The sequence below is a fragment of the Acipenser ruthenus genome, chromosome 7, assembly GCF_902713425.1.
Source record: "Acipenser ruthenus chromosome 7, fAciRut3.2 maternal haplotype, whole genome shotgun sequence".
Classification (NCBI taxonomy): domain Eukaryota; kingdom Metazoa; phylum Chordata; class Actinopteri; order Acipenseriformes; family Acipenseridae; genus Acipenser; species Acipenser ruthenus.
The window spans coordinates 47743597-48031954 of NC_081195.1; the positions used below are offsets into that span (position 1 = coordinate 47743597).

A 288358-nucleotide genomic window follows, 5' to 3' on the forward strand; every position below is an offset into this window, starting at 1 on the left:
TGCAATAGGAGGCACATGAACCTGTTAAAACTTATTACTTTACACTAACAAATTCAAACACCTTTTTTTGGTTTAAAAAAACATATCAAGTACCTGTGCTGAAGGTTTTAGTTGTAAGTTGATTTACTGTTGTGTTAAGTAAAAAATGTTGGGACAAATAAATAAAATTTGACATCCAAGTCAGTTCACTGAAAAAAACCTATCAAAAACAAAACTGGTGCTAACTCAAGAAAAAAGAAATGACAGGCTATCACATTGAAAACAAGATCTAATGAATCACCCTTCACAGACCTTAGAGGCTTTCTGTCAGTGACATTTTGAAAGACTCACGATGGTTAATAGTCGAATGTATAGTTTTGAAGTACACTTGATAAGTTTTAAAGATATGAATACTCCGGTAAAGGCACTCTGCGTGTGCAGGATACACCTTATAGCCTGGACGTCGCCAATTTGAGTCCAGGCTATTACAGGGTTCCCAGGGGGCAGCGCAGAATTGGCCGAGTGGCACCCAGGATGGGGAGGGTTTAGGTTGGCCAGGGTGTCCTCGGCTCACCGCGCACCAGCGACCCCTGTAGTCTGGCCGGGCGCCTGTGGGCTTGCCTGTAAGCTGCCCGGAACTGCGTTGTCCTCCAACGCTGTAGCTCCGAGGTGGCTGTAGGGTGAGTCTGCAGTGTGAAAAGAAGCGGTCGGCTGACGGCACACACTTCGGAGCGTGTGTTCGTCTTCGCCGCTCCTGAGTCAGCGCTGGGGTGGTAGTGGTGAGCTGAGCTTAAATAATAATTGGATATTCTAAATTGGGAGAAAATAATAAAAAAAGATAATTGGCAACTACTAAATTTAAAAATAAATAAATAAATAAAAATTATGTGAATACTGCCTCTTGCTATTCATCATGACTTTCAGATCTAATTTGCCTTCAAACTAGGGGATATTGTCACATCTTTTGAGCTTATGACATGTCTGTATGAAGTCATTCTAAGTTGTGTCAAACTTAACTCCAGCATCTAATTGGAAGCACAGCCCCTATTTCTTTTATATTTGATGGCAAACTGATGCAGTTTTTGAACAAACACAATCTTTTGATTGACACCCATATCTGTAGTACATGGGTTGCTTATCAGCCCCTAGGATATTTTCCAACGCTGTCCTTTGCTCCCTACTTCAGATGCTGAACGTCTGGCACGTGCATTTATCACTCTTAAGATTGAACAACTGTAATTTTCTATCCCCTTGTCTGTGGAAGATTTGTGGGTCTCACTGGGGAAGAAAGCTCCAACAGTTCAAGAATCTGCAAACAATGAGTTTTCATTTTATGATATATGAAGTACATTCTTTCCCATTTGTCTTTGCTTCAAAACCTGCCCAGTTGCTCACTGTGACCAGCGTAAGGCAACGCATCATGTCTGTCTCATAGTCATTGTAATGGTATAAAATTAAACATTGCACTTCCTTCAAAATCTGCTATTATATGAATATGTTTGTTTATTTATTTATTTATTTATTTATTTATTTATTTTAAATGTAGTAATCTTAGTAATTTAGTAATTTTATTTTCTCCCAATTTGGCATATCCAATTATTTTTTAGGCGCAGCTCACCGCTACCACCCCTGCGCTGACTCGAGAGCGGTCGAAGACGAACACACGCTGTCCTCCGAAGTGTGTGCTGTCAGCTGACTGCTTTTTTTTTCACACTGCAGACTCACCGTGCAGCCACCTCAGAGCTACAGTGTCTGAGGACAATGCAACTCACAGGCAAGCCCGCAGGCCCTGGCCAGACTACAGGGGTCGCTGGTGCGCAGTGAGCCGAGGACACCCTGGCCAACCTATTTTTTTGCTATGCTGTAATGAGGCATGCCTTGATATAATTTAGTAAGGTCAAATAATGATGCTGTATTCACAAAAAAACTACTTTATATTGCTTCACAATAGTGGTGGAATTGAAACAATCAGGTACAGAGTTTTATAACAAACCATTGCCCAACATGCCCCAGATAGGTCTATAACTAAGCATAATGTTTTGTGACACACATTGATGTGGTATGCTGTGTTACGCAAATACACATATACAGTAGTTTAAATGTATTTTCATACTGCATGTCCATTAAATTGAAAACTTACATGAAGGGGAATTGTATGCACTATTTAATAAGGGAATGTCCATCCCAATATTCGGATGTATGAATGTTATGTTTTGTTACCCATATAAAAATATTTTTCACTTTCCTTATCTTTTATGGTTTTTACAATCATCGTGACTGCTTCTGGGTTCTGTGGCTCCAATAGTGAATTTGTACAGTTTTTCTCTGCAATCACATGTGAAACGAAATGCAGATGTTACACCAAAAAGAACTAGTCTGTAAAACTAACTTTTGCATTCTACAGAACGGCAGAATTCATACTTTACTTTCTATCTCCCTGTCTGTGGAAGATTTGTGAGTCTCACAGGGGAAAGCTCCTATAGGCTAAAAATCTGCAAACAATGAGTCTGCTCTTCATGATAAATGAAGTACATCCTTTCCCATTTGTCTGTGTTTTATCTTTTTTTTGTATCAATTGTTAAAGAAAGTTTGCTTAACATGCAGTCCTGAATGTTGCAAGAACAAAATATTAGTGTTCACCTAAAATAAAGGAAATTTCCATGACTTTCATGTCCTAATTAGTCACACTTCCTCCTGTGGCATTTAACTGGACACTTCTTGATAAATGTCATACCATGGATACCCATAAGGCAATGTACTGTGTGTGTAAGTGGGTGCTTTATAACCTTTACAAATAAGCTGCCAAAATCAGAATTAATTATATTTTCACTGCTATCAATTAAAATTAAAATAAAAAAATCGGTGTTTCAAGGAAAATGTAACAATAATGATCAACAGGGCCTGTAAGAAATATAAGTATGATATTCATTTAATACAACTTTACTTAAATGTCAGTGTGGATTGGTTCTATCTATGCCTTAATTATCTTAATTAGCTTCCTGGGTTGTGGGAGCCGATCACAATCAATGTGTTTTTAATTGATTTTCTTTTAATTAACACTCATTTGGGTTGCAGGGTAGTCTCTTACTTTTATAAGTTGTAGTTATAATCACCCATTCACTCATTTTCCAGCTACAAACTTCAAACTAATATCATATGATCAGCTACATTTTCTCTCTTCATTCCTAAAAAAACTGTTGTTGAGTCTACAATAATACAAAATAAACTGTGGTGGAAATACTGCAGAAGACAACCAAAATAATTAGAGAAATCTAAAACATTCAGTACAATGATATGGCAATTCATGTCATGTAAACACCTTGTTCTCAGTTGTAAAGCAGTATTGTCAAATACTGAAAATCTGCGTATGCTACACAATTCACTATTCACATTTTTAGCATACCGGATTCTGCCGAGTCAACGCCCCAGTTTGAACGATCGCCCCACCCCAACTTTTAGCTGATCAAATTTTCATCATTAATCATTAATTTCCGTTTTTTAATAACCATACGCAAACAGTGCCTGAGGGGAAATATCGTGGCTTATGTGAATAGAAAAAAACTGCCTAGAAGTAGTTGCTCTGTGCATTGAATGATTCAGGGTTAGGGTTATCTTCTGTTCAGATAACAAAGATGTGGAGTTTGGTGGTTTCTATTCAGATTGATTACGCTTTCCTGTCCTAAATGCATACATTCTAGTTATGCACGTGTCCTGTCATTCAGCTTATTTGTAATAGAATATACATACTGTGCTACCTCGTTGTTTCATGCTTCAATCATTCACAAATTCAGTTAATTCACTGCTAGGCCATATCGACAGTAAGTTGTCAGGTACTATACCTTACTGTATAAGGGCCCATCACTAATTCACAAAATGTTCAGTATTTCACAATTCTTTGTTAGATAGAAATAACGGGGTAGCACTTAAGTAAACATTTTTTTGCCTCCTAGTTAAAGGCATCTTTTTCATTGAAAAGCAATGTCGTCTCAGACAGCTCAGCATTAACTCTCTAAAATCAGCCCCATTTGCTTCAATGTGCCGGCACAACCAATCTTTACGTGCATATTACTCAGGCAACGTAAAAGCCACCTAGTTCAAAAGTACAGACCCGACGCATTCCAGTGACGCATTCAGTGTTTGTAAGCGGTACTCCTAGCCGGAGCTATGATCGCCTGAAGGTAAGCTACTCATCATGTGACAGAGTTCACATGCTTAGGTTTCGCTTTGAGTCGATTGCTCCGTCATTTTAACAGCTAGATGGAATGGGCCGGTATTGTTGGAAAGATTTGGAATTTCAACAGTACCAGCAATAACCACATACGTAGTTCAGAGAGAGACATCTTGCTAGAGAAGCTACAGACCAGACAGAGAGAGAGAGACAGAGTGAGAGTGAGAGTGAGAGAGAGATTTATCCATTGTGTCTTGTGCCAGACAGGAACTACTTTACAGAATGGCACAGAAAGTAATGGACATGATTTTTTGGGGGAAAGTGTTTTTTTTTTTGTTTGTTTTTGTTTTTAATTAACATATATTCTCATCTCTACCACATATAGTGTGCCTGATGCAGCTTACATAATATGAAAGGACATGTTGTGGCTTTTCATTTGATATAAGTTACATGCATGCAGCACAAACTACTCAGTATATATAAATGAACTCACATATATAAATGAAAACAGTGAAAAACAGGCAGAAATAGGGCTGAGTGTAAAGCCACTTCCTTCTGGTAAATGTCATCAAATAGCTATAATAATTAGGGTTTGTCAACAGCTGGCGCAACTGCAATTAATTGCACTGAACCTTTCTAACCCCTCTATCAGGAGCTTGGATTTAATAATTGACGGCACGTTTTGAGGCTTGTATACGCTGATTTGTCACCTCAGAGACCTTGCTCACCAACACATCTATTTGGACTTGGCTGCTATTTTATTCAAGTTGTGTCATTCCATAATATCCAACTACAGAAACACTTCTCTACAGTGAATTATGTTTTTGTTTGTGCAGTTTTTGTTTATCATAGTGTGACAGAAATACAATGAGTTCTGGTGATAAATCTTCCTCCCGACCTGTGAGGGCGCTAAAGAACGGGAGGAGAAGTATCTGGAAGGGCTGGCCTGACAGTTCGTTTCCGGGACCGGAAAGTGGGTCAGCCTGGAAGGAAGCGAGACTCTGTTGTAAGACCGTATTGATCTGACAGGTAAACAAGGGGCAGCTGCAAGTAATAAGGCAGCTGCAACCGTTTACCTAGATATCATGCAGGATTACATATAGGGGCCAGGGTAACGCTGTTCTTTTCCTTCGTTTGGGTTAAGCCAAGGACCGAGAAGGACGTAATCCCTGTATTACTCTGCAAAGAGTTGTGTGTGTGTGGGTTTGTGTTTGTTCGTCTCTGTAAACTAACTGTCTGTGTCTTTTGAAATCACTAGACAGCTAAACGCACATCCGGAGCTGTCGCCTTGGGCCAGCACAAGCCGGATCACCACTTCACGAACTGTCACGGAATAAAGTATATTCACGCACCACCATCACGACTGCACGCACCCGAGACGGGTGACCGTGTTTTTGTTTCCTTTATCAGGACTGCAACCTGTGTTCTTCAGCCCCGAGCTTTACACATCGTTGTGTATTGCCGGGGCTTATTATTTGTGGTCACTAGACCAGGACGGAAAATAAAAGCTTATTTTCTGGATTACAGTTGTCTGCCCGTCATTCCTGCACCGCATCACTGCTACACCTGTTCCCCCTACCACCCACTTTGCCACACATAGTCATTAAACAACCATCTGTCTTCAAAAAAACAATTGTATTCCTTTATAGTCATATCAGGTTAATGTGTTGGAGTTTCCCATATTACTCAGAGTTCAATTCAATTCGGCCAAATTGTTTGGACTGTCATTAGATTTATTTTGTGATCAAAGATGCATGGTGTACAGTTTTTGTATTGATAGCTAGCTTAAATTCCTAGTTCAGTATATAAACAATAGTATACCTCTGTATCTTTGCATCTGACCCCAGATTAAAACAGAGACAGAATCAATGATCCCTTAGGTGAAAGTCAAGTGTTCCTGCAGAATGTTTAAGTATCTTAAATACTGACTTTGGCTGCATTGCAAAACTCTACTTGAGACTATCATGAAAGGCAAATCTAACATCAGTACCAGTTCTGATCCCTCAATTTTCAGTTAAATTGTATGTAGCCTGACAATCTTGTTAACAAAATTATATATCTCATGTTGCTTACTGACAAGTAACAGTATACACTATGCTATTATATATTTGCTAGACGTTTTTATTATGTGTGCCTGCAGTGTTGCTGTTCTTTTATCATTAGCACCTTTCCACTACGATATTTATACTGTGTTTGATGAATTTCCTGAGATGCAGCGAATGCCAATGACATCATTAGGATGCTGGTTTGTGGGATCACAAAAAACAAAACAGTCAAACCTGTGCGGCGAACACCTTCATACTATAATTTTGCACAGTGAACAGGGATGGAAGCATGTTGCTCGTCTATGTTGCCATTGTCACTGTACATGTGAAAAGCAATTGCATGAGCCAATTACAATTGTGAACTCACTAGCTGAGATTTCTTGTTTATTGCAAAGGCTGCTGGTAGGTGCTATTGTATTACCTCTCACGAGCCACTGGAACTTCAAATTGTGTGCTACAGTCAATACAAAAGGAATGGATAAATCCTGTGACCTAAAAGAATATTGTACAAAGACTAAAGCATCTTTAGTTGGAAAGTTGTGTTTGAACTACAATGAAAATAGCCTCAATGATTATTAATTTAAACTGGTATATGTATTGCTCCAAAACAGTGCCTAGATGACTATGTACAAGTATTTACACTTTTGTAGAAGTTGTATCAAGTCATTCTTGATTGCTGTTTGCTGTATTCTAACTAATTACCTCTCCTGAGAGAGGTGCTTATAAAATGGCAAGAACAGAGGGGAGCAATATCATTGGCTAACAATATTCCAAAATCCCAACCTGTCCTGAACAACACCCAGAGATGCGTGGATATTGGAAAATATTTGAGCACCCTGTCGTGTGTTATTGCTTTCCTATGCTACAAAAAGATGAACTGCACCAGGTATGTCGTATTTTTTTTCATTGCACAGCACAAGTCAATTTGTTCCACATAGAGCATTGTTTAACATCTTCTCCACACTTCCAAATAATGTGCTATAAACACACACTGAATGACAATCAGGCATTTTTTGGTAGTGTGAATAAGGCGTAAGCTATGAATAACTTATAAAGGTTGTATGGTACAACATTTTACCTAGCATTTTTAACAATTGACATCACTACTTTGGTCAATATATTAAGATGACACTCCCTTTAAATTCATCAATTAACTTTCTTAATGACAGAATGTGGCAAAGTGGTAATGACGTGCAGGTGAGTGCAGTGCAGAATAATCACACAGACAACGTTGGTACAGGTGCAAGGGTGTTTATTTAATTTAATAAATGTCCAGAGCCTTAAGGCAAACCTGCAAATAATAATAGTGCTGGAAGTGATACAGCGACGTGTATCACTTCTATTTGTAATCCACGGGTTTGACCCGTAACCCCAAAAGTCCCGTTCAGACACCCACACAAAACACAGACACAAAGACAGTGCGTGATTCAAGTGCTAATGGTGCAAACAAAAGACAGTTCCTGTAGTGAAAAAGGTGAGTGGTGAAGTCCGGGTTTTTCGCTGGCCTGCGGCTGCAGCTCCGGATCGTGCTCAGTAATCTTTAGTGAGAAACAACACACAAGACACACAGTGTTAAGACACAGACACGAAACACTCACGGTTGATTTCACAAATACGGGCTCCTTCTCGGTTATTTAATTTAACCATATGCAAAGGAACAGATCACTCAAGCCATGCCCCCTATTTATACCCTCGCCCATGACCCCGAGGTTAACGAGCGCATCCGCTCCTCCAGTCCTCGGATGCCACGCCGCTTACCGTCTGGGTCACTGAGCTCGGGTGCCATAGCTCTGCCCCCTTCCGAACTGACCGACTTCCATCTACCCTACGGAATAAATTGTCGTGCCATTTCATTAAGGGTACTCTGTTCCTCGTGCACCGTGCCCTCACAGGTCGAGAGGGAGATCTAACACCAAGACTCATTCGATCTCTGTCACACAGAAACATTAAATCATAAATTCAGAGGAGAAATGCAGGCAACAGAGTGAAGCCATGTGCAAAATTGGTATTTAAACAAATCTGATATCGTATTAGGGCAATGGCCATGAAATGTCATATTCTCTTATGACAAATCTAATGTCAGAATCCTTTATATTTTTATCACTTTATACCATATTTGCATGATGGAAATGAATCACCAGTTGTGCATAGAATGACTGCTTTGTCATAATCTGCTTCCAACCATGTTTGTGATTATCAATTCATTGAAGAGTATGAAATAATTTACCTTAAACTGGTTCCATTTTATGCAATGTGTGCAATAATTTATAGTATCTTTGTGTAAATATTTTAACATTTTTTTAGCGATGATATAATTTATTTGAATCATGTTTGTTATAAAATTGTTATGTAAATTATTTATTAAGAGGTGCATTTTTAAGACCCTGACCACAGTTGAAAATAAAAGGATAACAATAGGCAAAACGAAAAAAAAAAAGATATCTAGTCTTTTTTTTTTTTTTCTTGCTTCTGCAATATACAGAAATATACTTTTTGGGATGTTTTTTAGTAGGCATTTCAGAAAATTGAAAAATATTAATGATGTCTAAAAATGATAGCCCTTTGAGTTCATTCATACCAGATGACACTGCTGCATGTGACATGAGGCAGACTGTAGCCTAGCAACCTAAGCTACAAAATATTCAATGGTAAACATTTTGACTAGAATAAATCTTACATGTATTGTTATAAGGTGACCATATGGCTCCGTGTTCAGCGGGAAAGTTTGGAACAGTTCAGGCTTTTCAACTCACAACCCAATGCATTCTGGTAAGCGTAGTCCCTTAAAGGAAAGAATGGTACCTGAGACAGGTAAAGCGTACCAGAATGCATTGGGTTGCGAGTTGAAAAACCCGAACTATCCCAAACTGTCCTGCTGAACACGGAGCCATACAGTCACCTTATATTGTTATAACATACAGACGTGATACTGTCTCTTTAAATGTCATACACAAACAAAGAACTAGGTTGTTAAGAAGAGGGCTCCTATCAGTTATCTGCTTTAATACAATTACAGCAAATCTCTAATCCCCTTCTTTTCTGAAGAATCACTGAACATCAGAGCCAGTTGTTTAGGTTTTACGTCTTTACTCCTAATGGTGCTGACTGCTCAAAATTCCTCTCTGGAGAGACCCCAGGTGAAATCCTTCTGATTGCTATGATGGATTGTGATTCATTGTATGAGGAATAGGACATCCCTATTGCTGTTGTTTTCTCTCAGAGGTTAAACAGTATTAAACATGAGCTTCCATAGAAAATGTTTACTGTGCTCAAAAAAAAAAAAAGTTGCTATCCATTTTCTGTCAGGTTTGAGCAACCCTTAAAGATCTTTGGCAGCAGTTTTGGGATTAAGCTTCAAGATGCAAGATAGAAACTGCTTAGAAAGTGAGATTGCAGGTGGAAGTATACATTTTTTTTTTTCAATACTACCTGTTTGATTCTGCTGATCTAGCCATTTTTCATTTGGATTGTCTCCATGCACTGTTAGCACGACATTTGGCTCGGAGCTCATGACATCTGGCTCCTGGCCCTGAGAGTTAAGGCTCAGTGTGATGAACTTGTTTAACTTGCTGCTGCTTTGCTGCACCTTACAATGTGAATGCCAAATGGAGCTGGTTGCACCTCTAATTACCTAAATGCTTCTTGGCTGATTTGAAATCATATTAGTATGAAATGCACAGTGACAATGTCTGCTTATTAGAAACTACTACAGCGCTGATCAAAGTGTAAAAGAAACACATCACCACAAATGAAGATCAGTGCCTGCTGCAAACACCACATATCATGTTAACAACATCACTTTTTTACAATCTGTAAACACTCTATAATTGGGTTCACCGTGGATCAAGAAACCATGCATACTGATATCAAAATAAGCGAGATAAAAAGATGCAAGTAAGGGAGTTTATATGCATGTTTATGTTTTAAAATCCAGTGGTATACATTTTTTCAAATTAAGAAGCTGCCCACATTAAATGGTTCTCTGGCTGAAAGTGAAAGCTGGTGCTTTGTTCACACTTTAGTAAACTGTAAGTACATAGGGAAAATGCCTATTAAAATAACCGTTTAGAATCACAGCTTAGATAACACAGTCTTGTTTAAAAAGAACATTTTGAAAACAAAACTGCTAATTCACATGTTTTATATTTTATACAAATAGTAAAAGTCACCTTTCAACTGAAGTGAAATCTGGGGCTCTGGCATCTTTTTTCATCTATAACAGTAATTCGGGCATACAAAATAATGACAGCCATAGGAACGGTTCAAGCAACAAATAACGATTCTGTTTAACTTCAATCAGTGTCTGCTTAACAAACAATAAAAAAATAACCAAAAATAAATAACAAATTGGGCATTTACACACACATATAATAAATAAAAAATAAATAACAAATTGAGCATTTACACACACATATATTAAATAAAAAATAAATAACAAATTGAGCATTTACACACACATATAATAAATAAAAAATAAATAACAAATTGAGCATTTACACACACATATAATTGCTTATAGCCAACCAGAGAGCTTAGGAGCTTTATCCAAACCTTTTTATACTGTACAAATTATTTGTCCCTGTAAAATATAAGCAAACAGTGTCATTTTAAGTCTAGTATAAAGTAAGCAAATAAACACACAAATAAAGAAAGAAATAAGGCCACATCATTGTTATGTGCATAAACAGGGCTTCTTGCCACAAGTGCTGAGATTAGGCAAGGTTGGCATTTACAAGGCAGATCATTCATTGTTATGTGATGTTATCAAATGTTTCTTTCTGCATGTAGCTCCCTCATTTAAAAGAAAAGATAACATAACATAATATACAGGGCTTTTTATTATTCTTATCAAACAGAAGGTATGATGAGTTCCCAAAGTGGGGACAAAAAACAGACCACACACCACATTATATAATAATTAATGGTATAGGGATTTTTTTTTTTTTTTAATTCTCACATGAATGGCCACCATGTTTATACCACACAGAGGTAGGGGTCTTAATTAAATGTAAACATAAGCCATTCAGCTGAGAATTTTATAATTGGGACACAGCTGCTTCTGGGACTTCTGATGGTAAAATAGCCTACACAATCCTAGTTATAATTTTGAACATCTACATATGTGAGAGTATAACAACAACAAAAAAGATTGCATGTTATTCACACACAACAGGAATATTGCTAGGATATTCCACTGACATTATTTCAACCCTCTTTAAACACTAAAACATGTTAAGGGTGATCTTTGTGGGGGAAAAAAACATGTTGTTGGTACTGTATGTTTTGTAATAATTAACATGAACAATCATGAACTCAAATAAAAGATTGTTCAGACTGCAGATATTGTCAATTGTAAGTTTGCCTTCTATTCCACTGTAATGTTCAGACTTCCGGTTAAATTATGCGTTATTTCATGTATCTGGGTAATAAAATAAGTCTTTTTTTGTTTTAAATGTATTATACAGTATACATTTTAATGTAAATACATTGGTCAAGAGAACTATTGCAACCAGCTTTGGCTTGTTCATATACATTGAGTACATATGATTATATAAAGCCTTCTAAACCATACAGTAAAGCAGATTGGGTCTTTGTTGACTGGGGTGCTATTTAGATATATTGAATTGTACCCTGGTTTGGTACCTCGGCATGTTACAAATGTACCCTGGTTTCAAGTCTTGTTCCATGTTGCAGCAATTGCAAATGTACCCTGGGTAAACTGCAATAGTAATTTGACAAACCAAATGATCATTTAGAGATATCTCAAATTAATTTATAGCAATCTCTAAAGATATCACTAAATCTATTTGATAGCTCTAAATATTTTAAGATATCTTCAAACTTTCAAAGATATCTCAAAATTCATTTTAAGATATCTAAAATACATTTAGAGATATCTGAAAATGATTTCCAGATATAATTAAATTGACCTTTAAATTAAATATCTTTAAATGCATTTTCAGATATCTTTAAATCATGTTAAGATATCTAAAAAAAATGCCCTGTTCATTTAGAGATATCACAAAATAACAGCCTATTTATTCATTTAGATATATCTCTAAATAATTTTAAGATATGTCAAAAATAACTTCATTTTCACAGGAAGTCATTTAGATATATCTTTATATTATTTACAGATTTCTCTAAATGAACAGGAAATAGAGATATCTTTGAATGCACAGGAAGTCATTTTGAGAAATCTGTAAATCAATTTGAGGTATCTGTTGCATTTTTTGATATCTCAAAATTAAATTCTGATATATTTAAAATGGTTTAATTATAGATCTCTCACGTTCATTTTAAGATATCTGCAAATGATTTACAGATATCTCTAAATATTTCAAGATCTCTTATAATGCAATTTGAGGTATCTCTATATGATCATTTGGCTTGCCATACCCCGGTCGACCATGACCCAATCTGCTGCAGTAAAGGTCTGCAGTGCTGTTAAATCCTGACAGTAAAAACATACCTACCTAACCATGCTATTAAAAAGAAGTGTCATATGTACTGCTGCAGAAATGTAATAAGTGTGTCTTCCTTTCTATGTAGGTCATTACTTTTAGCAGAACTGCTTGAAGTAAGCAGGTTGTCAAAAGGTCTCAGTGGAATTTAATGTGTCCCATTGTTCTGTCTGCTCAGTGACATAACAGTTGTGTAGTTGCCACGAACAGTATATAACAAAAAAATAATCTGCATGTCATTATTTTTTTATTTCTTAAAAGCACTGTACATCAAAGCATTTCTTGAGCTTCTTTTGAAGATAAATTACAAGCAATGTGTAGGGTCTGAATCAATCTCCATTAATTAATTTCATTAATACATTTTTTTATATACTGACTTCAACAACATAGCTTTAATTTAAATTCAAATGTATACTTCTGAAATAGGTAAAAGTACTGTAAATGTACGCAAAATACAGTTACCATAGTGTGATCAAGTGGTTTGCAGTGCTCAGGTGTACAGGTGATGCAGGTGCTCCAACAACGACAGACACAAAGTTCATGGTTCAAAACAGTTCTTTATTTTCTTTCTTTTCTGCTTGAGACCGTTAAATAATAATGCTGGCTCTACACAACAATGTGTATTGTTAGCATATAAACCACAGGGTTCAGTCCCGAAATAATAATACAAAGAACAACACACAACACAGACAGGATCACTTCTCCTGACAGTGAGTGCTCTGAGTGCAGGTGTGGTGCAAGGTCATTACAGTGACAGTAGTGCAGTGTACTCCATGCTTGATGCTGGCCTGTAGCGACAGCTCCCGGTTCGTGTTAGCCGTCTAACAGTGACAAACACAGACAGTTAGTTTCCATACACTTTTCACAGTCCATTTCCTTTCTCTGTCATTCTCATAACCACATCAAAGGAACAGATGACATCATCACATCCCCAATTATACCCTTAGCCACGCCCCCTGCGATAGTGAGTTCAGTCACGTCTCCCCCAATCCATGACTGACACATCGCGTACTGCTTTAGAGCGATGACTTCGGGCATTGTGACTCCGCCCCCTTCCAGGATGGCTGGCTTCCGACTGACCCTGGAATTAACTGCCAGACCAACCAGTACGAGGCACTCTGTTCCTGTTACACAACACCCTCACAGATAAAAAAGGGGCCAATTTCTATTTATGAAAAATATAAGGATCATACTTTTCTACCATATATTAAAAATATGTTTTTTCCATAAGGGCTGTAATCCCTTAATTGAACAGAGAAGAAGTGAAAGCATTATAACTTGTGTGTAAATAATCAATATGATTTTGATGTCTATCATCAATGTCTTTACATAAATGTTAATTTCTAATTGTAAATGCATACCAATCAATTAATGTACATTGATTATGTATACATATGTTATTATTTAGAAGCGCTAAAGATTAAAGTATTTATAAATATAGTAAAATATAGTACTATAGTATAGTAAAAATATTTATTGTTTTTATCCAACAATGTAAAATGATCTCAAGCACTTCTGTAATCTTCACTAATTTTAACCTAAGGTTTCACACTCAGATTAGCACTTGTATAGGACCACCTAATGTTACCTTAGGTATGGTAGTCCAAGATTATTGCTAACTGGTATCTGTGATGCCACCATTAAAGGTACAAGCTTAAAGTTAAGTCTAGAAATCTGAAAGCTAGGGCAATAATATTTATTGTGCAATGCCATATTTATATTTAAAGTCCAATGTTTTCTTTAACGTTTCAAGAAGACGTTTGTTTTGTTACTGAAAAATTCAGTTAGACAGTAACGATGAAAGAAAAACATGTCTCTGCAAGGCAATAGTATGTTCCTGTCTGTTACGGGAACAGTAAATCTTAAGATACCAGACTGCCATTACTAATGAGTGGGAGAGAATTCTGTAGAGAAAATTTGATTTGCCACTGTGTGGACGTCTTTTTACCCTGGAATGGTAATCATGGGTGGCACTATGACAATTTCTGACTAAGTGGCTATAATATTTGTGCTAAAGAACTTAAAATATGAGTGTGATAGAAAAGGAACCTGAGTCTGGTAGAGGAACGTTTCCACAAGTTTATTAATGGCTCTGTCCTTGTAAAAGTATAAACTGATGCTGCATGAAATGAGAAGTGAAGTAACTTATTTTAGAAGTATACATGGCCAGGCTAGAGATGAGACTGTCTGCCTTAACTCTTTCAATAGTGTAGATTTAACAGGTTTTGGAAGGATAAAACCCTAGCATTACTTCAAACCTGGTGACAATAAGCAGAGTTGGCCAATAAACTGAAAACATAATCGTTCAAACAAACAAATAATATTGTATACAATACATACGCCTGAAATACTATAAAGTACAAGGTGTTGCATTGATTACAATGGTTTCATTTGCAATAATACAGTACTGTTTCCTCTTCATCGCAAATTGTAACAGTTATAATTAAAATGTAATCCTAGGGTTAGTGCTGAAAGAGTTAACATGAAATGCCAGCAGCAGTGGCCTGCTGTGCTGCACCAAAAAGTAAGAACAGTTTACTGAAGCACAACTGCAACACATCACTGGGCAGCTGGAACAACTCACAGTGCAGCAGAGGCTGATAAGCAGAAAAAAGTATCTCATAAAAATGGTATATCTGCATCTAAATGTGATACTGAGATGAAAATAATACAACGGTCAAAAATGTATCTGTAAATGTAGAGTACAGTTCATAGTAAAACATTATAGAAAAATCTAAACTTGTGTAAGGGTGAGGCGAAAGCAATCAGGAATCCGCTCAAATATTGATGTTATATTACAAAAATAAATCAAAACAAATGATTAACAAACAAAAATATACAGTGCCAAGTTTGATAGCAACCCACTGGCACTCTTTCCAAAGCCACAGCCTCAACAAGACTAAACATACACCCTCCTTGCAGCCTTTTATACACACCTGCATCATTTAAACCAAACTGAATAATTAATTAATTGGACCACCAATCACAAGCTTCTCCATTCCATCTACAATCTCACATGGAAATGGTATTTGCATCAAAGCTCAAACTTAACCCTTTCCTGGGTTCAGGTAATATACACATTTAACAACAGAAACTACCACTATTGAACTTTTATACAATAAATAAAGTAAACACATTTAAATAGAATTATAAAGATACTACTGGTATTGGTGTAGTTGGTGGAATAAGTATTCACATTTATACTGTAGAATGTGGAAGTGAATAAAAACAAGCACCAGTAAAAAAATAATTTACATTGTTAGTTGTGTTAGGTTTTCACCCCATCACAACTTCATTACATACTAATTAGCTTTAAAGGGAGGTGAATATTCTAAGTGAGATGCTAAAGCTTCCTTTTCACTATGTAATTGGCTATACAAATTATACAAATCAGGACTGACTTGTTTCTCAGTCTTGACGTCATTTAGTTTAAACGGCAGGTGGTGCATTTTCAAGAATAAGCAATACCTTTCAATTGGGCATTAAACATACTTTCACATTTACTACAGTACTGTACTAAGCAGTACATAATCTACTTTTCTTTTAAGTTAAGGTAAATTAGATACATAGGGAAAAGTAATTTGCACACTTGTGCTTCTGTGTTGTAATACCAGCATTTGGAAAATCTCATAGCTAATTAACATAAAGGACGATATTAAGCACACAACCGTCTGCTGGTTAAGTTTGACTTTTATCAAACATTCTACAGATCTAAAGCTAAACATAATCTAATTTTGGTAATAAAACTGCTTTAGATTTACAAAAATAGGCTTACTTGTTCTTTTTTTAAATATTACAGTGCTCCTTCACTATAAGGCTCTCGATTATAATGCGCCTCGGATATAACGCTCCTACAGCATGTCCCACAATTCCCTATACTAGTGATTCATGCAATATTTCTACAGTAAATACAGCACCAGTGTTGTTCACACAATAAACAACTTCCACCAACAACATTACGTATGGGATATGCCTGCCTATTGGTAGGTATTTTCTGAGCTCTCTATACCAGAGCAGCCGATAGGCCCCTTCCTGGGATGACGCCCTCGGTCCCGCCTACCGAGGGATTAAAACCGTCATGCTGAGGAAGCCATTTCTCTTTTTGCCTCTCAAGACGGTAAGGTAAGACCATCTGTGTTGGTATCTGAGCATATTGTGAAAAAGAGCTTCAAGTCTACTGCAGTTCCCTTGCCTTTCAGGCTGAAAGCTGGCTTGCCGCTTTCACGAAATCAGTGACTCCTGATTTAGCCTTTTTCTTTCTTTCGTCCTCAGCAACCTGCACGCAGTTGTGTTGCAGGCTGCTGCTTTCCTATCATTGGTACATAAGTCGACTGTCTGTGCAGTATTGATTTAAAAGAGTGAGTGTTGTCTTTCCAGCCTTCACTCGTATGGGAGCACGTCCTCCATCAGGGACAGGCTCTGCCTTACCCCCGCTCTCGAGCGACTCAGCTGGCTGCCAAGCAGCAGTTTTAATATATATATATATATATATATATATATATATATATATATATATATATATATATATATATATCGTTATTGTTGTTTACTAAATACCCTTGCTGACACATCTGCAGTGTGCACGCGGTATCCTGCAAGCCTGGGTTGTGCAGCAACTTAAAAAAAAAAACAGCAGGCCTTGTCCTCCACGGGCTTCGGCCTGTGTGCCCCCTGGTATATGCTACGTGCTGGCCAGGTGTTTGACTACACACGGTTAGGGCAGGCACCGCTGCTTCAGCTGCCCCCACGTGCTTCGGTACCCCAGTGCACGCTCAGCCCATGGTATTTCGGTGCCTCGGTGCTCTGTGCACATGTTGCCCAGTGCACTCGGTGCTTAGTGCACCCTTTGAGCGCGTTGCCTGGTGCCCTATGTGCATATATCACCTCAGTGCATACGTTACCCCCAGTGCTTGGTGCACGTGTTGCCCAGTGCACTTGGTGCTTAGTGCAGTAGTTGCGCACGGTGCTCGGTGCGCATAGCGCCTCGGTGCTTGCATTACCTCGGTGCACACGGTGCTCGGTGCACTCAGTGCACACGGTGCTTAGTGCACTCGATACGCATGGTGCTCAGTGCATAGCACATGAGTGCATACGGTGCTCGGTGCGCAGGGTGTTTCGTGCATCTGGTGCGCATGGTGCTCGGTTAATAGCGCCTCAGTGTATTTGGTGCACATGGTGCTCGGTGCACCCTGTGGGCTCGGTGTTTAGTGCACTCGGTGCGCAGGGTGTTTGGTGCATATTGCCTCGGTGCATTCGGTGCATGCGGTACTTGGGGCGCCATCTTCTCATCATTAAGTTTTGCACTCTGCTGAGAGATCAGTAGGCGGGCACTGCATGTCTTAAAACGCACTCGACTGGCTATTGCTAGATAACACTTAGCTTCTCTTAACTCAGGGGGTTTCAACCTTTTTTTGAAACTGTACCCCTTCTGTTGGAGGTTTCAACTGAAGTACCCTTTACAATTTTTGCTCAATGAATGGTACCACAGTTGCAATAAAAGGCAGAATAATCTGGTTAACACATTTCTTTTTTCTCCCATTTATTTAATATATAATTTTACACAACAGTCTGGGACTGACAAATTGCTGAGACAGAAAACCAAACAGTAGGCTTCATTGTTAAAACTTGTTGAAAACCCAAACCTACAGAGCAATTGAAAACCCAAACCTACAGAGCAATTGAAAACCCAAACCTTCAGAACTGAAAACCCAAACCTACAGAGCAATTGAAAACAACATTTTTTTCTTCAATTATTATTATTATTATTTGTTTATTTAGCAGACGCCTTTATCCAAGGCGACTTACAGAGACTCGGGTGTGTGAACTATGCATCAGCTGCAGAGTCACTTACAATTACGTCTCACCCAAAAGACGGAGCACAAGGAGTTAAGTGACTTGCTCAGGGTCACACAATGAGTCAGTGGCTGAGCTGGGATTTGAACCGGGGACCTTCTGGTTACAAGCCCTTTTCTTTAACCACTGGACCACACAGCCTCCTTTAAATAATGCCTCCGTCCCTTCTCCAATTACTCCTAACTCACACAGCCCTGCCCTGCTTTTTACTTTTCACAGTCTGTCAACTGCATCAGGTTTCAGTTTTGTAAGTATTTTTAGTTTTAGTTTGCAATGTTTGCAAACTAAAACTAAATGTTTGCAGTTTAGTAACAATGTTACCACCGATACTGAAAACTCTCTCCGATGGAGAACGTGTTGCTGGTACACACAGATACTTCTTTACAAGTTTGTTCATTCTAGGTAGGTTTATCAGTTGAGCTTTCCACCAGATGAATGGATCTGATTCACTGTCAGCCAAGGGTGTAAGTACGTAATGATTTACTTCCAGATATAGTCTTTTTCAGAAACTACAGAGGTAGTAGTAGCTCCTTGCGTGCTTGATTTGAAAAAGCTGCCCAAGGTTTTCTTTGTTTTTTTTAGCTGGTGCCCCTTTATTTGCTGCTCCTTCTTCTTCAGTTGATTCAATTCCAGTGTGACTGGTTGTGCCAGTGAAGCCCTTTTCCTGTTGTAGCAGAGATTCCACCTCTGACACTGCTCTTGCTGTGATTGATGCAGTCCTCACTGATGTACTCCATCTTGAATCTTGGGTCAATAAAAGATGGAATATCAAGTAGATCTTGGGTGTCAGAATATTTTTCATTTAAGTAATTCAAAATTCTTTCTTTGATTGACTTTGTGAGCTCAGTCTCATCTTCCTAAGCAGCCAAAATGTTATTGTTTAGCAAATGTAAAACAGGTTTCAGGTAGGACACACTGACATAGTCTTCAGCTGACAGAGCATCTGTAAAACCCACCAATGGGCTCAAAGCCTTGTTCAATGAATCAAGCATGTCAATGTCCTGCCATGTAAGTGCTAAGTGCCTGGTTTTTCTATCGGAAGCTAGGACTTGAGTGATAACTTTTTCCTGTTCCAGCACCCTTTGAACCATTTGCTGCCATGATCCCCAACAAGTAGGTGTTTCTGTTATCAGCTAGTGCTGAGGTAGATTGAGCTCAGCTTGAGCCAAGTTCAGGGCTTTTCTTTTCTTCCAGCAGGAAGAGAATGTGCTCACTAGCCTCTTGCACACACCAATGGCACGGTCAATGCGCTTATCACCTTTAACGCTGATTTCTATTTAAAAAGAAGAAAAAAAATGTAATCAATAATTTATATAAAAATATAAAGCTGTAATCTAGGCATGTGAATGCTGCTGTGTGCAAGAGAAATATAAAATAAATGACAACCATCTAGTAAATGTGCTTATTAAATAAATTGACACGGATATTCCTTTTATCCCATTAAGTAAAATAATAATAAAAACAGCAATTTCCTCCTGCTTTTAATTTCAACTCAATTAATATTATTGCACAAAATGTATGCAAAACAGTACATTTCTTTATCGTATATAGTATGTAACTTTTAAAAGCAGTCCCAAACTTTCCTAATTCTGTTTAAATTGTTTACAAAACATAACATGGTTTTCTTTCTAACAGCATTAACGTGAGGCCATGAGCAGACTGAACAAAAATATTTTATCATATTGTCATAGATACAAAAATATGCTTAACATAAAACAGAAATATTAGCAAATATGATTTCAGTATTCAATATTAAAAGTTGTTAATATAAATAAAATAAGACTTACCGAAGTATCTGTGCGTACCAGCAACAACTTAATAAAGCTTTCTTTTCCTACAGCGGAGATAGGAACCATGTCTTTCGCATGGAATGTGATATGTTACTGCGTCAGTGATTTGTTTTCATCGTTTACTGCTTGGTTCATATGGCTTTTCAGGCTGCAACTTTTTTTCATTTAATTTACTGTATTCAATATGATTTGCTTCAGGTGATGAAATAGATTGGACATGTTGCCTCCTTTCATTGCCACGGCCTTCAAACATACTTTACAAATGATGGTACTTTGCTTAATGTCTGTTGATTTGAATCCGAAAAAAACACCAAACCACTGAAGATACTCCTTTCTTAGGGATCAGCTCATCTCCAGTAGAATAAGATGAAGTTTCGGCGCTTTGCCCTTTTCACTTTCACTCATAGCAGCAGCGGTGTAATGTCAACTTTTGCTACTTCATCAAAATGTGCTACCATGTGGTGTTATTTTATGGTATGCTTTAAAAAGTGGTACACCATGTACTGCTCTTGCCCAGACATTTTACCTCACAAAACAAGGAAATGCCCATCTGAACGGGGTATGACATACTGAGTTTGGCCCTTTAAAGTTGTTTTTAATATAATTTGTTTCACAATTTAACACATTTATTTGACTTTATCTGATGAGCAACAAATTGGGTTATCTAATTGTAAACATATACGATTTTGTGGGTGAGCTACACTTTGTCTTGTTCGTAGTGATTTGTGCAGTAGTCAATCACAGCATTGACAGTGTACCGTTTTCTGGCGTTAAAAAGGTACACGTACCACATTCTGACTATGCAGCACTTTCTGGCCCTACACTGGCAGTAAAGTATGACACATATAAGTATCAAAGTTTGCTACCTGGTCAAAATCTAATACCTGTACCACAATTTCATCTGTAGCTATAAATTATTTTATTTTTTGGTCTAATTAAAACAATCCAGCCATTCATCTTGGTGGTTATATACAGAGTAGTTTGAAAAGTTTTATTGCAATGTCAATTCAAACACAAACTTTGATGGATTCTACTGTAATTGTGCTATGATACATTAAAACAGTTTCTAATCTGTTCTTTATTGCTAAATTGTATACAGTCTAATTTGAGTTACTTGAAAATGTAAAAAGAATAGGCTGCATAAAGGTATTTACAGTGTTCAGTAATTTGAGAATGAAGGGCGAGAATGGTCAACAGGCTTATTACTTCCAGTGATCGTACAATAAAGATAGATGATGAAATAGGAAGCAAAGAAGAATCTATACATTATGGTGGGCTAATTTATAATTCTGTGCATCTTAACATCAGAGGTCACAATGACAATCCCAAAGCAGCTATCGCAGGAGCAACCACAAATATGTGTTCATAGCTGTTTTCAGGTTTACCAATGGGCTTCCTTCTATAAGAATATCTTATACTTCGTATCAGGGCATATCCTTACTGTCATGCAATGCAGAGCTGTGATATCACAGTCACTCATGATTAATGTTTATTCAAAGTTCTTCATACTTTAAGGGTGACACTTGTTTATTTATTTATTTATTTATTTATTTATTTTTGTTTTACTGTTTTGACCGTTTTTCCGAACTTCAAAAAAATGTGTTAACTAGAGAAATACAAAAAAAAAATAGTATGAGTCTTTTTGATGATACTTTTCAATATGCAGGGATGAAAGTAATTCAAATATAATTACAGTGGCCACCCCTTAATGATGCTACAGTTGGGAGCCATAGTTACGAAACTGTGTTACGCCTTATAATGAGAATGAAAGCACTAGTGGAATGGCATTATGGGGAAAATAGGAGCCCGCCCCCAACCATGAGTCCTTATAAAGGGAGAGCACTGTATGTGCACAAGATTCCATTTCAAATTTGTAGTTAACTACTATGAGAACCATTATTTGATCTAGCCATCTTATCTGTGTACAATACCTTGTTTTTGAAAGTAACCAAAATGTATTGTGAGGGTGAAACCCTCACTGTAATATTTAAATGCCTGTTATTGTGTTTATTATTATTGTTATTCTATTGGTGGCAGAGCCGTGGTTTATGTATTGTGCATGCTGTTGAGCAATTATATTTGATATGACGGCATATTGCTTTGTTTAGATTAGGGAGCTTACCTTAGCGTAACATGACCAATAAGTTGTCACCTGTTCCATCAAAACATTACACACAAAAGACAACATTCCTCCGCCCAGGAGAGCAACCACCAAGAAAAGGTGTTAAAACCAATCCTCGCCCAGGACAACTGGAAGCTACTAGAGACTGGAAAATGCTGGCAGATGTTGGTCAACGGCTTATTTTTCCACCTGAGATTGCCACCACTAACCTTCGACCAGATATTGTCTTGTGGTCTGGATCAGCACGCCTTGTTCACCTGGTAGAGTTAACAGTGCCATGGGAGGATGCTGTAGATGAGGCGTATGAGAGGCAGAAACTGCGGTATGCTCAACTAGCCACTGAAGCGGAACAGCGAGGATGGAGAGTTCGGGTTTACCCAGTGGAAGTGGGTTGTCGAGGATTTGTGGCACACTCTACAACCTGGTTTCTCAGAGACGTCGGATTTAGTGGCCAAGAGTTGCGTCGCACAGTGAAGAACTTATCTGAAGCAGCAGAGAGGAGCAGCAACTGGCTGTGGTTGAGACGGAAAGATTCTGGCTGGGGATCTCAAGCACAATAGAAAGAAAGAAACTCTGATGTACAGGTAAGTAAGCTGGGCTGAGTTGAGTGGGGGACGGAGGGGGGTGATGCTGGGACGCCAGAATCACCGTCGAGCCCTCTTGAGGTGTCGTGGGCTAGTCGACGAAACACTGAGGATGGAAGGTGCCCACTTGAAAACCCCAGAGATGTACCCTACTTAGCTCATTCCAGACGATTGTCATGCTGATGCGCTGGGGAGGCCGCACTGTGGTTGATCCCCGGAGCCAGCATCGCAGCCGTTGTGTGTGCTGATGCGCCAGGGAGGCAAAATAAGCTGATCCCTGGAGCCAGCATTACACTTCAGCCATTAACACCAGACAGAAGGATATATACATCATCATATGGAAGGAAACGTAAATGGATGGAGTCACATATGGATCACATTAGTTTACTGTAAAGCTACGTCTTAGTTGGTGCTTATCTTGGCGAGAGCCGAGTTCAAATCAGCATGAAGTTTTAACATCTACTCTCGTGTAATGGAAATCATAATGAAGTTGCTGTAGCTTTACATGTGGGACTGTTTTGTTATAACCATAAGTTTGCTAATCCTCCAAGAAAAGGGGTAATGCTAATGTTCAGTTTTTACTGATAAGAGTTAGGGACTAGAGAATAATAATGACAATGATAATAATAACCAGTAAACATAGGATAATGGAACAGTTTATCGATCGTTGTTTGTAAACAAAGACTGTATTCATGCAGGTTAAACAAAAACGTGTAAAGGAGAAGAAACATGTTTAAATGTAAAATATATGAATGTTTATCGTAAAAAGTATGAATAGAATGATGTTAAATAGTAGTTTATTTATGTATAAAATAATTCCAGGTGTAACTGTTTATTGAATAATTCATTCTGTTAGGAGTAGGCAGGACTTTGTGAGTGCCAGTCATTTTGTGTACAGTCTGTTAGTCTGTGAGCATCAGTTGTAATTTGTGTAAAGTATTCTTCTAGTGCCAAAATAAATATGCATGCCTGTGAACACAACCAAGTTGCTATTTCCTGCGTTCCAAAAACCTCTGTGTTCCTGAGTTGGAAAATGTGATTGTGGGTGGGGGTAAGCTCAGACCAGTCACCCTGTTACTACAGTCGCATGTTGTATTTTTATTATTTTACTAACATATATAGAAGTACATTGTCATTCTTTATGTTCTTGAGACCCTGGACATTTGCCAGCGTAGCTAGTTAATTTTGCTCTGTGATCAATTTTCTAATCACAATTTGCAGATGTGGGAAACGGCAACACTCACTAATTGATTGGAAACTATTTGCATATACAGTAAGGGGAAAATGTCAAGTCCAGCTTGTTTGTGACCTACAAGGGTTCTTGAAAAACCAGATGCGGATCATTTATCATCTAAAGGTTCTCACTGCCGAAGTTTCACCAATCTTGCTATTATTATTGCAGTCATTCAGTTGTCACTGCCACAATAGGTTGGTGAACTAAAGGAAATTGTTGTTCTGACAGACTACCCACAAGCATGAACATAAAAAAATGTCTCCATTGAACTAGTGCTGAGCCTATTTTAAGTGAGTGTGGTGTGAATGCAGTTTGTGGCATCAGAAATGTTGTAATATTGTAAAAGCTGTCACAATACTACACTCACCAGACTTTGTGGTTCTCCATTGTTCAATTTGAATTTGAATTAAATTGAATGCTGGGGACAGGCATGGGGAGGGGGGGTTGTACGTGGCTTTGTCGCAGTTTTGTGAAGGTGGAGGTAACCTTCGAGGAATTGTTGATATTGGTAGAAAGCTATATTACATATAAAGACACCAACTGCTATGTATCCTGCTTAGAGGCAGGCAGTGACACTGAGATGATTTTTTTACCTTCAGGTAATAAATGTCTCGTTTTAGGGTTCATCCAAAAGTATCATAAATGTTTGCAATTACAGTGAACAGAATGCAGCAGTGCAAACTTAATACAATGCAAATTACACATTGATACATTCTCAGAATTATAACCTCGATCATATGATTAACTTCTACCATACAATTTACAAGGATAAATGCAAATTGCATGTTTTTATGGCATTAACAAAAGTTTGAATATGAAAGGCATGTTTAAGCAAATGAAGACGATGTGTTTTCATAGTTTAGAAAGGTAAAATGCAGTATACTTTCAGTGGATATTTGTCCTGATATACAAGCCGAAAGTCACGTTATGACAGTCAGACCTCAGATAGGTAGAATGTTCACCAAGGGTTAAATCAAACTCTTCTAATGGCCGAATGTCATTGAAAAACAAAAACATACCGTTTTCTGAATGGCATGCACAAAATCAGGGCAAACCAAAATTTTCTACAGTGTGTTTAACTAGGCAGAATTTAGTCCCCAACCCCCCCACCCTCCCCCCCCAAGAAAGTTTAATCACAAATACATTTTTTATAAAATTGACAGATAGAGAAATTGAGAATATTGTGAATGGAAGGGTGGTGAATCCACTGACACAGGAGACAGAATGTTGGGAGTGCTAAACACCACTTGGGTGCACAATTTATTAATGCCCACAAGGTGGCACTGTTATCCTTTTATTATCAGCAATGGTATAAGGCTTCACAGATTACCTTGGGTACACACGCAAGTGCACGAAACGATAATCAAAACAGAAGACACAAAGAAAAAGAGGAAATAAAACACTATTATCAAAATTACAAAATAAAGGTGTTGCACTCTGCAGTGTTTCTCCGTTGCTACCCGCACAGCCTGAGACTCCGTCCTACACTCCACAGTTCCCTCAACTGTGTAGCTTAAAAATATACTTTCGGGGGTCTGCTATAGTTCTTTCCTTATCTTGTTTTTGTTTTGTTCGATGTAGATGCGCTGTTCTCTGTCTGGCCGCAAAGCTTCCGCTGGCTCGTTTACGTCCTATAAGGGCAGATGTGAGGGAACAACAGAGTGTTTTTTATAGGCCCAGCAATCCCCCAAGGCCCGCCTCTCAGCCACTCAGAGAGAGGGAAAGCTAACACGCCCTCTTCCCCACCTGTTCTTGTCAATGCCATGATTGACAGGCAGATCTTCCGAGGCTGCTGCCCTCTTCCTGCAGCACCATGCATGCGTCAGACAGTCAGCACAGATCTCCCCTTACAAAGAGAATAACATTTTCACTCTATGATGAAATATACCCTACGATTACCGAGTTTGAATGTAAAAAATGTACTTGAATTTTTTATAAATACCATGTCTGGTTTTCATTTTACACCAAATTGTTTGACGGGTGCGTAATGCTAATACTGATCCCTGTGGTACTCCACTGGTTACTTCGCTCCATTTTGAGGTTTCTCCTCTAATCAGTACTAGAGACCCGCTTCCGACCTGGACCCGCTACCACAGGACCCGACCCGAAACCGCAACCCAGTCTTCTTATCCGCGACCTGACCCAACCCGCTTTAATAAGACCTGCAACCCGACCGAAACCCGCAAGTGTTGTCCTTTACCTACTGCCTGCGTCAACTGACTCTCTCACGCTCTCACATTCACACACAGATATACCATTCTTTCATGCCACCAATTGAAAGGGAGCTATAGGTGTGCTTTCGCAGAGATGATGTACCAGTTTTGTGGCTGTCATTCACAAAAACATAATGTCAGGTTTTACAAGCAACGAATCCAGTCACATGTTCATTATTTTCATTTGCTATGATTCCAAAAGAATTTCACACTTCTGATTTACCTCTGTATTATCCACTGCATGATATAAACCCTGCGCTATATTTTCTTTCACCTCGTTCATTTGTAATATCACCAAGCAGACATGATAAAAGGACCTTGCGACATATCAAACAAGTGAGAACAACACTGCTTAGTCAGCTGACTCCTCCCTAATCGCCTCCTGCTTTTCTGCTGGAAATACTTGTACATTTACCAGGGGATTTGTTTATTTTAAGAGCTCCTAGTAACTGTTATGCTAAAGTTATTTAAAACTGGATAGGAACAGGTCGACATGTGAGGGATGTTGTCCATATCCTCCTTTGTAAAAACTTGTGAAAAGTGATAATTTAATATATTTGCTATTTTTTTCTTTTCGTCTATGATTTTGCCATTTGTATCTCTTAGACATTTTACCTCCGCCTTGAATGTTCTCTTGCTGTTATAATATTGGAAAAACTTTTTGGAATTAGTTTAATATTAATCATATAATGGAGGTGTCATCCTGTATACTAAGAAATTAATATTTACTAACATTTGTATATTACCAACATAGTGGGGGTGGCCTAGGATATTGAGGTATTCATGTTAAATATTATATGTTCATAAATATTCACTACATTTGTGATGCATTACTTCCTGACAGAAAACTATTTTTCAAAGGAAGCAAATGTGTCTGTCATATTTAACTTCCAGTTATTGTAAAAATGTCACCATATACCAAATGGCTGATAAGTAAGTAAGTGGTATGTAAATGAACACAGTACCTGTCTTTACATAGTATATCACTTATAACAGGTGTAAAATGAAGGAATACTTGCTTTTTTGGCATATTTTTACAACAATGCTTTCATTTCTGATTTCCTGAAATGTGTTTCCTAAGCAAAAGTGAATGTGTGTGTGTGTTTCTATCAGTATAACCTAATATAAACCCTAACATAGGCATCAATACTGTAAGTCAGATATTTAATAATAAGGTAAATATTACTTTGTTGTACTTATTTTTTTGTTACAATTCTTCCTACAACAGCCTACTACCAATCAGCAATATCTTGTGCAAACCATGTTTCATCACAATTGAATGAGCGGTTCACTAGATATCTGTTTCAGACAGACTGCCTCAATATCTTATGCTAAAGAAGGTCCTTAGCCCCTGGTGGGAATATGCATCCTAGGCAGGGGATTTAATGGGCTGCTAGCTGTTAGTTACAAAAGAGTCATAAAGAGTGTTTTACATTGCAAAGGCAAGTTGTCAGTGAGGAATTGAAATTGCTTTATTTTGTCATAACTCTAAACAATCATTTTACTTTATTTTGATTGATTTAATGCTCCACACAACAGCCCTTGATAATGGTTACCCTTAATGTGCCATCTTTTCAGGAGACCAGTAGCATTCAATGAAAGCACACAGTATGTGTGTGCAACAAAATTGCTTTAAGAAATGAAGCTAACTTACTAAGCTCCCTGTAGTTGAGGTATTCACCTGCAATGTCCAATACAAAATTACATTGACTTTTTTCTTCAAAACATATATATTTAGAATCAACACTGCAGGATTTATTTAGCTTAATTTATAAAGGCATGTGCCAAGAAGATTTATTGAATGTTCATCTGTCATGTAAGAAGATATATTGAACTTTCTACTTCTGAATTCTCCTCTTCCAAGGTCAATACTGTTTTATTTTAGTCTGCCACGGTATTCTTGCGGTGTCTTTCACTTGTCAGCATCCAGCTGATATTCATAATCCAAACCATTTGTTCTCTGTCAGGAGAATAAAAGAAACAAGTCACCTCTGATCCCTCAATAACAAATGAGAACCGTCGCTCAGCTTGGAGATTACCCTCTAAAATATATCCACCATAGCCAAAAAATTACACAAGACAAAGGGTGATGAAAAAGTGTGATTTGCAAAATGTAACCAGGGGAGTACAAAGTGATATTTACCTTATTATTAAATGTCTTGTTAAGGTTATGCTGGTCTTAGGTTTGCCACTTGAAGAGCTCTTAAATAAAGAAAGCCTTTAATGAACTTAAAAATCTCAACAACACCTTGGCCGGACAATTTATAAAAGTGCAGTACCTTATTGTCTCAATAAGATGAGTCTGTAAAAATTAGACATCATAATGAAAATTATTTTGTTATTACTATGTATACTATCTCTTGAAAACTAGCATCACTGCTTATGTCTGGTGCTCCAAATAATTATTATTATTATTATTATTATTATTATTATTATTATTATTATTATTATTATTATTATTATTATTATTATTATTATTTGTTTATTTATTATTTGTTTATTTCATCCAGAACTCTGCTGCCCGCCTGGTGTTCTCTCTGCCTCGCTTCGCCCACGCTACTCCACTACTCCGCTCGCTCCACTGGCTCCCGATCACCGCTCGCATCCAGTTCAAGACTCTTGTACTAGCCTACAGATGCCTTGACCAGACTGCACCCAGCTACCTCCAGACCCTCATCTCTCCCTACACCCCCACTCGACCTCTCCGCTCCGCCTGCACTAGAAGACTGGCTCTACCTCCGCTACGCTCCCCTGCCTCCAGAGCCCGCTCCTTCTCCACCCTTGCTCCGCAGTGGTGGAATGACCTTCCTACAGATGTCAGGACTGCCCAGTCCCTGACCACATTCCGGTGCCTCCTTAAGACTCACCTCTTCAAACAGCACCTGTAGAACTCCTCTGTTTGTATCCTGGGACACTATCACCCTTCATTTAAATGTGCTTTATTTTGCTCTTATCTGCCCCCTATTTTACTGCATTTAATCCTGTACTTCAGAATACTGTAATCTGCCAAGTGTTTAACCTGTAGTATTTTGTATTTAATCATATCCTGATGTAACTATCACTATTATCTGCTGTATTATTGAATTTTGGTTTGTCACACTTGAACAAAAGTTATTGTATTTCTTGCTCTTATTGTATTACTTGTATTGTGACACTTGAAATGTATTTGCTTACGATTGTAAGTCGCCCTGGATAAGGGCGTCTGCTAAGAAATAAATAATAATAATAATAATAATTTAGCAGACGCCTTTATCCAAGGCGACTTACAGAGACAAGGGTGTGTGAACTATGCATCAGCTGCAGAGTCACTTACAATTACATCTCACCCGAAAGACGGAGCACAAGGAGGTTAAGTGACTTGCTCAGGGTCACACAATGAGTCAGTGGCTGAGGTGGGATTTGAACCTGGGACCTTCTGGTTACAAGTAATGGTGCTAATAATAATAATATAGATTAAAATAAGATTCTTAATTCCATTTTAACACCTACATTTGTTTTCTACAAACTATGCTTTTATTTAATCTAACATTCAATTGAACAAAACAAACAAATGTGTTTCCTGTTTAAAAAATTGCATTTTTTCCACTACAGTATGGCATTTGTATTTTGTTAGAACATTTATTTTATTGCAATTGACTGATTTCCATTACATGAGAGTAGGTGTTAAAACTTCATGCTGATTTGAACTCGGCTCTCGCCAAGATAAGCACCAACTAAGATGTAGCTTTACAATAAACTAATGTGATCCATCTGAATCTCCATCCATTTGCGTTTCTTTCCATCAGATGATGTAGATATCCTTCTGCCTGGTGTTGATGGCTGAAGCGTAATGCTGGCTCCAGGGATCAGATTATTTTGCCTTCCCACACATCAGCACACACAACGGCTGCGATGCTGGCTCAAGGGATCAACCACAGTGCGGTCTCCCCAGCGCATCAGCATGACAACCGTCTCGATTGAGCTAAGTAGGATGCATCTCTGGGGTCTTCAAGTGGGCACCTTCCGTCCTCTGTTTCGTCGACTAGCCCACGACACCTTAAGAGGGCTCAACAGTGCTTCTGGCTTCCCAGCTTCACCCCCCTCCATCAAGCAACAGATACTTTGTGTTAAAGTTACCTAATACCCCTTCATAAATCTGCTATATTACTATATTATATTGGCTATATTACATTACCATAAAATGATTACGTTTTTACAGAAACTAAACAGAAGAATGTGAACAAATACACTATCAGAATAATTGCTACTTTAAACAGTAAACTAAACCATTTTTTCTGCATCTATCCTTGAAATGGGACCTAGTTATTTTACATCCATTTTAAAAGTTTTTTATTTACAGCATTATTAACTGCACAAGGCTATTTTAGGTTGTGTTATATAGTACATTTCTGACATCATTATAAAGATAGCAGCGCCACAATTAAAATTGAATCTCAGTGTAAAGAGAGGTCATTTTTTACATATTCCTCATGAGAGCTATCTAATGTGGACTATAGATGTACTGTACTGTATATACATTTACATTGCAGGGTAAAACCTAGCAAATCATTCTTGACCTTTTGTGGACATCCTGGGATCAATGTGAGAACCTCTGTTTTTTAAGGATCTTAGCATGTTCTTAGTTACCAAAGATTTTAATAATTAAACATAACAAAGTCAATATATTTGCTTGGTCTTCCAGATGATCAGTCAATCCCTTAAGTTCTTTAATTATTTTGTTCTGATATTAATGATTTTTATTGAAATTCTTATCTTTTGAACCTACTACTGTTAAGCTTTCAGTTATTTTACAGATCTCTCTGCATTTTGGACCGTTTTGCTAAACTGACTAACATTACATGAGGTAATTGTATTGTTTTCACCTTTGCCTCTCATTCATCATGGTTATTGAACTGATGCTCTCAACCATTGAATCCTAATGTACTTAAAAAATTGGAGCAATGCCTCTTACCAATTATATCACATTTTGATAACTCTTGAAGCTCCCAAGGGCAAATTTCTTTCCAACTTAAAAATTGCATCATTACCTCTTTACTAGGTAACATAAATCTCCACATTCCTCAAGTTGGAAGTCACAGAAATTAATTGAAGAAGTTCATAAGGCTGGTCTTTAATAAATTTTTTTTTACTCATAAATACATCACCTTTCACCTCCATAAAACAAGAGAATATTTTGTTGTCTGAGGATATTTTTAATGTTTCAAGATTAAAAAATTACAAATTTACAAAGTGAGTAATCATAACTTGCTTCCACTGTACTGAGAAATGTTTTTTGTGTGTGTGTTTCATGTTGTTTTATGCCCAACCCCTCTGCCTACCAACAGTGACATGCACACACACACACGGAAATCAATAGTACTTTATGTATATAGACATGCACAAAATGTATTTCTTCTCCACATATTTCTATACATATGTGGAGAAGAAAGATACAATTAGATGGCTATATTTTGGAACCAACCTTTTGAGTGGTACATCTGAACAATAAGGTGTGCACCACTTGAACATTATTACAATGTGTTAGAGATTCTCTGAGTGTTAGATACAGGTTGAACATTATATATGAGATGCACAGTACACTGTACTCAGTAATAGTATTCTATATAGTATGCTACGGTGTTTTTAACATGGTAGCATAAGAGATGCTTCCTGACAGCTTAGTCATGCACATTTTAAATGGTGCCAGTTATATTCTAAAAAATACTGTAACAGGAATTACTCAGTCAATTTTTCTTTGGTTCCCACTAATAACAGGAATTAATGATTATGTGAAGTTAGTATTAAAGCAATAGTAATTAAATTTGGGTAATGCTTTATAATGCATGACATAAATTAATATTAAATAGATATACAATTGCATATTAAATTAATGTTAAATTAATATTTAATAAATATGCAATAGCTGGTTCCTTGCTAAATGTTAACCGAATGTCGATTGAAAATGTAATTGCATATCACGTCCATTTATATTACGTTTTGTTGCCCTTGGAAATATGTAATCATTTCCCATTGTTTACATGTTTTTAATTGAAAATACAGTTAATCTGACTTAAATGTTAATGGAAAGTAACAAAGGAATAATTGTATATCTATTAAATATTAATTTAACATTAATTTAATATGCAGTTGCATATCTATTTAATATTAATTTATGCCACGCAATATAAAGCGTTACCCAAATTTGAGATGTTAAGGAGTCAGGCACTTGTAAGTCCCAGTTTCCAGTTCAATCTCTCAGTAAAAGAAATACTGTACACTTCCTTATAAACTGTAATACTGTTGCAAATCTGTGTTAAGAAATGCTTAATGCACTACATCAAAACAAATAACGCAGAGATGACCCTCGTGTTACATCTGCTGTGAACACAAATGACCATGATTAGGTAAGTAAATATCATTCTAAAACAATACAAAATCATTGTAAACAACCTTTTTTAATGCAATGCATGTTTAATTAATGGTATGTTCTTATGATATGTGATATCTGAAATATTAGCATAGACCTTAGGTAACTTTAATTACCATAAAATGAGGCACAAGTTTGTTGTAAATCCATGTCATAATAAAAAAGGACAGGGTCAATTAGATCTTCTTTTCAGGAATACTAGTGCTACAATCATAGCATGCTGCCTCTATTTTCATTGTAAATGTAGAAAATGTTAGGTTCAGCCGCCTTCTGAAATTCCTCTAAGACAACAGTTACATATTTTTTCTTATATTGTGGGCCCACATTAAGGCTGTTTATGGTGACATAAAAACACATTTTCTATTTAACCTTTAAATATCCTTTCTTCCCATTAATCTTTGCTGTCCAAAAACTCTGCCCCTCTCCCTTCACCTTAATGACTTTTGAGTCCCGATTTGACAGATTGCTGCCAGAACAGACATGTCCGAACAAGATATTTTGTTCTGCTACTAGTGTGTTTTATTTTGTGGATTAAGTCAGAATGATTTCCTCCAACAATTATTATTAGTATTTATTTAGCAGACACCTTTATCCAAGGCAACTTATAGAGACTAGGGTGTGTGAACTATGCATCAGCTGCAGAGTCACTTACAACAACGTCTCACCCGAAAGACAGAGCACAAGGAGGTTAAGTGACTTGCTCAGGGTCACACAGTGAGTGAGCTGGGATTTTAACTGGGGATCATTAACCACTGGACCACACAGCCTCTTAGTAATTTTAATACTTAAACATCAAAATCAGCCTGCAATACAAAAAAGGCATTTGATGCGCATACTTAGCAATATCGGAGACATATAAATCAGCAAATGGTAGTGAAAGGAGGAGGAGAGAGAAAGGAGAAAAAGTAAACAAACTGTGTAGCCGCGGCTAGAAGAGAAGCAAAGGACGAGCGTGAGCAACTGTGTGCAGGAGACGTTTTCGCTTTGTTTTTTTATTATTTTATAATTTTTTATTTTCTAAAAATGTTAAAATAGCTGCAGCGTTTCACTGGAAGATTGATAACAGTGTGGGAACAACTGCAGAAAACACCATGGAGTATCCATGCCCCTGGAAAGTGTCAGGACACTGAAGTCTACGAAGCAGGACCATGAGTACACATAATCTGTTTGAAAATCCTATGTGGAGATTAATACAGGACTAAGCAGCTGGCCAAAAGTACCTGCGCACGGATCGAGTCAGCAAAAATAATCAAACTGCACATCACTACGCTGCTTACGGGACCTTAACCCATTTATTAACATGCTTAAAAAATCTCGGGTTATACACCACACAACTACTCCAAAACTCAATTACAAGCAACACTGAATAGCTCGTAGGATAGGAAAAGGGCGTGCTTCATTGAAAAATCTGCAAACACTCCCCTCAGCCTAAACTAAGTAATGCAATGCTTCGTGATGCAGAAGCAATAAGATTGCCGTCTGATAAGCAGAAACAATTCCGCCCTGACCCCGGTTACACACCTGGTCGTCGGTGGTTTCTTCTCTACAGCTCCGATCCCGGTTAAGACACACAGTAATCGGAAGATTTCAGCTTTTAGATTTCTTTGTCCAGGTAGCGTGGACGGTCTTAATCCTGATGCTTGTGTGGCCTTGCAGCAGCCATGAGGTGTATAATTGGAACCTTTTTATACCTGACGCCCCGCTGGAACACACCTAGCTGCTGATTAGGATCCCACAGCTGGCAATCATACACAGCAGGCAGGATCTTGCAGGAGCATCAGGTTCTTCATTAACTATTTGCAAACACCATTTTACAATATACACACGACTTTTCAGACGCAGATCTCCTGCCCTGCCACAGGACCCTATTAAGGCATTACACCTTTACGACTGGATTTTTTTTTTTTTTTAAACTGGACCAACAAGCATTCAAAACTATGTGAATTACTTCTGTGACATTGTTATTGTAGATTAGGCAGGTTCCAGTAAGGGTCACTTGATACTACAAGACTTTGATGGAGTTAAAAACAAAAATGACTAGTACCTGCAGTACAATTCTAAGAGTAATTTAGATAGGTCCAAGAACATCATCATTCATCCAAAGACTAGAACCTATACTGGTGCAAATTGGATACACAGTGTCTTCATGAATAGAAACTAAACATATATAAATATAATGTTCCTGAGAAATAAGGCAATGGTGGTAGCAAGATGATTAATAATGACATTTTGACACCAAGTCAAAGATCCACTCATATATGATAGATACATGGCTTCTATATATGTGCTCCAGATGTAGATTTGTTTAATTAAATTGGCACTCATTGCAAATAGTAATTGTACTGCTGTTGTATCTTGTTAAGCATGTTTTCAATAGGCATAATAGACAAGCAATTTGTATATCCTTAGGTCATATACACTTAGCTAATTGAAAATAGTTTACATTATTACTCCACTATGAGCAGCAAAGAGGAAATGGAGAAATGACTCAAAGATAAGAAAAAGCAGCTGCTCAGATATATCAAGGATTACCCACCAGCACACATTTACTGAGCACATCAGTTGTCATTTAATTATATATTTCTTAGCAGACGCCTTTATCCGGGGTGACTTACAATTGTTATAAGATATCACATTATTTTTACACACAATTACCCATTTATACAGTTGGGTTTTTACTGGAGCAATCTAGGTAAAGTATCTTGCTCAAGGGTACAGCAGCAGTGTCCCCCACCTGGGATTGAACCCACAACCCTCCGGTCAAGAGTCCAAAGCCCTAACCACTACTCCACACTGCTGCCCTATTTGTGCTGATTTGTGTGAGGTACTCTGTGAGAGCTTTTCAGGTAGGAACCCTGCACGCACACTCCCTGTGCTGGTTACTGCTACCCTCTGATTCTATGCCTTAGGATACTGTAACACTACAGTATCCAGCCTGCCACATCAATCTGTTTGTTGCTGTTATTACCTCCACTACTTTTACCATGGAACAACAGCAAACTAAAAAAGATGGAATGTGAATTCGCTGAACGTGCAAGGAGTCAATGAGGCAAAATGCAGGAACTAATGTGTTTGCCACACTGTATTTTGTCTATGGAATGTAAATGAATTACAAAAAGTACAATAAAAAATGACAGGGGGAAAAAAAGTGTCACATACTGTAGTACTAAATAATCATGAAAAACACCTAAACATTTTTTCTCTGCAGATCAACATTTGCATTATCTTGGAGGCTTGTCAGGGTAATATTAGTTCTCATACATTGCCATCCCCAGTTTTAGAGGAGCAACATTCACCATCATGCCTTGTAGTTTCATCTTACTTTCTCAGTCATTTAATTTCAACCACACCAGATACATTCATCGTCAGTTTAGACCTATATCAAGAGCCAGAATCATATCTACGTTATAACAATACCTATGTGATCTATTGGACCTTGTTGTGTTGTTTCCGGATAACTTGAAATAACATTAAGTACTCTTTGGGGATTATGAACAGCTTCAGGCAACTCCAATCTAACCTGAAGCATGGATGCAGTTGTATGTATTCTTACTCCTGTCCCAGAATCAGCGTTGCATTCTTTCCATCAGGTAGGAACATGGTGCACCCCATAAAAATGGCCTATTCACATGTGAGAGTTCCCCTGAGCTAAGTTACACACAACAGCTGCACGGCTGCAGTCTGTCTGACATCACATGCAACTGCAAGAAGAATAACTTTACAGTGTATGGAAGTTGTATAGCTATGGGTGTGTTTCCTGACGACACCAAGCAATACAAACTTCTGCTGACAATAGGTGTAATTGTATACATTAAGTATCAAGACCAGGGATATGTTCTCAAGTCCGCTTTGAAAGAGAGATTACAACTGAACACTCACTTAGGCCACAACCACAGTGTTTGGTTGTAATCTCCTGCCTGTTTCTAACCAGATTTTGAAAACTGTCTGTCTCGCAGCTACTTTTGAAAACCAGTCGCCATTATTTTTCAGCAGCGCTTTGAGTTTGTGAATTGTATTTCTGATTTATAAACTGAAAATGTGTGAAAGGATTTCTCAGGCCACCCTGCAGGAGGTGGATATCTCCAACATGGAAAAGAAAGAGAACCTTTACAAATAAGTTACATTTGTTCATAATTTTAAAAGAATGCATGTACAACACTATGCAGGTTAAACTATGATACTGGATCATTAAGTAACAGTAATGTGTATATATAAACACAGATCAATATCAATGATGGACAAACTAGTGACCACAAAAACTAATGCAAAGCAACATTGAACCAACTTAGAAAATTGTAAAAATGACCACATTTACTCAGAACTGACCTTACTCATTATTAAACCCTTTTGCCAACAGATTAAGAAAGTCTCAGACTGCAAAAATTCACTACACAGACTTCAGAATTCTGGAAAATACTGATAAATCCATTCAGAAAAGAGACATCCACTTATGAGTTGAATTGCAATTTATTGAATTAACATGTTTAATAAATACTATGACATAATTTGGCCTGTGGCCTTGTCCATTGGGGCTCAGTAGCTGCCCTAATACTGGCCGACATAGACTGATGGGCTAGCCAGCAGGCAGAACAAGTGGTCCTCAGGGCCACCTTCCTCCCTTGCACGAGGTAAGCTGCAAAGTTTTTAAATGCCTTTGTTTTAAGATATTAGCACAATTCCATGTGCTGCTCCCACTGCATCGCAAAGCATTCCAATTATAAATTGACACGTCATGAACAGATAGAGCTGCATTAGACCCGATGACCCAGACCTGACAGTTTTGGTCATTAATTGGTAACCAAGGTACTGTACTACTTCACAGGTAGGAAGGTCCCCAGCGAGAGGGTGAGCAAATCTACCCTCTTAAAATAAAGTGTGTCAATGTATCTAATATCAAGAACAAGTTAACAAAATGCAATTATGTCAGTGAAAACCATACTTTCTTTTTTTAGAATGGGGATATTTGGAATTGTAACTTTCTTCCCCTTTGTGATTTAGATGTTCTGCACAACAACCTGTTCTTATGTTAATAGCATTTGTCCATCTACAGTCCAGTCCAGTGATCCTTAAAATAGTATATTTTATATAGGTTAATGAACTTGTGTTATTCACTATAGTATATTCACTTGTGTTATTATTCAGTATCTCATTTGCTTGAGCAAGTACATGAATCTATTAGAATTACTGTATGTGTTACACTATACTATTTCCCACACGATAGTATGTTAGAATTTTTCATAAATTACCTACTTTTCACTAAAGTCAACTCTTGTTTTTTAGAGACAATTATGCTACAGTATGACTTTATGCTTCAGGGAATTAACAAGGGCCCTACTAGTGTCATTCAGAAAGGTTGACTACCTGTTTGCTGAATACACCATTATATTTGACAAGCAGTAATTAGTTATATAGCCCTTAAAATTATTACTGTTTACTTAGTAAGAGCATTATACATGCAAAGATTAAATCCCAGAAGACTGATTGCAAAAACTGCACTTATCAAACTTTTGATTGTTTTTTGTTTATTTTTCCATCCATGGTACTTTTTTTAAATTCCCTTTTGGTGCAGAATAATTTATTTTTTAATCACAAGCTTTCATTTAATACTGTTGAGAAACATTTTATGATTACCAAACCTTATTTAATCAAAGGTGATTTGACTATCATGGGCCCCCATCTTGAAAGAAATCAGTGTTTATAGTGGTAGATGGTTTTGAGATAAACTGAGTATCCTATGACATAGAAAATGAAGACCTGTCCAAATTCTATAAAATCCCTAATAGTTTTTCCATTAAAAGTCCAATAAAATCTAGCCCCCCAACCCCCCCCCCACACACACACACACAAACACACACAAAAACCTGAACAGATTATTCTCTGTTTATCAAAAGACCCAATTTATTAAAGAGTGAAATAATTCTATCTACCAGTCATCAGTATAAGCATGGATGTGAATGCCTTACCTTGTTACCTTGACTCATGAGTATGGACATTGGAGGCTTCCTCTCAAGTGTGGTTTTTTCCTCACCTCCAAGCAGCATCTTGGACCATGATTGTGTGGTACTGCACACTTAACATGTACACAGCAATGTCTCCTTGAATGTATATTTAACCTGTAGGTCACACTTTATATAGCCATCTCCTTACTGACAGGCACATTGCATCCATAGTTTCCCTGGACTTTTTTCATGTTTTCTAGATTTTTTTTTCCCTTGACAGTCATGACTACTCTCAATCTGAATATAAAGATTGTAACTGCACTAAAGACCTTACCAGTGTATTTTTTCTTACCTGGATTACTTTCAAACCTGTAACCTATAGAATATTTTACAAAAGGAAATTTAATTAAATAACCACATGTTATAATGTATTTTATTTGACTTTATGACAGTAATGTACTGTGTATACAGGTTGATGATAATGTCAGTTAGTGAGCCATCACATGGCTTAAATTTTGTAAGATGGCGCTACAGGAGGTCCTAGGCGCATTGCAGGGTTTTTATAATGTAATCTTACCCCCAATTTACTGTGTTTAGTCTTAAACCTGTCCTCATGGACAAAGTACCTTACATTTAAAAACAAGGTTATTAATAAATCCCTGCCTGTGTATCAGAAACTGTGGATACCACAAATACAGTATAAGGACCATGTTGATAATAATTGGAGGCAAGAATTCACCAGCTGTCTATCCACGGAAAGAAGACTAAAGAACTGCTTAGAAGGTAGAAGAAAAGGGGTCTTGACAATGGACTGACAACTGAAAGCAGTCAGTTTTGTTGCATTTCAGTGAGTCAGTTTACAGGCTTGAAAAATTCAAAAAAGAGATTGATTATTGTATGCTACTGTATAGGAGGCTGTGTGGTCCAGTGGTTAAAGAAACAGACTTGTAACCAGGAGGTCCCCAGTTCAAATCCCAGCTCAGCCACTGACTCATTATGTGACACCTCCTTGTGCTCTGTCTTTCGGGTGAGACGTAATTGTAAGTGACTCTGCAGCTGATGCATAGTTCACACACCCTAGACTCTGTAAGTCGCCTTGGATAAAGGCGTCTGCTAAATAAACAAATAATAATAATAACATGTATCAGAAACTAATGACAAAGCATAAGCAAGTTGCTTAGCCCCAGGAAATCAGGGCAGCCTCACAATCATTGTGACATGTGTCACCTCATCCTAAGCATATTTAAGGAAATAACTATGGTAGAGACACTTAAAAAGGATATTTGTCAGAAAGTGGGTTTGAATATATTGTAAACTGTAAAATTCTGAGATACAACATAATTATTGCATAACTAACATGGTGAAATATGTTTATTATTTAGATTACATAGTTCCTACTTTAACACCAGATAAAGTGGTAGACAGGCAGTGCATATAAGGTGAATATCTGAATCCTACTTTATCACACCATACTCCTTCCCTCGTGCAATATACTCAGCCACTCAGATTATTGCTCTCCTAATTGAGAGAACAGATTATGATTTCATTTGCTGCATTTTATTCATGGTAACATGCTAATCTATACAGATATGGCAGGTTAACAAGTCTGAAATACTTCAATTAACAGTGCTTAAATGTAGTGCCCCTTATCTTATTTAGCATAGCATAAATGTATTTCTTTTAAGTAGCGCACATCTATTTTGAAAATGGAAATACCTTTATTGCCAAGATATCCCCAGTTCAGCAAGTTAATGGACATTTTCTATTATCTTTCTCTGCACATCAATTTGAGGGGAAATATAAGTGAGTTATAAGTCATTCCTTTATAAATATTTATATGGACAAGAGCAATCTTTATATATAACTCACCCAAGTTATTTCTCTAAATTAACAGGGTGAATCCCGCAGTGAAATCTCCACTGAGCAGAAAATATTTTCCTGATGCGCAATTACAAAAACAATCATACAAGTATATATCCCAAGCTTCCTGAGCTACCAGTGACAATATGCTACAATTTAACTTTCAAATTTAAAAATGATGACATGATGGCAAAAATGGTGAATTACTGGAACAGAAACTGTGCAGCAAAAGGAGGTCACCCTCTCATTATACTTGTCAGAGTGAGATATTAAATGGAGATTTTATCTGCTGCTGCGTTCAGATTCTTTAGGCTTTGCTTGTAAAATACTTTAAATGCAGCGCCATGTAAAGTTTAGTACAGTATTTTATAGGATTTGACTTGTCTAATTCAACTTCAGAAATACTGATCTCAACCTTGCTTTTCATGTTAAGCTGTAGTTTTTGTTAAAATCTAGTTCAGTTTTGCACTTAAAAAAAAAAAAAAAATACAATCTGCCCATTCAATCCAAACTATGTTTTGTGTCTCATGCTTGATCAAACATGAACAGCAGTGCACCCATATTTTGTATGTGTGTATATGTCATAATGTTTGGTTTTAGAAAATGACCTGGGTGGCTGACAATAATCCAGACTGGCAACATAACGAGAATGTTAGACTGTAGGCTGCCACTTAGTCATTGTACTGAAACTTATTGAAGCGAAATCTCTAAATTTGAAATCCTATTATTAACTGCCTAAAATGTACAGTGTGTTCTCTACAGCTGAACAATTGCACACGTGGCTAGCTCTATCCACCTCCCAATGAGTGGAACCTAATTTCCAAAAACAATATACCATGTGAACTTTGTGTGCATGGCATCAAGGGTGTGCTTGGCATCAAAAGAAAGGTTAACACATATTGTTTAATTACATATACAGAGACCCATAGAACTTGAAATGGTTTAGACTTGAGATATTTTCATTTTAACACATAATGTTGCTCCCCTTGCTGTTAGGAAATAATTTCCTCTAGAGTGATGTCTATTTGTCTTGCACTATAATGGCAAATGCAAAGGCACATGTCAAATGTCTGACTTATGAGGATATAAATTAGTTTCCCAATAAGGCATGGAACTTTAAATTACTGCAATTTAAAGTTGTGTTCTTTTACAGGAAATTGTCAGAATTATTGAAGCTTCCAGTGATCAGAGCTGTAATTGGGATCAGTACATTCGCCAGTGAAGCATTGTACTACCTGAAAGGAGCCTTAGCTAGTGCCATTGCTTTGTTTCTAGTGGTTTGGGAAAGAATGGGCCCTTTGCTGTTGTAATATTGATGTCTTCTTTAATACTTGAACTTTCAGATTTGCTGAGAGCAAGACTGAGTAATCAGTTATTGTTTTACTGTAGGTAGCCTGACTTGAGAAAATATAGTGCAACTAGTTCATCAAAATAGGCAGGTTTCTTTAGGCGATTGATTAATATAAAACTTATAATGTATGAATTAGGCCTTTTTTTTACATGAAAAAAAGTAAATTGGCTTAAATCTCAACTTTAAACATGTATCCACTGGTATTACCGGTTACACTGTGTAACAATTTTTTTTTTTTTTTTGGTTCCTGGGTATAATTGCTTATGCCTCAAAAGTATAGAAAATGGCTATTATTCCCCACAAACTTTGCTTTTGTGACCAGGACAGTGATATTTTGAAATTTACCTATTTCCAATGAGAAAACGGGCGAATTTGTGTCTTTTCGTTCACATAAAGTCAGAAAAAAACAACATATGAATCCAAATTAACATGTATTTATACTAAAGTAATACAAAAATGACTACAAAAGATTTAGAAGTGAGTAGTTTTTCGAGATTTACGATTATACTGTAAATCACTTTCACGAATCAGCCCCCAAATGTAGTCTCCCATCATGTTCTTGTTATACTGTCCTTGGTAGCGGCGTTCAAAGTCCAGTATATCCTGGTGGAAGCGCTCGCCTTGCTCCTCCGAGTACGCTCCCATGTTCTCCTTGAATTTATCAAGATGAGCATCAAGGATATGGACTTTGAGGGACATCCTACAGCCCATTGTGCTGTAGTTCTTCACCAGAGTCTCAACCAGCTCCACATAGTTTTCGGCCTTGTGATTGCCCAGGAAGCCCCGAACCACTGCGACAAAGCTGTTCCAAGCCGCTTTCTCCTTACTAGTGAGCTTCTTGGGGAATTCATTGCACTCCAGGATCTTCTTTATCTGTGGTCCGACGAAGACACCGGCTTTGACCTTTGCCTCAGACAGGTTAGGGAAGAAGTCTTGAAGGTACTTGAAGGCTGCCGACTCCTTATCTAGAGCTCTGACAAATTGTTTCATAAGGCCCAATTTGATGTGCAGTGGTGGCATCAGCACCTTCCGGGGGTCCCAGCCGTACTCATCATACTTCAAGGCGTCCAGCAAGGTCTTGATGGTGTTGTAATCCTCTTTGAAGTGCACCGAGTGAGCCAGGGGAAGAGACGGGTACTTGTTACCATTATGGAGCAGCACGGCTTTGAGGCTCCTGGATGAGCTGTCAATGAAGGACAGTATAACGAGAACATGGTGGGAGACTACATTTGGGGGCTGATTCATGAAAGTGATTTACTGTATAATCATAAATCTCGAAAAACTACTCACTTCTAAATCTTTTGTAGTCATTTTTGTATTACTTTAGTATAAATACATGTTAATTTGGATTCATATGTTGTTTTTTTCTGACTTTATGTGAACGAAGACACAAATCCGCCCGTTTTCTCATTGGAAATAGGTTAATTTCAAAATATCACTCCTGGTCACAAAAGCAAAGTTTGTGGGGAATAATAGCCATTTTCTATACTTTTGAGGCATAAGCAATTAGGAAATAACACTTACTACCCAGGAACAAAAAATGTGTTACATAGTGTTATCACAGACCATTAGCACTATATCTAATTACCTTAATTTAGGACTAGTTCTATTGTAATTGGGGCTTGTAAACCAAATGATAGTTTATGAAGGCCTGCCGCCAGGTATACGCAAAACATGCATCATATGAGTTTTTTTAGTTCAAATAAATAGGTTGTATACAGTAGCCTGTTATGCCTGTTAGTTACTGTGTGTAGACCTAATTTGACCTAATTTGAATGTTAGCTGAATATACTATACAAATTTAACAAAGGATGCTAAACTTACTAAATTTGACAAATACAAAAATATTGAAAGAAAATAAAATGTTAGTTGAGGTCCCGTAAAAGAATAAACCTAGAATAAGCATTGAACCGGGCAAAGCTGCGAAAAATGTATGTGCTTATGTGAAAGGGGTGCAATGGACATATGGACACATGCTGGTAACTTTATTAACCATGCTGAATATCTGTTTGTGCTGAAATAGTAACAAAGTAATGGATAATGTGGTTAATGACAACCACTATTAATAAACCAAGCAGGTTAAGAAGAAAGAATCCCACTGTGATATGCTGATACCTATTGCCACAAGTAAAAGCATATGCTTTGAAGATTGGACAACTTTAAGATCCATGTTCCAGCTGTGGTTTAACAACCCTCATAGCAAATTATCCTGTGTCAAAAAGTAAAATTCAGTACTTGTGGGCAAATTGGATGTACGTATGTGGTTCAACAGAGAAACACGACCCACTTATCCCTGAAGTCACACATTCACGTTTTAATTATGCTGTTCCGAAAAAAAGATTATTGGGGTCAATAATAATGAATGGTAGCAGATCTAAATACTTTAACACTATAGTAACCTGTAGCAGGGCAGTAGGAGAGAGCCCTGCACATAATTAGAGGGGGCAGGGCTTGTTTTGTTTTATTATTATTATTATTATTATTATTATTATTATTATTATTATTATTATTATGATTTGTTTATTTATGAATAGGACAGTGAATAGCCGAGTTTTTGTTATTGTTTGGCAGCGTGCAAGTCCCATCCACACAAAACCCTGTGCAGAAGGTGACCATCTCCCGATTTAATTAATTGATTAATTTGTTGCTAAACGGGAGATGGTCACCAGTATATATAAGCTTGCAGCTTTCTCTGTTCAGTGTGGGAGAGAGAGAGAGAGAGAGAGAGAGAGAGAGAGAGAGAGAGAGAGAGAGAGAGAGAGAGAGAGAGAGAGTGTGAGTGAGAGAGAGAGAGAGAGAGAGAGAGAGAGAGAGAGAGAGAGAGAGAGAGAGAGAGAGAGAGAGAGAGAGCGCAAACAAAAAGAAAAGTAAGGATCAGTGAAGGCAACTGGCCAGCCTGACCTTAGGTCTATTTTGGTTTTGTGTTTTGAGATTTGTTTTTTGTTTCGACGTTTTATTTCGCTCTGTGAGCAATGGTTTTGTGTTTAAATATTTTAGTTATTTTTGTCTTGTTTAATAAAAACAGCGACGCAGTGCGCTTTGCACCCAAGTTTCTGCCTGTGTTTACAGTTCCTGTTTCTGGCCTGGCATCACCACTCAGTCAAGCCTGTCATATAACCCTTCTGGTATATTCTTACAGGAGTGAGATATTAACCCCCTTACTCCTTTATTAAGATTATTATAGACAAAAAACTGTATTTATTGTAATAAGGTGAGGTTTATAAATTGTTGGGTGACAGCGTAACAGATCTGACCCTAAATCATTAAAAAAGGCTCCAAGGTTAGTTATCTAATCAACCTGGTTGTTGACACAGGCTCTAAGAATTGATTTATTGCTTTTTCAAGTTCAGCAAAGGCAGTGTTGATTGCCACAGGTTTCTGCAGAATGAAAGGCATTGCCACAGACTGGCATTATAGAAACAACAGCTTCCCAAAGGATTTTTCAATAAAATACAATTGACATTTGACATACATTCTTGTTGCTTCTCATTTAAATTTGAAAAAAAAGTATTTTTTCCTTACTAGCACCTAACAGAAATACATTCAAAGTAAGCGATACTCATTTTAAAAAGCTCACATGCACCGTTTGTTTTAATTGCATTCTTGTTGCTGTTTTTTGTTTGTTTCTTTGTTTTGTTTTGTTTTTTTTGCTGTAGAGTAGTCATGCCAATTGTTGTTGTACTTGATTGTGGCTATCTGGCTGTTTCATGTGACAACATCATCACAATGGGTGAAAGGGTATCACCATGCCTGAAAAAAGAACCAATGGGAACCATTTAAAAATATTTTGTGGAGAAAACCAATATCCTTGGTGTTGAGAACGCCTCAGTGGAACCAACAATAATTGTCTGTGACACTTAACATGATAATTGTAGCAATGAGCTTTAAACAAAAGTGATTGCCTTAAACTGAATATAGACCTTCGCAATATATTTTTACAAGGCACTTCGCAGCTGCTTTACTGTGCCTTCAGAATGTTAAAAACCATTAACTTTATTAAATGTCTCTTTCTCCAAACAAAAAACAATACCCAAGCTTACAGAATTCTTCGTATGAGGCTATTTCAAATGAATAGGACCCAAGTGACTTAATAATTTACCAGGCAGTTGCCGGTAACTTCATTAAAATTGTCCCTATAGGAACATAAGATACTCTGCTGCTGAATGCAAGCACTATTGGACATTGTTAAGTGGATCAAAATGATAGGATTATATGAAAGCTTTTCCAACATAATTTATTCCTGACTGCTTTAATCATTCCTGTGTTGTCCAGTGTGTGGCACGAGATCATACATATAAAACAAAAACATATTGTAGGGCCCTATTCACAACTCTAATTCACAAGTTAATTAAAATGTGTTTTTTTTAATTGTATTTACGTTTTTTTAAATGAAATAAAGCAACAACAATATATAAATATATCCCCAATATCACATGTTATTTATTTAAATATGTACTTGCAATGAGATTGCTTTGGGATTACAGACAGTTCCAATAAACACATGTTACACAAGTTCCCATTGACAGCAAAGCACAGCAGTCTGCCAGCAAATGGAAGTCCAAAGCACCTGTCATTTAATAGCTATAACTAGAGGACACATCGAGTGTACTTGGAGTCAACCTGCTCTCACATTTGTTTTTAAAAAAAAAAAAGGTACCCCCTCAGAAGACTGCTGTTTCCTTGCACACTCATCTATAACCTGTAGTTATATGTGTTTCCTCAATGCATTGTGTAATTGGTCTGCATTTTAAATGTTAAGATAAGATATTCTTAATGTATCTTTTTAGATTAAACCGCAATATTTGATTAATTAAGCAATAGTGCCCATTGATAAAGGGTCTACTGTGTGGTAATTGACCCTGACTGTACTTAAAGTCAAGTCGAAGCGAACTGTTCATAAATGATCACATACATAATTATTCAAGGAAAGAAACAATCAAATAACTTTATTAAACAAATTAGAGCTGCTAATAGTTTATTTGGACAGCGCCAGATATTTGAATAGAGCAATATAACGGAATTGTCCGTGGCTCGCTTTGTTGTTGTTGAAAGATGCTGAGCTTCAGTCGAGCTGACAGGCTGTGATTGGCTGACTAGTCAGTTGCAGGTACTGGACTGGTTTCTTTTGTTGGTTCAAAGTATTGATTGGCTGGTTTTGGTGAATAATACAAAGTATTATTCACCAAAATGTAAAAAGCCAGGACCTGCACAGATTGATTTATTTAAGTTGGAATCACAGTTGATGCTGTGTCATTCCAGCGGGCACTGTCTATTAGAAAACGATTCAGTACCATCAGCCAATCAGTTTCCAGCTCTAGCAGTCTCTAATAGATGGTAGATGCCCACTGGAATGTCTCAGCACCAACTGTGAACCACATTTAAAATCAATCAGTGTGTATACTGGCTTTTAAAACGCTGCCACACAACTTAATTGGTATACCTACAAACCACTGGGAAAAAGCACGCTTGGCAATTTAATGACTACCACCAGTAAAAAAGCCAATCTTACCAAAAAGTAGTAGGTACACAAATCATTATGTGAGAGCAACAGCTGTTCAACTTCTATGTGATGCTGGTCTGGAGACAAGAGAAATCATGTCTGTAACAGGACACCGTAATGAAAGCTCAATTCGCAGCTATTGGACAGCAAATGTTCAGCAAAAACACAATTGGTCTACAATACTATCCTTGACTGGATCCTCCAAACAAGACTCAATGTCCAGAATGTAAATAGGGGTTTTAAACCCTAACAAGTTAATACAAAATAAAAATCGATTTATTAAATAAAAACTCATTGTTTTTTCTCTTTATATGTGTATGTCATCCTTGGTTTTTATTTAAAAAATGTTCTGGACTGTTTTCTTAGAACGTCTTTACTCAGCGGAAAGGTACCCGACGAATCAGCACAAGTTCAAGGTAAATCTGGATTTTAAGGTGTTTTTTTTAAAGAAAAGAATGGTAAAAATCATTTTCTAATAGCAATAGTGCCCTCTCGATGATGGCTCTACCGTGTGGTAGTTGACCTTGACTTTCGTTAGCGCCCTTGCATTTTAACATATTGTAACAATGTCACAAAGGAAAACACAAGGCAAGTTATCAAGGGCTAAATAAATGTTTATTTCTCTAACAAGTCACATTCCAGCCGTGTCCACAGCTTCTTCTTTTCAGTTAGACCCTGGTATCCAGCTCCCACTCCCTTTTATAGGTTAGCTGGAGGGAAGCAGTGCCCACTCCAGCCAATCCAGAGCTAGATACCTCACTTGGCTGCAAAGTCCCAGGCTGGAAAGTCCCAGGCCGGAAAATTCCAGGCTGGCAGCTGTGGGGAAATTCCCCAGCACAGGGATCCATAGAACCTTCTAACAGGGTAACCTTGCTCAGTGGAAAAGTACAGGCCCCACCCCTCTCTCCAGCCTGCCTTGGGACCTGTCGTTACAATATTATATTCAACAAACCAGAAATGCAAACAGGTATCCCAATGACACATTCTTCTGAACCTTGATTTTTGCACTGTTCTCTGCATCAGCATTACATATTTTGCACCCTTTAGAGACAAGGTTGGGAAATGAGATACTAATTATTTCTTACAATGATAGTGTAAATCAGACACATGTCCTGAGGGAACCATTTTAGACCACAAGATGTATTTTACTCGTGCCCCAAACAGCAATCAGATTTTTTTTTTTTTTCCTCAGGCATAAGCTAAATTGAATGTGTAGTCCTAAAGAGTAGAAGCTAGTGTCCTAAAAAGTTAAAGGTTGCAGGAGTTCTTTAATAACTAGTAAGCATAACATGTATGTGACTGACTATAATATGAAAAACAAAGAATACTGCTGTCAGAACTAGTAAAGAAACAGCCTGAAGGGAGCAGAGCTATGTCTATTTTATTACTTCTACCTAAATTAATTAATCTAAATTGATATTGATGGTCTGTCAAGCTCAGAACACTGTAACTGACCTCTTTATTCTAACTAGGCTATTTTTGTATATGAAATGTTATGTCAGCTAAAAAAAATGAAGCTTCAACACAGGGACATAAAGTATTTATTTCAATAAAGTATTTATTTCAATTTGATATTGGCACACAGTCTTACAATATATAACTTATCAAAACAAAGAATAGAAATCAACATATGATTTCATATGTGTAAAAAAATGTTTCATGAAAATAATCAATATTAGATCATTAAATATTATCCCTAACTGAAAATTTAGGGTACTGTTTTTTTCTTTTCATTTGTGATTTCTATTATGGTGTAGGAGGTAAATCTCCAGCTGGAAAATACATCTAAAGCTAGACTTTCCTTGTTAATTAGATCATTGTGAGCCAACTTTCCACTTGTACATTTTGTTTTCATCTGACATGAAAATTAAAGATCAATGCATACTATTACAGTATGTAATTCTATGAGAAAAACAGTGGCTGAACAATATCAGCCCTGAATAAAGGCATTAACTAAATCTCTTCTGGTAGTAAGGTGATAGCCATCTTTATATCTAAGTATTTTATTTTATTTTATTTTATTTTATTCTTATGGTGTTAGGTCTAGGACAGTGGTTCTCAAACTTTTTTGTTCACGGACCACCTGAATTTTTTTTTTGACCTAGGCGGACCACATAATAACAGTATTGGTGACTGAAAAATAAGCACATAAAAATCACTATAATACTAAAAATAACCATAGACTTGCCTTTCGTTGTTTCAATGTGATGGGTGGGCCTGTTTCTGTGAGCAAAATTATTTTAAAATTGAAGTTTTAAAGAACGGTTCTAGTTTACTTTTCATTAATAATAATAATAATAATAATAATAATAATAATAATAATAATAATAATAATTATTATTATTATTATTATTAGTATTATTATTATTATTATTTTATTTTTTTTTTCTATGTGGCCAGACAAAGAGAGGAGGAGGAGACGTCCCCAAATATTTAAAAGCCATCTGTCTTTTCCGAGCCTGTCTGACACACAATGGATGCAGCAATTTCGCCTCTACAGGCTGACCTGGAAGGAGACATGTGAAGAGCACACTGTTTGCCTGTAGCGCTAAGGTACGCGCACCAATACAGAATAGGCACTTCTACGTAAATCATAAGGGGACCTATTCTGACAATGTGCAAGTAGTGTGTGATCAGTGATGCAAACAACTAGCCTGCATCACAAATGTGTATGCAAACTATCGTTGCTCAGCTCATGACTTGTTTATCCTCGCTAATTCGCAGGTGGCAGCTGCGGTTCAGCGGGATGACAGTTTGAGAGGCTGGTTGATAGGGAACAACGTGTATCCACTGAAGCGGTGGCTACTGAGGCAGCTGATCAACCCCACGACCCCTGCCAAAGGTATAATCGTACCTTTAAATGTGCTCGTACTGTAATTGAGCGAACATTTGGAATCCTCAAAATGTGATTCCGATGTTTGGATGTCTGTGGCGGAACGCTACAGTACACTGTAGTGGACCAATAAAAAAATGCGGACATAGTTATTGTTGTATAAGACGCAAATGTGTACTGTCAGTATATATTTTTTTTAACAGGAAAGCATTTATAATAAAGGCAGCGACGGTGCTCATGGTTCAAAATTGAGCTATACATGCCTAACTTAAGGAAAACTCCTGATTCTAAATTGTTTGCTCTCCCGTTGCTCGCTCGCTTGCTCAGCAAGTGATACAGAAAAAAAATATTTATGTAACTTAATTTTGCTTATAGATTACGTTTTTTAAATTTCGTAAGTATACAAGTCCCCTCCCCCCCCCCACCCCCGACTGCTCTGCTCTGTGTGTGTGTGTGTGTGTGTGTGTGTGTTGTTTTTTGTTAAAAAAGTATACCTCTCTTTTTTCTGTCTCACTCTGTGTATAAGCCTATAGCCGTGCTCCACACCGCTGCAAGCTGCGCACTGCATCGGTTATGTGACTGCAGTCTGTAGGCAGTGCTCCACACCGCTGCAAGCTGTGCGCTGCATCGGTTATGTGACTGCAGTCTGTAGGCAGTGCTCCACACCGCTGCAAGCTGTGCGCTGCATCGGTTATGTGACTGCAGTCTGTAGGCAGTGCTCCACACCGCTGCAAGCTGTGCGCTGCATTGGTTATGTGACTTCTGTCTGTAGGCAGTGCTCCACACCACTGCAAGCTGTGCGCTGCATCAGTTATGTGACTGCTGTCTGTAGGCAGTGCTCCACACCGCTGCAAGCTGCGCGCTGCATCGGTTATGTGACTGCAGTCTGTAGGCAGTGCTCCACACCGCTGCAAGCTGTGCGCTGCATCGGTTATGTGACTTCTGTCTGTAGGCAGTGCTCCACACCGCTGCAAGCTGTGCGCTGCATCGGTTATGTGACTGCTGTCTGTAGGCAGTGCTCCACACCGCTGCAAGCTGTGCGCTGCATTGGTTATGTGACTGCTGTCTGTAGGCAGTGCTCCACACCGCTGCAAGCTGTGCGCTGCATCGGTTATGTGACTGCAGTCTGTAGGCAGTGCTCCACACCGCTGCAAGCTGTGCGCTGCATCGGTTATGTGACTGCTGTCTGTAGGCAGTGCTCCACACCGCTGCAAGCTGTGCGCTGCATCGGTTATGTGACTGCTGTCTGTAGGCAGTGCTTTACACCGCTGCAAGCTGTGCGCTGCATCGGTTGCGTGAGTACACGCGGCCCAGACTAGACACCGGCCCAACAACCTCAGTGCTTACGCCCCTGGTGCTTGGTGCCTTCAGTGCCCTTGGTACCTTCGGGGCCTCGGTGCATCGGCGCCCTCGGTGTCTCTGTGCCTCAGAGCATCGGTGCTTTAATGCTGTGCAAACTAAAATGGATGGTTTTAAGATTGTTTGAAAATTCCACCTTAGGAATATATTTTGCCCCACTGCAATTGTATCTAATGTCTCACATACAACTGAAAAAAGTGATATAGAAATTACAAGGGAACCATCTGGATGTAGACACCGCTCTTTATTTCTACGTAATGCTAGTATTCAAACTTATTCTAAATTAGTTGAGAAAGACATTGATAAGATGGTAAAAAAGCGATGCCATGTTAAAAATAATTGCAGTCTGCAGGTAATTCAAGCTGTTAGACAGCTTTTAGAGCTTAATGATGTTATAATTAAACCAGCACATAAGGGAGGTGCCATAGTAATTCAGGATTTGGATAATTACAGTTAGAGGCAATAAGACAGTTATCGAACCCAGAATATCATAAACCATTGACTTGTGATCTGACTAGTGGAATTAAGGAATGTATTGATACAACTTTAAAATTGGCATGTGAAAATAATTGGATAACAAGGCAAGAATTTCAGTTTATCAATAAAATCCCAATAAAATACACAAAAATATGCAGAACCTCCCAGGCAGGCCAATTGTCTCTGGTTTTGGTTCGATAATTGAACATTTGTCTAAATTTGTTGATGTATATTTGAGAAAAAAAGTTGTAGGACCCAAGCCGAAATACTACCCCATCAGGTCGACCCCATCAGTTTGAAGTTTTAGAACCCTGAAATCTTTTCGTGTTCAGCTTGGTGTTGGACATGAGTTATCTCTGTTGTCTGTTACTTTTTGCTGTCTGCCTTACTGGTTATGAATACTGTGAAATGTGTGGTATATGTAAGACTATATAACTATGGCTAAAAGTTTTGCATCACCCTATAGAATTAGCTAATTTTGTTTCATAAAGTCGAATAAAACCTGCTGAATAGTGTTACGTTAACATTGAATTACAAATACCGCTTTGTAGTTTTTCATATACTTAACAAAAAACTGACAAATTGCAAAAAATGTGATTTTGAAATCTACTACTATGGCTTCCAGTAGACTTTTGCGATACCATTTTCAAGTTTGCTCAATTACATGATGTTAAATTAAAGCTCTAAAATATGTTTATATAGTGTTTTTTTTTGTTTTTGTTTTTAATATTACGTGTCTCAATTCTAAAGTTCTAGGTGATGCAAAACTTTTGGTCATAGCTATATATTAAGAACAGATGCAACTTTTTTTTTTTTTTTTTTTTACGGCACCACTAACTGGATTAATGCAGTGATAAGGCAGCAAATTAATTCAAGAACACTAGCACTAGCATGGCAGCTAGTTTACACCTAGACAAGCATACATTACCGTCCAGTGCAGAGGCAATGCTAATGGCAAAAGATTAGCTGACCATCTGCACAACTTTTTGAAGACACAATGAAAATGATCATTAAAAAACAATACCATATTATTATTTATTTCTTAGCAGACACCCTTATCCAGGGCAACTTACAATTGTTACAACATATCACATTATTTTTACATACAATTAACCATTTATACAGTTGGGTTTTTACTGGAGCAATCTAGGTAAAGTACCTTGTTCAAGAGTACAACAGCAGTGTCCCCCACTGGGGATTGAACCCAAAACCCTCTGGTCAAGAGTCCAGAGCCCTAACCACTACTCCACACTATTGGTGTGGTTTTAAAGCAAGGATCTTTACACTTATAATTTTAAAGTCTTTAAAGTCTACACACACAACTTTAAAGTCTGTTTCAAAGCTCTTTTCAAAATGTCCACTGTAGCGCACTGATGGTGTAAGGAGTATTGCCCACATTGTCAAACAGATAACACAGCAATAAAGATCCATCATGTGGCACGGAACAGACAAGCCAGAGCACTTGTTATTTTTTATTTATTTTTTTAATCGCTCTTCCTGCAGTGATTTAGAGGACAGATCTCAAACCCCAGTGCACTAGAGCAGCCATTTTGAAAATAACTAAAACAGACAATGACAAGAAAAATTACAGGTACATTATTTAAACAGTTGTAGCATTATTTAAATGTGGGGATGTATAATGCTATATTTTTCAGAACCCGCTACTTACTCTTTAACCAGTTTTAAAGAAACATTTTTGCAGAATGTCAGAGTTTAAACTATATTTGATCCTGCACTCCTCTTTAAATATATATCTTTTTTAAATTAGTCTGCACTTTTCTGAAAAAGGTCAAAGTTAAACTAAGTACACAGAATGTTTCATACATGCTTCACTGAACAAATCATTTAGAATGTTATTGATTGCTCTGCCTAGATTTTGGGGTCATTTTTGAAGTCGCCCTAACTGAAATACACATAACCACGTTACAACCATTCAGCAGCACAATTGCTTGGTGTCTTGCTGTGATAGATATAAATTATACTGAACTCTTTACATATACAGGACAGTAATAGTTTTCATCAGATAAAAAAAGATTGATTTGGTACTGTTAATGTATTTCAGGGAATCAGGTTTTTTTCATCAAGATATTTGATGAAAGTCCTTATGTATAAAAATAACATTACCCAATTGTATTTTATACCTGCTGGTCAATGTATGTACCTACAGTTGCATTGATACATATTACCACATACCAAATGTACATGCTGACTAATACAATATGAGTTAGAAAATGCCTATAATGCACTTTTAAAACATGTTTTTTTAAGCATGGAAATACAGATATAAAAGTACCCAACTGGTCAGGAAATACTGGTCGATCACTCTAGCCTATTGTTAGTTTTAAGTCTTTTGTCTTGTAAACCCCCTCATGATTACAGGTTGCAAAACCACCTGGATGACATATTCCTAGCTCAGCATTTAGCATCTTTAATCCTTTAGTGATACTCTAAGGTGTATAAAATTGTATTATACTGTTAAAGTAGGATTTCAAGCAGCCAGATTACCACCCAGAGTTTTAAGAATGCTCAACACCATACAGTCGGCTGGTAGCTTTGAAAGCAGGAAGAGCATTTCTCTGATTGGCCAACCCACTGCTGTATTCATGCATATTTCCCTCTGTATTCACTGTCCCCATTCCTAATAGGAGCTGACATATTGTAAATGAGTTTCTAAAGGAACTGGCAAAGGTGGTCATTTTTCTCATTTAATCGTTAGATGAGTTGCTTGTCTCGCAGCTGCTGATATTCATTAGAATTCTGAACCTAAATTCCACATATCAAGACATGATTATGAACTGCGGTGAGCTTTTTTTTTATTATCATTGTGGTGTTGGTGAGGGTGGTTGCCAAACTTGAAACTCGCTGTATCACAGGTTCACTCAATACAAAAAAGCTCCTGGCAACCTTCCGAGCAATCTGTGCTTTTCTCTGAAGTCTTTCTTTTGGCTCTGTTTCAATAATTCTTCCCTATACAGTGTGCCTGTGTAAAAGAAAAATAGGCATAACACTATTATAAAAGGGGGGTCATTACCCATAGTTCTGTATGCAGTCCCAGATAGGTTTTATTGTGGGCACATAGTGCCCATGTCTTTTATAATTTTGTTCAGTAAAGCGTGAGGACTAAATTAGAAGGGGAATACTACTTTGATTTAGGCATCTGTAACATTTTAATGGGTTCTGGTCAATCAAGCCCTGTTTTATGAAGTTCATTCTGCCCACTACCAAAATGCAAATTATGTTGAGCAACTTTGATCAGGCCCTGAACTTCAAGTTGCGGGAATGTATACTTTCAGTGTTGTCTTTTTGATAAACGTTCAGAAATTAAAAGAGTTAAAACACATTTGATTTGATTTCTTGACTTTTTTTAGGTTCATCAATGCACACGTCCTGTAGGACACATGTCCGTTTGGAATTGTACTGCTGTGTTATCACAAGGATTTATTTTCCTTGCCAAGTTTTGCCTTTCAGGATGGTGTGGTTTCCGGGCGTTGATGTTATTACACTTTTCTATGCCTTTACTGTGGTAAACTTTATAAGGGAGCAGCCCAAATCATAGGACCCTTTAACAATGGACAAGTTAGACCTGTTTCCACTTGAACAATGCGGCTGGTGCTACACATACAGTCGTGGACCACAGTAGCAAGCCACTCTCGTCTTTTGCCGGTGTATATGAAAATGTTCATGTTAATAAAGCTCAGAGTTTTAAGTATTAACATAATTAAAAGTAGATTTTCAGAACTGATTGATTATAGTATGCAGGCAATAATGCTGACATTTGGCAATTTAATTTTTCAATGTTTATTTGAAGCATTATATATTGCAGTTCATTTATGAGCTTCAGCAGTAAATCAGAAAATACAACTTCTTTTGGGTCCCTTGTCTTCTTCCACAACATGTCCAGCTCCAGGATGATTCAGGATAGCACTGCATAGCAGATCTATTAGCTACCATAATACACCAACTGATGGTCCTCCGATCAAATGTGAAATGATAGTTACATTGCAATCAAAGAAAAACGAAAACCATTAGATTTTTGTAACAGGTAATATTGATCTGTTATTATTGAGCCAGCACAATTTTCACACCCAAGTACTTTGAGCTACAAATACCATACATAATTTTTCATTCACTGTAAAAACCTTAGGGCAAAAAACATGAATCACAATTCTTTAAACTTGATCTACCAAAGACCTAATCAGAGGCTGGGGGCAAACCAACTACCTCAATTACCTGTGTAGGCATCTTCTTATAAATACCACAGTGATTTTTCAGTTTTCCCAGGCTTTTTTATTTTTATAGTTATACTGTTCATTTACCATGTATGCTTTACTATACCTCTATGGGCTTTACAGTGGTTACATATGTTTTACCATGCTTTCACACTTTGGTATGCTTTTACTATGGGAAACTTTAGCAAGGGTCTTAGCTGCTATACAGAAGCAACTGATCCTTTTCGTCAGGTAGTTAGCACTAATATTGCTTACTTTGTACTGTATGATCAGTGTTGATCAATAGTATCTGTAATGAGTGTTCTATCTTCAAAAACAATCTGTTATACTGTAGCCAAAAGTTCACAAATGTGAAAACAAAAGACATTTAGCATTCTTTATTGCTATTAGTAATTGAAAACCATCGGGACTGTATTGAAACAGCAATAAAGTGCACTACCACAATAATAAAACAGAAAAAATACACTGCTTTGAATCTTAATAAGCTTAACCAATAGCCAGTTTTTTTTTGCCATTGCGGAAATTGCCTCCTGTGAACGAAGGCCAGTGCAATTCTATTCAGCGGCATTAACAACCATTTATTGGGTTTAAAAAGCAGGTTTTTTTCTCACTGTTCCAATGGCAGGTTTGGCATATTTTCATATCATACTTAGGGGGCTTGTTAGACATATGCTGCATAAAGGGACAGTGTCCTCTGAAGGAGACAAGGGGCTGTGTTCTGATCACAGCGCAAATGCAAACGGCGCTTGGCCCTGATTCTGTGGCGCAAAAATGGGGCGGAGACATAAAAAAACCCACTGCACTGAAATGGTATTCTGAAGACATGTCCTGTGCCGTTAGAGCGCCTGTCCCATCGTCACGGGCCGGCATACATTTCGGGGTGTGGTATCATTAACATATTCGCCGAAGTGATTCCGATGAGCAATGGGGTCCCTTGAGCACTGCGTTAAGACCCGCTGAAACCAGGTTTATTTAGTGACGCAAACAGGAACTTTAAGAACTGAACACACTATAAAAAGCAAAGTAGTCCTAAGTGGTAAAGTTGGACTGACATAGAAAAAGGAAATCAAAGAAAGAAAAGTAAAAGAAAAAAGAACCTGACGAAAAAACGACAAAATGTAAAAAAGTAAGACTATTATTCGTAAATAATAAACAAATATATGAATTAAAAAAAAAAATCCTATTTTACAGATACATAGCAACTAGTCTCTGTTTTGAATGACGAGTTGAAATCAAACAACAGCACGCAGTCTGATTAGTTTCAGAAACTTTATTTAAGCATATCACAGTAAAAACACAGGCACGTCGCATCTCTTCTAAAGCCAGGAGAAGGAGGCTTTGACTTTATGAACACACACTGTGAACAAGTAACTGAACAAACAGCATGATCAGGATTAACACATACAGATAACTAGATTATTTTTAATTACTAAAACTTTTTTTATTTTATTTATTTTGCTAATAAATGTTAGGACCTAACAGTATGTTAAATACCGAAATGTACACAAATGCACGAACATGCACTCAAATGCAAAAAAAAAAAAAAAAGTTAGCTGTACTTAATATTCCATGAGAATTAAAGCCCTGGTTATATTGAAACTCTAGTACATTACAAGCTCAGAGGGAATGTGATGTGGCACTTCATGTCCCGCTAGAAAATGAATCAGCTGCTGCTACTGGTAGACAGATCAGGGAGGGTAGTAAGTATTTTACACTTTACATGTAGTAATGTCAATGTCATGAAATAATGTAACGTATAATTATCATAAATAATAAATGATTGCCCTATGTGCTTCTACATCTTTTATTAATATAGCAATCTCCTCTGTCGTGAAGCATGGTTTACGTATTCTCTCGACGAGTGACCTACTACTTGCTGTTCTGATTTGCACTGTTTTTTCTTGCTCTGTGCTAGTGCCGCGCGACATGATTGCCACTTCTTAATTTATTTATTTATTTATATTCAAGAAAACATAAAAAACAGATGATAGCCACTTATACATTCAAAATGGAGCCTTGCGGTGATGCAAGCACATTCTGTCTCTGATTGGCGGGGCACTGTCACTGCTCCACTAAACACGCTTGTGCTGGGTTTTTATTTTTTATCAGAATCGCACTTTTGGAGAAGCCACACCCTACGGAGCAGATGCCTTTGACTTCAACCTCCACGTCTGCGATTTCACTCGTTTCATCAGAATCGAGCCCATGATGTTCATCCACTGTAACATTTGGTCCTGGGTTGTAAAGCAAAGGCAAAATTTCTACCTATTTACCCCACACTTTCCTGACAGCAACTCATTTGTCTCTTTCACATCGGTTGGTTCAGGTATGATTATTAAAGCGAATCGCACAAGCAATGATGTAAAATGTTTCAAGTGACATAGTGGCTGGATGTATAGCCCTACCAGTTTCTGTATTTCACAAACTAGCAGTTGCTTCTCCTTTGGATCTGTACAATGTATGCATGCATACTATCATAATCATTCTCTTTCCATTTTGCACCAAGTACATGCCTGCCTTCCAAGTTGGTCATTTCCTGCATTATACTTTTGATTGCTGGTGGTATGAAAAAATCAAATGCTGATACTAGATCATGAATGTCTGTAACAGCACTTCTAGTAGGCCTAGGAAACATTTTCATGACCTTGGAATTTGCCAGCCTACCTTGATTCATACGTATAGATGCTGCCTGTGCTATATTTCCATCTTTTGACTTGAATGTTTCATCCACATTAGAAGCAATGGGCTGGAGATGAGAGTTTAATTTTCCACCTCTTCCCTTTGATGTTGCAGTCAGTGTTGGCATCTTCAGACTCATCAGAGGATAATTCATGGTAATCAGGATCATCATTATTGTTTTTAGTTTCTGACAACTCTTCTTCCACTTCACTGTCTAACAGCTTGCAACTACTAATTTTTGAACTAGCAGAGAAAAGGAGCCTGTACTAACCTTTGCCCTACACTTGAATAAACCTTGTTTCTAATCATCTCTCAAGACAGGTGCCACCATTTTCAGATATAATAATAATAATAATAATAATAATAATAATAATAATAATAATAATAATAATAATAATAATAATAAAGGACCAAGGTAAAGCATTGTATTTTCTTCATGCATATAAAGCTGAATAGATAAATACCTCAGGTCATATTGACCCGAGGCATTATGTTTGTATATAAAATTTGTTCTAAAAAAATAAACATCTCAAAGTTCTTATACTCTGTTTTTAAGTTTGTTGCCCCAATCTAGGAAAAGTAACATTTATGGTCAATGGAAACCAGTGTCGGGTCAAATAGACCCAAAATACAGGGTTTTAAAAAAAATATGCACATTTCTATAATTATAATTCCTGTTGATATATAAACTACAGAGGAGGAGTAATCGTTTGGTGTTTTAAGATGATCAGATCCCTTTTAATGCCCCATCCTGGCACTTTTGTCATAGTTTGGCTTTTTGCTGACTCCCATCGCACCTCTCTGAAATTTTGAACCTGCTTTGAGTTTCATTTCTTTATCGTGGCTCACTTAATTTTCTTTGCCATGGTTTATGACATTGCTTTTATGTGCATTATATTAGGAGACACTGCATACATTCCTGACTTGAAATCTCAGAACCCGTGCCATTTCTCTCAATTGTATACTTGTTTACATATACCTTTCATTCGACTTTAGTGCTATGTCACACTTCTAAAAGTCTGACATCCACTTGGCCTAAGCTTTCATGTCACTCCTCCATGATCCTGACTGGTCCTTATTATCTGAGTTTATACTCTATGTAAACTGGAACTCTGCCATTAATCCTGATTCATGATAATGTAAACCCTGAGTGTGTTCTGTTTGTGTGTGTATTTAGTTAAAAACACAGAAAGGGTTAATTCCCTGCCTATGACAAAACTCCAATATTGGTCTCTGCTGGGAACCTCTTGCATATGTCAATCAAGATATGTTTAATCTAGATTGGATCTTGATTATCATTGGGCTGCTCAAGCTGAAGAGCTGTATAAACATGAGGCGGAAAGGCTTTTCATTGCAATGAATGGAGGCAGGTTACAGGATAGCAGCAAAGATCAACCTGCTCCAAGCAAGCTTCCAAGCAAGCTTCCAGCACCAGTTCTTGCTGCATAGGAGCTTATTCTGTTGTATAACTGTTGGGTGTCAGAAGGTTCTGTGACCCAGAGCCGTTGTATGAGATTACTGTAACAGTCCTGAGTAAAGGCAGTTTTGATTTGTGTGTTTGAAAAACATGTTGTTTTGAGTCTTGTGAAAGAAAAAAGTAAAACATTCAATAACATTGTGCTGATACACATTAAAAATGTAACATTTTGTGTGTGGACTTCCTTTCTTTTTGCCTGTACTCCTGTGTGACCATCCTGGGTTGGACAAAACATTGTGATAACATATACAGTAGTACTAATAAAAAATTACAGGTACATGTGTGTCCTGCACAAATTACTTTGTTACTATTGCAACAAATCTCAGTTTATGATCATTCAATAGGTTATCGAATGATCTCCACTCCAAATTTCCCTGAAGGCATAAGTGAGTAATCAATAATAACTGGCCTATCCCTTCAGATCAACACCTTAAGCCTTATTTTTAGTGTTATGGCAGGTGTTTTGCATCCAACCCCCATATTTAGTATTTGCATGTAGTAATTCAGAAATACATCAGATTATTATGTTGGGAAAATTTAACAGAGATACAGTTTTATTTTACAGTAATTGTAGTAAATAAGGATACATTAATACATTTCTTACTTCAAAGAACTGAAACACAACATAAACACATTCAACAAGCCAGTCTTGTTAAACAAGGTGACAGCTTTTATTTTGGACCTCTGTATCTAATAAATAGATGTAATATATGCAGCCTGTTAAAGATGTTAAATGAACCACAAAGGTCAGATGACAGAGATTTCAGGCCTGGGCTCCCTCTTCTTGCCTTTGCCCTGTGTGGGGCTCTATGGAGTCTTTTTCTTCATTCAAATCACATAATGTATGTATTTTCCAAGAGTTAAGGTCTTTTCTTACATTTTTGGCTTTTTAGTTTCTCGAACCACATATGGATTGCAATGGGAATCCTATTGGATTCTGTGTCAGATAGCTGAAGTTAGCTGTGATCCTTCTTGCTCAGGTAACAGTAAGTGCTTCAAATCAGGTGGAAGAAGATGAAAGCCTAGTCCAAACAAAGATGGAAAAATCCTCAGAATCAGCGGTGCCAAATGAATAGTATAAATGGCATGGGTCACGTGACCCTAGTGTGCCATTTTGAAATCCATGTTACACCTAGAAAACAAAGAGAAAAATATATATATAAATAACTAAATAGACATACTGTTCTAATATTTTTATATATAAGAAGAAAGTTTGTCTGTCTGTTTCTTTATGCATTCGGAATGCATGGCCTCCTCTTTCATCCAGGTGAAGGTCGACAGCTATGTTTGGATCCAAACGTTTGACCCCCTGGGGTACTTTATTTAGTAATACTAAATAAACAGTAGCCATGTACCTCAAATTAAAGACCCCCTCCCCCCCCCCAAAAAAAGCAAAAAATTAAAACATTGTGCGACACCCAAGATTGGTAACTTACAGGAAACCGTAAGGCTACCGTTCCCCAATTTGTCATGCATGAAATATTTAATTTCCCCAGGCAATGCCGGGTACTTCAGCTAGTATATATATTTCAAAAGTTACAACAATTTGCACTTGTGTTATTCCTTTGAAAGCATTAGTAATGATTACTGTATACAAAGTCAATTTATTAATTAATGAGTAATCTAGACTTTTTCACTTCACTAGTGAAAGTTGCTAAATTGATGATTAAGCTGAGAAAATTACTGAGCTGCTTTTGTATTCTGCAGTGTATGAGAGGTGCTGTTTCTGCAGTATCAGCATCGATACAGTGACGATGGTTATGGAATAGTTTTATTTTAATTCACACAGTAGCCTATAAATTGAACTAGAATGCCAGAAGTGACAAGAACCAAATATAAATATTTATAAATATAAAGTAAATATTACAGCTGCTGGAAATGTTTGACACATTTGTTAGACACAGCAAATTGCATTATATTGTGTATTCTACAAAGCCATTCATACATTTCTGCCTTGTGTCTAGCCAAAAACAGAACATACAGACACAGGCACAGATGCATGCAACGACTATACAATATATTTCATTGATTTAGATATTTTGCTAATACACAGGTTGACAGTATTTTTAGAAGTTTGAATTTTTTATTTTTTTTTTACTGTGGGCCCAATTTTGATGGACACTAAAAAAATGGAAGGCAACATCCAAACTCAAGAGCGCTGGCGTTGCTATATGCCTTATCTCCTGTGCTGTGAATTTGAACAGAACAAAGGCTGTCGTGACTTGGTTAGCACTGACCAATCCACGGAAAGTGGGAGGCAGAAAGGGTTAGCAAATCAAAAGAAGCTGTCTTCCCATTTAAAGTTGATTATTTCTTACTGAGCATGTATTTTCAATTTTCATTTTTTTTATTAATAATAATAAATAATAATAATAATAATAATAATAATAATAATAATAATAATAATAATAATAATAACAACAACAGATGATGCCAGTTACAAGATGGTCAATGCTGGATAAAGGTATGTACAAATAAAACAGAGGGTATCTTCCTGGAAATATATTGTAGTCAAATTATATTATTTTACATTTAATACATTCAACTATTTAACAAAGGGGATGACTTTTAGCAAATAGTAGCTACTTTTGATAGCGGTTTCTCTATGCAAAAGGCTTGCTTGGTGGAGGTTTGTTTACTATAGATCGCAAAGGCAAACCTTTGCCTCGCCTTCAAAATTGCCTAGTTAAAATGATAATGAGGCCACTCCCCAGGTTTTTTTGGGCGGTAGTGCAGGTCTGGTGGTAGTGCAAAAAGTGCTACCAAAATCGCAGGGCAAAGTCTGAGACTTTGTGCCCACTTATAATCTGACGCAAATTACCTTTGTCTTAACGTTGCCTCTCTACAATTCAAATTGGGCCAGTATGTTTTGTGCACACGAAGTGACAAAGACAATTTTTGTCTTGCAGACTTAAATTATACTGCTTGAAGGCCAACTATTAATTAGATAATTTGTATTGGAGTAGAATAATGTATTCTGTCGTAATTGACCTTAAATGGAAACACAAAAAAGAATATTATGGGTTTACAGTATTGGCATTTTTGCCATGTTAGCTCAACTAAGGAAAGCAGCTGTGAAAAACATATTAGATATTGATTTCCTTCAAATCCTTGCATGCACCATTAATTAGATTTGTATTGTACACATTACAGACTTACAGTATGAGTGTTCACAGCTGAATGTTATCCCTCTAACTAATGTATCTCTGCCAATTGTCGGGGGAATTGACTTGGCCATAATTTATGTTCTGTACGTTGTGAGGGTTTCTTAGAGCTTGTCCTTCAAGACTGGGATGAAGTGTTTCAAATGTAATCGCAAAAGATGAGTGTGTTTGGAAAATAAGTTGTCTGTAAAAGAATAATAATGCTTTGACATGCCTCATCAAAAAACATTTTCAATTTTCCTGATGGGTCTTTGAGATGTACGCTCAAAGTTTATATATAATGTGGTAGGACTGTATTGTGAAGATAATTCTCTCTTGAATGAATGCGTCCTTCATGTGAATGCATTTTAATGGCAATATACATGTATCCTCTTACACCAAGTACTGTAATCCCCAGTCCATGAAATATAATCTTTATGGACTGATAACATATCAGGTTTGTCAATGACAGAACATAGAATCCAGAATTTTCTATTAAATGAGCTTCATGTTTTTTTTTTTTTTTTTTAAAGAAAACGTTTAACCTTTTCAACACCAATGACAAGGAATATAGTATAATTTAACAGAAAATAGACCCCCATTATCTCAGTTCAAATATATTTTTTTACTTTTCCTCTGTTATATACCACTGTTTGTTAATAGCAATTAATAACAAAATTAATATAATCTAAAGCAAAAATGCAATTTTGTGTATAATTCATATTATCAACTCCTCTGAAGGTTTTTTTGTGTTTCACTAAATGTAAAAAAAAAAAAAAAATACATTATATACGTTTTAACATAGCAGATCAGGAGACCATATATGCAGCAGTTTTAAAAAACAAAAACAATAAGTTTTAGGATAATTTCCAATCAAACAACACATGCTACAACGAGACACAACATGTCTGTTGGCCTACACATCTTTTGGTATTCAATCAGCGTTCAGACTCCTTTATTGAACATAAAACTAGCCCATACTGTTTTGTCTATTGTAACTACTTATTTTCAGATATTGGGGTCTATTTTAATGATCTAAGCAGACAGGCCTTAATACTACCACCTTAAAACTCTTACTCTTACTTTTACAGATCAATTATTTTAATCATAATATATATATATATATATATATATATATATATATATATATATATATATATATATATATATATATATAATTAGATAGACATACAAACACACACACGCAAATGTGAATGATTGACAAAAAAAAACAAAAAACCGTGTGGTCCAGTGGTTAAAGAAAAGAAAAATTGTAACCAGAAGGTCACCGGGCTCAAATCCCGGCTCACTCACTGACTCACTCTGTGACCTTGAACAAATCACTTAACCTCCTTGTGCTCCATCTTTCGGGTGAGAAGTGACTCTGCAGCTGATGCATAGTTCACACACCCTAGTCTTTGCAAGTCGCCTTAGATAAAGGTGTCTGTTAAATAAACTAATAATCATCATCATAATAATAATTATTATTATTACATCAGAGCATTTCGGACTACAAGTCCTTCTTCAGCTTTTCTCATTCAGCTATATATATATATATATATATATATATATATATATATATATATGTATATATGTATATATATATATATATATATAAATAGGACTTTGGCATATAACAAATGTTCCTGGAATGATACAGACATCCTTACATTCAACTATTGCATATTTTTATTTGTAGCAAAAAGACATGAAACCATTTTCGTGTTTCTGTACTAGTTTGACTTGTATCATGCCTGGATGTCTCTGATTTTACACCAGGTACATTACACAGTCCTTGAGCAGGTTCTACCCAATACTAATCACATAAAATGCACACTAATGCAATATGGCTGCATGTCAAGTACTAAAGAAAAATGAATCACAAAATCGACCCTGGATGGCAAAAATGGTTACCAAAAGCTCTGCATAACCAATGCTAAACTTTTTCATATCTACAATAATATACCACCATATTGCAGCAATTATATGCAAGACATTGTAAACTGAATGCATATTATAACAAAGCAGACCAACAACTCTTACTGTATTTGATTGTTCATGATTAACTATGTAGGAAGTACAAATAAAATAAATATACATGTACAAAAATCTAAATTTTATATTACATACTTTTTGGTGAGAACTGTTTTTTTTTATTTTGTAAAATTCACTATATTAAGGGTTTCAATCTTGACATTTTCTATTGATCAATTAATCATCCAATCAATTAATCACACCTGTTTGATAGTGATATGAAATTGTATTGAAAAACAATTACAAGTAATAGAAAAGTATTAACAATGTTATTGTAGCTGGACGGTCAGTAAAAGGAAACAGATGTTTGTGAAACCAATCCAGATAACATTTATTCTTGTGTATCCTGGATATAGTAACCTGCTTATGCCATTTCTGATTATACAGAGATATTAACTGACATTCTTGCAAGTTTGAAGCTGCCAAAGTAACGCACAGACTATATGACTGTACTACATCCAGGATCCCCATAACTCCTCTGCCGTTCCTGCAAGCCCTGCAACACATAACATTACTCCCTTAAAGCTACAGCAGCTCAATTATAAAATCAGTAATAGCTGTATATTAAACATTAGCTAGCATTACTTATTTACAGCAAATGTCTAATAATGCCAGCTAATGTTTAATATACAGTTTGAAAACATTTTTTAAGTTAGACAAAGTGAGTCATTCAAAATACATTTGTAATTGTTGCTTGTTGTGTTTTATGGGTTGGGAAGGCTCGCACCTTTTTAATTTGAACATTCATTAAGGGAGAGAGGAATACAGAACATGGAGGGCTTTCTTTTTTTTTAATCAAGTCTATAGTGCTTTTAAAAACAAAAAAAGGAGATGATGTGTGTCCGATTGTTTGTGTTTTCTGACCGAGTATAATACAGTAACATTTAAAAGTAAAAATATGTCCAGCATTGGAAATGTCTTTAGCTTAAGTTAACGCTCCTAACAGCAAACTGTAACTATATACACACTGTAGCTAAATCACTAAGCCAGCCAATTTTTCAACCCAAAAAGATTTTCAATATTCATTTTCTGATACCATTTGAAAGAAATAAGTAGAATAAAAGAAAAAACAACTTACTTGCAACTATGATAAATGCGTAGTACTACTGTGAAAGAAAAGCAGCGATGAGTAAATGTTGCAAGTTGCAAGTTTCATTATGAGATATTGTGAAATATGCACTACTATTGATACCGCACTCAGCCTGTCAAGATGAATCGATCATATGTTTTTTAAATCAATTAAAGACCACAAGTGTGATTAATCAATAAAATCCCATATATATATATATATATATATATATATATATATATATATATATATATATATATATATATATATATATATATATATATGGATGGGACGAACACAGCGGTTCTGAATAATTTTCTTTTAAGGTCTCACTGAACTGAAACATTACAGTTGAAAGCCAGTTAAACGTTTAAATCACACAATTAGGTTGTGCTGTGTGTATAATCTCCAAAGTGCTTTCAATTAAAAACACATTGTCGCCTTTTAATCTGTAAACAGGCGAGTTTCGCACGGCCGATGCAGATCCACATTACAAACACATAAGCATAACAGTGTGTAACGTCTTCAGGTAGGGTTTTAAAAAAAAAGCCTGTTGTTACAATTCTTCGATCTATTGATGTTGAGGTTTAAAAGTTTTAAATTGAAATGAGGCAAAACATACATGATAATTGGCCAGTTCCTACAGATGTCAGGACTGCCCAGTCCCTGACCACATTCCGGCGCCTCCTTAAGACTCACCTCTTCAAACAGCACCAGTAGAACTCCTCTGTTTGTATCCTAGGACACTATCACCCTTCATGTAAATGTGCTTTATTTTGCTCTTATCTGCCCCCTATTTTACTGCATTTAATCCTGTACTTCAGAATACTGTAATCTGCCAAGTGTTTAACCTGTAGTATTTTGTATTTAATCATATCCTGATGTAACTATCACTATTTAATCATATCCTGATGTAACTATCACTATTATCTGCTGTATTATTGAATTGTGGTTTGTCACACTTGTACTTTGCTTGAACAAAAGTTATTCTATTTCTTGCTCTTATTGTATTACTTGTATTGTAACACTTGAAATGTATTTGCTTACGATTGTAAGTCGCCCTGGATAAGGGCGTCTGCTAAGAAATAAATAATAATAATAATAATAATAAAAGCCGACAATTCCCTTTGAATCGAAAGCACTCTGCAGAACCTAATGACATAATTTAAGAGCGTCACCATGTTCAAATTACATGTCTTTACCGGTTTTTTGTTTTTTTTAAAACCATACATGAAGACGTTACACACTATTGTTATGCTTATGTATTTATAATGTGGATCTGCATCGGCCACGTGAAACTCACCTGTCTACAGATTAAAAGGCAACAATGTGTTTTTAATTGAAAGCACTTTGGAGATATACACAGAGCACAACCTAACGTAAGTGACGCGTTTGTGAACTTCGCAGAGTCTTCTGGGAATTGAATTATAGTTCGGCACGGTGATGTTGTAGTGCTGTTATGTGCAGTCGCTGTAATAGTCTGCACTGTAATGTCCGTCACGGTAATGTCGTAGCGCTGTTATGGGCAGTCACTGTAGTGGTCTGCACGGTCTTGGATTCGTAGTGATGTTGTGATAGGATGAGTAATGGTTCAAAATACTGAAACATTTAGTGTTTTTTCTTGATTGATCTTTTTTCCCCAAACTAACTATTTTTATGATGTTGTTCTCTTGTGGTAAATATTCTGTTTGATTTAGATGCCTGTCATTGTAACCATCCATGCTTATTGAAAATGGAACTATTGAAGAATGGAACTGTATGAATTATATATATATTTATATATAATTGTTTATCTCCTCAGGTTCATAAAAAATAACAATTACTTCAGTATGTGTAAAACTCAACATATAATTCAAGGTGCTTCGATACTAAGTCTCTTATGTGACAGGGCATACAGTACATGGTTATCTTGTTGCTGTGCTCTTATTGGAGCCTTCAGTATTTTCTCAGACCAGTTTCTCCAAAAACCACCAATTAATGCAGAGTCAAAAAAAGATTTAAACCAGGTGGTAATACTTTTTTCTGTCTGAAAGCTGAATATATATCATTCAATGGGCCCTTGCAATTTATACAAGTTGACCTTGTCCACGAAGAGCGTTGTGTCCACTTCAAAATATTCTTTGTTCTTTGGTCTGCAATATGAGTGTGAGGAAATGAGTCCATTCCAGAGAGCTGAATCCACAAGAACAGGTCCATCTTGCCCATATTGTTTTTTTGTGTAAACTCTCCATGAAAGAAGTTGAATCCTCATTAAACCAGGCCATTCTGCTTTAACCAAGAAAACAAAATCAAGTCCAACAGCAGTATGAAACATTTAATGTAAAATTAAAACCACAGTACTGCTAATGCCCAAACCCATCTCTGATATCTACAGTACATTCCTCGGTCCTGAATTCCAGTATGGTGTTGATCAGGCTTCAGCTCATAGCATAAGAAATGAAGCTGTCCTTTGCGATACAGAGAAACAGACAATTGAGCTGATGACATACAACAGATGATCCACAGCAGTGAAACTTGACTATGGTAAGTAGCTCACACAGTCTAAACCGCTCCTATGAAGATTCTCTGTTGCTACATTTGTCAGGAGACCTGTAAATCAATAAGAATACATGAGTAAACAGCTTGCTTTACAGTCAATGTTGTTTTTGTTTGTGTTATAATTTGTCACACAGCTCCCTACAAAATGAGTAGCTTACAAAATATTCAACACTTAAAAGTGTGAAGAGTGTTAAAAAATGTATATCATACACTGTGATTTTAAGATGCATACCATTACGGAAAAAAAAAAAAAAAACAATTTATTGATTTACAAATTTACCACATTTTCTAAAAACATTTATATTCAGCATGTGCATTATTATTAGGCTTCTGACTATACATACTGAATGCATTATTTACATACCCAAGCACCTTATTTCATATTTAGAAAAAAAAAATTCAAATTTTCATTAAATTGGGTGCAAAATGTTAAAGATTTTATATTAGCAACACATTTCACATAAGGGGCTGTTCATAAAGCCTTCACTCCGGAGTTATATTATAACAATACACCCACATAATCAGAATAAGATATGTGGAACATTGAGCTATCTTGAGGAATATTAATGGAATATTTGTTAATGTAAACAGCTTATAGCAAATACTTGTCTTTCTCTGTTTCTGTGCAAGTGTGAAGCCATCGTCCCTGAAGTTAGGGATTTAGAATACCTGTGACTGGCATTTGTTAACCTACCTCAACACTGTAAGGGACCCAGGGCCCCACTAATAATAGAACATCTGAGGCACACAGCATTTGTGTTAACACTGGCAGGAAGCATGTATTAATTAAGTATGTAAATAAATAGCCAAGCTTGTTTAAAACTTTGTGATACAAAGTACAAATTTACACTACTGACCATCTCAGCGTCCTTGCAACTTTATTCCTAACCACCTACTGCTGAAGCATCTGTAGTAGATCAACATACAAAGCAAGGCAACTGTCAAGCCAACACATAGTATTATTCATAAGAGTTGGAAGGGATTTTTTTTTTTCATGAATCCTTGTATATATGCTATATTTTTATTTTGTACTGCAGCATCAAGCTGTCAGCTCTGGAAACACACACTGTTTATTATGAATTAACATTTAAAGACCATCATAAACATTTATCAAACTGTAAACTATAACCTAACAGTAAAAAAAAAAAAAAAATACATAATAGTTGATAATACAAGCTTAAATTCCTTTAATTAATCTGTATTACAACATTTAACGTACTTACTGTATGTACGTACATTCTTTCTGCCAGCGGCGACACACAAATGCTGTGTGCCCCAAATGTACTATTATGTGTGGATCCCTACCAGTTTGGAGCCAGGTTAATATTCCTCTAATAATCCCCATATCTCATTCTGAACACTCTTATTCAGAATACCGCTTACCTTATTCGGAATGTGTTGTTTACATGAGTGGAATACTTGTTAAAGGCTTCTAGTCAAAACGTTTGTTATTTAATTTTATTTTATTTTAGTATTTCCTATTTTCCTATTTTTTGTGGTATTCAAACCTAGAGGGGGTAGAAATCTGAACACTTCTATACTGAACACCATAGTTGCACTGTCCTGCTAATGGACATCAGCTCCCAGCCAATTTGGAACTTAATTTCCAAAAATGACGTTGCTTTTGCAGCCTCTGTACTAAATATTATGTAATACTATTTTTGAAGCTGACACATTAAATTTAGAAGTACATTTACTACACTAGTCTAATTGTTAAAAAAAAACAAAAAAAAAACTGCTTGTAGATACTAGAATGACACAAACAACATTCATTTAAAGAAGTCACTTGCAGTCATGTTAGCACTGGTTTGAAATTAACATGGATTACGGAGGTTAACAAACATGTCTTCTCACACACAAATATGCCAGTTCATAACTATAAAATATCTTACAACAGACTGCAATTTCATTGTATAAAATAATTTGATCCACAGTGCCCTCTAGCTATACAGCAGTACTAACATGGAATTAACACACATTTTTAAAACTACAGAAAGACATCTCATATCTCAGTGGAACTCCTTGGGCAATAAAAGACACTCACTCCTGTTGCTTTCATTACTACAATAGCTACACATTATCCAGCAGTAAGCATGTCAATCTTACAAATTCCTTTACTACAATTATAACTGCATATTAAAATAAAGTTTTCTAAGTTTTCTGTAAAGTTTTCTGTAAGACATTCTCTAATGGTATATAAATGCTAAGCATTAATATGTTTTTTTGTAGCTATACATAATTACTGTACACAGAATGATGCAAAAGCTTGGGCCTTAAAAGGGGTGAAAAAACCATTAGAAACATCAGCCACACAAAGATTCTCAGGTGCTGAAAACTGTGCAGTGTGATTTGAAACCTATACTGCAGATAAGCTCACAACGGTTCACATGGACCAATTCAGAAAGGATGGCAACCATAAATATATATATATATATATATATATATATATATATATATATATATATATATATATATATATATATATATATAAGCTATTAGAATGTACATACTTTTCATATTAGACTACATGATAATGATCTTACAGTGGTGGGCCTAAACATGGCAACTGTTTTGATCATTAAAATATGGTCCTTTATGTAAGGCTATGAAAAGCATCTCTAACAGTGAATGTGAGTTTGCTTTTATCTTAAGAAAGTAGAACTTCAAGGGGGCTCCATTTTAGTGGTGACATTGTAATACATGGTATTAAATCACAATGATATATGTGTTACCGGTAGTATTATAAATACACACATTAGACTGTGATACCGTTGTTTTGTTAGATACTTATTTACCTTGTTTAAATGCTAAAACTTTAACTCTCCTGCAAGAAAGAAAACTGCAAATCACTGGTTGGAGAGGCCAGTTGCTAAGGGAACAACTTACAGCCTAGCTGAAAGGAGCCCATATCCCTGCTCCTTGAATAGTAATTTCTGAGATGATTTTTAAACATTAAAATACTAACATACATTTTAAAGAAAAATGACATACATATATGTGACCGTGCAAACATATGCAGTTGGAACAGTATGTACAATTATATAAAAGTAATGTAAACTTTCCACTACTATGATACAGTGTTATTTAGTTTTATCACAAGTGCATGTGCATATTTATAATGGAAAATAGGGTAATGTTTGCAATTATGTAAAATCTTAGTTAAAGTATTTTTTTGTACCTTCAGTGTTGTTATGGCCTCTCTGGTTTGCTGTTTTGTTGTTTTTTCGCATCTGCTCTTGACAAGTAGCTGTTTTTCGTTGCCAGTCGGGTTCGCAAAACATTCCACCATGTTTGTTTATGTTTTGAAAGGGAATTCCGTGACGTCATAGTGCCTGAAATTATAGGTATGGTTTTGTTGTTTTATAGTAAAGGGCGGGAATTCTACAATATGATTAGTTGAAACGCTTGCAGCAAATTTCACACAGTTATGCATCAGTTTGATATTACACTATGGAAATAAAACTAAAGTATTTATGTATTTGCATTCTCTTAAGCTGCACTGTACTTTGCCTTGACAGTTCATAATCAATATGTCACAGTTTCTCACTGTTGCCAAAAACCTATGGCAAGCCAAATTATCATTTAGAGATATCTCAAATGAATTTATAGATCTCTCTAAATCATTTCCAGATATCGCTCAATATTTGAAGATATCATGAAGATATCTTCAGATATTTAAAGATCTATAAATACTTTTCAGATATCTCTAAATCATTTAGAGATATCTCCAAATAACTTCCTGTTCATTTAAAGATATCTCTAAATCACTTAAAGATATCTCAAAATAACATCCCGTTCATTTAAAAATATCTCTAAACCATTTGGATATATTTCCAAATGAACAGAAAGTGATTTAGAGATATCTTTAAATGAACAGGAAGTCATTTAGAGATATCTTCAAATGATGTAGAGATATCGTCAAAACCCTCATTTTAAGATATCTAAATTACGTACTAGAAAAATCTACATGGTTTCCATATTTTTTAAAAATATCTGTAAATTAATTTGAGATATCCACTTCATTTTTAGATATCTCTAATTGATTTACACTCACAGTGCCTCAATATTCAATGGCCCACATTCACTTCCTGTTTGGTAAACTAAGTATGGCACACAGAGTTTAATGTCATCCCAGATTAAATTGGTGCGTGTAGTTAAAATTGTTTCATGGGTCCATGGTTACTTGTCATACCAGCTATGGAAACATATACTGTACCTTGTTTACATGGTTTTGGCAATCTATCATACTAAAGTATATGGTCACAAAAGTAAAACAAGGCAGGTTGCAATGGATTTTTCAAATTAATTTTGGCAAAAGCATATACATTTTTTTTTTAACTAAGACTTAATTATTTTTTCAAACTAGAAATACTCTGATTGTACTAGATTCATGTTCTGTTCTTTTTATTTAATAGACAAAATGAGCTAGCAACAACTCAAGCTCATTTAGTGGAATAAGGCACAGTTCGCAAGTCTGAAAAGTAAGTGATGAGTTTTATATCTGTTGCATTTTTTGGATGATTCACCTGTTTTCTTGTTCCGAGATGAACATTTGTCAGTTGGATCTCCTTTTAGAAAACTGCACTGCACTACTGCTTAGGTATGTGAAATAGGACATTTTCAAATTGGCACTAAAGAACAGTATGATACAAGATGTTGTTCACTGTCATTTTAAGTTACCAACTTTGCCAGTTTGTTTTTCCATTTAGGAAAACATTGTGTAAAGGCAAAACTTCAGTAAATGTGTCCCTGTGTTTCTTCCAGAGGTTGTATTTCTTCTACATTGTGAACTATTTAAAAAAAAAAAAGTATGTTTCATATTATTTAAATGTTAGAATATAGTTAGCTTATAAGGTTAGCACGAGTATAATCACTGGCTTTATAATGAATTCCTAGCTTGTCTTAACAGAAAGGTCATGGTTGACCTTATCGGGACATGAAGCAGCAAAGCAGATGAAATGTAATGAACCTAAGAAGCAAACAAGCTTGGGTGATGACAGGGACCAGGATACAGTGGTGACACTGCCATTAGTCAACTCCACTGAGGTACACTCACTGCTATTTATCATTGCGCTATTTCTGAGTTTATAATCAAATACCACACATCTGTCCTAAGAATCTTGCAAGAGGAAACCTTTTTAAATTAAATACTTTCAAAACGCAGCCTCAAATAAGACAATGCAAGTCAATACAAGTAAAATTAAAACAAATTATCCAGCTTTATACGCAGAACTGTGTATAAAATATTTGTAAAAAAGAATCCATGTCTATTTGAAAATCTATAACTGTTTAATTGTGTACCAACAACGCAATAAACAAACAAGCACACTGCCACGTGGTTTAGCCTGCACTCTGAATTAAAGGGTGGGGAGGGAGGGCATGACTATGTATTTTGCCTGCTCACTTTTTTTGCTCTGTTTGTTTGTTATGGTTTGGTATTTAAACGGTTTAAAATTAAATAAAATATGGAAAGGCATTCAGATGACTCCAGAAGGCCGACATTGATCAAATAAATGCATTTAAAAAATACGATACATCGCACCCTACACAAACATTGGTTTGACCCATAGTCCGCACTGTTGTAATATCTAGCCATAGCTAACATTATCAGCGCTGTAAATGCAACAGAACCTGCAGTTTGTGGAGATTGAAAAGAAGAAGAATAAGAAGAATTTTATTTAGGCTAGATAGTTGTTAGCTTGGTTTCTTTTTATTCTCTATTAATTAAATTCTATTAATTGAAAAAAGGCAAGAGAGAACCAGACCGTTGTTATTGTTTTTATATATTTTTTGAACAGGGGAAGTTAGCAGGCAATGTTCCTGCGTGGGGGTAGGGGTACAGGCAGGCATGAATGCATTTAAGATCAACACTAACCCTAAATAACATGTTGTTCCTGTTATTAAGCAGTATATGATCACTAACCTACACGCTAAATGCCCGTTTTATAGTAGTTAAGGAACGCAATACTATACTGTACAAATAAGGTACAATGAAAATACGATGTGTTTGAAGTAACCTGCGTATCCTGTATCAATTGTCATTTATAACTCTAAGCTCATGCATGGTGGTAGAATCCATTGATCATAAATATTGTCATTGTAGAGCTGACAGTAGGTGTCACTACCGTTTGTAACCAGAGTGATGATTGTATATTCATGAGCAGACAAAACAGGGGCATGGTTTGATCTTTGGTTTGATTGTCAAGGGATGGGATGAGATAGGCAGATCGAGATTGATCGAGATTCGCAATTCAATTCTCCAATTTTTTGAAAGCGGGTTAATTAGGCCTATTTATTAGGTTATTTATTAGGTTAATTAGGTCTATTTTTTTATTTATTGTTATCATTAATATTATTAATATTTCATTCATGACTACAATTAATAGGCTTAGGCTATTACTTAATAGGCTTACTAAGCCTCGCAGGTGTTCTGCAATTAATTGTGGCAACACAGGTTAAAAAAAACGAATATCTCCAGTTTCAATTTTCTGCGGGATGATCGTCTGTAAATTTTACAACTCCTCAATTGAGCCTTTTATAATGTTGTTCTATTAATGGCTTTATTGTCTGACAATTGTAATTGAGTCAATATACACCGTGTTTAATTATAGCCCTACATTCCCATAAATCAAATATAAAAGTTTTAGAAATTTACAGACGATCATAACGCATTTGTTTGTCTTTTAAAATATAATGCCATCACTTACGATACAACATTGATTTTCTGTTAAGAGAAATATTCTGCTCTAAATGTGTAATTTCCCAGTTGTTAATTCCCTTTCTGACACAGATAATGACACTCAACTTCGCCTCATGGTAATCACTGACAGAGCAGTCATTACATACTGAGAAGTGAATGCTTTATTGGGGATTATGTCCTATTTTTGTTACTCTTCGTAACCCCTTTCAAAAGGTACACAATAATACATTAGTTTAGGTCAATGAGGACTACTAGGCTGACATCTGAGCATTAAGAAGCATCACCTAATGGACATCTCTTTCCTAGACCTCTAAGCTTTTATTCGGCTGGGGAACAAAGTAATATGTTATTACAAGATGTATCCTTTAGGTCATCTAAAGCACACAGATATCTCCCGTAAGGGAAAGAGGATAAGAAAGACAAAGAAAACAAGCAGGTACAAGAACTCTTACCATATTTTTGTTTTTAGTTTCCTACTCTTTACAGCTTAATGATATCCATGCCCACTGGTTCATTTTATTTTAAAAAGGATCCCCCAGCATATAAGATAATCACAGTTTCTGTCACTACTCTATTGGCTTTTACTTTAAAGCCAAAAACAAAATTGAACATATAAAATATAGCAATAAACAGGGGCATGGACTGGTTTATCTTTGTTTTCAAATGAAAGTTATGAATGTTCACTCTTCATGGGATTTCATGTCAAATCATTTATAATTCCACTTAATATACCTTCTCATTGAAAATCATTGCACTGTTTAAAGAAATACAACAAATCACAAAACAGACCTAGAGCTACAAAAAAAAAAAAAAAAACTGACCTCCATGTCATACAGAATCTGCAAGGGTGGTTTATTCTTCACTGTTTTACCATGCACCAACTGCTGCCTATCAAAAGCAAGTCATATCATTACACAAAGCATGTTCTTCTAATCTCAAGCTCTACCAGCTCACATCCATTCTGCAAGGCTATTGTGCCGTTTCTTCAGTTAGCAGAGACAACTTTTAACTCTTTGTTGCCACTCTGACGTGAGCAAGAAGGAGTGTAAAGTGACCCTTCTAAATTTAAGTAATGGAAATCATGTACATCACTTTGTATAATTCGACCAAGACTTAGAAAAACAAATCTTCCTTATCATTGAATACATTACACCGTGAAACAATTTTTTTTTTTTTTTTTTTTTTGGTTCCTGGGTAGTAAGTGTTATTTCCTAATTGCTTATGCCTCAAAAGTATAGAAAATGGCTATTATTCCCAACAAACGTTGCTTTTGTGACCAGGACAGTGATATTTTGAAATTTACCTATTTTCCAGAACATTCCAGAAAGATTCAGTGTTGAGTAAACTTGGAGTAACGTCTAGAACTTTCCAGTAATATAAATAGTAGTATAAATAAAGGGGCCTTAAGTCCACCAGTTCAGTTTAGTTCCAGCTGCCTAAGTGGATACAGATCTGCATTTTTCTGAGATGGCATCAAGGTCATAGGAGACTTCAAAATGGTGGCATTCCTGATGGGTCTCCAAGGCGGTTTTACCAAGTTTCCCTGCTATCTTTGCCTTTGGGACAGCAGGGACACCAAGGCGCACTACCACAGGCGGGACTGGCCACAGCGGACCGAGTTCTCTGTGGGGAGGAACAACGTCAAGTGGGAGCCACTGGTGGACCCCCGGAAGGTGCTGATGCCACCACTGCACATCAAATTGGGCCTTATGAAACAATTTGTCAGAGCTCTAGATAAGGAGTCGGCAGCCTTCAAGTACCTTCAAGACTTCTTCCCTAAGCTGTCTGAGGCAAAGGTCAAAGCCGGTGTCTTCGTCGGACCACAGATAAAGAAGATCCTGGAGTACAATGAATTCCCCAAGAAGCTCACTAGTAAGGAGAAAGCGGCTTGGAACAGCTTTGTCGCAGTGGTTCGGGGCTTCCTGGGCAATCACAAGGCCGAAAACTATGTCAAGCTGGTTGAGACTCTGGTGAAGAACTACAGCACAATGGGCTGTAGGATGTCCCTCAAAGTCCATATCCTTGATGCTCATCTTGATAAATTCAAGGAGAACATGGGAGCGTACTCGGAGGAGCAAGGCGAGCGCTTCCACCAGGATATACTGGACTTTGAACGCCGCTACCAAGGACAGTATAATGAGAACATGATGGGAGACTACATTTGGGGGCTGATTCGTGAAAGTGATTTACAGTATAATCGTAAATCTCGAAAAACTACTCACTTTAATTCTTTTGTAGTCATTTTCGTATTACTTTAGTATAAATACATGTTAATTTGGATTCATATGTTGTTTTTTTCTGACTTTATGTGAACGAAAAGACACAAATTCGCCAGTTTTCTCATTGGAAATAGGTAAATTTCAAAATATCACTGTCCTGGTCACAAAAGCAAAGTTTGTGGGGAATAATAGCCATTTTCTATACTTTTGAGGCATAAGCAATTAGGAAATAACACTTACTACCCAGGAACAAAAATTGTGTTACATAGTGTTATAAATTCAGCCAGTCAAAACAGATTAAAACTGACCTCTTGGGTAAAGCTTTACAATGCCAAACATTACAAGGATCACTGAAAAGGTGATAGATTAAGCTTTCCTAACAATCTTTTTGTATTACCTATTTAAAACCACCACTCTCCTCTATGAAGTCAGAATCCCTTGTAAACATTGTAATGTACTGTAATTTTCCAGTTTCCCATGGGTTTTACCATGCATTACCATATCTATCTATCTATCTATCTATATTACAGCCAAAGACCGAAAATTGGCCAATGCTATCAATAACATGTTTGCAGTTTTAGCTGGCCTATTATACATTATTTACTAACAGTTAACAAAAAATAATGTACATTAACATGTTTATTAGCTGTTTGTTAACAGTTAATAAACAAACAAAAATGGCCCTTAAAGAGTGACCAATAATAATAATAATAATAATAATAATAATAATAATAATAATAATAATAATAATATCAGTTTAAATAGTTATTAATTAATGTTAAATTCACATATACTGACCATATTCCTCTGTTGTTGTTGATATTAACTTGGCTTTTATATTCAGTTTTAAAACTAATGTAGTAGTACAGTACCGCTATTATGTTATGGATTGTCGCAATAGCTACCGTAAATTGAGCCAGCTGGGTTTTGACGGCAGTCGCTAAAGAGTCAGTGGGACATGTGCGTTTGTTTGGTTGTAACAATAAAAAGTGCCGTTCCTGATCTCTAAATTCTGTCTTGTGAATACATAACAATGACACCCAAGCAAAGCATTGTGCGGAATTTCTTTACCAAGCAGGAGAAAACTGAACTTTGAAACTTTGCCAAGGAAATATTTCATTCAAAGGAGGAAGCACGCTTACTTAAATGTGCTCAAATTTATTTGTATTTTATTTATTTGCTTATTTATTTTTAAATAAAGGCTACTTATTTTATCTTTTTGGTAAGAAACTATATCTGCGCAATAACTGTAGATAAAGCATTCTGTATTGGAAGCCACACGGTTATTAATGGATCACAGAGTTATCACTGACATAAACCAACAGGGTGTTGTTATGTTGTTTTCTTTCCCATTTAGTTCCTGAGAAGAATAGTAGCTGCAGTTATTGAGGTGCACTTGCCGCTCACTGTGTGTGTTTGTTTTCTGTAAAACATTGATATCGTGTTAGTTAAGAAAAGGCTTAATGCAAAGTTTGTTTTAAGTTTTGTGTTTATTATGCCAGCCAGAGACCCGCGCTTACTGTATTGTCATATTTTCTACATTTTCTTTGAATTCTCAAATTAATAAATTGATACCCGGGTAGTATTTGAAAAACTCCAAAGTCTAGTAAGGCATACGTAAGCAAGGGGAATTTATATTATATATTTATATATATATATATATATATATATATATATATATATATATATATATATATATATATATATATATATATATATATATAATGTATAAGCTATTAGAATGTACATACTTTTCATATTAGACTACATGATAATGATCTTACAGTGGTGGGCCTAAACATGGCAACTGTTTAGATCATTAAAATATGGTCCTTTATGTAAGGCTATGAAAAGCAACAGTGAATGTGAGTTTGCTTTTATCTTAAGAAAGTAGAACTTCAAGGGGGCTCCATTTTAGTGGTGACATTGTAATACATGGTATTAAACTGTCACGGCAGCCAGCAATGTCTTTAAAGATAATATTTAACAGCATGTTAAATGTCTTGCATGCAGTATTATTATAAATAATATTAAAAATGGACAAGATGACAAGTAAAGTCCCCTAAAAAAATGATGGCTGTGGTAACCTAGAGTAACCTATTACCCGGCAACTGTCGTCTCATGTAATTTGCACAGTAGTTTGCACATTAATCGCTTGACAGCCATCCTCTCTCTGCTTGTGTATCTCTGCCTTTAAGGGTCTCACACTCAGTCTACTTGTGTGATTTTACTAGTCATGTCCTTACTATCACAACAATTCACCATCATTTCATTCCTATAAAACAGCCCACAATGAATGGAAATTACCAGAATAAACTAGAAAGCTTTCAAAAAATGTCACATTAACTTATGGCTTGTTTATGCAATTCCATCATATCATTTTTGACTTGTGTCACTGACCTAGGTTCTGTAGCGGTGGGGGGGTTTTTTGTTGTTTTTTTTATGTGCAATTATAGAGAACTACATTATATAAGACATTACTTTTCGCAATGAGAGGCAGTGTATACAGTTGTTCAAGGCATTTCCACTTAACCTGTATTTTCCTTCACAAACATTATCCATCCATTCATTTCAAATCTTAAACTGCCCTTTACAACTACAATATAGTGTCTGCACCTAGTCTATTCTAGAATCGTTCATTGTTTTTTTTACTTTGATAGCAACGTCAACAACACTTACTAAGTATACTGTACTGGTATATAAATGTTCTACTCTCAATATCTCAAACAGATTGATTGACATAGTTTTCTGTATTCATCTTTTCATGGGGATGAATTGGCTTTACAACCAGAGGCCCCACATAACCTGCACACAGATTTCTACTATAAATAGTTCAATTGGATTAATTCTATGATGCCATGGGGTACTGCCAGTCACTTTGCTTTTTTCAATAAAGACCTACATTTCCTTTGTTACAATAATCTTCACTGACCTTGATTTTTCCAGCAAGAAAAGCTAAATTTGAATAGCTGTGGGGCAACCGCATTAACTGGTCCATTTAGTTTGCCTTTGGAATGATGCTTGACATTAAAGCTTGATAACGACACCTAGCACAAAAACAACTGGAAACCAAATAAATTGGTTACTGACACTTGGGACTGGTTTTGCAATAATATAAGAACCACTGCTCAAGCTTATGAAAAAGCATAGAGTAACTTAGGGTTCAATAATGCACACATTTGGTTAATTCATGGTTAAGTCATGTTGACAGCAAATTGTTGACACTTCACTAATTTATTATCCTCAATATTTTCTTAGGTGTAACATGGACCATGGTATATATGATACATACTCGGATATCCGTTACCCAGATAAAGCCCATCTCTTCAATGTTACAATTTATCTGAATATCCGTCACAGCCTGCGTTTTTTAATTTTTTTATTTTTGTTCTCTCTAATGCCAAATCAGTCTGTCTTATATTGTGCAGTTACACAGCACTTCCTCCAGTGTTCACCTGACGGAAATGCAGCCAAAACAAAGTGAATGAGACAAGCTAGGGTAATGTGAACAGTTAATCATTAAACAGTTTTAGATACTGTGATGTATTTTCTTTTTTTTATTTTTTATCTGTGATCTTTTGTTGCTTTTGTGCATTTTCATTTGAAGGTGAACTGTGACATTAGGGCCTTATTGAGCACTATATTCTGCAATTTTGAATACTGACTTTGGATACTGATTTAATTTTGGAAACTGTTTTATTTTATTATTATTATTATTATTATTATTATTATTATTATTATTATTATTATTATTATTATTTATTATTATTATTATTATTTTATCTTTTGGTTTAGCTAAATTGCATTGCCTTTTACGTTTTACGCAGTTCTGTGCATGGATAACATTTAGATTTAATTTTGTTGTTCGGTCGTTAAATGGGAAAATGTACAAACCGGTGCAATACATACCGGATTTAAAAGTATGTACTGTATTATACTTAACGCGTCATCTCTTTAGTTTTGTGATATTTTCAGAATCATATCGTTCTGAATTAAAATACTACTTCTGTTAAATATAATACTGTACCAATAAAACACAGTCCTTTCAGATATGTATTTTTGATGTTGTCCATTTTTCAGGGAATACAAAAAAGATACATGGGTTGGAATGGGCCAAAATGAAATAATCAGATATGCGTCACTGTGGCAAAGTGCCCCCCCTGTGTATGTTATATGTTACGTGTTGTGTGTTAAGTGTTGTATGTTGCGTGTGTTAATGTTGGTGTATAGTCATTGGTACACGGGATATAAACGGGTCTGTGTTTCACGTGTATTTAAAAATGTAGATTTGTATTTAGGCACGAGGAGGGCACAAATCACTTCACGTGCTGGTTAAATGTAATATGTGAGCACGGGGTTGCACGTAATTCATTCACGTGCTGGGATTCAAGTGAATAATCAATTAGTAATTGAATCCCAGCACAACAGTATATATAGACACATTTTCATTCACTCAGGGTTGGGTGTTCGGTGAGTGGAGAACGGGAGAGAGAGAAGGAGAAAATAAAACAACGTAAAGTAAATAAGTGTTTTCACTCACCGTGTTTGTTCGGTTGTCTGTGCATCCACCGTTTGTGTGTTAGTACGTTTTGTTTGTCCTTTTATTTTGGCCTCAAGTGCCGTGTCCTGTTTTTGTGTTTAAAACCTTTTATTTTCTGTTCAGTTCTGTTAATTATTAAATGCTGAGCGCGATCACGCGCTCAGCTTAACCAAAACTCCAAGTCTCTGTGTGTTACTTCCTGGCTCTGGTCTGACACCACCCACTCCGGCCGTCTTTGTGACAGTCACATACGTTTAACCGTCACTGAAGTCAAAATTTTATAGGGTCAGATATGCGAGTGCTGACTGTAGTTCAGAATTGTAATAAGTTTTTTTAAACAAATACTATGAAAAGAATGAACATTGATAATTCAAAACCCACACTTTTTTTTGACTTTATGTTAACAATCTAATTTGAAGCAGTATAACAGCACTTAAAATACCAAATTCATAGCTTCATACACAGATGCAACACTATGAAGCAATTTTTCTGTGCTTTTGTTGTCTTACTGAAGCCTATATAAAGTGGCCAATATAACATATCATAACATTGATTTATAGTCTGGGATCGCTTACCCAACTGCTTTGTTTCTCATACAAAATCCACCGATTATGCAAATGAAAAGGAGTTGCTAAGCACTGTGAACAGGATATGGCAGAGATGAATTAACAGAGCTGTGTGATTTCTTCTAGTATCTAATGTATCTTTTCCTTTTACAAAACTCTCAAACTCTCTTTTAATGAGGTCACTTTTGTCCCCCACTTATTTATTTTACATATTAATAAAAACATGTTGCTGTGTTTTCAGATACCCTATTTAGTTTTAGAATACAGACAAACTCCTTTATTATCACTTCAAAGGGACTATGCAAAAAATGTGACAAAAAATGGACTATCAGGAGTTCAGTACAGTTGAAAAACCCAAGAACACTGCAATGTGTATATTTACAGATTTCTGTATGCTACATTGTGCTATGCTATACTAATGTCAGAACATTTCGATACAGTACAGCAAATGACTTGCATATAAACACGCTGGTTGTATTATTTTACTCCACAAAGTGTGTGGGAAAAAAGCGAGGCAGGCAATAACAGTAGAGTTATTAGGTGGTTTTACTGTACTGAAATCAAAACAGCAATGTGAAGGCATTCTTCGTGAATTAATTTGCATAAACCCCATAAACATCTTAGTAGTGAAAAAAAAAAAAAAATCCCCCTTAAAGGGTACATAAGGACCTTTTATTTTATTGTGTTACATGTTCCCATGTGTTGCTACAACTGTTTACGTAAGGCGTGTGTGTCTTTTTTTAAAAAAAAAATTATACATTTTGACCACTTATTTTTAACTTTTAAATTGCATTCCCCGTATGGACCTCTCAGAACTACATTTCCCATCATCATCATGCTCATATATGTAACTGAGATAGATTTACCAGTGAGCAGGAGGATGATGGGAAATGTAGTTCACTTTAAAAAAGTGTTCAAAATGTAAAAATAAATAAATTAACTAAAACAATACACACACCTTACATAAACAGTTGTAGCAACACATGAGAACATCTAACAATCAAATAAAAAGGTCCTTATGTACCCTTTAATATGAATTTGTGGGATGTTCATAAATGGATTTGAATATGCGAGTCAGTTTAAGGTAGTTTTGTGAAACGTATTCTCCTCCACTAGGGTGTAGCCCTGTGACCTAAATGTCTGACAGACCTGAATGGTATTTTAACAAATTTTAAAATCAGGTCCCAATGGAGAGCCTGTACTTTCAATGTATGCACCTTGCAAACAATTGTTTGCTCTATGTTGTGGGTTATTGTTAGAAAACACTTTGCTTTTTGTTTTAATTGTGCTAAATATTACAGCAGTGACATGTTTTAAAATCATCTCATTTCTGCCATTAACTAATGGTAAGGATTTGTAATTTGCAAATACTTTGTATTGCCTTAATGCATTTTTGTGGGTTTCAGAATATGGACTATTGGCATTATTACTGCAATATAATGATGTCAAACGTTCATCATGGTCTGTTCTGTGCAAAAATGAAAATGTGTATTTCATTACCCATTCAAATGTGCATGTTCATTGTAATGGTACAGCTAATTTGTATTTTTATGCAGGTTGCGCTGAAGGGGATAGCAAAAAATGCAGATTTTTTTTTTTTTTTAAAGGAAATGTCTGTACAGTGTTAGACACACATTTACCACATTACTGCAGTTTAAAGAGGATTAGTAGTGCAAGCACAACTGTACTGAAGTCAGTATATAATGAGATTCATAAATAATTTTTCAAGCAATAACTAGCTGATTTGCAAGCTAACTGCTGCACAGCCAAAGTCCAAATATGTATGTTAAACCAATGTCAGACCAGGCTTTGTATATGACACCACACCATTTCCATTGTAGGAACATGGTCATGCATTTTTCTAGTACTCAAGTACAGCAATCCGTCGCATGTCCGCCTGTCACATATCCGCCCTAACTGTTTATCCGCCATGATCAATCTCTTCAAAGGTTTCATACACTGTGTTGTATGTGCTCCGTGTGCAACCTTTGCTGGCAGTGTCACGTGGGCTGTTTAGTGTATTGATATTGTAGTGCGGGGGCTGCTGATTTGCAAGACAATGTGGGGATGGACCTGAGAGACTGCCTGTGTGTGAGCGTGTCTCTGACGGGGGTGGGAGCAGGTCTGACACGACAGAGATAGGGAATATTGGACCAATGAGTGAGGAAGGGGGAGGGACTTGGGTGTGTGTGATGACAGTTTGGAAGAGAGAAGCGAGATCTAGTGGTGGGAGAATTGAGAGAGAGAGAGAGAGAGAGAGAGAGAGAGAGAGAGAGAGAGAGAGAGAGAGAGAGAGAGAGAGGGAGAGAGAGGTTGAGTTTGCGAGTAAGAGGAGAGGAATGAGAGCAATTGTTCACTAAAAGCTAACAAAATTATAAATACAGCGGTTTCCTACTGCTGCTTTGAACCGCAACTGTTGTCTGTCTCATTATATCCTGGAAACCCTGCAGCTCAGTGCTACAATATGTAAATAAATCCTGTTCGCCTGAGGGGTGTATCAACTTCAACCTCCGTCTTGATTTCCTGCCTGCCACTCAGCAGCGAATTCACACACCCACACGGCAGATAGCTACTCTATCACAAGCATTAATACCCTGTATCTTTCTAAACAAGGAATTTAGGGGAGCTCCCTAATAAAAGCTGAATCTCAAAACAATAATAATAAAGTACAGTAATTGTTACAGCTGTGTATAATGGTATTTAAAACAGGATGTATCTGCCTTTTTACATATCCGCCCTTACTCTGGTCCCATCACAGTCTGATACGCAACGGAGTACTGTAATATACTTTCACTTTAAACCCCAATATATCAGATATATTTTGCATTCTAACAAGCACACAGTACATTTATTTTCACGGCTAAATATTCCGGTTTAGTAAGGCAGAAAGTTACAACCCTTAAATCCCAATGCTTCCCTCTCAAGAATAACAATATTCTAGATTCTCTAGATTCTCAAAACTGTTTACTTCAAGTCATCATTCTCATAATGTGTTTTTACTGGAAAAATGGTGCTCATGATGTTTTGGAGTAAATAGCTTTGATAATAGTGCCCTGTGTCTACAATGGAACAAACAGTACTGGTACTGTATTCGTGTTTTGGGGAAAGGTAGAAAAATAAAATCCAGCTGGTGATAATGATGGTCCTAATGCATAAACCATTCCCCAGGATAAGAAAAGAATAAACAAATGTCCATTTCATAGTAATATGCTTACATACTTAAAGAGTTTACATTGTTTTTGTATTTTACCATGGCATTCTCCAGGTATAACTTCCTTAAATGTATCTTTTTTTTTTTTTTTTAGTAGGATACATTTTTTTTGTAATGAATTCAAAACCAAGAGAGGAAAAATAATTAATTCTGGTTTCCAGGTGTGACCACTTCAGATTTAAAACAGAGTATGTGACTTACTGTTGTTGTTTTAACTCGGCCTCCGGGTTGCGTACAAGTCCAACCTGATTTATTTATTAGCAAATTACATCCTTCTTCTTCCAAACAAGGAAGCATTTCACACCACTGTTTTGTCTTTACAATTCGTGCTGTAAAAGGAAAACAAAAGAAAAGATAACTATATATATATATATATATAGTTGTATACAACACAGTATATTGTAGACATGATTCCGTGCTTCAAATGGATTTTTGAAAAGCAAAATTCAGTGATGTTTATGGCTTGAGCATGATTGAAAAGCACAATACCCAACTACAATGGAAGTAGTTGCTGTGTAAAAACATATGACAAAAGCTGTGGTATCACAGTTTTGAGTCACAACAGAAATTAAACTAATTAACAGAAACAAAGCACCCCCAGGGATAAGGGTAATGGATCTCTAAATAAATAGTAAATACCCTCTATAGATGTGAAAATGTGTTTAATCAGCATCACTGAAAGAGGTTAAAGCAATATGACATTGTTTTGGGGCTCTGCATTGACCTTCCGCGGGTTTCCGCAGGTTTAGGGGTGGAAAATCTGATTCGACAAGCTATTAGAACTTAGATTTCTGTTGGCCCTCAGGAAATTGCAATTGCAAACTGCAATTGAAACCAATACTTATATCCATTTATAAAAATGTAAATACTGAATTGATTGAAAGTGGATGGTCCTGTGTGCACTTTCACGGTTGTTTAACCCTTTGTGGTCCTATGTCAGACCAGATCAGACATTACAATTTTCCCTTTCTGGTCCAATGTCGGACCGTGTCTGACATCATCAAAAAGACGTAAAACACAGGTCTCTAGTCGTTTTTTCTCCAGAAAAAGCCGAGAACTATTCAATGGCTGAGTGAGACCGACAGGAGCCGAGAGAAGCCGAAGCGAAAAAAAAGAGGGGCGGATCTGAGCAATACACATAGCCCCGGCACCACAGAGATAACACGGACATAAACAAACAAGGTAGCTGCTTCCGCATCCAGCGCTCAAAGAATATCACAGACATTTGCAGAGCTTTTTAAGATGTTATAGTAATAAAATAATGACTTGGATCGCATTATTGAGGAGTTTGGTGATAAAACGAGCGATCAGGAAATGATTTACCGGTACGCATGACTATGAAGAGGTATGTGAAAAATACAGAGAACAAGGGGAGGGGCGGGGCTGGAGATGCAGTACTGAGTGTCCTGTTGATATGCAGTGCCTTTAACCCTTTGCGGTCCATTTATTAATCGCGCGTCAGGCACGCCAGGTCTAATTAATTTTCACACGCGCAGTTAATTTTATACGCGCTGTTTAAAAGTATTTTTTTTCACAGTCAAACGGGTTTAAATGGCCCTGCATATCAACAAAGCACACACTAGGCATCTCCAGCCCCGCCCCACCCTTTTGTTTGCTATAGCGTTCAGCTATGTAAGAAATAAATAATAATAATAATAATAGTCGTACATACCGATCGATCATCTCCAGATCACTCGTTTTATCACCAAACTCCTCAATAATGCGATCCAAGTCATTATTTTATTACTATAACATCTGGAAAAAGCTCTGCAAATGTCCATGATAGTCTCAGTGCGCTGACGCACTTAGCCAGCTTGTTTACTATGAACGCCCATTATCTGATACCTGATACCATGTATGACTATTCATGAAATACGCCTTTTTTTTTTTTTTTTTTTTTTTCCAGACTTGTCTCGGCTCCTGTCGCTACCACTCGGCAATTGAATGGTTTTCTCGGCTTTTTCCGGAGAAAAAACGACTAAACACCCGTTTATTGCGTTGCTTAATGATGTCGGACCCAGTCCGACAAAAGACCTGTGAGGAATAATTGCAATGTCGGACCCAGTCCGACAATGGACCGCAAAGGGTTAAACCTATTTTACTGTAAAAAAAAATACTTTTAAAATAGCGAGTCTAAAATAAACTGTGTGTGTGAAAATAAATTGGACCTGATGCGCCTGAGACGCGCTGAATAAATGGACTGCAAAGGGTTAAACAACATGCTTTTGTTTGTGGGGGCATGTGACAGGATGGTCGAGTGGTGACATCACAGACCAGGATGTTGATACACAGGAAAGGTACTACGGAGGGAGTCGCAAATGCGCTCTTATTTACTAAAACAAAATAAAATGTTTAAAACAAAAACAAAAACACTTTACACAAACAAAAAGGCACGATGGCCAAAACAAAGACACATACAAAACACTGAACCAAACAAGTATCGTTCTGATGTAAAGCCAGCACGAGTAGCAATTTTTATTTTTCTCTTACTTTTGTCTCTCACACAGATACACTCTCCTCCAACCAACCCCACTAAGCAAAAGCTGCAGGATTTTATAGTGGTCAAAGGATTAACCGGTTATCAATTACCTTGTTTATCCCTTGACCACATTCTGCACACGATTTCCCGATATGCGTGGTCAACAGCCAATTTGTCAAAAAATCATTAGCTGCCGACCACACATTCTCACGAGGTGTAGTTTGGCAGAGACGAAAAGCAACCATCGTCCCTGTCAACTTATGTTAAAATAAAACACAAATACCTCTCAATAATAACGGTAAATAATTATTATTATTATTTACTGTTATTATTGAGAGGTATTTGTGAATACAAAGTCATTGTATTCATCATTATATTTATCTTTTATTATTACTATTATTTATTTCTTAGCAGACGCCCTTATCCAGGGTGATTTACAGTCGTAAGCAAATACATTTCAATTATCACAGTACAAGTAATAGTACAATTAAGAGCAAGATAAATACAATGACTTTGGTTCAAGCAAGTACAAGTGTGACAAAATACAATTCAATAACACAGCAGATAATAGTGTCAGTGATAGTTACATCAGGATATGATTAAATACAAAATACTACAGATTAAACACTTGGCAGATTACAGTACTCTGAAGTACAAGATTAAATGCAGTAAAATAGGGGGCAGATAAGAGCAAGTAAAGCGCATTTAAGGAAGGGTGATAAGTGTCCCAGGGGAAAAACAGAGGAGTTCTACAGGTGCTGTCTGAAGAGGTGAGTCTCATGGAGGTGCCGGAATGTGGTCAGGGACTGGGCAGTCCTGACATCTGTAGGAAGGTCATTCCACCACTGCGGAGTGAGGGTGGAGAAGGAGCGGGCTCTGTAGGCTCTTAATTGTATTATTATTTGCACTGTGATTCTTGAAATGTATTTGTTTACAACTGTAAGTCGTCCTGGATAAGGGCGTCTGCTAAGAAATAAATAATAATAATAATAATAATAATAATAATAATAATAATAATAATAATAATAATACAAAATATAAATAAACACAGGAGCGGGGTGTACCCCGTCACAGGGTACCCTGTCTAAATATTTTTCATAAGCTTATACATGTACTGTTTCATTAAATTGCATTAAATGTTGGATAAATCCATCACTCACCCCACGCCATCACTCCCAAAAAAGTATTTTCCACGAACTAGGGCAAGGAAACCAAATAAAATCTGGATAATGACGCCAAAAAGTAAATTGAATCTAGGCCATGGTCTCTTGTTTATTTCCATAATAATTAATTGTACATTCAGTTCTTGTAAGCAAATCACAGCTGAATCCATTAAATGCAAAACACAGCCTTCACGTGACGGGTAAAATGAGTGCCAACGCAGCATCTGACAGCAAGAAATTCCAGTCACTTCATGCTCTGAACAGATCAGTCATTTACATAAATGACCAAGGCATCTACTATTTTCAGTACTGCACATACAATATTAAGACTGTTGCCAAGCATTGTCAGTGTAAACACCTAGGATTTCTGGCTTTTTTAAAGGCAAGGAGCTGGCAAAAATGTAAAGAACAAACCAATTAGATAGCAATTTTCCCTATGTGATTAGCCCTTTAATGTCACCTATCAGCTAAATTACAATTTTAAGAGAGAGGAAAAAACGATAAATGAAATTAAAATGTTATACAGTGGCCTTAATAAATTAATGTGTCCTGAAGTGTTTTGCTACTAGCAATCTGAGTGTGATAGCCTGTTAGCCCCAATTATTAATTCAATTCAGTACAAAATAGACAATGGATTAAATTAAATTCCAACATTTCACACAGCTTATCTGATTCGGTCTGGGGAAGTGCTATATTTCACCAATATATAATCATCTGAAGATGCTAAAGGATAACATTTTAATCAATTGAAATGATCATTTTTGTTTCCATCATTATCTAGTCATTTCTGTCACTTTGTTCAACAAAACAGCAATGTATATAATAATAATAAAAAAAAAAAATCCAGGCACTTATCTACCTAAAAACACAACACACAGTTACTCTTACAGAGATAAGATAGACATAACATCATTACACCCACAGTAGGACATTATCTCTATGAAATAGTATATCATGATCTTGTCAACAGCTGTAAGCCTTGCTCAATAAATCCAACACAATACTGTAGAAGGAATGGCATTAAGAGAAAAGGAATCTTACCACTGTGCTTCAATTGCATGAGAATGGAATAATAGTTTTTTTAGGACCGAAAATGTATTTACCAAACAGTTGTTTCCAGCATATTTCAGATTTTTCAAATGTACCCTCTGCAGACATACACAACCCTTCAGCCATACCACCATAATACATTTTATGAGAAAAGTATAGTATTATCTATTGGTTTCTCCGAGACAGGAGTCCACTTGACCCTTCAAATAGAAGATATAAATGCTTTTGCCAATAATTTCTAACATTAAAGTAAATGTACAAGGTTTCCAGCCAACAATTTTAAACATCCAACATATGTCATTATAAGCTTATGCCATTTTTGCTTCTACACAGTAAACACATCACATTGGTATCACTTGGGCCACATCAATATACAGCACATAATAAAAACATGACACGCCTACCTCCACTCACGCTTTTTAATCTAGTCTAAATGGCAAATTGTAGACATGAGTCTTACTTTGCCATATGGATAGCTATCTCATACTTCGTTTGGATGTAAAATAGCATTAGTATTATAATACTATAAAAAATTTAGACATCCCAGACATTTTTCATCCACAAATTAGGAAGCTCCAATTCTGGGCACTACCACATGGTAGATGACTGCCAAATATTCATACGGAATGTCTCGCTTTAAAACCTTCATTTATATATACAGTGTACTGCAGTCATAATAAAGTACAAAACATAATTAACATGCATTCAGTCAACTGTTAAATATAACTTTACAATTATGCCCCATTCACCCATTTAAACCAACCCTTATTCCACTACTGTATCTAGGGTGAAGTTTCTTCTTTTAACCTAGCAAGCTGGACCTGTGCCTGTTTTCTACTTAGGGGCATTAACATTCACAGTGGCATTAGCACAATAATGACAACTGAAAGACCCTTTTAAGCCAAACTGTTATGTCTTAATTCAACACTGCCTCTTTAGAGAAAAGTGGCATTCTGTCAAACCTGTCTATTTTCCAGTGTCAGTCTTGTGCATTAATGCGGAGTCGGACATGTCACATCACTTGTAATACTTGCTGCACGAAAGGCACAGGACTTTACACTGAACGTCAAATTACATATTTCAGTTTCACATCAGTACCAGTAAGCTGAAATTATTTGAATGGAGCACAATATGTAAATATTACCATCCTAATCTTAATCATGAGCTATTATCTGTCCATTACTTAAGAAAAAAAAGATATAATAAAACACCAGCTTTCTGCCAAGTCTTCCTATCAGCAGTCCATCATAGCCATGCACAGCAATGTACTGTGCAATGCTCTTACAGAAAATCAATTTTAACTTACTGCTGTTCGATGCAAAATACTGAATCCCTAGAGATATGTCACAAAGAAATCCATAGGTGCATTTTTCTGATTCCTAAACATTTTGGCCATACTAACATTTATTTAAATACATTATGACCATTTCCTCAAAGAAAGCATAATAACCAATAACATATTTTAAAAATATTTTTAGGCAATGACATTTGTGATCTCTCTTTTTCTGGCTTCAGGTGCTAATGTTGCAGCACATGCAGTTCCTCTGATAAATATTGAAAGCAATACAAAAACTGTTAAATCACACATTTTGAGGGTCCAATTTTGCTATATTAAAATCATGGGAACATTTTACTTCAATCTAAAATGACACTGACCCCATTTACCATAACTTTATTAGGCTAAAAAAGAACTGTGATAATGAAGAGTATAGCTGCATTTATAAGGTGTTGAAAAAGTGACTGCAGTGTGATAAAAATGTCAAATTCAATTTACAACTTGTTTATGTGTTAGGAGGTGATAGGCAGACTAACTATATGCAACAAAGCCTTACTTGAGCACTACTTTGAGTATTTAATTAGAACTTTATATGACAGTGAAAATGTAATGTCAGTGTTCAGTAAGTGGAGGCCACATGGCAAAACTATCTGAATTGTATAATAGATTAAACAAATTAGGCTGTTGGCAAAGTTCAATTCAGTCACAAAACAGTTAACTAGGGCACTTTTATTGTTTAATGGTCCCATACCAAAGTTCCTAAAAGAGCCTAAAGCTGAGGGAACACAAGGTCACTTTGTGGCTTGGAACTTGGTTTCAGGCCACTGCATGGCACACCAGGGAAGATTTCGGGTTTGATACAGCAAAGTTGCCTCAAACTCGGTCTCCTGGAACCAGGTTTCACATGGTATACAATTGAGATATAAAATAAGGAGGAGGAGGTGGTGTTAGTTGCAACAATGAGTGGTCATCAATGTACCAGTTCTTGAAATCCAATCATTTAAGGATTATTAGGGCAGCAGTGTGGAGTAGTGGTTAGGACTCTGGACTCTTGACCAGAGGGTTGTGGGTTCAGTCCCCGGTGGGGAACACTGCTGCTGTACCCTTGAGCAAGGTACTTTACCTAGATTGCTCCAGTAAAAACCCAATTGTATAAATGGGTAATTGTATGTAAAAATATGATATCTTGTAACAATTGTAAGTCACCCTGGAGAAGGGCGTCTGCTAAGAAATAAATAATAATAATAATAATAATAATAATAATAATAATAATAATAATAATAATAATTACTGGGCTTCAAATTTGGGGGATCCAAAACATCAACACATGCATTACAATGACTTCCTGTCATTAATTTGATAAATAAGTACATAGTTCTACTGGTGTATGTTTCAGTATCAAGATACTATAATCTACCTCATGTTTTATAGTCTCCCACTCTCTCCCCTTTATCAATGACTTTTAACACTACCAAGTAGAAACCTATTATCCCAACATTTGACAACATATGAATGATCTTGCAATAAAAGCATTCTGACAGCTGCACAAATCAACACAAACAAACATGCAGTTTTTTTAATGAGCCTTTGCTGTTACAAAAAAGACTGTAGTTACTTTCCATGTAAGTAACTCCCAGATGGGGGAGCGCTCTCTCTCTAGCTCTTCCTTGGTTACTGATTTTAGGCATATTTGTGCTCTCAAATGTTACTGCCTGTTCTCTGTGGTCTATCTGCATTTTAGACTGTTTGGCTATACTAAACTGTATACCTACCAATGATCTTTATTCCTATTTACCTGCTAACAAAAAGTTGTGTTTTGGGCTCAGTGTTGTAATTGTGTGGTATGTTCTTATAACAGCCAGTGAAAATAAAACCCAGGCTGAATAAATCTTTACACAGTGTTTGTTAAAATAAAAATACAAAAATAAACATTTAATCTGGGAAATAGATCTCTTAAATAAACCAACAACATTCCCATTCCAGAGTGTCTATCTGAAGATTCAACTGGAAAGTGGCCATTTATAACATAAGGTTACGGATGTAACCCCGGTTCTATGAAATAAAAGACGACCAACAACCAATACCTTTGCAATATGCCTGCCACAGGTCAGGTATTTACTGAGCATTTTATGACAGACCTACCGATAGGCCCCTCCAGGTCCTGCCTACCGAGGTATTAAGTTAGTCCCTCCGCGGAGATCACTTTCTCTTTTGAATCAAAAAACGTGAATGCGAGTGATGCGACCTCGCAAGGTTTGGTGGTCGTCTTCTCTTCCAGGGAATTTGTGGGTAACTTAACGAAAAGCCGTAACCACCTTAGGGAGGAAAGCGGGGTTCGTGCAGAATGATACCCCGTTTCCATCCTCCCAAATACGCATATGGGCACTGTGCACCGACAGAGCCTGTAGCTCACTAACCCGCTTAGCGTAGGTGATGGCTAGCAAAAAGAGAGATATTTCAACTCTATGGAATGTATAGGCTCAAACGGGGCTTCAGTGAGAGCCTCCAATACCAAGTCTAGACTCCACTCTGGGAGGACGTCCTTTCTAGGAGGACGTAACCGCCGAGTGCCCTTCAGAAAACGTGTCACCAGGAAATGAGACAGACGGTCCCATTCAGGGGCCAGACCCACAGCTGGAGTCTGCCCGGTTCTGAGTGCCAGAGAGTGCCTCACGTCTGACTGAGGAGATCCATGCGTAGCGGGATCTCCCAGGGCTGGCCTTGTAGCAGCTGGCAAAGGTTTGAAAAGCAGATTCTGGGTGTCTAGTCTGGACCGTGTGCAGTCACAACCGGGGCTGTGCATAGCTTGCAGCAGTGTGGAGCACTGCCTACAGACAGTTGGGTCTGGACCGCTTGCAATCACACAACCAGAGCGGCGTGTAGCTTACAGCAGTGGATCACAAGACTTTTTTTATTTTTATTAAGACCCAATGCACCAAGGTGGGTGGGTCGATGTAGGAGTCTACTCGACAGTGGGGCTAGTAGAACCAGGCCCAGTGGAGGAAGCACACGTTTGTTTGTTTTTAAACTGTGAGGCAGTGGAAGAAAACACACACACACACACACAGCAGAAGCTGAAGGGGTAGGGTTTATTATTTTTTTATATATATATATATATATATATATATATATATATATATATATATATATATATATATTTTTTTTTTTTTAGGGCCAAGTAAATCCAGTGGCGCCGACTCAACAGCGGGCACGACACAGCCGTGTCCTGGTGGAGGAATCACGCGTCTCTCTTTTCTCTCTTCTTTTTTTTAGCTTCAATAGCAGAGGAAAAAAGACAACACAAAACAGCAATGCTGTAGGGTTAAGAAAGCAGACTACAGTCGCCAGGTGATGTAGGCTGTTGAAATTTTGTATATATATTTTTTTTTTAAAAAAAGGAGCGCAGTTGCACAGCGTTTACAGTTTAGTCTTCAGAAGCAGAGTTTCTGATTCCAGTGAAGTGGCAAGCCGACTTCCAGCGATTAAAATTGCAGGGGAAATCCAGAAAACACAGAGTGAGAGCTCTTTCACACAGACTCAATCACAGCAACTGGAGAGGTTAGTATACCTACCTGATTGTGAGACGCAAAAGAGAAAGTGATCACCGGGGAGTGACTACTTAATTCCTTGGTAGGCGGGACCGAGGACGTCACCTCCAGGAGGGGCCTATCCGCAGCTCTGACATAAAATGCTCATTAAATACCTGACCTGTGGCAGGCATATCCCAAACATATTGGTTGTTGGTCATCTTCGAACTGAAAGGGAACCATATATTTTAATAGTTTCAATACTGAATGAGGTATACAACATGTCCAAGCAACGCTGTGAGACTGCATTGAATTATACTAGGGCAATTTCATGGAGATATCCCATCTGTTCCCTATACAAAACACCATGTGCTTAGCCTGAACACAATACAAAGCAACTGCTTTCTGGGGAGAGAAGACAGAATTGCAAGGTGTTTGTAAGTCATCAGAAGCAACAGTAGAGGAAGGTATGAAGGAAAGACAAGGCAACTAAAAAAGACAAATACCAGCATTTGGATGGCACAGGAATCAATGCTCAATGGGTTCTATTCAGTTGTTCAAATCAATATTTTAAATCATGGTCCCTTGTATGTCCATAAACTCATCATAGGACACAGAGTTAAGCTCATGGGTTAACCAAGACAGAATTTAGATTTGAAGCTCATCATATCAATATCTGCTGGTCCAACACAACGGTTTCTGCACTTGAACTTATACTTTTGAAATGACATGGTGTTGTTTTCAGGCATAGTTTATTTCCTGTTTATTAATTTAGTCAGTCAGGGTCACTGGGTGGCAGAACATTCATTATTGTAATGTTTTACAGGCCTTTTTGACGATTAAATGAAGAATTATATATAACAGGTAAATCAAGGCCAAAAAAAAAAAAAAACACTACATTTTTATGTAGGTGCTACATAAGCATGTGAAATATATATATAATGCATAAACACAATATTTGGAAATATCTGAGCTATTTCCACTGGACTTTTACATATAGCATATACAGCATGTGTTCCTGGTTGTTCTCAGGTTTTTCTGTGATGTGTAAATTAATAATAAATAAATAAATAAATAAATAAATAAATAACAGACTAAACAAGACTTTTTGCAGGTCAGGAATTGTGTTGACAAGCTTACATTACAAATAGCACATTTTTATTATAGTTGTACAAAAGTGTGGTTATTTTCCTTTTTACAAAATACACAAAATAATGATAGTAATTTATCCAAAGAGGATCTGGTAAATATTTTTCAAGATGCTATACATTTGCTTTGATCTTTTTCCTCTCTTTATAAAGAGTCCCGCTAATGGCTTATCCATCAGAAGATTAAGGAAAGAAGTTCTGGCTGCTGCATTAGAAGGATAATGTGAAGTGATTTGACTTAAACGTTCCACAGCCAGGATTACAATTATCAAAAAGCCGAATAGATCAATTACAAAATGGGTATTATTGTTAATTTTTTACATATACATCAGCTTTGAGCAAATGTATGCCTCAGGTGTACTGCTTTCATATGTTGTGAACATGCAGTACTTGCATCTCAAAAGGTAAAAAAATAAATAAATAAAATCAGACTAACCAAAGCTAAAATGTCTAGGGTAGCAGTGTAACACATTTTAAACAGAGCTGCATTTGACTGAAACTGGCAAATACTGCACCAGATGGTCAAATCCGATGACAAATAAACCTCATTATAGTGTCTCCCACACTTATCTGAGAAATACAGCACACTGGGTCAGAGATTCAGCCTGTTAAGGAGGTTTTTAAGTTTAAAGTGACCCAGTTTACTCACAAAAGCATACATCAAAAAATCCATTATTTAAAAAGTCAGCGAAGCACCACAAAACAAAAAGGGGAACATACAGCCAGTATGCCTATTTGATTAGCTTAATCTTTCACAGTATACAGCACTTAATTTATATCAATTTGCAGTTACTTTTACAAGCAAATGGTATATTCTTGCAAAAAAAAAGGGTCACCTATCATGGTGTGTTATAAAAATTGTCCTCTATGACAACAAGGAAGGATGAACACTTTTTACATGCGTAAACGGGCTCTGCAACTAGATAGATGGGGTGAGATAATGATGTATGTCCTTACTTCATTAAGGGACTATATGAAAGCATCATTTTTTATTACTGGAATGCTATAAGATCCCAAGGACAACCACTGCTATGACTCCTAATTTGTTATACTGCTTTAGATAATAATTAGATACAAAAGGGATAAAAAGGATTAGATAAAAGGAGAGGCATCAATATACAGCATATGCTGCCATAACACCCAATCCTGTTGCTTAGCATTATTTTACACATTTCTGCCAACAGAGCATATTATTTATTTCTTAGCAGATGCCCTCACCCATGGCAACTTACAGTTGTATACAAAAAAATACATCAAGAATTACAGTACAATTAAGAGCAAGATACAAAATACAATGACTTAATTCCTAATAAGAGCAAATACAAAACACAGTACGATTTGATATCGGGGTAGTTCAAGAGCAGATAACAGTGTTGATAGTTATTCAGTCTATTTAAAACAGTAGGTAGGTGTTTATTTAAAACAAAAAAGATGTGTGTATATATATGTATATATGTGTGTATTTATATATATATATATATATATATATATATATATATATATATATATATATATATATATATATATATATATATATATATAAAGCTTTAATGTGTGAGTCAATTAATGATTATTCGCTGATAAAGAAATAGTGGTGCCAAAATTTAAACAAATTAACTTAGAATTCCATGAGTAGCCTAAGTATTTGGATTGATTAACATTGGCAGGAGTGACGTAGGAAGGTGTCCAATGAAATAGTTTTGAACTCGCAGAAGGGATTATTTTGCAGAAACCTGTTAACTCCTTCAATAATTTGCAACCACAAAAAAATAAACAACACACACAAACCCTATGAGGCAGCGAAGAACCAATGTTAAAACACAACACCACAAGCCTCACTTAAAAACGGCCATTCAGTCCTCAGCAGGTAAATCCCCTTATGGAGGGACCAGCAAGAGTTGAATCAATTTCTTTATATGCAGTACATTGGCCTTGCAAGCATTCTTAACAACTATTGTCTAATTGTCTAATTATCAACACAAAAACATGGAAATACAGAAAGTACATGCAAGTGTCAAAGTCAACAGCTGCTCAGCTTAATGAAAATCTAAATTCGGAGGGGAGACACAATAGGTTGGTGGTCCCCCTTTAACAGACATAAAAACAGTGTACATAAATTAAACATAACATTTGTCCACTCTATACAGTTTACTTTTCCCTGCTTTATTTCAAACCACTGCATTTTGACAACAAAATCCTAGTAGGGTTTTAAAAAAGCAGCTTTGTTAAGACCAAAAAAAGCAGTGTAGGCTACTGTTAGACATAAAGACTACTAGACCAAAAGTTTTTTGGGGGGTGGGGGGGGAATACCAAAAACAGCTACCAAAAAGGTTACTATGCTGTGTTGTGTAAAAGAAAAAGGAAATGATAAATGCAGAAAAGAATCTATACCTATACTGGTACTATTATTGAGAAAGAGAAAGCTTATCCTCCATGACCTGCCAACCACAACCAATTCCGTACTAAGAACAGCAAAGAATTACCCCCAGACTTACAAAAAAAAAAGCAATTTACAGGATGACATATCTACATGAATGCACACATGAGAAAATGGGCAGCATGTGACAATACTTAATAACGCTTTATATTATTTCTCCGACAATGCGGGTCACCTATTCAATCTTTATTTCCACTAATAAAACCAGATGTTTTAATTATTTTAACAAGTGTACTAAAAATAATCATGCAAATGAAGTTCTTCACATTCAGTACTAACAGCAGACCTAATTGCTCATAACCTTTTTATGACATTGCAAGGAGTCTGGTGAGTGTTAATGGAATCTCTGCTCATCTAAGTTAGCAAAACAGGCATTTTCTCCTTTTTTTGGTAGCTTGGAGCACAGATTCACAAGTTGCAGACTCTGGGAACAGCACAGACATAGGTCCAGCAGCTTTCCACACCTTGAACCTTGCTTCTCAGACTGGAACCACATGTCATTTATTCAAAATCAATCTGACAATCGTTTCAAAGTGCACCAAATCTTAATCCAACATGCAAGAATCCCAAACTGAGTTTTTATTCCAAAGCAACCCGACATGTATGTTGCCACTGTGTAATTCTCTTTCACCCATATTTACACCTCTTCCATTCATTATTTCAGAAAGGAGGCCTTGCATCGTGCATTTTTTGAGGTACTCTATTTTTATATTTTTTGGTACACATTACAAGGACATTTTTTATACATGCTTGATAAATTTTAATAGGATTATGGTCATATATTGCTGCTCTTAACATTCTGATCAGTGAATTAAAAAAAAGGTAATTCATCATTTTTAACCTACAATTGTGTTATTGCTGTGCACCATGTTAGTATCATGATAAAGTAGGTCACTGTGTCCTACGTGTATAGACAAATAGTATATCATAACAAATGACCAAATTCCCTTTCAAAGTTCATCTAATTAAACCAGGATATAGGCTTACATAACGCCAATCTGGTACATTCACATTATGTGGAATACCAAACCACAGAAGCAAGAGCTATTGATTAAACAGTATTAAAAATGCCCAACTATTCTTATATAACATCAAATACATGGCCACAATCCTTGGTCTACCTGTAGATTCTCTCAATTATCTAACAGTGATGATATTAAGGAAAGGTGATTTTCATAGAAATTGGGTTGGATCCAGACTCCTGCCTTATTTGTACTTTTCTGTTATGTCCTTCAGTTTTACCTGCAGAGGGGTAGCAGTACTGTGTGTTAGCCCTTAGGAATTGTTTGGCAGTACCAGCTTTTAGTTCACTGACTTATTGTTAAGATTATAAAAGAACCCCAGTTTCCAGCATTTCTGGAATATGGAAACTCAACCAATTCTCATCACAAGTTTAAGTTCCTGGCTGGGATCTAATCTTTATTACTTAGGTGCAGATGATTGACACATCAAAAAGACAATGCTAAGGCACACTGGGCTTCCATACACTCTACTAATTACAAGGTGTTTAAAAATAATTTAAAATAGATTATCCACCTAATAGACAATATCGTACCCTTATGACAGTTTAGGTATTAATACAAACCAACATGATTAAAAATCTTTCTTTGGTGCATATTCCTCTGCTCTTGTTTCTTCACGCAGTGATCATTTATGAGGTTAGGAGGCTCCCGATTACATGTAAAGGACTTTCATTAGCATATATTTGATGTGCGCTTAGTTGCGCGTAGCGTTACAGAACACCCTTACAAGAAATACATTAACTTTACCTTTGCTGTATCCTGTGTAGCACTTTTTTAATATACACAATAACTTATGTTAAATGCTATACTGCAGTAAACTATTAAGGGTTCTGTATCCAATCTGATTGCTATCAGCATATTCAATAGATTGTTATCATCCCATTCGTATAGACCAGCTGTTAACAACTAGCTGATTGGTATAAACAGTTCAAGTGGGCTGAAAACTCCCTGACGGTGTGGGTTGATTAAACATTGTACTGATTACCTCCACATGGAATTGAGAATCATAAAGACAGGTGGATCTGTACTCAATTACAGTTGTTAGATTTTTTTTCTGTAACTAAAATGTAGGCACATTGACTTATACCAACTGTTAAAGGTACATATAATTCATTGCAACTTCATTGTATCCACCACACTTCATGTCAATCATTTTAACACAATGGTAAGTTACATAAACAGATGTTGCCAGAGGTCTCAGAGGAGGTACAAGTACATAAGAATGACTTTACAATAGATCACTCCCACCTAAGGCTGCCACATTTACATTTTGTTGTAAAAGTGTAAACTGTCTGCAGTAAACTAAAATGACAGTTTAAATGATGGGCATATTAAATTCATATTAAAAAAGAAACACTACCTTTCAGTTGGGCATTAAAATATTGTTTCACATTTACTATTGTACTAAGCAGTACATAATACAATTTTCTATTAAAAGGTAGAAAAAGGTTATTTGCATAAAGAACCTTCGAGTCGAGTCACCTATCTGGCTCGGGTCAATTCGAGTCATTAGTTATGACAGTTTGATTTAATCAGATTCATTTTTACAGGAGATTAGCAATCTAAAAGTAAAAAGAAAAAAAAAAACATTTCAATTAAAAATACAAAATTGAGATGCACAATAATGTGCTCATACTTGCCCCACTGATGTTCACCATTAAGGATCCACGGTTTCTGCCTTGTGTTTTGTCTCTCCATTTCAGTGAATTCACAATTCATTGGCCTATTTATAAAGCAGGTTTTTTTACTGACCACACAGAGGCCCTTTTACCTATGCTCGGTTGGGTTGGATATACAGTAATGAATACAACAAAAGAAAATAATTCATTTACATTTATTTACAATTTTATTGACAGCAGTGTTTTCACCTTTTCTCAACAGCTAAACTCCCAGATAGTTTTTTTTTCAGATACCTTAACCATATCAAAAGGACATTTTGTGGCATTTAATTTGATATTTGACATACAGATCTTTCTTCTAAGCTTAAAACATAGCAGCTACAAAGATAAACAGTCCAAGTAATGCAACTGAGGCGAAATCAGAGTGTTAAAACCATTGCATACTCGAACATACATGCTCCAGTTCAAAATCAATAATCTCAACCTAATTTGCTTAATATTACAGAAAGAAATGTATCTTGAAAGGCTAAGAGTTTAACATAATAATGCATGTTAATTTTCGTTATTTTCAGATAAAGGGTTGTTCACTAAAGCGCGAACATATTTCACAAAGAACACCTCACGCCATAAACCTAACACAATAAAATCTCAGTCGTTTGTTAAAATAAAATCATCAGTTTAGTTAAAATGCGCAAAACGTACAGTAATACTAAGAGGTCAATTGTATTTCGAATAACCCTAGTAATGTAAAAGACTGGTATTGTAGTTTCATAAACACATGTAAAATACCCTAGCAGCGCCTCAACCTCCCTTCGTCTGGCAATGTTTATTTTGCCCATTACCAAAATCATGCTGCTGTAGTCTGGTCTGCCCATTTTCGTTTTTATGAATGTATTCATTAAAATAGCAAAACGTTTTAACCAAACTAACTCTAAAACATCTATCCAGGATGCAAATCCTGATGTATCAAATTAATCAAACACGTCTAGAGCTAATTAACTCAATTCAGGAATTCTGGAAAACAAAGATGACCTTAAATAAAAATCTATTGATTGACCCACCAAATAAGTATTGATTGGTAAGAAATAATAACAAAAAAAAAAAAAGACCAAAAATGATTAAGTTATTTTAGACACAGTTCATTTCAGTTTGGCATTTCTCAGTGCTGGCAGGGTGCAGACTGCTTATTTCTCTCCCTGTCTACTCGGGTCGGGACTCGAGACTATACAATTAACATTAGGAGGCTGTGTGGTCCAGTGGTTAAAGAAAAGGGCTTGTAACCAGGAGGTTCCCGGTTCAAATCCTACCTCAGCCACTGACTCATTGTGTGACCCTGAGCAAGTCACTTAACCTCCTTGTGCTCCGTCTTTCGGGTGAGACGTAATTGTAAGTGACTCTCTAGCTGATGCATAGTTCACACACCCTAGTCTCTGTAAGTCGCCTTGGATAAAGGCGTCTGCTAAATAAACAAATAACAACATATTATCTTCTTACAGAAGGGAGTCTAGAGTAAAGTTAGAGCAGTCATTCATGACAAGTAATAGACAGAAGATGCTGCAAAGTTATATAAAGTAGAGCAGTGGTTCCCAACCTGTGGTCCGCAGACAGCTTGTCTGAGTAAACTCCAGGTGGTCCGCAAACAGCTCCCAAAATTCGGTTACGCAGTTCTATGCAACACCACAAACAGCTTGTGATCGTGTAAACACCATCATACTGAAGTGTCATTCTGGGCCCGTGAGCGGGTAAACACAATAAAAAAACGTATTTTGCTTTGTCGGCTTGCTGGGCCACCATAATTTGCAGTACAGCTTGTTAACACATATCATTGGATAGGGGAGGATTTGAATTTCACTGCCTGCTTGTTTACAGATAAGAAAAAAAACAATGGGAAAACACTGTAAATCTGATGTATTTGACTTATATTAGAACATTTATTCTGTCTCGTGTTTTAATCTATATGTTTTTACATTTATAAATATTAAGAAACGAGTGGATATAAGCAGATACTATTCCATTAACTACATTTGTCAGGTACTTTTCTTTTCCTTACTACTGCTAATAATGGAATGAATTAACTATATTTTATTTATAAATATTTATTTTGAGAAAATAAATCGAGAGGTGTGTCCATTATTGCTTATAAAGACCCTGAGAATAAACATGTATTATGTCACTGCAATCACTCAGGTGAAACAATGTCTAGTAATTTGCCCAAACATCTATGTTTTTCAACAAAACTTTCAGGAAGTACTGTGGTCATAGAATAACACGTTTAAAAACAAAATATTGTGTTGAAAAAAAAAGAGAACACAGTTTATATGGATTCTGAAGTACTTTATAAATGTTCGCCAGTGTTCTGAAAAAGACACCAATTCCAAGATGCTACTGTAAAAAAAATGATTTGTAGTGAATTTTTATAGGAAGAGAGAACTACTGCCAAAAAAACTTGGTCCTGGGGGAGAAAACCATCAAAAAACGCTTGGTCCTTAAAGGGTTAACCATGTTTAAAAATGTATACATTACAGCTCCCTTTTATGCCAAGCATCGCCTTCAAAGACGTCATTAACTGAAACAGCTTTCTTATGTGTAAGGCCCTGTGAAAATCGCAATTTCACGGGCTGCGCGGAAATCGTGAAATTAGCTTTAGATTTTTACAATATTCTTAAATAAAAATAATTTCATAATTATTTGTATTTCATACAAAAAAACACATTAACAAAACTGTACAGCTTTGTTATGTGCCTGTGTGTAATATTCGCCATGCACACAGTGCTGTGCAGTGATTATGTCATGTCCTATGCAATCTAAGCGGGAAATTAAAATACTACACGCTGTAAACAAGAACATGGATGTCTCTAAAAAGGCTAAAAACGTGTCTGCAGCAGATCACGTAAAGCAGTATCCAGCAGAAGTTTTACACAGCGACAGAGGGAAGCTCTTCTGTATGTCCTGCAACGTTACTGTAGATCTTTACTGAAACTCGTCTGTTGACAGGCATTTGATTTAGATTCAAGTATTCCCTGAAAGAGAGGCAGAAATCCAGAGCAGTACTGCGACTGCTTTACTGCAAAGAATAAAAAATGGTGACTTCCATATTCCAAAAGCCCACTTATTAAATTTTGACCTGACAGAGGCGTTTGTTTGCGCAAATAGGCAGTGTAGCAAATGGTAGAGCAATTCCTTCATCCTTGTAGAGCAATTCCTTCAGCCCAGCTGAGACGTGAATACTTACCGTAAGTTGCAGAGTATCACAAGCAGGAGATTATGGAATTGGTAAAACAGTCTGGTTGCTTGTGACTCAGTGGTCACACTGACGAGTCGACTGATGCACAAGATCAGTATGGGTTACAGATTGTATTTCTTTTGCAAGACCTAATGGTGAACATGTACCTGACGTACTAGAACTGAAAGCTGTCCTTGCAGATACACTTTACCTACAGGCTGTTAATTACAACACTGTTTCACAAGCTATTGTAAAGTGCTTGAGTAACTTTGATGTTAATTTTGATGTCAGTGCATTTATCTGTATATTTGCGGTTTAAAAAAAAAAATAATAATAATCTGTACACGTAATGTATAACATATTTCAGTGCACATTACACGAAATTCAATACTTTACCTGTGACTGCCGTGAATTTTAAAGAATTTCCGCGATTTTCATAGGGCCTTACTTATGTGAAACAAATACTAACTAAATAACTGTTACACATTGTAAAGGCACATTTGTCTTGTCAGAATTAAAGATTTCTTTTCTTAGGCAGCATTTAAAAAAACAAATATATATATATATATATATATATATATATATATATATATATATATATATATATATATATATATATATATATATATATATACATACATATATACACACACACACACACACACACATCTAGCTTTCACGTAAATGCACATCTTTTTAATCTGTGCTAAAAAAAAAAAAAAAAGGTAATTTGGCTGTCCCAGGCTTTTCGCTCCACATAAAAGTAGCGCATTGCATTGAATATTCCTAACTTGGTTGGAATGACTAAATTAAAACAAACAAACAAAAAAAAACCATTAAAACGTACTTTTCATTTTCAGCAATATCAAATATGTGCTACAGTGTTGCCAGGGATATATAGTACACATTTTTTGGAGAAGTTAGTTGCATATAGTAACAGAAGTTAATGTGAAACAAAAATAGGCTATATTTGTTGCTTGACTTGTTAATGATGGATTTCAGCTCCATGTTATTATATGGGTTTATAAAACAGAATGTTTGGATGCTGCACGCTGATTGGCTGCTGAGGGGTTTTAAACCGTGCATAAAGTAAGCAGTAAGACATGACAGGGTGTTGGTTGTGCTAGAATAACCTCGCGCCCAGGGGCATAGCAAGGCACGAGAGCGTAGGGTGAGTGCCTCTAGCCCCTGGAAGTGCAGTTATTATAGCACAACCAACACCCTGGAGTGTCTTATTGCGCTTATAAAATGTGTTACTCATTTTTAGAAATAAAGATATAGACACATTTTTATTTAAAAATGAATAAAGGTTTATTTTTTCCTAAATATATTACTACGCTAAGAAAAATAGTTCCAATAAATGTAATAGTTCCAATGAATTTAATAGATAAACAAATTATTTTTAATAATAAATTAAATAAAATTATCAGAATATTCTCAAACTATATACATTTTGAGTAATTAATAAAGTTGACTGTACCAGGGAATTTACAGTTTTCTAAATCAAATGACTGGTTACACAGTTGGACAGATTGTGTAGTAGGTGGCACTGTTTGGTGAGTAGGGGAGTTTGTTTCAGCCTTTTGTTCACGAGTTGACGACGGTACTCCAGAGAGGATGTAACTCCAGGACTTCCTGTCTTTCTCAGCTGGTGCCCAATAGCTTCTTAAACTACCTTAATTTTTGTGTCCAGTGACTGTCATTATTTCTCTAGCCTCCAGAGAAGCATTGGATAGCAGCTGAACTGCAGTGGCGCGTACACAATGATTAGTGTAAGTACGCGATAGATTGGCTTCCTTACTAAGAGACCATCATCTTCGAAAGATAGTTAATACCCATGGGCTCCAATGTGTACCACATATCCTGGATGTCGAGATATTCTTGTGGGTGACGCCTGGGGTGTAGATAAAAAGCAGGCGCACCTGGGGGCAGTTTTGAAAAGTATTTTTAAATGATGACACTGGGTACACTGGGTTTCCCTGTAAGGCGTACATGAAACCTCGGGGCTGTTCCTTGTTTGCCTCTGTGTGGCGCTTGTGATTTTTTGTGGCTTTGTTATACTGTAACGTCACATATTCTATCCCATCTTCATCTTGCTTGATTGTGAATGAACTCCGTTTGAGTTCTCTGATTCCCTCTCTGCCACTTCTGGCCATGTTTAGCTGTATGTCCACCTACACTTTACGTACTAAGCCTAGTCCCCCGTGAAGATCGCGGTGTGATTTCGCGGAATGCACTCTGGGTTGCAGAATTATTGATTTTCCACGGCAACAAGCCTAACTAGCATTCATAAGAACAAATTCAAGTTTTTTAAGCATTCCACAAAGTGGCGCAGTGAGATTTTTGAATACCTCTGCTTTGTTTATCTTGCTCAACCCGCTCTTAGGAAAAGCAAACCACTCGTTTTAGACACTGACGTGCTGTGCCTATTAAAATCCTCAGCTAACATGGATCCACTTGTTAAGAGCAAATATGTGCCTGGAGGCAAAAGACACTTTGGAAATAAAACAGCCGCTGGTCATGCTGGGGAATATCCGAGACTCTTGTATGAGGAAGGGAGTTAACTGTTTTGCAGACCATGCATGTCGTTTCTGAAGAAACTATCAGAGCCCTGTTTTCTCGACTTCAATGGGAAAGCAGGACTTTAAGTACCTGACACACAGTCCTGAGAAAATGGAGAACATTTATTTATTTATTTATTTATTTATTTTTTATTTCAGGTCAATTTTATAGTTTCTAGTTGCAGTTGCTCACTTTAAAATATTTTTTTTCCTCATAGCAGTAAAGGTTTAAAACTGGAAAACACCAGTATTTATTTGATAATTTATTTTACTTTTCTACCTGCTGACAGTGGCCTCACAATTTAGTTTTTGGAATTAAGTTATTAAAGTTTCAATAAATGTTTTTGTGTATTCATTTGCTATTCGTTTTAGCATGTACTGTAATAAACTTTGAAAACAGCCCTATAAAAAAAAAAAAAAGAAATTAACAAAGAACCAGGTTGGTTTTAACTTTTAAAAAGCTACCGCAGAATTCAAGAACTTCTGTTGCAGAAATCATGGACCTTTGCCTCAGAATTTGGAAAAATTTTCCGAGCTTTTCACGGGGGACTATAAGCCAAGTGCTGTACGAGGAGAGACAGCAGGCGATGACTTAAGTTTGTTTAAGTCAGTTTGGGATACAGAAGGGTGATGCTGTGTCTTTTTGTTGTCGCCTATAAGTATTCATGACAGAAATTAAGACTTTAGCTGTTTTATAGTGGGTAACTGAAATTATAAATTATAAATTGTCGCACTGTTTGAGAATTAAAAAAAAAAAAAAACAATAGGCCAGCTCGGAAGCTTGTGTAGCTGTTAACTGAATACTGTGTGCCAGCTGATGTTCTCACTTCAGCAAAGAAACTTCTTAAAACTGTGTTTATTTCAGTCTTAGATGCAGTTTTCCAGTCCATATTGTTTTTTCTTTGTGTGTGTGTGTATATATATATATATATATATATATATATATATATATATATATATATACACACACACACACACACACACACACACACACACACACACACAGTCACTACGTTTTTAGCCATGTTTTAAAGTTATTTTATCCGTTTTGGCATATGTATGTTAATGCAACACAACCCAGGTCCTGTCGTGTGTTATCCCTTACTTATTCAGCCAGGTTTAATATCTCACAAGACTATATGCCAAATGGAAATTCTCTAAACGATAGGAAATAATGTGTACAGTCTGTTCTGACATGGTCATATTTAACCAAAATGATATAAATCCTAATCGACTGTGCACCACAAATCCTGTTTAATTTACACAGCACAGCCCACCAGAAGTAATATGTAACATCCTGTACACTATCCAGTAATTTTAACATTTTTCAAATTGCTTCCCACCCACCTCGTCTTCCGGTGTGTTTTTTATATGTACATCAAGCGAAGTTGGTGACTCACTGAGTGCAATAAGTTTGGTTAGAAATTAATAGATTAATTTGCTACACAAGGCAATGGTTGCAGGGATCAGCATGTATTTACATTTACTGGATCCGAGGACGACCCAAGCCCCAGTGCATTATTTGTCAGGCGGTTTTATCAAACAAAACTCTTAAACCTGCAAAACTGAGACGCCATTTATCTACAAAACTCAGAATGTGAAAAAATTACTTTAAAACAAAAGAAACAGGAACTTTGCCATCAGCAACTTTCAATGCGTAAATGACAACATTCTGTGACTGGTAACGGAGATTCAAGCCCAGGAATCTCATTAAGTTAGGTGCGCTATGTAAATACTTTACTTTCTACATGTACTTATACATACACATACCAAATTAGTTTCAAAATGCTGTTGTGAAAAAATGCGTGGCGAGTAGTCTGTGGGAAAAATCCAAAACACCAAGGTGGTCCCTACATTGAAAAAGGCTGGAAAACACTGAAGTAGAGTAATGTTCAATCACCAGGGTCGTTCTCTAAGTATTTGCTCCAGTGCAAGGTTTGTTTCAGTTTTATGCCTTCAATATTAAAAGGTTATGAAACCTGAAATAAATACCAAGTGCGTTAATACAAGAGCTTACTTCATTGTTTATTTTTATTTGTTTTGCATTCTACTAAAAGTGCTTAGTGAGTTTGGCACAATATTTGATTGCTGTTCTTTTCCATTAACAAGAGAGACAATTCACATTTCACAAAGTTGAAAGCTACGCTATCCTTGACAACGGTTTTAATAAATTCAACAGCTGATATTTGTGGAGAATATGCAATTATATTAAAAGCAGTACAGGTGCAGCATCCAATTTTTATTAGATCAAGCTAGAATGTAGTTCAATTTACAATACATTTAAGTGGAATGCCCCTACCAGAGAAATATATCTAGTTAAAACGAACAGTGTTCTGATGCATATGTTAAACTGTATTGTTTTAATTAGTTATTTCATAAAAGGCCAAACATTTCAAACTCAGCATGATCAAAACAAGCACTTTAGATCACAGTTGATTATGTTTTATAAGTCATTCAAACACAAGTGACACAAGTAGCCAAAAATGTCAACATGTATTCTTTCTAACACAAAAGAAAGTAGTTGTGGATTTCATTTTTGATTCAACATGCAATTATTTAGGTTTCAAAGACATATTGATTGCAGCAGTTTCATCAGGGGAATATAAAACGTTATCTACCTTCATCTTGACTCCTTGAAATAACAATGGTTTTCATGACAACTACAGCAGCTTCTATAAAAAATGAGACAGTGGTTTTACTATCTAACCCATACATTTAGATGGCTAAATATCCATACAATAAGTTGTAAGGTGAAACTACTTGCAAATTGGTGTTTTCATTTGCTTGTTGAGTTTAGTGATGTCCCTGATTAAAATAAACAGCTCCTTAAAAAGAATATTTAATTTATCAACACCATGATCTATAAATTACATCTCTATATTCAGTTTCAGTCAAAATTACTTGTCTTACTGTGCAAATCCTCATTACAATTAAAGTTACAATACTATAAAATAAAATAATTGCTGATATTCTACAGCATTAATCGTATTCCCTAGATATTCATGTCTAGGTAATACGACGTAATTAAAACTCAGTTCAAAACTAGTATGTCACTTCCTCCATCAAAGCGATCTGGAGAGACGGATTTATGACAGACCACTTCCAAATTCAAACAGGTTTATTTTTGTTCTGATATATAAACCAACATGATTAATTTCTTTGGCACATATTCCTCTGCACTTGTTTCTTCACACAATGGTCATTTGAACTTAAAACACATATACTGAAGGTTATTTTTATTTATTTATTCTTCAAGAAAGCATCTTGGTGTCAGGAATACCTAACTGAACAACATGACATACATGCTTGACCAGATCTGTAAAAACAAAATTAGTTTCAGCACAACTGGATAGACAGACCTTGAGATACACATACTATTCAAATGTGACATGTTATATCTCTATATCACTATTGCTGCCAAGGATTCCCAGCAAGGTATGATTAAAATTGACTATGTTCATATAGCAAATAATTAAATTAAAGCTTTCACAGTTACAGTAGATTAATTTGCCTTGACTATTTATTTAAATTTTTGTTTATGACAAATGCAGTTAACACTACTTATTAATGTTACCATACTATACTTTGTTCCCTTTATATAAAGGCTGCAAATCACCTTGTAATAAGGAGGCATCCCCTGTCGCATTACTGATGTAAATATTGTATATTTTGTTGTGTGGCTGAAAATCTGAGAACTCATCAAGTAATCATTTAATTGGTAAAAACATAAAGCACGGTTAGGTGTGTAGGCCAGACTTGTAGCTGAGATCTCAAACCGAGTGTCCGAGTGTCGAGTGTCGAGTCAGAGTCAGAGTCCCTATCATTCGAGTATGAGTTACTGAGCTTAAGTTAAAGCACTGCTGAAGGGCTGCAGCCTCGGGAGAAAAACGGACAGATGGCGCAAAATAACAAAGTTGAACAAATAAGACAAATAACATTAAAAAGGTAGATGAGGTTGGACAAAGATAACTACGTGAATTGTATTTTAATATTTAAACAGCTTAAACATTTTCTGTCTTTCTGTAAAGTAACACACTATGCTAGACTGAGAAGAGCCGAAGTCGTGCAGCTCATATTTATAGCCTTTGTTGTCTTGGCACATGCGCGCTGATCGTCTGATCACCGTGTTCGCTAACCAGCTACGCTCCATTCTACAACTTTAAGCCAATCATAGCCAGTCCTGACTGAGGTGTGTTTACCAGTTGGATTTGTGTGGGGGGGTGTTTAAGCTGCAACCTAACTCACTTCCATTTTCTTGTTCTTACTATGTTTGGCTGCAAAGCTAACCAGTGACTGGATAATGTTTTGTTGGGTGGGTTTTTATTGTGAACAGTTTTCCTAGTAACTGTAATATTATTTGTGTAATAGAAATTAAAAAAAGGACTTGGAGATATTAACGACGAGTCATGGAGCCCAAATGTGCGAGTCTGAGTCCGAGTCACACAAGGTCGAGTCCGAGTCTTTTGCGGCCGTGTCCTACAAGTCTGGTGTAGGCTTTAGGAATAACATGTGTAGTGGGCTGTTAGAACGCGAACAGAAGTTCACCCAGAACTGTTGATAACAGAACTGATGCTGAAAGTAAAACAGAAGCTCAGCGGCATAAGAGCCTGTCTGTATCTGATTCTGTTGAATCACTGTTTCACCTTTAAAAGACCCCGAGACAGCTAATGTCTGGTTTCCCAAACATTTATTTTTTACTTTGATACAGATAAAAAAAATGACTGCTGTAATAATAAACATTACAAATTACAGTTAAAAAAAAAAAAATATTGAAAACATTTCATGACAACTAACATGTAGTTTAGTTATTTGCATTTTAGGTATTACATAAAAGCACACTCTCTCACAAACATAATTGTAACAATTACAATATATAATTAAACAACTTTTCTATTTGGTAGTCAGGTTTGATGTCATCTGTTGAAGCATTAATTACATACACTGGTTGAACAACAAAAAAGAAACACAATGCCAGTTGACATGTATTTCATAATGTTATTATTTATTATTATTATTATTATTATTATTAATAAGGTACTACAGTGTATTCTGTTAGCATGTCTGCCCTATATGTACAAGTGTAGGACACATCAAGTATACAGTACAAGGAAAGACAGTCAAGTTGATATCCATTTGATTTATTGTTGAGAAAATTGACTTATGCCAAGGGTAGCAACAAAACATATTTTCCAGACATAAAACAGAACAGTCAGATTGCACAGTGTTTTGTGTAGTACATGTTTCTTGACTTCAGTTGAAATTTTACCTGATGTAAGGATAGTGGGATTGTTATGCTAGTTTTGCTCTCTCATACCATTGAAGGACCATTCATCCAGTCAATCCCTGTATGTAAATCATTTCATATTTATTACTTGAGTGCTGCAAATAAGTTAAACATGAAAACTAAGAAAACACAAAGATTGTGACACAGAATATAAAGAAGAGAATTCAGGATTTTGAATGGTGGATTTTTTCACCATGTACTGTACAGACAAACATTATGTTTGTATCTGGACACTTGAAAAGCCATTTGAAAGTATTAAAACACAGAGCTGGTTTGAATAATACTGTGCCTAGTGATGGTTGTCGCTCTCCTCTTAGGGCTCAGCCAATGCGTGACTTGTTAAAGGGTTAAACTTTTTAAATCAAATAAACTGGCCTGCAAGACACTCAGTTAATACAAATCTTTTTCAATTCTCTGTTGCTGTGAAGTTTGATATCCATTTGATCTCATTTACAATAGGCTGAAAAAAACCAAAAGTTGAATACAACATTTATTATGGTGGACACTGATGTTTAGTCAATTTAAACTGTCTTCTTCTAGATTAAACTGCCATTTTGTTTTATAAAGTACTTTGGTCCATTTTGATTGCTAATGGTTGATAAGTTCTTGATGAATTGCAACAAAACATTGGCCCAATTTCCAAGTAATAGAATTGCAGTAATAATCAATATTATCGGAAAATCAGCAGCCACCCCCACAATATCTCAACACACACACACACCATTAAACTTCATGATGTATTGCCATATTATCACATGCCACTGTGCAGATCTTTCCATTTATTAAAGCAGAAGCCATTACGTCTACCTCTAATAACATTAGGGTACTGTGCTTAATGGTAAACGGGGACACCAAATTGATTTCCAGGTTGTTGAGCAAAAACTATTAAGCTGTGGTTGCTCAAGCTTAACTCTACAGTATGTATATCAGTACATGTCCTTTCACATAAACTGCTGGATCCAGAACATGTATTGTTTTTATTGTTTCATTATTATTTATTTCTTAGCAGATGCCCTTATCCAGGGTGACTTACAATTGTTACAAAATATCATTCATATTTCTACATCTAAAGGTGTCTAAGATTGACTTGGTTAATTAAATCGATTGTTTTTTAAATATGAGGCTTGTAATTTGTCACATACCAACCAAACAATAATTCTCAGTCTCAAAGTGCATGAAAAAATAGCTGCCCATTTATTACAGGAAGTATCATCGTTTCCAAAATACATTTCAAATTCAGACATACTCTATCAAACCAGACTCATGGATACATTTCTATTTCAGGGAACCAGGGTTATGATAATAACCTAACGTTCCCTTTCAAGTACGAAATGTATCCATTACATAATGGGTAATTATACCCAAGCCATCACAAAGTGCTTTACTGGCAGAACAAATTAAATCTGAGAGGGTCAGACGGTAAGGCACCACAATATAGATTATTATTTTATTTTTTTTACATCGCAGGAATCAATTCTCTGCAGGTGCTTCCGGTATCGACATAGAAGCCGCCGTTAGCACTCTGGTCCCAAAGCCAGGGTTTTGAGGATCCAGCACGTTTAGTCTGTAAAATCTTGTGAAAGTATGGGGCGTGGCCCATACTGCAGCATTGCAAATGTCAGTGACAGATGCACCCTGGAACAACGCCCAACGGGTAGACATACTTCTTGTGGAGTGACCAGTGACCTTCAGTTGGCTTGTTTATAAGCAATCTTGACTCTGTCTGCAATCCAACCAGACAACATATGCTTAGACAGGGCTTTACCATGGGCCTTAGCTCCATAGCAGATGAACAGCTGTTCAGATTGCCCCCAACTTTTTGTTCTGTCAACATAATACGCTAATGCCCTAACAGGGCAAAGCGCATGGAGCTTACACCACCTATCCAAATGGAGAGGAGGGGGGTGGAAAGCCTTCAGCGCCACCGATTGGTTGACATGGAAGGTAGAAAATACATTTAGGCAAGAAAGCTGGGTTCGTGTGGAGCATGACCTTGGTCCTAGGCTCCATGACAAACAGACAAGCTTTCGCCACAGAAAAGGCTTGCATCTCGCTCATGCACTTGGCAGAGGTAATGACAAGCAAAAAAAGCGGTCTTAAAAGACAGATGCTTCGGCTCAAAGGGAGGCTTCATGAGTGCCTAAAGCACTATGTTAAACCACCACTGAGGAACCTTGTGCTTAAGGGGAGGGCGCAGCCTCCGAGCCACTTTCAAAAATTGCCCCGCCAGGAAGTGAGCTCCTGGGGAGACCGAGTTGATTTTAACATGGCAAGCAAAAATGGCTGCCAAGTACACCTTCAAGTTGAGGGTGATTTCCCCTCATCAAAGAGGTCTTGCAAGAACTGCAGAATGACCGGCATGGGACACTGTGGCAGGGTGCCCCGCCCCTGTGCGTATTTTGTGTTTTATGTTTTATGTGGTGTGTTTCATGTTGTCTGTTTTATGTGGATATAGTGGTGCACGAAATATAAATTGGCCTATGTAGCACGAGTGTTGTAATATGTATTTAGGCACAGGGATTACACAATCACTTCACATCCATATAAAATGTATATTAGTATGTGAGCACGGAGAGTGCACAAATTGGTTCACATGCTGGGATTCAAGTGAATATTTATTTAGTAATTGAATCCCAGCACAACTGTATAATATATATATATATATATATATATATATATATATATATATATATATATATATATATATTGTGATGATGTGTATGTACCAAACAGTAATTTGGAGTCTTTAGGACCCTGGGGATAGCCACACACTTTGTTTGATAACAAATGTAACAATTGCTTAATTGTATAATTAATGGGCAAATGCTGATCAGATGGGAATGATCAAGTCGGGGTTAAAAAGGTTTCAGTTTGTGTGTTCAAAGAGGAGGGTTGAAGTGGTGAGAGGGGAAAGACTGAACAGTGGAAAAGTGTGTTGGACAAAGAAAGATTTTCTGGTAATGAAACAAAGGTACGGGTTTTTGACAACGAAGTTCTGGACGGTGATTTGGCTTAGGTGATTTGTGGAATTAGTTTAAACAGGGGAACAGGCTTACCCTGCCCTGCATTAGATAGCACTACTGTTAACCAGTTTAGTTAGCGCCTGAAGAAGGGCTAGGTTTTGTTTTGTGTTTTTGTTTGTTTGAAATATCAGTTTGCTAATAAACATACGCCACAGCGTTTAAAGAGCACTTCCATTGTAGCGTGTGTAATTAAAGTGACAGACACCTATTTGAAAGAACAACACAGACTCCGGCTGAAAAGGTCAAAATATGTCACAATAATATATATATATATATATATATATATATATATATATATATATATATATATATAGGTGGACGTTTCACTCACTTGGGTTGTGTGTTTGAGATTGGAAAACGGGAGCGCGACAGAGGAAAAAAGAATTAAAATATAAAAGAATAACAATTGCTATTCATGTTGGAAGCTCCAGCACGGTACTTGTTTGGTTTCGTCTGTCTATTTATTTTGGCCACCGCACCGTTTGTTTTGTTAAGTGTTTTTGTTTTGTTCAACAGTAAACCGGTACATCCGCGCATTTCATTCACATTTCACCCTCAGTACTCTGTGTTCTTCCAGGTCTGATGTCACCACCAGCCAGCCTGATCACAGACATGTAGTGGGGTTGAAGTGTCATGTCAGACACCAGGTCTGGAACACAGCCCACTTATACCTGTACTGGGCTCGCGTAGAAGCTCCTACCCTTGGTGCACCGCCTGCGCGAAGCAGAGGCATGTGCAGGGTGTTGAGAGCCTCTTTGCTCCACAGAGGGAGAGTGAGACCTTTGAGCCGGGGTGAGAGAGTCTGAGGGCCCCTTTAACAGGCGTGCCTGCCACCTCTCAACCAAGCGTCTCGTGAGGGCAGAGCAGAACTCGTGATCCTTCACAGCTTGAGATGCATGCTCAATCCCCAGGCAGGACAAACAAAGTGTATGCCGGTCCTCTGGCGGGATGTTTGTATTGTACTGCATGCAGTGGTGGAAGCCACACATACAATTGAATTATATTAAAAAAATGTTTTTTAAACAAAAACTTAACTGTTTAAAACAATGAATCTCTCTACAGCTTGCTCGAATCAGGAGTCTAGTGCCTTCCAGGAGGGGCAGAGACTGGCATGATGATGCTGTCAGTCACTGCGTGACAGCTTTGGTCTCAGAATTTTCATATAAACAAAGTTAACCCATTATGTAATGGATACATTTCGTACTTGAAAGGGAAACACAAAACCAAGAAACTACAGCAATTATAGTTGCATTATTTTAATTAAAGTTAATCCTTTTGAACCTTAACAATCACTTGTACTTTCTGTGTTCATGATATCTACCAATAAAGAGATATGCAAGAAATAAATGCAAATAGATCTGCAGAGCAACAAACTGTTTTCAGATATGTAGTAGAAAAAGAAAACCTTAGGGGGGAAATGATAATGGAAAGCAGGAGGATGAGGGCACATTTCAGGATCTGGATAAAAGTGAACAGCTACAGTAGGTGTTAACTGAATTAAATAACATTGCAACACACTCCCTCCATTAATCAAATGCAATTTCCCCAGCAAAAAAGTAATTGAATTGGGCCCCTGGGGGTACAAAATGACACAGACTCTTATCCAGAAATAACCAAAGGCATATTCCTTCCCAAGGTTTCACAATTTTTTCACTCAGCAATGAAAATCTGTTTTTATATTTTCAATAACCTTAAAACAGCATTTTAAGCAGGGGCTGAATATATCTATACATTGAGATCAATGCATATCCTGACTAACCTGTGCAAAGCACACAGTTACCATCAAGTTAAAAAATATATTTATTGAAGTAGTATTGGGTCAGATGTGTATTAGCACGATACCCACAACATGCTGTGAAGGACTTTATTTTTGTAAAAAAAATCAACAACCACTTGACACAACTTGAAACGAGCTATTTTGAAAAAGATTAAACTCAGAATTGTAATGAGAAAATAATGAGTAGAAGATTTCCTTCTGCAGTTCTGTTGTAGCAAATCTAATGAAACATAATGCACAAACACCACAAAGATTTTGTCACAAAACATACCAGTCGTTTCTGGAGGAATCCCAAAATCAAATTTCCTCCACATCCACAGTGTTACACATAGTTTGATTTGAATGTTTTATTGTTCATTAGGAGTTAAAATAACCTTATTCACAGTCTACTCCAACGTGTTTATACACAGTCACATACTGTCGCTTGGGAGCATAAATCTGTATGTTTTACTGTATTTAAGAATAAGCTGATATGTGCAGTACATGGTAATGTGAATATGTATTTAGAATCCCTGTTGCCTGAATACACAATTTCTATAAGTAGGTCTACTATTTTACGTTCTAAAATTACTTTGTGTTTTTGTTTGTTTGTTTTTAAAAACGCCTCTCGTGAAAGCAATTTCCAATGCTTTCACTCAAGCCACAAGGCAGGAATCAGCACATACAGCTATGGTGTGCAATATATTGCCAGCACAATTTGCCTGGGGACTCTGTATTTTGGTGTAACATCATAACATTGCCTTCTCATTATGACTTTCGCTCCAGGGTTCTGAAATATCTACTTTGCTTTCTATAATTTGATTTACATGTGCAGGGAAAAAATAAGAAATTACAAAGACTAAATAAAATATGAAAGTATTTGTGAATTTAAGGAGAGAAAACAGTGATTAATGAACTGCCACCATTTTCTTTAAAAGAGAGAGCATCACATCTATCTGTGATACCTGTGATTTGTCTTCTGCCTACTACAGCTGTATAAATAAATACCAAGACTAGATAATGAATAACTGGCACATATTTTTAACTAAATTGATTCAAATAAATGATATTGTTACTTATAGGTAACTCCTATTGAGGTGAGCAGGTAGATTTTGATTCCTGCAGTCTTTAGTCATAAGCACACACTTGCTCTCACAGCTACATATGAAAACAAGGCAGCCTTACTTTGATACATGATGTAAGAATGCATATATAACAATATGAAGTTTAAATTATTTCCCACATTCATACATTTAGTGTGGGTTTTGGAGTGAACCCATGTTGTTGGAATAGCTGCCCTCAAGTATTAGAGAGGTCTTCATATCTGAGTAAAATGCCATCAGCAACTTTACCTGTGCCACAGTGTTATGTGAAGGGCACCTTCAGCTAAATGGTCTGTCATCAGTTTGGAGGTTAAAATGATGTGGCAACAAAACAGTTCATTTTTAAAGGACAACACTAGAAATAACTTTTGGGCATGAAATTAAAAATTGATTTTTCCTGGCAGTAAAAGTTATTATTTCCCAGACATTTCAATACAGAGAGATTGCATTGTTATGTTTTTTCTTTTTTTTATGATTTTACAAAGAAATGTTTAAATCCTTCTGAAAGAGAATACAAGTTGCAAAGTGATTTGTAACAAGGGGACAACTGACTTGGTTATTCTAACTTATTTTTTTTGTACTATCTTTTACATCTACATCCGAGCAAACTTTCTGGTCAAAACTGAAACAAGAAGCTCATTAGGCCTGGCAGAATATTGAGCTGCCTATGAATGTATACATCATATCAATACAGTAATGCATTTATCCTGAAAGTTTGGTTTAACTCTTACCATCAACACAGGCTGGTTGTGCTCTCGTTGTGCCAGCGATTTGCCCTTTTTTACATGCACATCGTGCTGTTTGCCGAGCTATAGTCCTCCGAGGCTGACTGCTATCTCTGTCCAGAGTGACAATTTCACAAGTACCAGCAGCCAGCTGACCTGGAAAAAGAAACAGCAACAGGTATCAGTGTCAGTGAGTGTGCTACAGGCAATGGCCCAATGTCACAGCACATGTTATGTGACAAATGGGAAACGAGGCTGATGGATATCATAGAAATGAAATGACATATATATATATATATATATATATATATATATATATATATATATATATATATATATATATATATATATATATATATATATATATATATATAATTTTTCTCCAAAAGGGGCACTGTAAAAAAAACACATTTAAAAAATAAATTGGCTAGAAAATGTGTAAGGTAATAGTTATATGACAGTAGTTATGTTATAAGAGTGTAAAGGATGGCAATCATGTTTAATTATTATTATTATTATTTATTTCTTAGCAGACGCCCTTATTCAGGGTGACTTACAATTGTTACAAGATATCACATTATTTTTACATACAATTACCCATTTATACAGTTGGGTTTTTACTGGAGCAATTTTAGGTAAAGTACCTTGCTCAAGGGTACAGCAGCAGTGTCCCCTACCAGGGATTGAACCCACAACCCTCCGGTCAAGAGTCCAGAGCCCTAACCACTACTCCACACTGCTTAATTTACTCAATAGGCCAGCTTTAATAAATGTGTTACACTGAGCCCTGTTCAAATTGGACCCTATTACATACCAGTGATTTTGTGTAGTGGAATTCCCCATATAATCAACTTAACTCCATTACAGTGCAAAAATAATATAGCACTGTGACGGTTTAGCTGTCTGGAGAGAATGAACACACCCATTTATTTGCCTGCTTTGATTTTTAACGTGTGTTTTTAAAATGTAATTTGTGAATAAAATGTATGAAATACTAATGGGGAAATATATTATTAAATGTCTGGTAAATGTTTATTCACTTGGGAAGAGGTCAGAGGTCAAGTGGGTAAATAAAAGGAAGATAGTCGCTGGACGTAAGGGGGTCGTGGACCTTGAGTCCATATGTAGAAGCTGTAGCACGTTTGTGCTTTTGTTGTTTTTAAATATTGCAATCTACTATAACCTCGAACTGTGTTAGTTTTTAGCACGTTTGTACTGAATTACTGATTGTGACTGAATTACTACTGCTCTGCACACAACACTGCCATAGGAAGTGACTTGAACCCTGATTCTCTAAGTTTTGCGATAGTCTGCGGGACAACGCCGCTCGGCGCTGCGACAGGCACAAAGAGAGATAATCCCATTGACGCCAATCACCAATAGCCCGTATTCAAACACCCCTTCTAATAATGCCATTATCTATCAGATCAAGTACTGCCAATTTAAAGAAACAATTAAAATACAGTACTTTAATATTATTTTGGTATCTCTGACTGAACGAAGCTTAGTAATGGTGGCACCTATGCGTTTCTACACTTAAAACTCAGCTGAACTGCGAAAAATGACGGCTTGGCAGGAGCACGTTTGAGGACGCGTGTTCCAGCCGCCGTTTCCCGAGTCGGCGGGGGGGTTTGCGAGCGGTGAGCCAAGAATACAGATAATAATTGGGCATACAAAATTGGGGAGAAAACCGGGGTAAAAAATTGGCGACGACTAAATTAAAAAAAAAAAAATAATAACTCAGCTGAACAGGGCTGTAACTCAAGTGCCAGATACCTAGCTGACTTGGCTTATGATGTAAGCAGTTCGAGACTACATTAAATATTGACCAAATGTAGCTAATTACATTTCAGTTATAAAATTACATGATATGGCAATATATAACATGTACTTGTGTGGCAAACTTTTAATAAAAACATATGTATTTATTCACTGTTAATTCAGGTTATAGTTTGATTCTAACAAACACGTAGTAGCACTGTGATCAAAATAATTTAAACAACTAGTATTACTGAGATTTATTGTAATACACTGCCTAACGTCACCCCTTTTTCTGTAAATTTTATTGATTATACTATTTAGACATTAGGCATTTAAGAGGATTAATCTTCATCTAAGATGTTGATGTAAACTAATACAAAGCAAACCCAGCAGCATAATACAAGGGAACAGCATCTCTGATTGGATGATTTGTAAACATATCTAATAGTATACTTGACAGAGAATCGTAGAAAATACAAAGACAATACCTCCAAATGTGCTGTCTCATGATGCTGTTATCATGCATAAACCTAAAATGTTTCTTGACCTGATTATGGCAGCCGCTAGTTACCAACACATTTAGCATGCTGTGCTCATATATCCCTGCAAATAAGAATTCACTACCTCAAATAAAATATGAGGCTTAGAATCATATAACAAAACTATGTACTGAGTATGAAGCCAGTATCTCAGTGTTTATTATCTGGAAACCCATGAGGCATTTGACCACAATATGGCAGCCATAAGTGAAGGGTGGCATTAGATTTTGCGTTTCCGTAACACTTAAAATATGAACTCAGCATCTGAAATGGTTTGAGACAAACAGCTGAAGAAGTGGTGATGAAGGCTGCCTAATAAACCATCATTAATAACAAATACACCCTTATGACATGTTTCTCATCAGACACATAGTAACATTTTATAATATAGCCATTAGAGATCATATTTCAACACATTACAATATCATCATCAATTCCAAACAATGCAGACTACTTAGGTTACAGCTCTGTAGTCCTTGATGTGCCTCTCTTCCACTGATGACATCACAGTACCAAATTCCTGGAAAAACGATTTATTTCTTTTCGGTTTCAGGTCATAATTCTGTGAAATAATAAATCAACTCTCACTGGCATTTCCCAAAGAATAAATACACACAAATCCTGCAGAATAAGTCTTTGCAAACACACATTGCCAAAATTAAGATCAGTACAGGCTAGGACAGAAAGATGGAGTCGTCTGCAGTTATGCAAACCCTCCTTTCCCCCTTATCCATAATTGCCACTGTCAAGAAGAAGAGGAAACAAATAAGGCAATCTTTGCTATAACCACTGTTATTTTATATAATAGTGTTGTCTGGCTGTGTTGAGGATTTGAAGGATGATATATCATCATATGAAAAAAATACCAACACCCTTGTTCATCATGTTGGCACGTTTTGTTTTGGTTTTACTGTTTCCCGCTGCAGCAAGCTGGAATCAAGACAGTGCTTTTAAGAAGTGTATGATAGTGTACTGATGTTAATATCCTAGGTTGACAGGGTGTATCTACTTTTTATATTTCAAGAACTGTGACACATTAGTTAACTTAAGATGAGGCAGGCAATTTATTAGTTTGTTTCTAATGTTGTGGTGACATCATCTTCAAGTATCAATTATCTTCCTACCATATATAGGAATTTTCTTGTGTATTTCTAAAAAGCCAAAACCCACTAGAATCCAGTTCTACCTGACATTATTTACTCAATATACTGTAGATTCTGCCACTTCTAAGTAATATACATTTCTGCAACTGGAGGTTGTATACTATAAAACTGTATATATTTGATTATATACTGTAGTAAAAAGTAATGAAACAATGACAAACATAGAAAATATAAAAGTTATTGAAACTAACAATGAAATGAAAATATAAAATCAAGATATTAATATTCCAATGCTAATTTTTTATTAAAAAAAAAAAAAGTTTTGTTATATTAAATACACACACACATTCTGAGTACTTTAGATTAGAAATGGTTCCAACCAAAGAAAAAGAACATTTTAACATAACCCATCATACACTTACTTGAATGGTTTGCATGTATCCTACAGTGTTATGCTTTTTGCTCTGCCCCTTTTTCTAAAATATATGCTTTATTTTAGTTTTAGTTTATAAAAGAGCATTGACTATTAAATCTAACTTTACAAGTTGCATTCACAAAACCATCTCTGTTCACAGCACAAGAAAATGTAGCGTTCAAACTATAGTGTGTTTCATGGCCAATAAGCCTACTTTAAATTTATTAATGTCTTAGCAGACACCCATATCCAGGACGACTTACAATTGTTACAAAATATCACAGTACAAAGTATCACATTGTAAAGTATCACATTTCAGAATCTCACATACGAGCAGTTGTAAAGTACAAAAAAGATCAAATTCAAATAAGAGCAAAAAATAGAAAATACAGTAAATGATTACATGTAATAGCATGCTTATATGAGTAAAGTCCAGTATGAGCACATAGTAAGTACAATGAATGGATGAGAATGATTTCAAAAGAAGAGCAATTACCAAAAAAACATGTATACGGATACCTATAAGAGTAAAGTCAAATACAAGATACAGGAAGTGGTTATAATTAAGAGTCGTAGTAGGATACGGCAAGGTATGGAACAGGTTAGTGCAAGTACAAGCTGATGCAAGTACTGGTACAATTGGGTACAACTGTATTTTGAAATGAACCAATAGTGCTTAAGTTACAAAAACTTTAAATCGGGTCATTGAAAACAATAAATATCGATTTGCAGGCACAAATGCACACAGGAAATAAAATGAGTTAAAGACTAGGCTTTTAGTTTTTTAAAATATGTATATATTTTTTTTAAACTCAGACAGACTGCAGTAGCCACCCAACTGTTTTCTCAATGCAAGATGTATTGTAGGCATATACTGTATAGTGCTGTATAAAATCACATACACTGTGTGTGTGTGTGTGTGTATGTATATATATATATATATATATATTTTTTTTTTATCATGCCGTTATACTGGTGAAATGGAGACAGTTGGTGCTTAACACATACTGAATTATTTTGGCCCTGAATTTTAGCAATTTTTGTCATAGAAAAGACAAATTTCACATATTTTATAACGTTTTACCGTGGGCTACGGGTTTTTTTTTTTTAATCAATGATGTGGTTTTCGTCTCACAAATCCACTGCACTTTGTCTATAAACTGTACTGTAGTACGCAGAAGTACACATTTCTCCCATTTACTTGCTAGGTCACTCCATATCTCCAAACATCAGACAGATATACACCCTCGCTATAATGAACCTATTGGGGTCCAAGCCTTTTGTTTGTTATATCGAGGGGTTAGTTATAGCGAAAGGACAATCAAAATGAAGAATAAACTGTTGGAGTAAGTTAATGAGATGAGATTGTGAATACAAGTAGAATTACACGTACCTGTTAGTCTCATTTATGCAGTATTCTGCCTTTGCTTTATCCTGTTCGCTAAAGAATTAAAATGCAGTACAAGAAAGCACATATCCTGAACTGAAGCTGAACATTTATTCAAAATCAATCTGACACTAATCGTTTTTCAAAGGTCACCAAATCTTAATCCAACATGTAAGAATCCCAAACTGATCTTTTATTCCAAATCATCCCGACATGAAAAGTTAAAATCAGATCAAGTTTTTTTTATTTTTATCTTAAATCAAATTTTTGCTTTGCCGCATGGTTGCTTAACAAGCCAAAAAAGTGTTTTTTGACTACCTATATTCACGACAGAGATATGCCTGCGTTACTCCTTTTCTCAAACGATCAATACAGTTTCCAGCTTTGTTGCAACATAAAATTATTTTAGTTTCGGAGGCATAGATACATAGCGTGCATTTTTTTTAATAACACAAAAGAGTTGACTTCACTGCGGAGGTGTCATCCCGTGTGTACAGACAGTGATCTTTTTTGTTTTTTTATTTGGGGTCCAGGGGCCAGGTTCATTATAGCCGAAGGATCATTACAATGAAGGGTGTTATAGCGAGGGTGTACTGTATGTACAGAAATTGAGCCTAGGTCACAAAAAAGTACTTTCAGATTTTATAGGATGATTATATAAAAAAAGGAATGATATGAACTCCCAATCATTACAGCTCAAAGTGTTACATTAGTGTTATTGAGAAGCAAGATAAAACTATGAAAACTATTAGGTACATGTATAACTCTATGAAATCAGAAGACACTACTGTGCATGCCGAGTCTAAACTACCACTGTTTCCCTCGTTAAACCCTTACGAAAGTAAAACATTATAGACTTGTGGGCCCATGGGGAGATAAGGCTGTCTCTTCTGTTGCTAAGCAAAGTACTGCAATTTATCTCAAACCTTAGCTGAGCATAAGCAATAATCACTACTGCCTGAAATATAATGGAATGAAAGTACATGAGACCATTCATGGTACTTCATCAGCATGCAGGAGGCAAACAGAGTGACTGCAGCGATTGAATACAGACTCAAACTACTGGCTGTAATCTCTCTCTCATTCATTTGTCCATCCTTTACTTTGGCACAGCTTTATGATAAACACACTGACATCCTCTCACTCACCCATCAGTTCAATTCCACAAATACTGGATCTGAGCTTCTAACTCTTAACACCCAAACCCTGTGCTCCATCACCATTGCTTACTGTACAAGTCATTAAATAGCATTTCTCAAAAGTACATCCAACCCCCACTCTTCCTATACTTACAAATATTAATGTTAAAACAGACATTAATAGTAGTTTTTTTTCACAAAAGTGTTGATTTCTTAACTCCCAAAGAAAAGTGTAACTGTAATTTTTGGGTGTTCGCATGGTACTACCAAAAAAAAAAAAAAAAAATGAATACTAGTGGTTTTTAAAAATTCACCAATTCTTAATGTTGCTTTTATTGTGGGTATCACTTACTGTAAAGAATCCACAATCCTTATCCAAGTTCAAGTTTTTTTTTCTTTCTTTTTTTAAATTTGTGACAGTGTTTTATTTTCAGTATGCTATTACAAAGGGTAATTTCTTAATGATAGACAAATAAGTCCAATTTTGAGAGACTCCAGTTTACCAGGGTGTCTGCCAACAAACTGGTCAGTAACAAGCATTTGCTGCAGCCTTAAACAAACACTATTCAATAACAACAACATAGCAACAATCAAGTGTAGGAAATACAATAACTACCCATCATAGTCCATGAAGATTAGTAGCAGCTAAATTACTGAAATCAAAATGGAGCTTTTTACAACAAATCTTTGACTTCGTATTTTAGAGTTTTAAGTTAAAGTAAGTATTGTACAACTATGTACATTGGAACCAAAACTAGTTGAACTACTCTACCTTATGTTAAGCTGTTGTAATTTTGAACAGTGTAACACACATTGTCATTTTGATGTTGGACGCAGTAGGAGAGGAAAAAAAACACACACACCTAAAAAGGAAATCAAGGTTTTTGTGTTGTTTTTTTTGTTGTTTTTTTTTGCACACACGTAATTATGTATTGGTAAATATCTTCTTGTGAATTATATTCAGTAAATTATCCAAACTCTCTGACTGGTGACCATGGTTTACTTGTTCTGGGGTAGGGGAAAAAAAATAGAGCATTCATATTCTGTCAAATACTGACTGACTCAGCATAGATTGGCTGCAACAACCCTGGCTTTGGCTGCACTCGACGTTTTAAGTGTCATTTCTCTAAAGATTTCTGAAGTAACAGTGGTTGCTTGGTAACATAACAGTCATGTCAGAAACATTTTTTATACAAAAATTTCAAAATGGAGACTTCCTCTTACAATAAAGATGTCAAAAGGCAGACAAGAGAATACTGCCTGTGTGATAAGCATGTAAAAATATATGAATTATATTTATGATTTGAACCAGAAACTGACCTAAAATATAACATGACGAATACAAAGCAATATCAATTTTTTGAAAAACAAACAAACAAACAAACATCTTCTTCAATACACAGATATTCTACAAATAAAACACAACATATAACCGATGAAGGCACTACTATGTGATTGTTGACCACGTCTGGAGTTAAGTGTCCTGCACTGAAGGTGAGGGCACCAATTAAAGTCAAGGTCAACTACCACACGGTAGAGCCTAAATCAAGAGGGCACTATTGCTATTAAAAAACAATTCATTATATTCTTAAAAAAAAAAAAAAAAAATAATTCGGCAGGTACCCTTCTGCTGAGAAAAGTTTAAAAGAAATAGCCCCAAAAATGTTCATTAAGGATCACACAAATAATTTGATAAAAACAAATAGCTTAATTAAACAAATACCTTTTTTACTTGTTGGTGCTGCTGTTTATCTGGACAGAGCCAAATATCTGAACGGAACAATATTACTGAACTGTCAATGTCTCCGTTTGTTGTTATTTCTGACCGGCTGTGATTGGCTGGCTCGGCAGTTGCAGGTACAGGATTGGTTGCTTTCGACGGTGCAAAGTATTGATTCGCTGATTTTTGTAGATAATAAAATACATTCAGACCAATTTTGTCTTTGCAGTTATTGTATTTGCTGTCCAACAGCAAGTCAAAATGAAAAAGCTGGCACTTGTACGGATTGATTTACAATGTGATCTATTGTCTATTAATGCCCTCTATAGCTGGAAGCTGATTTGCTGACGATACTGAATAGTTTTCTAATTAAACATGATCTATTAAATGTAAATAAATAAAATAAAAAAAGATTTCGGTATGTATTTGTCATCCCAGCCTTTTTCCAAGATTTGACTGTTTACTTATAGTATCCACACTATTGCAGTCATGTCAGTTTTCAGCCCCTGGGGTACTTCAAACTTAATGCATAAAAAAATTCTACAGTTTCAACACATCTGTGAGGGGGAAGCAGATAAGGTTATCATCCCCTTGCCAAACCAATTCATATGAAGATAACATTTAAGTACGCACCGTAGCAAGGCAAATTAACCAATGAAAGTAAACTACGTCGACATCATTCAGTTGCTGTATTTCAAACCGTTATTTTTTATCATCATCAGAAGTGCATACTAATACTAAAGAAAAAAATAAATGAAGACAGGACACTAAAAATCCATAGTAGTTTTTTTTTTTAAAACAGCCACACAGCCAAAGACTGGAACTTTTACCTGCCGAGTCACCTGCTGAGCAGAGTGGGAAAAAAGGCCAAGATTAATAACAATGAACTCCTGTAGATTAAACTGTTAAAATACGTATGTTGTATTATGTTCCATGTATTGTTGCTATACTCTCTCATTATTTTAGTTGCTGTAAGGGTAGGTAGTTTGTGTTATTGTTTTTTGATACCGTATTCATAAAAATAACTGCATTTATCCTGCATGATGGCAGATTTGCCAAATGTGTGATTCTTAAAGATTTTTTTGCAGTTGAATCAGTATAAATAAGTAGCTTAGTGATTCTCTCAACTGTTAAAATTGTGTACTACAGATGTATCATTTATTTAGCAAACAGAGTGAACAGCAACACTCACCAGCGCGTGGGGCTGATCTGAGCTGACAGAGTGCACCAGGAGAAGCCCCCCTCCCCCTGTACTTCAGTAACAGTAGCACTTTTTTATTTCTAGTGCTTTGGGATGTTTAGCTATGTTTACAAGGACTTTTGGCACCCACAACGAGATGTTCTTTTTCTAGAATTTTGATGTTGATTCCCTAAATGTATGATCGTTTTCTTGGTTTTGGAAATGCACGGTCAAAAGCTTGGAATGCCTGGAGGGGGTAGGCCAGTGCCAAAGAAAGAGCCAATAAAGCTTGGTTTAAAAAAACAAAGAAAAAAAAAAGCTGACCAGGGAAAGGGCAGAGAGCTTCATCAGTGCTTCTCCAGGATTGTCCAAAGTGCATTGTTAGTAATTTCACAACTGACTTCTCTGAATAAACTCAAAACAGATTAATCTGTTTATAATATAAACATTTCTATATAAATTATAAATGAAATATACAAGTTGATATAAAGACTGTACCTCCAGACTGACTGTTAATCACTAAAATCTCAGCAATAAAGAAACTAGCTTACGGTCCTTAAGATCACAGCATCGAATCCTGCTGTTGAAAATTGTAATACAAAATACTTGTCTTACAATATTTATGTAGTTACAGCCTTTCTATTGATTTTAAGTGATGAATACATCTTTTACAAGACACAGTTTTTATGAAGATACAGTCTAGTGGTTCTGACATTTGCATTCCTGTGTAACTAAAAAACAAAGCACATATTACCTTAAATAAATGTAATTGAATAAGCAGTAGTGGTAGCATGTTGGCACAACTTTAGCACAGCACATTAAGGAATCCCTTTCGCTATGAGAGAATCTTCATTTAAACATTTTACAAACAGTTACATTTAACCACCCTTGGAGAATTGGAACATTTCTATATCATTCCAAAATCTTAGTCAGTGTAAATGCCTTTTTTAATGCAATGCACGTTTAATTATTGGTGTGTTCTTATGATGCATGCTATATGAAACATTTGCATAGCCCCTCCTTAATGACCATAAAATGACACCCTTGTCAAAATATAAAAAGGATCAATGGTCAAGGGATATTTTGTTTTCAGGAACAATAGTATGCTACCTTTATTTTTATTGTAGATGTAGCCACTGACACCTTTGGTGTGAAGCCAACTTGAGGACGTCAAAATACGCCGAACGCTGACACTTTGAACACTACTCTTTTGGTTTGAAATGACCTGAACTGTGAGGCTGGACTGGAGTCCCATGAAGACAAAATACTAACGAGCAGTAAAAGAACACATATTGTCCTACCTTAAAATGAAACCTATTTAAATTTCTGGGCTACAAAATAAATAGTAAAATTAACTGTTGTATTATAAGGCGTACAAAGCTTCTGCGATCTTCCATAACGTTACCTAATGTAAATAAGACCAATACACAAGTCATAATGAAAATACTCTAAAGAATTCAATGCTGTGTGTAATGAATCGTCATTGGTATTCATTGCACATGAGGCAAGTTGATGTAAACCCAACCAATGTTTTTTTTTTTTTCAGAAAGAAAGAGGAAACACACTTATCTGTTACCAATAGTAACCAACAAGGATCACAGCAGGATTCCAGTAATTTGCCAACCATTCTGCTGTCAATACTATCCCTTCCCATTCCACAAAGTGGTCATTATACACTAACATGCCTTAAGGTGTTCCGAATGGTTCATTACTAAGTTATCTGTGCAGTACATCAGTTATACATTTCATGTTGGATAGCAAAACAGTTAACAAATAAAAGGCATACAAACAGCTGTCTCAGCGCCATGTTTTCACTGAACCTGAAGGTACTGTACCAGTACTTAAACTGCCTATGTTTTCAATGGCAACCACTGCAACTGTGTTTACCTCTGGGTTTGTACACCCTATCCCCCCCCCCCCCCCCCCCCCCACCTAGACAGCAAAATAAATTTCACTGCTCAAGTTTTTTCACCACTTAGGTTTATCCAAGTGGAACAACAACATAAGCCCTTAAGTCACAAACATTCCCAAAGGATTAGGATTGTTGCCAGTATAAGTATACAGTACTACATTACACGTACACATTGAAAGGAAAGCCAGATCATAGCATCATGTTTTTCAAGTGTAAATCACATGTAATGCCAACAATATTATTTAAGTGTGTGCCAATATTAATTTCAGGTTTTTTATAACCAAGATGTTACAAACAATTTAACACCACAAGTGACAACAGAGTAGGATAGTGCTTAGAAGACAAACCCAAGGGCAAATTATTATATTAATTGAAGTGTTCCCTCTTAAAACTGCTCAGCATTTAAATTGAATGTAGGCAATTTGAACTGTCTCTCAGAAGTATATTTATTTTAATTATGCTGGGTGTGAACATTGCCTTTAGGCATACGGTGTATATAAGCAATGGTTTATCATTTATTCAGCAAGCAAAGCAGATTAGAAACTTTATTTATAAATGTAAATTATTCAATATTAGGTGTTGCCTTTTTATTATTCAAGTCTTTGCTTATCACTAATCATTCTCGTGTACACAAGACGAAATATTGTTCCTGTGTAATATGGCAAATGACTATAGAAATGCAAAATATTAATGAGAACTTTGAAAGAATGGCTATTTTGCATTTCAAAACCTAACCTGTAAAGAAACATTTATTATGCAATAAAATGTAAAATATGCTATACTTTTTCCTTCAATGTGTAAATAAGCACTATCAAATGAAAAACATTGGGTTATAGGTCGGCTCTATCCAAACATTGGAAAAAAAATGTTTATGAATGAAACTGTGGCAGCAGGTGGTGTGTATTATTCTCCCCAGATAACCAACATTATTGTAAACCCATGTCCAATATTCTTATTTGTACTGCTGACAAAGCCAGTGACACAGACTGCAATAACTGACCATGCCTTTTTTTTGTTTTATTCCACTCAATGTTTCTAGTTGCCTTTTTTGCTATTATTATATGAATGCAAATCAACCAGGTTCATGAAATGATGTAAACTAATAAGATACTAAATTGAAATATGAGTAGTGCCCATTACCCCTAATCCTGTTATAGCTGGTTTCACAAGCTCTGATCAGCATTTATCTTAGACTTTCCAAACTGCCAGATCTATAAAACTATTAAAATTGCTATTGACAAAACTATCAAGACTGGTTCATATTCGCCAACATGATTAGCAAATTATGAGTGTCTTCTCCGACGGTATTTCAACATACATGTCAATAAAGCATACATAACAGGCATATTCAGTTCCTTCTAAATGAATTCCCATTATCTTTCATTTCTGTATCTTTAGAATTGCGATGATCTTTGTTATAAAGCTCTGGGTATTTTTCTACGGCAAGTATTATTTTTTCCTCTGTCATTTTAGTTACTGCTTCACCCTGATGGACCACATGCCTTGAAGCACATCTCTGATTGCTCAATTCCCTAGTCGTAATGTTTTCGCACTGCTGCACGTTTTTGTGTGTTGCGTCGTATCTGGTGTGTAGCAGCCTTTATGGTAGGTTTTTTTTTTTTTTTTTTTTTTTTTTTAAATGTGCTTGCGGCAAGTGGCGATTACCACAAAGACAGTCCTGCCCCATCACAAACTGATATTTCACTACATCTGGTTGTTTATGTTGCTTCATACAGTATGATTCAATAAAACTAAACCAACAGATACTGCAACAGACCAGGGGGTATCCTATGACATTTACAGCTATATCTGTGGTGCAATCTGATTGGGACTGGTTCCCGAAGTGACTAGTTCTCCGGCTGGTTGACATTGAAGTATGAAATTTGTCAGGTCCATCACGTCACATCCAGGATCTGCACCAGTCTCCCTCTGTGCATTTAGTTGCCTTGCCCTATTCCAGACACCTACCATATGGAACATAGCCGTCTACAGTAACATTTCAATATAATCTATTTCGGTGTTATTGGAAACAGTGTTTTTTAAAGGAAAGAAAAAGGAGACACATAGATAGTTCAGTTGATAAAGCTTGCAAAAAACATCCTAAAAGGAGTGCTAACCAAGGCTAATCCAGTTTCCTACATTCTTTTAGAAATAGCAGCATTGGGTTATATTTTCAGTTTTTTTATTCCGTTTTTCAAAGGAGAAAAGTTCTTGATAGACCTTGAATTATATTAGTTACTTAAACTAGAGCAAAAAACTAGAGCTTTCTTAGACATATAATCATTTCTTTGTGTTCTATCATTTCAAAAATCTTTATGGTATGAAAAATAATGAAACACTGGAACAAATTAAGTTTCATAGATGTATTATACCACACCTCTATAGCCAACTTGCCATATTTGTATGTTTATCTGTCTGTGGTGGTAGAACATTATTAGTATGTCAGGCACAATGGAATTAATATGAATAATGAGATTAGAAAATAGATATTGGTTAGTTTAAGATTATTTTATCTTACTGTATGACAAGTTGGCCTCATTCTTCTATTACTTAAAGTATGAAATTATTAAGGGCATGCAATTTATTCAAGGTTGAGGGAATGGGAGAATATGACATCCCCTGCCTTAAGATATTCATTACATGCCAATTTAGTTTTTCTATTTTATTCTCTTTCAATTTAATGAAAAAAAAGTAACAAAAAAAAAAAAAAAAAATGATGCGTCTGAGCCAGTGACAATGTATTGGCTTTGTTGAGTTCGGGAATACAGTTACTAGTTCCCAGCATAAAATGAATATTGTCCAGAGCTATCAGCATGTTTTACCCTGGATATAATGGGTTATACCAACTTCAATTTTAATAACATTCCAAAAACTGAAAACAAAACTGGAAGCTGAGTGATGTCCTAATTTCACGCTAAAAATTCATCACTTTAGCTTTATAGGACGAAACACGAGTCATGGTAATTGTGGTATAACTGGCTGTGGCAAAGTGGTTTGCAGGAGTGATTATTTATAATCCAAAGTCACTTGACAACTGTAAATAATACTGAATTGTAGTACACAACGATGTGTACTACACAGTACAACCCCAGGGGTTCAGTCCCGAAATAATAAACACACACAAAACACAACATGGTCACAAGTCCAAAGTGAGTGCCTTTAGCGACAGCTCCTGGTACATGTTTAGCCATCTAACAATAACAAAACAAGCAATAATTAGACACAACAAAAACAAACAAACACTCACAGTATAATTCATGGTCCTTTGGGTACGTCCGTAACCATAACAAAAGCAACAGAACGCTTGGCCACGCCCCCTTGGTTAACGAGTGCAATCTCTTTCTCCAATCTGCGATCACCACATCGCTTCCCTTTCCAGATGGCCAACTTCCAACTTTCCTTGGAATTAATTGTCAGACTTTCCAGTCCAAGGTACGCTGTTCCTTTTCCACAGCGCCCTCACAGGTCAGGAGGGAGATTTATAACCAAGGTTCATTTTCTCTCTGTCACACTGGCCTATTCCTAGAATGTGACATCATGTAAAAATCTAGGACTGCTCCTTAATGGACTAATATCCTGGTCCCCATAAACACAGGCTATGGTCCTATGGCTGTTATGGAATGTCCCCAGTCTCTGGTATTCCCATTATTTTGCATTCACAGAATCATGCGCTTGGAATAATGTATTAAATTTGTGTACTTTCATTAATTATGGAAATTCATTGTTTTTTTTTATTTTGTTGACATGTCTAGTTGTTACTGCCAGGGTGTATGCATTTTATTGTATCCAGAATAACTAACTTCTAAAAAATAATAAGTATATTTTAAAAAAATAACAACCAATTACAATCAATACAATGTATGTACAGTACATTGTAATAGAATTGTTTTAAAACTAAACATAAGCATTACAGAGCACATAGTGTATAAATCGTAAACTCATCTTCTCCCGCCTCCCCCTCAAATTTTTTGTCACATTTGATATTTAATTTTCTATTTGGCATTCAAAGGCAGTTCAAATGTGCTTCTGGATCAATAATACACAGGGAAATAAATATTCATAAAAATAGCAAACACTTCACAATGCAAATTAATTAAGCTAAAAGTTGAAAACTGGTAATAAAAAAAAAAAAAGGTGAACAGCAGCACAAAAACACATTACCAAATGTGTATTGTCTGCAGGTTTTCTATAGAGTATGCTTCTACTAAAAGCAGTTTAATCAGGTACAGGCAACCGCATAAGAAATTACGGTTTTCAAATATAAAAGTTTCTTATGCAATTCTTAAAGTTAAAATTATCCTTTTTGCATTTTTCAAACAGTTTTATCACGGAGTTCAAACTAGAAAATGATGTGATGACAGTGATATCCTAGAGAAATTAAATACACCTTCAGGATTTCTGTACTACTCTGGTATGACTGCTCTTGTGATACAGTAGGAGTTATAATTTCTTTCAGCCTTTGTTTCATGCCTAGAAGTGGGCGTGCGCAGGAGCATTAATCTTAACATAGATTCGAAAATGGATTGAAGATTTCATTTAACCTGATAGGTCAATATCTGGTCCCTAATCTTGATGAAAGAAAGAAAATCTCTGTTCTAGTACATACTCTTTGAATGTTGTCTGCCAATGTAGACCAAGTCTGCTTCCTTGCTGTCCTACACGTTCAATCAATCTATTCAAATTTAGTTTAGCAAATAAGGTCAAATTAATAAATAAAAACGAGAATATAGTGTTTGCTGTCAGCCGCAACACAGTAAGCACAACAGCAATAGCAACCAGTCTCCGGTTTGAATAACAAATTATAGAAATCAAACAACCGGATTCAGACTGATTACTTACAGCAACTTTATTTTAGCATATCAATAACAGACAATATGCTCTCTTCTCTAACAAAGCCAGGAGACTGAATAAACTTTATTAACAAGTTACTGAACAAACAGCATGATTAGCATGAACACATGTAGACCACTACATATTTTTAATTACTGAAATTAATGGTAACTTAAATACTGTAACTTACACAAATACACAAACGCAAATCCTAATTAAAAGTTACTTTTTTTTCTTTTTTTTTTTAATGAGGTATTAGGCTATTGGAAATACCCACAATGCTAGGATTCTGAAGTCTGAAGGCTACCAGAACACAGAGCAAACCGCATTACTCATGGAATATTGAGGAAAACATTTGTATTCATTTGCAACAAAAATTAGGTGTTGCATAAAATCAAGAAAAAAAACAAATACAGAAAATCATTAAATATCCTTTTTCCCCCCATAGTAACAAAACCCTCAAAAGAGGGCTTTAAAATCGGGTAAGGCCCTTCTCGTTATGGTAAATGTCCAAACCGTTTAACTTAAAAGACATGGAATGCTATACATTCATTCCAAGTATTTAAGGGTTTGATTTACCCAACAACCTTGTGCACATGTATACAGATTGTGGTGATGAATTGTGAAGAAATATTTTAAATGGTAATACCATTAATGGCTTAGAGGTTATGGAAATGTAATAACCTAGACTGTAAAATTCTGATATGTTTTGCTACTCTGCATTATACAAATGGTTTGTGACAGCTATTGTGAATACAGTACATTGGTGCATTACTAAACTGAAAATATTCAGTGCTACATAAGGTACATATTTACAAATACAATGGCTGAACAAGAACAAGGTAGTAATTGGAGTCCGGAATTAGTTAAGGAATTGTTAACTTTACAGGCTGACAAGGTGAATTAACAAATATAAGGACGGTGCGTGATGCTGTAATTTATGGGCGAAATGCCGACATGCGTGAGCGTGGATACAACCATTGCCATGGAAACGATCTGTTGACTGACAGGTCTGAAAGTTTTACTCACATGATCCCTTTGGCTGTGAGATTGGGCCAAATTTGAATGACCCATGTACAGTATACACAACTGGAAAAGTAAAGTTTATAGACCTGACCTGGCTCCTAATATATGTTAAGATGGCAAGGAGTTCTTAAATACACAATAACTAGCACACTATGGCTACGTACACACACAGGTTAAATGCGGTTGTGAGTTCACCGTTTGCTCTTAATACAGTTTGTATACACACACAGTTCAGTTACAAAGGGCAGCGACAACCGCAGTAGTTAGTCCTGTTCGGAACAAGTATCAAGTGAGGTTATTAATTCAGTTCGGTTAGTTAAGGCGCACTAACTGTGTGTGTGTATTACAACCGCACTAACACAGCAGCAGTGTGGAGTAGTGGTTAGGGCTCTGGACTCTTGACCGGAGGGTTGTGGGTTCAATCCCCAGTGGGGGACACTGCTGTTGTACCTTTGAGCAAGGTACTTTACCTAGATTGCTCCAGTAAAAACCCAACTGTATAAATGGGTAATTGTATGTAAAAATAATGTGATATCTTGTAACAATTGTAAGTCGCCCTGGATAAGGGTGTCAGCTAAGAAATAAATAATAATAACACAACCACAGTTGGTGCTCAGTGGATTTCTGCGCAACTAATGATGTCATTGTTTATCAGACATTTCCAAGTGAAACATGGCTAAAACATTTATTATTTATATATATATATATATATATATATATATATATATTTTAGGTGTCTGATGAGCCAAGTTGATTTTGTAATCTTGATGAATAGTAAATTCATAATGGTAAATAGTGCATACATATAATATACTTTTTTTTTTTTAATAAAAGTATAGTTGTATATTATGTTGTAAGAAAAAAAAAAGTATTTTTGGTTTTGCAACTTAAATAAAACAGTATGGGACAATTTTATCCCCAAACGCCACAGTGCGACCGCAACTCATTTTTCTACCTATGCCGAACGTCTCATCTATGTGTTTTGGCACTCCAGGAAATGTCTCATTGACAAAGACGCATATAAGACTCCTTAGACATGCGTACATTTTCAATCCAGTCACTTGGAAACCACTCAAGTCGTTCCCCCAAGCCTTCTGGACAGAAGATCGCCCAAATGTTTTGATCTACCGTCATGGTACTGCACATCACCACTGTATTTAGTAGTGCAGTACCATGACGGTGGTTTTGCAGAAAAGAGCATAGCTGTGATTGACGAGCTCTCGATCGCTTACGTACAGTACTTCCTTCCAAAAGCATAAACAGAAACACAGCCTCCATGTTCTCACACAACAGGGACTGCACTCACTTCAGTAATGAAAGGTGTGTGTGTACAACACACAACTCCAGCGACTGCCGTTTGTAAATACGGTTGTCGAGCCAACTGCAGTGTGTGTGTACGTAGCCTACGTAAGTATGGATACACCTGTCCTGAAATAATACAATCATTCAATTCAGCTTTGTCACAGTTCCATCTGAGGGGGTTTATTATAGCTGCTTCAATCATTTCTTCATGAGTAAATTCACACCAATATTCTCTTCAGTTACCAAAATGAATTACACATGTACCCAAGTTTAAGTTAGTGTTTTTGGCAGACTGCAGCTTTTTTGTGACTAATAAAAAGTCTGACAATGTGTTTTTTCAATTAACCAACAATATGTGCTTGCCCCATTAAAACAAAAAGGCTGGAGCAACTGTAAAGTTAGAAAGAGTGGCATGTATTGTATTATACCCTCCCCCCCCCCCCCCTTTTCAGAACTGACTTGTCATCGCAAGAGTAATCTAGAGCTGCTGCTACATTTAACTTGTATAGGGGTGCTGTGTTAATAATGAGTGTGTTAAAATTAATGATCTTATTCATAATTACTGTTAGAGCCGCTGCTGCATTGTTACTGTATGTACGGGTGCTTTGTTAAATTTAGTTTCTCAGTTAGTTTATTAATGTTAGTTTGTCAGTTAGTTTTATTATAGTTTATTAACATAGCTTGCCTACTGTTGATGCACGTGGATCATGACAAGCAATAAATACATTTGTATTTATTGATTCATATTGTGACTGGCCTTGGCATTTTGTGCCCAATGGAGAACACTTCGCCAGAGACAACTGTAGTAGGATGTAGGGTGACCTACAGTATATTCACACTGAAGTATATTGAAATTGTTTACAGTATATAATACTGCCAATATGAAGTCTGCATCAAGGTCTCAAATGCTTTCTGAGATATGGGGGCAGCAGTGTGCAGTAGTGGTTAGGGCTCTGGACTCTTGACCGGAGGGTCATGGGTTCAATCCCCAGTGGGGGACACTGCTGTTGTACCCTTGAGCAAGGTACTTTACCTAGATTGCTCCAGTAAAAACCCAACTGTATAAATGGGTAATTGTATGTAAAAATAATGTGATATCTGTATAATGTGAAATAATGTATAATGTGATATCTTGTAACAATTGTAAGTCGCCCTGGATAAGGGCGTCTGCTAAGAAATAAATAATAATAATAATAATAATAATAATAATAATATTAATACGGGTTGCTTAAAGTACGGCCACAGAGCTGGTGGCGGCGGCACATTCACTAAACATAACATTTACTATCTGAATTATCAGTTGTGATTATTTCCAGAAATATCTGTGTAACGTATAATCTTCACCCAATAATTTCCATTAGTTACTAAATCTATATATTGATAAACTATGGCTGTTTACAGGAAACAATCCACTTGACCCCATCATAGCACAGAAGCGATTTGTTAATGTGCTACGCTAAAATTGTGCCAGTAGGCTTCTGCCACTGCTAACTCCTCACTCAGCAAAGTATAATACGAACTTCATGTTAAAACAAAATAGGCCATATTTTCAAAGCTTTCCCTCCATTCTTTTTCCTATTTTTTTTTAAAGGAGAAAAATCCATCTTAATGTTACAAAATGAGAAACAAACACCTTGAGAGTAGAGAACTTTAATTATATATTTCTTATCTGTTTGGTTCTAATTAACAGGCATTTTACATCTTCCAGAAAATAGGACTTAAAGACTGGAGTAAACTCTTTGAAAATATGGCCCAATGTGTCTAGTAAAAGATGTTTTTTTTTTTAACTCAAAATCAATTCAGTGTTTAAAAGGAAGGCTATAACTACTATCATTATTATTATAAGAAGTACTTTTGAATTAAACTACTTTCCATCAGTGGGATTCAATATTATGATCTTGGACCTAAAGCAAAGGTTTTGTTGATTTGAGATACAAGTATAATCTGGCTTACTGCTTTTATTTAACAATATCACACTTGCCAACATTTGGAAACTGTTCAGCGGGGGGGGGGGGGGGGGGGGGTGGTAGTCATACGCATCATACACATGGGAGGAGTCACACAAAAAACACTCATTATCATATAAAAGACGTAACCCCCCCCCCCAACTCAACACGACACAACCAGTAAAAAGACATAATGAAGTGTTCTTACTTTTGTATAAGTTAGTGATCAGCAGATTGTCAGCCGCACGAAGAGCACAGCGTGTGGTTTTCACTAACTCTACTGTGCAAAATAATTTTAAAAAAAATTCTATGGGCAAATATTGGGACTTTGTTCCTATGCATCCGACCATATAGGAACTGTCATGCATGCAATATGAGCAATATAGATTTTAAGGTTCAAGTCACTTTCACTAGAAAAATACTAAATGATAGAACCACGTAAATAAGATTCTGACAATGGACTGTGGAACATGTTTGTTTAAGTCATCTTAGCCTAATTGTTTTTAGTTAGCAATTATGTGAAATCTTCAACAAGTGAGGGCTGGGCACAAGTTAGATAAAAACACTTTTCAGGTACATTAAAAGTAAGCTCACTTGCATGTCTCTACTAAAGAACATTAAAGTACTTCAAATTAATATTGTTATGTCACTTAAGCCGTAAGCACTTTGAGTAAAAAGAAAAGTCTAAATCCTTCTTACATGATCTACATGTTCTTCTAAAGAGGCTTTGAATCTGTTCAGCGATGTAAAGCTCTCTAGTTAAACATATATACACTAGTAAGGAGATCATCATTAGCTACACACCAAAAAGGCTTGCCATTTTAAGGAATATTTGTATTAGGGTTATAATACAAGCACAACAATTCTGTTTTTTTTTCACATTTCTACTCATTTTAATGTAATAACACATCTCTCATCACTGTAGCATGTCCAAATGACTTGGTTTAATTATTACACTAGAAAGCAGACAATTCTAGTAGTATTTAATAGTACTGGTTTAAACTTTAATTCTGTCACCTATGTTGAGGTCACCTAGGTTCAATTCCACCAGATGTGGATTGGGTTAACTGCTGAAGAACAGCTCAATTCCAGCTCTACTCTGACAACAGTGGTGGATGCGGTTCCCATCACAAAGAAAGACAACCTCCAGCCTTGCAGGATCCAGGAATTCACAGAATTCCCATGTCAGATAATGAACAGAAATAAACTTGCAAAAAAACATCCTGACAGTTCAACAGCACTTTTTTTTTTTTTTTTTTAACTGAAATGTGTAGACAAAAATCTGCTTTTGCCCATCACTTTACATATCATCAGATTGTTCATTGTTTCCAGAATTTCAGGCAATGACAAAAATAAATGAAAACAAACATACTCATCCAACTCATTTCCATATTATCAATAGGAATCAAACCAATTCACTGCTGCTTGAATAGCTTCATCCTAACTGCCCCCAAAACATTTGGTCTTTTCAGTCCTTTCACAAAAAAGTTTTTTTTTTATGTAACTAAAACCCTGTAAGATTAGTTATTCCAATGGTTGCTGTTTAAAAACTGAAATATATGTCTGTCTACCTCCTTAAAAATAGATAAATTAATGTTAGTGCTTGAATTAAAAAAAATAAAAAATTCTAGAAGGATTAACAAACCTAATTGCAATTGTAAATAATGTATGACTTGTGAGTCTGCAAAACCTAATTACATGTAGGCTAAAGTTATACTTGCTGGATATAAAAATATGTACAAATTGCATTATACAAGTATAAACACACACACACACACATTTCTGTCAACATTTTGTTAAGAATTTATTATGAAATGAAACTTGTGGCATATGGATTATCAATAAGACAGTTATTAAAGCTAATGTTAATCTCCACTAAAGATGTGTACTACATCCTTAAAGATTAATACAATCTAAAATTAACTGACAGATCCTTCTGCAGTAAATCATCATTGCAGGTTGATGGTCATGTGGATGCACCCAACTCATTAACTGTGTTTTCTATTTTGACAGATCATTCTCAGAAAACTAATTCCGTATGAGCGTTTGTAAACAGTTTTATTTTTGTTAATATTCAGTTTATATTATTGCTTAACCCTACCCATTGAAATACAAAAATGCTTAGTGATTTTTAGTACTCTAACAAAGTTGTGAAATCCCACTAAATCTTTCTGTCAAATATCAGACAAGCATGGGGCTGCAATTACATATCACAATGCCTCTTTCTTGCTTCACAGCTCAGCCTTCCTTTTCAACACTGAAAGACAGAATGGACTGGGGAAAGGATTAGCCAAGGAATGACCTGCATTTTCACACAAAGGCCCAAGTGTGGAAAAATGGCACCCCACAACACCCATTCTTCGTAGACACCAAAACATAGAAATAAAAATGGCCTTTTAAAAAACTTCCCACATCCATGAACAAGTGTTGATTGTGCTCTATCCTGCTCAGGCTGCCAGTACAGCACTGCCTAACATAATTAATTTGAACTTCCATACAGAATCAAAAGTATTTTTCTTTTTATTTTTATATATATATATATATATATATATATATATATATATATATATATATAATCCCTAACCCTAACCCATTATATATATATATATATATATATATATATATATATATATATATATATATATATATATATATATATATATATAATGCATAGTTTGCTTTTGGAATGTCTCCATGTCTTTCAAATATTTATTTGAACATGCAAAAACATGACAAATTAAAACTGACAAAACAACTATAAAATATTTCAATTATTTCAGCTCTTACATCAAAACAACCAATATATATATATATATATATATATATATATATATATATATATATATATATATATATATATATATATATATTAAAGCTAGTCATATGATCTTTCATGCTATGACTTTTTTAAATATGGCCCAACAAGTTCATTTTCAAATCAAGGCCTACCAACTGCAGTATGATTATCAAACTATTGTCAATCTGTTTTTCTTTTTTTGTTTGTTTTCTTGTAATAATTTAAAATTCGGCATGCATTTAAAGGCTACAGTGAAGTCAAACGTAGTTTAATGTCAATTTTGTATTTGATTTTTCAAGCAAACGGTCAGCGAAATGCAATACATAACTAATCTCATTAGAAAAGCGAAACCATTAAATATTATTGCAATCCCCATCACCACATCAATCGTGCAGAACAAGGCAGAGGTTTGTGTATTGATATGCATAACATTTTTTATAAAGTGTCCCAAATTATTTTAAGGTATAAAATTACAAGATTAATAAAAAGCAACCGTATTGTAGTACCTTTCGCTCTTGTACTTATTACATATGCGAGTACTACTGTCTATTTTGTTTCTTTATTATGGTCAGATCATGTTCAGTGTAATTTCAACACACACATTTTAGACGTTTGTTCTTTCATTTTCACAAACACTATGTGACCTGCAATTAAACTCATATTGATATATATCCCGGCAATTTGGGTGATGCTGCTGCTCTGTTTAGGATAGCTTATCTGATAATTTCCTTTAGATCAGTGTGCTTGAAAGTATAATATATTACAAGTGTTTTAACACTTATCTTCAGAAATATTACATTTTCTAACACGTGTCAGTTTTGGGGAAATACGTCTATAATAAAATCAAAATGATTACACTTTGACCTCAGTGTTGCCCTTTGGTAGGACTCTAGTGCCATCTATTGAAGACTACCTTGATAAATAAATTGCACGGGATAAGTTTAAAATAAGATTCTCCGTTACATTTTCACCCACTAAGCTAACCACATTTCCCAAGTTACTGCCGATTCGATTTGTTATGCACGCCATCATTCTGTTATCCTGAGAAAGTGATGTTTGTTTTTAATTAATTATAAATGTGATTGATGTTAGTCGTGCACGTTTGCATTAGTTTACCAAAATACATCAATCAAGATGTGTTTTTTTGTTACCAAAAAATATTGTTAGAGAAACTGTAGGCCCTATACAGTTGTTTGTTAGAATAGTGTTCTTACTGTATACTCCTCCCCCAAAAGTATTTATTCATAAGGCTATGATTTATTTTAGAAATTGTATAAATACATGTGCAGCATAGGACATGCATTTTGCCTGGTAACTCTTATCCTGTGGTAACTGCCCTGATTTTCTAGAACTGAAGCACAATTTGCAAACAAACACAGAGCCAAAAGCGTTGCATAATATCGCTACATATGCACAGAAAATAATTACATAAGGATTACCTTCTTTAAGTAACTGTGAGTGGATCACAAAAATAACGAAACAGCAGATTGCCGCTCCAGCTAAAGCCCACACAGCTTTCAGGAGCTGCATCGTGGTCTCAAACTCAATTAAAAAAAAAAAACACACAATAATCAAGTGATCTTCAAATTATGCATTAAGATGTCATTCTTTTCAGAGTTGATCCTTCCCACCAAAAAAAGACAATTATCTCCGAATCCTTTTGTCCGTTTACGAAGTTAAAATGAAAAAAGAAGAGTGATCCATTAATGTCGTTTATGTTCATCATATGTTGCGGAATTTGTGATGAATTTAATAAAAGCCCTGTCCAATAAAATGTTTGCAGTCTTATTAGGCAGAATTTAAATCTTGAGCTGAAAGTATCTCATCGCATTTCTGTGGTTTTCCAACTGCTTTTCCACCTTCCTTTGTCAGCTTATTTGTTATTGTTAATTCTTTTTCATTCAATTCACTTACTGAAGCTGCTCACATCAGTTTAAATTCACAGAGCTCAGGTATTTCTTAAATATATACTGCATTACAGATCATTAGGGGTGATAAGAGACTTTTTCCACCATGCCCCTCAGCAGCAGTTCTTGAGTTTTGTCTTACTGTTTTCCGCATGGGAATGTCTTTTGAAAAACAATTGCATTCCTAACATGCTCCAGCATCAGTTCCCCTTAATTTCTTGCACATCGCAGTCAGTGTGCTCTGCATCTGCTCCATTTTATTAAACGCTTCCTCGGATCTTGTTGTGCTATTGGTATTAATTGGAGACATGACAAAAATGCCTATCAGGTGGGGATTTCGTGCAGTTCTTTTCAGATCCGCGGTTGATCAAATTCAAATCCGTTGTTGGAGCTTTTCTAATTTACTCTCCAACAGAAGGTCGTTCATCTGTAATTAATGCTCAGTTTCTTGCAGTCTGATCTGTCCATGATCTCTTGCTCTTTGCTAGCTTCCCAGGCTTGCCCCTGTTATTTAAACGCTGCAGATCCAAGCCTGACTTTCACTCCACTCTCAAGCTGACGTCACGTCACAGAAATGCGTAGCTTTTTCAACTTGATGCTATTACCCACTACTGAGTCTATCCAGTGCAACACTGTTTAAAATATTTTCACATAACCATCAAATCATTACAAAAGAAGCCGCCAAATGAGTGGGGCTTGTGTGAGCCAATACTAAAGTTAATACAAACGTTGTGTTCTTTGACAAACGCCTTTCTCAATATTAGAATATGTTTTATTTTTTGTGTTGCTAAAACATGCTACTTCATTTGTTTTCATACCGAGTGTGAGTTAAATGTCTTGCCTCATTTGATACAGTACTGTGTGGCTGATATTGCGTGATTGGTGGTGCTATTTAGATGGAACGATGCTAAATAAAACATAACTCCATATAATAGTCTCGCTGTTCTGTTCGTGTTTAAAAGAACACGCAGTTAAAAGAAAAGGTTAGTGTATTGCTTGCGTATTTTTGCTTATCTTTGAGGGTAGTACAGTTACTGTTAAAAGCTCTAAGAAAACAACTTAACTCTTTTAGACAGAATTGATAATCTGTCGTGTTAGCCTTACAGTGTGACCAAGTCCTCTCACATCTGTATACAGGATAGTGTACTTATAGTGTACTTATAAACGCCTCTAATAAATACCTATAGTTTACCCGCCTACAGTTATTGCTTAGACTCCTTAGGCCATGACAATGAGCGCATGCAATTAAAATAAAACATTTAATTTCAAAATACACTGATGCAATACAGACCATCATCTTGTCAATTAACAACAACACTGCATGCGGTCATAAGAACCTTACTACAATAAACCAGCTTACTGCTGATATTTCCCCAGCAAAACTAAAGCTCTAGCGCCTCCATTGGATTTCCTTGTGAATAGCAACTCTTAAGAAATCCATTTAAACAGTTTTGCACAACAAAAATTAAAGAATGAAGTTGGTAAAACAAAAATGCTTAATTCCTCCCCGTAATATTCCAGAAAAGGGGGATCCGTCAAATCACACTTCAAGGGATATTAACAAATAAACAAAATGACTAATTTACCAAACATTTACCTAAAGCAATTTTATAATTATAGCATGCCACATTGAGTGATCGTGAATATTAATGTCCAAGTACTGGGGTTGTGGATGAAAGATCAATCCTGTGAATCTGACAAAGGTAGCACAATTCTTAACAAAAGGTTACCATATACTCTGCCTTATTATTGTAGACGGATGAGGGGGTCGTCATCAGCTTTTGTAATGAACTGATCCCCCTTCAAGACGCATGTTACTTTGCCATGTAATTGTAATAGGAAGCCAACCGAATATCAAAAATCCTTCTTAAAATGTCTAAGAATTGTATTTATAGACCATGTCCCAGTAAATTCATTTTTTATATTATCCAAAATAACGACAATTCATATACTTTGATTTTTGGCCCGAAGCATTTGCTTTAGCCTAAGCCTAATTGAGAGTCTCATTTCTGCTCTCGCCAGGTGAGATCATCTCACGACTAATGACTTATACTGGAGCAAAATACATAACTAAACAACATGCTTGCAAATACTTTCTGTGATTTATAACATACACTCAGATGGTATCCACATCTGTTAGACCAGGTTCACTATATTTTCTTCTCATTAACTTTGGAAACCGAGCAGATGATCTAATAAAACACTGCTGGCATGGCAAAAATGTGATGGTAAAATATGTACAGTACTTAAATGTTCATAACAATGTATGAATTGTGCATATTATGTACTACATACTGTAAATTAATAATGACCCGCAAACAAAAATCGAAAAGAAAAAAGTAAACTAGTTTAATATAAAAATGTAAATGAAAACATTATTTGGTCAAATCCAGGCAACAGTATATATAGAATGACTTAAGTAATTACTACTTGAAGGTAGGTATCAAAGCTAACGGTTGTTCCCAGTTAGGACTTCGAGCGTAGTCTGTTTCATCTACATTCTGTGATGTCTGTGTAATAATGTAAGTATGCACAATTAGTTCCATTAATATTGTAATGTGATTGTATTTACACTATTACAAAAACTGAACAATTGTTAAATTACAAAATAAATGTAACGCTATTGATGTCAAATGAATATTTATCTTACCTTGTGCACAATATAAACTACGGTTCAGTCATATATTATGGGTGACCCTTTGCAGGAGCTGTCACTTCAGCACCACGCACAAACCGTACGCATTCAGAGCAAATTTCTACTGCTTAATATTACCATGTACCAACTACAATGGAGATATCAAGGAAGATTTTATTTTTTTTTCTATTAATCAGTTTCCTCCCATCCCTCCGGATCAAAGGCTAGAATTAAATAAAGAACTACAAATCATGTAATAAGAAACATTTTGAATTATACTTCAGGGAAATACATGTGTTGCAGTATTAATGAAACACAAAAGCCCTAGCCAAAGATGAAGAGGAAGAGTGCACACGTTGCTGTGAAAAGTCCCTGAGACCACTTCAGATCAAGACTAAAAACTGAATTTTGATAGGCCATATTCACAAATCTTTAACTCTTCAGTTAATTAACTATTATTATTATTCTTATTACAGGCCCATTTTCTGCTTTGGCCCTATTCTAAAATCAATGATCTGATGTGCAAACAATGTTGTACAGTAACACAGTAGGGTATAAACTTGGTTCCTACTTAATTAGGAAAGGCACATAACTTAATTGCTATGATGACACCTGAATACCATTTTTGTTTAAAGCCTGTTTCGAAATCAAAGATATAATTACAGTTGTATATCCAATCAGTTAAATTGTTTACTGGTGTCCTATCCCTTTATATGACATGTCTGAAATATAATGTGGTGCATGTTGTTTTGTTTTACTCCTGCAATGATTTATGTGAAGTAGCTCCTATTTACAGTTGTCTTTTTTGAATAAAGTATAGTTTAATACATTGCAACACTATGCAAGCAACTAATTTACATGAGTCTGCTCTGGCAATATCCATATATGACAAATACATATATAGAACGAGCAAGATGGGCTGAATGGCCTCCTCTCGTTTGTAACCTTTCTTATGCTCTTGTGTTCTAATGCAGCAGTGTGGCGTAATGGTTAGGGCTCTGGACTCTTGACTGGAGGGTTGTGGGTTCAATCCCTGGTAGGGGACACTGCTGCTGTACCCTTGAGCAAGGTACTTTACCTAAATTGCTCCAGTTAAAACCCAACTGTATAAATGGGTAATTGTATGTAAAAATAATGTCATATCTTGTAACAATTGTAAGTCGCCCTGGATAAGGGTGTCTGCTAAGAAATAAATAATAATAATAATAAATATATATTGATACATATTAAATTAAAAAGGTAAATACATGTTTCAATACAATTATATCATTTGTGTACTGTATATATATATATATAGTTAATGTTTATAGTTAATGTTTCCCTGTAAGCTGCATCGTGGTGAGCTGAGCCTAAAATAATGCCATTTGAAATTGGGAGAAAAATGGGGTTAAATTCAATTGACGACCACTAAATTTATATATATAAAAATATATATCTCATTCTTGCTAGAAAGTGGAGTGCAAATATTTTGTCATTTGTGCTTAAATATGATATGATATGCAACTGAATAGTGTTAATACATGAGTTTCAGGTATAATACCAAATGGCAATGTCAGTTTTTTCTGAAAGCAAATAAATATCTAAACAACGTAGTTGCCAGTAGGAGTAGAATATTGTTCTAAAATGTGTTACAGAATACAGTGCTCCCTCGCTACAAGGCTCTCGGTTATAACGCGCCTCTGATATAATGCTCATACAGCATGTCCCCCAATTCCCTATACTAGTGATTCATGCAATATTACTACAGTAAATACAGTACCGGTGTTCAAACTATAAACAACTTCTCAGTCTAACTTAAGTTTCTGTCTCTCCCTTTTGATACAGTATCTGAACTGAAGAAAAGCTGCGCTGGCACTTTATAACACAGACATCTTATTCAGCATTAGTTTTGTAACTAAATAAATATTAGGCCTATTACATGGTTATCTTTCCTAATGTATTTACTTTTTTGCTGCAAGAGGAGCTGCAGCTTTCTCCGGGTGACGAGACCCTTCAGCTTCCCTTCAGCCTCGCTCCGGCCGCCAAACCTGGGGCGAGCCCATTCCCTCTTCCCTCTCCCAACCAGCTCTCCTTCTCGCACTTAGTTTTCTTGTCTGTCACTTCGAACTGAACTTCCGACCACCGTTTAGCCAGGCTATTTATAGTTTAAAAACTGCTAATTAAAATGATCCACGAGTGGGAATGTTACTTTTTTCTTTTAGTAAAAAATATAGCGTTGATTACATGGTGCCTTATGCATGGTTCATTCACGGAAAGTTACATTTTTGCTTCACTATATGTGCATTATAGAGAGGGAGTTATTTTATTTTGTATTTCAGTCAGATATGTGTGTTGTTATGTGTCCCGCGCGTCCCCCACCCCCTCCCCCGTTTATAACACTTTTCGGTTACAACGCTCATATTGTGTGTCCCCCGAGACCCGGGTTATAGCGAGGGGGCACTAATATATATATTTCAGAAAAGAAAAAAAAAAAAACGGGAAAACTTTGCAAAGCAGGTGTAGGTCTTGCCATGTCTTTAAAACGAGGGATGCCTTTCAACAACTTCTATGGAAATACAATAAACCCCCCACTGCAGCAAGGGGGGGGGGGGGGGGACACGACAATAATGTCTGTAACCGTCACGTTCAATATTTTATTTTCTGCCGCTCACAGTGCTACTGTCAATTGAACGAGTTGATGTGCAGATAGGTCTGCCACTCATGTTGCATATTTATACATTGAGAGTAAATAGGCATCTCTGAATTAAACAAACAAACAAACAAACAAACCAAAAAATCAGACATTTGTCATAAAACTCCCAGCCCTAAATGTCTGAGACACGCCCTTGTACTAAAGACAGAAAATGACACACACATATGTTCAAAACACCTAATAAAGATCTGGTGCAGCAAAAATGTACAGAAACACAGAGAAAAACACTTGAGTGCACATAATGCTGTATTTTTTGTAACTCTGTCAATTCCTTAAAAATGTAGTCATTTATTTACATATTAAAACTACTGTACGCTTCATGGTCTTAATCCAACAAGTTTTAAATTGAAACCTCCCACAATAAGCTTCCTGGGCTGCACTATTGAGGTGCAATCAATTATAAAGCGGGACATGATTAATGAAGGGATTCAACCCTTGAAGCACCACATTCTGAATGTAAAGGTTCTTAAATTCATGGATTTGAATTAAAACTGCTTATTAAACAAAAATATGAACAAGGTAAGTATTGCCCTTTGCAGTATCTATTATGAATTGCAAAGGGTAAGTGGGTGTTTGTGGGATTTAATCTCAGGAGAGTTGACAAAGCATAGACAAAGATCTCAAGCTAGGGCAGTCTGGTCCACTGAACATCAGCCTACGATGCTGTATTTTCATGTTGCATTGGGAACATTTGTTCATTAAATATGAGACAGTTATATATTGTTCATGGTCACATATATTGTACAGGTTTACATTAGTACTTTTTTTTTGGGGGGGGGGGGTTGAAGTCTTTTATTGGGGGTATTTAACAGGATGAATGCCAAAGTGAGCAGCCTTTACCATCTTGGGAAAATCTTAGTAATCATAAGGGCAAAGTCAGGCACATACTGCATATTGCATATTGAATGTGATGTTTTAAAAAAAACTCCCCTTACTTGTGTCCCAGTTTACAGTGTCACTCTTCTTATTCAACTGTTATTAACAAACTGAACATAAGCTATTTTTAGAGCAGTCGTTTTAATGCACAACTGCACATCACTCTTAGATAGTTAAGTGAATTATTGTTATATTTGTTGCTTTAATGTACATCTATGTGTGGGCGTGTTGACACTGAGTGCCCTGAAATCTCACTGGAATAAATTAGCACATGTCTACATACGAATGAGACTGCATCTTATCCACAACTTGTCCTATCACCTTAGATTAACTGCTTTCTAAATAACATGCTCACCTTGGTGAAATGACCTTTAATGAACCTGCCCTAAGTGAAATTATTCAGGGCACAAGTAAATTGTTTTACATTGTATAAGGACTACCTATGGAAACAGGCTCTTCGGGAAATTTAAAGGATAATGAAACCTGGTCAGTAGATTATGCCAAATAAGCAGTATTTCAATGACAGTCCAGTCACATACTCAGTGTCCATTTTATCCTGTTAATTCTCTCAAATCATTTTTCACAAGTCTGTGTTAAGATGCAACATCACCTAATTCTATAGACAGGTTTGCAATTATGGTAATACAATGGATAAAGGTGTCTGCTAAGAAATAAATTATATGAGTGGTTCTGTTGATCCCATATTATTATTATTATTATTATTATTATTATTATTATTATTATTATTATTATTATTATTATTTTCTCTATATCTGTTTTTACCTGTCTGTGAGCATGTCTGGAAAATTCTAACTGCCTAGAACTGAACAGACTTCCTCTTTCCATTCAAACCATGTGACAAACTGGCTTTTCAGCTTGGGTGATCCTACCTACTCTATATATAAGTGAAGTAGTTTGGGTCAGCAGAGTTGAAAGGTCACATTGGCTTGGCTTACATGCAATTTTGCTATTACCCTTTTGGGCAATTTGAGATTAAATGTAGTTTTCTTTTAGGGAGACAAATTCTCCTTCAAAATTCAAATGACCTAATTAATATTAGAAAATTGATAAAAGATTTCCTTTAACCTGATTGTCTCTTGCAAAGGACCTTAAATCTCTGTTCCAAATCAACCTGCTGGAAAATACATAAATACTTTAATTAATGTATGTTACCTTTTTTCTGCTTGATTAAAGATGATCTGTGTTTTAGTAGATGCTCTCTGTCAATGTAAACTAAGTCTGCATCCTTGCTGTCCTGCACGTTCAATCTATCTATTTAAATGTTGTATAGCAAATGCCTTTAGTTATAGTGGAACTTTGTGCAAGGTTACGTTGCAAACGGGGCCTCGCTGCTGAAGCCTTGTGAACAGACGGTACAGCTTTTGAACTTGTTGCCATGCAAAAAAGTAACAGTTTTTAGTCTATTTGCTCAGCTTTACCCATCCATTTTAGCTGTACCATGTTCTGGCTGCAACCTTTCAATAGTGTCAGAAATGTACATGATATGTGCATGCTACAGGTATGCCATATTCTCATGACACTAGAGAGATCATTTTGAGTTTCTAAACTGCAAATGGCTGTCCAATGTCAGGATCTCCAGACAAGCTGAAATCCAGGTAAAAGCAGCTATAGAGAAAAAATTATTAATAACACACTACTTGAGCAACACGACCCAGAACCACCCACTAGGATTGCACATAAAAAAGACAAGGCAATGTTGAACAAATAAATAAATTGACATTTGAAACTACTTGCTCTTTAAGCATAGAGTTAGTTCAGATAATTTTGTTGTTCATATATATGGGGGAAGTAAGGTTATTCATTCTTGCAGCACACTGACCTGTGGCCACCATGAAGTAAGTCTTTAAGATGATAAAGGTTGGAACACAAAAAGATTATTAGAAACAACATGCAATATAAAACCAGACACTGAGAAGGCAAGTGAATGGTTTAGATTTCAAAACAGTGAGAAGAATCAGAGGATTTTTTTTTATGAAAAAAAGATCAGATTTGAAATAAAACAGTAAACATGTAATAGAAGCTTAAGAACCTTTACAGTCCCAAACCAATTTGTTGTGAATAAATGAAAAAATGTAACAATTCTATAAATCCTTCACACTTCTTTTTCTCAATGTTGGAGTTTCTATATAGAAAGTACTAAAATATACAGTAATAAACTTATTTTAAAGGTTACATTTTTAAGAGCATCAGCCTCATTTCTATTCAAAGTAACCTTGAAGTACCTCACTGAATTTTATACACATTACATCAGGCTAAAACAAACAAGCACGATTTTCAGATATGCTGCTGTTCAGAATCTGGTAGAGGAATTCAGTGTCAGCAAATAGTGTAACATAACTTATGGTTTGTAAGACATACGAGTTATTGACTCTCAAACCAATGCAAAAACAGTAACTGCACTGTGAATTGCATTTCATTTGAGAGCAATAATTCTAGCAAATCATTTCAGTTTAGCTGGTGAAAACAATATCAAGTTTGTTTTCAGGCTGATACAAACTTTTTTTTGTGTGTGTCAATTTTCACAAATATGTACACCCTGGTGTAACTATGCCTTTAGAAACACATAGAAAATTCTTTGCCAATTGATTTTGGTACATAAATATTACATCAAACCCCCTTGCAGTGGAGTTTGCAACATTGTAAAGTCAAGCTGTTGACATAAAGGAGCAAGATTGAATACCTTGAAAAAGACGATATATCTGATAGCAATATCCTGTTTTGTATGCAAGAATGTCTCTATGTTACAAAAAATAATTGGGGAAGAAAATAGAGACAGTGTGTTGAGTCTTTTAAAAGGGGCTGGCAAGAATAAAAAACAGAAATATATATATAATGTAATTTATAACAAGAATAGAAGTGCAGGGGAGTTTCACCTACATCCATGTTGACACAAAAATGTACCAGAGGCTTTTGTTTGTCAAAATGTAAAACATTGGAAGCCATCTTCATTTTTGAAGAAGCTGGACCTGTATATGCCACTATTTATTGTTGGGCTGCTGATTTGAGATACAAAATCAATACCTTTAGTGAGGCACTGATAGCAAAAACATGAATGACACTGAACAAAGGTCAACTTCTTTCCATTCAATTAAAGGGGTGATTCCTGGTAGTGCTAGAGCCTGCTTAAACTAATTTTCAGCACATCCATGAAATTAATCTGGGATCGTGCAACTGACACAAGTTAGAAAAACCTTAATGTTTCAGTAATGGAAACAACAGTACCCTAAACTCCTTCAAAGACTTCCAAGCATATTATAGCATCAATATGCTTAATTAGCATGTTACACCATGGGCAGGAATTACTTACAGGCTTTCAGTTAATAAACATTATTTTTAACTTACATGTACCTTAATAAACCATAATAATACTAAAACTAGTAATAGTACTACTACGACTACTATTAATAATAATAATAATAATAATAATAATAATAATAATAATAATAATAATAATAATCCATCATAATGCAATTTTTGCTATTTTTTTATTAATACATTTGGGGGGGGGGGGGAGGATTTTTAAGTGACCCTGTTTATATGTGTTTTTCATCATAAATTGCACACTGTAAATAGACTTGGTGGTAATACTGTTGAAAAATACATCACCTTGGTACTATGACTGCCAGACTCCATAACTTTCTAACTTGGAATTTCATTTTCTCTACAAACATGTAGCTAGCAATTTAACCTGTCATGCTTTTACAAAGCGATAAGCATCAAGTAGAATCTATCTTGCACAGCCTCCTTCTTTTTTATGACTAAACTGAAAACACACCTAAAATAGATAAGATAAAAATATAAATCATACCCAGCATATGTGCCAGAGTGATAATGACAGTCTTAATGGTTCAGAATACATGGCCAGCCTTATGACATTTATGACCCAGTTAAACCTTGATTTGTTCAACTTTTATTTACCTGGTTTATCTCAAAAAGACCATACACTACCGATTTCAAATTTGGAACCTCTCTCACTCCATGATCAAATATTTCAGAAGTAACCTCATGCTGCCCTTTTTCTATTTAAGGTTTAGATTCCATATAGGCTGCAAGGAGTCACAGTGATAAAAAGCTACACATTTGCAAGCATCTGATAAGCAGATGAAACGGCACCATATCACATTCTCCTCATCAGAAACTCAAAGCAAGTCCACTCAGAGCCGCAACTTGAAAATATGAATTGGGAGAAAAAGATTTATTGAAGACGTTCCTGACCATCACTATCATTATACATGGCTAAATCAGTTGTACCCCCAGGCGCAGAACAGCCTCAGTCACCAGTTCTTTATACTGTAGATGCATCAAGCGCTGTAGCACAAACTAATTCTTCTTCACTGCAGGCTATAGAGTTGTTGCAAAGGATGTTTGTTTCTCCGTCACAGAATCTCTCCACTTTATCATACTGTACTTGCTGCCTTGTCTTATAGTTTATAATTTTGAGCTCACTAAGGAGGTATTATTGGTTGAAATCTTGCCAGAACTGCATAACAAATACTAGTTTGTTCTTCAATACAGAGCCTGCTTGTTCAGTGACATACATGCCTGCAAATAAACTAGGCATGGCTGGCAAATTGAAATTGTTTATTGCATTGTAAATGTACAGCTAGAAAAATATCAAAGTGTTTCCTCTCTACTAACCGGAAACCAAAAATAAAAAACACATTACTGGAATATGGTTGCTATATAAGGTCAAGGTCAAGGGCAAGGGCAAATACACCAGCCAAGCGCAAATGGTATCTAAGATAAAGTGCTGGACGATTTCAAACTATCACCAAATATAATATATACACACATCTTTTTTACTCTTTCTTATCTTATTTCTTTAAAATATATAAAATTAAAATAAATTGCAGTACAATGGAGACCAATATACAAAACGCCAGGAACATTTTGCATTTATGCTGAAGTGTACTTATTGTGCATATTTAAGAAGGTTTCCTCCTTAAAATCTAGTCAAAAGGTGTATACTGTCAAAAACACAACAAAAGAAACAATGACTATGTTACAACAACAATAAACATGATACTCTGTCGTTCCTTTATAAAATGATAAAATGTTCATTGTATCTGCTTTTTTAGGAAGGTTTACAACAAACGTGTCTGTGGCCTGAAAAAGCCTTACCTGTTATAAAAGTGGAAATCTTACAGGTCTGTTTTGAAGGTGTGATATCATCATTAACCTGTGTGGCCTTTTAAGAAATCTACAGATACAGCAGACCTTGACAGATTACAAAAAACATATGTGTGCATATAACACTCATCGTTACCACCCCATAAACACGTTTAGACAGCAATCCAGTTTTAACTTCTATTTCGGGTATGCTATTGTACTATCCAAACACTTTCTAAAAATATAAAGGTAAGACATTACAACAATTTAAAAAATGTTTGTAATTTTTTACTTTATGTCTGGCCAATTACATTTTAAGGCACTGGTTAATTGCTGTTCATTTAAATGATAATGTTAATACCCTCAAAGTGGTTCCTAACCTTTTCAATGTACGGACCACCTTGGTGTTTGGATTTTTCCCACAGACCACTTGCCATGCATTTATTATGTGTATATGTAGAAGTACACGTAGAAAGTAAAGTATTTATATAACGTACCTAACTTAATGAGATTCATGGGCTTGAATCTTCACTACCAGGTCAGCAAGGAATGTTGTCATTTTGCACATTGAAAGTTGCTGATGGAAAAGCTTCTGTTTCTTTTGTTTGACATTTTCACGTTCTGAATGCTTTGTAGATAATTGGCATCTCAATTTTGCAAGTTTAAGAGTTTTGTTTGACAAACCCTCCTTACAAATATTAATGCATTGGGGCTTGTGTCGTCCTTAGGTCCAGTAAATGTAAATACCAGTGCTGGTCCCCGCAACCCTTACCTTGTGTAGCAAATTAATCTATCCATTTCTAATGCAATTTATTATTTTGCCAATTTCGCTTGCTATACATGTAAAAAGGAGTGAAAAGGATAGGACAGCCAGATTATTATTTTTTTTCCCTGAACACTGAACAAGCAGTAGAATGAGCACAGATTAGAAAGTTGTGCATTTATGTTAAAATGATGCTGGCTAAAAAACAGAAGTCTGTAATTTTGACGAGACAAATGTGCCTTCATAATGTACAACTTATTTAGTTAGGACTTGTTTTACATTAGAAAGCTGTTTCAGTTAATTGCTGCTTTGAAAGCGATGCTTGGTATTGCATGAAATGGAGCTGTAATATATATATTAATTTACAAACACACCCGTAATAAAAGAAAACAGATAAAGGGTTAAAATGCAGACTACATACATATCATCTTATAATTATATATCACGTGGTTAAAGCTGTTTGATGTGTTGCTTAGTAATAGTATTATTATTATTATTATTTATTTCTTAACAGACGCCCTTATCACATTATTTTTACATACAATTACATTATTTTTTTTACACATTATTTTTACATACAATTACCCATTTATACAGTTGAGTTTTTACTGGAGCAATCTAGGTAAAGTACCTTACTCAAGGGTACAGCAGCAGTGTCCCCCACTTGGGATTGAACCCACGATCCTCCAGTCAAGAGTCCAGAGCCCTTAATAGCACAATGTGTGATTGTGTAGAAATGTTTTTTTGCAAGAACTGCGTAATCACATTTTGGGAGTTACTTGTGGACCACCTGGAGTTTACTCACGGATCACAAGTGGTCCACAGACCACAGGTTGGGAACCACTGCCTTACGGTAACAGATCAGGTACATAATTATAGATTTTACAGAGAAAAAAAAGTCGAGTGTTTAAGATAGGATAAGCCTGTTCCTTGTAATACAAGGGAACAGCCATTCTTTATATAGACTTTATTAAAATTGCAAGAGTTAATTTAAATAAAAAATAATTAAATCACTTTGTCATGTGCCAGAAAACATTTTGAAAAATGTGTTCCTGTGTCTTTGAGATTGAGATTTCTACTTTCAGATTGAGATTTCTATGTGTTTTTGTCATAGTTTTATGTAGAATTGTTCTAGTTTTCCCAACCATATGATGCTGTGAATGGTACAGTACGTGGATTATCAAGCCAGAATGGCCCTTTGGGTCATACCACTTTTTATCATGCACTTCATAAAAAAATAATTAAGAGTCTGACAAAAGTGTGCATTATGGGAAGATAACATACCATTCTGGAATGTAAACACAGTCAATGTATGCTTTCAGACAGTGTACTGTAGAGTACAATGGTGGCTAAATTATGGATTGCACACACAAATTAAAAGCTATTTAATTTACAATCAATTGTGATTTAGGTACACCGCCTCTAATATATTCTTAATATGTTGGAAGGTATGAATGTAGGCTGCTGTAGCATGCCTGCGTGTCCTTATTTATTTAAAGAGCGGTGATTTATGTACACTGTTGCTTAAATCATTAAAATAAACCCCCGTTTAAATCATTAAAATAAACCATTGCACTAACACGGGTGTTGTTATGATCAATAATGTACCATGGACGGTGTTCTAAGAGTAAGAGAAAATGCACTTAAAGTAATTAATGCATCATGCTCGAACTCGGAGTTCATGAACTCCATTTTTTAACATGCTCTGATGAAGACAATATGTTGAAATGCGTAAGCTTTATTTATTTTTACCTTGTTCTTAAATAAAATATGAATAATCGAGAGACACTTTGGGATTTAAGTTTTTCATTAAACGAGAGTTGCCCTCTTCATTCTTCAGTGGTGGAAACGTCATAAGTATTTTTTTTTTAAATATATATATTTTTACCTTGGGGAAGTGATGTTCTATTTTTTAGTCCCCCGCATCTGTTTAACTGGGCTGAGAGAGAACCTTACTTTTTAAAATGTACTTTTTTTTAAACTACTACAGAACATTTTAAAGCTTATAACATTTAGACTGAATACAATTATTTTATCTTTTTCTTCAGCTACTTTTTATAAAATGAAGGAATCTTGGTTTGTCGTGATAAATACATACCAGAGCTGCAAATAAAATAAACTGAATAATGCCTTTTGCTGTCGGGATACCAGTCCTTTCAGATTTTACATTTCTTACTTGGGGCAGCAGTGTGGTGTAGTGGTTAGGGCTCTGGACTCTTGACCGGAGGGTTGTGGGTTCAATCCCCAGTGGGGGACACTGCTGTTGTACCTTTGAGCAAGGTACTTTGCCTAGATTGCTCCAGTAAAAACCCAACTGTATAAATGGGTAATTGTATGTAAAAATAATGTGATATCTGTATAATGTGAAATAATGTATAATGTGATATCTTGTAACAATTGTAAGTCGTCCCTGGATAAGGGCGTCTGCTAAGAAATAAATAATAATAATAATAATAATAACATGCTGCAAAAAGTTATACTTTTTAGAAACAGTAAAACAAATCTTAAAAGCCCTTTGAACAAACCATGGTAATGTGTAAATAGCCTTTAAAAAGCACATTTGTATGCAGATTTGTCACTGTGGTTTTCTTGCATCAGTTGCCAGCAGCAGAAAAAGCACTGCAGCAAAATGTGGCTGAGCTTTCCATCTGTGCTTTAAACTCAGTTGTCTGGCAGCAACTGTAGACAATCATGCTAAGCCTCTTCATCCTGGAAAATCTCATTTGAAAAGTGGAAGTGTGGCGGTGCTCCATGACTGTCATCTGAGCTAACAATATATCACTTACAGTAAGGCACACAACCTCAGGACACAACACAAGCATCTGAGTGCCATCAGAGCACCACAAGAAGAATGTGCTGTCAAGGCAGAGTGCGGTGGAGAATGGACTCTGACAGGTGGGTGCTGGAGCCTTCCCTCCTGGTGCAAATCATCAACCAATTTTGAAATAACAAAAAAAAGCCTCAAAAATAGAAAATAAATCTGTGTACTAAGTGATGTCATGAGCATCACGGCATAAAATAGGATTCAAAATTAATAAAGTATAGAAATCATGAATTTAAAATTAACATTTTCCTCCTTAGAGTTTAATTGTTTATGTGATTTCATTGTGTTGGGGATTGTATTCCACATTTGTTTGTATATATTAATTCATTAATACCCTGTTCAATTAGCAATGATCAAACACACTTTCTTTGGGCTGGATACACCAAAGACCAAACCCAAATGTAGCTAATGATACGTCTTATAACATATCCCTGCCAGAATACTGTAAATACCGCCCTGGTTTTAAAGACATTATTATTATTATTGTATTGTACAGGGCTGGTCGTTTGTCTCGTGACTAAAAACTAATTGGTTTAGCATCAGTTTTGGTTATTTTCAGTGTTGGGTTTGTCCAATTATCTTATACAACAAAGCTGACACCCAAAAGATCCTATACATGTGAATGATTTACAGGCTCTGTCAATGGCAGTGCAATCAGTTGCTGTGTCATGCATCAGACATTTGGTGGGATGGAGCACAGGCAGAATCAAACTTGTGTTAAACAACAGAAGATCATATAAATCTCCACTCTACAGACCCGCCTTCCAAACTGCCTTTGTTTCACTAACGGTTGCTTGACTTGTACGGCGCGCTGTAGCATGATGAGTAGAAAGAGTCTCTGAAATCCCCAGTGAAAACCAACTACTTGCCACTACCTGACTGTAGGACTCACCCTTTACACCACACAACTGTGCTGGTATAAAAATAATTATTCTACGGTAGGTGTACCAGCACATAAGCTCATATGAGCATCATTGTACATTAACAGTAAAGCATCCTTAGAGGTTTCTATAGCATGATCCTATGATAGCAAATGTAGATTTGTTAATGTAATTCTGAACTAAATGACAAAATGATGTACAGTACATAGATTAGGATAGCAACCAAACAATCAATAAACATAGATATCAATAAACATAGTATATATTATTTGTTGAAAATAAAATTATATATAGCTCAAATTAAAAAGAACTGTAAAGCTTACAGCTATATAGGTTTTTCGCCACCTTTCTATTAGTAGGAGGCTGTGTGGTCCAGTGGTTAAAGAAAAGGGCTTGTAACCAGGAGGTCCCCTGGTTTAAATCCCACCTTGGACACTGACTCATTGTGTGACCCTGAGCAAGTCACTTAACCTCCTTGTGCTCCATCTTTCGGGTGAGACGTAATTATAAGTGACTCTGCAGCTGATGCATAGTTCACACACCCTAGTCTCTGTAAGTCGCCTTGGATAAAGGCGTCTGCTAAATAAACAAATAATAATAATAATAATAATAATAATAATAATAATAATAATAATAATAATAATAATAAATGCTCATATGTTCAAGTTTGATATTTAACCATACAAAACACACTGTAGATCAAGGGTGAGCAACCTAAGCTAACATTAAAACACAGCTTACTACTGTTTTTGGCATTTGTTCTGATCTGATTTATCCACTTTTTAACATAAAAAATGCTTGCATTGCTTATTTTAGAGCTTATAGAATATGGGGCTGCAAGTTGGCTCATGCATCAGGCTCACAGGCTGTAGATACATGTTGCAGTGCTTTCCTTTAATAGTCAAACTGACTTATGCTCAGATTTGAGTAAGGGTAGAATTTTGATGTGGAAAAACAATACATTTAGCTGATAAAAGGATCCTCTGCTGTATAGATTTTAAAAAACGTTTTCTTTATTGTTTTTTTCAAGTTGTTGGCTCTCTTGTGTGTTTTATAGATTTTCCGAATGCTTTTCAAAAACCCAAAAGTTGAGCTTTTTCATGCTTTTAAATGTCATAACAATTCTCAGAATTATAGCCAATAGAATTTTTAAAATTATTTGAATTTATGCTACAGATCAATTAAAATCACATTCAATGAACGTGTACCATTAATAAACCTCACCCTTTTTACACCTTTTCTTTCTGACTCCTCAGAATGTCCAGTTCTTATCGTGTTGTTGATTATGGTGATGTTCAGTTTCTGAAGACTTTTAAAAGGCACTATTCAAAAGCTGGATATTGGATAATCAAACATGTATTATCCTGTGATTTTACAATGCTTTCGTGGGGGCTTCCCCTGGAGAACCCCAGTGTCAATATTCTTATATAACTATTTGTTAAAACTAATTCTAATTCTCTCTCAACAATATTCACAAAGTTCTACTTCCGATTCTTGTTTTCAGGGTCTAAAGTCTTTTTTGCAATGACATAAGAGTGTAAATACAAAAGTAAATACAATTAAATTCCCATTATAATTTTATTAAGTTTATTATCCTGGAGTTTCTCATATCTCCTGATTTTTTTTTTTTTTTTAAATGCAACCCCTTGAATGACATTAACACATTTCTGACCTTAATTCTAGAAATGCTGAAATAAGATCCATTATATTTTATTTAACATCTTTAAGTTGCAATAATGTGCTTGGCAAACTGATTTAACTTGTATTAGAACAGGTTTTTGGTTGCGTTACGGTAATTCATATTTTCTACCTTGTAGTGTCCTTCTTATAATTAACAATCAGCTGTCAAAGTAACAATAAAAAGCTTTATGACTGGTCACTGCTTTTGTACTGCAACATTAATCTTAACACTGCCAAATAAGCTTAGTGAAGTCAGGTTTCAAAAGGCTTTCATCTTTATCTGCAACTGACATACAATAATTCCACCTCAGATGTTTGGAATCTAAGTCAGCCTTGTCCTCAAAGGTCGCCTGTTATAAAACCCACCATGCAGTGAACAAAATAACCTCCACTTTGATATGCTTCGCGCAAAAAGACCAAAATGTTTAATGTCTGTTTTGGCCACTCTGCCGTTTGCTTTTGAAACAGCCCACGAAGGGGGAGCCCAAGCATCCAGGGCCCACGAGGTGGTAGCATGAGCGTCCAGCACCCTCGGGGGAGATATGGGACTGGCTGCTGGACCCTGAGGGGAACATCAAGGACCTCCCGATGGCAATCAACCTGACAGATGGGGAGTAATTGGAAGCCTGGGAGCACAAACAAATCGCCCAGCGTCCCTCCCAGACACTGCAGCCATGGTATGCAACTACCTGGCTGCAGATATGGGAGCTTCTCCCATATCTCCAGTCCCATGGGGAGGAGCCATGCCTACTCCAGCTCCACAGGCAGTAGACACATTCACGCCATGGCCCAGAGGAGAGCCGCACCAGTTCCCAGCATCAGAGGGAGAGCCGCACCCATCTCCAGTGTTAGACGGAGACAACCTGCTGCTCCCGCCTCCACCACCAGAAGGAGACCACCGTCACCTTCCAAAAATCAGCACCTGCCATCGCCAATGTCAAGTCTTTAACACCTGGGGGTGCCAAACAATATGGATATGTATATGTACTTAAGTTTCTCATCTCTTGTTACTCCACGTTTCACTTCCTTCTACCCTTGGCGACAATGACTGTGCTTCAAATAAGCCTGCTGAGAGGTCTCTTTCAAAATGTAGTTGTAGTATTGAGATACTATTTAGGCTATTGGAGATACCCATGATGCGACATGGTCTACCGCTGGGATAAAGAAGCCTGAAGGCAGCCAGACCACAGATGGAATTCTGAGTAAATCGCATTACTCTTGGAATATTGAGGAAAACGTTTGTATTCATTAGCAAAAAAAATTGTACTGCATAAATCACGAAGAAAAACAAACAGAAAAACTTTAATGTTATTTTTTTTAATATATCAGTTTTTCTAATAGCAATAGAACCCGCATAAGAGTCTGGTAAGGCTCTTCTCATTATGTTTGACTCCGGACATTTGGGACCAAGCGATAAAGCCCTCTTCTTTGGGTGCTATTGCTTAAGTAAATAAAAAATATAGGCAGAAAATTCAAGGGATGGAACTTCATAGGCTAGGAAATGTAGACATGCAGCAGATCCCCAGATGGATGACAGAAAAAATTCAAGCTAGATTCAAGTTTCCAAAAGCACTTCTAAACATGTGGGACTTACAATATACAGCACCCAAACGAGTATTCAGATCTGGTGAATAAATTATGAGGATAGGATTTTCCTCCTTTTTGTTCTGCTGTATGGAAATCATTAGGTTTTATTAAGAATCCCTATTGTATTTACACAATATTACAGGAGGGTATTTTTGGGACTGCAATCAAGTTAACACAATGAAAAAAAAAACATTTTCGTGATTCACCATGCGTCAAGTGACAGCTTTGAAATCTATATAATTAGATAACACGGTGATCAGATTTCAGTCTCGGCAGATGAGTCAATGGCACCGTTTGTGTAAAGGCAAAAAACTATTAAAGTAATTCTAGAAAATTCATCCATTTTGTGTTTTTACTGTGTGTCTATCTATAAACGCTAGTGGTATTATTATTAATTGTGCTACTGATTTAAAAATCACTGATAATACATGTATTGAATATTTTATTTATCCCCTTAAATATTATTTTGAAAAAGAAAACTGGATTTGTAATTAGGTGTAGTAACTAGCTGTTATTTTGCTTGCAAATACAGCAGATATAAAATGACCAAAACTGTAAACGTCTATTATATTCTAATTTTTTTGGAGTAGAAATTGTAGAACTATAAACATTTTATAGAGAGGTAAATCTGGCTGAAGTGTTTTGGCCATAAAGGATTAATAGGAACATACATTTCTGTTAAAGCAGACCCGAAGTCAGCTGGGTTTTATATCCCTGGATATTATTCTTAATGAACATTAAGAAGTACCAATTACATTGAAACAGAGACAGTGGTCACTTTTAATGGGAGAATCACAAGGAAAATATTACAGAGAAATGGAGAGGTACCCAGGTAAAATGAATGTGTTGATAAATTATGGTGAGCATAATAAAATGGCTGGGGTAAACGGTGCTTAGATTGGCTGAAAAGGATTCTAAAATGTCAGTCAGTACAGCCTCATCCCACAATGTAAAAACAAAAAGCACTTTTAATTTTAAAGCAACAACAAGCCATTTCATACTCAAATATGTGTGGTTGTACTTATAAATGGTCTGTGATTATCTTGGTACAACCTTACTTCTTGAACAGTGTTAGTGAATTTTCTTGAACATAGTTAATTGTTTTCTACGAAATTGCTGCAATACAGGACTTGTAAGGCGTTGTCCATCCCCCAGTGTTAAAGTGGGAGGGAAATCCATTTAGCTTTGGATCTTAAAGTAGTATCTGACATTTGCTAATTATTCATATATAGTTGTGACATCATTTGTAAACCAACCACAATAATGATATGTTTTTGTTTCAAGGTTGACCCCCATCCCCATTCCACTATAAACTTCCCTATAAAATGTGAGTGATTTATGACTGTATTTTGTGCACTGGGCAAAAACAAACACCAAATAGTTTAAACAACAGTATAACTGTCTGAGTTTTGCTTTGCATTCATGGTTGTGTTCCTGTTCCCCATGCATAATGCAGGTGGATCTAAAACTATTGTGTAAAACATTCCTAACTGAAATATGTTAGGACTGGCATTTCAGATTTAATTTACTAAGTTACAGTAGTTTTCAGTCGAACACAATCTTATGCAAATTAAGGTATACAAAATATTATACTAAAGGTTGAATTAGATTTAGACTATTTCATGTGTGGAATAAAAACAATGACCTATAAAGTGAATAGATGTATACAGATAATACCTTGCATAGTGGATCCCCAATAACAACTAAATAAATAAATATAACAACATTCTACTGGTGAGAGCCTTGCACTGCCACTATGGAATTTGGATCTGTGTATTTATTATTATAATAATATTATTGTGTAGTTGGAAATGTGGGAGATAGAAACATTTAAATATCCCTCCCGTATTTAAATATTAATTAGGTTGTTTGCATTCGGAAGGATTTCTCTGCCTTAAGGAAAACTAGACAGAAACCCAAATTACCTAAAAAGGTACTACAAAAACAGCATGAGAAAAAAGGGAGACATTTAAATTTTTCCATGGAAACCCTCACTAATTAGGACAGAAATTAGTCTGAATCAGACGTGAATGCTTAATTGACAATACTTACATAATTTGTTACTATATTTACCAACATAAAACAGGTGGTTGAGAATTAGACTTTAATTAACCTTCCAAAAATCTGTGAAAACCTAAAATAAAAAATAATTTAAGAATCAGCCTGTGACAGGGCAAAGGCCCTGCACAAGTAAAATGTGCTTTGTGGCTGGCAGCCATCTTTGGCTCAGGTGTAGAGGAACAGCCTGGGGCCAAGATGGCTGATTTTGCACAGCCACATGTTATTTAAATGTTTAATTATTAAATTGATAATTATTTTATTAGGTAATTCAAAAGAGTGGAATGTGGCCAGGTGGTGATTGATGTATTGATTGTCCAACCAGCCCTGGCCACACTTTATAAAAAAAAAAAAAAAAGAACAAAATGTTTGTGGAGAACAAGGAGAGAGAAGGGCTGCACTGCACCAGGGCAGTGGTAGCTTGGGTGCTGTTTTGGGGGTTATTTGAAGAGCTTGTTGAGTGTCAAGATGCTTTAACTTAAGTTTCGAGTCAAAATTATTTTTAAATTAAAAGCAGGTTCATATTAACAGCAAATATTAGTACTTCTCAAAATCATACCTTCATACAGCTGCTCTGTTCAGTAAATAAATAGTCCTTAAGCTTTATTAATTTGTCTGATTTGATACATTTACCTGTTTCCACTACTGAAACCCCCATATATTTGTATTTGTTACAGTGTACTGAAACATTGTTATTTCCCTGAATGGAGATGTGCGCTTTGAAGAGTTTCTTCCACATACTCATTTCTTCTGGTGCTTTCTCCTTTCCGTCATGCTACCCAGTGTTCTCCCCAGGCCTTTTAACCTGCGCCCAGATGTACGTACGCGTTGCAAGGCCAGGAACCTGTACACTAAACTTGCATATGCGTAATGCAGTATCCGGTGGCTATTGTTTTCTGGATCTTTGTTTTGTCGTGAATTGTGAAAGCTGTGATTTTGCAATGGAAAAAAATAAATTAAAAAAAAAATTTGCCAAAACGAGTCTGGTGTGGATGTATTTCTCAGTGAAGAGGGCGATTCCAGTAAAGCAACATGTACTAATGCAGCAAGGAAGTGAAACAGTATACAACATCACCGTTGTTAAAACACCTGCGTTCTAAACATTCTGTGGAGTATAACATTTGTTCAGCTGGTAAAATGGCTGATAGCAGAGAGGACAATTCCACTGCTGTGGGAATACCACAGAAAGCAAACTACGTTGCTGGACTCTGCAGCGCGAAAAACAGCAGTGGACTTCGGACAACTGTCACACTCAAAAGATTCACGCAGCTATTGGAAAGATAATGGCAATAGATATGCAGCCTTACTCTGTCGTCGATTTCAGAGAACTCCTTGAACCAAGGTACAGAATTCCATCTTTTTTCTGATAAAATGATACCTGACATGTATGATAGTGATGAAGCTAATCACAGACTTTGTTGACAAATCAACTGCATTAGCCTTTACGTGTGACACATGGACATCTGAGTATACTACTCAGTCTCATCAGTTTAACTTCACACTGGATTGTTAAGTACAATCGCAGAAGTGCAAGCAGTTTTACAATGCAAAGCTTTTAATGGCAAGCAAACAGCTAGAAACAGCAGATTCATTACTGGACATAATGAAGACATGGGGCGTTCCTATAAATGTCATGTAGTTGTACGTGACAATGCAGCTAACATGCATAAAGCAATGTCTGATGCCAGACTTACTAGTGTGGGATGCTTTTCCACACACACTTCAGCTGTGCATAAATGACAGCCTTTTCACACACCGTGGTGTTTCTGACATGATAGCAGTGTCCAGGAAAATTCAAAATCTTCTAGCACAAAGGAAACTTTTAATATGCTACAACTAGAGTTGGGGCTACCACATCATCAGTTAATTCAGGATGTAACAACAAGATGGAATTCTATCTATTTGATGTTCCAGCGTCTATTGGAACAGAAACATGCAGTAAATATGTCTCTGAGACAGACGACATGCAGCATATACACGCACAACAGTGGGCTCTTATGGAGAGTGTTGTGGGACTCAAACTATTTGAAGAGTTAACCAGAGAAATCAGTGCAGCAGATGCATGCATTTCAACTATCCTCCCAGCAGTGGCAATGCTGAAACGCTACATTCAAACTGAAGTAGCGGACCATGGAGTTAAGCAAATGAAAGCTTGGATATTGACATAAATACAAGAGATAGATATAAAGTTAACTTTTGGTCAAGCGATGCACAACAATGTCAGGCAGAGTTACTTGTTAAAGAGGCTGTAGGTTGTTCTGTGAGTCAACAAATGAATCAACAGCTGCAGTTGTGCAACAGGCAGAAGATAACCTGACAGCTTTCAACAAAAGTCATTGTACTGGGATATGGAACAGGGGAAAGTACACAGTACATACAATGAGACCATGCTGTGGGTACCACTTTACATGCTTCAGCTATATATGATTTGAATGTTGTTTTCCTGCAGTGGGAACAAGGCCTGACATAAACTAGACATATATAAAGTTAAACAGCACTAAAACTAGAAGAATTCCTAATTTAACTAATATTCATTCTGCATGTACAATATACAGATGATAACAGTTCTTTCCTATCACAGGACAAAGTTTGTATAGTACAGTCAATGCACATTAAAAACACAAGTTTAAAGGGAAGCCACGCTGGAAGCTATCTGGACAAAAATCTATCAGTATTTGGTCATAAAGGAAAATCAATTCTGATGACAAAAAAAAATAATTTCATATTCTGGCATAAGATCCAACATATTTTAGAAACAGCAAAAATAAATAGATAAAAGCAAACTATTCTGGGAGGCACATTATTATGTCCCTGTCATGTGGTACTATTCAATAAAAGACCTACAAAGGGGCAGACTACCTTTCAAATTTTCTTGGAAGTGCTCTAGAATATCTTACGATTGTTTGGAAGAACGAAGATCAAACACAAAGTGCAAATCATCTGGCTACATTTAGATTTTCTTTAATTATATATTGTTTTCTGCTACAATTGATAACATTTGTATAAATCTGTGCACTGGTACACAATTTGTTATCCAGATATCAATATATCCTGTGCTTCTCCTAAACTGCAAATGCTGCCTTGCAAACGTAAAGCATTGATAAATCATTGAGAATCTGCTGGTTGGTAACTATATATATATATATATATATATATATATATATATATATATATATATATAAAATACCTAATGCTGTATTTTATGTGGCAACACTGTGTTTGAGCAAAGGGCACTGCTTGTCACAAGAAGGCATCTGTTTGTGAAAGAAAACCTGCTTGTGGAAAAAAAAGCTTCAAGATGTAATCTTGTCTGTACATTTGTGATTCATCTTCTGAGCACGTAATAAATAAATAAATAAATGAATGAATAAATAAATAAATAAAAAGGTTTATACCTGACACAGTTTGTTTAGATAGACCAGTTACAGACTGTAAAATGCATTTTGGGAGGTCTTTTAACATAGTCCCAAAAACTGTGTGTAATATTTAACCAGCACTTGGGTTTTTTGGGTGCAACTTTCATCAAAAAAAGAAGGGCAAAGAGACCAGCAATGGCCACCACAAGCATTTAACTTATCCTCTTGTTGTTATATTTATGTTATGCAAGAACATAATGGATGCAACAGAAAACATATGAATCAATTGGGAAACAGTCTGCCGTGCTAATTATGTATTTCTAAAAAGAATAATCTATATTTGTACATAAATGTTGAAAAGAGACAATGAAAACTGTAAATAGGACTCTCTTTCATTCTTTTTTTTGACATCCATTTTTAGTTTTCCTGTTTGAAACACTAAATATTCTTTAGATGACAAGATATGTATAATTATGGCAATTATTTTGTATCTGTGATACTAGATTAATCTACAGTATTTCTGTATTTATACTTGTTTTATACTTCTGATTTAAGGAGTGGTTTGGTGTCATTATTGTTTTGTTCCTATAGCAACATATACAGTACACTTTAAAAGTGCAGAGCTACTTTTATCCAGCAGGTGGCGCTAACATACAAAATAAATCTGGCACAAAAATATATTTTCAAAGCCTTTAAAATGTGGAAGAATCATTCTGTTAGTAAACAATAACTGTTTGGTGTAATATTTTTGTGGTAAAATTGACACCTACAGTACAAATCCATCAGTCATGAAGACTTGGTTACTGTAGGTCATTAAAATGTTATCTACAGTACATCAATACAATGTATTCCATAGTCATTATCTAAAACAAAAGGCTGTCTAATTTTATGGACACTTACCTATTCCATACCATACAAAAATCCCTTCATTTGCATGAAACTCAGGAGCTTTTACATCAAAGGTTCAGACCAACTTCTAAGGGAATTCTATAGCATATTATGAGACACTAGCAGTTATCCCCTGCCTATCAGTAGATGTAACCTATGCTAAGTTTCCTTATCTGATGGTAGCTTACATGTAGGTCCTTCTTTCAAACATCTGGAACTCAGACAGAGGTAATGGAAATTGAGAGGTTGTCATTTGCAAACTCCTAAAGTGCTAGATTTCAGTTATGGATATGCAAGTCACTGTATATTTGTTTTACCAAATAATAATAGATTTGTTTTCATAAGCTTCAATATAACATACTGAAATTTGATTACTAAAAAATGCTTTTGTTTGCTATTAGCTGGAGGTCCACATCATATTTTAAAATGGCTCTTATGTACTGCAGTACATAACAGTTAATGTAGATGCTACTTTTTCCCATTGGACACATTTAACAGCAACATGCTATTTAAAATTATAGATACACCCAGGACCCATCTAGTCATTTCAATGCATTTGAATGCAATATTGAATTTTAGCAAATTTCTGCATTTTTTTTCCTCCACGTTTGAGGACAATGACTTGTTTTTCATGCACATAAGGTAAACATCTGAAACAAATCAGCATCTGTAAATGGAGGTAGACGGTTTAAAAATACATTCCATTTTCACACTGACCATGACCATTAGCAGAACTTAAATTAAATTTGTACATGGCACTTTGTTAAATACATATAAGTGTAACACAAGATTATGTAAAAAGAAACTGCATGAAATTTAATTAATTAATTCATCAGTGTGTCTCTATGTAGACGAAACAAAAAGGTGTGTGTGTATGTACATATATATATATATATATATATATATATATATATATATATATATATATATATATATATATATATTCAGCGGCGCTGGAACTAGGGGTGCTGCATGGTTTCCATCATATACAGGGCTTTCAGCACCCCCACTATACATTTTTTATAAACATTTAGGTAACTAACTAATGTTTATTCCAGACATGTTACATAATGCAATTTCTTCAGTTACTGGGCAAACAACAGCTGAAACAGGGTAGAGGTTTTGTACCTGTGAAATAGCAATCAGTTCAATAAGGTCTACATGCCCACTGCAGTCTCATTTCAATGGATGCTGGGAGACGGTGAAATTGACAAGGTTAGAGAGAAGAGAGAGGAGGGTTCACGAATGCTGCAGGCTCCTATTTAAAACGAGAATCCACTTTTCATTAAAGCATACACTCACATACCGCTCAACATGACAAGCTTTGAAAAACTTTCTACTTCACACTGCACTTTATATATACATAAAAAATGCATTTCATCACTACAAGAACACTTAGGATTTATTTCTTGTGTACTACAATTCATTTCCCTTATTTAAACTTGACATCCTTTTAATGAAGTGTCATTGGCACGACTGAAATAGTGTGCTGGTATAGTAGTCATTTAGCCAAAATAATGAAAATAAAGCAATCCACAAATCAGTCAAAACACACGCATAAAGGTGTTGGTCTTCTGCACAGCAACTGTACACTTCTGTTTAATAAAGGTGACATTCCCTGTGCATTTAACTTGTTGAATACAAAGAGTAATTATATTAGCTTACTACTAATAAGAAATATCTGCGTTGTTTAAAGCATATTTTCAACTTTCCTATCTAGCATGCTTTACTGTAGTGGTTTTAATGTTTGTTTTTGTTTTTCTAAATCAAAATGCTGTGTTATTGCGAAATATATTATGAAGAACAAAATTGGTGCTAAATACGTGTCAATACTATATGATGCAATTAGATGCGAACGTATACTCTTCTTGGTTTCTGGGTTCAGATCCAAGGCAATTTCACACTCAAGAGAGTCGTACTGCCTATTATTCTTTACATGGTAGCTCATTGGGGATCAAGGGATTTAATAGTCGGTCAGTCGTAAAACTAGAACTAAGCGCATTTTAATTGACATGATTAAATATTCCAGTAGCCGGGCACTCTAATCCTGTTTGATTTAGACTATAGCCCAAATATACAGTATTGTACAGCTTAATTAAAACGTTTCAATAAATACAAGACTTTACCAAGCAGTTTCAGAAATTGCTTTTTCATTTGTTAAACCCACATTTACACAAGTAGAAAAATCAAAGCTATATTCCTACGAAGTTTCATAATGCACTAAAAACCTTTACGAATAGTTTAAATTATTGTAGTAGAGGTGAAACAGAACATAATCATCCCATATTGTTGAAAAAAGGTCACGTATGGCATATCTGAAGCAGATGCAAATAACCACAGATTTAAGTGGATATGGGATGATACCAGACATGTACTTACTGCAGTAGACGATTAGGAGACTGGCCAGAATCATGATTGCCCAGAAAGTTGAGGACATGCTTGGCCAGGCATTGGCATCCTTTCGATTACTTATCCTGGGAGACGGAGCCATTGGAGCCAGTTCTCCTGAACGAAAAGAAATTAGTCAATTTCACCAGCCAACTCTCCCCTTGACTGATCGCCTTTCTCCGCGTGTAATCCCTAAAAAAGACATCTTCAAAACGGGCAACTGTCCATCAGCAGCCTTTCCATGCTTCAATAATCATCCCCTACCAACATTTAGTAAACCCAACTGACAGATTTTCACCTGATTCCTCGGCAATAGAGCACAAATTGTAGTCTTTGCCTTTACGCACAGCAAGAGTTTTTGTAATATGGATCCTAGGTGAAAAGGAAAAAAAATATTCCACAATGGACGTTTTAGTTCAAAATTGTATATTAAAAAAAAAAATCCTTAGACACGGTAAATGAGGCAGATGTAAAACTGAGCTCACAGTTTTTCAGAAAGCGAAAGACACACGATTATAGCTTTAGGTAGATAGATACCGCAACCTCGTGAAACATCCAAACACACTTGGGGCTACGGAACAGCTGTGAATGACAGCGACTCAGAACTCCCCAGAAATAAAACTAAGCAGTGAGATCTTGTAAAATCTGACCACAAAATAGTAAGTAAGCGACACAGAAGTGCCTGTGGATGGCGACAGACTTTAAACAAAAAGCATTTAGTAATCTAAAACAACATGACATCCCTTCTAATGCAAAAATAAACTGGTGTGGATATTTGGCTCGGATACACGACCTGGTGAGTCACAAAGATCCCATTTGTTAAAACTAGCCTCGAGGGAGATGGTCAGAAGTTGTTTTCAAGGTGTTTTTTCTTCCTGGAGATTGCATTCTAGTTTGCATAGAGAGCTGAATAAAAAGCTGGTTTCTGGAAGTCTGACGCATATTGTGTATACAAGTGGCAACAAGCAGCAGGGAAGTTAATCACGCCCACAGGTAAAGCTGTGAATTGATAAATACAAGCAATGTATCGAATCTAATCTTCCAACAAATATTATTGGGTGTGTCTCATCTCCTTATTTCAAAAGTTATATATATATATATATATATATATATATATATATATATATATATATATATATATATATATATATATATATATATATATATATATATATATATTCTGTTTTGACGGTGCATGCTCTGGCTTCATAACTTCTTTTTTCTCAACAGTCTACTGCTGAAGATAGATTGGATTAAAAATTATTTTAAAGACCTAGTGCTATGTCAGGTGATATCAGTGTGTGTATCGTTAAAGGGGGTAATTCGTGTAAATTACATTAAAAAAAATTAAAACCTAAATGTACCTTTCGTTGTTGCAGTAACTAAATAAAGGTTTTAAAAGAAATTATACCATAAAAAATTAGACTTTCTCGGAGCTGACAAGAGTCTTGTCATTAATGCTGTGTTGCATAGCGATTTTATCTAATTTTAACGGCACTTGATTGACATAGGTACATGTTTGAAGCGGAAGAGGGCCAAGCACATAACTGCAGTAGCAATTACAAGTGCAGTTAACAGAAGGTTATATATATATATATATATATATATATATATATATATAAATTTATGTGACAATTAATAACAGTAGTACGGTCCTAAATAAATAAATAATTAACAGATAGCAACCAAGGCCCTAGTAACCTTAACCTTATTATTTAATCAAACACATCGGGCCTAATATTACAGTGCAAAGTCCAAAAACTTTCACTGATATGATTACCTTGTGTCCTGTGATGTCAGTTCAGTGGTATTTTACAGATGTGCCCACTAGGGGTATTTTGTGCAGCTACGACAGACAGTAAACCTTAATAGGCCCCAGAATCCTCTCTGCAGTGTGGAGTAGTGGTTAGGGCTCTGGACTCTTGACCGGAGGGTCGTGGGTTCAATCCCTGGTAGGGGACACTGCTGCTGTACCCTTGAGCAAGGTACTTTACCTAGATTGCTCCACTAAAAACCCAACTGTATAAATGGGGAATTGCATGTAAAAATAATGTGATATCTTGTAAGAATTGTAAGTTGCCCTGGATAAGAGCATCTGCTAAGAAATAAATAATAATAATCAAACTTACTCTATATGCATGTCAGAATATGTTTCTTTGTCAAATGTTAAGTACTTAAGCTTGAGGTTTAGTAACATCCTCACATATGGGTTCCAGCTCATTATAACATTTGTTATACTTGTTTTATTTTATTTTTTTCAGGGATATACAGGTTCATCACAACTTCCTAGGCCTGGGGCATGGTTAGGGGTTAGTGCTAATGCAGAAAGAAAATGTGCATGCTCAGTAACAAAACGTTAGATTACGGATGTAACCCTGGTTCCCTGAAAGAGAAGACGACCACCGACGATACTTTTGGGATATTGCCTGCCTTTGGTAGGTATTTCTGAGTATTTTATATCAAAGCTGTCGATAGGCCCATTGATAGGCTGTCGATAGGTCCTGCCTCCCGAGGGATCAAATAGTCACTGCACAGAATGCTCTGTCTCTTTTTGCCTCGAAGCCGCGTAAGCGACGTCGTTGGTCGGTGGTCGTCTTTTCTTTCAGGGAACCAGGGTTACATCCGTAACCTAAAGTTCCGTTTGAATTCAAAGACAACCACCGACAATACTTTTGGGAAAGTATACCAAAGCCGTTGTGAGGGAGGTGAGCGGTCAGCTAATGAGGTATACCTCAACCACACATAACCGATAAGGTCAGTGGTGGGAGTTCTACCACATTTACGTGGTAGAACGTGGTAAAGGTATTCGGCGTAGTCTAAAGAGGGCCCAAGAAGTGGCCACCCCTCTGGTAGAGTGGGCAGCTACCCGCCCAGGTGGGGGGTTAGCTGGCATTATCATACGCAGTCAAGACTGTGTCCGCAATCCAGTATGACAGTCACTGCTTGGAGGGGGCTAGTCCCAGGCTCCATATACCATGACAGACGAAAAGCTGGTCAGAACGACGCAAAGCTCTTGTCTTTTCAACGTAACATCTCAATGCCTGCACTAGGTGGATGGAACGACTCCAATTCCACAGACTGGTTCATGTGGAATGCCGATATCACCTTGGGGAGGAACGCAGGGTTTGTCCGCAGAGACACCCTGTTCCCATTGTCCCAATTACGCATGCAGGAGTCATGCACATACAGCACCTGCAGCTCACTAACGCGCGTTGCGGAGGTGATGGCTAAAAGGAAGGCTGTCTTCATGGACAGGTACTTCAACTCTAAGCAGTATATGGGCTCAAACAGGGCCTTTGTGAGAGCCTCCAGCACGACGTCAAGACTCCATTCTGGGAGAACGTCCCTCCTGGGAGGACGTAAACGTCGGGCACCTTTTAGAAACCGGGTCACCAAAAAATGGGCACCAGGTAAAACAGAGTCCACTGGGGCATAGCATGCGGATATAGCTGCCAGGTACACCTTCAATGTAGAAGGGGTTTACCGGCATCTAGCAACTCTTGCAAAAACTGCAAGATAACAGGCATAGGGCAAGATATGGGGTCATGACCGAGGTTCAGGCACCAGTTTTGGAAGTACCTCCACTTATAGGTGTATAACAACCTAGTGGAGGCTGCCCTGGCATTGTGCAAGGTGCCCACAACTGCGTCAGAGAGCCCTAGGGCTGTCCAGCGGTCCCGTTCAGGGGCCAGACCCATAACTGGAATCTGCCTGGTTCCGGGTGCCAAAGAGTGCCTTTCGCTTGACTGAGAAGATCCAGGCAGAGCAGGGCTCGCGTTGAAGGAGCTGGCACAAGGTTACAAACCAGATTCTCCTGAGCTACTGAGGAGCCACCAGGAAAACCGTCGCCTTCTCGAACCGGACCTTCTCTAGGAAGGCTGGGAGCAATGATAACGGCGGGAATGCATAAAGCAGCATTCTGGGCCATTCGTGGGCTAGGGCGTCTATGCCGAGTGGACCGCCTGAGCGGTAGAGGGAGTACCATAGGGGGCAGTGTGTCGTCTCTGCGGAAGCAAAGAGATCGACTTGTGCTTGCCTGAACCATTCCCAAATGCGTTCCACCACACCAGGGGAACACTTGATCTCTGATGAAATAGGGAGAGACAATCCTCTATAGCTGCTACTCTGCCGTGTGACAGGTATCAGTTTGCTCTTTGCATCGTTGAGGGTGAGGCCCAGCCTCGCCAGATGCTCTGTCACTATTGCCGTATGGGCCACTGCTTCCTCCCGCGACCGGGAACAGATCAACCAGTCATCTAGGTAGTTCAACACTCTGATCCCTTGCAGCCGCAGGGGAGCGAGGATGGCATATACGCACTTTGAACAGGTGTTGGGGGCTAGGGAGAGGCCGAATGGCAGGACTGAAAACTTGTACACATTTCCCTGGAAAGGCAAAGCGGAGGTATTTCAAGTGCGCTGGACATATGGGACGTGAAAGTACACGTCCCTTAAGTCCACTGTGGTAATCCAGTCGCCGGGCCGGATCGACTGGAGAATGTGACGGTGGGTCAGCATTTTGAACCTCTTCTCCTTTAGAAAACCACTGAGGTACCTCAGGTCTAAGATGGGACAGAAGCCGCCATCCTTCTTGGGCACTAGGAAGTATCTCGAGTAGAACCCTTCCCCGTGGGAGATGGGGTCTACGAGACGGATAGCCTGCTTGCTGAGCAAGGTGGCTACTTCGTGATGCCTAGAGATGGTCTGTCACAGATGTATGGTCTGTCACAGATGCCTGGATCATAACTTGGAGGTATGCTGTCAGCGAGTGGCTTGCGCACCTGCAGCGTAAGCCCTCTTCAAGTGGACCTTGGTGACCCTGCATTACGGATTAGGGTAAGCAGGGTCTCTGGGTAAGCCATCTACTGGCGGAGCCTTAACTAAGGCTGCAATGGTGGAGTCCACAGGGGGAAAGCCTGCCATGCCCAGCTTCTCTGCGCCTTCCAAAGAAGCCAGCTGAGCAGCTTGCTTCAGTACACTAGGCACCGAGGCTGGATGTTCCCAAGAGGTGTGCACTTCCTCAAGGAAGTCGGGGAATGCGGGGAAAGGCTGAAGGCGCGGAGCCACAGCCTGTGTCCTAAAGACGGACCAGCATGGCTCAGCTGCTGCCTTCCAGGGAATGTTGAGGAAGGCTGAAGCTCTCTCCACAAGCGCAAATGTCGCCTTGTGGGTTGCTCTGGAGAGGGAAAACACTGGCGTGGCCTCTGCGGCTGAGTGCAGGGCACGGGTGAGCTCTGTGACAGCTGGAAGAGGAGGGACTCAGGGGCTCCCAGAGTCGCTGACGGCCTGGCCCCACCCAACGAAGTGGTGGACAACCCTTTAGCCCATTTAAGCCTCTTATCCTGAGAACGCGGCTGAAAAGATATGTAGATTGGGCAGAATGTCTCATCCTCAAGTGGCATGCTCTACCCCGAGACAGCTTACACACCATTGGTGGTTGTCCTCATAAGGCATCTTAGCCTCACAGGACATGCACACATGGAACACCATCACTACACACCAAGGTAAAAACCAAGGGCGCTGCGTGCAGTAATAGCTGGAGAGGTGCAAGTAGTATATATTACTACTACAGCAACCACTAGGGTACCTGAGCATCGAGAGCACGGGTTCCCTATCTGCACCGAGGTACTAAGTACCGAGGGCACTGTACACTTGGGCACGCGGAGAGGGGTACCGCAGTACCTCTGTCCGTGCAAGCACTGTGCTCTGCATGCAACGGGTTCTGAGGCACTGCACAGAGTGCGTACATGGAGCACCGTGTGCACTAAGGTCACTGTATGTACCGAGGTACCGAAGCAGCAAGGGTACAGGGAACAGTGGGTAAGCCTAAAGTACCCAAGCACTTTTACCTTGTGCACCGAGATCCCACAGTACCGTGCGCACTGAATCACCGTGCAACCCGAGGCACCGAAGTGCCAAAGGCACAGGAAGCACTAAGCACCGAATGCATGGAGGAAATAGTCACCCTGTGCATGGGCAGGCCAAGCACCGAGGGTCAGCAGGCAGGTGCAGCCCTGACCGAGTGTAATCTAACACTTGGCAGCACACAGCTTACACCGCGGTGGGCGAGAGTGCTTGTGTAACAGTACAGTGAAGGATAGGTGATTGGGTGGTTGGGCTAGGGCAGCCAGCGAGGTCGACTCAACAGTGGGGCTGCTTAACAGCGAGACCCTGGGGAGGAAGCACATCTGCATAGTGTTGTCTTTTTTTTTTAGTTGCTATGCAGTTACAAAAAACACACACAACAGGGTAGATGAACTAGGATGACACACACTGGTAACAATAAAAAAGTACTTTACAGCGGACAAGACAACAGCACACTAAAAGTGAGCAGCAGGCAGACTTGCTCTACAGCGGGAACACGGCAGGCCAAACCTCCGTGGAGGATCACGCAGATACCTTCCCTCTTTTTTTTGAATTAGCAGAATACAGCTAGTGTAAAACAGTTTGTTAATAGCGGTCTGTGACACAAGTGAAGTAAACCATGAAGAAAGAAAGAAGAAGCTCAGGTAGTGGAGCCATTGATTCCATGGAAGTAGCAATGCCAACTTCCAGCGAGTTTGTCACTGGGGAAATACAGATTGACTCAGAGTGAGAGCTCTTTGAAAAGACTCAACACAACACTGATGGTTAGTTATACTATACCTTACTGGTGGTGAGAGGCAAAAAGAGACATTCTGCGCAGTGACTATTTGTTCCCTTGGGAGGCGGGACCTGGGACGTGACTCCGCAGATGGGCCTATCGGCAGCTTTGATATAAAATGCTCAGAAATACCTACCAAAAGCAGGCAATATCCCAAAAGTATTGTCGGTGGTCGTCTACGAATTGAAAGAGAACAGTTCTATATCTTCCTCTAATTGAAGCCCAATTCTGTGAGTTTGCTACATGTTTCATTACTGTTTTGTTTACTGCGCCTTTCCTGTAACCTGCTAGGGCTGTGCTGGGGGAACCCCTGCTCATAACTGCCATCAGAGTATGACTACAGAGGAGCACTGCTGCTGGTTATATATAGACTGCAGCAGTGTGGAGTAGTGGTTAGGGGCTCTGGGCTCTTGACCGGAGGGTCGTGGGTTCAATCCCCAGTGGGGGCAACACTGCTGTAGTACCCTTGAGCAAGGTACTTTACCTAGATTGCTCCAGTAAAAACCCAACTGTATAAATGGGTAATTGTATGTAAAAATAATGTAATATCTGTATAATGTATAATGTGATATCTTGTAACAATTGTAAGTCGCCCTGGATAAGGGTGTCTGCTAAGAAATAAATAATAATAATAATAATAGACTCTTGATCATTATGTTGTTGACCCCTGCCTTATGTTTGTGTTGCACTCTGTCTTCAAATGACTTTATTAGGACCAGGCTGCAAAGGATTGCTATTACTAGAGAGTGGTTAGATAATTTGTGTAGACAATTATTTTTGCTACATAGCTAAAAATATTACATAACAGTAAAAAAAAAAAGCATGTGTTAAAGTGCCCTCAATTACATTTTAACACAAGTGAAAGTGTCGTGTTTTTGAGGTATCATGGTCATTAATTCCTGATCTCCTATTGAGTGAAACCTAATTATTATAGCCAGATTGTAAGGTTAAAAGTGGATTTACTGGAGACAGAAGTAATCATTGTATATGGAACAGTGTTTTGTTCTGTAAACTGTATGAAGAAAAATGTAAGTTACATTTGACGATAAGGATTGCAAGGTATCTGACCTTAACAAAGGGAATCTACTGTAGAATTCATATTGTCTTATATGAAAAGCAGGTACCCCCATTTAGACTTCAGATATGATTAGTTAAGTACTGTAGCAGGCAAATATTTTTGACTGAAGTCCAGACGGCCAGGGCTGGAATCTGGGGATAGGAAGCTGGTCAATTCATTGTGACCCCTTCTGAAAAATATGGCATTGAGGAATCGTCAGTCCATTGCACATAGGCTCAATATCCACTTCAGGACAGCAACTGGAGTCACCATAAGCAACCAAGATTGAATGACTGGTTTGAGGTCAAGAAGACCAGCTACAGCTTCTAAATTGATCGCACCACACCCAAGAGACCTATGATTACTACCTTGATCACCCAAACTGGCAGCTCCATCATTGGCCATGCGTTTTGTTCACTGATGAATCAAGCTAAATACACTAGTGATCAACATGTTCAAGTATGGAGAGCCCAAGGAGAACATTTTTCTCAATTCAACATCTTTCACTATAACTGTTTTGTAAGACCCTGTACTAAGACCGTTTTCTTGTGCAATTGGTCCTGAGTTTGTCCTGATGTAAGTTAACAATTGTTGTCATACTGTTAGTATGGTTATGGTTTATCTTGAGCAGACTACAAAGGTTATGGACTGGCCACCAAGTAGTCCAGACCTCAATCCCATAGAATACCTTTGGGACCTTCTAGGATGTTTCTGAGGAAACTAAGGAAAGTGAATAAAAAATAATATCAAAAGGATAAAAGAAAAGTAAGACAAATAATCACTTATAAAACATAACTGAATTTTAATTAGTTTGATCACAACAGGGTCTATATTAAATAACACTGTCAGATTGTTACAGATTGATACTGAACAACTGTGTAAACAAGAGAAACTGAGACCTCATTGTTTTGTGTTGAGAATTAAACATGTTTTATTCCATTTAATTAATACCTATCAACTTTAAATTTATTTAAGGTGATTGCTTGGAATTGGCACACCCCTAATAAACTCTACACATGACACTAGAGAGCTTAGTGCTAAAACCAAAGACTGGGACAGGATCTCCCAAGATGTCATCTGCCGCCTGATTGTAAGTGTGCCCTGTCAATGTGATTGCAACAGACAGAGGAGCCCATACTCCATACTGAAATATTAGTATGGACCAATGTCAAATGGTATAAAAAACAGATCTATAGGCATTTTGATTTCCATGAGTTATGTTCAGATGCGTCCCACTGATGTTACGCACATAACACTTATTTGTTGATTTCAGTGTGTAAAGAGTGCTTCCTTAATTCATTCTTATTGTTAATTGTGTTTTGGGGTAATTCAAGTATGACATGTTTCTCCTTTCATTTTTTTGAGTAATGTATTTTATGATTGCTTTACAGGAAAGCACAATAGCCCAAATAGCTATGAGATTATATTGGAACTTGTTCATTGTTTTGAAACTTTTAATAGGATCCAAATAATGATAATACTTCTAGATTTGCTGCAGGCAATTAACTTTCTTGAAAATAAAGTCCTGTTAATTGCATTTATAGACTTTAAATGAAGTATGTTAAATGCTTATAATAGACAATTACCAAACCAATTTTCATGGTAATGAATAAATGTTGCCAAGATCTGAAATGTGGCAAGGGCTATTTTAGCTCCTATAAAACAATGCATATGAATGTTATGTAGCCAAGATGTACAGTTCTGTATAATCCAATGCTTAAATAACAGGAAACACAAAACATGGTTTCTTTGTAAACTGCTTGTCCAGTGTATAAATGATAAGGCTTTGTGGCAAAGTGGTTGATTGGGTACAGGTGCAGGAGTGATGCAGTGTGTAATTAAACAGACAGAGAGGTTTTAAATCTGGTTTGGAAACAGTTTTTATTTTTATATCCAGATCTGGTGACCAAATAATAATCCCTGGCAATACACAACAATGTGTATTACACGGAGTATATAACAACAGGGTTGCAGCCCCAAATAATAAACACAAATATCCGTCCCACAATATACTAACACGGTCACCAGTCCTGGGTGCGTGCAGTAGTGCTTGTGGTGGGTGATACAGGTTTATAACACTGACAATAGTGCAGTGCTGTTCTGGGTTTTGGTGCTGGCTCTTGGCGACACCTCCAGAATGTATTAGCTATCTAATAATAACAAACAAGACTCACCATCATCCAGATCGGCCGACTTCCCGACCCTGGGAAAGAACTGTCAGACCAGCATGTCCAAAGAACTCTGTTCTCGCTGCTTAGCGCCCTCACAGGTCGGGAGGGAGATTTACAACCAAGAATCATTGTATTTCTGTCACAGGCTTTTAGAGACATCGAATGACAATTAACCTTCATTTGTTGTCTACTTTTCCCCTTCTGTTATTTTGAAACTCATGCAGCTGCCATGTGGATACTGTTGAGATGGCAGCCAACTCATTTTAATTTGTTTAATGTGTAGTGGTATATATTGTTTGAAGTGTTAAATAAATGGCATCTGAGTTTCCATTCCTTCTTTATCAAACACTATACTGGATTGTCAAAGCTATTCACTCCAAACCGTCATTAGCACATTTTTGTTTCGGAATGGGAAAAACACCAATTAAACTTCTAAAATGAGTAAGACACGGCTTAATACTTCATTCAAGTCCCTGAATTATAAATATTAGTTGTTTATTCCTGGTTTGGTAATTTTATTGGATGTGTTTCTCCTCTGTGAAAAAATGTGCTATGTCTAATTGGAGTAAATACATTTGAGAATTTAGCCCACCATTTAGACACCAGAATTGGATAATTGTCCTCCATACAAACTAATGTTTTTAACAAATGGAAGCTTACATTTTGGGAGATGAGCACTATTCCTCTGGTCCTTAATAAACACATGTTGTTTGTTTGTTTTTCATTTTGTGTACACCTGCATAAACAATGCGAATTGTGGAGTACCACTTAAGCTGAAATCCTCTTGGAAAGAACACTTGAATTGAAGGGGTAAAATAGCAAATTGAGAAAGTCCATTAATTCAGAAATGAAAATTGAATGTGTATTGCTTTCTATTTATGTATTTCCAATACTGAATAGCTTCGTGGCACAAACTGATGGATGCATGGCAGCCTAGCTGACATCAATTCACTGTTTATCTACGTTTCTTAAGTTTCACCAGTCTATTTCACACTTGCATGGTTCATATCAAAACACCTCATCATCAAGTTCTAGATTACATAGTAAGGCTATCTGGCTTGTACTTTCATTCAACAAAGTAAGTAATAGTTTGAATCACAAATCTTCCAAAACTGGATTTTCTCTGGGTTATACAGAAAGTCATTGAACCAAATGTAATTGAAACTGAAATATATATATAACCACTCTCCATACAGTATTCTGTACTGTAGTTAAAATGGTAATTTTTTTTTTTTATATACATACAGTACTGCATTGTATTGCAGATTTATGTATGCCAAGCTAATTATCCAATTCACTATCTTTCATTTCTATATAGGTCAGGATTTTGAATGTTATACAGATGTGTTCCCTTTCAATTAGAAGATGACCACCAACAACATTACGTATAGGGTTTGCCTGCCTATTAGTAGGTATTTTCTGAGCTCTCTATACCAGAGCTACTGATAGGCCTCTTCCTGGGATGACACCCTTGGTCCCACCTACCGAGGGATTAAAACTGTCATACCACAGAAGCCATTTCTCTTTTTGCCTCTGGGCTTCTCTTTGGGCTACTCACTCTTTACGATACTACCTGCTGGGGCATTCATTTGATCTTGTTACAGACCACACCCCACTCAAGTGGTTAAGCACAATGAAGGACAGCAATGCCCGGATAACTCGGTGGTACCACTTTGCCACAGACCCAATGAAATGCAAGCACATAAAATAGCCTATTTTATAAAGTATTTTATGGTTTCTGAATTTTTTTTAAAATGCTGTCAGTAAAAAAATACTGTCAGTAAAAAAAAAACAGGCCACTATAAGTCTGGTCTGTATGTCAGTAAAAACAAAATTGCAAGTTGGCAACCGTGCCTTTCTCTAAGCGGTTTGTGATGGTTCCCGGTGTGAACATTCTAGGTAGGGTTATGTCTACTAATCGATTATCATGATATTATTGATCATTTATTTAGTCTTGTACTGAACAATTATTATCGATAATCCTATTATCGGCAATATGTTGTTGTTTTTTTCTGACTGTCATCTAAAGGATCAGAACCACAGCTATCTACCTGTAGACAATATATTTTTAAAGAGACGCTGGAACAGAGCAGGGGTTTTAAGTGCCAAGTTATTGAACTTGGCACCAGAAAATTATTTTAATTCAGTCTGCCTTCCTCCGGGGGAGAGAACAGAGGATAAAGTCCCAATTAATGGGAGTTCAAATACAGTTTAAGATCATCATGATTATTGTGATAGTTTATTTGTCAATAATCACAAATGTAATTCTGGTGTAACCTATGTCTGGATAATGTGGAATACTGGTCTGCCGCTGTAGAACAATTGCAGTTACTATATACAGCAGTTTCCATAAGTATTGACCGCATCTAACAATGTCATGCAACATTGTTTTCAGATAGCTAAATGAATGAATTGGTATCTAAAGCTACTGGGGGCCAATATTTATGGGCCCCACAGTAATGACTATGACTCAAGAATGACTAATACAGGTGATGAGAAGATGTTGGTATGGGAGCCTGAAAGAAAAGGCCTGTTTAAGTAATGGTGCTTGCCATAAATAATTTGTTTCCCTGCTGGTAATTCATTTGGCCAACAGCAAACACTAAATAATTTGTACTTTTCAACAGGCAGTAGCACAAGTCAAAGTTAGTGTGTTGAATAATGCCAGTAATGTATCTCTATGAATTGGCTACATGGCTTCCTCTTGGTCCCAATGTTACTCTCCTCCTGTTTGAAGTTGGATGGCATGGTACTGACTGATTGTCACAAAGACATTCAGTCACTGCAATTGTGGGAAGGTATTAACACAATTATTAAAAAAAACGTGTGCAAGTTTAAAAGGACAGAGAGCAACTTGTTCACTGACAGGGTGTGACTGACCTAATGTAGCTTTGCTTCCAAATAATTTCCTTTAGACTTTTAAATAAATAATTCAACAAAGCATTTGTTACACAGAAATTTTAGAAACTGTATAAAAAAAAACCTCAAAAGTGATTGGACTCCAATTACAGTAATATAGATGATTAAATTTGTCTCTGTTGCTAGGCTCAAAAGACTATTGAAAAGCTCTGCTTGGGATTTTCCACACAATTGCCAGATGATTTAGAATACTGTGCTGTAACATCCATTTTAAGATTTCGTTCTATATATTTGGACTGTTTATAAGCAGCTACTTCTCAGCGGTTATTAAAGCCACTTCATACATTCATTTCTAAAGGCCTCATGGGTAGCCACATAAAAACTGATAGAACTAAACTAATGTTGGTTATGTTGTACATGGTCCTGGCATGTTGGGGTTTTTTTGCATTCTAAGAAATTAAAAAACTTTAGTCGCAGCTTTATTTACACTTCATATAATTAGCGCCTACATCACACTTTAGATCATTAACAAGAACATTAATACTGTTATGTTTCTATACACCTCAGATGCTATATATGCAGAATTGTATTTCTTATGGCTTATCTTTACTCTTGCCAGGCAGATTAAGTAGAAAATGATAACAGATTATCAGGGCAGGTTGGAACAGTGAACTCTGCTATCTGCCATGGCAACAAGGTAGCGTGATATGGATTTGTCTAAACACATTTACCTAGATAGATACACGATGAGACAATTCAGGCAGAATGTTGGCAAAGGCCTTGAGGTCAAGATTAGCCTGTCCAATCCTCTTCATGAGAATTCTTAGACTGTTGTCCTTTAGAATGTTTTCTTCTCAGAGGACACATGGATAATTTGACAGACAGCCATAAAGTCCAATATTCCAGCATTCAATCTAGCCTCTCAGTTAGGTATGTGTAGAGCAGTTGGTTTATAGCTAAATAATTGGACTGTTATGCTGTTATGTTAAGATTCCTCTAGTATAATTATAACAACCATTTCAGTCTCTCAGGTGTGGAGTCTTTCTCTGCTTATACTGTAGTAATCGCTCTTATTAATCCACAAATCAGCTGTTTTCACCTTAAACTTGTCATTCATATAGATTTCAATAACAAATGCACTGCTTATACTGTAATAATCGCGTTTACTAATCCACAAATCAGCTGTTTTCACCTTGTTACCTTGCCATTCACAAAGATTTAATTTTAAAAAGCAGCACTTTACTGTAGTATAAAAGCTTGACAGATCGACCAATCAGCTGTTTGCCCCTTTACTGTACTTTGGCTATTTAATCCCTGTACACAGTGTTGGCTTTCTTTAGAGTTTGAAAAAACAGCACTAACTGCAACAGCAAGCAAGCATAGCTGAAAAGAGAAAAATGATAAGCATCAGCATGAAAATTCAGTGTAAATAAAATGTCTCTGTTAGATGCTGTGTGCTTGCTAAAGCATGCTTGGAACACTGTCAGTCAGCAAACAATGCAACATTGCTTCAAAAAGCTGGGGACAATGTGGGAATGGAGAAGGGGGTGGGTGTACTCTGTAAATAATGTGTTTTTGTAAACTGTGTTATTCTTGTTCAGATCTGTTAGCATTCTCTGTGTGTTTTGGTGCTTGTGTGTGTGTATGAGTGTGTCACTGAGGGGGGGGGGGGGGGGGGGGGCGGGTTGGGAGCAGGTCTGACACAAGCAGTCAGAGATAGGGAGTGTTGGACCAATGAGTAAGGAAGGGGGAGGGACTTAGTTGTGCGTGTGGAGATGACAGCTTGAAAGAGAGAAGCGGGATCTGGCGACAGGAGAATTGAGAGAGAGTTAAGAGAGGTTGAGTTTGTGAGTGAGAGGAGAGGAATGAGAGCCATTGTTCACTAAAAGCTAAAAAAATAATAAATACAGCGGTTTCCTACTGCTGCTTTGAACCGCAACTGTTGTCTGTCTCATTATTTCCTGGAAATCCCGCAGCTCAGCGCTACAATATGTAAATAAATCCTGTTCGACATCAACTTCAACCTCCATCTCAATCTCCTGCCTGTCACTCAGCAGCGAATGCACGCACCCACGCAGCAGACGGCTACCCTGTCACAAGCATTAATACCCTGTATCTTTCTAAACAAGGGATTTAGGGGAGCTCAAATCAATAATAATAAAGTACAGTAATTGTTACAGCTATGTATAATGGTATTAAAAACAGGATTTATTTATATGGCTTTTTACATATCTGCCCTTACTCTGGTCCCATCGCAGTCGGATATGCGACGGATTACTGTACTTTTTATTACATTCATAGGTTTTAATACATCTTTTTTATTAGTGTAATGAGCGTCTTAATACAGATTTTTAACCGCATACACACTTGTTTGTTTTGATTACTGTATTGGTGATTGGGGGACATTTTGTGTGGGAGTTTATACTGGCCATTGCTAACTGCGGGTGAATCACACTAACACAAACGCGACTGATACTTTAAACTTCCTTACTGTGGTTTGGTTTGGAGAGACGCAAAGTGAGGGCCAAACAAAAGGTATAAATACTAAACAAAGGTTTCAAGCAAAACACTGTTAACTTTTCCTGGTTTTAGTCAGAATTCTAGCGGCAGTATTCTGAACAAGCTGCAAGCAGGATACCACATGTTTTGGGACACCAGAAAATAGTGCATTACAGTAATCAATTCTAGATGAAACAAAGGCATGCATTAGTCGCTCAGCATCAGATACAGAAATAATTGGTCTAAGTTTGGCTATATTTCTCAAATGGTAAAAATATATCTTAGTAACTTCCCTATATGAGTCTCAAATGAGAGATCAGGATCAAAGATTACCGCACTCTTAATTTCTAGTTTAGGTTTTGATGAGATACTGCAAGGGTCAAGTTTATGTAATCCCACATTTCTAGTTGGATCCCTCCAGCATAACCTCTGTTTGATCTGAATTCAACATTAGAAAATTCTGTGATATCCAATGCTTGATGTCTGTAAGGCAAGTAACTGATAACACCAAGGCAGAAGAAATTCCTGGCTTTAGGGACAAATATAGCTGAGTATCATCAGCACAGCAATGGAAGTTCACTCTGTGCCTTCAGATGTCACCTAATGGTAGCATATATAATGAAAACAGCAAGGGACCTAGATTGAAGCCCTGTGGAACACCACAGACAACTTCCGATATTGCCGATTTTACCTCCCCAATAGAGACTAACTGAAACCTATCACAAAGATAAGATATACTCAACTATCTGTAATTAATGTTTTTAAATACATTAAATGGGCACCTGGAGAACTGAAACTATTTTATTTCATTATTACTAAAAAAAAACAACATGTATACTTAAAGAAACATGAATTTCACAAATGTGAAAACAACTAGTTCATACATTATTTTGTATTATTCATTAACATACAGTAGTTTGCAGAAGTATTCAACCCCTACCAATAATGTCACATTTTGTTGAATTACAAATAGTTTATGCACAGTTTTTCAAACAAACTTTTTTTATTCAAAGATGTAGTGGTTAAACTGAACACTGTTACATGAGGAGGAGGTTACATGTCAGCAAAACTTGCAAAGAAAATGTACAAAATGACATTTACTGGTTGCATAAGTATTCCGCCCTTTAAGTCAGTATTTGGCAGAAGCACCTTTTGCAGCAATTACTGCTATAAGTCTTTTTGGATAGGTCTCTACTAGCTTTGCACAGTAGGATGGTGAAATTTTTGCCCATTCTTCACAGGAAAAATTGCTCCAGTTCTGATAAGTTTGTTGGGGATCGTCGATGGACTGCAATCTTCAAGTTGCACCATAAATTTTCGATTGGATTCAAGTCAGGACTTTGACTGGGCCACTCAAGAACATTAATTCTCTTCTTGTTCAACCACTCCAGTGTGGCTTTGGCTTTGTGCTTCGGGTCATTGTCCTGCTGGAATGTGAATTTCCTCCCCAGTTTCAGAGTCTTGGCTGACTCAAACAGGTTTTCCTCAAGGATTCACCTGTACTTTGCACCATCCATTCTCCCCTCTATCCTGACAAGCTTCCCAGTCCCTGCTGGAGAGAAGCATCCCTATAACATGATGCTGCCACCACCATGCTTGACAGTTGGGATGGTGTTGACTGGGTGATGTGCAGTGTTGGGTTTGCCGCAAACATAACGCTTGGAATTTAAACCAAAAAGTTCAATTTTTGTCTCGTCTGACCACAAAACCCTTTTCCACATGTTTGCAGTATCATCGTGCTTTTTCGCAAACTCCATACTTGCATTAAGATGAGGCTTTTTGAGTAATGGCTTCTTTCTTGCCACCCGTCAATACAGGCCAGCTTTGTGTAGGGACCGGCTTATTGTTGATGTGTGAACACTGATTCCCATCTCAGACACAGAACTTTGCAGATCTCTCAAGGTCATTGATGGCTTCAGAGTGACATCCCGAATCAGTTTCCTGCTTGCACAGCTGCTCATTTTGGGAGGGTGACCTGATCTGGGTAGTGTCTGGGTGTTATGATGCATCGTCCAGTTCTTAATGATGGACTTCACTATGCTGAGGCACCCTTGAAATTTGCTTGTACCCTTCTCCTGTTCTGTGCCTCTCTACCACTTTATCCCTGACTTGTTTCGAAAGCTCCTTGGTCTTCATGGTTGCTTTGTTGGATCACTATGTGAGTTGCAGCTTGAAAGTTTTTATGTATCTGATGGAAATTATCTACAAGTTAAACCACTTTGAGTACACACAGGCTGAAACCATTTCACTAATTCTGTGACCTTTCAAACAAATCATTTGCACCTGAGCTGATTTAGGGCTGCAGTAGCAAAGGGGTTGAATACTTATGCAACTGAGATTAATCTGTTTTTCCCTGTAAATCTTACTTATTTATATTCTGTATGCATTTTTTTAACTTTATCAATGTGGAGTAGTTTGTGTAGATTCTACATGTAGTCTAATTTGAAATTGATGTAGAGAACCTGGTACATCATGCACGCATGTTGTATTCAAGGCAAGGTGATTTGTTTGACATGTAAAATAGTCAAAGACTATCCAGGAAAATGCCACCGGTCAGCAAAGCCCCATGTAGAGATACTCAAAATCCAAGACATTTAAAATGTAAAATGTAAAACAAAACAAAAAAAACTGTCTACAGTAAATTCTCAAGTCTAAATGGGCAAGTGATGGCCTGTCTGTTTTCAGGGAGTTTAGAGACTAACTCCCACACACAGCAACACTACAGCGCATTTAATTGATCTGAGCCCTTATGCTTCAACCAGTCTGTAAAGATTGATGTATTTAGTGTTTAGAATCTTTAAATAGCAATCGTAAGCAACAAGTCTTTTGGATTTAATAGATAAGATGAGACAAAGGGGAACACAGCTCGATTTGCATGGCCTAATGCCAGGTCCTGGAAGCAATTAAAATAGACACTTCCTGTGTAATTAAACTTTAAATGTCCTCACTAAAACGCTAGCAGTATGCCCAAATCTAAATTACATTGTATTCTCCATTGAGTATTTACAGTTTTTCATATGGACACAAATGGAATGTTCCTGTTACCGACACACTAATATCTTACAAGTCTGTAGCATAAATTGCCCCAACGGCTATTTCCATTAAATGTCATATCGACTATACCTTTTTTTCTCTAATTGTATTTGAAAAAGACAAACCCTACAGTTCCATACCTAATATGATAATACAAAAGGAGACTGTGAAGCTTCCTCTAGACAGATGTCTGTTATCTCCATGGGCTCACAGTTGTGATGCTGAAACAAGAAAGAGGTAAACACACAACATTCAACTGCAGTAGTGCAAACCTGCTGTGTAATGCTATAGAATAAAGAACATGGGAAATATAAGATTGATCAGGTCATTAGCAGATAATGTCAAGACTCTTCTACAGTGTGTTGTTAAAACTGTTCCACAGCAGTAGTTGCTGCACCATGGATCTAGACATGCATGTTTACACTTACACATTACTTTATGTTTAACTGCCTTACTGACATGTTTCATTGACTAGTTTATGTGTAATTACAAAATGAAAGGTTATAAATGTCAAGCTTTTTTGTTGTGCAGTAATTAGGCATGTACCAGTGGTTATAATGAAATGAAAGCCATTGTCCCTTATAGAATATGTTACAATGAAGTCCACTACAACACCAAGGTACTTCTCAAAACATTCCTGCTCTGTTTCAATCCCATGTTTTACACCCAATAAACCTAGGAAACCTAATTTAGTGAATACCTATTTTTCAACTCATGTATGTGCTTGTAGTTCTCAGATTTTGTTTGTAATGTTACACACATTTCCTAACGTAAGCCTGGTTTTTGTTCTCTCCCCTTCTTCGATGAGAATAGATGTGATGAATGTCTTGCATAAAGATTACTGACTAATATTCTGGTATATTTCTAGTTGCTCCATGACTATGGGTCATGACATTTGATTGAATGAAAACAAGCCTTTTCATATTATGGAATTAAATACAACTTACTCAACTACAATTTTCCTTTCAACTTAAATAATTCTTCAAATTAGTTTTGTAATTTCCTGCTACACAATGTTCGCTCTTGTATCTCTCCTAGATGTAACATTAAAAATGTTTTGGGTTTAATAAGGCTATGTCGTTAAACTGATTTAGAAAACAGTAATTTCCTTATGGTAATAAGTATCCAGGCTCCCTTTTTTTCTGAACAAAAGGCAAGCATAATCAGAGCTGAAAATAAATTTAATTTCTTACCAGTACTGTATTATTGTTCAGTCGTCCCCCTCATGGTAAACGTGTTTGTATGGCACTGCTAATTTATGTGGGCCAAAGCTAACTGGCCAGGGAAGGGCATTTTATTTTAAATAATGGTTTCAAAATAAATTTTAAAACATCTAAATTAAGGTTATGTTTCATTTTGAATGATTAATTTTGAACCTTAAAATTTACAGTTTAATACCGTACTAACAGTTACAACAACACTTAATAGAAGAAAAAAAAACGATTTTAGTACCATTGAATTGGCTGCATTCACACTGGGTCCTTTTCAAACAGACTTGGTCTGAAACAGTATATCAATGTACTTGATGTTCACACTTATCTGCGTGCAAAGGGACCGAGTTTGTTTGGATGCAAGCTATAAAGTCAGTTTTGTTTGTATTAAAAAAAAAAAAAATGGTGTTCACAATGCAATTTGCAAGTGCACTTGGTTAGATTAATGCTCTGTGAAACGGATGTTTACAATATCCTGCAAGGTATCTTGAAAGTCAAGTATTGAAGTATTGCTCCAGTTTTTAATAGCATGTTTTAGATTCTTACACATTGCTGTGGAAGAAAGCAGGGGAACAGGAGGAACACTTCGCTACTTTAATTAATACATGTGTTGAATGACGTGCAGTAGGAGAATAGTGCCGTATTCAGTTATGCAACACTGCACTGTTCACCTACTGTAGGCAGTTTGAGAAAATACTGAATATATTAGACTACTTGAGAGTTTTGTCCAGTTCAGCTTGGATTTTGGTGTCTGTCGAAATTTATATCAGAGCTTTAGTTTCTCACACTCCCCCTGTAATTAGGGTTACCAGATTTGCATCTCAGGTGTATTTATTGCTCAGGTGCATTTATTTTCTTTATATTGTCATCTTAAAACATGTTAAATGTACAAAAAGCCAGATTTAAAAAATAGATCAGCTAGTAGTACTAGTAGATCAGACCTTTAATTTAGTTAATTTTAGATATTCTTAATGTTATTTTATGTATCAGTGTTTTCTTTATTTAGTCCCAGTGTTTTTTTAATTCCCATGTATCATATTTTGGTTTTAAATCTTTACATTTTCTTAACTATATTTTCCAGGACCTTTGTTTCCTAAAAGGTCTTCCTTTGAGGTGCTTAGTCTGATTCTTGAATGAGTTACCTTGATCGAGAAAACTTTTGTAGTTTTGATCGAAACAATACAATGATGTTGCAATACAGATCCTGAATAAATTACCTGGATTAAGACTATCAGATCAGCGTGTCTCTGAATTTGTCATTCTGAAGTAATTACTTAGATTACATATCTGTATTTTTAAAATATGGCAATATGACCTTGTGGCAAAGTGGCTGAGTGGATGCAGGTGCAGGGGTGATGCAGTGCGGTAATGAAACACAGAGATTTGTAATCCTGTTTGGAAAGGACTTTATTTTCTTTTTATCCAGGTCTGGTGACCAAAACAATACACAACAATGTGTACTGCACAGGGTAGACAATAACGGGATTACAGTCCCAAATAATAAACACAATATCCGCCCCACAATACAGACATGGTCACCAGTCCTGGGTGCGTGCAGTAGCGCTTGTGGTGGGTGATGCAAGTTTATTTAGTGACAGTGGTGAAGTGATGTTCCGGTTTAGTGCTGGCCCTTGGCGACAGCTCCGGAAACGTGTTTAGCTGTCTAGTAATATAACAAACAAGACAATTACAAACAAAAACACAACACTCACGGTACTGTTTCTCACAGGGTCTCTCTCAGTCCTTCTCGGTTCTATTTTAAACCAAACCAAATGCGAAGAGACAGACTGCGATTCCCCGTCCCCCTTTATGCCGTCACACATGATCCCTTGGTAAATGAGTGAAACCGCCTCTCCAATCTACGGCTGCCATGTCGTTTCCCTTCCGGGTCAATGCATTATTGCAACGGAGTTTCGCCCCCTTCCAGGCTGGCTGACTTCCCTTGAACCCTGGGAAAGAACTGTCAGACCAGCCCGTCTAGAGAACTCTGTTCTTGCAGCTTAGCGTCCTCACAGGTCGGGAGGGAGATTTACAACCAAGAATCATTGTATTTCTGTCACAGACCTACATGAGTATTTAATTTATATTGCATCCAGGTTCAGTAATGCTAAATTAGGAAATTCTTATAATAAAGCTATATATATATATATATATATATATATATATATATATATATATATATATATATATATATATATATATTTGTAACGTCAACAGTCTATGCAGTTTCTGTTGACAGAACCCCGGCGGAGGAACGGTGTTGTCCCTGAGAGTGCAGGCTGAAAAGACAACACAAACACACACTTAATCAAATACTGCGCAGGCAGTCGCTCACACACGACAGACAGTCATAGTACAGACAGCCTGCAATCCAAGTGAGGCAGGCTGTGAAAGAAAGGAGCAAGAAAGAAGCTCAAAATTAGAGCCGCTGATTCCATGAAAGCGGCAAGCCAGCTCTCAGCACAAATGCCACAGAACTGCAGTCGACTCAGAAAAGCTCTTTCAAAAACACTCAGTTTAGTAATACAGAAGTTTACCTTACCGTAGGTGAGAGGCAAAAGAGAATATTAGCATAGCATTAGCATAGTGACCAGTTTTTTTTAATCCAAATTGTAATTGTGGTGTTACTATCCACCGCTTTATATAAAGGGTTTATCTTATTCACAGCTTGTTCATTAAGCCCATTTGAGATGAGCTGTTTGGAGTAGTGGTAAGGGTGGTTTTTGAAGGGGCTGCCTTGTTTTATCAGTTATTCAATTAAATTTAATATGAATGATGTCTTGCATCTCAAAGCTTACTGTTAGTGGACTCCAACCCAGTTTGCTGATAAGGGGATAATATCAACCTTCCACCAGTGTTTTGCCCTAAAGTGTTTGAAAGCTAAAACACTACAAGCCGCACAATTATATTGATTTGCAGATTTGTTTGTGTGAATGACACTTGGCCTTTTGTCATTACCTCAGCAACAGTCATATATTGGGTCTTTGGACTGTGTTTCCTTGATTTCTGTTATAGACTGTGTATCATATCTCATTTGTGCCTGTTTAATTTCTAGTGTCTGTATGCTATATTTATTCAGATTTTTTTTTTGCACTGGGCACAATGCAGATTTCCAATAGCATGTATTTTTAACTGTATGTAGCATTACCACATCTAGGATAAGCTGCTTTTATAATCGTATAAAACAGCATTTTAAAAATAACTATGAGGGTGTCTTTGGAGGATTATCTGTAAATGTATTTTTTTTATTGTTTTTGAATTACAAAAGTAAAATAAAATAATATTGTAAGCATTTATATTTATATGTTTATTGTTTTATATTGCTCATACAGTTTTTAATGGAAAATTATAAATATAACATCGATGTTATATAATTATGTTTTGATAATATAAAATATTTTCTGAACCATTCTAGAAATGTACATATTGGATTAAAACACTATACGCAGACATGAATATAGGACACTTGCTAGATAGGAGAATTTAATATTTTGCTTTCAACATGTATTTTTTTTTTTTTTTTTTTTTACAATTCACGCAAATTACTGTATGGTATGAATGTTTATTGGGTGCATTTCCCATCTGATGGATGACATTTAGATTTGGTTGTGCAAAATGCAAATCTACAGACAGCTAACTATTATTCTAGAGATGTATCAGAATTGCAATTAAATTATAGACTAAATATGCCCCTATGACATATTTAATCAAAACACCAGTGAAATCATGGTAAAAAATAGCTAAGCTGGATGAGCTAGTGTTATGCAAACTGAACTTTGTGATTGATGTTTAACTGCACAGTTGAGGTAGCACTATGTCTTGTTAGCACATATATTTTAGATGCACGTAGAGCGCTAATTTGCTGAATTTAGCAGATGCTAAATAGTTTTACACTGTATATAATGAATGTTGAATTACTATGTTAATGAACACCTCTTCATGTATTTGGAAGGAATGTGTTGCTGCTCTTGAAGGTGTATAATGATGTCAGTAACAACAGAGTTAAAATAAGCTATAAGATAAATTTACTCACAAACCACATAGATTTTATGAATATATTCCTATTAAGTATTAAGAAACTTTTCTTGAATGTCTTAGTTGAACTGTATTTTTTACAACTCTTAAATAAGTTAATTATAGCATTGTACACATTATTTTCTCCAGCAAGGTATGCATAATGAACAATTCTGTTTTGCTTTTACTTCTTAAAATCTTGGATTGAACTCTTTGTTCTTTTTAATGTATATAATGCCTAAATCTCATGAAAAGACCATGTCTAGTGCACTCTACTATGAAATCATACAAGACAGAGCAGCTATCTGCAACATTTTGCTGTGCATTAAATGCTTTAAATTATAATAAATTGAACAAAGACATGCTATAACCTTATTGGTTAATAGCAGGTCTCTAATGGTTAAACTATGTTTAATTTCTGTTCCAAACAAATGCCCGGTAATCATGAGCAATAACAAACAAAGGCTAGATTTACATACATTATATATATATATATATATATATATATATATATATATATATATATATATATATCTCCAAGGATGGTTAAATGTAATTATTTTATAAATGTTTCTATTAAGATTCCCTCATAGCATAAACAAAATGCATTAATGTGCTGTGCTAAAGTCGTAGCTTTAAATCAATACATTTTCAAAGAAAGGCCATAAGTAACTACTTTAATTATTATAAGAGAAGTATTTTGTATTACAATATTTGTCAATAGTGGGATTGGATGCCATGATCTTAGGGACCATAAGCTATGGGTTGAACTAAATGGAGAGCTCAGCTTGATTTACAGAATCTGGAAGTATGTCTATCAACGTAAATTGCATTTATAAGGTATATGTATAAAAAATGTACTGTATCAACTTTTCTTGAGATTATTCAGAAAGTCTATTGTGAAATTACTAACAATGTACTTTTAACTATCGTGGTGAAGCACTGATGTAGCTTTGTGGCCTTTACTGGATGATTTCTTTTTTTTTCATTGGCCGATAAGCATTTCTTAAAACTTGCAATGGGATTACAGGCGATAAGAAAGTGTATTACTGTCACAGTAAAATGACGATTCTTCAATTTGTCCCTTGAATTTGATGCATTTTAACCCACGAAACAATGTTTAATCGTACCAAACTGACACTGGCCTACCCCTTCCAAGCATTCCATGCTTGGAACGTACATTTCCATAAACTAGAAAACTATAATCCGATGACGATATGATGAAATCATAAATACATTAAAAAAAAAAAAAAAAAAAAAAAAAAACATTCCATTCTGGGTGCCAAAAGTCATTGTCAATGTAGCCATATTCTTATGTTTGACTTATTATTTTTTATTATTATTAATTATTTCTTAGCAGACGCCCTTATCCAGGGCGACTTACAATTGTTACAAGATATCACATTATACATTATTTCACATTATACAGATATCACATTATTTTTACATACAATTACCCATTTATACAGTTGGGTTTTTACTGGAGCAATCTAGGTAAAGTACCTTGCTCAAGGGTACAACAGCAGTGTCCCCCACTGGGGATTGAACCCACAACCCTCCGGTCAAGAGTCCAGAGCCCTAACCACTTATTTCTTTACTCATTTATAAACAACTGGATGCAGACTGATTATTTTAAACAACTTTATTATAGCACATCATGACATCAGCAAACACAAGATCATCATTAACAGAATTGTACTACAAGCTAGTTTTAATTCGCAAATACATTTGTAGTAACTTTAATTTTAACCACAGTCAAATCCCAAAATAAGTTCAACATTAAAAAATGTGACTGCACAAGACAAGCCTCTTCTTCCAGTCCCATTGATTAAATAAAAGACTAAACTCCAGACCTAGTTGTCACATGTATGCAAATATACAGTCTATTTTCATTGGATAGGTGAATTCATGCTTCAAATATTTAAATAGAACAATCAAATTAATTTACTATAGAGTATATGAATGTTTTGTTTACTCCATGATTCAGTGGTAATTGTTTTCTCTCTGTCCATCAGATGACATTAATTTATAATGACAAAAGAAAATGCACCTCTTGAGAAATAAGGCATTAGTCATTGTAATATTGATGTCAATATCACTTACAAAATTGGCAGAGACTTCATGACAACGAAAAACAAATTAGCAGATTTTGTTTGTTTGTTTTTTTATATCAGGATGGATAATGGTTGTTGTACCTTGTTAAATAGCTGATAGAAAGCAATAACCAGGGCATTCTTGAGTATAAACATGTTATATGTAAGACAAACACAGCATAGTTGTCAATCTATACAGTAAACTACCTCAAAATACAAATCCAGGACTACTTTCTTTAATACAGACATAATTAAAAAAAGTGTAACCGTACCTTCAGTACCTCAAATAGTGTCAGTACAGTTGCACAGATTCAGTGTAATATACAGCTGAAAACATTACCTTCTTAAAGCAGTATAGCAGCTTCTCTAAAATGAACTTATTAATTAATGCAGTCTTGCAGCTTATCTTCAGTTTAATAACTAAAAGCTAATCAAGGAATTTATCAAATCTTAAGCTTGAGTGCGGTACTTAGCACATCATAAACTTCAGGAATGTCTCGGCCAATGAATGTGTAGCTTCTGTTATGACATATCAGCACAGTGAATGCTGCAAGGACGGTACATTGCAGTGCAATATTCGTTTTAAATATCAAGAGATATTTTAAACAAATCGCACTATACACTGGAGAAGTGTTGTAGAAAAAGACTGTCATTGTGGAAAAGTACCACGTCTGTAAGAAGTCATTAACACTGTGGAGGTTAAATTTAAAAGTGATGATGTGAATACCGAATGTTAAAATGATAGCCTTAACCTGACAGCCTAATTTGTAAAAAGGTAGAAGGATTGCAAAGTTCAACATTCTAAGGAATTGGAAATAGGTAGTTTTTGTTCAATTCCTGGGCTTCAGATCTCAAAAAATAGATATGCGTGGCAGCTATAAAGTGTTCCTTGCATAGTTTTCATTGCATAGTTAAAAAAAAAAAAACGATATAAAATTCTGTAATGCATATTTCATACTGCCTATGATGTTGCGCTAAATTAAAGCTGCTGGCTGTAAATCCATGCCAACATTCGCCAGGTAGGGAAGCCGTTGATGGCAGCTTTTTACATACATGTATCTCAGGTTACTTGCATTTAAAAAATGTTGTATTTATTTATTTAAGCATTCTGCTGTCATTCAGCTTCTGTTCCAAGTATTTTGTCAAGGCAATTGATCATATATTGCAGTTTAAACTATTGCAGTTTAGAAGTTTATAAAGGGTCAACAACATATTTTTGTTGATTTCATGTAAGGTAACTAAATTAGGCTTTTTATTAAAGTGATTAAAAGGTATTAAAGTAAAGTTTATGTTATGTGATTAAGTATGGGGAAAAGCTATAGATGAAAGGTATGTAGACCCAGAATAATACATAGTTTATACCCTTTAAAGCAAAGTGAATATGGAGATAACTGGAGAAAAAGGAAAATGTAGTCCTGATCGTTTAAATTAGGAGAACAAGACTACATTTCCGAGAATGTCTCTGTGATCAGAGAAAAGACCAGGTATTGCCAGGTATATAAAGACAGGTATTACCAGGTATATAAAGACAGGTATTGCCAGGTATATAAAGACAGGTATTACCAGGTATATAAAGACAGGTATTACCAGGTATATAAAGACAGGTACTGCCAGGTATATAAAGACAGGTATTGCCAGGTATATAAAGACAGGTATTACCAGGTATATAAAGACAGGTATTGCCAGGTATATAAAGACAGGTATTGCCAGGTATATAAAGACAGGTATTGCCACGTATATAAAGACAGGTGTTGCCAGGTATATAAAGACAGGTATTACCAGGTATATAAAGACAGGTATTACCAGGTATATCAAGACAGGTATTACCAGGTATATAAAGACAGGTATTACCAGGTATATAAAGGTATTACAATTCATAGGTTGGCTGTGTGAAGGTGAAACTTAGAAATGTATGTATTGAGTGTATTTCTTCTCTGTTCTTTGTAGCTGTCTTATTACTAACTAGGGATTGTTTAGTAAGTGCTATATGGAGTTTTTGTTTTGCTTTGTTTTATTTTTGAATACAGCTAACACTCAGCGAACTGTATAAATAAACATACAGGTACTGTCCTGTTTAAACCTTCTTGCTGTTGTCTAGTGTGCTGTTTACATTAAAGATGGTGTCAAAGATCCTGGCAAGAGTGACAAAGTCACAAAGAGAGAACACACTTTGTCACAGTTGATTCTCCCAGAGCAGAGGACGGATCGACAACCTGCATTGCATGCATGATTTCCTTGTAGCTGGAATCAAGGTAGAATCACATGACATAACACATCTCCCTGCACTTTCCTGTTGAACATGAATACCATGGTATGGATTCTGCAGACCAGGTTTGGAATTCAGGGGATGAAAAAGATGACATTGAATATTTGTAATGCTTTATTTCCTCCGAATGTTCATGAGAATGGAGTTGTTGTTGGCTGCTGTTAAAGTATTTAGACATTGAGAAGGGAAAGTATTAGTGCCCAGCTATTTCTGCATTGCAGCTGTAGAAAGCCACAGGTCAATGTGGGTAGCTGTTAACTGTGGCCTTTCATACCACTAAATACCACACATAATATTATATCACCAGATACATCATTTTTACTACAGACAATTTCAAGCAAAATCTGTCATGATCTGATTTCTGTATCAGTGAACTCCTTTTCTATGCTCATAATTTGTAAGTAGCTGCGTGGGAAACTGCGTGAATGCAAACCCAATCCTCTCAATTTAGAGGGAACCTATCCTAAACCTAAAAGGATTGATTTATTTTTGAATTTCTACTGCTAAAAATATTCCACACACTGGTTCTTTTAAAATGAATGAATGGGGATTCCTACTACTGAAATATTCAACATGAGAAAAAAAGTCTAGTGATGCTCAGCCGAACATTTAGCCCAAGGCTGGAAATGTTGCTGAGTTCCAGTTCCAAAAGCAGCACAAAAAAGTTGTTTTTTTATGCTTATAGATTACAGCTTTGTACCTTTCAAAAAGTTAATATTTATCTGTGCACGTCTCAGACAGATTAAAACCCAGCCAGAATATAGCCCAAATAGTAGTAAGTTAATACAACACTATACAAAATCTTGTTTATTGACCAAATGTACTTTTTTATTTTTCTTAACCATATTTTCATGTTTTTCAACATAATGGTTTTTTGAAAAACATTTCTTAATTGGATATTTTCTTGTGCAGGAATTTGAATTAAAAATTGCTTTGGGAAATGTGTGATGTATATATGGCTCTAAAGGTCTCTGGAACCGGCATTTCACCATATCACATTAATGTAATTTTGCTGTTTGTGTTATACAATATTTCTATTATCTTGTATTATATATTATTGGCAATCATTATTAATTTTGCTGATGCAATAATAATAATATTTTTGAATAAAGAAGCCAGCAGCAGAACTTGTTTGAGGTAGGTATAAAAAAAAGAAAAGAAAAACAATAATAATAATCTCAGCAACATAATTCTCAACTATAACAAATCATACAGTACAGAGATAAAAATAAATATTTAAAAAAAAAAGGCTTCAAGCTGTGTACACTGTATTTTTAGTATAATTCACGTGTAGCTGTGTCAATACAGGCTAGTTACTTAGTGTGTATTTGCTGTGTGTTAAAATAAGGTACTGTATGTAAATAGAATGTACAGCATAAAAATATGACTTATTTGGGCATAAAACAAAGGTGATTTTAAATTTTGTTGCACTTGATAAATTGCCTACCAGGTTCCATTTTAATAACCGGCAGCACAGCCCTGAAATTGTGCTTGAATGAAAGAAAACAAAATGACTGAAAAGGCCATACTTTACAGAACATACAGAAAACAAATGTCTTTCTAGTCAAGTAGAGTCAAGGTTTGACTGGCATCTGGTCACAAGGGAGTTTTGCTGCAAAACACTCAGCTTGCAGAAAGTGATTTGTGTTGACAATCAAGGCACGTCTTCACTCTTCACCTACCATTTTGGATGAGATAAACAAAGTGGTACGGTCCAGATTTCAAGTAAGAAGTAAGGTGTCCACTTACCATATTGGATGAAACATACTGTCAGTATGCCAGTATAATGTTCAACTGGAGAGCCTGCTCACCTCTTGATGAGAAATGCTGTACCTGAGCCAGAAAGATGTAGTGTATTGTCCAGGTGCCTGTACATTGCTTGAAAAGACTGTCTGTCCTTAGGCTAGCGGGTTTGTGTTTAGTCCAGAAACCTGCTTGCCCCTTGACAATACAGTCTAGCAATGTGTTCATTTGGTCCAACAAACCAACACCTGCTGGAACACCCCCAAGCTAGCATGTTTGTGTTAAGGCCAGACTCCTGCTGTCTGATTGGAATTGTTAGAAATGTGTTGGTCCGACATCATGGGCTGGCATGTTTGTGTTTGTTTGTGCTTGATGACACTGGCTGTCTCAGTGGCCTACAATATGCTAACTGTGGTTCAGTAAAAGCTTTTATAACTGGTATAACAGTATAACAAAATGGTTTAATTAAAAAAAAAAAAAAGCTTTACAGGGCATATTTAGAATGGAATACATCATGTCTGTAAAAATAGAAGTAAAGAAGGTAGAAATTGACTTAAACGGAAATCTAAATCAAGATTGTTGAAGGCTAAAAGGGAGCTCAAAGATCATTAGCAATTCATATGTGACCTGTTCAAAGTAAAGGGAAGGGATTCTACTTGTGCTGCTCAGGCTCTTTTTAAGTTTGCTCTGAACTGACTACAGTTATTATAGCAGTTATCTAACCCATAAGTCCCACCTGAGAATTACAAGAGAAGTTCCAGGAAACTATGGAGGGGATTAGCAAAGCATGACTGTTGGCTGTAGTTCTAAAAAACAGGAATGGGTGCCGGACAGGCATTATACCTTCCCCAACTCAGTTTTCTAAGAATATATACAGTATTATTTAGGCAAACTAGCTTTGTTCAGATGAAAAAATAAATAGGGAAGGAAAAAAAAATAAAAAATCTGAAAGGACTCACTGATTATGCTTCACAGCTCCTACTGGCAAGTAGATAGCAGTATAAGCCCATACAGATGGAAAATGCTTTTTAGTCCCTGTGCCTTTAAGCAGCAATAGATAAGACAGAGAGGGAGAAAGAGTTAACTCATTAAAATGTAGTAAATTAAAACTAGTAATCATACATCCAACCCTTACGTTTTATAGTGTTGATTGCGTGCTAGCCTATTCTACTTGAGATATGTAAGCAGTGTCCTGCCTTAGTACTGCCTGTATGAACTGGAATATAAAAAACTACATGTATAAATGGTATTTTTTTGGGAGGGAGAACAATAATAATTTATTTAGTCTGATTAATGCTAGCGCTTTGAGGCAACAGCAGCAATTGGCAGTAAGCTTTCTACAGTGTTTGTAGCAGATCAGAGACTTGCTCTGATTTTGGAAGTGTAAGTCACAAGCAGCACTATTCCCAACAGTGTTTTCAATAGCAGGATTAAACTCGCTTTCTTTGGCTAAAACATCTAAAACAGGACCATAGATTTATTGTTTCCTTAGTGCTCTTGAGAGATTCAAGTCCCACACTATTGTTGCAGGGTTGTCAAGGGAGGTGTTTCTTTAATAGATTAGGCCACACAGAATCTGATTTTGAGGTCACTCATTGGCTGCCACCTCCAAACTCCCTATTCACTCATTGGTTATCATTTTCTACTTGTATTTGGCGTAATTGTTTCCCCATGGTGATTTCTAGCTCTTATCCAAAGGACAAACAAAATCACTATAGTTCTACTCAAAATGTGTACTGCTGCCATAAGAAATATTGCTTTCCATTGCTGCTCAAGGTCAGTTGAGCCCTTGTAAAAACCTTTACAGATTACAACTGCCACATGACTGAGAACATTTAAGAAGGTCATTTGCTGTATCATTTAAAATATATATATAAATGTCATGAACACACTGTGAACAAGTTACTGAACAAACAGCAGGATCAGCATTAGACTACTAGATTTTTTTGCAATCCATTTCATCATCTTGTATTATCTTATTTTAATACATTTTAGGATCTAACAGTAACTGAATACTGAAAATTAAACAAATAGACAAGATGGCACTCAAATGCTAATTAAAAAATTAAGTTATTGCATTTATTCAGCGTGTAGAACCATTAGAGACAGAATGATGGCTAGGGGGTGCGATGTTGGGGAGTGGGTAAAAGCCGGACCAAGACTAAACTACTTGAACGGGGCATTAAAAGGGGTCTGATCGTCTAAAATCCTACACCACACAATCACTCCTTATCTATAGCCTCCAAATTAAATTATCATTATAGCAGTTTTTCTATTTTAAAATTGTAATACATTTGAATGGTTCCGGTCTATTTTAAAATTGTAATACATTTAAATGGTTCCGGACTATAACAATGTTGTTGAAGCTGACAAATGTTGTTGTTGAAGCTGACACCCTAGGATCCTTCAAGAAGCTGCTTGATGAGATTCTGGGATCAATAAGCTACTAACAACCAAACAAGCAAGATGGGCTGAATGGCCTCCTCTTGTTTGTAAACTTTCTTATGTTCTTATGTTCTTAATACTAATTATCACTTTCTTGGTGTTGAAAGAACAGTCCCCATAACAGTATTAAGAAAATCTAAAAATATGAAATATATGAAATAGGAAACAACCAGAGTAACGTAAAATAAGGAACTTTACTGTCTCTGTGCCCCTCATATGCAATTTAAGTAACCACTGTAATAATAATATGTCAATGGAAGCTGTGATGGGAGGGGTTGGATAAGTGAGTGCTGACTGTAGAGAATCATGTTTTTTGTTGTACAATTGTATCAGTATGGTTCATCTGTTCCGTCACCTTGTGTGCATCTAATCGCGTCACTGATCATTTATACTTGCTTACTGAGCTGAACTCAACCTTTCTGATACATCATGGCTCCAAAGCTGTCACATAATTCATTAACTTGTTGAGCAGTATCTGTCTTACAAAATCATTTTTCCCTATTTGTCCTCTTGGCATTCATCAAACTTATCTACATTTAATGAATGATACTCACTTGCACCAGCATCAAAACTTCTGCCAAGAATATCAAAGAATATCACAAAAGTCCTGACATGACCCTAATTTAGGGAGTATAGGGAGTTTTTTCCAATCAAAAAATCTGACCAGTTAGATAAAACAGCCATACTTTGTTTGTCTGCTATAGACCGTTCAACCAAGCAGTAGCACTCAGCTGAAACAAGTATTATTTCAGTGTTCACTTCCAAGCGCTTTGTATTTAAGCACACTGACAGTAGGAACAGCCTGGTAATTCATTGTATTATTTTGGTTGTTCATACAGTGATAGAATTCACATTGGGTTGCTTATTTATTATTATTATTATTATTATTTATTTCTTAGCAGACGCCCTTATCCAGGGCGACTTACAATCGCAAGCAAATACAAATACATTCAAGTATAATAATAATACAAAGTATCCATAAAAGCAAAGAGCTTGGTTAACAGTATGTCAGCACTATAGCTTTTAGTTCTCTATGAGGCACATACAGTGCAAAGAATGAGTCAACTGCTCTGAATACTATAGCAACCTTGACTATTCAAGTGTTCACAGGATTGATTCAATGTATTGTTTTTTTTAGTATTTCAGTTATTTTTGTATCTGCTTTAATGCTAATTGCCACGGTAAATGGTTGCTTCCCTTTACCATTTTATTGTAGGAGGGGCACTGGTTCTTTCTGATCTGGGTGGGATCAGCCAGGCAGAATACCAGAAGGAAAATAAACTAGACCACACTATGTCAGATAATGAACATTGTTTTATTAAATACAGGTGGTAAACTATACTTAAACAGGGCAGATCTAGAATACACAGTCATGGCGGGGGTTTTGCATTGCCCGTTAATTAAAACAATAACTAAATACAGAACTACAATTTAAAACTAAAGAGCAGTGCGGCTCAATACCTGCACAGAGATGGGACTCACAAAAAGACAACAATAAAACCAATACATCCCATCTCCAGCATGCCTCTAAAACCCCAATGCCTTTTAAAATACTACTTTAAAAACACATACACGACAGAATGGAGACCAAAAACGCAGGCAGGGAGATACGCCCTTAAATTCGGTGGCTCTTTCTTTTATCTTTGCTTTCCTTCCACATGCCGAATCAAACGCCAATTTCTTTACTCCTGCTGGCTGCACGTTCAGCCTCCACTCCAAACAAAACCCGGGTTCAGATCACAATGGACAAGTCAATCTCCCGAATGGATGAAATAAGGAACATTTAGACCAGGTGCTCAGCTTCTCCAAATCAATCAATTGCATTTATGGGTGCAATCAGTGTGATATAATCAAAAAGACAACATTACATAAAAGTGAATATACTACAATTAATCAAACATGCTTATTTTAATGTAATGTGAGCAACCCTGTTACATCATGAATTGCAGTACTAGGAAGAAAAAATGAGGTTTGAGCAATGTATCAGCTTAAAAAAAATGAAGCCACATAATGAGTCTTGAATTTGATTAAATACAAAGTATTGTGATGGGGTGTATGTGAGTGACCGGAATCTAAAGGCATTAGGACCTTGGGAAGTGGTGGTTGGAGAGCATTCTGGCCTGGAGTTACATTTGGAGCCAAAATGGCTTCCAGTGTCCAAACAAATTGAGAATAGGTGAAATCAATTAGGCTGCCACAGGCAGGTATAAAAGGCAGCTGGTTTTTGAAAGGAGTTTTGGGTAGAAAGGAGGAAGTAGGAAGGCTGGAGAGAGTAGTGAGAGTGGTGAGAGAAGGTAAAAAGAAGTTTGTAAAAAGAACTATATAAAAAAGAAGGGAGGACAGAGCTCTACTGGCCTCAGAACCTGCCCTAAAGAGACCAAGTTCGGAGCATTGTGGGAGAGGTAAGATGAACTTTGAAAGTGGTCAGGGAGCCGATGAGCGACTACCAGTCGTGAAGGACAATGGGGCTTGGGGAAAAGATTTAGCCCGCCAAGGGCCAGGGCTGTGAACCCGGGATTTAGAAGGGTGCCACAACCAGAAAAAAACATAAAATCACTAAATCAGCAATCATTTCCACTAGAGGGAGGTTTTCAGGGGGAATGTTTTAGATGCCATGGATGGAGTCACACGGCTAGGTATTGCCCCAGTATAGAAGATGATGAAATGGATTGCAATATTGTGAGTTTGACATGTAACCAGAATAATCCTGAGTATTTGATTCCATTGTTAGTAGAGGCTAAAAGTACAGTAGCCCTGTTAGATTCAGGCTGTATGCAGACCCTAGTAGAGCAAAGGTGCCCCAGGCTACATTTCTACAAAACATGTTGGTGATTATTATTAATTGTATACATGGGGATTCAAAAGATTACGCCAACACTGTGGTTGAATTGGTTGTAGGATCCCAGGGGAATTAGTGCAAATTTCCGTAACTGATAACTCGGGGGGTGGTCACCCTGAAAATAATCCAGTGGCCGACCATAATATTGTTTGGGCCGATTTTAGAACGGAACAGCAAAACGACCAATCACTAAAGTACGCATTTGAACTATTGGTATCAGCTAATGGTGAAATTTTAAAAGAACAGGATATTACGTTATTTCCTCATTTTATATTGAAAAATGACTTGCTATACAGGGTTACAAAACTTCATCCAGAGGAGGAAGTATTAGAGCAATTAGCGGTACCTCTTCCTTTTAGAAATATTGTTAAGAATTTGGCACATAGTCAGTTAATCAGAGGACATTTGGGTGTAGATAAAACAAAAGAAAGGATTTTTTGGCTGGGCATGCATCAAGAGGTGACAAACTATTGCCCTGGTTGCCCTGAATGTCAGCAGGCTGCCCCACAACCTCATTTTAAAACACCTTTAGTTCCAATACCCTTGATAGAAGTACCATTAGAGAAGATTGCAGTGGATTTGGTAGGTCCGTTAGAAAAGTCTGCAAAAGGTCACCAACATATTTTAGTAATTTTAGATTATGCCACCAGGTACCCTGAGGCAATTCCCCTACGCTGCACGGCTTCCAAAAATATAGCAAATGCACTGCTGCATGTTTTCTCAAGAGTGGAGTTGCCAGAAGAAATCTTTACAGATCAAGGCACCCTTTTATGTCACGCATAATGAAATATTTATGTAAATTAATGAATGTCAAGAGTCTGCGTACCTCTGTGTGCCATCCACAGATGGATGGATTAGTTGAGAGGTTCGGCAAAACATTAAAACAAATGATTAGGAAGTTTGTAAATGACGATGGTAAAAATTGGGACAGCCTGCTCCCATATGTTATGTTTGCTATTCGAAAGGTGCCACAGGCATCTACAGGGTTTTCCCCTTTTAAGTTGTACGGGAGAACGCCCAGGAGAATGTTAGACGTGGCAAAAGAAATATGGGAGGAACAACCAACCAGAGGGTTAAAGGTTGTGCAATATTTATTAGTAATGAAGGACAGCATGTTTAAAGCCATAGAGATTGTGAAACAAAATATGGAACGAGCCCAAGACAAACAAAAAACACAATACAATCAAAATGCCAGGGTCAGTGACCAAAATCTAAAGGCATTAGGACCATGGGAAGTGGTGGTTGGTGAGCATTCTTGTCCCAAGTTACATTTGGAGCCAAAATGGCCGCCCGTGTCCAAACAAATTGAGAACAGGTGAAATCAATTAGGCTGCCGCAGGCAGGGTAGAGCAGAATTACATACACTTTACAATTGACGGTTTTAGTTTGCTCAAACATGCGCATCTAATCATTCCATCCTGTCATGCCTATAGCATGGAATTCTGGGACTCGGTATGGACAAGTGGTTATGACCTGTTGTTGTAGGGGCACTCAAGCTTACCTACCTGAAATACTATTCATTGTATGTTCTTTACTGTTTTACAGTCACCACCAGTTTGGATTAATCAAATAAACCTAAACCTATTTTTTCGACACAAAAGACAGCAACATGACTCATGTCTTTCTATCTTTGAGGCAGTGCTTAATCAATATAATTAGTTGATACTGATGGGTTTGAGTGTGACACCATTAGCCAAATCATACTAGTAAGCATAATCTGTACTTAAGATGTATCATTTTATTTTAGCTTTCCTGATAAAGAAAGGCAATTTATTTTACTTGCAACCCATCTTTCATCACATGCTGACAGGTTTCCACAGAATTATAATTATGTGAAGGGACTGAAACTTTTGTATTTTTCTGACCCTGGAATAGCAGAAAAGTGTAAAAAAATAAAAATGGATCTTAATAAATACTGTAAAATACAAACTTAACTGACACTATCAAACTAAAAAGGCAGTTTTTGTGATTGTGAATACCGTTGGGAGAGATGGATTCTTATTCACCCACACTGATAGCTAGCAGCTGAACACTAGACTAACCAGTATTTTGTATGTATTGTACACAGTATTATAACTCACTCATGTAGTATTTATTCACTTCTTGACTAATTAATATGCAATTGCTATTTGTTGCTTTCACAATAGGAGGCTTGTCTAGACCACAGTTAAAATAATATGCTTACACCCAGACTACTGTTTTAAACAGCACGTTAAACTAATTTGTACAAATACCAGAAACCAAGCTTTACTTACCTTTACACTCTACTTCAGGATTACTCAAAAACTAATTCAAGTGTAACTGAACAGGCTGTGGGGTTTGAAAAACAACGCATTACTTTACCTAGCTTTTTGTTAAATGTATTCCTGCAGTATCTTTCTTTTTAGCATAATCAGTATTATTTTGGTATTTTTATTGTCATATCCCTGGTCCTAAATCAGTTTTAACTAGTTATTTTTGTTTTACATCAGGTTTTGCATTGGGTTTTCCTGTCAAAATGTTTTCTGAATTCACAACATCCACTGCTAGAATACAACCTTTATTCCCAACTCCTCTCACAAAGTTCTGCATTTTGATAGGTTCATCTGCCATCATGTATGCAAGTATCGTGCCTACTCACTCCAGAACAGTTTCAGAGGGGCATGACAAGCCACGTATGATGACATTAAATAAATAAATAAATAAATGATATTGGCAGTAATAAACGGTTTTGACGGACAGCAGATTTCACTGTCTAGACCATAGTGTTCCATATGACAATGTCTTATGCACATTTTGAGTACAAACATAAATATTCATATGGTAGGAGGTACACCCCCTGTACATCTTGCATCGTCACTCCAACCAGGCAGGGGTCTGTAAAGCAGATGCTGTGGTTTATACTGGGCTTGTCAAGCATATTTCCCTCGGCTTGTATTGTGTTTTGTTTTGACAACAGATTTAACATCTTTGTAAACTCAAATTTCAACAGGAATAAACACATTTGTGTTTGAAAATAAACACATTGCAAGATATGTTTGTGTGTGTGTTTTTTTCTTTAATCATTTTTGTTAACATTAATGGCTAAAGGGAAGACATGATTATCAGCTTCAACAATAACCTGCTGGGTAGGTAAGTTGTGCACAATGGGAACAATTATGATAAGTAATTATTATTGTAGAATGGCTGGCAAATTCACAGTTGTGGAGTGTCTTCATGTGGTTTTGTGTATAGTAGGATGGAGAGAAATGTACATGTGGTATATCCAGAAGGGTCTAAATCGAGTAATAATAACAATGTCCTCAAAAAATGGCTCCAGCAACAACCAAATGGTGCTCAATTCCATGTGTGCCACATTTGTTCCTGTGTCTAAAATGTAATGTGCATTTTTTTTTAACTACCTTTCCTGCAATTGGCATACTACCAAGTTAACAAAAAGTGCAGTGTCAGTGTCCTTTCTGCTTGCTGCATTGTAGCTGTGACCCTTTGGCACAGCAAGACTGTATTTATCAAAAGAGTAAAGAAATAGCTCAAATGTATTCATCTGCCGAAAGATCAAACCATCATGATCAGTCTTATCAGATCGATATCACACTGGACTGTTGTCTACACTGTGGCCTTTCGTACTCCCACAGGATCTGCGTGGTTCTCTAAGACTGTCACACCACGTTATGTTTTCTTGCTGATCAAAACAAAACTGAATAGCATTTATAGCCACAAGAAAGAGGAAGTCATTTTCACATAATACACCTCTTTCACTCAATACTTGAAGATGGTGGCATTATGACTTCAAATGTCTCACATAAAGTATGGGAATACAGATACACTGTTTGAAACAAAATAAACAGTTCTACTTTTTTTTTCAAGTGTACCAGTAGACACATGACAATGTACATCTTTTTGTCATCTATACAGTCAGGGGTGCTAATGTGGTGCTATGGCGCTAGACCCTAGCACCAGTGTAGCGCAAGCAATATTAAATTCTGGTGCCAGTAGATATGTTTAATTTTTATTATTATTATTTAAATTCCTCAGCAACCATTGATGATGATAGTTTCTCATTGGGCCTTGACTACTCACATGGCCCACCCACACTCATTATCATACACAGGAGAGAAGGTTTGTATTGTGTGGGGTGTTTAACTGCAGAAACGGGTCGCAAATTTAGCACCAGTAGGCTCTCTGGTGCTAAACTTTCAACAGTTTAGCATCAGTTTTCAAAACAATTTGCACCAACTTACATTACAATTACCTGTATAAACACTTTCTTTGCAGAAACGCTTTTGCAGAAAAACATGTAAAACAATATCCAATAAAAGTAACAACATGTTGAATTGACCAGAATTCACCAGATCTTATTTAGTAAAGGCAGCTTCAGCCACCAGTGTCTCTTGAATTAATCTCATAGTGGTTCATGCAATGTATCTTCTGTTGTGACAATGAAAAGGATACACTGCAAAATATGGGTACATAGTGCCTCTCATAGTGCACTGTGAAATCTCTGATATCAATCTGCCAGCTCTGCAGATGAATAAAGAGATGCTGCTCAGTCCAGGGCCCCTTTGCCATCAAATAGGTAGCACAGAGCTATCCTCAATAACTGAAAACATGAATCCCTCTCTGATCACATCCCCAGGGAACAGAAGTCCAATTGACAACCCACTGACTCGAGTCCTAAAACCCAGTCTTTCCACTATTTCTACTCAGCATAACCACAGTGAGGCATTTTCCTCTTCCCCTGTATTCTGGAAAAGAAGGGCTCCAGTACTGCAATACTAAGCACAAGTGTAGTGGTAAACAACCAGATTAAAAAACAGACTTTGCTAAACAAAATGTAAAGTGAGTCAAATGGCAGTTGTATAAATTATACTTATCCACGTTTTTAAAATATACAGTATTTGGACCCGGGGGAAGTCTTGTTTAATAATCTAGTTCAGTTATGGATGAAAAAAAGTGTTCATCGAATAATCTTCTGGAACTGTTCATCCCATAATATTCAAATTATATTACATGCAGTACCTCAAATGAGGGTCGATTTACATTCAAATTCCTAAGAGGGCTGGTAAAGTTTTGTTTTTAAATCCAATTTAAATTCTTAAACTAAACCTTAAATTAACATAAAAGCTCTTAAATGAAATGTCTGACTTGGAAACTTTATTGTAAAAAAAATGTTTTCTGAAAACAAAATGTGCATGAAAATCAGTCCAAGTAAGATATTTTATGACCTATCATGCTTATTGTGTCATGACTGTTATACAGTAATATTCTGAGCATTGCCGATAAGTATGGTACTGTAAGGCACATTGCTGATTAATTTACATCATCTTTAAACTGTAAATAACACTAATTGAAATGGCCTTTAAATACAGTATATTCACTGGACAGGAGCAATGTCTGTGCGGGAATAAATTTGTGGGTTGTGCTTGTGCACGGGTTGTCTTATGTTTTTGGCCGGGATTCCATCTCTGACTCCCTGAGACCCACTTTCGAGGAGGTGAGGCACCAACGAGAAGTGCTTGAATTAGGGTTTAAGTAGCAATCTGATTGAAGGTAGGGGAGGAGACCTTGCTCCTTCCTTCTGAACCACCCCCATGGTTACAACTACCACAATGATTTTCCCCTTTCCGGACTGATCTTTAATTTTGTGTTTGATACTGTACAAGTAACTCGTTCTAGTTAAATAGATATACTGTAGTTGCATTTTATATATTTTATTGTCACTGTAAGTCACCTTGGATAAAGGCGTCTGCTAAATAAACATATACAATTACAGTACTTATACAGTTAGTAATACTAAAATAAATGTATAAAATACTATAGCAAATGTTGAATTGAATGCTGAGCTAAAAGTTGTATTCAAGCACATCATATCAAACATCTGCACAACCGAAACGCCGTATTTAAATGAACAATTTTACATAAAAGGGTTTATTTTCTAACTAATCACATATAAAGCACTACTTCAAAAAATGACAAACTATAATAAAATAAACATTTCAAAAGAAACTACTGTGTAAACAGGTTTATGTATATACAAAACTGTAAAAACAAAAGTAGTTTGTAATCTAAAACAAAAGCAACATAAGACTTCTCTTGTATATGTGTGTGTGTGTGTCTGTGTGTGTGTGTGTCACTCACAGCACAGAATCCAGGTTGAGCTGCTGCAGCCTGCAGCTTTGCAGTTTTCTGATTGAAATGTTTCTGCTGAAGCGCTGTGGCTAGCTTCAAGATGAAATCTCTCCTACTGATATTTTCCAGGGTGCATTTCTTGTACAAAATGAAGGAATTGATGGCTGCTAGGTCCAGTAGAGAAAATAACAGGTTTGTATATATAAAAAAAATAGAATATTGTAGGTTATATTCAAAATAAAAACATGTATTGTAAAAGGCGGTTCTAGTGTTAATGAAATTTAACTTCTAGATGTTCCACAAACACACACACACACACACACACACACACAAATATAAATTCTAAGTAGTAAAACAACGACTGAATATTGTGAGGAGAGCTTCATGCATGGCACATTCTGAATTACGCCGCGCATCAGCTACTTGTTTGTCTAATTACCTTTCCAACACACGCACGCACACACACACACACACACAATTATATAAAATATAATTTCTACTAAGTACAAGTTTTACTACTTAGAATTTATATTTATAAATAAGATGTTGAAAAAGATATGCAAAACACTCCCTTCTCTCTCCTTATCCCTTCTCTCTCTCTCTCGCCCTTCTCTCTCCCTCACTTTGAATTTGACATCCTCTCTCTCTCTCTCTCTCTCTCTCTCTCTCTCTCTCTCTCTCTCTCTCTCTCTCTCTCTCTCTCTCTCTCTCTCTCTCGCTCATGTTAAATTGCCTGTATCTAAAGATCACTAATAGGCACACAATCCCTTAAGCAGTCCTTTCAATATAAGCAAGTTTGACATTTAAAACAGAATATGTTTGAATATTTAAACATATATTTTGGAAGCTTTGGAAGTGTAATTGCATCCTAATTATCTTAATTGGCATACCTGCTTTTTTTATAAATATATTTCAAATAAGTAAGCCAGCATACATTGTGACACAAAACGTATGACCATCAACTGTGGTTTTAATTGACACATTCACTGAAGTGTTCAATAGGTAACAGAGCCTGGTCAAGCTGTCTCTTTGATATGTGATGATCTAATTAACAACAAGCAACTCCACAAAGTGGAGACATCATAAAAGATGGTGATAAAGCCGCATCTGTAAATCTCATTTTTCTCCTCCATGTTTTCTTTCCAAATTGCAGCTTGGTGCAACTTTCATCTGCCAGGTTTAAGGTGTGAAGAGTCTTTTTTGTTTCACCCAAGCACAGTGCTCAACATAAAAAGATATTTTTAAAAATGCATAAAAAGGGAATAGCGACACATATAATATTTATCCACAGGTGAAGGACACCAGTGCAAAGGTTGGCATGGTATTTATTTTAGAGCAAAGCAAGTGACGAAGAACATGCTTTCCAAGCAGCGGAAAGCTATTTGAAAAGGTTTCCTACAGCCTCGGTTTATTTGTAACACTTGCTTTCAACACTCTCTTCCCTTTCACTTGTCTGGTGCTTTGGTGGTATTGGAGTTACAAATCTCATTGAACTTACAGTATTAAACATTTACACTTCAAATGCCCTTTCTCACTTACATTCGTTAAATTCTAACATCTCTGTTGTATCTGCTGTAATTGCTATAACAGTGAACTGCACTCTGTGCTGCATATTTTCTATGTTTTATATTATTATTTTGTTTTTATTTAAAGAGTTAGCAATCGTTCTAAGTGATTCTAATTTAAATTACTCAAATACTGTGCTTTATTTTATGTTGACTATTCATTTTGACTATTCAATGTTACATATGTCTATGACAGTCAATGAAGCACCTTCTTAACATATGTCTATTTGTAAGTAACAGCAACATCAAGTGCACAGCTGTGTATTGCCAACAATAGAACAATACATTTGATTCAAAGTAGCTGATCACTAGATGGTGCTGATTCTTAGTTATACAAAGACATCTTCTATTTGGAAATTTAACTGCTTGAAATTTAATTTGTTTATTGATATATTTATTATGTTTTCCTCGTCAAGAAAATAGACGCTAACATTGCACTTGTGCATACAGAGGAAAACTCAGACCTGTTCCACTGCTGTTCTAAACTACTGTAATCATGTTTATATTGGAATGCTAAAACATTTTGTATATGCCACTGTGGCAGTCTGGCTCGCAGTGGTGAGGTGGATGACGTCACGGACCAGGAAGTAACTCAAACCAAAACAGTGGATGGGCGGGTGAAGCTGAGTGCAACGGCACTCAGCGTATTTATTAATAAACAAAACAAAAACAAAAGATTTAACAAAACACCAAACAAAAGGGCACGAGGGCCAAACGAATAAACAAACAAACAAGTAAGTGTCGTGCTGGATAATCCATCTCACTCTCAATAAATACATCTTTCATAATTGAGCAATCTGTGATGGTGAAACTAATGTTTTTATCCAGCCTATTTAATAACGTAGACCCGACACAGGAACTTCAGTTTTAGTGGTTTTATGCACAGTTGTAATGGTACAAAATAAATCAAAAACAAAATAACACCTATCTCTTCTGAGCACTTACTGCACATGTACAGGTCCTTGACTAACTCGCAGGACAGCCGTTTACCTGACAGCAAAACAAAACACTCAGTTTTAAACAGCAATACGACCAAAAAAGGTTCACACAGTTTTACGGCACACAGTCGGGGCTCTTCACACCGGAGACCCTGAGCAGACTGGCTGCTCTTCTTTTATATTTGGCAGCTGGCCTCAATTTTCAATAACAAGGCCAACTGCCAAAACAATAAAACAATTAACAAATAATAATACCATTAACTCAAATTCACTTGGAGACAGGTTTGTTACCTGACTCCACCCACTACCGTGCTATATATATCCTTCACTTATACTCCTGCACATGTTCCATCCTATGAGGAGTATATTTGTACCAAATCTAAAACCATGTTCTGAAAAAGTTGGTAAAGCCTGATTTCATGCAAACAAAACTACCTTTAAGAACCTAATACCCCTTTCACACAGACAAGTTATGACAGCTCAGAACGGGCATCCCACGTGACTGTATACCGGACATGTTGGGTATGTTTTGTTACACGCTTTCATTTTTTTCAAATACAATGGCTGATCAAGAATGAGGTAGTAATTGGAGTCTGGAATAAGTTAAGGAATTGTTAACTTTCCGGGCTGACGAAGAGGTGAATTCACAAATAGAAGGGACGGTGCGTGATGCAGTAAATTTATGGGCGAATCGCCGTTGCCATGAAAACGATCTGTTGACTGACTGGTTTGAAAGTTGTACTCACATGATCCCTTTGGCTGTGTGAAAGGGTTATGATGGTATTATACTGTCATAGATTGCACAATTTCGTGCTGTGTGAATGGATATTTTAAATAATTTTTTAAACAACAGCTCAGTAGTGGCATTTGTGTGTGAAAGTGGCTTAAGTCAAGTAGACAAAGCTTCAGTTTTCAAAAGTGTGTACTTGACTTAGTTTCTTCAGATATTGATTAATAAATACTTCCCTTCATATGCACTGATTTTTGTTCTAATTCTTAATGTGACAGGATGGCTGAGGGTGGTGATGTCAGGCCAGAAGCATGAACTACACAGACTCTGGTACTCAGGTGCAAAGCACACTCTTGCGCCGTTTTTATTGAAACAAAAATAAAATAAAAAGGTTTTACAAAAACAACGCTCACAGAGCAAAGTAAAAGTTTAAACAAAAATAAATCACAAACACAAAACACTAAAATAATGTTAGTTTTTTAAACATTTTTCAAGAAAATGGAGACAAACTGGTGCACATAGAAAAATAGAATACAGTTTGAATACAGGCATTTAGCTATAATTGCTTAGTAACAATAGATTATGTATGTGGTTTAGACTGTCCTTCAATGTTTAAATATAATGTGATCCTTGTGATGAACCTGAAACAGATGGTGACAACAGACAGGATAGATTAATCATGTTTCATAGTATTAGAACAATGGGCCCTATTTAAAAAAACTTTTAATTCAAATAAATGTTTGGAAAGGACAGATTTTGATAATAAAGTTAGCAATTCATTAAACATTGTTCAACTTTTTTAGAGACTAACTGTATGTCAAATATTGTAAATGAAAACTATTTATTACATTTTTTCTATATTGAATGTAATACATGCTTAAGGATGTAGGATCATGCATACTTTGCTGCTGTTCATTTGTTGGATATAGGGCATTTGAGTTTAAATACCAGATGCAAATGGTATCATCATATAAGCCACTATGATCCATTAACTTGTGTAACAAATACTTAATCTAGCAACAAGTATCAAAATATGTAATGGAAGGTAAAGAGATCAATAGGGTACCTGTCTTAAAAAAAATCTAAATGTTTTGTTGAAAAAGCAATTGACTTTATCAGCTTCAACAGCTGCAGAGGAGTTAAAGCTCTGCCTATCCATCTTCCCTGCAGCTCTTCTGCATGTCTTTGGTTAAAGAATCTGCTGACTTTAAGGCTTACAGTTGCTTGATGGCCAACTTCTTTCTGAACCTCTTTTTTTTAAATCATATTTTTACTTACAGTTGCTACCAGCTCATATAATATTATGGGCTGCCGTGAATTCCGAGAAAATATTTCTTCGAGGGTTTCTGTGAAATATTTTCTCCTAATGCACTGCATCTCATTTTATTTTTTATATTACATGGATTTAAAAAATATGATAAAATATGTTTTTGTTCAAGATAGCTATCAATACTACTCAGAATAGAATATACCTTTCTGGATTCATAGGCTACTCGCTGACGTCTTTTCAGGTCTATAAAGAAAAGACAAGGCACGTTGCTTAAGGAAATGTAGGTCTTTATTTGGCAGCAATCTCAGTCCTCAGTTTCACAGTCTGACCAGAGGCTCTGTAGAAGGGACCCACCAATAGAGCAATGTTGCTAGGAGACAGCACTGCAAGGAGAGAGAGTGCTTCCACAGCAACAGGCTTTTAGGGAGCTCAGCCCACTAAGCACAGAGCCAGGTTTGTACTCACTGCCGTCTTTTTTCGTTATCTGCAAGATTTAGATATGATTTTACCAGAGCCAAGTTGAAATTTGGTTTTATTGGGTGTTTACATTTTGTTGTCTAATAAAGTGTTTCGAGCTTCGGTGTCAGCTGGGTGCTGACAACGGGACAACATGTTGAGTTTGTGACAAACGTTTTTTTCAAGCTAATCTGGATTGACAAAAAGAGTACCTTTTTGATGTTACAAAGGTGCAATACAACTTTTTTTTGCATGGGCTAAAGAGTAAATATAGCTACTGTCCATGTAATATATATATGTTTTAATTGCATGTTAACAATATTAAAATTATGAAAGTCTGTGCCACCCTTGACCCCTCCCTCTCCTACTCTCAGCACATCTCGACTTTAGCACGCTCCTGTCGCTTCTTCCCCAGTAACATACGCAGAATTTGCCCCTTCCTCACTGACTACTCCACGCAGCTCCTAGTTCAGGCCTTGGTACTGTCCCACCTCGACTACTGCAACTCCCTCCTGGCCGGCCTTCCTGCCTCTACTACTCGTCCGCTCCAGCTCATCCAAAACTCTGCTGCTCGCCTTGTCTTTTCCCTTCCTCGTTTCTCCCACGCTACACCGCTGCTCTGCTCTCTGCACTGGCTCCCTATCACTGCGTGCATTCAGTTCAAAACTCTTGTACTCGCCTATCGCTGTCTTGACCTTTCTGCTCCCTCCTATCTCCAGACTATCATTTCTCCCTACACCCCCTCTCACCCCCTCTGCTCCTCCACCTCCGACAGACTAGCTGTACCCCTCCTCCCCCGCCTCCACAGCCCATTCTTCACCCTTGTCCCTCAGTGGTGGAATGACCAACCCACGGATATCAGGACTGCTCAGTCCCTGATCACCTTCCGCCACCTCTTCAAGACACACCAGTTCAGACAGCGTCTGTAAACTTCAACTCTCGACTATACTGGACTATATGGCAGCAAATTGTACTAATTCTTGCATTAGCTTGTACTTGCACTGAACTGCTCTATACCTTGCCGCATTCAACTACAACTCCTAACTATAACTGTATCTTGTATTTGATTTTACTCTTATAGGTAACCATACTCATGTTTTTTTGTATTTGCTCTTATTGGGAAATCATTCTCATCTATTTATCATACTTACTACATATTCTTACTGGACTTTCCTCATATAAGCAAATATTTACTATAAGTTATAACTGCTCTTAGTCAAACTTGCTCTTACCATATTCTTTATTTTGGTCTTACTTGAATTTGATCTTATTGTACTTTCATATCTTATCTGTATTATGATATTCTGTAATGTGATATTTTATAATGTGATACTTTGTACTGTAATATTTTGTAACAATAATAAGTTGCCCTGGATAAGGGTGTCTGCTAAGAAATAAATAATAATAATCAATAACTTTTGAGTATATTTCTTATCCAACCACATAAAACAAAATAATAATAATTAAAAAAAAACAATCAAACAAGAATTGTAATTTAATTATTTACCTTTTTTTCTAGTTTATTACAAACTTCTTAAAATTAACAAAGTCAAACGTGCTTATAGCAGTTCATTAATAGGATCATTTACAATTCACTTCGAAAGTGTGATACAGTAAGAATGGCTTAAGGGAAAACAGATGTGCTGCACAGTGAAATTCACAGTGGGTGCTATTGCTTACATGCATTTCAAATGTTCAAGCTATTTGTAACATCTGGCCATAAATACTTTTAAAAGGTGTTACATTTTTTTTTTCTTAATGTGGAGATTATCTGAGCAGTGGCCTCATGGTTTTATTTAAAATTTTTTTGCTCATTTTCTGTAATTGGGAATTTTGAAATGTAGTATACAGTTCGCTGTGCTGGAGAAGTTATGGCTATATATATTTTGCCTTATAAACAATTATCAAGATTAAATTACTCACTGTCAATTAAAGCTGTAGTTGAGTGGGTTGTACTGTATTAAACAGAATATTATATGCTTTGACCACTAAACTACACTGTTTAGTACTTTATATTCACCTCGAACACTGCTTTAAGGGACTTGGCACAAGACCAAGAAAAGTATGTCATATAGCTGATAATAAAAACTGGGTTAGCCCAAACTGTGTATATAAAAATGACCTACTGTTGAGAAGAAGGTTGTCTTCGGCTGCAGCAAGCTGGGGACATCTTGATGTAAAGCAATGTAAGCAGAAAATCATTTGAAAGGGATTTTGTGATTTAGAACCACATCATGTGTGATGTCCCTTGTGTGAATGTTATATGTGGGTTAATTGGTAGTGCATTAGTTGACTCAAAATGCTCTGTGTGTGAAAGCAGATAGGTATTCAGTGGTGGTCTGGTGAGTACAAGGAAATAATTGCTTTCAATTTATACTATTATGTATTTTAAGACTCAATCAGATTTTGTAATCACTGCATTTTATTACTATGGGTGATACAACTAAAATATGTTAAAGATTAAATCATACAACAGTCAAAACTAAGTTGGTTGTGCACTGCCTAATTATGTCTGCCACCGGGAGGAAAATACCCTTTAACATATTGATGACTTTTTGTCAACAAATGAGATTTTTAATCAAAGAATATCAGCAGTTGATGTATGCAACTCTCACTACTAATAACTCAGTCCCAAGTAGCTTTTTTTTAATGAACTTCTGACATTGCTTAAGGTTCTGTGATACACTCTTGTCAAATGACTTGGGAACAGCAATGACTTTTACTGCATTTTGCATTCAATAAATAATATACATTTAGACAATTTTTTTAGTATCAATTTCTACCCTGCTAGGTCACAGCTTTCATCTTTTCAGCACGTAGCATTCCCAAAGTCATTCTCATTAGTGCTAAATGTGCAGCTCCCCTGGCAAGGCATTCATAGTCTTTTTGTACCTTTTTTGTCAGTACAATACCAAGAATAATGAAAACATTATCTTACAAAATCAATTGTGAGAAAATCACTGTCGTGGAATGTTGTTAAGTCTTATAAAACATTATTATTAAAATTAATTTAATTATCAAAGTTCTTTTAATAACACAGGGTGAAGTTTGTAAATTTGCATTTTTTTTCAGGAAATCTACTGGCTAATAGAGTACAGTATTTTTTATTATTTTTTTTTTTTAAAAAGCTATAAAAAAAAACCTCTGACAAAAGGATGCATCTAATAAACTGGGTCATGTTTGAAGGAATGTAGCCTGTGTTCAGATAAGGTTATTGGATGTATTGATGTACACAGATATTGGATTTCGTTTTTTCAAGGATAATAATGGGTTAAATGGCTTTTGCTTGATTACTGTGGGCCCAGTCATACTGGCTATCTATTGACAACACAATCAGCGGGGGTGCTGAAATACAGAGGGGTTAACACAAAATTTCTATTTAGGGGTGATTTTTTCATAGACTCCATTATATACACGCATGTTGACTACATAGTTGTTGGAGCATATACTACAGAATACACAGTATGACTCACAGTTATGTTAAGAAACGTGTGTCCCTACTGCTAAACCTACATTTGGGAATGTAAACACACAAACTTAAAAAAACAAACTGGTCAACTAGGGGGCAGATTAAATATAAATACATTGTATAATAATTTCCCGCCCTGGGACCCCCGTCCTTTCTCTTAATCCAGGTGCGTCCCCTGAATCCCTTGCCAAGGGAACACCACTGGTGCAGCGACGCACCAATGTTAACCTATGGGGCCTTTCTATGGCAGCCCTGCAGGCTCTGTCTCTCATGCACCGTGCACACATAGCTGCAGGCTGGTGTTGCTGTAGACCAATGCAGACCACAAAGGTGCAGCCGTTACAATATAATAAAATACAAAATGGGCATTATATCATACCAAAATACACCAAACACAGCTATAGACTATACATGTGTAAACGCCACAAGACGTTTATGAAAATACAGATTACTTTTTATTGCATTTTAATTATGTAAAGAGGCAGTAACCAAATCCAGTCCTCATTGCAGTCCTTTACACAGGGTATACCCAAAGTACTGTTCAAATAGTTTGTCATTTATACCTTTTTTTAAAGTACAGTATTCAACTTTACAGTACATCTGTAAACCAGCACACTGTATTATCTGGCACAATTTACTGGTCCCAAGCGATGCTGCATAAGACAGGTTTTACAATACAATATTAGATGCTACAAATTCAGTACAAGTTTTACAAACGCTCCGAGTGACTGCAAGTAGCCTATTTCACAGTTTGTAGACTTTGTATGAAAAATATTTAAAATATACATCTTTATCTTAGATATTAATTGTTACTGTTTATATATGTATTTATTTATGTATGTATTTAATTTCAAGGGGATAACAAACATTGAACATAAACTGTGCTTTTTAAAAAAAAAACTTTTTATGTAGCTCCTAAATTCATTTAAAAACAGTGTGTAGCCTATCATATAATATAATGAATTAAGAAGAAAAAGGTGTTCTGGTATTTGTTATTCATCTTTTTACATTCGTAAGACTACCTATTATTATTCTAAACTGCAAAAGCTATCTAGCCAACAACATTGAAGGTCTAGTATATTTCTATGTGCTTCTAAATACATAAATATCTGGGTGAGATGCTTCAAATAATAAATTACAAAATACATGTTTTCTTCCCCTTTTTTCAATGCTCTTCTCAGGTGTTTGCTTTGAAAAACCTAAATCCTGACAGGATAAATCACAAGCACATTTTAACAGAGCATTTTACAGTCCTATTACCTAATAGGTAATCCCAGGATAACCATGGTAGTTGATGCAATCCAGGATGATTCCTGAGTGATGTACCTAATCATGTAAAAGATAAAACGTATCCATAACTTTACTACTCAGTCATAAAATACTGTAGTAATAAAAAGAAACTTACCCTCAGATTACATTTAATTATGGATCTGTTAAAGTACCAAATAACAGAACAAACAACAATGTAATGCTATTGTATATCCTAAGATAAGATACTTAAAGCTTAACACCTTAAACCAATCACTGCAAACTTTTCCTAATGTAGTCTTTATGTAGCACTTATCACAGTATTTAACCTGGACAGCGTAAAGGGCATCAGCTGCTGACCCCTGAGGATCTCACTCCAGAGCCAGCACTTAATAAATTCATAATGGGGACAGGTGGTAGATAATAGGTTCTGGCATGTCGTTCCAATTTATCATGTTATGACTCAACAGGGTTTGGAGTGGATGAAAATTTAGAAAAGTGGTTAAAATTGCCTTAAGTGCCTCCCTGCACAAAACAGGTGCCTGCATTCTGGTGATGACATACTATAGCACCACTCCCTTTATCTACTAATGCAGAAAGCTGGATTCCCATTTTATGCCAAACCAGTCAACCACTTTCTATAAGAAATAACCACAGCTATTTAGTTAAATTGAGGGAAGGCCTTTTTTTATTGTAACCATTATGTGTTGTTCGGGGGGCAGGAGCAGGGGCTTCCCCCCTAGTTCATCCAGCCAATCTATTAATCTATCTCCTTATTTAAGCCCTGGGTCGAACACTCATTCGCGTCTTTTTTGCGTTTGCATATTGTCACACAGCGCTGTAGACCCTACTTGTCGTTTTCATTTCTGACGTCCGTGCTTCCCTATGTGTCGCCAGGCTTTCACTTCCATTGTTACATTTTGTTACATTCTGCCTTCTGCCTTGCTCCATCCACCTGCTCCCCTTGCGCAAACAAACAATTATGAAATAACTTTAATTCTTCATTCTGCTAAACCAAACTATGCCGTTTTCTTCACATATGCAGTCTTGGTGGCGATGCCCATTCGCTCTTCACTCACTGATATCTAGTCGGCCATGCATCTCCACCACATATGGCTCATTGGATTCTCTATACATTTACTGTTGGAACCTGCTGGCTGGTCCTCCTTCACTACCTTCCGCAAGCAAAAAATCAGGTATCCCCTTCTCTCTTCAACAAGGAAGTGATTATATTGTTCCTCATTCACGCAAAAGACAAACTGCACCTCCCCCTGTGAACTCTCAAATCTACCCCCCCATTCCTTTGTATAGGTGGAGCAACCTCAGCAGCCAAAGTAAACGTTAACCAGTACCTTATCAGATATCAGTCTCTCTCTGATATCTATTTGGCCACCGGGACCACCAGAGGTTTCCTCCCACAAGGAAGGGGTGTGTTCCTTTTTAAATTAAAAAAAATACATGCTCCCAGCCTTGGAGGCCGATCGGTTTGGTCTCACCGAGAGGGCGGCTCTCCCTGAGCCAGGGGGAAACCCTGTACTTTACTAACAACTTGCTTTCATCTATGCCAGTGTTCCTCTTTGGCCCCTTTGCAAGTTCATTTCCTTCTCTCTTTCAGTCTCAGAGGTCGGCTGTGTCGATCTCCCTAAGTGTAGACATTACTTGTTAGTCATGGGCGACTTCTAGTCTTCTTAACTCTATCTGCTATCCTTCTCTTAATTTTTGCCTTGGGGGAATATACATTTACTTACCAGCCTTGAAGGCCTCACCTCCGTCAGGACAGCTCTCCACAAGCCAAGGGGAAAGCATGTCATCTTCTTAAAGTCACAAGCACATAGTTCCTATTCAAGTCCCAGGGCTTACTCCTTGCAGCCCTAGCTCCTGTCCCATGAATTTCTAGAATAAACGACAACAATTTAATTCCAACAAAAGTTACCTATAATATGTATTACCGTCACTTCATATGTCTCACATTTTCTTATGCTAAAGTTCCACACATTATGGTAAACATATGATTATGTATTAAAAATGGATGAGAACATATGTACATATTTCAGTCCTGCAGTTTTGTAAGGTCTCCCATGACAGAATGCAGAGGCATGGAAAACAATGTGTGGGTTTGTGGCAAAGTGCCCCCCCTGTGTGTGTTATATGTTACGTGTTGTGTGTAAATGTTGGTGTATAGGCATTGGTACACGGGATATAAGCGGTCTGTGTTTCACGTGTGTGTAAATTGTATATTTGTATTTAGGCACGGGGATGGCACATCACATCACGTGCAAGTAAAAAGTAATATGTGAGCACGGGGAATTGCACTTTAATTAATTCACGTGCAGTTGTACCGAGATTCCAATTGAATGATTGACTAGCAATCGAATCTCGGTACAACTGCATAAAAGCTGCATGTTTTCACTCACTGGGGGTTGGTGTTCGGTGAGTGGAGAACGGGTTAGGAGACGGAGGGTATTATAAAGTAAAATAAGTAAAGTAAAATCGTAAAGATAAGTGTTTTCACTCACCGTGTTTGTTCGTCTGTCCTGCACCGTCTGTTTAGTGGTTAGTCGTTTTGTATGTCTGTTTATTTTGGCGCAAGTGCCGTGTCCTGTTTTGTATTCCGTTGTTCAAACCTTTTATTTGTTAATAAACGCTGAGTGCAGCCATTGCACTCAGCTCATCACAACCACCGTCTGTCTGTGTATTCCTTTTCTGGTCTGACGCAACCCACTCTGGCCGTCTTTGTGACACGTGGTGTCAGAACCGGGACAACAGCGCCTCCAGGGCTCAGGCCAGAGCGGGAACCGCAGTTTTTTTTTGTGGAAAAGTAAATAAAAATAAATAAATAAATAAAAAAAAAATGGAAGGCTGGAACTGGAGAGACGGCTGCAGTGAGCTGGAGGATCTCCTCGGCAGGTTGGAGGACCAAGGTTGGTGCCTTGCCTGCGGGGTGTATGGGCACACGGTGGCTGTCTGCCCCTTCCAGGAAGAGGAGGAGGAACCAGCCCAAAGGAGGAAGGTGAGCAGAAGGAGGCAGAGAGGGGGAAAAATGAGGAGGAAGCAGAGGGAGCCAAGGTGGTGCACCATGTGCATTGCATATGGGCATGAGGACGAGGACTGCCCAGAGCAGGAGCCAGGGGAGGAGGAGCCCGAACGTCCTGCGCCTGAGTGGGAGGAGCCCGAACGTCCTGCGCCTGAGTGGGAGGAGCCCGAACGTCCTGCGCCTGAGTGGGAGGAGCCCGAACGTCCTGCGCCTGAGTGGGAGGAGCCCGAACGTCCTGCGCCTGAGTGGGAGGAGCCCGAACGTCCTGCGCCTAAGTGGGAGGAGCCCGAACGTCCACAGCCCGAGTGGGAGGAGCCCCAACGTCCACAGCCCGAGTGGGAGGAGCCCGAACGTCCACAGCCCAAGAGGGAGGAGTCGGTGCGTCCACGTCCCAAGAGGGAGGAGTCGGTGCGTCCACGTCCCAAGAGGGAGGAGTCGGTGCGTCCACGGCCCAAAAGGGAGGAGTCGGTGCGTCCACGGCCCAAAAGGGAGGAGTCGGTGCGTCCACGGCCCGAGAGGGAGGAGTCGGTGCGTCCACGGCCCGAGAGGGAGGAGTCGGTGCGTCCTGTGTCCGGAGGGGAGGAGCTGAAGGCCCAAACCCCTATTTTTTTTTGGGAGGGACGAGGGCGTGAAGCTCAGGCTCCACAGCAGCCGCTGTTTTTGCTGCTGAAGGGAGCCCAGCGGAGACGCCCGCCACCAGCTCTACCCCCGCTGTCGGAGGAGCCGGCAGCGCCACCAGCCCTACCCCCGCTGTCGGAGGAGCCGGCAGCGCCTCCACCACCACCCGAGGGAGAGGAGCAGGAGCTGCCTCTGCCTCCACCACCACCCGAGGGAGAGGAGCAGGAGCTGCCTCTGCCTCCACCACCACCCGAGGGAGAGGAGCAGGAGCTGCCTCTGCCTCCACCACCCGAGGGAGAGGAGCAGGAGCTGCCTCTGCCTCCACCACCCGAGGGAGAGGAGCAGGAGCTGCCTCTGCCTCCACCACCCGAGGGAGAGGAGCAGGAGCTGCCTCTGCCTCCACCACCTGAGGGAGAGGAGCAGCAGCTGCCTCTGCCTCCACCGCCACCACCACCGCAAGGAGCAGAGGAGCAGGAGCTGCCGCTGCCTCCACCATCTCCAGGAGCAGAGGAGCAGGAGCTGCCTCTGCCTCCGCCACCACCACTGCAAGGAGCAGAGGAGCAGGAGCTGCCTCTGCCTCCACCACCGCCAGGAGCAGAGGAGCTGGAGCTGCCTCTGCCTCCACCACCGCCAGGAGCAGAGGAGCTGGAGCTGCCTCTGCCTCCACCACCACCACCGCAAGGAGCAGAGGAGCAGGAGCTGCCGCTGCCTCCGCCACCACCACCGCAAGGAGCAGAGGAGCAGGAGCTGCCTCTGCCTCCACCATCTCCAGGAGCAGAGGAGCAGGAGCTGCCTCTGCCTCCGCCACCACCACTGCAAGGAGCAGAGGAGCAGGAGCTGCCTCTGCCTCCGCCACCACCACCGCAAGGAGCAGAGGAGCTGGAGCTGCCTCTGCCTCCACCACCGCCAGGAGCAGAGGAGCTGGAGCTGCCTCTGCCTCCACCACCGCCAGGAGCAGAGGAGCTGGAGCTGCCTCTGCCTCCACCACCGCCAGGAGCAGAGGAGCTGGAGCTGCCTCTGCTGCCCGTACCTCCGCAGGGAGTACGGTGGCCGGAGCCCCAGAAAGGGGAGCTGCCGGCCACGAAGAAGGGGGAGGAGGTCTGGAGACCACTTTCCCCAGCAGCAGTTTCGCTGCAGGAGTTCTTGTGGCCGGAGCCCCACAGGAGGGAGCTGCCGGCTATGAAGAAGGGGGAGGTCGGGGGACCACCTGCCCCCGCAGCTTTTTCGCTGCAGGACGGGACCAGCATGCTGTCAGCCGTGCCACTACCGGCAGGGGAGCTGACAGCATTTCCAGCCATGGGCCCACTGAAGCCTCCCTTCCCAGCCCGAGACTTTTGCCTGGACTGCTGGGTATTTAAGGGGGGAGGTGGCCGTTGAGGCCATGTGTGCGTTGCACAAGGGGGGGTATATGTGGCAAAGTGCCCCCCCTGTGTGTGTTATATGTTACGTGTTGTGTGTAAATGTTGGTGTATAGGCATTGGTACACGGGATATAAGCGGTCTGTGTTTCACGTGTGTGTAAATTGTATATTTGTATTTAGGCACGGGGATGGCACATCACATCACGTGCAAGTAAAAAGTAATATGTGAGCACGGGGAATTGCACTTTAATTAATTCACGTGCAGTTGTACCGAGATTCCAATTGAATGATTGACTAGCAATCGAATCTCGGTACAACTGCATAAAGCTGCATGTTTTCACTCACTGGGGGTTGGTGTTCGGTGAGTGGAGAACGGGTTAGGAGACGGAGGGTATTATAAAGTAAAATAAGTAAAGTAAAATCGTAAAGATAAGTGTTTTCACTCACCGTGTTTGTTCGTCTGTCCTGCACCGTCTGTTTAGTGGTTAGTCGTTTTGTATGTCTGTTTATTTTGGCGCAAGTGCCGTGTCCTGTTTTGTATTCCGTTGTTCAAACCTTTTATTTGTTAATAAACGCTGAGTGCAGCCATTGCACTCAGCTCATCACAACCACCGTCTGTCTGTGTATTCCTTTTCTGGTCTGACGCAACCCACTCTGGCCGTCTTTGTGACAGGGTTTCATACATTAAAATGGACCAAGCCTTTTTCAGTGGGATGCTCTCCTGGGACCAGGCGTTTTTTGGCTGTAGTTGACTCTCTTCCGATAAAAATTCACTAAAAAACTATTTTTTACAGTAGCATCTTGGAAATGGTGTCCTTTTTTCAGAACACTCTGGGGAACATTATAAACTGGGGAAGCATTTTTCAGTGGAATGCTCCCCCAGGACCAGGCGTTTTTTGGCTATAGTTGACTCTCTTCCGATAAAAATTCACTAAAAAACTATTTTTTACAGTAGCATCTTGGAAATGGTGTCCTTTTTTCAGAACACTCTGGGGAACATTAAAAAATACTTCAGAAACCATACAAAGTTTTCACTTTTTTTTCCCAACACTATATATATATATATATTTTTTTTAAAGTTAACTATTTTTTATTATATTTTCTGCTTAGAGATACATGTATAAAAATGTTTTCTCAAAATAAATATTTATAAATAAAATAATAAAATAATAGTTTTTCATTCCATTATTATCAGTAATAAGGAAAAAAAAACATACCTGATGCATTTAGCTTATGTCCACTAATTTCTTAATATTTATAAATGTTGTAAAAACATATATATATACAGTATATATTACAACACATGAGAAGGAATACATGTTGTTAAATACATCAGATTTACAGTATTTCCCTTTTTTATTAGCTCTAAAGAAGTTCCTGTGATGTTTTGTTTCTGCTTTTCTCTGCCGAGCTGCTGTAAACTGTGTCCATCCTTTAGACACTAAATGCCCCTCTCAGTGACGTCACACGAAAAACTATCAGGAAGTGAACTTCAGTCCCTCCCCTGTCCATTGCTATGTGTTTCAAGCCTGTACTGCAAAGTACGGTGGCCCTGTAAGTCATCAAAACAAAGTGCTTTTTTTATCATGTTTACACGATCGTGGTCCTAGAAGCCCACTTCAGTATGATCGTGTTAACACGATCCCAGTCCTTAAAGGGTTAATTCATATTAGACCAGCATGTTCTTCAAATTTGTTTACCTGAAAATCATCCAACCAATGAGACTGGGCTAACTTCATGGGGATGTGTATTAGGTACACATTTACCAGTGAATTCACTTGAAATATTGGGTTGGTATGAGAGAGTCAATGTCAGATTAAAAAACTGTTGGTATTGAGTCAGGCAGTTGTATTGTTTATTGTACTACACTTTGATACAACTGGTTTAAGTAGTTTGTCTTGTTACTTTTATCCAATGTTTTTTTTTTTTTTTTTTTTTGTGAGATACAGAGACTTATGCTTTTTTCATGGCAACATTTCTCAATATTAGTGCTATTGTAAGTCTTATTCCTTAATATATTTTTCATAATAATGATGTCTTTAAAAATCAAGTTCTTATTTTTTATTATTCAGATATTATTCTGTAATATTGAATAAAACTATTATTGACTGGATGGAAATGTATTATGATTTATTGAAAATAATGATTAATCATCACTTATTGTATTGTTGCAATTTATGAATGTACTGTACATGGACCATTAACCTTCATCCCCAGGGTAAAAAAAAAAAAGAAAAACTGCAAGGAAATGCAGAAAATGTAGCCAGAGCATTAGTAATGATTAGAATATACCATCTACATGTGGTTTAGGTTTCACTGTAAGCCCCATAGCATAATAAAAGAAAAATCTGATGTAATATGAGAGTCAATACAAAATGATTGCGAAATGAAATCACGAAAACATGTGAAGAGCATTGTATCCCAAGTGGAGGATTGCTTACTTTGTCCAATTTCAATCTCTTTGATTTGCAATCAGATGGCAGGTTTTTAACAACCTCTGTTCTTCAAAATGCCAATGAAGCCCGAGATATCATTTATATCAACTCAAAGCACCAATATTTCAGAAGAACGTGATCACTTCAGGATCACAATTTATTAAAATAACATATTACTGCAAGCTTTTTAAACTGTCAACTCACCATTTTATCATCACATTAAGGAGTTTTCAATTTGCATTTTTTTTAAACCATAATGGTTATTGTTTCTTTTTTTGAAATGTTATTGTTTCACTTCTGGTATTATCAACATCCTCTGACCACACGCAGATCAGGGGGTGGAGGCCATGGCTTGTTGAAACCCCCCCTGTGACTTTTGAACTTGGTACAAAAGGTCCCTGGCACCTGACTAAAGTCAATATCCCTACACTGTATTCTGAGCAGTCTACAAAACAGACCTCCATAACAGAGTTTTTATCGCCATTATTGATCCTATTCACAGCCTGCTCCATTCTGATGTCCGTCACTCTCGCTCGTCTTCTCTATCTATCCTCTCGCATCTCCATCCCGTAAATGACTGACATCACAGCCAGCAACCAATACTGTTCAGGCTCTAACCCCCCCTCACCCCCCCCCCCCCCCCACCACCACATGTCTGATAGCACAAGAGTGAAACCCAAAACAGCCCAGTAAAGTAAACTACAGGGATTAATTTAGCAAGCCCCCCACATAGTTACGTAGGCCCAACAAAATCACACAGCTAGCCAGGGATTTCTCTGCAGACCAGGTCAGAAACTAGGGCCTGAATTACACGGTCTTGAGCAACTGGTCACACCTAGAATCAGTCACATAGTTCCCTGGGACTGCTACATTAGGTTTTGTTTTTAAATAATTTTAAAGATAGGTAGAGATGTACGTAGCATGTTTTGCAAAATACTTTTTTTGTCTGTTTAATTTTAGCCAGGGGCTTTCGCTTTTTATATACTGTATGACATTATTGTTTTCGGTTACTTTCCAAAATGCTTGGGACAGTTTTCTGTCAAAATATGTGTAGTAATTTGACAGTACTCGGCAGCAATGTGGAGTAGTTGTTAGGGCTCTGACTCTTGACCAGAGGGTCATGGGTTCAATCCCAAGTGGGGGACACTGCTGCTGTACCCTTGAGCAAGGTACTTTACCTAGATTGCTCCAGTCAAAAACTGAACTGTATAAATGGGTAATTGTATGTAAAAATAATGTGATATCATGTAACAATTGTAAGTCGCTCTGGATAAGGGTGTCTGCTAAGAAATAAATAACAATAATACTTGTACACTTAAGTTGTACCTTCTTTCCTTTGCTGTCTTCCACAACTAAATCCTTATGGTCACGGGCACATTCTTCTGGGTTTTTTTGTGTGTAGGCATTTTTTTACATTTTGCCACAATTCTGTTTTAAATCCTCTGTATCTTAACTGTAATACAGCTTTAAATCCCGCAAACAAGCCTCCATTCCTAATTTTAATCTTGTTTTAAATCTCGCATGCGGAGTCTTCAATAGAAATGTAGGAATTTGCTGCCACTCAGTAGTTTAGGTGGTTTAAAGTATTCAGAACAAATCAATGATTTGTTAATGATCCTTCTGCAGGTTCACCTACGGAAACCTTGTTTTACAACTTTTACTTCCTCTAGATAGTCAAGTTTGATCGTCTTCTTAGCGCTCCGCCAGGGAAGCAAATTATCCCGACAGGGCCGATCCGAGGACCTCACTAAACCAGGAGTGTACAAAGGGTGGGGGACTTAATCAATGCGAGCTGATGACCTGCACTTACTGGGAATTAGTAGCTGTAGTTGTAGTTTTTTAAATGGGAAAGGGAGGAAGTCAACTTGAATTAACTATTTCCAGTGTTTTTCTTGTGTTTTCCGGTGTTTATTGTCTATACACAGATTTTTTATTTTTTTTGTATCGGGGGTGTTTTATCGTTAACCGTTTAAAATGAAAATCAGGAGCCCTAGCTATAATATTTATAGAATTCCATTGTTTCATAACAGCGGATTTCCTTTTGATCACTCAATAATCAGCTAGAATTTTTCTTTCAATTTATTTTTTTTCAAAAAGTACAGAAGTATGGCCCATTACAAAACAAGGCAAAATCTATTCCTTGATTTCTTCATGCTTCAAGTGCCCTCTTCATCAGCACAATTCTAAAGAATCTCATGAATGGACCGAATCAAATGTAGATACAGTACAATTCATTTCAAACAGTCACACCACATGTAATAGTTCATTCAAAGTGAAGAGGTAATCATTTGTGCACAAATCAACTTTTAGAAAATGTTACAAATTTCTCACAATTTTTTGTCAATGGCTAAAATAAGGCCAACTTTATAGAATAAGAAGATTATATTCCTTCTCTAAAAATAATTACTGTATGCTGGTTAAAGCACAAGTAAACTTTTCAGAGCCTAAACCCTTTCTACATGATATACTATAGACATTGTAGATATAATGGTATTCAGACTGTAGCAGATTATGTCAAATCTCAGATGAGAATTTTCACTGGGGATGGCAATGGCAATGTTGGAGGTAAGCATCATAACCCCCCACTCCCATTGCACAGACACAACAACCCTGAATCTGTTTACCCCAACTCAAGGGTCTAGGCCATGCTTTTCTGTGTAGATTGTTCAATGTTTGTCTAAACATAGGCGTCATTTACTGTGGGACGCGGGGGACATGCCCCCCTCACTTTTTAAAAAATGGGGAAATCTCCCCCTCACACTGCAGGAGTTCTAAAACTTATTTCACAATAATTTATTGGTATAATCTCTAGTCAGTATAGGAGTCAATGGAAAGAAAAATGGGATCACTGGAGCCGAATCATGAAATGGTGTTTTACTACGAGGATTTGGATCAGGCTCCACTGATCCGTAATGCTGATCCGATCCTGGAGCTGCATGCACCTTAACTAGGGAAACTGACCAATGAAAAGTGAACATACGTGGCACGTAGTTTAAAGATCCCGGCTGACAAATTTGTATACAGCCTGAGATGTGTTGGGGGGAAAAATGGCAAATGGATGGACAAAGATAGAGGAGGATGCACTACGTTGATGTATCCAAAACACACGAAAATGGTTTAAGTTTGTAATTCACTATAGCTCGTGTTATTTACTAATGTTATCACACTGAGGTTTCAGTCTACTTACAGTGTAACGTTTCATTTTAAATTGAAACAGTGAACTTAAAACAGCAAAATGGCATTTGTGTCTTGTGCAAATACATATAGACATCAATAAAAACTAAATACATTACCAATAACTAAATTATCTTGCGTGTTTAAATACATAGCAAAGATTCTCGCATCTCTATTTATCAATGTTCCAAAAACTCACTCTTGGTCACATTTTACTAAACATGTTTTTATTAATAAATAAATTACCACAACGAACATTATCATATTCATCATAGTAAAGTTGAGTTCTTACTGCTTATCTGTAAACAGGAACATGTTTAAAGTTTGAAACTCATTGTCTGGAGCTTGGTGTTGTTTACATTATTGTCGATACACTGCTGTTTGAGGTTCAAGCTACAGCTACATATTTTATTTGGATACTAGCATCATTTTAATAGCAAAACTGTATTTATCTTAATTATTTAAATTCTGGGGAAACCTCAATGTTTCTAGAATTATATTTCAAGGGCAATTCTCATCCCTGTCATTAAATCTGCATTAAGGTTCAGAAACTGTCCCCTCCCACACACACACTTTTGAAACCAAAACCACTGTGTCTAAATCATCCGTAATTTTTTCTGAAATGGGAAATCATCAATACACAGTTACCTTATGGCATTCAGAAGTGACTGAGCTGGAAGATTATGAAATAAAATGAATCAACAAGCAGTGCTGAGGCACAGAATCCCAAACAGCAAGATCCTAATAATTTATTGTATGTCATGATCCCCACCATTTTAATGAAAGGGAAACCAAGGTCAAAAACATACCGTACAATAGAGCATAATACTGTGACATACAGATACATTTCTTCTATCCACTAAAACCTCTGAATTACCTATATCATATACATGAATCAATATCCCAATATTTACTTATTTGTATTATTTTATTCTGCTAGATAGATTTCCATGTGTTTGATTTGCATAGCACCATAAGATCAGACTTCTAAACTGAAGCATATTGTTTTGGGGGTTTCTGACTCCTTCTATAACTATGCTTTGCTGTATCAAAGTCTTTGTACCTGTCTGTGTGGGTTAAATTGCAGACATGCCAAGATACATTTATATTTTCCTGGATTGTATCCAACAGTGTTCCATCTAGTTGAGACGTAACCAGATAATTGGGTAGAACCACAAATCATGCTGTATATTGCACTCTTTTGGTTCATTGCAATTGGTATTGACCTAATGGGTATATTTATTTATTTATTTGAAGCTTTAATGTAACAAGAGTGCCTAATGGGCAGGACAGGAACATCAGGCAGAACACGTATACAATACTCCTTGTACTCATTACTGTATTTAGCCTACAGATTTAAAAAAATATTAATTATTGGTGGGGGCAAGTTATATTTCATATATTATGTTTTTACACAGCATACTATGTTGTATTGTAGTGTAGTGTATTGTAAATGTAGTGTAATTAATAATGATAATTACATTCTGTTGATAAATTGGATCTGCACCTATATTAAATAGGATGGTTCATGCCCAAGACTGTAATTTTGTCTAATAAGAAAAGCCTTTGGTATAAGATGCCAATTGTATAGTAATAAAGAAATGACAGGAGTTTACTTTGGAGATGGTTTGGATAATTGATTTGACTGGATAATTGGCTTGAGGAATTGAAACAAAGATATTGGATTTTCATGTTCAATATTTATATTGCAGTGGAAATTCTAAAGGGAGTAAAAAATATCTGCCTGTCTATATTTACTGAAGCATGGATACTATATATTTAATAAGGTACTTTGAATAGTCGTCAAGCTAAAATATTAAGGTAAATATTAAAAGCAGCAATATGTTGTGGGTCAAAGATGGCTTGCCCACCTCTAGTTTACATGGCTCTAATGGGATTTGTAAAGTCTTTGGATAGCTTTGATCATTCTAATACTCAATTACAGTAATTTCTTTTAAAAATACAAAACTGGTTTATAAAGCCACTACTGATTGGCAATGTCCCTGAGGCATGAATCATGAAACCCAGGTGTTCATTTGTCTAAGTAATTTAAATAGGTTGGTAGATCTCGGTGGGCTGTTCTCTGCATGGAAAGAGGAAAGCAAAGCACTTGAGTATCTATTTCTTTTTTGACAGACCCCACAAAATATAAGACTAATCCGACTTATGAGGTTCAGTTGCTTCTGTCTAACATCTATGTCGGGGGTCTAAAACACCTACATATTAGGACCCCACCACTGCTTCTGAATTCCAATTTATTTTAATGTCTAATTTATTAGACACCATAGTGAGTTTTTTGTGTCTAAATATATTAAATTCTAGTTTGTGTACTGTAATTACTTTTGAACAGAAGGATTTTCCACTGGGGCCTAGCTTGATATTTTAGGCTGTTGAGAATTTAATGAACTGAATTTCATACTGCCGGTGGTGAATAGAGCCCACTTCCAGGTAGCTGATCTGACAATTAATTTAGGGGAAATAATTAACTTAACAAGTTGGATTACAGTATGGAAATTAGTAGAATTTCAGTCCTGGTTCCACTAAAAGGCATATAGCAATTATATTGAATTTCCTTTTTTTTTTTTAAATGGTATTTTCTGTTTGTCAACTAAATTGTAGTATGTTCCTATCAAGACCAATAAACACATAACCACTATTTTCATTACGTATGTGCTACCCTTGAACAACTTTAGCATCATTAATCATTAAGCAGTGTCTCTCTAAAATGATGGTGACATTAACTCCACATTAGGTTTTTTGTACATCTGTGAAGATCTCATATTACAGTTGTTCTAAAGAGTGGCAGATCTGAATCCTGCCACCAATTCAATATTTTACTTACTTTTAAAGACAAAAATGCACTTAAGAGACTCCTAGAGATGCTGTTTTTTCTCAAAGTTCCCTTTTTGTTTTGATTTAAACAATGTCAATATTAGCTCAATTGAATAGGCACCAAGATGTTTGAAATACTGTTATTTTACCATTGACGTCAATGTATTTGGAACTACAGTTAGCACTCACATACCTGACCCTATAACATTTTGACTTCAGTGACGGTGAAATGAGTGTGATGCATATCTGATTATTTCATTTTGGCCCGTTCCAACCGTTTTCCGTGTTTTCAGAGAACACAAAAAAGATACAATGTCAAAAAAACATAGCTGAAAAGACTTTGTTTTAAAATAAATAGGCTTCCATTTAGATGTACTGTAGTTGGTTTTGTTGGTACAGTACTATATTTTCAACTGAAAATAGAATTTGCCAAAAGAGATGAATGTGGACATGTGGACTGTAATACAGTACATACTTTTAAATCCGGTACGTATTGTAGCAGTATGTAAAATTAACAGCAAAATCTAATCAAAATGTTACCCATGCGCAGAACTGCATAAAACGTAAAAGGCAATGCAATTGAGCAAAAGATTAAAAAAACAACAACAGTTTCCAGAATTAAAACAGTATCCAAAATTGCAGAATATAGTGCTCGATAAGGCCCTAATGTCACAGTTCACCTGCAAATGAAAATGCATAAAAGCAACTAAAGATCACAGATTTAAAAACAATGCATCACAGTATCTAAAACTGTTTAATGATTAACTTTTACATTACTGCAGCTTGTCTCGTTTGCTTTGTTTTTGCTGCATTTTCGTCATGTGGAATTGGAGGAAGCACTGTGTAACTGCACAATAAAGATAAAACGAAAAAAAAAAAAACACGGGCTGTGACGGATAAACAAGTACATTGTAACATTGAAGAGATGGGCTTTGTATCAGAAAACTGGTAACAGAGTCGGGAATCGCGTGTGACGGGTAAGTGCATTAATTTCTTACATATATAATGGGGATTGATTTTATTCTTAATACAACAGCGGTAAAATGCAACTGACTTGTGTCTGGGTAATGGATATCCGAGTCCTGACTGAATAATACTGTAGATGTTGGTGAACTGCTGCCAAATCAATTGTATATTTTACAGGGTTTACAAATGTTAATAATTCTCTTATACACTTGTCTTTCATGTTATGTGGTTTTAGAATTCTGTCTTGGTTCATTGAAACCTATTTTTAAAAACTTTAGGCTCAACAAGATTAATAGCTAAGAGGAAAAAAAAAGATGTACCGGCCTTGGGTAAGCCACTCTGGTCTTAATAATGTTCTGTTTGTAAAGGGCTTGCTGACAAATTAGGCATAATTCATTTTACAATAAATATATACCTACAGAGTTTATTTCTGAAATGTTTATTTTCCATGTTATAAATAGGAGGGTGCATATAATGTTATTTTAAATAGAGAAAATATGTTTTGTATAATTAATAACTATGTACTCTACTACATATGTATGATGCAGCTCTGCTATTGAACTCTGATTTCCACACCCCTAATTACCAATGTCACAGCCTAGCATTCAGTACTATAACCTTCCCATCCCAGCCAAAGGAACCGCGTAAAACACTGCAAACCACAGGGATTTATAAAGCAAGAATTATGCAAGTCCATGACTCACTTCCAACTGGCTAGAGATTCCATTGAAGACAAGGCCTGGGGCTAGTGTGACTAGTCACAGCTACAATCAGACATGTAGTTCTATGTGGGCTACTATAGCATTTAAAATCGATGATTCCGGGACTGTGTAACACATTGATACCGGTACTCAATTAGCACAACATTCTGTTTGTACAATATCTTATCCCAAAAGGATTTTTTCCCCAGGACAAGTGAAATTAATAAGGATGATTATAGCATCACTAGTAGAAACTCATTACATACACAGCTGTTCAGAGAATGACTTCCTTACATTTACTATACACACAACTTTAACCTTTACCAAATAATCTTCATTTGAAATGGGTGCTTCTGGGGATACATCTGGTGCACGATCAGAGTGAGAGATACCTGTACACTGATCCTGTATTGAGCCACTGAAACATTTATACCAACAGTCCTTTTGCAATACCACAATTGCTCGTCCGTACCAAAAAAGGTGAAGGTTACCATCTGTGTTTATTTAAACATATAGTAGGTATCTCTCTAATGTGCTTTTTTTTTACCATTTCAGATGCAATTTACAGGACTTTGTTTACTGAACATAATAGCATATTAATCAATTAGAAATTGGATCTGAGGTTTCCTTTAACCTGATTGGTCAATACGAGGGCTTAAATCTCTGGTAAAGGACCTTAAATCTTCCAAACTATGTTTAATCACTGTTCTAAATCAATCCGCCCGACAATACGTAAATACAGTATTGGTGTAGTTTACCTTTTTTCTGCTTATTGAAAACAAAATTCCGTTCTGAATGTTGTCTGTCAATGTAGGCTATTTTCTGATTCCTCGCTGTCCTATCTATCTATTTCAATTTAGTATAGCAAATAAAGTAAAAAAAATAATAATCATAATCGAGAATAGTGTTTGCTGTCAGTGGCAAAACAGTAACCACAATAGCAACTAGTCTCCGGTTTGAATGACGAGTTGAAATCAAACAGCTTTATCAGCAACTTTATTTATTTATTTATTTATTATTTAAGCATATCACAGTAACAACACAGGCACGTTGCATCTCCTTTAAAGCCAGGAGAAGGAGGCTTTGACTTTATGAACACACACTGTGAACAAGTAACTGAACAAACAGCACGATCAGGATTAACACATACTGCAGATAACTAACTAGATATTTTAATTACTAAAACTTTGTATTTTATTTCGTTAATAAGTTAGGACCTAACGGTAACTTAAATACTGAAACTTACACAAATACAAACATGCACTCAAATCCAAATCCAAATAAAATAAAAGTTAGCTGTACTTTTATGTTAAATGCCCTTCTTGTTATGTTAAATGCACTCATCTTTGGCTCGGGACATTTAACGACACGAGGCAGGCCTTGCCAGACGATAAAGCCCTCTTAATTATGTTTAAATATTGTACTGTTAATCTCTTTATCCTTTCTGAGTATCACTTTGTTGGCCGTAGGGACTTATATTCATAATTTCTTCAGTTTTTCAGTTCAGTTTTTATTTATTGTTGTTGTTGTTGTTGTTTTTAACAGGTATCCGGAATGAAGACCAAATAATTCCTAAGTAATGTAAGCACAGGGCTATATAGCAACTCAGATACAGAAGGTGTTCTGTCATGTTGCTAGCTGACACTCCCTCTCACTCACAACAGAGAGGAGTGTCAGAACACTGTCTACTGATACAAGTAATCAGAAAAAAATCCATAGGTTTTAATTCAAAACAATTACCATCTTAAATGTTTCAATCAATCTTTTTTTTTAACTGTCTAATACACACTTATAGTAAAATTTGATTACTGACAAAACACCCAATGTTGTGCAACCTACGGTAATTTTGTTAAACATATTATAAGAAAGCACAGAGTGACATCTTGAGAGAAAAAAAAAACTAAACAAACTATCGATTTAATTCAGTTTTTCACATCTAAGCTCAGCTCCAGGGAGAGTCAAGAGCAAACCTCAGTGACAGCATAATGAATTGATTAAACTTGACAGCATATAAATAAAGCTATTAATATCATGTTTCTTCATTGCGCAGCCAATACTGGGCAGATGTGTTTACATACTTGTCCAAGTAATCAATTAGCAACATCTCCACTGCCTTTTCAAAAAGCTGTGTCTGAACAAAAGGGATGAGGTAAGAATAAATAATATATGTATGTGTACTCCTATTAGCTTCAGTGTCACTTTCATTTGTTTTATATTTCAATTGCTTTCCCATACACCTCTACAGAGTTTATTACATCTTTTTTTTTCTTCTTACAAAAGTGATATAACAAAAAAAACAACTTTGTTTTAAGATTCTGACTTAGAATCACAGTATGTCACTGCAAGATCAAGAAAATTGACAGTCAATCTTTCCATTCTTTTGGGATCAGAACTGCCATCGTTCTCCATGCTTCCTTCTCACCCTGTAAAGTCTCAGTCTAACAGCTTTGACCTATATCTGTCAGAGTTATAAATCACAGGTACTTTTCAAATGGCCTAATTATTTGAATGAATAATAGTTTGTCACACGTTTTGGTGTACAGTCATCCTATATATTAAAGTCATTTTCCCTAAAAGGTAATCTTGTTAATTTAGCTCAGTTATATAAAACAACTGTTTGGTTTTGCTTCCATGAAAGTAAAACATTAAAAAAGTTAATGAATATATCTGCATTGAACAAGCCAGTCTTATTCCAATAACATTACTTAACCCCCTAACGGCAGAAGTGATGTTCAAATAAACCCACACGTAAGTATAAAAATCATCAATCACCTATTAACTGCCTGGGACTAGACTCTATGTTTACTTGTACTGGTCAAAGATCCATCGGATCCAAATTACATGTAATAAGAAGTACCATACTTATCCAGGGCGACTTACAGTTGTTACAAAATATCACATTACAGACAACAGCAGTTATAAAATACAATAAAATCAGTAGTAGATAAGAGCAAAATCAAATAAGAGAATATACATACAGTGAACGATTTCGACTAAGAGCAGTTAAACTTATAGTAAAAATATTTGCTTATAAGAGTAAATGCGACTGAGCAAGTAGTAAGTACAATAAATGGATAAGAACAATTCCAAATAAGAGCAATTACAAAAAACATGAATACGGTTACCTTTAAGAGTAAAATACAAGATACAGAAAATATAATTAAGAGCAGTAGTAGAATACAGTAAAGTGTGGAGCAGTTAAGTGCAAGTACATGATGATGCAAGTACTGATACAATTGGGTGCCATATAGTCCAGTATAGTCGAGAGTTGTGAGGTTTACAGATGCTGTCTGAACAGGTGTGTCTTGAGGAAGCACCGGAAGGTAGTCAGTAACTGAGCAGTCCTGATATCCATGGGTAGGTTGTTCAACCACTGAGGGGCAAGGGTGGAGAAGGAGCGGACTCTAAGGAGAGTTGTATGTTGTTCATCTTAACTGATGATGGCTGTCTGTGGTTGCTTGTGTTGCCTTGCCCCTTCCATTGCTTGTAAGGGGGTGGGAGGGAATGCAGAGTTAGGGTCAAAAACCCTATATATATATATATATATATATATATATATATATACAGTATATATATATAATACTGTGCAGCAAGTTATGAACAAGTTTCTTATTATGAAGGCAACACGGTGTAACCACATTATTTGAGAAGGGAATACAGAATTGTGACTTGTTCACTTTATGAGAGAGTTTAAACAGTTTGTTACCACACTGTGTGTTTCTTTTCCCTGTATTTCTTTGAAATGTGTAGTTTTACTTCCTTTAGAGACCTGTATACATGTTGAAGTGCTTTGAGGTATTTTCCAGTATTGTTCACAAAGAAAGCATGAAAACATAAAAAAGAAAAGAAAATTTGGTTCCATGAATTTGTTAAAAAAGACAAATACAGTTTTTAAAAGCAGCTTGCTGCAAGAGTAATATACTACATAACAAAAAGCTTGAAGTCCCGCTGGACAGCACTGAGAAATGTGTTGATCTCGTGGACCACCGATATACTGGTCCATCAATAACAACAAGAACAAGATATATTATATTATAACCACATTCTACTGGTGAGAGCCTTTTACTGTCAATGCAGGATTCGGATTCAGGTATTTCTTGTTATTATTATTATTATTATTATTATTATTATTATTATTATTATTATTATTATTATTATTATTATAACAATAATATGTAGGCGGTTTGGTCCAGTGGTTAAAGACAAGGGCTTGTAACCAGGAGGTCCCCGATTCAAATCCTGGCTCAGCCACTGACTCATTGTGTGACCCTGAGCAAATCACTTAACCGCCTTGTGCTCTTGTCTTTTGGGTGAGATTTTGTTGTACGTGACTCTGCAGCTGATGCAGCTAGTCTCTGTAAGTTGCCTTGGATAAAATAATCTGCTAAATAATGTAGTGGGAAAACACGGTGAGTAGGGTAGCCTGATCTTTTTTATATCATTACCTAAAGTGCTGGTATTTTAGCTCCATTAGTAGACTATAAGGATCAGATTTGCTGAAGCTACGGTTCTATAGGAAAACTTGTACATGTATATATGTACGTGTGTATATATCCTTTGGATGAGACGTGTGACTCTGCAGCAGCCGTTGCATAGATCACTCTAGTCTCTGTCGTTTTAGATCAAAGCACCTGCTAAATTACTAATTAATAATAATAATAATAATAATAATAATAATAATAATAATAATAATAATAATTGTACATGTATAATTGGTTTAATAACAACATGTATAATTGGTTTATAATAAATATTGTGGCAGGGCAAAACCCTGTCTGTAAATAAAGTGTTGGCGTTGTGTGTTTTGATGGCAGGGATGGGGTTAATTCCTATCCCTGCCAAATACATGGTAAAAGATTGTTAAAAACTGTGTGAAACAAGTGTTTTGGCTAGTAAACGGCTTAGCCGTCCAGTGTGCTAGTTAGGACTGTTAAAAGTTTAGTTAGGGCCCCACGTGGGAGTTAGGCTTTTGTTGTATTTGTTTTGTTTTGTGAAAATAAGTGTACAAAAGTGCTGAAACTGCAAGTACTGTGTCTGGTCTAGAAGCTACGTTACAAGCAGAAACGTGAAATGTTTAGCAAATAATATTCAATACGAAAGCGCTGTGTACTATCCTTGTATAATACACAGCGTTTTCTTTTCTTTTTTTTTGTATTATTTATGTAACACTATGTGCAATTTTTTTCCCCCTTACTTTTTTATTTAAAAAAAAAAAAAAAAATGGTGGCCAAATGAGGCAGGCTGCACTTTCAGGGGTAGATGCACTAAAGTGTTGCACCTGTCAATAGTTGCAAACCAGTTGCAAACGAGTCAGAAGTCTAGGGTGAAATGTACTAAACATGTGCAATGCTGTTATCAACTTTGCAGCAACAGTTTTTCTTTGCAGTTCAACCTTCGATTAATATGTAATTATGGGCATTCCTGCATAAATTTGCAAAACGGGGAGGAGATGTTATAATGATATGTACTAAAGCTGTCGACAATTACGACACTTACAATTGCATCAATTTGTTACGAACTTTTGAAAGCATGTTTTAAACAGTCGCAATTGTTGCTGGCATTTCCCAGTCCACCTTTTCTCGTGCATTGCCAGTTGTGCTCAATGCATTTGAGACGAACACCCAAGTACCTAATTTTCACTAAAGTCAGGGTGTACTTACAAGCCTTGAAAACAAATTTCTATGATATTTCTGACATTTAAATACACCCTCCTGTATTTTTAATATTAATTAGGTTATTTGCATTTGGACTGAGAATTTCTCTGGCTAAAAAAAAAAAAAAAAACTACATGGAAACACAGACCACCCAAAAGTACTACCAGAATAGAGTGAGAAAAAGGTGAAACTTGTTTTTTTTCCATGGAAATTGGCCCACTGTTTGTCTGCATGCACATAGCAAATCATATTGCAGCATTTGCTTCTTAGAAAATAAAACAGGAATACAATAAAAACTTTTCATTTGTCTTGATTCGTTGTGGTATTTTCATGTTGCATAACTTTAATCATTACCAATACAAAAATGTACTTCATTGCATGAACTCTGATGTGAATTGCTATTCAATAGCTAGTAGTGCATACTTTCAAATTATTATTATTATTATTATTTATTTCTTAGCAGACGCCCTTATCCAGGGCGACTTACAATCGTAAGCAAATACATTTCAAGTGTTACAATACAAGTAATACAATAAGAGCAAGAAATACAATAACTTTTGTTCAAGCAAAGTACAAGTGTGACAAAACACAATTAAAAAATACAGCAGATAATAGTGATAGTTACATCAGGATATGATTAAATAGTGATAGTTACATCAGGATATGATTAAATACAAAATACTACAGGTTAAACACTTGGCTATTTACAGTATTCTGAAGTACAGGATTAAATGCAGTAAAATAGGGGGCAGATAAGAGCAAAATAAAGCACATTTAAATGAAGGGTGATAGTGTCCCAGAGGAAACAGAGGAGTTCTACAGGTGCTGTTTGCAGAGGTGAGTCTTAAGGAGGCGCCGGAATGTGGTCAGGGACTGGGCAGTGCTGACATCTGTAGGAAGGTCATTCGGAGGTAGAGCCAGTCTTCTAGTGCAGGCGGAGCGGAGAGGTCGAGTGGGGGTGTAGGGAGAGATGAGGGTCTGGAGGTAGCTGGGTGCAGTCTGGTCAAGGCATCTGTAGGCTAGTACAAGAGTCTTGAACTGGATGCGAGCGGTGATCGGGAGCCAGTGGAGTGAGCAGAGTAGTGGAGTAGCGTGGGCGAAGCGAAGAATTGGCAAGTGCGTGCCAGAGTGGAGATGTGCTGGGAATAAGAGAGGCAGGGGTCCAGGGTGACTCTGAGGTTCTTAGCGGAGGAAGAGGGAGAGAGTGTGGTAGATTCTAGAGGAACATAGATAGAGAGATCAGAGGAGGGGAGGAGGAGGGAAAGAAAAGGAGGTCAGATTTAGAGAGGTTGAGTTTGAGGTGATGCGAGTGCATCCACGAGGAGAGGAAAATCTGAGCATCATCAGCATAGAAATGGTATGAGAAACCATAAGATGCGATGAGGGGGCCCAGGGAGCGGGTGTAGAGAGAGAACAGGAGAGGACCCAAGACTGACCCTTGGGGGACTCCAGTTAAGAGAGGGTGAGGTGTGGAGGTTACTCCACGCCAGGTTACCTGGTATGTGTGGTTGGAGAGGTAGGAGGAGAACCAGGCCAGAGCAGTGCCAAAGATCCCCAGGTCAGCAAGAGATGATAGTAGAATAGAGTGATCAACAGTGTTAAAGGCACCAGAGAGGTCGAGGAGAATTAGGACAGAGGAGGGAGAGGCAGCTCGGGCACACTTAAGTGAGTTGGTGACAGACAGGAGGGCGGTTTCAGTGGAGTGAGCAGAGCAGAAGCCAGATTGGAGAGGGTCAAGCAGAGAGTGGTTGGACAGGAAAGCAGAGAGCTGGTGGTGTACAGCCCGCTCAAGGGTTTTGGAGAGGAAGGGTAGGAGAGGAGAGGTGTTAAAGAGTTTGCGGATATCTGAGATTTTAGAAGAGAAGAAAGAGGCAAAGTCATCAGAGGAGATAGAGGAGGGGGAGGGTTTAGGAGGGAGGAGAAGGTAGAGAATAGTTTATGTGGGTTGTTAGTGGAGGCTTGGATTACAGATTGAAAATAAGTACATTTAGCAGAGGAGAGAGTAGAGGAGAAGGAGGAGAGGAGAGTGCGGTAAAGATCTAGGGCAGCAGGGAGTTTGGTTCTCATCCATTTCTTTTCAGCAGATCGCAGTGTGATTCTTGCCGAGCGGAGCGCAGAGGAGAGCCAGGGATGGGGAGGGGAGGGGCGAGCAGGTCGGGAGGTGAGGGGACAGAGGGAGTCAAGGGAGGAGGTGAGTGAGAAGAAGAGGGTGGAGGTATCAGAGTCTACGGAGAGTTGTGAAAAGGAGTCGATAGGAGGGAGGTGAGAGAGAGCAGTGGAGGCAAGGACAGAGGGGGAGAGAGATCGGAGGTTACGGCGAGAGGTGACAGTGGGGGTAGGAGGAGCAGGGAGAGGGGGGAGAGACAGAGAAAAAGAGATGAAATAGTGATCAGAGAGGTCCAGGGGGGTGACAGAGAGGGTGGAGGGGCAGCAGGCCCTGGAGAAGGTGAGGTCCAGTTGACGGCCAGCTTTGTGGGTAGGAGGGGACGGAGAGAGACAGAAGTCGAAGGAGTGAAGGAGAGGGAGGAATCCAGCAGAGTGGCTGGGGTTGGAGAGATGGATGTTGAAGTCACCCAACAGGACAGTCGGGGTAGACAGAGAGGGGAGGGAGGAGAGTAGATAGTCGAGTTCATCCAGAAAGTGAGTGAGAGGCCCAGGGGGGCGGTACAGAACAATGAGCAGGAGTTGACAGGGAGAGGTTAGTTGGACTGCATGAAATTCAAAGGTATTGACAGAGAGTGAGGTGAGATCGGAGGGGACAGAAAAGAGTAAGGAGGGAGAGAGGAGAAGACCCGTCCCACCTCCCCGTCCAGTGAGACGCGGGGTATGGGACAGGATGTAGAGAGAGGACAGGGCAGCAGGAGTAACAGTGTTATCAGGGGACAGCCAGGTTTCAGTGAGAGCAAGGAAATCGAGCGAGAGGTGGGAGGTAAAGGCAGAGATGAAATCAGCTTTGTTAGCAGAAGAGTGACAGTTCCAGAGTGCACCAGAGAGTGTGCGGGAGGGGGGAGAGGCAGAGAAATGAGGTTAGAGGGGTTGGAGGAGCAGCAGCGGAGGGAGGGCAGAGGACGAGGATGGGAGGACAGAACAGGGATGTGAGAGGCAGTCATAGCAGGACAGGCAGGACAAAAGGCACAGTAGGAGCAGTGGGGTGGAGGGTACAGACCTGACTAGTAGATAGCTTCTTCTAAAGCCCCGTTAGGTTTGGATCTAGTCGAACAGCATCTCAGTGCAGGCCTCCCCTTGCTGGACTCCCACAGCTAGACTCCCAGCTCTTTTGTTGAGGCTCTTCGGTGTGCTGGCGCTTCTTGCTGGCGCCGAAATAAGCTGCTTGATTAAATGTTACACCTGCTTGGCAAAAGAACCAACTAAACTGTGTGGAAACCAATCAAATAGCAAAATCAACTGCTAATCAATTTAGCCACTCACCTGGTACTAATCACACACTAACTCAGCCAATTCAAACACCACCTTACAATGTCACCAAATGTAGTTAGTTAAAATCACTTGAAGCAGGAACTTATCTATCTGCCTCTGTCCCTGGTTACCAACAATGCCTTATAAAAAACTACATAAAAGGCCTCATAAAACAAGAATTTGAAAAAATAACTGTGCTTGAGTGTTTGTTATACTTTACATAATTTACATAAATGCATTTGTTTGGTAGAGCTTGTACTGTATGCTGAAATTAATCTCAACCCATTGAATTGAATGGAAAGGCAAGGACTGGACATGGACCGCAAACCATAGTGTTCAAAGACGAGCGTTTTACCATTCAACGGAAGAGTAAGCGCTCTAGTCGAGAGGTAAGTACATGTCTTATTCTGACAGCAGTATTATTAACTGCTCAGCCGCTAGGAGGAGATTCTTTACAATGTGGCAATGTTAGTACTACATTACAACCCAGAGTCCTGGCACATCGTAAATGTGTTCAAGACACAGTAGCTTTTCATAAAACACACACGACCAGAAACCACTGTTCAAATATATCTGTGTAGTCCAAACCCACCTGCTGTGCTGTTGTATTTGCTGTGTAAGGCTTCAGATTTGCAGTTTAAAAACAAAAACAAACTATCATAGAAAACAGTAATTTACATTCTATAAAAGTCAATGCATAAAGAGAGCTTACTTTAACCTGGTACGGTACCTGATCTGTTTTTTTTTTCAATTAAAGTACACATATCAAAACTATATTTGTGAGATCTATACAGTGAATGCAAGTCCACGACAAGTAAGATTTATTGAATTATTCCATAAGCTATAACCCTGTGATGTATTGTTCTCTGTTTACAACCTGGAATCCACAGGAAACTCCCAGCAGGAATATGTTTCTTCAAAGTGTAGGCCGTGCCCAGACACTCACCGCAGAAGAGTTCAGCTCTCCAACCCCACTGTTCCCTTGAGAATGCAGTATTCTATTTCCAGCCACTCTAGCCACATCCAGCTGTCAGGTCTCTTTCTGCCTGTCCTTTCTGCCATCTTGTTTTCGCTTTCTTTCTGAATGATCAAAGCCACTACACTAATTTTAAACAATGGCCTTTGCAGACTCTTCCTTGACAAGGAGAAGCGTTAGTAAACCGCCAATAGAATCTTAAAAATAGCTATATATAAATTCTGAACATACTTTATTAAAGCATATCATATTTTCTATGAAAGTAATAAAGCATGAAATGTAGTTTTACTTGCTCTTTTTATTTCCCTTAATATTTCACAGTGTTTGCAACCATTCTGGGTGCTTCTGGGTTTTGTTGCTACAGCATTGAATTATTATAGTTGTTGCTAAATCTCTGAGACAGAAGTGCTGAGACTATCAGGTAGGTGGGGCGAGCAGAGTTAAGTGACTGTGGCGCATGATTTGAATGGGATGAGGAAGGCTGTTATGATACTGGAGGAATATTATTTAAAATAATATTACACCTGCACTGGTGTCTCCACTGTTCAAGCTCGCAGTTCGATCCACCTGTCCCTTTTCCTATTTATTGAACCTCGTCTACCTCTAACTCCATTGATGCATGTTACCATAACCCAATCGCACACCCCACCCACCTAACAATTTCCCATACTCCGCCTAAGTAGCCAAAGCAACCTGGCTAATGGATATACACACATAACAACCAAGCCTGAGAATCCAGTCCTCAGTTAAGAACTAGCTACACCTGCACTGCCCATACACATGACTGTTAACACTATAGGGGTTACCATCCTGCCATACTACAATACACTTTGGAATACAACATTTGGATGCACAGCTGGGCATGTCTTCTGTAGTGCAGAAATGGTGACATGCAGATAGAGTAAAGCACAAATGCCAGTTATATGATGGAAAATGATGCAGATCATAACAATGCCGAGGAGCAAAAACCGGCAATGCTATTCATATGTATTACAGTTATTTTAATTCCTCTTAATGATTTGTATCCTTAAAGTATTATCAGTAATGTCATTTCTCGGTGATTTTCACTGTTTCTTTGTTAAAAAAAAACAAAACAAAATAGAAAAGAACCTTTTACAAAAATCTTTATAATTAATCAAGGCCCTTTATGGTTTGACTACCGGTATTTATAAAAAAGAGAATGTAATACATGTAATCCCATTCCTATTGATTGATAAGCAATGGTTTTATTGCTTTATGCTCATTAGTAGTTATAAGGGGCTGCAGCAGGAAGGTTAATCCTTTTTTTATAATTAAAACAGATGAACACAGTTAAAAGAACACAATAATGACATACTGCACCAATGAATAAAATGAATGCAGAGTACTTTCATGGCCTTAATAAAAATGAACATGCTGATTACACTAATGCAATATTGTGAACATTTATTATGTAAAAGTGGAAATGAAAGTGATTCTTTATTGATTTACTTATTTATTTTATAAAACCAAGAATTGAATAACAAATGAAAATCAAATAACTTGACTCAATAAATGCAGAAGCATACATTTTGATGTTATTCTGTATTATGATATTATGGGCAGGATTTTCAAAAACTAGTGTCATTGTATCGAACTCATTGTATAGTAACAAGAGCTTTAGTAGCAAGTGATTTTCAAATGAAATGTGTTAATTAAATCAATCCGTTAATGCTTTGAAATTGAGTCGATGAGGTCATTAATGAACGCATTTCTCGTTAAAAAGGTTAATTGTCACAGGTCATGTACATCACTTCCTGTCTCAACTACTAGATAAGGAGAACTTGTTCATCAAAATGCATGTTAATGAGATCAAGAAAAAGGACTTGAAGGCATAATTTGCTCTTATGGAAACTACTAGCGGGAGACGGCTCTCCAACCAGCGAGCAGAAGTCAAATGGAAATAATAACTAATGGGAATATCTATGTTGTGTATAATTTGTAAACTTCATTTAAAATTGTGCATTTTGTCATGCAGAATGTACAATTATTTAGAACACTTAACATAGAAAATACTGTTTTACGATTATCTGGTGTGTGGGTAAAAATCAGACGATGCGGATTAAAAAAATTAAAAAATAAATAATAATTAAACCCCACTAGTCATTTAACCTCATTCGGGGGGATATTTTGCCACAGTTTACTATATACAAATCTTGCATTTTTAAATCTTTTTTTGCTTAAAAAAAAATACCGTAATCCAACTATGTCCAGTATATTGGTTGGAATTTCTTTTCTTATATTGACTACTTTTGTATGTATTTTAGTATGTACGATTGTAGGCTGAAAATACATATGTTTGAAGGAAGTGCCATTTGTGTTTGTAGTTGTTAGCTATATTATTCATGTACACCATGTATGTAACACTTCATTATATATTTATTAAGCATTTCAAAATTACGATAGAACTCCTGGCCTAACCCAATACACACTACATAATTTTGTTTATAAATAAACTCAACATGATTACAAGTACCCAAACACATACAGTATTATAAGAACATATTATATGCACACAAATGTGTGAAGGTGAAAGTGTACATTGTACATAAAGTGTGGGGGGAGTCTGACAACATTACAAATACCTTTGGGCAAAATCCATGTCAATGATCTCGATCACATTCCTAGTGGATCTGAGTGGCCTTGCACGCCTGTTCTTTGTTCTTGTGACACAGGTGTTAAAAGCCAAGGATGCATTGCAAATCCACAATCACCTAAGGAAACTTTATTGTAATATGTAATATAATTCAAATAAAATCTACAGTAGAGTTCAGCTGTCATACGTTTGCAGAATTCAGAATTCAGGCTATAGTTGCATTGATAATTTCTTGGTAATAACATTACACGTTGTGCAAAAAACAGTATATCATTTTTAGCAATACAACAAATGTTCTGTAAGGTCACAAATGGTTAAAACAAGTGAATAAATCTCATTCATAACCACAAGTATAGAAAAAGCTAAAATATTTTCATAACTACAAATATTGAATTATCTAGGTAGTCTGTAAGAAATTAACTCTGGTCCTGTACACTCTCTCTGTGTTGTTGGCGTCAAAGCCGCAGTCTGCTAAATTTCTGTTTCAAGGTGAGTTATGTACTCTTTCATTTTCAAGTGCAAATTAACTCCTGATTAATTATGACAATTAACCCAGATTTGCTTTTAAATTCCCACACAAACAAAATAAATAGTTGCAAGAAGCACTGCTCGTTAAGATATTAATGTTATTTCGTAAATCAACATAATTTCGTAAATCACATTAAGACAATTATTTAATAACAAAATAGGCACAACAACCGCCTGAAAATGCCCAAATCAATGCTACGTACCAATTTCTTGATTTAACACTGGAGTTATCATTTATGACCTTTTGAAAGTCCTGCCCTATGAGTCTCTGTATGAGTATGACATCTCTGAGTATGAATATTGTACGAGTATGAGAGTAATGGATCATCTGCACACCCTACAGTGTAGTTATGGTCATGCAGGCCATTTCATGACAGCTGTAAATTAATTATTAATTCATATTTTTTCTGGTGTTTGTAATACCAAGGTTTTGATAAAATAAAAAAGGTAACACCTTAACATAGTGGCTGCATGGCTTTGAAATGTATACCATAGAAAAAAAAACTTTGCTGGAAGTTTTAATACTTATACCAATCTTCAGTAAATCTGTGGCACAGTACTGTATGTCTGCAACTATTGAGTAGCCAAGAGAGGTGGGTAAAAACATACATTCATGTGTAAAAATAATAATTTAGTATAAGTTTGTTGTGGGATAACACATCTGAAAAGGAGATCATGAGTTATAGCCTTCCTTATTGGGGTAGAATGTCTAATCCTAATACTTGTATCTCTTTTATTTTCTTTATACAGTATATCCAGCAATATTGATTATGAAATGTGCTATACTCCTGTATGATGATAATGAATAATGTACCACTTACGTACCATTATCTCTCAACCATTAACAAAAGTAACTTTAGACATCACAGTCATTTTGATTCCAAAATATATAACAGGTGAAACTTGGGTAAATTTAGACATAATTAACTAAAGGTATGTTTTTAAAGCATCTTAACACTGAAAGAAGGAGAAAATGGCTCTGATATCATGGGTTAATTGATTCTAGCAATGGGAAGCCAAGCCATAAAATATCCTGTCACCTCAGCATCCCAGTGGAGTTCTGAGGACTATCAGAGACACAGTCGGTAAGGAGCCGAGGGACTGATGTATCTTACATAACTGACCTGCCCTGGAAAGATACGTCTAAGCCACATAGTTTAGACACTTAAATGACAAATAGAACTTAACAATTTTATACGTATCATAACTCCATTTTATATGTAACATAAGACCGTGTAAATTGAAAGTTTATTTGTATATAGCATGTCCTGACTTCCACCCACTTTATTCTCTCTACTGCCGTCAGTTCTGGCTGGCATCTCCTAATTCTCATGTTAGTGCTAACCCTAATTTGACAGCAAAACAAGCTGACAAATTAGAATGTAATCCTTAGTAGTGGACCCACACTCAATTAATTAAAATAATTTTCGATGTGTCAGTCACAAAAAATAAATTGTTTACAGAAATGTAATTTGCAGTACTCTTAAATCGTTGTTTTATGCATGTTCTTCATGATACAAAATGCTACACACCTGCCAGAAAGGATTTGTCTCTGTGCTGGAGACAATCATTTTAAGCATTTCAAGCTTTTTATTTTGTAACTCAGATATACATTGCTAACCACTGTAGTTAGTAGTTCAGGAGAGACTCTCTTCATTTCTTTTGGGTCTTTATTCTTTGTGCCAGAGGATGAGATCCTCAGCCATATTTCTTATAATATTGTTCAATAAATTAATTTCAGTTTATTTAGTGCCATGCATCATTCATTGTATAAGCATTTAAGGATTTTAATTAGCATTTCTACATGGTAGGTGGGGCAGCAGTCCTTGGCAATGTACAGCTTGCCAGTTTATCAAAAGGATGGGGAATGTAGTTTAATCACTGAGTTTATGGTTGGGTAGTTCGTTCAAAGGCTTCAGTAAACATAGTTAAAGTCACCAATTAAATGCTTAGAATCAAGCAAGCCTGAAGAGGAAGACAAATAATGACCAAACAATCTAATTGATCAATGACAATCTGACTAATGGCCAGCTAATGACCACCCCCCACCCCCACCCCCCCCCCCCCACATTATTTATATAGCAACAGGAGCAACTAGCTAAACTAAGCTAAACTAAACATGAATAAAAAGAGGGTATCAGGGGCTCCCGAGTTGCGTATCCAGCAAAGGCACTCCGAGTGGAGTGCAGGATGCGCCCTATAGCCGGGATGTCGCTGGTTCAGGCTATTCTATTGCAGACCATAGACGGGAGCGCCACCCTGGGTGGGGAGGGCTTAGGTCGGCCAGGGTGTCCTCGGCTCACCGTGCACCAGCAACCCCTGTAGTCTGGCCGGACGCCCGCAGACTTGCCTGTAAGCTGCCCAGAGCTGCGTTGGTGGCTCCACGTGATAATGCAGTGTGAAAAGAAGCGGTCAGCTGACGGCACACGCTTCGAAGGACAGCCAACATATTGTGGTCATGTTTTGTTTCCAGATGATAGAGACCAAATGCTTTTAGACATTAACTTCATATTTGGTAAACAGCTGATATTTTTTTTACTATAGGTCCAGTAAATGTGGAAAAGACACAAAGGTGTTTATTAAATTGCTCTTAACAGTGGCAGATCTAAATACTCCCACTGAGATCATTCAACACAGGACTATAGAAAATAAACACTTAACAATGACTACAGTGCATTTCTACCTGTAAAAATATGTAAAATGCCACGGAGGGTCTTATTTAGTAAAGTAAGACCGGCGGTGTTTAGATTAATTGAATAGACCCCAACACATCACATTTGGGTAGTTACAATGACTTATCTAATGTCTTAATGAGATGAAAACCCCAAGATTGAGCAATCAAAAAAGTGGTAGGAAATATGATATATTTCTGCTTTAAATATAAAATTGTTAGCTCATTAATTAACTTTTTTACATACTGTTGGAAATGTGTACAGCTTTAGATTCTGTGACACACCACTATGCTTGTCTGGGGAAAGAAATTGAATCGATAGAGATAATGGCTATGGATTGGCTATGAATGTGGACCATTACGATATACAGTATGAATCAGAGATTGACAGACATAACAGACATGAAATTATCTAAATGATGGTAATGAAGATGGTACAGCTGGTACATGTAGAATAAATGGAGAGATCCAAATAAATGTTCACCTGATTCTAAGGAAATCTTGTTGACCTGGTGCTTTTGAGTCATACTACCTGGAGATAAAGTGATCTACAGGAATTGCTAGAAATGACTGGCACTGGGCAACTAACTCTACAAAGCTCTTCCTGAGAATGGCCATACATATAATCAACATTTCACTACCCAAGGTAATCCTGGATTTCTTTAGCTGTATGGGGAGAGCATGGTTCTCTTGATATGTAAGGTGAAGCCCATGTTGGTTTACGTATTATTGAAAGGATTCATTTGAGAATGAATAAAAGTACACTGTCCGCCTGCCAATATTTGTAATATCCGTTCTACACCCATGACAAACGCAGTCTATGTAACAGCAAAATAACCCAATAACAGAACATAAAACAAGGACTCATTATTAGGGCACACATTAAGAATATGTCACCATGTATTTCTACATCAGCAGTTCCCCTTTAAGAAACGTACTACAGCTACGCAGAGCGTACGCTCTACAACACGTTTTCATGATGTACACCTCTGTGTAGGTTCTGTCAACAGTATTGTAGCTGAACCTGGCTGTTGGTTGTTTAGTCTTAAATTAAAAACTAAAGCCTGTGCTAGTTAGTGGCATCACTTTTTTTTCTATTTATTTCCTCTCAGTTTATATTCCCATTTTAATTGTATTGGCCTAATTTGGTAGTGTATTATATTAGATCTATTGCTAACTCAATGTATTGTGGTTTTTATGCATTCTGACATATTGGCAAATAAATCTCAGTTTTCAATTAGAAGCATACTCAGTCTTGTCTGCTTTTTATTAAGCAACCAGCAATGCAACCCCCAGTAGCCCAGATTAGTATTGCCTCCAGGTTGCTAAGGGCTACAAATTAATTTGGATGCAGCTTCTGGAAACTTTGGCTGCTGTAGATTCTTCTATTTTCTGTTCTACACACAGCATAGAATAATTTAGTGGGCACTGACTACTGGGTTTGACTTGCTTCTGCTGTAGATGTGCAGTACAATATAATTCTACAGTATACAATGCCCAAAATGTTCTTTACTGCACAGTGTTCTGGACTGTTGTGTAACTATATATTGTGTATTGCCCTCTGCACAAACACATAGGAACTGTAACATTCACAAGTAAAAGAAGAAACAATAACTACTTTGTTGACATTAAATGGGCCAATTAAAAAAAAAGTTCCTAGGGGCTGTTACAATACTAGTAGAGGTTATGGCATGCCAAACAAACCTCTACAAACAGCCTGTAGGTCAGGCAGTAACATAAAATGGGGGTTTGACAGTCATTTAATTATCCACAGTATTAGTACAATTACAGTGAAATGTGACCACAGTTTGTTTTGGGGGATTACAACAAATTGAATAATATTAAATACATTATGTAAGTATATGCAATATGGCTTTTCATAGTCTGCATTCAACTCAAGCTGAACACTATAAGACTGTAAGGTTACAGGAAGATAATATATATATATATATATATATATATATATATATATATATATATATATATATAATTATAACAAATGTTCATAAAAAGCTTTTGACAGATGGAATACCTTACCTTGTAGGACACAACGAAGAAATGTCAAGTTCATGCATTGAAAATCTACCACATTTTCTTGATTATTAAAAAGTTGTTTGGACATATAGCATGCCCAGTGCATGAACAAAACCACTTACAGGAGTTTAAATCATCTCTGTCTTCCTTAAACGTATCATCTGAGTTTAAGAGTGTGCTCAGAGCATATATATATATATATATATATATATATATATATATATATATATATATATATATATATATATATATATGTATATATAAAGAGTATGTGAAGATTAAATCTACTTGGCATCAGATGATTGCAAGTACATTTTTGCGACTACCAGATGATCAACATTGTGTGAATGTGAAGGGAAGGCACTGCAAGTCTCAGATAAGAGGGCCATGCAGAGTACGTAATTAGCATAATGGCAGAGGGACGCAGCCTTACTATCTTGAAGTCTGATTTAGGAATCTAAATATAGGCAGCTGAAGGTCTCATAACTGAGAACACTAATTCATTAAGCATTGTCGTTGTTTTAAAATATTCAACCTACATTTGCTTCTATTTTTACACATGTGTTGGCCTTCTAAAAAGCTTTATTTAACATAGTTCTAGTTAAAAACTGAAACACTTAACAGTGGTGTAAAGTTGATGCAATGAAGGCCCATACCGAATCCCTACAGTACATAAACGCATGGCTTCTCACCTCAGGTTTTGAAGATGTTTAGTTTTTATGATAGTCTAAAGATGCTTTCAAGATATGTCACTGTTGCTAACCACTAGACCAACAGCAAGCTTCAATAGGAACAACTAGATGTTGCAAAGCTCATTTGTTATTGAAGAACTTGTTAACATAAATCACAACACAGGGCAGCCCAAAGTATTGGACATTACTTTAGAACAACACACATACCTTGCAAAAATGATTGTAACACCACTGGGAGGCATTTAAAATCTACCTCTTTGGATATGACGCAGGTTACTCGAAGGTTTGTTGATAATTAGTTTGCTTTATCATGTAAACACTAATTAAAATTATTAGGACTTTTTTTCCTACAACAGTGTAGTTTCTGTTATGCATGCAAGATTGAACACTGAACTTGAAAAAATAGATAGATACTATATTTATAACACTTGTCAGTACACAAGCACCAAGAAACTTATCAATTTTACAGAGGCATTAAATGGGGTTGTTATAGAAAAAATTATTGTTTCATCCAGGAAAGCTCTCGAGAGTTGTAAAGGTTAGACTACCAAGTAATAAAAAAGAGCAGCACAATCATAATCTCAATAAGCTATATAACATAAGCTGCAAAAGACTGGGTGGACAGTGACAGAAATATTATACTGCTGTATATAAAAATATCATACTGCTGTATATAACATCATTTCAAATTTGATTAGACTCAGTGACTTAGAATTTCAAACCACATTGCTGATTGCCTTTTTTTGAAAGGTTTAACGTTTAGAAAACTGATGCAGTGTTTTTTAAAAGTAAAACACTCAGAATGAATGGTTAGATCTGTCAGAAATCATTAGTGGTATCTACCATACCATATACGAAAAGACAACTGTGCACAATTAGAAAGTATTGTACCTTAGCATGTATTCACATCTCAAACTTTTCAAATCAATTTGTTAATATTATTATACTGTATATGGTACGGTAAAAGTCTGAATATTGGCAAATCTTATTTTACTATTATCACAGATAACCCTTGAGTTTTATCTTGATTTGCTAACCCTTTCTGCCTCCCAATTTCCATGGATTGGCCAGCGCTAACCAAATCACGACAGTACCCAGCCTTTGCTCTCTTCAGAATGACAAAATGGGGGATATCGCAGGATGCAGTGCAGACGCTCTTGGGTTTGCACATCGCCTTCCATTTTTTTAAGAGTTTATCAAAATTGGGCCTGAGTGTATGTTCTCGTCAGATTCCCTCCACATTTTTATCTGGCCCTAATACCATTCCACTGGATATAACTAGTTGGTTAAATGTCTGTAAAAACACATGTCTAACAGAGCTATGACTTTTTAATGAGGGGTGAAAAGCCATTACACATGCTCAGTATGTATCTAGTACTAAGTAGTCAGAATACCAATATCAAAATTCCAATACTGATATCATGTAATCAGTGCAGTATTGGAATTCTGAATTGTAGGGATTCTGAATTCCCATTCTGAATACTTGACCATGTAAACGTAGTCATTGTCACCACTTTTCCCCAGTCCCTTTGAAGTGATATTAAGTGGGTTTCACTGCATACATAGGTTAAAACAAGCAGGGACCTGGGAGCACAGATCAGTGAACACAGCAGAATAATACATCTCATCCAACTGACATGATATGAATAGCTTCAGATTTTCTGGGCTAGATTAATCCAGCAGACATCAACATGAATCGATTAAAACAACATATATATTTGATACACCCCTAAAAATAATGCTTCACTTGGGATTTTGATTACCATGTACTGATTTATAGACACCAATAATTTTTTTACATTTTTGATATGGCATCATATACTCTTATTTTGTATTTACTTGGAAGATATAGAAGAAACTTAAAAGGGGTTATATTCGATATGGTGGAGTTAAAATAACTGAGTTATTATTAGTAGTTGTTGTCATAATAGTCTTAGTAGTATTAGAAGTCATATCCAAATTGAAACCTATCAGAAGCAACTGCACTTTTAAACCTGTTAAGAGCATTTTCTTCTCCTTAAATAATGTAAAAAACAAAAATTGAAATATACAGTTCCTTACCTTACAGGTAACATAAATCCAAACTGGAAACTGGCAAACTGTATTATCTTGATAAAGCACTACTAATATCTAGTGGTTTCAATGGAGAACAGCAATGGTAGGCTTCCCCTAGAATAAAGGAACCCAAAAGGCAAGACAATCAACTTTTGCAATTAATTCTGGGTGTTGAGGGCTTTATGTTTGCACAAAGATGACTTGTTTACCTGAATGTTAACCCAGTAAACAAAGTGAGTTTCGTAATTTGTATATATTCAGCCTTATTGCTATTGTGATGATGGTAGGCGCCTTTTTTAAAATGCAGTGATACCAGTATGAAGCTAATGTATATTGGTGATGCAGCCCAGTTCGACAGTAATATATTCATATATTTTAGAAACTTATGTAATCCCTTATTTATATTGTGACCATGTGGTAACAGCTCATGCACAATAGACTTGTGGTAAGTTAAAGATTTTAAAATGAAATGGGAAAAAAACAACCTCTTAATCTCTCAGCCACATATCCTTTAAACATGTGCAACAAGCCAGTGTGCTGCCAGACTTTTTCTTTCTGTAGGTCTTGTCACTGCTAAGTACACTAATTAAATCCAGGGTCTTTTGACTGAAAAGTGACATTTGTGGTGATAAATGCCAATTTCAGATAATTATACAAATGTCCTCATGTAATATAGGCTAAATAAGGTCCAAATTTAACTTGGTTGTCATAGTGCTGAGCTGTGTTACAGAAAGTAAGTAATATGCTGGAACCTTGGCTCGGGCACTCACCATGTGTTTGCTTCTAATTGACCCAGCCGACAAACAGTATTCAATATTGCATTTGGAAAGTCAAAGGCAGTTACAGTAACACTGGTAATGTGCCTCTGTGCACTAAATTGTATATCCTGTCCAGATTGTCCATTGATTTAATAATAGTCCAAAGGAATGTACAATTGAACTGGAGACATGCGTAAAGTACACTTTTGTATTTTGATTTGTTTCTTAGGATAGATAGAAACACATGTCATAAGACAGTTCAACTTTGAAACCATGAGTTTTGAACTGAACTTGTGCAGCAAGAATCTGCTCCATCAAACCCAAACAAAACTGACAGCTGATATCTCATCATTTTGTTACAGGATAATTTCAAACCCATGTTTGCACTGGTGCAAATATAAGTCGGATCTCAAAGTCAAGATCATTTTCTTGAGTGTAAGCTCTGAGAGATTGATAAAAGAAAAACACACAAAACAAAAAACAAAGTAGCCATCGAATATACAAAGAAAGAAGATTAGGGTTTCACCAAGTGCTGCACTATTTACATACACTGAAGAAATTCCCCTCAAAATTTTAAAAGAAGTTCTTGACCATTCAAACAAGAAAAAATTCAAATAAAAATCGAAATTTGCTGCGTAAAAAACACAGTGAATAAACACTGCACTGTGATTAGCCCTTTAGACTGTGAAGTAAAATAAATGTATTATTTTATCCAGTAAAATGTTGCTCATCTTTGCTGTGATTTAGGAGGACAATGGTCACAGTTCCTTCACAGCTAAAACATAATCTTATGGCTTTACCAATATAACTGATTGAATGGCATCTAGTGAGGAAATCTGCAGTCCCTGAAAAAGGCAGGCAAAGCCGTGTCTGAGCAGAATGAAAGAGTCTCATACCACTGTTTCGCAGAATATTGATTTCATGTCATAATACCTCGATGAAGGCTTTCCATGCATGGCTGGTTCAAGCAGATAATGGTCTGGAGCCTATGCGATGGCTTCATTCTTTCAGGCTGAAAATTTATTTATGACTGCACAATCACAGCACTTTCTCCCTGCTATCATGTGGTAGATGAGATGAGAAGAGAAAAGAACAGGATTCTGCAATTAAATTTGTTCTCACACCATCAGAAAGATGTTGACAGGCCCGCAAGAGCCCTGCTTCAGCTGCCTTGTACAATTATTTAAATATCAAACTATCATTGAAGTAAAAAGCTGGAAAGAGAGTTGACAAGGTTTGACATTTATTAGCTAAACAGGCAGACCCAAAGTAGCAGAAAATTAAAAATGCCTAAGCATTATTTCACTATAATTTGAAATTTCAAAGGCTCCTCTAAAGCAGGTAGGCAGTGAATTTAACTGCAATTCACAACTGGATTTTTTAAATTTGACTATTTAACCGTACCTTCCCTCTGCTACCCAGGTTACACTGTAGATAGTAACAAGATAGCTTCTTAAATTCCAAAGTGAATTAGACTCACACTGCCCTTCTGAAAGCATAAGGTTTCAGAAACTGAAATTCATTCTGTGACGCATTATTATAAGGTAATTCAGAAGGGTTTGCTGATTTATCAATAAATATTAATGACTGCATGACTAATAACTGAAATGAAATGGATTATGCTTATGAACCCGGAAAGCATAGTGCAGAAAATGCAGTGTGTTCATGATTGCTGTATTACTCTCATTTAGGGGTTGTTTAGTATCTCAAACAAGGTAAATGCTTGTTCGTCTGCTTATGCCAAAAGTTTGTACAGACCTTTTTTTTATTACTTTTCAAAAGCAGACACAGAAAACAAGCATTATTGGTGGAAACAAGCTGCAGAATGTATATAAGATTGTATAGTCACCAGAGGTGAAAGTAACTTTAATTTCCTAACAGTACTATATTATTATAAAGTCGTCCCCCCTCCCTTCCCAATGTAAATGTTTTTGTAAGCAACAAGGCACTACTAATTTATGGGGACCAAATCTAAATGAAGAGGGTAGGGCATTTTATTTTTTCAAAATCAAAAACGTAAATCAAAATTAAGGTTATGTTTAATTTTGAATTATTGATTTTGAATCTTAAATATACATATTTATACGAACAGTTACAACAACACTTAATAGAAAAAAAAAATATTTGATGTAAGGTCGATTTGAAAAACTATTTAAAGTTTGATTCCATTCCAATATAGGAGGCTGTGTGGTCCAGTGGTCAAAGAAAAGGGCTTGTAACCAGGAGGTCCCTGGTTCAAATCCCACCTCAGCCACTGACTCATTGTGTGACCCTGAGCAAGTCACTTAACCTCCTTGTGCTCCGTCTTTCGGGTGAGAGGTAATTGTAAGTGACTCTGTAGCTGATGCATAGTTCACACACCCTAGTCTCTGTAAGTCACCTTGGATAAAGACGTCTGCTAAATAAACTAATAATAATATAGTACCATTGAATTGGCTGCATTCACATGTTGTCGGTTTCAATGTATCAATGTGCTTCACACTTATCTGTGAGCAAAGGGCTATCCATAGAACCGAATGATTACAATATCCTGCAAGGTATCTTGAAAGAAGGCAGGTATTGAACTATTGCTCCAGTTTTTAATAGCATGTTTTAGATTCTTACACATTGCTGTGGAAGAAAGCAGGGGAACGGGAGGAGCACTTCGCTAATTTAATTAATACATGTGTTGAATGGCGTGCAGTAGGAGAATAGTGCCGTATTCAGTTACGCAACACTGCACTGTTCACCTACTGTAGGCACTGATTTGAGAAGACTGAATATATTTTAACATTTTTGTGAGTTTTGTCCAGTTGTTCGGCCTGGATTTTGGTGTCTGACCAAATTTATAACAGAGCTTTAGTTTCTCACACTGTCCATGTAATTAGGGTTACCAGATTTGCAAAGTGAAAAACAACTCATTATTTTCTTAATATTGTCACCTCAAAACATGTTAAATGTACAAAATGCCAAATTTAAATAAGTATTACCATTTAGACGTGATAAACACACAAATGATTAAACAAATAATCCATAAGATTTTTTATTTTATTTTTTAATAATAAATTTGGCATACTTTGCTAGTATCTTGCTGAGCACACCGATGCAGTTTTGTATAGTAGCGATCTCGGTTCCCACAGGCAGGTGCATCACACAGGGCGAGGCAATCCATGCACAGGCGGAGGGCGGGCGCGAACCCGGGACCTCTCGCACTAAAGCATAGCGCCAATACCGCTGTACAAAAGAGCTGGCGCCTTTGCAAGGAGCGTATATCGGGCTTATGTCTTTGTGTGTGATGATGTCACCTACCAGCCCTGCTGTTGCCTTCCCCCGTGCACGCTACACTCTCCACTGCCAGCCTCAAGTCCGCCCCGGACTTGCTAACCAGGTTACAGTCCGACTAGTGCGTGCCGGGGTACCTGCATCCCACTTCTGACACCAATGTAGCGATCTTGGTTCCCGCAGGCAGGCGCATCACACTGGACGAGGCAATCCATGCACAGGCGGAGGGCGGACGCGAACCTGGGACCTCTCGCACTAAAGCATAGCGCCGATACTGCTGTACAAAAGAGGGGCAGAGTGGACAGGGTTAATAGTTACACTCAGGCATACCAGCTGCTCTGTTGAACTTTATTGAGGCCACAAAGACACGTAAAACTTATGACTTTAAAAAAAAATCACCTAGGTGTGATGACTGAAAAGGGTAGCACTATACAAAGTGAATCTAAGCAACAATACCTTTGTTACGATAACCCTGATATTTCATACCCATACCACGTTGCTATGACTAGCATGCCTTCTGTAGGGAGGAGTGCTGAAAGAATTACACAACAATAATCCTGTTTCACACTGCTGTGAATCACTTGTATGGAATGAGCAATGGGCTAGAAACATAAAAGCAATGAAGAGGAACATTGGTAATTCACCAGCTTTTCTAAACAAAAAACTCTAAACCAAGAGGTTTGTAACTGTGAAGCACAGTCAATCAGTAACCTTTGAAAAATCTACATTTTTGAATGCTGAAGAGGGTTTCCGAGTTAAATGTGCTCTTGGATTGTGACTCTCAGACATTAGCCTCAGGTTTCTGGATGATTTTTGTTTAATTAGGTTGAAAAAAAAGATATTTGATTCATACAAAAACAAACAGAATTGTGACATTTAGGGCCTCATGCACTAAACAGCAGTAAATTACTGAATGAATGTACACTTGTATAAACCATTGTGTTTAACAGTAATTACACTGTGTTGGAGAGGTAGAGATCCATGGTTTCTCTTTTAAACATGGATCTCCATGGTCTTTTAAACATGAATAAAAAGCAGACAAGGCAAGCTCAAAGCAGACACAGCATATGTAAATGTAATTGAATGCAGCAGCACCTAAATAAATATTTAATTGTGTATTACACTTAATGGCTGGTTGTTTCATGTAGAAAGAGTGCAAGAAGTTGCATTACAAGATTTTGCTCCTCATTAACAATCCATTTACTGGTTTGTCATTTTAAGCCCAAAATGTCAAGAAAGATTAATCTCAGCAATATATGATTTTAAAACAGCAGATTTACCAAAATGGAATGGAAGAGAATATAACTGCAACATGATAGAGTAACATTAGAATTAGATAAACTGTAATGTATATATTCATTCCATTCATACTTTTTACAACAAACAGTCATATATTTTATATTTAAACATGTTTCTTCTCCTTTACATGCTTTTGTTTAACCTGCATCAATACCGTCTTTGTTTACAAACAACAATCAATAAACTATTCCATTATTGTATGTTTATTTGTTATCATAATGATCATTGTCATTATTATTATCTATGGTGTAAATAATATTGTTTGTGGTGTTTTGGTGGTGGTTGGCAGGGATGGGGTTGATTTCCTATCCCTGCCAAAAACATGTGAGAATGTGGCTGGAGACTTCATTGAATAATTGATTAATTATGCTCCAGCCACATGGGATAAAAGGGGGAAAAAATCCTTTGTCTGGTGGAGTTAGTTAGTTGGTTAGTTAGTTAGTTAGTTAGTTAGTTAGTTAGTTAGTTAGTTAGTTAGTTAGTTAGTTAGTTAGTGTATTGTTATTGTGTCTTTGGAGCTGTGATTTTGTTAGTAGTGAAGGTGAATGCCCAGCCTACTTTTTTGTATTTTGTTTAAACCTTTATTTTGGCCTGTGTGCCTTTTTGTTTTATATTTAGTATTTTTGTTTGTTTATTAAAAGTGCACGTGAGTGCTTAATTGCAGCTTTCCTGGTCTCTGAGGGCCCTATTCATAAAAGTACTTCCCGACTGCCGTAATAAAACAAATTTAGTTTAAAACTAACAGAAGTCATCCATATTGCTATTCACAAAATGATCTACGAATACGGGTGACTGTCGCAAAGCACTTAATGAATGGGTATACAGTCGTTCAAGAACGAAAATCCGCCTCTTTTTTATGACATCATCAGCATTATTAATGTTCCCTGGGTGGTGTTGGTAGCTGTTGAAAAAAGAAAAACGGAATCCACCAACAGTACTACCGAAACCCGAGTCTGCAGCTGCCCCTGCCAAAAATTCAGGACATGTCATAATTTAGAAATAAAAAGGATTTTTAAAATAAATACTTTGTATTTTTGTTTTGTTTTGCAACACTGGTAAACACATTCCCATATGCACACATAAGATTTCCATTCTTAACTGCAGGACAAAAAAAATAAACTAAACAAAAAGCACTGTAGGAAGACGTTTGACTAATACTGTAACTCTAGTAATAATAATAATAATAATAATAATAATAATAATAATAATAATAATAATAATAATAATAATAATTTTGAAAACTTTAAATCATTAATCTTACAAATTCTCAACTAATTATTATTATTATTATTATTATTATTAATAAACACTGCTTAAAGCAGGGAATAAATCAGGGGCGAGTTTATGTTTATGAATCAAGTTTCATGCTGTATTGTACACTGTACACAAAATGGATCGTTTTGTGGTGTGCAGAAAAAAACAAAAACAAAAACAAAAACACTGCTCTCACAGTGTTTTTTGCAATACCAAGCAAGCCCAAATTTCCCACGACTGCAGCACTGGTATACTGTACATTGTAATGCTCCATGAAAATAAACAGCATTTGTCCAAACTGTTTATTGTGAACACAGGTAAAAGAAATAAAAAGAAAAGGATCGCTGTCAGCTACGGATCACAGCAAAGAAATAATAACTCTCACTTGCTCTCCGCTGCACAGCACTGTTTCAAAATGATTATGCCAGACAATACGTTCTTGTGTGAGTATATTTTTATAATATGTGTTAATCACGGGTATGTCAAACTGTATAACAGAACAAGTGTAGTAATAAAATAGGTCTTTAAAAAAATAGTCTGTCAAGGCTGTCGTTAGTTTAGACTTGACTGTAGAAAGCGTTCAATAACTCCTATTTATCTACAGCATTTTGCTGTCGTTCACGCTTATGAATAGTAGGCTGACGCTCAGGACCGATGAAAACTTTATGCTAATGAGATAATCGTTAACCTTTTCTCTCAATTCATTAAAAACATGCCTTCATAGATGAAAATCGTTGGGGCTTAACGACACATCTGAATTATCTCTTATGAAGAGCAACTGCCGGTAAATAGGCTGCTATGGACAAAATCCAATCATGTACTCCTGTTTTCTCATTCCGACAGGTGTTAACCCTTTATGAATAGACCCCTGAGTCTCTATCCTGCCAATAACACCTGGGCCCACCCTCGGTCACCCTGTCACATCATCATTATTATTATTATTCTCTAGTCCCTAACTCTTATCAGTAAAAACTGAACATTAGCATGACCCCTTCTCTTGGAAGATTACCGAACATATGGCTATAACAAAACACTTGTCCCACATGTAAAGCTACGGCAGCTTCATAAGAACATAAGAAAGTTTACAAACAAGAAGAGGCCATTTGGCTCATCTTGGTCATTTGGTTGTTAATAGCTTATTGATCCCAGAATCTCATCAAGCAGCTTCTTGAAGGAGTCCAGGGTGTCAGCTTCAACAACATTACTGTGGAGTTTGTTCCAGATTCCCACGATTGTGTAAAAAAGTGCCTCCTATTTTCTGTTCTGAATGCCCCTTTATCTAATCTCCACTTGTGACCCCTAGTCTTTGTTTCTTTTTTCAGGGCGAAAAAGTCCCTTGGGTCAACATTGTCAATACCTTTTAGAATTCTGAATGCTTGAATCAGATTGCCGTGTAGTCTTCTTTGTTCAAGACTGAATAGATTAAATTATTTTAGCCTGTCTCCATATGACATGCCCTTTAAACCCAGAATAATTCTGGTCGCACTTCTTTGCACTCTTTCTAGAGCACAAATATCCTTTTTGTAGTGAGGTGACCAGAACTGAACATAGTATTCTAGATGAGGTCTTACTAATGCATTGTAAACTTTTAACATTACTTCCGTTGATTCAAATTCAACACTTTTCACTATATACTGTATTTGAGCACCTATTTTTTTTATATATATAGCTTCCCCACATGTAGATGAACAAGTTTGCTTACTATACATACCAGAATCTAAGTCATTAATGTAGATTAGGAATAGCAGAGGACCTAATACTGATCCCTGTGGTACACCACCACTTGCTCCATTTTGAGGTTTCTCCTCTATCAGTACTTTCTGTTTTCTACATGTTAACCACTCCCTAATCCATGTGTATGCATTTCCTTGAATCCCAACTGCGTTCAATTTGAGAATTAATCTTTTATGCAGGAATTTGTCAAAAGCTTTGTGGAAATCTAAATAAACCATGTCATATGTTTTACAATTATCCATTGTCAATGTTGCATCCTCAAAAGAATCAAGCAGGTTAGTTAGACACGATCTCCCTTTCCTAAAACCATGCTGACTGTCTCCCAGGATATTGTTACCATATAGGTAATATTCCATTTTGGATCTTATTATACCTTCCATAAGTTTACATATAATAGAATTCAGGCTCATTGGTCTGTAGTTACCTGGTTCGGTTTTGTTTCCTTTTTTGTGTATCGGTATTACGTTTGCAATTCTCCAGACTGTCGGTACAACCCCTGTGTCAAAAGACTGTTGCATGATCTTGGTTAGCAGTTTGTAAATAACTTCTTTCATTTCTTTGAGTACTATTGGGAGGATCTCATCCGGCCCAGGGGATTTGTTTATTTTAAGAGCTCCTAGTCCCTTTAACACTTCTGCCTCTGTTATGCTAAAGTTATTTAAAACTGGATAAGAACAGGTTGACATGTGGGGCATGTTGTCCATATCCTCCTTTGTAAAAATTTGTGAAAAGTAATTATTTAATATATTTGCTATTTTTTTCTCTTTGTCTATGATTTTGCCATTTGTAATTCTTAGACATTTAACCTCCTTTTTGAATGTTCTCTTGCTGTTATAATATTGGAAACACTTTTCGGAATTGGTTTTTAGCCCCCTTAACAATGCTCATTTCTATCTCTCTCTTGGCCTTTCTAACTTCCTTTTTGACTTGCGTTTGCAGTTCCAAGTACTCTTTCTGTGTACTTTGCTTTTGGTCCCTTTTAAATGCTCTGCAAAGTGCCTTTTTTGCTGAATATTTTATTAATTGATATATTAAACCATTTTAGCCATTTTGTTTTAGATTTAGATTTGTCTACTTTGGGGATGTAATTTTTTTGAGCCTCTAGTACTACATTTTTAAAAAAACAGCCATCCTTTTTCTGTAGATGTTTTTTCCATTTTACTCCAATCTACTTCTGTTAGTCTCTGTTTCATACCTTCATAGTTTGCCTTTCTAAAATTGTAAACCTTAGCTTTCTGGGTTTTAAAAAGCTCTTCAAATTAGATCATGTTGTGGTCTGAGTTTGCCAATGGTTCTCTGATCTCTGTTTCAGTTATTCTGACAAAATCAAGGCATGCCTCCCCTCTATATGGGGGAAGTTGAAATCCCCCATTAGTATGGCTTCTCCTTTGCTACACGCATTTCTAATGTCGTTGTATGATGGATTATTTTGCTTGGCATCTGACTTTGACGGTCTATAGCATGCCCCTATTATTATGCCCTTTGAATTTTTGTTCATTATTCTGACCCATATTGATTCTGCATTGTTTTCTTCGTCCAGATTTAACACCTGCAGTAAGCGCCCAAATCTAAATAAAGCAATATACATAACCCACAGCTCTATCCCCAGTAGAATAACAATAACAATAATAAACACAATAACATGCATTTAAATATTACAATGAGGATCTCACCCTCACATTCTCCCACAGCATACATACCAGCTTGGCAAGAGATAGTTTGGTGTATAATTAAAACAAAAACACTACCATTGTTTGTTGAGCACATTGATGAGTTTTTTTACACAGCTGTGGTTGAGGTTTCTTCTGGAGACATATCTTTGCATAGTGTCCAGCTCAATTTGGGTTGGGTGGAAAACGCAAATTATTATCCATTAGCGCAAAGCCAGGGCCAATAATACCTGCGAAAAGTCTTACAATAGGATGAAGGATTTGGGTAAAACTGCCATTTTTCAAACATGTTACTGCATCAGTATTGTAATGTTTGCTTTAATGCTTCTTCAAACAATGACAGATGTTCCTCCACTTCTGTTATGTTCTGCCACACGTAAGTAAGGTATTGGTCAGCTTCTGCATTAATCCAAATAGTATACACACATTTTGGATTCATAATTAAAGGGACTAGATCTCAGATATCTCGACTTTCTGTTGGTCCTTGGAAATACGTGCAAAGAAACCGGACCCCTGTGGTGGAAACAGGTAATTAAATATCCATGTTATTTGCATTATAGCTAGGCTTGCTACTATTCGATTTTTATTTTTTTTGCCAAATCCATGACTAATATTGATGTTTATTTTTTAAAGAATTTACAGTTTTTTTTCAATCTTTATTTTTCAATTCAAGCAGAGAATGGGTCAAATCGACCTTTATGCTTTCAAAAACAGACTGTTCATGCCATTGCAAAACCCCTTTGTTATTCAACATGCAACAAAACCATGGTCACCAACATTCTAATAGAACAACATTCAAATTGAAATGACGTTTGGTCAATGCGGAGATATGCCTTGTATAGATAAAGATTCTACACAATTAAAAAAAAAAAAGTCTCAAATAATCTGCAGAAAATTCAGCATATAAGTGTTTATTACACAGACTTTTATAGCATAAATTTACTAGTAAAAATATGCACAGAACAAAGCAGGTAGTTGAACAGAACTAACTTGCACTTATTATTCGGTCTGAGCTCCTGTCCCACGTTTCTTTATAGTTTTCAGTAAAAAGTCAGGGTATTCTGCACAATACTCATTTAGTGTTTTCCTCTTGCACCACATTTTAAAATCTAACAAGTAACTGTCACCGTATACATAGCAAAAGCTTACCTACACCTTACACGCTAATTTCAAAGTCGGCACATTGAATGACAGACACTGTAGCTGGCAAATGAATGTGCACAGTCGGTGCCGGTCTGATGATTGACAGGCATTTAAACGAATGAGAGCCTTCTAGCACTGCTTCAGGCAATGAGATCTGTCAGAACAGGGTGAACTGACAGTGTCAGTGAACCACAGTACTAACACAGACCACTGAGTTGACTAACAGTGACTCCTAGCCATTCAAAGAGGAACAGAGACGGGACAGACAGTAAGTATAAAAACTAAATAAACTAGAGATGATTTCTAAATGATTATTTTTGGTAAGAAAATAAAAAATAGTGAGTGGTTTTATCGACGTTTATCCTATATAAATCTATTATTTCAGTCAAACTCATATTTTCTGGGAATTCGACATTTAACAAGCTTTACTGATTAATATCGAAAAGTAGGAAGCCTGTTTATAGCTATAGCATGTATCCTGACTTGCGAAATATACAGTCGCTCCAGATACTGGGGTATGCCAAGTGGTAGCGGTTGGGAGCCCAACGTTGAAACTCCCTGAGCCTTGGTGGACACACACTTATTTTTACTCTTGAGGACAAGCTTTGACTAAGCAGGGAGAGAGTGTAATTGATCTCCTTGTTGTGACTGATGAGTTAATAATACTGATGTCAGCATAAGACACACACTTACCTTTTGGCTACAGAGCTTGCTCTTTAGTCAAATGGTAAGACGTTTGTCTTTGAACCCTATGGGTTGTGGTTCACATCCAGCCGTTACTTTTCCATTCAATAGGCTGAGATGGCAATTCATTATAAGTTGTAAGACTTACAGTGTAAACATTAGAGGTATAATGCTAACATGAGTGAGGAAAAAAGATGAGAAAACAGTCAAGACTGGAAAAAATGTTAATTTGTTTTTTTTATACATTTTCAATAAATAATGTGAAAAAACAAAAACGATCAATAATTGATAATGATTAAACACATTACTATATAATTGTGTGTATAGTGTATGAATTAAGGTAAACATGGAATTAACTACTTTGTTACGTTATAAGGATCAGACCAGACCATGTTTCAAATGTTTACACTGTTTACCATGTATTAGTTCCAAATACCCCCGTTACATTCTACATTGAACAGTGTTGTTTTGATACAATACACGCCACTAGTGTTAACAGAGATAGGCAGTTGATCGGCTTATCTCAAACCAACTAACTTGCAAACTTGAGATCATGAATTAATTGGCCATTCATTTATAAATTACATTAATTGGTCTCTGATGTTTTTTTCAGCCAGTGATTTAATTTGAAAAGTGTTCCATTGCCATCATAATTACAATAAAAAATGTAATCTATGATTTTCCTAAAAGTATAGTTTTACAATATTTACAATAAGAAAAAATATGCCAAATATTGTGCAGAACAAAAAATAATTACAAAATAATTTACTATCATCAATATGCTAGCTAAAATGAAGCATTTACATTGGAAATAAAATATAAAACAAAGATGTAGGAATTATTTCATGAAAATGAGTGATGAAAAACGAAACATATTTTTGTTAACATCATCTTTCGTTTCCAATTTTTTTAAAATTACTGTATAATTGGGGCTTCTGATTTTCAGTTTTATCCGATAAAAAAACGATAAAACACACCGATAAAACACCCCCCGATACAAAAAGTTTCATCATAGGGAGTATTTCGTGGAATTTAGAACTGAATTAAAAATTGCGTCAAAATGTAAAAAAATGCCTAAACACACAGAAACCCCAGTAGAATATTGCTGTGGTCATAAGGATTTTGTTGTGTTCGAGTTCATACATATTATGAAAACTGAAAAACAGAAGCCCTATGTATAATTAAACAGAAATAGATAATCTTCTATATGATCATCACAATGAAAGGTTGTCTGCATATTCATTTCTCATAATGGCAAAAAGTAAATGTCTGTATTAAGCTGTATTATTAAAGAAAATGCTAATGAGGGTGTACTAAGCTATTAGGAGCTGGAGGCCATTCGCTAAATATTTATTTTGTGTGCGTAAATATATAAACAAACCAAGAATTGCTTTAAATGGTTTCTCTGAATGAATAATTAATTGTTATTAAATTAGAAATGTTAGCAGTAGCACAGGTCTTCCTTATAAATTAACATGAAAGGATGGCCAAGGACAGAATAATAATATGTGAATGTAACATGACATTATCAGTAAAATAAATATGTTATTCTAGATTGCAGCTGTGTCACATATTTAGCTTTTTATTGCCTTTTTTTTTTTACAATATACCATTTTAGGTTAAATGGTATCTACAAGTGCTTTACATGTGGTTTGTCACACTTGAGAATTATTGTATTTCTTGTTCTTATTGTATGACTTATATTGTAACACTTGAATGTATTTGTATTTGCTTGCGATTGTAAGTCGCCCTGGATAAGGGCGTCTGCTAAGAAATAAATAATAATAATAATAATAATAAAATGATTTAAATGATGAATATTTAGAAATGACAGGCATTCGATTTAATTGTTCTTTTTCAAACAGGAATCATTTGAGTAATTTGCTATAATCCACTGTATATTTCGTACTTGAGAAGATATAGTGGTCTGAATGTCATTTTTTTAAATGATAAACGTAAAGTTTACGGAATAACTGTTACCAACATTAAAATGTGCAAAATTTGAAATCAAAGATGGCCATGATGGAACTTCTAAGGTTGGTTGATTTGGCCTGAAGAAGAAATTAAGTGGCAAATTCACATTAAGTGGTTTATTAAACCAAGTGTGTTGTAAATTAATCTGTATAAAGTCTAAAAACAACTGAATTAGAAAACATCATGTGACACATTCTGCAGTAAGAATAAGTATGTTAAGTAGTAAATGATTGTCAGTTTAAATTATATGGTTTTCCTGTGGTTTTCGTCATTTACACGGGTAAATGAGATTTACCCAATCCCTCTTTTCGGCCACAAACCTGATTCACACGAGTAATTCTCCCAAATGTGCATCGCCACTTCACATATAGCCCTGCATGGAAACTGGTCCAATGTTGTTATTCATTTACAGGAGCTGGATTTTGATAATTGTATAATGGATTAGTTGCTTTTTACCTTAAAAAGAAATGAGTATTCTGATATGATATTCAGGGGAAATGTTATTCAAAGACAGTGACACATATCCTAATGTGAATTCCAGCAAACAACTGTTTCTAAGCAATTCCCTGAATTGTTTTATAGAGATTGTAGTTAATTTCTTGTTTAGCATATATAGCAACCCAAAGTAGAATTTTAATCACTTTTACTACAATTATGCTATAGGTCTCCAAAGAGAAACTATGTTTTATTCATTAATACTGGTGAGCTTTCAAAGGTAGATAACACATGTAGCACACGGTAAGTTATTCCAGGGGAATATATATACTGTATATATATATATATATATATATATATATATATATATATATATATATATATATATATATATTTACATTAAACTTTAGTTTCAGATTAGATTCTTACATAACTCCAAGAGCAGCTATAGAACAATAAACATGGCATGGTTATATAAACAAATATATCTTCAACAATTTTTTGTAAAGTGAAATTAGGAAAAAATATTGTATGCATTATTGGAGAGAGAAATGATGGGGGCCATTTGCTAGAAGGAAACAAACGAGTTTGGTATTTGTTTTAACTTCTCTAAACCTGTACAGACTGGCCAATATATACTGATGCACAATGAAAACGCAACAGTGTAAGTTTTACATTAATAGCTCATGGGGCACATATATATGGTTATTTAGATTTTAAATAGTGAGCAAACAGGTTTGTTGATTGCTTGAGTAGTATTGTTCCTTGGGATAACAAAAGGCTGAGCTCAAGTCATGTGATTTCATAAAAACGCCAGGTGCTCAGTGTTTGGTATTTGAGTTAAAATTGCCAAAATGAGTTGATTAAGAATCCCTATAAATAGCCATTCGAAAAGACATGATTTTAATTAATGCAAGAAAAGTGAAAGATACGACCATGCCCCACTTGAGTAATGAAGATCGTCCAGAGAACATCTGAGGTGGTCTTCTTTTGGCCAGAGAACATCTGAGGTGGTGGCAGAGAGACCTGATGGAAGACAACGTGTGAGGATATGTTGTGGTGAGCGTTATGCGTTATTCAAGCCAATCGGTGGGGCGGTGGAAGTGTGATGATGTGGGGAGGAATCTCCATTAACACAAGAACGCCTTTGATGCAGATTGAGGGCAACCTTACTGCTCAGCGATACATTGACAAAGTCCTTGAGGCAACAGTTTTTCCGTTCCTGCAAGCCAATCCGGAAGTGTCGATTTTCCAGCAGGACAATGCAAGACCACACAGTGCTGAGATTACAATTGCACGACTTCAGGAAAACAATGTCGAGGTCTTGCTTTTTCTCCTGACCTAAGTCCAATAGAACATCTGTGGGACCAATTCACCAGTGCCATCCACAGGAGACAGCCGCGACCAGCCAACCTTCGCCAGCTGACTGCAGCTGCACAGGAAGAGTGGCAGAACATCCCACAGCAGTCTGTCCAGAGGCTGATCAGGTCTATGCGTCAATGCTGCCAGGATTGTGTTAATGCTCAGGGAGGTCATACCCGATACTAACTTTGTAATGTTTTCATTTTTACAGTGTGTCATGTTTCATACTGAAAACTTATCATGATTCTTTGATCTGTATTTTTGTTGTGTTCAGCAGGAGCATAGGATGTTGACTTGGGAGGCTGCAATTCAAAATAAAAAACAAATATGGTATCGCCCATACGGATTTAAGTAATTATATTATTTTTTAACTGCCGGTTATTGAATAATTACCAAACAAAAAAAGAACACTGGAGAATACCTCTTTTTGTGCTCTCACAAATCTCCATTCATGGTGCAGCAGTTTGCTGTGTTTTTGTTGCAATAGAGGTACAGTGCACACTGTGATTTCCATATGTGCTGTTATTTGATTTAACCTCAAAGGGAGTATCTTTAGACATCACTAAAGAGAAATGGTGTGTTATTTTTTTCTTAATTCCACTCCCAATGGTGATAAAAGTCATAACAAATTATATTAAGGAACAATGTTAAAGGACCACCAATATGCAAGTCATTTTGCAGCAGTGTATGAGCATTTCAGAAATAATTAAAGCAATCTTAGAAATGTATGATTAAAATAAAAAAAATAAAAAACAGCTTTAAAATAAGTTGGGCCATCTCAACCCTGAAATACACACTGTATACACTCCAATAATGATGTCTTCATATAGTATGCATGGCATATCAAGATGAAATAGCTTTTTTACATTGAAATGACATTTTGAAAAGACAAACATTTACACACCAACAAACATGGCTGACATTTTCCTGAACAGTGAAATCCCCACTGCATCTACATTAGAGGGTGTTCTGTTTTCATGAGACTGAACTTAAATATAATTAATGAAGCACTGACCTTTCCACAACATAATGATCAATAAAATGTAGGCAAAGTTTTAGGTCCCTATCTTGAAGAAAGTGTAAAGAAAAAAAGGCACATTTTATGAGAGAAATTAGCAAGACACAACTTAAATTCTTCAAACCAGAATTACTGAGGTAATAACCAATCTTTCCAAATATTTCCTGACATTTGAGAGTGACTGTTTGAAGTGGCACTCTTATAGAGAAATACATCACATAATACAGTCCTCTTGATGGAAAATGATTCAAAATTCTATATTCCATTTGCTATATTATAGAAGAATATAGATAAAATTAAGCACTACTTAGCTTTAATCAACATAAAAATGTTGGACAGGTATCAGTAAGGTACTGTAAAGACAACAAAGCCATTTATAGATTGCTTTCAGATTTCCATTAAAATTATCATTTAAATTATATATATATATATATATATATATATATATATATATATATATATATATATATACTGTATATCAAACTTTTCTTCTCATTGTTGTTGTTATTGTTGCTATTTGATGCAACCCAACTCTGTGTTTTTCTTCCTCAATAGCTTAAATAAATATACTTTATGTGTGTGTATTCTTTATAAACAATATAAAATATGGAATATAATATGTCACTTGCATGTTGTTTTTTTATTTGTTTGTTTTGTTTTTAATTTTAAGCATTTAAACAAAACAAAAGCTTGAGGGGGCTCCTGAGTGGCGCATCCAGTAAAGGCGCTCCGCGTGGAGTGCAGGATGCGCCCTATAGCCTGGTGATTGCAGGTTCAAATCCAGGCTATGTTACTGCCAACCATGGCCAGGGGTTCCTAGGGGGCGGCACACACTTGGCTGAGCGCCGCCCGGGTAGGGAGGGCTCAGATTATATAGCTAAAAACATTTCAGCTTGTTTCATCATCATCAGATATCCATGACGTAATTAAGAAATTGAGATGGTTTAACAATGTTAATTACAGCTTTAAAGGCAGGTAGAGGGTAGCAAGCCTAATTATAAACAACCTGTCTTGCATTTTGTGTTTACCCACAGCTGAGTTTGAGATAAGAATGTGCTAAATAAAAATCAAATAAATTAAAAAAAACAAGAAGAAATCGCTGTGCTGTCTACCACCATCCCAAAGTGTGCACTGATAAGCAATGGAATGTCAATTTTTTCACACAACTGGAGGGTTCTGAAACTCCAGGAGCAATTAGAGAGCTGCTTATGCTGCCAGCATCCACATTTCAAGACCCAGGGTGGTTTAGACCCCCCTTTACCATACCAGACAGATTGCTCTTTCTCACCCTTTTGAGGGTGATTGACCCAGGGTCTTCGAACACTTTGAGCCCCAAATTACCATACCCCTAAAAAGCTCTTAATTTAAATGAAAGATAATACTTTGGATTTATATAGCAGCTATTCTGTACACTGACACAGCAGTTAAAGGAGAAATGAGGAATTGCTTAGCCAGTTGAACTACAGGAGGAAATTTAGGTGGGCCAGATTGTAAGTGCCTGAATTGGAATTTAGCAATTATATTTGCATAGTTCAACTGTTTAAACATTATCTACAGCCTACAGTTTAAACTATCAGGAACAGATAATGAATATTTTACCAATACAATACAATACAATTTATGTTAAGTTGTTGAAGGGCACAGGTCTCTTAAAACCCATAAGTGAAAGTGCTGACATAGGCCTTTATTGTATTTTTTTTTTTGCATGTGATAGGTGAATAAAATATGTTGAACTCCTCCATTCTATTCATTTTGAGGTCTGATAAACCCTGACGCATGACTATATATTGATGGACATTACATAAGCAAATGAAATGTCCTTTTTTTGGAATACCATGTTCCTTCTCAAAAATGTGTTTTAATATTTACCTTTAATAAAGGAAAACACCTGCATTTTGACGTATCTATTTCAGTGCAATGCAGTTTGTAATAAAGAAATAAGCTTTTTTTTTTTAAAAAAAAAACATTTAAATTTGATTTCTGTTTCTTCTTAAAAAAAAATTCTGGGGAGAGTCAGAAAATACATTAACTTTGATTCATGTACTGTTACTCTTAAATTAATTCATGATCCAGTTCTGGTGTACATTTTTATGGTAAACTGAGCATTATCTAGAAACTGGGCTGTCATCTATAACAGCAGAACATCCCAAAAGCTGTGCTAAATTTGGAACAGCAGAACGGCCCAGAATTTGGGACGTTATCTGAAAACCAAAACGTCCCAGAATTTGGGATGTTGTCTGAAAACTAGAGCGTCCCAGAATTTGGGACGTTATCTGAAAACCAAATTGTCCAGAATGGGATATTGGCCCAGATATTCAAAGCAATGCGCAATCCCCTTGCAAAATTTGTGCCTCGCAAAAATGTGTGTTTTTGCACAAAAAATGATATTGTCCAACACGGCACAAAACAGTTGCACGAAGTTGGAAAATAGCAGTTTTATGCTCAATTTGCAAATGTGTTTGTGCCTCGCAAAACCACCTGTGCATTCATTACCAATATAGCAGAAATGCCCACAAGCTACGTGTGAATGTGCAGAATTGGAATACTGCACGACAATGGACTGTTAACAATATCCTGTCAAGCGGCTGTCGTAGGTGTACAGTACATACCAATATTCCTCAGACGAGTCTACACTGAAATGTAACCTGTACATGGAATGCTGAATCAAAGCTCAACACACATCGGTAGCATTGGCACCCCCGAAGTTGCATGCCCACCCCCACAAATATATAGATAAGATACTAAATGGAGAAATGAAACAATGGACCACAGGATAGTGTAGGCTATTCAACATATAACTTAATTTAAAATACATTGTAGCGACTTGCTAACTGGGTAAGTGTCAATATTAAGGAGACGGACAAAATATCTCTGTAGCATCAAACTCATCTCTTTATTTTACAGAAACGTGCCTGTCAGACGGTGTTCTGAGTAGCTCTGACCCATGCTCCTTACACTATACATAAACATATTTACACAAGTGTGGACTGTAAAATAAACTCACAATGCTGAAAACACTACAGGAATGTCAGTGTCGTGGTGTAGGTTTTGTTTCCTCATAGTTGGTTATGAAATTTCCATCTTATTGTGTCTGTTATTGTGCCATGTGCTCTGTTTATTAACATGTGTTGATATCACTGTATCCTGGATTTGTGTGTGCCTCCTATTCTTGTTTCAAGCAGTTTTACTTTGAAGTGCTTACTGTACTTTTGATATTTCCTTTTTTGTATTTAGACAGTCCACTGTAGAAATTGGATTTGCCTTTGGATGGAGTAAAAGTTACTTATTCTAGCATGGAATAATTGCATCATTTCTCATCTTTGGCAGATGTTTTGTATGATCTTTTTTTGTATTACTGATTGCATTCCCCTGCTGCTGCAGTCTGACTTCCTTTAGTAGATGTATGAAACATTAGTAGATGTATGAAACACTGTTGACTTTTCAGATATTTTCAATGTTTGACAATTAGTCTGTCTTCCCTCTTGTTGATGTTTGGGTCTGTTGTTAATGTTTGTTTTCCTAATTGTTAGATTGCATTTCCACGTCACCACCTGCCATGTATTGATCTAAGAGACCTGTACAAAAAGAGCCAAGTTAGTGAACAATGATTCACTGTACTTCTCAAAATTACTTTTGAACACACCCTGCAACTCAGCTGTCACTTCACATTTGGTTGCACCAGCCTGTAACATTCCCATGCTAAGAGTCAGCTCCTCAATGTCATTGTGCCAAAAGAAGCATGTTTTGGTGAAAAGGGTTTATCATGTGAACAATCAACAGCAAATCACCCACAACTGACATCTGCATGTTTGAGGATCATGATCATCATTTTTATGCATGATCCTTTGTGGTAAATGTAACAGGGTGGAAGTTGGGCACTAACCAGCAACTATTCACGCCCCTTCCACAAGCAGTTATAGAGCTTTTAAATCTCCTGTCAGCAACAGAGGTCAGAATCTAAAAATATGTCTCTAATTTTGCCCTAAGGAGTGTCTTTTTCTGCCTATAGGGGCTGGCTGTTAGACAGGACAGTGAAAGAAATGCAGCACTACACTTTGATATAGACTCCAGGTTATCGACTGGGTCATTTTTTACACAGCTTCTGTAGATTAGCTTTACTATTGATATTGGATATTTTCCCCAAGGTACTGTATTTTTCTTGAAGGTCTGAATTAATACTGAATGTCACAGGATTAGGTCAAATGGAATTGTGTTATTAACTAGAGGATATCAATATTAGGAAGCTGTTGTTTTATTAACAGGCGACCAGAGTTGTTTTTCCTTGACGCCCTTCTGTAATTTACCTTTTTATTCATTAATGGTCAATGCAAATGTTGATTAAAACATGTTGTCTCTATTACTGTATCACTTTTTTTTTATTTCCATAATAATGTAAGCTTTTTTATAACCTTATATTTATGTATTTAAAAAAACTCTGTATAACATTCTTTAAAATTGAAATATTGCATGTGGAAGAGGTAACAGGTAGCAACTGTCTGTTGAAAAATTACAAACACCTTGATTTAAATGGACATGGTATTAATCAAGAAAGAAGTGTGCCTGCTTCCTTGTATTGTATACCACAAAAATGAACACATTGACAATTCATGATTTAATGCCAAATTACAAATATGAACAACGTGGTCAATACTATAAAAATGAGGGCTAGATATTATCATTCCTTATTTTTCAGAAGGATTTGTTTTTTATTTCACTTTCCTCTTTTTCTTTTTTTATTTAGTATACTGTGGCAGTGTCCTGCCCCTTTGATTATATATATATATATATATATATATATATATATATATATATATATATATATATATATATGATGGTGAAAGCCAATATTATTCGTTATTTTTTTTGTATATATATTTTAAAAACCTTGTGAGGATGCATGACTCATCAGCTACTGATTATTTAACTAGCTGACAGTCACGCATCCTTATTAAACTCGTGCAGACTCTGGCCGAGGGGTAATAAGATAATAACTAGCTAGTTAACCCCTCGGCCAGAATATAAAAGACGTGAATCTGAATCAATAGAACAATTGCTATATTTCGAATATACTTGTTTAGTGTTTCATGTTCTGTTTTGTTTTGGCCCCAGTGCCCTTTTGTTTGGTGTTTTATTTTTGTATGAATCTTTATTTTTGTTTATCATTTAAAATAAACGCGCTGAACGCTATAGCGTTTCAGTTTTGCCTCGACATTCCTTGTTTTGAATCTGTGTTTCTGGTCTGATGTCAACCCCTGCAAAGCCATCTTGTCACAGTTACCCAATTATTTAATCACAATTTTCTTCCCAATTTGGAATGTCCAATCATTTTTTCCCCTCATCACAGCAAGTCCATGCACAGCTCAGGAGAACTCAAGGTTCAGTGGGCATCCTCCGATCCCCAGATGAGGCAGCTTCTTCTTTTACACCCAGGAACTCAAGGCGGATGTCAGCGAGCTACAGACCTCTGGTCAGCCCTGCAGGTGTCCGCTGTAGTGTGGTGAGGAAAACCAGTCCCTGCCGGTTTAGTCATCCTAACCCAAGGGAGCACCAGAGCCAATGCGACACTCCTTTCGGAATCCCCAGCGAAGGCTGGTGTCTTCTCACAGCCAGGACACAAACCTGTGCTGTATCACTCACCCTGAACACCACTCTGCTCTGCTTTTACCAGATGAGCCAGTCGGGGACCTCCCTTGTATTTCACTTTTAAATGCATGTGAATACATAATGCATGTATATATGATTACCTTGCTAGCATTGCTGTATGATAACAATTCAGTAAATACTGTTTTACTCTTCTCAATCTTTTCTTTTTCATTGGATAAGCTGTTCATTAAGGCGATTTCATATTATGGACAGGTGTTAGGCACCGACAACCAAAGAACATATCTTACCTCAGGCAAAATAGATGAAGATAATTTCCATTTTGAGAGATTATATAAAATCCATGTGCAGTGAGGCTTTAATTAATATATAATGAAAGTCTAGGTCTGGTAGAGTCTTGTAGAGAACAGGTTTCTTACAGAATGCTGTCTGGGACATGCAGCATCTTTTGAAAAGGGCAGCACAAGTGTGTCTTGCATTGAAAGTAGCAAGAAAACGGAGGTTACTAGAGCAATGTTAGAGGATATAAGCAACCTGAATATTTATATCAATTGCCAACAGACATAAAGTGATGCATCCTTTTACAGTATATTCAAGTACCAGTGCATGTACTGCTGAAAATCATATGCCGTACATTCAAATCTACATTTGAACAATGACATGTCTCTAGTGATTTGTATTTTAAAACAAATTATATTGCATTAAAAACAACATTTGAATTGCATTAGTGTACTTTTGATCCTCTTTAAATGCCCTACCACAGTCCCAGCCATAGGAAGACACAGTTACATTTTTCTTTGAACTTCGACTCAAAAGTACTAGTGCAGACCTTGGCTGATAGGCTGGATTTTGGAAGAAAATTACCTCTTATCAATTGAGAATTCAATTTGAAGATGCTATTAAAAACAGTAACTGTATTTAAATTAGGTTGTCCTTAAGTGAAAGGTTTTATGTACATGTGTTTGCTGAATAGAAGTAAAATCATCAAACTATACCAAACCTGTGTAAATCACCTAATTATATATAATGTTTCTTTTTGTCTCATAAGCGTGCATGTGATTGGCAGTTTCACTGCAGTAAGATATAGGGAAGAGAGCCTTCACTTGCTCTTTGATAATATTCCAGACATGAACAGGCTATCACACTTATCAGACACGCCTGGGACATACAGGAAAGTCATGATTCTTGCTTAAACCCTTTAACACGGAACACACTGATTTACAAAATGAGTAATGGAAGCATTGTGTCGATTGTTTCAGCTATTACTGTTTTGTTTTTTGTTTTTTTAGGGGTGGCTTTTAAAAACATTACATTCTAGAAAGCTAACTAATCTGTTACAAACCACCTGTGAATCTTTTGGGAGTTAATTTACTTTCATCAATGTACTGCCAATACATCTTGTGAAATATATTCTTAGATTCAATTTGGATCCCTTACTTTTTTATTAATTATATACAGTATTATGTTTTAACTTCTATAAATGGGCTTTTAAAAATACATAAAGAGTAGAGGGTCCAGGGAGTGGGTGTAATCAGAGTATTATTTATGGATTTGATATTTTAAAATTGAGTTTTAAGCAACACTTGCTTTGGATAATTATTTTGATTATTAAGAAAATGTTTCATATTAAAACTTAACAGAAGGCATGGCTCTTTTATATGAACAAATAAATGAGTATTTATCAGACAACATTGTACAAGACCCTCAGGTTAAATAACTATAACTAAAGATAATATCTCCATAAATGTAGATGACTGATCATGCAAAATTACATTTACAATCAGGAATCAATATGGGGATAGTTTAGCAACTTTAAGGTCACCTATGCCTGGTTGCATTTAAAGAGATAGCACGCCATTTTACAAAACTGAATTTATAAATAAAAATATGGCCAGACAAAATATGTACTGTATAATACTGTATAATACTCCAAAAATAAAAGAAAAGTACTAGTCAGTTATTTCTGTCATGCTTTAATTAATAAATGTTTATATATTGTTTTTTGTTAAGATCCATTGTAATGCTTGTCTGGTCACCTGTATAAAAACGTAATCATTAATTCCACAAACTCAAGCCTGCCAAATTTTCAGCACATATACCCTCCATTACATATTTAGGTATCTTATGATCCCTGAAGAATTAGTGTGTGTGCATAAAATACACTAAAGCCAAATAAAAGGGTTCAGTGTTACACACTTACAATCAATTACTCAACCATTGACGTTAGATACAATTAACATTGTAATAGGTACTTGAGAATTATATTCATTCTGTCTTATTTTCTGTAGGTCAATTAGTCTTTTGAGTTTGATAAAAGCAACAATAAAAGTTTTTATTATTATTATTATTATTATTATTATTATTATTATTATTATTATTATTATTATTATTATTATTATTATTTATGTATTTGTTTATTTATTTATTTCTAAGCAGATGCCCTTACGCAGGGCAACTTACAGTTGTATCCAAAAAATACATATCAAGAACTACAGTACAATTAAGAGCAAGATACAAAATACAATGACTTTAGTCCTAATAAGAGCAAATACAAAACACAATACGATTTGATATCAGGGCAGTTCAAGAGCAGACGAGAGGTGCTGATAGTTACATCAGGGTTAGATACGAGTACAGGTGAAATATAAAATACTACAGATTGGCTTATGTGCAGGATTAAATACAGTAAAATAGGAAGCAGATAAGTGCAAGTTAAGTGCATTAGAGGCAGAGTGCTATATTGTCCAGAAAAGAAGAGTTGAGTTTTACAGGTGTTGTCTGAAGAGGTGAGTCTTGAGGAGGCGCCGGAAGGTGGTCAGGGACTGGGCAGTCCTGACATCCATAGGAAGGTCGTTCCACCACTGCGGGGCGAGGGTGAAGAAGAAGCGGGCTCTGGAAGCAGGGGAGCGTAGAGGAGGTACAGCCAGTCTTCTAGTGCAGGCAGAGTGGAGAGCTTGGGTGGGAGTGTAGGGAGAGATGAGGGTCTGGAGGTAGCTGGGTGCAGTCTGGTCAAGGTATCGGTAGGCAAGTACAATCGTCTTGAACTGGATGCGAGCAGTAATTGGGAGCCAGTGGAGAGCGTGCTAAAGTGGAGATGTGCTGGGAGTAGGAGAGGCAGGGGTCCAGGGTTACTCCAAAGTTCTTGGCTGAGGAGGGAGTAGATTCCAGAGGAATGAAGATAGAGAGATCAGAGGAGGGGAAGATGAGGAGAAGAAAAGGAGGTCAGATTTAGAGAGGTTGAGTTTGAGGTGATGCGAGTATATCCAGGAGGGGATAGCAGACAGACAGGTAGAGATATGGGAGGGGATGGTGGGGTCAGAGGGGGGGAAGGAGAGGAAGGTCTGAGCATCATCAGCATAGAAATGGTATGAGAAACCATAGGATGCGATGAGGGGGCCCAGGGAGTGGGAGTAGAGATAGAACAGGACAGGACCCAAGACTGATCCTTGGGGAACTCCTTTTGAGAGAGGGTGAGGTGTGGAGGTTGAGCCGCGCCAGGTTACCTGGTAGGTGTGGTCAGAGAGGTAGGAGGAGAACCTGTAGACTGACCACTAGTAGCTTCACTCAGCTAAAGTAGGTTCCACCCTCACTTTGCAAGGGAACTGGTTAACAGCTGCTAAACTGCGCTAAAGAAAATACTTAAACAATATAATAGTTTCAGTGCACTTCAATGGGATCACACAACTACAAAACGTTGTGTGGAAACCAATCAAATTGCAAATCAACCTCTATTCAATTTACACACTCTATTCAACACCACCTTTATAATGTTACTTAAATACAGCTAATGTTAATTATTTGAAGCAGGAAAAGAAAAAAAGTGATTTAAATTAATATAGGCTTGTTTCACTTATTGCACATTTGACCTTGGCTGCTCCCCGGAGCTTTTATTCTGAGATCACCTATACTTTTAATATATCTTATTAGATCTTCATACAAGCACTGTGCTAAACATGTTTAATAGTTATATAGTAAATAGGTCATGTGTCTTTTAGTTGTCAGCTGTGAGGATCTTTGCATTTGCAGGTTAACTTCTTCTGAAGGATTGCAGGGACACTTTGGTTATTATCAGTTCTCATATTAAACTTTCTTACAAATATGGACAGAGGTCTAAAGTTTAATTTAGACTGTGTGGCTCCATACTTTTCAATGTGAATATCCAGTATGATTCCTTTCAGTAAATTTATAATGTTGCCCCCTCTTTCAGGAACTACATTTTTGTCTAAACCAATACATTTTAAACTGGAAGCTGAACCGTGGTTCATAGTTTTGTTATGTCTTGATGTTGCATAATCCATATTTTGGTTTCTTATCGCAGCTTTGTGTTCGGCGATGCATATTTTAAGCTGGTGTTTTGTTTGACCCACATATATTAAACCACAGGGACATTTAAGCTTGTAAATTACATGTGTGCTGTTACAATTAATAAATCCCTTAATGGGATATTTCTGTCCTGAATATGGATGATTGAAAAATCTTGTATTATATGTGATAGAGAAATGTATGCATCTACCACTTCGGTAATTACTATATACCGGATCAGTCAGCCAGTTACCAATTGGCAGTGGTGCTTTATACATTGAAGAGACTAAAGAGTCTTTAATGTTCCTACCACGTCTAAAATAAAACCTTGGTAAAATAGATGAAATGGAATGAAGTTGAGGATTACATGTTAGCACTTGCCAATGTTTTTTAATTATATTTTTAATGGCATTGGATGTATTACTGTGTTCTGTGATAAACGTTATTCTATCTTCTGTTGGTTCTACATTTTTGGTTTTATCTATCAAATGCTTACATTCAATTGTTGTAGTTGTATTCTACGCTGCTTGTATCACGTTTTTATTGTACCCTGTAGTTAGAAAGTGAGCTTGCATATCTTTCGCCTTAATTTTGTAGTCAGTTGTATTACTACAATTTCTCTATAATCGCAGAAATTCACCATGAGGTATATTATTAGTCATATGTCTAGGATGGTCACTTTCTGCATGCAAGATCGTATTTCTATCAGTGGGTTCATGATAAGTTGATGTACTTAATGACCCATTAGTGTTTTTTGTAATAGACAAATCCAAAAAATGTAATTCCATTAGACTGCATTCCATTGTAAATTTCAAATTTGAATATGTATTGGTAATGTAATCCTTAAATGACATAAAAATTATCTCATACCCTGTCCATACAAGTAATATATCATCTATATATCTTTTCCAGATTAAAATGTCCTGTGAATGTGGATTGGAGGCAGTGTCATTCATAAATTGTTTTTTCCCAGTGGCCCATATATAAATATGCATAATTGGGGGCAAAAGTTGAACGCATAGCTGTACCTTGAGTTTGCAAATAATACTTGTTAAACAAAAAAATAATTTGATTTCAACACACATTCTGTCAGTTCTAATAAGAAATACATAGGAACTGTTTTATCATGTGTTTGTATACAAACTTTCTATGTGAAAAGAAACCAGATATGATTGTTCAGGGATATTGTATATATGTATTTCTTATATGTATTTCATCCACGTATTTTTAAACACAAAACAGTACATTCTTAAATCATACTAAAACACACAAACCACTCTTTTAAATCATAATACATTGTTTTTAAATAAAGACAAAATACATACACCTGTTTCCAATAACTCAAACAATACAATATTTACAGTACATTTATTTGCACGCAAGGCTTTGCCTTGTCTCCTTCTATTTATGTGCAGGGCTTTTCCTCTGCCCTGCCACAGTGCTGCTTTTGTTGTTAACAATAAAATGAAATAAGTTTTAATAAGTACTATATATATATATATATAAAATTATTCTATATATGTTTTATTCTTTTCTATATACTGTATGCTGGTAGAAATGAATTAATTAATATTGTTTGTAATTGTGTCATGCTGTGATCCTTTACAATATCATGCTGCAGTCACTCCAAGTGTATACAGTGAGGCATAGTGACCTAACATGTAAACATGTTCTAGGATGTATAACGGAGACACTTTGCCAATACCAATTGAAAAGACAGATTCCATAACCAAAGAAAACATTGAAGAGGTGTTTCCATTTTTCAGATCTTACATCGCTAGCAACATTGGTTGTTATTCTGGTGATACTCAGATATTTGCTCAACCAATCAGTTATTTCACTGGCACATTTCTATTACCTGAACAGTGTTTTCTGGAAATGCAGATAAGTGTCCACTCATTACTTGCATCTCAATGCTAAGAAAGTTAGCAACAATTATTAATTCATTAATGAATACCCATTAGTTTTAAAATAACAAATGCCAGAGTGACACTTGCAGTTACAGGCAGGCAGGTAAAACGCATAAACACAAAGGGGGCAAACAATTAAAAAAAAAAAAAAATTCAACTATTATTGAATAAAGGAGTGAGCAGTGCTAGGGGTGGTGATAGACAGAAGGGCATAGCATATGGATAGAGGAGCTTTGCAAAGAACCATATACTTTGTAGGCTATTAGTGGTTTTGTGTTATATTCCCTGCAGAGCTGTACATAATATCCAAGATAGTTTTCATGCACTGCATGCAATCCCTCTGTAATGGGGACTTGTGGCAGGGTGGAAACCCTACCTGTATAATGTGTGAGTGTATGTGGGGAATATTGGGTTGACAGGGAGGGGGTTAAATTCCTCCCTGCCAGAACACATGTGGGAATGTGGCTGGGGCCATAATGGAATAATTGATGATTAATTAGGCTCCAGCCACAGGTGTAGAAAAAAAGGTAATCACAGGTGTTAATGTTAGAGTTAGTGTTGGTGTTAGAGTGGGTGAAGGTATTGTTGATGTGTGCTGTGTGTTTCCATGTTGAAACTGAAGGGTGTAGGTACAGTCGTTTTTGTGTGAAGCATTTATTTCGGCCACTGCAACTTTTTACTTGTTGTTTGGTGTTGTTAGTTTTTCTGATAAACGTGCGCAATAGCGCTTAATCCTGCAACGTCTTGTATCTGATTCTCTCTCCCTGACAGAACGAGCCTTGCCAGTGATGCTACCATCACAGGACTATACTTATATGCCACACAAACTGCATTAGGA

The 288358-nt window shown here is 36.7% G+C and overlaps 1 protein-coding gene across 6 annotated transcripts; it reads right to left on the reverse strand.

Moving 5' to 3' along the window:
* Positions 1 to 57667: 57667 nt before the first annotated feature.
* Positions 57668 to 173623, reverse strand: tafa5a (TAFA chemokine like family member 5a). Of its 6 annotated transcripts, none has more exons than XR_004546493.3 (6): positions 172692 to 173623; positions 119985 to 120134; positions 86784 to 86911; positions 76868 to 76934; positions 72525 to 72678; positions 67085 to 69397 (listed from the first exon to the last, which is right to left on the reverse strand). XR_004546493.3 is itself a non-coding variant. In XM_059027174.1 (5 exons), exons 1-5 carry the CDS (start codon positions 172801 to 172803, stop codon positions 61689 to 61691), a joined length of 450 nt encoding a protein of 149 aa, XP_058883157.1. In that variant the 5' UTR covers positions 172804 to 173623; the 3' UTR covers positions 57668 to 61688. The 6 variants fall into 6 exon arrangements, 2 of the variants coding, with proteins under 2 accessions (XP_058883157.1, XP_058883156.1); XR_009329174.1 differs by lacking the exon at positions 76868 to 76934 and adding an exon at positions 110706 to 110759; XR_004546495.3 differs by lacking the exon at positions 172692 to 173623 and adding an exon at positions 144475 to 145484.
* Positions 173624 to 288358: the final 114735 nt, after the last annotated feature.

Bases quoted from the DNA above. Each gene is read 5' to 3' on its own strand.
- tafa5a (XM_059027173.1), bottom strand. From the start codon at position 172,803: ATGGCTCCGTCTCCCAGGATAAGTAATCGAAAGGATGCCAATGCCTGG. The intron at 120,135-172,691 runs GTAAGTACATGT...TTCTTTTTCCAG, and splicing joins TCTCCTAATCGTCTACTGCA to GTCAGCTGGCTGCTGGTACT. The intron at 110,760-119,984 runs GTAAGAGTTAAA...CATTTTTTATAG, and splicing joins ACAACCAGCCTGTGTTGATG to AAGCTGCTGTAGTTGTCATG.